A 288358-nucleotide genomic window follows, 5' to 3' on the forward strand; every position below is an offset into this window, starting at 1 on the left:
AGTTGTCCAAAACAGCTTGCAATCGAATGTTCATGTGAATAGAAAAGGCAGGAGAGTGGTCAGGTACTGTTTTCTCTCAGTTGGCAAGCTGCGCACACAATCGCAGTGTTGTACAGCTTGTTTCATCACCTTTGCGAAGTTGCCACTCTCTCCGTCTCCGGGAGGCGAAGAAGCTGCTTCTTCGCGCAAAGACGATTCTGCCGCTCACAGTGCTCTGCGGTGTGCGCCTTCTGCCGAAAGAGGCCCGGGAGCTGTGCTTAGCTCTGCAGAGCACCATACCTGCTTCTTTAGCCTCTCTTCTCGTCTACATCTTAGCAAAAAGCTTTTCCACTCTGTCTGGCAAGGAGAAACTGTGCCAGCACAAAAAACATCTCCCATCGTGTTCTAGAGGCTGCACGGAGGTCTGCCGAGTGTTTTGTAAGAAGAGAAAGAAAGTTGTCCAAAACAGCTTGCAATCGAATGTTCATGTGAATAGAAAAGGCAGGAGAGTGGTCAGGTACTGTTTTCTCTCACTTGGCAAGCTGCGCACACAATCGCAGTGTTGTACAGCTTGTTTCATCACCTTTGCGAAGTTGCCGCTCTCTCCGGCTCCCGGAGACGAAGAAGCTGCTTCTTCGCGCAAAGACGATTCTGCCGCTCACAGTGCTCTGCGGTGTGCGCCTTCTGCCGAAAGAGGTCCGGGAGCGGTGCTTAGCTCTGCAGAGCACCGTACCTTCGTCTTTAGCCTCTCTTCTCGTCTACATCTTAGCAAAAAGCTTTTCCACTCTGTCTGGCAAGGAGAAACTGTGCCAGCACAGAAAACATCTCCCATCGTGTTCTAGAGGCTGCACGGAGGTCTGCCGAGTGTTTTGCAAGAAGAGAAAGAAAGTTGTCCAAAACAGCTTGCAATCGAATGTTCATGTGAATAGAAAAGGCAGGAGAGTGGTCAGGTACTGTTTTCTCTCACTTGGCAAGCTGCGCACACAATCGCAGTGTTGTACAGCTTGTTTCATCACCTTTGCGAAGCTGCCGCTCTCTCCGGCCCCGGAGACGAAGAAGCTGCTTCTTCGCGCAAAGACGATTCTGCCGCTCACAGTGCTCTGCGGTGTGCGGCTTCTCTCGAAAGAGGCCCGGGAGGTTCCTGATGGCACGTTGCTGGGGACATTTTGAACCTTCAAAGCAGCCTGACTTTGCAGTGCTGGCAGCTGGCGTCTGGGAGGCATCCTGTGCAATGCAGAATTTCAGATGACAGACAGCTGGCCCCTCTGGACCAGAGGTTCCTGAACACTAGTGCAGTCCCTCTTCCCAGGTAAGCAAAACTCAGCAGCCAAGGTTCCTAGTTTCAGATGGCTGGAGGTGCTTTACAGTCTCAAACAAGATCAACTAGGCACAGGTGGCAGCTTGGTGCTGGGAGGGATCCTGAGCAATGCAGAATTTGAGCAGACAGCCGGCCACTAAGGGTCTCTGCGCCCTGGACACAAATGCCGCCCATTACCCCAGGTAAGTGTAACTCACCTGCTCCGGTTCCTGATGGCAGATTGCTGAGGACATTTCAGACCCTCAGACAAGCCTGACTTTGCGGTGGTGGCAGCGTGGGTCCGGGAGGCATCCTGCGCAATGCAGAATTTCAGCAGACAGCCGGTCACTAAGGGCCCATGAGTCTTCGACGCCAATGCTTCCCTTTACACAAGGAAGTGTAACTCACCAGCTCCGGTTCCTGATGGCAGATTGCTGGGGACATTTCGGAGCCTCAAACCAGCCAGACCCTGCGGCGGTGACAGCTTGGGTCCGGGAGGCATCCTGCGCAATGCACAATTTGAGGAGGCAGCCGGCCACAAAGGGCCCCTGGGCTCTCAACAGAAATGCTTCCCATTTACACAGGTAAGCGTAACCCACCAGCTCAGGTTCCTGATGGCAGGTGGCTGGAGTCACTTGGGACTCTCAAACCTGCCTGACTTTATGCAGGTGTCAGCTTGGGTCTCAGAGGTATCCTGCGCAATACGAATTTCTGCAGGCAGCCAGCCACTAAGGGCCCTTGGGCCTGAAGACCAATGCTAGTCCTTTAAAAATGTAAGTGTAACTCAGACGCCCAGGTCCCTGATGGCAGGTAGCAGGGGACACGTGCCGAGGACAAAGCGGCGGGAGTTTGAACTGGTGCCACCTTGGGCCTGGGATGCACCCTGCGCAAGACAGAATTTCAGCAGGCAGCCGGCCACTCCAGGCAAGGGCTCCTGAACAACAAGGCCAGCCCTTTCCCAGAAAAAGAAATCTCAGCAGCCCAGGCTCCTGATAGAAGATTGCTGGATCCATATGGGACGCTCAAATCAGCCTGACTTTGCCGTGGTGGCAGCTTGGGTCTAGGAGGGCCTCCTGCGCAATGCAGAGTTTCAGCAGGCAGCCTGCCACTAAGGGCCCCTGATTCCTGGACACCAACGCCGCCCTTTACACAGGGAAGTGTAACTCACCAGCTCAGGTTCCTGATGGCAGATTGCGGCACACATTGGGGGCCCTCAAAGTAGGCTGACCCTGCAGTGCTGGCAGCTGGCGTCTGGGAGGCATCCTGCGCAATGGACAATTTCAGCAGGCAGCCTGCCACTAAGGGCCCCTGATTCCTGGACACCAACGCCGCCCTTTACACAGGGAAGTGTAACTCACCAGCTCAGGTTCTTGATAGAACATTGCTGGGGCCACTTGGCACCCTCAAACCAGCCAGACACTGCGGTGGTGGCAGCTGGGTTCTGGGAGGCATCCTGTGCAATGCAGAATATGAGGAGCCAGCCGGCCACTAAGGGCCCCCGGGCACTGGACGCAAATGCCCCCCATTGCCCCAGGTAAGTGTAACTCACCAGCTCAGGTTCCTGATGGCACGTTGCTGGGGACATTTGAACCTTCAAAGCAGCCTGACTTTCCAGTGCTGGCAGCTGGCGTCTGGGAGGCATCCTGTGCAATGCAGAATTTCAGATGACAGACAGCTGGCCCCTCTGGACCAGAGGCTCCTGAACACTAGTGCAGTCCCTCTTCCCAGGTAAGCAAAACTCAGCAGCCAAGGTTCCTAGTTTCAGATGGCTGGAGGTGCTTTGCAGTCTCAAACAAGATCAACTGGGCACAGGTGGCAGCTTGGTGCTGGGAGGGATCCTGAGCCATGCAGAATTTGAGCAGACAGCCGGCCACTAAGGGCCTCTGCGCCCTGGACACTAATGCCGCCCATTACCCCAGGTAAGCGTAACTCACCAGCTCCGGTTCCTGATGGCAGATTAATGGGGACATTTCGGAGCCTCAAACCAGCCAGACTCTGCGGCGGTGACAGCTGGGGTCCGGGAGGCATCCTGCGCAATGCACAATTTGAGGAGGCAGCCGGCCACAAAGGGCCCCTGGGCTCTCAACAGAAATGCTGCCCTTTACACAGGTAAGCGTAACCCACCAGCTCAGGTTCCCGATGGCAGGTGGCTGGAGTCACTTGGGACTCTCAAACCTGCCTGACTTTACAGAGGTGTCAGCTTGGGTCTCAGAGGTATCCTGCACAATGCAGAATTTCAGGAGGCAGACGGCCAGCCCCTCTTGGCTAGAGGCTCCTGAAAACTAAGGCTGACCCTTTCTCCAGTTAAGCAAAACTCAGCAGCCCAGGTTCCTGGTGGCATATTGCTTGAGGGGCTTGGGACGCTCAAACAAGCTCAACTCAGCACAGGAAGCAGCTTGGGGCTGGGAGTCATCCTGCGCAGTGAAGAATTTCATGAGCCAGGCGTTCACTAAGGGCCCCAGGACCCTGGACACCAATGGCGCCCATTACACAGGGAAGTGTAACTCACCAGCTCAGGTTCCTGATGGCAGATTGACAGGGCTATTTGGGACCTAAAATCCAGCCTGACTCTGCGGTGGTGGTAGCTTAGGTCCGGGGGGCATCCTACGCAATGGAGAATTTCAGCAGGTAGCCGGCCACAAAGGGCCCCTGACCTCTGAACAGAAGTGCTGCCCTTTACACAGGTAAGGGTAACTCACCAGCTCAGGTTCGTGATGGAAGATTGCTGGGGCCATTTGGGACCCTGAAACCAGACGGATCCTGCGGTGGTGGCAGCTTGGGTCCAGAAGGCCTCCTGCGCAATGCAGAGTTTCAGCAGGCAGCCTGCCACTAAGGGCCCCTGATTCCTGGACACCAACGCCGCCCTTTACACAGGGAAGTGTAACTCACCAGCTCAGGTTCCTGATGGCAGATTGCGGCACACATTGGGGGCCCTCAAAGTAGGCTGACCCTGCAGTGCTGGCAGCTGGCGTCTGGGAGGCATCCTGCGCAATGGACAATTTCATCAGGCAGCCGGCCACTCCAGGCAAGGGCTCCTGAACAACAAGGCCAGCCCTTTCCCAGAGAAAGAAATCTCAGCAGCCCAGGCTCCTGATAGAAGATTGCTGGATCCATATGGGGTGCTCAAATCAGCCTGACTTTGCCGTGGTGGCAGCTTGGGTCTGGAAGGCCTCCTGCGCAATGCAGAGTTTCAGCAGGCAGCCTGCCACTAAGGGCCCCTGATTCCTGGACACCAACGCCGCCCTTTACACAGGGAAGTGTAACTCACCAGCTCAGGTTCTTGATGGAACATGGCTGGGGCCACTTGGCACCCTCAAACCAGCCAAACACTGCGGTGGTGGCAGCTGGGTTCCGGGAGGCATCCTGTGCAATGCAGAATATGAGGAGCCAGCCGGCCACTAAGGGCCCCCGGGCACTGGACGCAAATGCCCCCCATTGCCCCAGGTAAGTGTAACTCACCAGCTCAGGTTCCTGATGGCACGTTGCTGGGGACATTTTGAACCTTCAAAGCAGCCTGACTTTGCAGTGCTGGCAGCTGGCGTCTGGGAGGCATCCTGTGCAATGCAGAATTTCAGATGACAGACAGCTGGCCCCTCTGGACCAGAGGCTCCTGAACACTAGTGCAGTCCCTCTTCCCAGGTAAGCAAAACTCAGCAGCCAAGGTTCCTAGTTTCAGATGGCTGGAGGTGCTTTGCAGTCTCAAACAAGATCAACTGGGCACAGGTGGCAGCTTGGTGCTGGGAGGGATCCTGAGCCATGCAGAATTTGAGCAGACAGCCGGCCACTAAGGGCCTCTGCGCCCTGGACACTAATGCCGCCCATTACCCCAGGTAAGTGTAACTCACCAGCTCCGGTTCCTGATGGCAGATTGCTGGGGACATTTCGGAGCCTCAAACCAGCCAGACCCTGCGGCGGTGACAGCTTGGGTCCGGGAGGCATCCTGCGCAATGCACAATTTGAGGAGGCAGCCGGCAACAAAGGGCCCCTGGGCTCTCAACAGAAATGCTGCCCTTTACACAGGTAAGCGTAACCCACCAGCTCAGGTTCCTGATGGCAGGTGGCTGGAGTCACTTGGGACTCTCAAACCTGCCTGACTTTACAGAGGTGGAAGCTTGGGTCTCAGAGGCATCCTGCACAATGCGGAATTTCAGGAGGCAGACGGCCAGCCTCTCTTGGCCACAGGCTCCTGAAAACTAAGGCTGACCCTTTCTCCAGTTAAGCAAAACTCAGCAGCCCAGGTTCCTGGTGGCATATTGCTTGAGGGGCTTGGGACGCTCAAACAAGCTCAACTCAGCACAGGAAGCAGCTTGGGGCTGGGAGTCATCCTGCGCAGTGAAGAATTTCATGAGCCAGGCGTTCACTAAGGGCCCCAGGACCCTGGACACCAATGCCGCCCATTACACAGAGAAGTGTAACTCACCTGCTCAGGTTCCTGATGGCAGATTGACAGGGCCATTTGGGACCTAAAATCCAGCCTGACTCTGCGGTGGTGGCAGCTTAGGTACGGGGGGCATCCTACGCAATGGAGAATTTCAGCAGGCAGCCGGCCACAAAGGGCCCCTGACCTCTGAACAGAAGTGCTGCCCTTTACACAGGTAAGGGTAACTCACCAGCTTAGGTTGGGATGGAAAATTGCTGGGGCCATTTGGGATCCTGAAACCAGACGGATCCTGCGGTTGTGGCAGCTGGGGTCTGGGAGGCATCCTGCGCTATGCAGCCTTTCAGCAGGCAGCCTGCCACTAAGGGCCCCTGATTCCTGGACACCAACGCCGCCCTTTACACAGGGAAGTGTAACTCACCAGCTCCGGTTCCTGATGGCACATGGCTGGGGACATTTTGAACCCTCAAAGCAGCCTGACTCTGCGGCGGTGACAGCTTGGGTCCGGGAGGCATCCTGCGCAATGCACAATTTGAGGAGGCAGCCGGCCACTAAGGGCCCCTGGGCTCTCAACAGAAATGCTGCCCTTTACACAGGTAAGCGTAACCCACCAGCTCAGGTTCCTGATGGCAGGTGGCTGGAGTCACTTGGGACTCTCAAACCTGCCTGACTTTACAGAGGTGTCAGCTTGGGTCTCAGAGGTATCCTGCACAATGCAGAATTTCAGGAGGCAGACGGCCAGCCCCTCTTGGCCAGAGGCTCCTGAAAACTAAGGCTGACCCTTTCTCCAGTTAAGCAAAACTCAGCAGCCCAGGTTCCTGGTGGCATATTGCTTGAGGGGCTTGGGACTCTCAAACAAGCTCAACTCAGCACAGGAAGCAGCTTGGGGCTGGGAGTCATCCTGCGCAGTGAAGAATTTCATGAGCCAGGCGTTCACTAAGGGCCCCAGGACCCTGGACACCAATGGCGCCCATTACACAGGGAAGTGTAACTCACCAGCTCAGGTTCTTGATGGAACATTTCCGGTGCCACTTGGCACCCTCAAACCAGCCAGACACTGCGGTGGTGGCAGCTGGGTTCCGGGAGGCATCCTGTGCAATGCAGAATATGAGGAGCCAGCCGGCCACTAAGGGCCCCCGGGCACTGGACGCAAATGCCCCCCATTGCCCCAGGTAAGTGTAACTCACCAGCTCAGGTTCCTGATGGCACGTTGCTGGGGACATTTTGAACCTTCAAAGCAGCCTGACTTTGCAGTGCTGGCAGCTGGCGTCTGGGAGGCATCCTGTGCAATGCAGAATTTCAGATGACAGACAGCTGGCCCCTCTGGACCAGAGGCTCCTGAACACTAGTGCAGTCCCTCTTCCCAGGTAAGCAAAACTCAGCAGCCAAGGTTCCTAGTTTCAGATGGCTGGAGGTGCTTTGCAGTCTCAAACAAGATCAACTAGGTACAGGTGGCAGCTTGGTGCTGGGAGGCATCCTGAGCAATGCAGAATTTGAGCAGACAGCCGGCCACTAAGGGCCCCTGTGCCCTGGACACTAATGCCGCCCATTACCCCAGGTAAGTGTAACTCACCAGCTCCGGTTCCTGATGGCACATTGCTGGGGACATTTCGGAGCCTCAAACCAGCCAGACTCTGCGGCGGTGACAGCTTGGGTCCGGGAGGCATCCTGCGCAATGCACAATTTGAGGAGGCAGCCGGCCACAAAGGGCCCCTGGGCTCTCAACAGAAATGCTGCCCTTTACACAAGTAAGCGTAACCCACCAGCTCAGGTTCCTGATGGCAGGTGGCTGGAGTCACTTGGGACTCTCAAACCTGCCTGACTTTACGCAGGTGGCAGCTTGGGTCTCAGAGGTATCCTGCGCAATACGAAATTTCTGTAGGCAGCCAGCCACTAAGGGCCCTTGGGACTGAAGACCAATGCTAGTCCCTTAAAAAGGTAAGTGTAACTCAGACGCCCAGGTCCCTGATGGCAGGTAGCAGGGGACACGTGCCGAGGACAAAGCGGCGGGAGTTTGAACTGGTGCCACCTTGGGCCTGGGATGCACCCTGCACAAGACAGAATTTCAGCAGGCTGCCGGCCACTCCAGGCAAGGGCTCCTGAACAACAAGGCCAGCCCTTTCCCAGAAAAAGAAATCTCAGCAGCCCAGGCTCCTGATAGAAGATTGCTGGATCCATATGGGACGCTCAAACCAGCCGGACTTTGCCGAGGTGGCAGCTTGGGTCCAGAAGGCCTCCTGCGCAATGCAGAGTTTTAGTAGGCAGCCTGCCACTAAGGGCCCCTGCGCCCTGGACACTAATGCCGTCCATTACCCCAGGTAAGTGTAACCCACCAGCTCCGGTTCCTGATGGCAGATTGCTGGGGACATTTCAGACCCTCAGACCAGCCTGACTTTGCGGTGGTGGCAGCGTGGGTCCGGGAGGCATCCCGCGCAATACAGAATTTCAGGAGGCAGACGGCCCGCCCCTCTTGGCCAGAGGCTCCTGAAAACTAAGGCTGACCCTTTCTCCAGTTAAGCAAAACTCAGCAGCCCAGGTTCCTTGTGGCATATTGCTTGAGGGGCTTGGGACTCTCAAACAAGCTCAACTCAGCACAGGAAGCAGCTTGGGGCTGGGAGTCATGCTGCGCAGTGAAGAATTTCATGAGCCAGGCGTTCACTAAGGGCCCCAGGACCCTGGACACCAATGCCGCCCATTACGCAGGGAAGTGTAACTCACCTGCTCAGGTTCCTGATGGCAGATTGACAGGGCCATTTGGGACCTAAAATCCAGCCTGACTCTGCGGTGGTGGCAGCTTAGGTACGGGGGGCATCCTACGCAATGGAGAATTTCAGCAGGCAGCCGGCCACAAAGGGCCCCTGACCTCTGAACAGAAGTGCTGCCCTTTACACAGGTAAGGGTAACTCACCAGCTCAGGTTCGTGATGGAAGATTGCTGGGGCCATTTGGGATCCTGAAACCAGACAGATCCTGCGGTGGTGGCAGCTTGGGTCTGGGAGGGATCCTGCACAATGCAGAGTTTCAGCAGGCAGCCTGCCACTAAGGGCCCCTGATTCCTGGACACCAACGCCGCCCTTTACACAGGGAAGTGTAACTCACCAGCTCAGGTTCTTGATGGAACATTGCTGGGGCCACTTGGCACCCTCAAACCAGCCAGACACTGCGGTGGTGGCAGCTGGGTTCCGGGAGGCATCCTGTGCAATGCAGAATATGAGGAGCCAGCCGGCCACTAAGGGCCCCCGGGCACTGGACGCAAATGCCCCCCATTGCCCCAGGTAAGTGTAACTCACCAGCTCAGGTTCCTGATGGCACGTTGCTGGGGACATTTTGAACCTTCAAAGCAGCCTGACTTTGCAGTGCTGGCAGCTGGCGTCTGGGAGGCATCCTGTGCAATGCAGAATTTCAGATGACAGACAGCTGGCCCCTCTGTCCTTTCTTTCTTCCTTTCAGTTCCTTTCCTTATTGTCTTTTTTTTCTTTTCTTTCTTTCTTTCCCTGTATATCTAATCTTGGTTTTCCTTTCTAGCTTTGGAATAAAAAAAGCACCAGTAGTAGCTTTCAGGCTACCTGGGAGTAAAAAAACCTCCAAAACGAAAATGATTTAAAGAAAACTATTTATTCCCTGGGAGCCTGAAATTTTCTATACTGCTGCACGTGACATAGAGCTTTTATTCCTTCTTATAGATAGTTGATATTATATACTTACTTTATACAGCGCCCCCTGCCGTCTGCCCCGGAGCACTGCAGGCACAGCGATCCCTGCCGTCTGCACAGGCGCACTGCAGGCAGAGGGCTGCGGCGTTGTTCGGTTCTGTTTAATGAAACTCGGCTGAATTCGGCTTGGTTCGGCTCTTGGTCTAAAGTCGTTTCAGTTCGGCTCTTCGGCCGAACTCGGCACGGTTCGGCTAAATTCGGTCATATTCAGCACATTGTCTAAATGTGGCCAGTGTCGCCCACATTCGGCTATCGGTTCCAGTCGGCTATCATCGGCTCTTGGTGTAAACTCGGCTGTTTTCAGCCACACTCGTCTATTTTCGGCCGCACTGGGCTCTTCGGGTAAACTCGGCTGTTTCCGGCCACCCTCGGCTCTTCGGGTAAACTCGGCTCTTTTCGGCTTCCCTCGGCTCTTCGGGTAAACTCGGCTCTTTTCGGCCACACTCGGCTCTTCGGCTCTTCGGAACAATTCGGCCCGGCTCGGCTCCCTCAGGGCGCGAAAGCGGCCGTCAGAGGACCCCGGCACAGCGAGGCGTTTAACCCACATGCCTGGCACAAACCCGCCAAAATACGCCCGCCCGCGGCGCCGCTGAGCCCGCGGCCCGTATCGGGTACACTTGAAATGCCACAGAAAATACCACCGGGGCCGCGCCGGCGTCGGTATTCCATGCAGGCAGTCCACTTAGACCAACCCCGGTCCTCCACTTCCCCACCCTTTTCGCCGCCATGATGAGAAGGTCAATTAAAAGTCCGCGACATCCGCGATGCGCCACTCCCAAGGTGGCGGCTTCTCGGTGCAGGGCTGCAGTACCGCGCTCTGCCCACAAGGCGGCAGCACTGCCGCACGCCCCAGCCGGGGGCGCAGCGCGCCTCGGGGCTGCGGGCAGGGAAGGCGGCGAAAAAGAACAGGGGAGGCCCCCGCTGAAAACTGCTCTGAAATAAATGCCCCAAAACAACCGCGAAGAGGAAAAATAAACTTCTGCCTCTAATCTAATAGGATAAAAAAAAACAAAACAAAACCACAACAATTTCTTAAAAAAAAGAAAATTAAAAATTTAAAAAAAGGTTTTTTTCCTTTTAATATTCACATTTCTATCAATAATGTATATTGATGTATACTGTCCATTTATACATTTGTTTTTATGAATACATTTCTATTCCATATTGCATATATCCCTAAAACTTAAATTTATTTGTATATTTTTATACATATTTTTACATAGTAAGTATATATTTCTGTTCGGATTTTTACTTCTGTAACACTTACAGTACTCAAAACCCCTGCCTCTACCCCATACATGGCAAATAAAACCCCCTTTCATTTCAACTGTATTTAAAATCTTAAAAAAAATATTTTTCAAATTTGTATTTAAAATGTTTACTGATGTATGATCGATTTTGCATTTCTATTTAGCGATTTAGTTATAATTTATATTCTATGTTACATGTGTTCCTATTACTTATATTTTTTATATACTTTTATTCATATCTTTATATATTTATTATATCTTTCTGTGTTAGGATTTTTACATCTGCAACACTTACATTATTTAAAATAAAACCCCTGCCTCTACCCACATTAAAGCCAAAAAGAACCCCAGTCTTCTCAACTGTATTTAAATACTTTTTAAAACTCTATTTTTCAGGTTCATATTCACATTTACATTTAAAATGTATACTAACGTATACTCTTATTTGTATTCTCCATTACATCTCTTCCTATTATTTCTATTTGCTAATATTTTGTGTTTATATATATATTTAGATCTTGATTGTATATCTCAATATTTAGAAATATATAACAATAATATCTACATTCATATTATTTAAAATAAAAACCCTGCCTCAAACCCAATAATAAAAAAGACCCCAACCCTTTCTTTTAAACAATATTTAAATAGGTTTTATCCTTATGTCTGATTTTTATATTCATATTTGTATTTATCATGTATATTAATGTCTATTGCTTACTTATACATTTATCTTTATCAATGTCAAGTTATAAACAAATTTATATTCTATATTACATCTGATGCGAGTAGTTATTTATGAATTTTTATACATATTTTTATACATTGATTATATATTTCTGCGTCAAGATTTTTACTTCTGTAACACTTACAATATTCAAAAAAAACCCCCTGCCTCTACTTAAATAAAAGCCAAAACATTCCCTTTTTTTTAAGCTATATTTACATATTTCTATATTTATATTCCCATTTATAATTTATATTGCCATATAATATTATTTATATTCTATACTACAACTCTTCATATTACTTCCATATATTTATATATAAATTTGTATTAATACTTTAGCAATTTCTCTTTATATATTTATTATATATTTCTATCTTAAGATCCACATTTCTATATTACTTACATTATTTCAAATAAAACTCCTGCCTCTAACCAAATAAAAACCAAGGACACCCCTTTATGTGAACCAGATTTAAAATGTAGCAGGTAAATTTATTTTTCAAAATTATAATGATATTTATATAGATATTTTTATTTATTATATTCATAGATATTATATATATTAGAGAGAATACCTTCTAATATAATAGATATGTATTTTCTGTATTATATTTTTTTTACTTATATATACAAATACAAATCTCTATAAATATTTAATTTAAATAAATATATTTGTATATCTGAATTGATATTTTATTGCTATCATTTATTTAAAAACCCCAGCCTACAACCTAATAACACCCCCCCATTTATTTTAACTCTATTTAAATGTTTTTATATTTATAATCTATATTTATATATCTTTGTGTATATATATATATAACAGACTATCATTAATCTATATGATAATATATTACAATTATATACCACGCATTATAGTTTTATGTATGTATCTGTTATCTATATTTATGTCTACCACTCTAATGTTATATTTATTTTTAAATGTATATTTATTTCTATTTTCACCTCTATATTAAACCATACAAGTTCATTAACCTCACGCACCAGAACCACAACAATACCGCACCTTTGTCAGCACCGGCACGCAGCACACGCTCGTCCCATCGCAGCACATCAAAACAAAACCCATTGCTATTACTAACGGAACAAACGTCCCACAACGTCATTGAACCCTAATAAAAACTCAAATAAACCTAACTGTCAATAAATATTAAACCCCACTATAAAGTAGCCCAAAACCTCCGCACATTCTCATCATAAACTTCCTCCTAAACCAGTATCTCAAAAACCCCAAAAAACTCAAATACACCTTGAAAATGACACAACTGCTAATAAAAACAAACACCCAGTAAAAATTAAATCAAACCAACTCACGAGACTCAAAACTGTACAACTGACCCTAAACATTACTAAAAAAAGTCCCCAAAGCTCTACCTTTATGCTAATGCACAAATAATAACCTATCATCTAGAAAAGTTATTTGAAAAAATTAAAAAAAATAATTAAAACCATGAAAATCAAAAACCTAAACTATTAAAATACTAAAAAATATCACTACCTAAATTAAAAAACGTATTGCCTATAAAAACCCACCATATAAATGCCCCTGTCCCAAAAAATAAAAAAAAAAACAACTATCAAACCAGAAAGAAATCAGAACTTAGGAACACTAAAACCATAGCGTTCAAGAAGTCACACCACATCCCTTATCATACACCAACTACAAACAACAGAAAACAAAACAATGAATTCTTAAAAACCACCTTAAAACCACTACATTGAAAAACATTTCAAAAATTAAAAACTGCATTTAACAAAAGCCATCTCATAAATTCACACCCAAAACTCCAGCAGCCCAGCTGGCCCTACCAAAGCTCTATGTTTATACATACAGCAAACAAAACCAAAATCCCAGTAATACCCATCAGAAATCTATGAAACAATCCTATTGAAATTAATGCTGCCTCAAATACAAACCAACCCATCCAGAAAGTCAGCTTCACTCAAAAAACAATTTACACAGAGTTAATAATACCAAGAAATAAAACAACACACCATATACCACCAATGAATATAATAGTCAAGTAAAAAAAAAAACACTACATTTTTTTCTTTTTATTTCTTAAACTAACTTCTTTTATTAGCTAGAACAAAAGATTTTGCCAGGACTGTAACAACAACAACAACCTCTTTTTCTTCTTCTCCTTCTGAAATGTCCCTTCTCACTCCCAAATTCCTTTCAACTCCTGAGTTTACATCCAAGCAAAAAGCAAAATTCGTGCACTCGTGCGTTCGCTGCTCCCGTCAGATTCTCTCTTCCCCTCCACATCTTCTCACACTTTCAGTCTTCACGCTGTCCCGCCGTGATGAGTCTGACAGAAGAATTGGCACAAGCTAACAGAGCATTTCCCTCCCTCCCTCCCGCTGCTTTCCTCAGCGCATTTCAATCCATCCCAGGCCTGCAACGATGCACCCTCACCCCAAAGCTCACAGCAAGCGTGCAGCAGCTCAGGCTCACTTGCCTCCAGGGCTCTGTGCCTTGGATAGCCGAGGAAACTTCTGATGAGCCTCCGTTCCAATCAACTGGAATGCAAACTCACCTCCATCTCAGAGCCTCAGTGACCTCGGCCAGCCCCTTCCTCACTTCCCTGGGTCACAATGACTTCCAGGCACAAGGATGCTAAGCAGGTTCTTGTCTTTTCTCTTGAGTGCCAACAGGTCAAATCTGTAGGCTTTGACATAACTAATTACCCTCTCTTTGAACTCTCCCAAGGACACTTTTAAAGAAAAGACACAAGATTGCTGCTACAGCCATGTGGGATCGGGAGGAAAGCAGCAAGGATCCCAGGCCAGCGGCGCGGCCGGGCAGCGTCACGTCCCTGCCGCCCTGTGACAGGGCGCACGGCTGCAGGGCCCCAGAGCCTGCAGGCCCTGGAGCTGCCACACGGATGGACCCGGTTCCCTCCCCGGGTGCCCAGAGGGAAACCTGAGGGCAGGTGTCCACCCCGAGGGTGCACCCAGAGCCCCGGGCACGGATGGAGTCACTGGCCGCTCTCTGGGGACGAGACCCTCCCTGCAGGTGACGCTGCCTTGTCCTCTCCCTCCCTGTGGCACAGGCACCTCCAGGCTCCATGACCAGCCTCCTTCCGTCAGCATCCAGGTGCTGTGTCGGAGCCAGAGGGGTCGAGGCTTTCCAGAACCATAGCATCCTTTAGGCTGCAAAAGCCTGCTAAGGCCATTGAGCCCAGCTGCTGCCCCAGCACTGCCAAGCCCCCACCCAAATCAGGTCCCTAAACACCACATCTTGCCATGCTTCAAATGTCTCCAGGAATGAGGACTGCCCTGGGCAGCCCGCTCCTATGCCTGACCACCCTTTCAGTGAACAAATTGGTCCTCAAAGCCAATCTGAGCCTTCCCTGCTGCAACTTGAGGCCATTTCCTTTTGTCACGGCACTTCTTACCGGGGAGATCTCGGCACTTCAACCTTACCTGCTCCTTCCCTAGGAGCTCTCTGGCTTGCCTGCATGAGAGGAGAAACACTCCCAGCACAGGAACGGCAGCTCAGCAGGTCCCACACCGAGGCAGGGGAGCAGCTGTCCTCACCACAGCTCCCGTGTCAGCTCTCACAGATCGGCTCTGCTCTGCCTCCCGGGGGCAGATCTCTGCTCAGCGCTTCAGAATTGCCTGTTTGGAGGAGGGGGAAAAAACAGCTTAGCCAAGATTTTTATCCAGACTTATCTGATGTCTTTGCCTGCTTTGCCTCTTCCTGACTTCCTTCTGCTAAAAAAACAGCTGCCTTTGGACTTCTAGGGGCAACTGCCACGTAATGCTTGAAAAGGAACTACAGAAAAGTGCCTCATTTTTCAAGACTCAGCCAAGAAGACAGACAACTGCACCTTCTCCATCCCCACTGCCTGCAGAGCTGCCAGGCACCAGGCCAGCTCTGCTCCTGCTTCCAGTTGTTCCCAACTCTGCTGCAAGAACTGAAGGCTGCTTTGGCATTCCATGGCTCCGCTCCTCCCAAAAAAGATCTTTCAGTGCCGTTCTCCCTCCACGGGAAGGGCCCTTTTGTCTCACACGCTCGGTGACACGAGGCTGCGCCAAGCTGCAGCAGCCTCTGCTCCAGCTGGGAAGGGCTTTCTTCCTCCTCTGGCACCTGCCTGGCACAGGTTGCTCACACATGCTGGGGCTGCCCCATCCCTGGAAGTGTTCCAAGGCCCATTGGTGCTCTGGGATCAGGCTCAGAGCAACCTGGTCCATGGAACCGTGTCCTTGCCCACGGCACCAGGCTTGGAACGAGGTGATCTTTAGAGCCCCTTCCAACCTGAATTATTCCATGATTCTATGAACTCAAAAAACTCGGGGAAGAAATCTGTAAAGTCACTAAATACATAAAAGCATATCCCCATCAGCATAATTTTGAATGAAAAGTATATCTACAAACAGGGAGAAATATTCTATGTATTTGCTCTTGCTACCTTTCAGGTGTAATTTCAGCTATCTCTTCCAGTTTTAAAATATTCTCTTTTGAAATAATAAGCCGTGTTCAAATTTTAGCATTTTTACACTATTGCAGAAGCAAAAATTGCTGACAATCAGGCCGTGTCATTCTCTATGGAGCAGAGCCATCGTGACAGCATTCCTGGGACAGAAATTTTACAGGATGTCACTCCACAGAGAGCACCAAATTCCATATCAGTTGGCAGTTCTGCTCCTCCACATCAGAAAGCTAAACTAGGACAAGACAGCCTCGGGATTCACGAATGGCAAGGCAATAAGAGACACGCCTTAATAATATCATTACAATTTCCACAGATCTGCCACCTGATCTGCGACAGCACAGCACCCTGGCCCAGAGGAAGGTGAGCCTGCCCAGGACAGAGGTGGAACTAGGTCGTTTTCAAGATCTCTTCCACCCCAAACCATTCTGCGGTGTGATGACACAGGAGAGTTGTAAGGGAGAAGAAGGATGAATTCCTTTGGAAGGATCATTGTTTGCCTCTCTAGTAGCAGGCTTTACTGGCAGGATTGTTTTGCTCTTGCACTGACCTTGGCTGAAGGTGCTTCACCCTGCAGAGAGCGGTGACAGCCTGCTGCACACGCTGTTCTTGGGCAGAGCGCACGGAGCCAGAGGGCAAAGAGCCCCCAGCAGGTCCGTGACAGGAGCGGATGCTCCTCCCCACCTTTGGAAATATCCATTAGGGATTTTTCCAGCAGATGGCAACAGCAGACCGGCGTGGACTGCAAGGGCAGACTCTGCGGGCTGCCTGAAACCTGGCTGGGCTCCACCCAAAGCACCTCTCGGGTCTGCTCCTCCCGCTCCTGGCATTGAGCCTGGCTGGCAGCCCAGGGCATGGTTACTGGAATACAGAATGAATCAGTGCTGCAGGAAACTGCACAACAAGCTCTGCAGCTCTTGCTGTGTGTGCAGGCCTTAAAACACACCTGGTGCATTTGGAACAGATGAAAATTATGGCTCCCCCTGAATAAACATGATTTCTCTCCTAGATATCATTTTGAAAAATAATACTTCAAGGGGTGATCAGAATGGGAGCGCAGACAAACACCAAGAATAAAAACTACAGCGTTTGATGCTTTATCAAAAGGTGTGCCTGCCCTACCGTGTCGGGAAGCTGGACTGCTGGACCCAACTTTGCAGCACATTCTTGTCATTGCTTCTGAGCCACCTTCACCAGCTGCTCTCGTGGCATTTGCCGTGCCATTTGCAAATTACAATACGAGCGAACCTGGAAGGCAAAACACAAGATAAATTTACAGCTGGACAGTCAAATCTTTTTCTCCAAAATCAATGTACAGCTTTCCCCTTCAGCTGAAGTACAGGCCAAATTCATAGAATCACTCGGGTGAGAGAAGCCCTTCAGGCAGTGAAAACGAGCATTTAGGTGTGGTATGAAGCTTGGGGAGCCCTGAAGAGGCCGTAAAAGTCGACTGATATTCTTTGGAAATTACAAATAAAAAATGGGAGGAATGAATTTACAATGAACCCAGTGCGGAAACGCCGCAAGGGACAGCTTGCAGGGGAGATGCCTGAAAGCCAAAGCTGTGCTTCAGTGGCATCTGAGGTGGCAATTTTGCAGAGTGCCTGTACACAAGTTTCTTTTCACTGCGAGCAGTGAGCAGCGGCTCAGAAGACCTGGCTGTAAAAAACACAGGTTATTGTCCCCAAGCACATGCCAGTGGTCTGGAAAAGGGTGACACTCGTTGACATGACTGTTGTGATTGCTCAAGGGGAGAGCTCCTCAGTCCTCCTCACTTCACTGATGCTCCCCATTGGGGCGCAGGTGAATGGCACCACTGGGCTGTGCTTCACCTCCCTGGGTATATTCTGTGCAGGGAACTGCAATGCCATTGCAACTTTTCTGCTCTCACGTCATTCTTCCAGAAAAAAAACCAGTACCTTGAAGGGGAAAGTGCCCTGTCCCACTTCCTTTGTCACTTGTGCTAACCCACAGCACACACTCCCTGCACATGTTATCTGAATGTTAACTCTGTTTACAAGTGCTGTGAATAAACCCCAATCCAACTGAGAAAGTTCCTCTTTGCTCACATTTCAATACAAGGCTGGAACTATCACCTTGCAAAGAACTTTCTTCTACCACTGCTAGATGCAAAACCAAAAAGTAAACCTAGGAATGCCTGCCACACTCCAGCACACAAAGCTGCTGCTGCTGCTTTTAATGGCTTAGCCTGAGGGCTTTGCTGCTCTTCCTTTGCTCTGCTAATGGGAAGGACTGGGAGACCTCTTTGAACTAGCTACACATACCAAAGACCGAATAAACAAGTATTCTTCATCCCATTTCTCTTAAGAGTTTGTCCTGACAGATGCCTTCTCCCTCCTGAGGTTGGATTATAGTTTGTGTTTCCCTTTTTTTCCCCCTTTAGCCCTGGAAGCATTTCACACCCTGCTGGGCAATGCCCAGAAGTAATCAGACTGACTGAACACGGGAAACGCAGACAAAAGAAAAGGCTGGAAGCTACTGTTCTTCTCCCAGCTGGCACCGCCAGCTCCTGAGGGCTCAGCCACGACAGCCCACGTTTGTGACAGTACCTGTACGCTCTGGGTGTGTGCAGCCCTTGCGTCGTGCGGCAGCCTGGAGCTGCAGGCTCAGATATCCACCGCGAGCTCCTGGATCTTCCAGGACAAAGCCAGCTCTCCCTGCTGCTCCCGTGTTGCGCTGCCTGTGGAGCAGGGAGGGAAGGAGAGGCACACAGGTTAGCACAGTGGCAGTGCACGAGCTGCCAGGCGTCACCCATCTGACCCGCACCAAAGAGGAAATCTTAATTTTCAGAACTTCCCATCATGCCACACAAGACACTGAAGCCGTCCAAATCTGGAAGGGATAGCCTGGCATGATGCCTCCCCCAGGTCATATCTTACATCAAGAGTTCTTTTTCTCCTGCACAAGGCTCTATATCCTACTTGGACAGATATACAAATATCTATAGAAACTACAGATATTCAATAAGCCATCTTAAATCATAACAGCCAGGCCTCTGTACGACCGTGCTTAACTCCTGCTCAGCTCACGCCATCTCCCCGTTCCTCAGGCATCAGAAACCACTGAAACTCCCGTGTTTTCCTGGGGGCTGCCTGCCTGCAGCTGCCCTCCTCTCACCAACGGGGCCACCTGCCAGGCTCCCCAGGGCACAGCAGCCTCCAAGGGGAGCATTCGTCTGTTTGAGAGGTGATGGAAAGCCTGGGGAAAAAAAAAGCTCAGCGACACTGTGGCTCTGAAGGTGCAAGAACCATTACCCTGGAGACGTGCAGCTCACCTGGTTCATGCTGGGCAAGTTCTCTGCTCGCTTCACCTGAGCGTTCAGCTGGAGAGATCCATTTCCACGCGCTGGGCTGGCTCCATCTCCGTCCCTGCTGCGAGAAGGTGTTCAGGGGGATGCCGCTGCCCGCTCAGCAGACGCTTCACACACTCTGCCAGCAGCAGGGGCAGCCTTTGAGGCCACACCAGCCTGGCACAGAGTCACTGAGCCATTCTGACTGTGTTAACAGCACCACGGATGAACCCCCATACCCTCGGGCCTTCATTCTCCGGCACCCCGAGCCCCGCGGCTGCGCGGCAAAGAAGGAAAGCGGGCACCGGAAGAGAGGAGCGAGAGCAGGGCATGACAAAGGGCGGCGAGGGAGGGCGGGCTGTGCAGGAAAGCGGCACGGGAAGGGAAAGCCCGGGAGGGGGGTAGAGGGAGGGTGGACAGAGGAGGCAGAAACGGGGAAGAGAAAGGGAGTAGCGGGGAAGGGGCTGGACAGGAAGGAGCCGGGCTTGTGGGGGCAGAGGGAATGGGGGAAAGGGAGCGAGAGAAGGCGAATACGGGGAGAAGGAAGGAGGGCGAGAGAGAGGGACAGGCGGGGAAGCCTCACAGAGCCCCGGCTGCACCCCGAGCCCGGGCCGGCGCCTCGCCCTGCCCGGGAGGCTGCGCTCGGGGGAGCTGGGCTCGCTCCGGAGTCACTCGGCTCCAGTCGGCTCTTCGGCTAAACTCGGCTATTGTCGGCTAAACTCGGCTATTGTCGGCTAAACTCGGCTATTGACGGCCGCATTCGGCTCCATTCGTCCCTCCGGCTCGCTTCGGCCGAACTCGGAGCCGCTCTCTGCGCGTTCGGCTGAGCTCGGCTCGGCTCGCCTCCCCGAGGGCGGGCAAGCGGCGCCGCCTCACGTTAAACTCGCCCGGCTCGGGGCTCTCCTGCTGCCGCGTCACGCGGGCGGCCCGGCCTTCGTACCGACACGACCGGGAGCGCGGGGTGGCACAGGAGCTCATTGGGCTGTGCTAATTAGCACTCGTGCTAATTAGCGCGCACGAGAGCGGCGGGCTCGGTTCGGCCGAGCTCGGCTCCGTTCAGGCAACCTCGCAAGCCTGGCCTAGGTTCGCTCGAGCCCGTCAGGTTCGGCCGGTCTCGCCTTGGTTCGGCTGAGCTCGTTCCATTCGGCTGAAGGCGGCGTCGTTCAGTCGTGTTCTTATAAATACCTTTCTTTATTGACTGTATATTTCTATATTTAGATTTCTACTTCTATGATTCCAAATAAAACCCCTGTCTCTAACCAAATAAACACAAAAAAAGCCTTCTTTTGAACGATATTGAAATATTTTTATACTTTTGTATAATTATATTCACATTTATATTTATAGTTTCTTTTGATGCATTATATTCATAATTATATATAATATATATAAAATTCTAGGAAAGTATCTAAGTTATGATTTATATTAGGTATCACATCTACTGCTAAAACTAATTTTTTCTTATAGGTTTAAATTTTATATATATCTGTATATATTTATATTTCTATACTTAGATTTCTCCCTTTATATTATTTGTAGTTATAATTTTTACAATCAAAACACTGCCTATTGACAAATGAAAAAACCCACTTTGTTTAACTATTTTAAAAAATATTTTCATGCTTAAATTGTCATATTTATATTTATAATTTGTTCAGTATTACATGAGAACATACCTGCTCCTGCACTGCAGCGGGGCTCCCGCTCCTGGGGACCTTGGGGTGCCCCAATGGCATCAGAGCCCCGCGTCTTCATCCCCTTCTCCTCTATTTAGAAACTACACTGGAACCTTTTCCTGGGAACAAAGACGTTACCTAAATCCTCTCCCCGTGTCCCAGACAGATGGATATTCAGTTATTAGTTGGCTGGGCAGCAGTTTCTTAAATAGAATGATAAACAGGATGCGAACATTTTAGCTACAAGCAAATAGGCAAATCTGAACAAGGTACTGGTGGCCAACACCAACCACCAAAGTGATTTTGAAGCCATTTTTTAAACAATAAAATAATGATACCACAAAAATTAAGCAAAAAGCTAACTACTGGCTAAGAAAGAAGGAAAAATTAACTTTTGACAGCAACAACGTTCCAACCAGACAGGCTTTTTCCTCATGTCATACCTTGTAACTACCTCTCTTGGCAATTCTCGTCATGTATCCCAAAAGGAATAAATACCTCAGAGCGTCCTAAAGCAAAAAGTAGCACACGTGAGCCCCTCACACTCCCGGGAGGCCGGCACAGCGTGCACTGAGTCTGCAACAAATTCTGCTCACTGAGGGTCTGCAAACAAAGGTTCAACTGATGAATTGAACTGATTTTAAAGAGAGGTTTTCGAAGCACTGAAGCACAAAAAAGAACAAGCAGAAACAATTCTTAAAAAAAACCTGCAAGTTTCGTTTAGCATATATGCGACTGATTTCCACCCTGTGGCTTCTCACTTGGATTCGTCTGCAGGTTCAGGAAGATGACAATGCACACTCTGCCTTCCCTGAGCCCCCCACAGCAGCGGAGCGCTGCTCCGTGCGCTCAGATCATCAGGAACTGGATTACACGTGCCCGGATGGACCGGAACTGCTCTGCTGCAGATTCAGGAGACGATGGCAGAGAGGGGCTGGCCGAGGCGTCGTCCCAGTTCCGTTCCTGTGTGACGAGGAGCGGTTTGTTCCCAGCAGCTGCAACAATCCCCAGCTCGCTTCCGTGGTGAGTGCCGATGGCACACAAATGGCAGCCCGAGGAAATCGTGTTCTGGGCTCTAAGTGGTTGGGACGGGGTCCGATTTTTTGTTTTGTATCTGTATGATGATTAGTACAACAGGGCCCTGACCGATGACGTGGCAGCACAGAATTAAAAACTCCTCAATAGGATTACATCGGCTTCTAGGAAAAGACAAAAGCCTAGGACCCTTCTGAAATCTACTTTTAATCCAGAGCACACGGATTGTCACCATGCTGCACCTTCCAGCTTTTCAAAGCAGCTTACTTCTGAAGACCAGGAAACACTGATTTCTACAGAAACAATGGGCAACCCCCAGGCTAATCTCAGCACTACTGTTTAATAGGGGACCTGCCAGCGTGCCAGTCCAGCCTAAAGTGTGCTTTACTTCAGTCTAACATCCCCACAAAATTCTTCTCACGTCTCCCAACCCTGAAATCTTTTTTTCCCCTAAAGCTTCTCATCATTAGCAATTTCCAAGTAACATGTTTTTTTTACAGCATTCAAAAATGTCATGCTGGACTGTGCTAGAGAGTAATCTGCAAATATAAGCTTAGCAAAGTTTGAATTGACTTGTCCAGAGAAAAAACCTACAAGCGAACACCTACACCTGCCTACAAAGAGCTAACAAGCCCCTGGCAGCTGCCAGCATCAAAGCACATTGGATGTTTCTAATACAGGGTAAGGATAACAATATCACCTTTTGTTCTCTCCAGCTTGTTTTCCCTGCAGTCATATTTTGCTTCTTATGATTTTTTTAGTCTCCGTATCTTCGTGGACAGCACCGAGCCTGAAGACAAGGATACGAGAGTCTTTCCCTGCCGTACGGAGAGAACCAGGAAAACAGTTAAAAAGAGAACAGGGTAGTTTGAAATTCATACTTGCAATGAGAAGCAGCGCCTAACCAACAGAACAAAAGTAAACAAAGCATGATAGCTCCCTGGGGACAGAAGACTTACAAACTCTCCAGAATTTACAATTCTAGCGACCATCCCCTTCAGGACGGCAGCCAAGTGTCCCATGAGGTGGCGCTACACCAAAGAACAATCTGAGAGGTTCCAAAGAGCGAAATGGACGATATTTTGCAAAGACATAAAATCTTGCAAAATAACAAAAATACAATGGATGTAAACTACAGGGCAAGAGTACAAGTGTTCACTTTAAGAGCTGGAACCATCCAGGTGAGCACCTGATAACTGGATTCTCACCAGAGTTTGAACCCTTCAGGTCACCGAAGAGTTTTCCCCAGAAATTTCACAGACTGAGTTTTGATAGAAGTACAGTTGCCACATCCTCAGAAACGTCACCCATTCTCCAGGTGTGTGGAGGGAACTGCAAATGGCTCTCACGTAGTTTGAGCTACTTCTGTAAGGTCTCAGGGTGAATTTCACCAGATGCAACCAAACAGGGCAACTCCCTGTGGGACAGAAGGAACCCAAAGCTTGGGTAAGCAGAGCTGCAGCAAATACTGAGGAAACAAACATAACAGTGTAAAAAATAATAAACCATCCTTTTTTTTCTCTTGCTTTTGTTTTTTTCTTATTCAGATCAGCATAGCAATTAAAGAGAAAGTGAAAAACTCACCATTACTGAACATTTCATCATCTGCAGGCTGAGCATCCTTAGCATAGAGGACTCCAAAGTTAAAATTCACCGATCCCTGCAAAATAAAACCAAATATTGTATGATAAACAGTCAGACAGCAAACATAAAAATTTGTTTCCTCTAAGGACTTTCAGGTATGTATGTATCTTTGCATACATCCTACACATTAGAACATACACTTTATACCATCACCTAATACATAATCACTTACCTTTAAATTTTGATAGTATAGCATGAATTTTTAACTTAAATTGGTGATCTATTATTATTAAGTTGGTGCTTAAAGTTATTTCTGCTGTCACGTTCAAAAAAACATTAATTTTTTTTACTGTAATGACCAATTGATTTCAAAGTCATCACAAGCCCATCAAAATACAAAGCTCTGTTCACTGGACGGGTCTGTGAGCTAGAAGTAGTTAGGCTTCTACTTCCCTCTTGTTCTTCCAGAACCAATAAATCCTGTCAACAAAACCAGGATCTTTAGCCCACTGCTGTGAAAGATTCTACAAGGATGATGGTTTGATTTGTGTTTAGAAGTTTTGATTTGAAATGGCCAGTTCAATGGATAAAGACAGTTTAAGTAGTATTACATTACTGTTATTATTATTTCTATTATTATTTTTATTATTACTACTACTATTATTATCACCTGTTACTGGAAGAAACAGACCAGTAGTACCTATACTTAATTACTTTTATTTCCAGAAAATAATAAAGAAAAAAGAACCAAACCAAAAAAAGTCACTTCCTACCTTTTCTATCAAGGGATGAAAAATTTCTCTTGGGCTCTCCTCCAATTTACTGTTAAATGGAATGTTCTGTGGAACTGCCATTTCTTTCCCAAAATACTAACTTCCAACACTTCCTGAACGTATTTTGTATTTTAAAACAACAGAAGTTAGTGAGACTCTGTGGAGGTCAGGTTTAAATTTATTTCCTTCTAAAGCATAGAGCCCTTTCCATCACCCTGCCCTGTGGCTCTACACTGAATCATGGTGAGCATTTGGGGAGTGCTCAATAACCAATTCTATTTCTCTCTTTTTCTAGTTCTCTCTATTCTTAAATAATTCAAGACAAGTCAAATGAAAAATGACAAGTTCAGCCTCAAAGTCACACTTTTTCCCTTTGTCTGGTCAAGAACAGGCTCTATGCTGCCTTCAACGATTAAGACTTGCAAAACCGGTTTTACAGGTTTATCATAAAACCCACAGAAGGCAAGCTCTGAATAACAGGAAAAGGTACACAGGCAAATATCTAAAGGGATCACTTATTTGGAAATACATACCTTGACAGAGATTGCACTGAGAACCTTTCTGTGGGACTCTAAGGGAGACGTATTTTCTGAGTACCCTGTAAACAAGAAAAGCTACAATATATGACAGGACACCCCCACTTTTTCTACACATTCAAATAGGATTTTTAATAAAAACAATTCAGTTAAAAAAGAAGGAAGAAAACCAAGCTAATTTTACTCAGCTATATTTACTCCCGATTTAGAGGAAAAAAAAACCACTCACAGGTGCTCGCCGTGCTCGCCCGGGGCGGCTCCTGCAGCTCCCGGCCCGCGGCAGCAAAGCACCGCCCCGCCCCCCGCCCCCGGCACCGCCGAGTGAGGCCGAGGAACCCCGCGGACGCTCCTTCCGCGCTGCTCGGCGCCGTGCGGGCGGCCGGACGGAGGCTTCGCCCGTCCAGCGTCGCCGTCACGCGCGGGAGAGGCGCCGGGAGCGGCCCGCGCACAGCCCCGCGCGGCCGCCTGGCCCGCCAGCCACTCATGTGCCGCGTCAGCCGTTGCGTCACGCGCCGCGCCGGCAGCAAGGCCTGCCGGGAGTTGTAGTCTCGGGCTGACAGCCACGGCTCCGTCCCCCGCCGCCGGGAGCTGCAGAACCTCCCGGGCATCACACGGGACCTTCACCCCTGGGCGGGGAAGGACCTGAGGCAGCACCGCTCCTTCCGAATGCCTTCTCTTTCCCCCTCCAATTCTTTTTTCTTTTTTCACTCTGTTTTTCACCCCTTCCCTTCCCTCTTGCTCTCCTGCTTCCTTTCCTTTCCTTTCCTTTCCTTTCCTTTCCTTTCCTTTCCTTTCCTTTCCTTTCCTTTCCTTTCCTTTCCTTTCCTTTCCTTTCCTTTCCTTTCCTTTCCTTTCCTTTCCTTTCCTTTCCTTTCCCTTTCTTGTATTTCTGATCTTGGTTTACCTTTCTAGCTTTAGAATAAAAAAACAGCAGTAGAAACTATCAGGCTACCTGGGAGTAAAAAAAAAAACTCCAGAACGAAAAGGATTTAAAGAAAACTATTTATTCCCTGGGAGCCTGAAATTTTCTACTGCTGCACGTGACATAGAGCTTTTATTCCTTCTTATAGAGAGTTGATATTGTCTACTTACTTTATACAGCGCCCCCTGCCGTCTGTCCCGGAGCACTGCAGGCACAGCGATCCCTGCCGTCTGCACAGGCGCACTGCAGGCACAGCGCCCCCTGCCGTCTGCCTCGGAGCACTGCAGGCACAGCGATCCCTGCCGCCTGCACAGGCGCACTGCAGGCAGAGCCCTGCGGCGTTGTTCGGTTCTGTTTAATGAAACTCGGCTGAATTCGGCTTGGTTCGGCTCTTGGTCTAAACTCATTTCAGTACGGCTCTTCGGCCGAACTCGGCACGGTTCGACTAAACTCGGTCATATTGGGCACATTGTCTAAATGCGGCCAGTGTCGGCTACACTCGGCTATCGGTTCCAGTCGGCTATCATGGTCTCTTGGTGTAAACTGGGCTATTTTGGGCCGCCCTGGGCTCTTCGGTTCAAGTCGGCTGTTTTCGGCCACCCTCGGCTCTTCGGGTAAACTCGGCTGTTTTCGGCCACCCTCGGCTCTTCGGGTAAACTCGGCTATTTCCGGCTTCCCTCGGCTCTTCGGGCAAACTCGGCTGTTTTCGGCCACCCTCGGCTCTTCGGCTCTTCGGAACAATTCGGCCCGGCTCGGCTCCCTCAGGGCGCGAAAGCGGCCGTCAGAGGACCCCGGCACAGCAAGGCGTTTAACCCACATGCCTGGCACAAACCCGCCAAACTACCCCGCCCGCGGCGCCGCTGAGCCCACACCGTGTGTTGGGTACACATGAAACGCCGCAGAAAAATCCGTCGGAGCCGCCATGACGTCAGTATTCTGTGCAGGCCGTCCACTTAGACCAACCCCGGTCCTCCACTTCCCCGCCCTTTTCGCCGCCATGATGAGAAGGTCAATTAAAAGTCCGCGACATCCACGACGCGCCACTCCCAAGGTGGCGGCCTCTCGGTGCAGGGCTGCAGTACAGCGCTCTGCCCACAAGGCGGCAGCACTGCCGCACGCCCCAGCCGGGGGCGCAGCGCGCCTCGGGGCTGCGGGCAGGGAAGGCGGCGAAAAAGAACAGGGGAGGCCCCCGCCGAAAACTGCTCTGAAATAAATGCCCCAAAACAACGGGGAAGAGGAAAAATAAACTTCTGCCTCTAATCTAAAAGGATAAAAGACAAAACAAAACACAACACACAAAAAAAACCCAAAAAAACAACAATTTCTTTTAAAAAATATTTAAATATTTTTTAAAAAGTTTTTTCCTATTAATATTCACATTTCTATTTACAATGTATATTGATGTACACTGTCCATTTATACATTTCTTTTTATGAATACATTTCTATTCCATATTGCATATATCCCTAAAACTTAAATTTATTTGTATATTGTTATACATATTTTTACATGGTAAGTATATATTTCTGTTACGATTTTTACTTCTGTAACACTTGCATTATTTAAAATAAAACCTTTGCCTCCATCCACATTAAAGCCAAAAAGAACCCCTTTCTTCTCAACTGTATTTAAATATTTTTTAAAATTCTAGTTTTCAGGTTCATATTCATATTTACATTTAAAATGTACACTTATGTATACTGTTATTTGTATTCTTCATTACATCTCTTCCTATTATTTGTATTTCTTTATATTTTGTGTTTTTATATATATATTTATATCTCGATTGTATATCTCCATATTTAGAAATAAATAACAATAATATCTACATTCATATTATTTAAAATAAAAACCCTGCCTCTAACACAATAGGAATAAAAAAAACCCCAAGCCTTTGTTGCAAACAATATTTAAATAGATTTTATCCTTATATTCAATTTTTATATTCATATTTGTATTTATAATGCATATTAATGTATATTGCTTACTTATACATTTATCTATACCAATGTCAAGTTATAAATAAATTTGTATTCTATAATACATCTGATGCGAGTAGTTATTTATGAATTTTTATATATTTTTATTCATATTTTTTATATTGATTAAACGTTTCTGCGTCAGGATTTTTACTTCTGGAACACTTACAATATTCAAAATAAAACCCCTGCCTCTACTTAAATAAAAGCCAAAACATTCCCTTTCTTTTAAGCTATATTTACATATTTTTATATTTATATTCCCATTTATAATTTATATTGCCATATAATGTTATTTATATTCTACACTACAACTCTTCATATTACTTACACATATTTATATGTAAATTTATATTCATATTTTAGCAATTTCTCTTTATATATTTATTAAATATTTCTATCTTAAGATCCACATTTCTATATTACTTATATTATTTAAAATACAACTCCTGCCTCTAACCAAATGAAAACCAAGGACACCCCTTTATTGGAACCAGATTTAAAATGGTCCCACAACGTCATTGAACCCTAATAAAAACTCAAATAAACCTAACTGTCAATAAATTTTAAATCCCACTATAAAGTAGCCCAAAACCTCTGCACATTCTCATCATAAACTTCCTCCTAAACCAGTATCTCAAAAACCCCAAAAAACTCAAATACACCTTGAAAATGACACAACTGCTAATAAAAACAAACACCCAGTAAAAACTAAATCAAACCAACTCACGAGACTCAAAACTGTACAACTGACCCTAAACATTACTAAAAAAAGTCCCCAAAGCTCTACCTTTATGCTAATGCACAAATAATAACCTATCATCTAGAAAAGTTATTTGAAAAAAATTTAAAAAAATAATTAAAACCATGAAAATCAAAAACCTAAACTATTAAAATACTAAAAAATATCACTACCTAAATTAAAAAACGTATTGCCTATAAAAACCCACCATATAAATGCCCCTGTCCCAAAAAATAAAAACAACTATCAAACCAGAAAGAAATCAGAACTTAGGAACACTAAAACCATAGCGTTCAAGACCTCACACCACATCCCTTATCATACACCAACTACAAACAACAGAAAACAATACAATGAATTCTTAAAAACCACCTTAAAACCACTACATTGAAAAACATTTCAAAAATTAAAAACTGCATTTAACAAAAGCCATCTCATAAATTCACACCCAAACCTCCAGCAGCCCAGCTGGCCCTACCAAAGGTCTATGTTTATACATACAGCAAACAAAACCAAAATCCCAGTAATACCCATCAGAAATCTATGAAACAATCCCATTGAAATTAATCCGGCCTCAAATACAAACCAACCCATCCAGAAAGTCAGCTTCACTCAAAAAACAATTTACACAGAGTTAATAATACCAAGAAATAAAACAACACACCATATACCACCAATGAATATAATAGTCAAGTAAAAAAAAAAACACTACATTTTTTTTCTTTTTATTTCTTAAACTAACTTCTTTTATTAGCTAGAACAAAAGATTTTGCCAGGACTGTAACAACAACAACAACCTCTTTTTCTTCTTCTCCTTCTGAAATGTCCCTTCTCACTCCCAAATTCCTTTCAACTCCTGAGTTTACATCCAAGCAAAAAGCAAAATTCGTGCACTCGTGCGTTCGCTGCTCCCGTCAGATTCTCTCTTCCCCTCCACATCTTCTCACACTTTCAGTCTTCACGCTGTCCCGCCGTGATGAGTCTGACAGAAGAATTGGCACAAGTTAACAGAGCATTTCCCTCCCTCCCTCCCTCTGCTTTCCTCAGCGCATTTCAATCCATCCCAGGCCTGCAACGATGCACCCTCACCCCAAAGCTCACAGCAAGCGTGCAGCAGCTCAGGCTCACCTGGCTCCAGGGCTCTGTGCCTCGGATAGCCGAGGAAACTCCTGATGAGCCTCCGTTCCAATCAACTGGAATGCAAACTCACCTCCATCTCAGAGCCTCAGTGACCTCGGCCAGCCCCTTCCTCACTTCCCTGGGTCACAATGACTTCCAGGCACAAGGATGCCAAGCAGGTTTCTGTCTTTTCTCTTGAGTGCCAACAGGTCAAATCTGTAGGCTTTGACATAACTAATTACCCTCTCTTTGAACTCTCCCAAGGACACTTTTAAAGAAAAGACACAAGATTGCTGCTACAGCCATGTGGGATCGGGAGGAAAGCAGCAAGGATCCCAGGCCAGCGGCGCGGCCGGGCAGCGTCACGTCCCTGCCGCCCTGTGACAGGGCGCACGGCTGCAGGGCCCCAGAGCCTGCAGGCCCTGGAGCTGCCACACGGATGGACCCGGTTCCCTCCCCGGGTGCCCAGAGGGAAACCTGAGGGCAGGTGTCCACCCCGAGGGTGCACCCAGAGCCCCGGGCACGGATGGAGTCACTGGCCGCTCTCTGGGGACGAGACCCTCCCTGCAGGTGACACTGCCTTGTCCTCTCCCTCCCTGTGGCACAGGCACCTCCAGGCTCCATGACCAGCCTCCTTCCGTCAGCATCCAGGTGCTGTGTCGGAGCCAGAGGGGTCGAGGCTTTCCAGAACCATAGCATCCTTTAGGCTGCAAAAGCCTTCTAAGGCCATCGAGCCCAGCTGCTGCCCCAGCACTGCCAAGCCCCCACCCAAATCAGGTCCCTAAACACTACATCTTGCCATGCTTCAAATGTCTCCAGCAACGGGGACTGCCCTGGGCAGCCCGCTCCTACGCCTGACCACCCTTTCAGTGAACAAATTGGTCCTCAAAGCCAATCTGAGCCTTCCCTGCTGCAACTTGAGGCCATTTCCTTTTGTCACGGCACTTCTTACCGGGGAGATCTCGGCACTTCAACCTTACCTGCTCCTTCCCTAGGAGCTCTCTGGCTTGCCTGCATGAGAGGAGAAACACTCCCAGCACAGGAACGGCAGCTCAGCAGGTCCCACACCGAGGCAGGGGAGCAGCTGTCCTCACCACAGCTCCCGTGTCAGCTCTCACAGATCGGCTCTGCTCTGCCTCCCGGGGGCAGATCTCTGCTCAGCGCTTCAGAATTGCCTGTTTGGAGGAGGGGGAAAAAACAGCTTAGCCAAGATTTTTATCCAGACTTATCTGATGTCTTTGCCTGCTTTGCCTCTTCCTGACTTCCTCCTGCTAAGAAAACAGCTGCCTTTGGACTTCTAGGGGCAACTGCCACATAATGCTTGAAAAGGAACTACAGAAAAGTGCCTCATTTTTCAAGACTCAGCCAAGAAGACAGACAACTGCACCTTCTCCATCCCCACTGCCTGCAGAGCTGCCAGGCACCAGGCCAGCTCTGCTCCTGCTTCCAGTTGTTCCCAACTCTGCTGCAAGAACTGAAGGCTGCTTTGGCGTTCCATTGCTCCGCTTCTCCCCAGAAAAGATCTTCCAGTGCCGTTCTCCCTCCACGGGAAGGGCCCTTCTGTCTCACACGCTCGGTGACACGAGGCTGCGCCAAGCTGCAGCAGCCTCTGCTCCAGCTGGGAAGGGCTTTCTTCCTCCTCTGGCACCTGCCTGGCACAGGTTGCTCACACATGCTGGGGCTGCCCCATCCCTGGAAGTGTTCCAAGGCCCATTGGTGCTCTGGGATCAGGCTCAGAGCAACCTGGTCCATGGAACCGTGTCCCTGCCCACGGCAGCAGGCTTGGAACGAGGTGATCTTTAGAGCCCCTTCCAACCTGAATTATTCCATGATTCTATGAACTCAAAAAACTCGGGGAAGAAATCTGTAAAGTCACTAAATACATAAAAGCATATCCCCATCAGCATAATTTTGAATGAAAAGTATATCTACAAACAGGGAGAAATATTCTATGTATTTGCTCTTGCTACCTTTCAGGCGTAATTTTAGCTATCTCTTCCAGTTTTAAAATATTCTCTTTTGAAATAATAAGCAGTGTTCAAATTTTAGCATTTATACACTATTGCAGAAGCAAAAATTGCTGACAATCAGGCCGTGTCATTCTCTATGGAGCAGAGCCATCGTGACAGCATTCCTGGGACAGAAATTTTACAGGACGTCACTCCACAGAGAGCACCAAATTCCATATCTGTTGGCAGTTCTGCTCCTCCACATCAGAAAGCTAAACTAGGACAAGACAGCCTCGGGATTCACGAATGGCAAGGCAATAAGAGACACGCCTTAATAATATCATTACAATTTCCACAGATCTGCCACCTGATCTGCGACAGCACAGCACCCTGGCCCAGAGGAAGGTGAGCCTGCCCAGGACAGAGGTGGAACTAGGTCGTTTTCAAGATCTCTTCCACCCCAAACCATTCTGCGGTGTGATGACACAGGAGAGTTGTAAGGGAGAAGAAGGATGAATTCCTTTGGAAGGATCATTGTTTGCCTCTCTAGTAGCAGGCTTTACTGGCAGGATTGTTTTGCTCTTGCACTGACCTTGGCTGAAGGTGCTTCACCCTGCAGAGAGCGGTGACAGCCTGCTGCACACGCTGTTCTTGGGCAGAGCGCACGGAGCCAGAGGGCAAAGAGCCCCCAGCAGGTCCGTGACAGGAGCGGATGCTCCTCCCCACCTTTGGAAATATCCATTAGGGATTTTTCCAGCAGATGGCAACAGCAGACCGGCGTGGACTGCAAGGGCAGACTCTGCGGGCTGCCTGAAACCTGGCTGGGCTCCACCCAAAGCACCTCTCGGGTCTGCTCCTCCCGCTCCTGGCATTGAGCCTGGCTGGCAGCCCAGGGCATGGTTACTGGAATACAGAATGAATCAGTGCTGCAGGAAACTGCACAACAAGCTCTGCAGCTCTTGCTGTGTGTGCAGGCCTTAAAACACACCTGGTGCATTTGGAACAGATGAAAATTATGGCTCCCCCTGAATAAACATGATTTCTCTCCTAGATATCATTTTGAAAAATAATACTTCAAGGGGTGATCAGAATGGGAGCGCAGACAAACACCAAGAATAAAAACTACAGCGTTTGATGCTTTATCAAAAGGTGTGCCTGCCCTACCGTGTCGGGAAGCTGGACTGCTGGACCCAACTTTGCAGCACATTCTTGTCATTGCTTCTGAGCCACCTTCACCAGCTGCTCTCGTGGCATTCGGCGTGCCATTTGCAAATTACAACACGAGCAAACCTGGAAGACAAAACACAAGATAAATTTACAGCTGGACAGTGAAATAAACAGAAAGGGCCAGGAGACTTCTTCTCCTTTTTAATGCCTTTATTAAAAGTGAACAGCTCAGGATTGGGTGGCTCAACGGGTCTGCAGTCTCCGTCGTCTTCCCGGGCGACTCAGAGGAGGAAGATATGCACAGCTCTGTCCACTAGGGGCAGAGCTGGGGATCACGTCCTCGTGGGAGCCTTTAGGGCCTGCTGATCCCGTCAGATGGTGCCCCACCCACTCAGTCGGCCTGGTCTCACCGCCGGGGTCGTCTCTCTTGGTCAGGGCGAGAGGGTCCGAAGGTGTTCTGCATCTCTGCAAGCTCAGCATTCGGCTCCTCACGTCTAGACATCACTCTGGTCTCTCAATTCTTAGGTGGCTCGTTTTTTTTGGGGTTTTCTCCGTACAGCGGGGGACCCATGCTGCATTGTGGTCTTGGAGTCACTTTGCATAGCCCCCCCGCACCTTCTCAGGTCTCTTCTACTGTTCGGGAAGGTTCCCACCCTTCTGGGAAAGGTACAACTTAGCCTCGGGCGAGGCTCTGCTGATACAAAAGGAGCGATTAGCCACAACGACTCGTGATTACAATAACAAAACACGAAGAACTTCAGCAGCTACCCGTGGTCTGGCTGCTTTTTGTAACTTTTTCTCACAAAAAATTTGCTGTTACCTTACATAATTATTCTGTGTTTAGGAAAAGCCATCTAATAAGTTCACACTCAAAACTCCAGCAGCCCAGCTGGCCCTACCAAATCTGTATGTTTATACATACAGTAAACAAAACCAAAATCCCAGTAATAGCTATCACAAGTCTATGAAAGAAACCTATTGAAATCAATCCTACCTCAAATACAAACCAACCCATCCAGAAAGTCAGCTTCACTCAAAAAACAATTTACACAGAGTTAATAACACCAAGAAATAAAACAACACACCATATACCACCAATGAATATAATAGTGAAGAAAAAAAAAAAACCACTTTTTTTTTTTTTTAATTTAAACTAACTTCTTTTATTAGCTAGAACAAAAAATTTTGCCAGGACTGTAACAACAACTTCTTCTTCTGAAATGTCCCTTCTCATTCCCAAATTCCTTACAACTTCTGAGTTTACATCCAAGCAACAAGCAAAATTCGTGCACTCGTGCGTTGGCTGCTCCTGTCAGATTCTCTGTTTCCCTCCACATCTTCTTACACTTTCGGTCTTCACGCTGTCCTGCCGTGATGGCTTTGACGGAAGAATTGGTAAATGTTAAGAGAGGATTTCCCTGCCTCCCTCCCCAGAGCTGGTTTCCTTAGTGCATTTCACTCAATCCCAAACCGGCAATGATGCACGCTCACCTCAAGCGTGCAAGGCTCACAGCTGCTCGGCTAAATTCGGCTGTAAACGGCTAAACTCGGCTATTGTCGGCTGCGTTCGGCTGGACTCGCCTCTTCGGCGCGGCTCGGCTCGCTTCGGCCAAACTCGGAGCCGCTCAGTGCGCTCGGTGCGGCTTGGCTCGTTTCGGCCGAACTCGGAGCCGCTCCGTGCGCTCGGTGCGGCTCGGCTCATTTCGGCCGAACTCGGAGCCGCTCAGCGCGCTCGGTGCGGCTCGGCTCGTTTCGGCCGAACTCGGAGCCGCTCTGTACGTTCGGCGCCACTCGGCTCGCTTCGGCCGAACTCTGAGCCTCTCCGTGCGCTCGGCTCGCTTCGGCCGAACTCGGAGCCGCTCTCTGTGCCTTCGGCGCGGCTCGGCTTCATTCGGCCGAACTCGGAGCCTCTCCGTGCGTTCGGCTCGCTTCGGCCGAACTCGGAGCCGCTCAATGCGCTCGACGCGGCTCGGGGCTCCCTGAGGGCGGGCAAGCGGCGGCGCCTCACGTTAAACTCGCCCGGCTCGGGGCTCTCCTGCTGCCGCGTCCCGCGGGTGGCCCGGCCATCGCACCGACACGACCGGGAGCGCGGGGTGGCACAGGAGCTCATTGGGCTGTGACCGCACTCGCGCTAATTAGCGCGCACGAGAGCAGTGGGCTCGGTTCGGCTGAGCTCGGCTCCGTTCAGGCAGCCTCGCAAGCCTGGCCTCGGTTCGCTCGAGCCCGTCAGGTTCGGCCGGTCTCGCCTTGGTTTGGCTGAGCTCGTTCCATTCGGCCGAAGGCGGCCTCGTTCAGTCGTGTTTTTACAAATATCTTTCTATATTGACTGTATATTTCTATATTTAGATTTATATTTCTATATAAATCTTCCCTTTCCTTTCCTTTCCTCACTTCAACAAGGGCAAAGAAATGCGTTCTTCCCTTCAGTTTCGTCCCCTATGAGAGCAGAAAAGAAGGGGTGCTCCTTAAATGAAAGTCTTCGACTGATGGGAAAGGGCGATTTCGACCTCCATTCAAACCCTTGAAAAGGAGGGACACCAGGGCTGCCCCCTCCATTTAAACCCGAGGGTGATGAAAATGGGGTGGGCTGCCTTCAAATCAAACCCATAACACCACAAGAATACTTTTCCCATTCCCCTTAAAATAGAACGCAGGGATTCCCTGTCACCCCCGGAATACCCCTAACAGCCTGGAAAAGGCAGCTTTTCCTGCAATCATCACCCTTAAAACCCCAAGTGAAGAGGGATCCCCTCAGTTCAAACGCAGACAATAAAAGAAGAGTAGCTGCTTCCTTCTCCTTAATCCCTTTTGTCCTCATAAGCTCCATTTTTGTTCCTAGGGAACCGGGGAGGGACTGGCGAGATGAAATTGCAAAGGGGAAGGAGAAAATTCCCCGCTCCAAACCCACACGGGCTCACCTGTTCGGCTGCTGCTCCCCGGCACCAAGATTCGTCCCTCGGCGCCTCCTTTAAGTGATGCTCCACGTATCCAAGCGCGGATCCAGGCGTTCCCCCCGACCCTGTGAGAAGCTCCTGCAGTCCTTCCATGAGACAGCGCCGGGAGCGCCCCATAAACCCCTCCACTCAGCGGCTCAGTTGCATAAATCTGTTTTCTTTATGAACAACAACGTGAGCAGCTGGGCCTGAGCATGCGACTTTATGGTCAGCAGGAACTTTGCCAATGACCTTTGTGATCCCAGGAGGAATAAAACCAATGTATACATGAATTCCCCTGCTTTTCACTCTTCACCTCTTGTATCACCTTAAATGCTGTACAAATCAGAAACGTTGATTCCCCTCAATGCCTAGGTCAGCATCTGTTATGATTTAATTAAAAGCTTGCTCTCTGAGGGGGTTTCTCTCTGTGATGATACCCTTCCACTCTGTTGTTTCTCTTCTCATTTCTTAAACTGAATGAAGCAGTAAGCTTCAGGCTTTTAAAAATAAAATAATACAATTTTCTAATAATTTCATCATTATTAAATCAGATTTAATTTTCTACATATGTTGATTTATCTCAGATGGTCCAAATCCTTGCTGAGGAGTGAGGTTTCCTCCTCTGACTCACCTGCTTCTGAAACCTACACACAGCTTAGTCACATTTAAGGGTAATTAAAAATATTCCAGTCTCATTCTGCAGCGCTGAGCAGTTTGTGAAACGTGAAAACTTTCCAATTTGCACTATTTTATCTCTCAACTCAATTGCTCTCTTTAGTTTAAAATATGTTTGACCCTTTTACTGATATCAAATCATCATATCAAAGCATCAAATTCAAAAGCCGGATGAGGCTGTGAATAAGCTGCTCTGCTTTGCTTTTCATGTGCCCACAGCCAAATTCCTTCGAAGGTCCCACTTCCACAGTCAGGCTTAGCCTCTGCCCTCATTTATGCCATCAAACTCAGCTGAGCCAAATTCAACACAAAATCTTTATTTTATCCCTTTTGAAAAAGCAAGTGTGAGAGAATTAGAGGACTGCTTAAGTTATAAGATTTCTCATCAAGACAAGCTGCATCATAAAGTTTTATAGTCAAAGCACAAATCAAACTACCAAAATATCTCATACTCCTTCTAGTTGTCACCTGAAGGAAACGGCTACCATGATTTTCACATTTTAAAAGATAATAAAAAGATATTTTAAACTGAAATATAATGGAAAACCCACAACATCTCTCTACCCCATAGTCAAATGTTTTAATTAAGGTTGTAGAACAAATTCTAAAAGGACAGCTTTGTAAAAAAAAGAATTGTTTTCTTTCTCAAAGAACTTCTATGAAATGGTGTTGAACCAGATAGCAATTTATAGGGTTTCTTGGTTCTTTTACTACAAGTGTTACTTTTTCTCTGTCACTAAATAAAATAAATTGATGGAAGTGTACTATCTTGTATGTTTGAAAGACTATGCTTTCTTAATAAATACTTTCCTGCAATCCAGAAAAAACCCCAAAAGGTTCTAAAAGAAATTAATTCTTTTGTCATGTCATGGTCTGGGGTTTTGTTAGTAGTTTGTACAGAATATAGCTTTGGTATAAAGCATATTAATTGTGTGTGTCTGTGTGTAACTACATACATGTTATAATGTGCATAAACCTACCCACTTTATAATATACAGCAGTGTGTCTGTATGTGTAATGCACATGGAGTAGTGTGGATAGAAAAACATGTAAACCACTGCTGGGTTTTGAAGTATTGGGAATTGACTCTGTTCCTTACAGGAAAAAAGTCACAGATAAAATTCTATAATATGCCGAGACATGTGGAGCTACATAAAAACTGAAATACTTTTTGCATTATGACTCCTATTCCTTTGAATGTTCCCAAACGTGAAGTCCTTGGGACACAGAAAGCCCTCATGACACACCTAGAATATGTCAAAAAGGGAATTATAAAAATGAAATAACTGCTCAGAGTATAGTGAGCAGTCCACTACTATTTTGAGGATGCTGAAGTCACTGGACAGTGTGAAAGAGCTACTCTGAATAACCTTAACCCACTTAATCTAACAAAAAATTTTCTAATTACCATCAATGTAGCTCTCTGACTCTTGCAGAGCCTAAGTTTAAACATGAAGCTTCACAGACTGGTAGTCTCTGTTAGAGAATTTTTCAAGCTGACATTTGAAACTTTAGATCTAGTCCAAATTTCCAAACAAAATTTGTTTTGTCAAACATACATTTAATGCTGCTATTTTTTTGTCAAAAATATTTTTGGGGGAAAAATAGTCTTCTGGGTTGTTTTTTAAAACTTATTTACAATATTTCAATGTATGAAACCACACTATACAACTGAACTTTAAATGCCTTGCAGGGAAACTGAAAGCACACATATATGACAACCATCCATCTCTGGAATTTATTAAAATGAAATCAAGATTAGTATTTTGTCATTGTATTTAATTCAAAGCATGTTTTGGTTGCTCAAATCGTTAATGTGATGTAGAGAATCTGTTCTGATCTATTTCAATGAGTCTTCCACTGGATCTCATATACTGTGGAATTATGAGGTGTTTTAATTGCTCAAACATAAAAAACCCTGAAAGGGTTTCATTTTCTTCACTTGAAGGTTTCATTTTCTGCCATAGAGAATTCAAAGTATAGCCTAATTTTAGTTGTTCTGTGACTGAATAGAAATTGTTGTTTTGTACTTCATACATTCTACGCTTCATAAGTACAACCCTTGGCAGTATTACAAATTAATGGGCTTGTTCTCACTGGTATTTATAAGATAAGAACAGAACTTCTTTGCACTGCATTTATATTCTATGGAGACTGCTTAAAAGTTTTTAAATAACAAAAATAAGAACATTTCTTTTCCTAGTATTCATCAAATTCCTCTGTGTCTCTAACAAATTATTTTCACTCATGATGTTTAAAAAAAACCCTCCCAACACAAAAATCCCCATATCAACATGCAAGCAGGAGGGCCCTGAATTGGCTCTCAGTATCCCAGAATTGGTAGTCTCTCTTGTGATAATGGTATTCATTTACCTGCCTGCAGCTGCATATCTAGGCATCAGTAGTCCAAAAGAGTGAGTTGTAAACGACATTGATCGTGCATTTCCTCTAAATTGAAGCACGCAGTGAGTCACAGCCTCCCATGCCTAGGAAAATGTAGAGAAACATGCATTAGTGGAAAAGGTTCTTTTGTGAGTCAGTAATTGCTGCTCTGAGTCATTGCCAAATGCTGCTGCAGACATCGGCAAGCCCATCTCTTTGGGTCAGCTATCAGCTCAGAGGAGAAGCAGTGACTCCACCTGAGGGGCAGCTAAATTCTAAATCTAAAGTTTGCATGGACTACATGAGATCACTCCAAGGAAAAGCATTTCTGACTCTGCAGATCCCACTTCTAACAAAGGCTGTGCTGATTCTGTCCCGCCTTTCAGCATTCCAGAAATAATTTCACTGTTCTCAATGAATGACAAAAACCCTCATGGAAACCAGATGCCTCGGATCAGGATCATCTGAAATGTCTGTAGGCCATTTTTAGCCTCTGCAACTTTCCAAGATAAAGAAAGTAGGATTGAGGCTCACACAGCCTCAGACACTCTATCCTGCTTACACTGGTATTTTGTGCCTCTGAGAATCTGGAGCTCCATCTCTTTTGATGGCCTTTAAAAATAAAATATTGATTTTATCTCATGAGGAAGATAATGGATATCATTATTTATGTCCTCTAGGGATCTAGCACAACATTTTTGCCTAAAAAGTTCACTTAGTTCTGACATGTTTGAAAACACTGTCAATCTAAATTAGCTCTAATTTTCCTGGTTCTTTCACTGTTTAATACATTTTCCCATGAAGCTATTCTTTTGGGGCATGGATTTTTTTTCCCTTCTTTCTTCTATTGAGTCCCTGCCAATAGAAAAATATCTCTTCCATTTGGTGAGAACCTCAGGAGCCTATAGGCAGTACAAGGGTCACAAGCTTATGCAAAAATTTTATTTTTAAGAAAATATTTCCCCTGGAGTTGTCTTCTAAAAATTAGTACATATCAAATATTGCAGAGGAAAATAGGGAACATGTCTTGAATAACACCAGTTTCTTCTCATTTGTGTTTTACCCTTAAATGTAATGCCCTCTGACACTATTGGCTTTGAACTGTATTTCTGTAGTATACAGAAATGGTAGAAAAGTTATTTTGTGATGAAAGTTTAAGTTGCCTTGTGAAAAAAGACTATTTTCATGAAAATGAGGGGGGTCTTTAAAGGTGAAGGTTAGAAGGATACTGTGTTATGTTCCAGAATAATCAATAACCTTAATTCTTACCATTTTAGCGCAGATCTTGAGAATCTTACACTGTCCTCCCCATTCCCTCTTCTCAAAATTTCTCCTTCATGTGAGCTTCAGAGTCCTGCTGTGCTTTATCTTCTACATTATGCATTTTCCCCACAAAATTCTGTCCCAGCATTTACTTCAAATGTATAAGCTTATTTTCAGAACATAATAAAGTATAAAAAATAACATCCTGACAGTCACGTGCTGTCAGCCAATTCGAGGAAAAACTTTACCTCCAATATACGGCTAAAAGCCCACTACCATTTTCCTACAATTTGTGGCAAGTCTCCTCTCTTTTGGATGGTCTCAACTCCTGACCTTCTGTCTCCCCCATGAAAATTCAAACTGAAACAGTCGTTGTCATTAGTCATTGTCACTTTCTGATGTGAAAGGGCCCATGGAGGAGTGAAGCATTCCATGGTGACCTAAATAGAAAGCCAAGATGTCAGTTCTTGTAAAAGAAATTCCTGGAGTTCCCACTTCACATGGAGTTAATGTTTTGCAGGGGAAAAGGTGCACACACCGTCCAGAACGGGGACCAGTTCCTGAGGTGAATTATTATTATTATTCACCTTTGCTTGCCTTCGCTGAAAATCCTTGCTTGATGGCCGCTGGCACCTACACAGAGGAAGAATGTAGGGCAAGACCTAATTCAGCCACCCCTTTTCAGATCAGGAGTGCTTGAGGCCGTTGGGAAGAGCAGACCTCTGTCGACAGCTACAGAAAATGGAACAGAATCTTTAGTGCCCCTTTTTCTGGGCAGGCTATTCTCTTCCAATGAGGTGATCTGTGTGACAAGTCTCTTCCAGTTGTCAGCTCCTCATGTGTCAGAGGCACTACCACACTTGCATTGGTGTAGGATTTGAGCTGCTCTCTTTGAGCTGATGCTTTTCAGGAACAGGTATTTATTTTTGGAATATTCACTAGACTCGGTGAAAATCCAAAACTGTCACTGCCTTCAACATCTGCACTGAAATGCTGCTTTCCTCTGTAGCCTAGTTTCTACATGAAAATGTCTGATGAGACTGAAAACACTCAAATCCTCAAAACACATACTAAAACCTGAAACGCATATCACAAATTGAAAGGAGAATGGGTTTTTGTTGTTATCCTTTTACTGATTGCCAAACTCCATAGTTAACCTAATTTAGACAATTCTTGTCTTACTCTGAAGGCCACCAGAAGAAATTTTTGAGCACTAGTCAGTCGTGACTTCTCCTGAAAATCTGTGGTGAAGTAATGCTGGGAAAAGAGGCTACCCATAAAATAAAAATACTTTATCGACTCTTTTAGGTAAGGAAAGATGGATTTTTATGCCATGGAATTCTTTCTAAAATCAGTGGCTGTTTGAGAAACACAAAGATTTTATTGTGTTTCAATATGAAGAGTCCCAAGGCTCCACTTGAGAAAGGAGGACACTTCTTTTCTGAATGTTGCTCCGCTTTGGGTCCCTATTAATCAGTAAGGAGAAATGCAGCACTTTTCACATATGTTTCATTAAAAATTGTTACCAAGATTTCTGGAGGGATGCTTTTTATCTCTGTCACATCAGTAGCTTTTGCTGCCCATGTGCTGTATTGATCTTCTCCTGAGAATTGTTATGGTATGTTTGATATGACATTTCACTGCACAGATTTTGAGGATAATAAATATTTGTTTTGTTGGGTAACCAAGGTTGAACAGCTTGATGGTCATACTAGGATTGAGAGATAATCTGATTTAATGTGCTGAGTGATAATTTTCTACATATTACCTAACATTTTGTCACTCATGTTCTTTGATAAAAAGAAAATATAGTATTTTTGAGACAGTGAAAATTACATTTTCTGTATCAGTTTAGTGTGTTTTGTGAAACTAGAAGGATTCAAAAGTTATCAGTCTACTAAGCAATAGTAATCAATTAATTTAATCCAGAAAGATAACTGGTTGCATTCAAAGAGCAGTTAACAAAATGAAAACATCTTAAATAAGGATTTGAATAGCCAAAATTGCCATTATAGAGTTGGCTGCGGAAAAAGGGGTGAATGAGTAAAATAAGTATGTATAAAATATAATAGAGCCACAAGGTAAATTTGAAAAGTGGATTGAAAAGACTAGTGAAACACAGTCGGTGAATAAGACAAAGATTTTATATGAACCTGTTTCTTTTTACTTTGGTTTTGCACATAAACCCCACAGCTGATTAGTTTTCATTTGGTGATCAAAAGCAGACCTTGTATGACTTTCACAGTGATTTTGTCCTCTCAGTTGCAGACATGGTACTAAGTGATGTTTTTAGCTTTCATAAGGGAATTTGCCTTGATAGATCCAAGCCTTTTTAGTGTAACCCATTTTCTTTTCAAGCCTGACAACCTTTGAGACATGACAGAACATTTTCCATTAAAAAACCCAAAACAATACAAAAAGAAACAAACAAACAAACAAAACCAAACAAAACCCAGAACTCATTCCTTTTTTGGAAGATGGATTTTTATGTTTACTGTACTTCAGGAGCACAAGGTGGATATCACACCAAGAACTGGCTTTGTTAACTTCACGAGAAAGTTCCAGTGGTGCACTGCCAGGGCAAACTGCACAGGAGAGCTTTTTCTCCAAATTAAATAAAACTGGAGGACAATGTCAGGCCACCAGGGCTGACCCCTTCACCTGCCAGAGAGTTACGCAGCGCAGAAATGATCAGTGATCTCCAGCCAAAGCAAGCATGTCAGCTCTTTAAAAGAAGGCCTGCCAGTGCTGTTGATAGACCAGGAAAGATGAAACCTGAAAGCCATGGAATACCAGGAGTTCATTTGAGACATGCCAGGATAATCTCGGAAAGGCTACTGCATAAAAACCAAGAGGAAATCAGTAGCTCCCTGGATATTCCAAAGATATTTAGATATTTCTCTGTCGTATTTATTCCTCAGTGTCTGCTCCAGTGTCTTTCACAGAGCAAATTCTCACTGCTGAACACAGCTTGTGCCATGGCATTAACCCTGCTGCCCCAAACCCGTGGAAGATTAATGCCTTTAACGCTACAGTTTTTCCTGCCATTTCAGTAAAATTAGCCAACAGTTTCTGAGATTATTGGAGGGAAAAAACCAGACATGATTATATGAACCTTGCTCTCCTAGGAAAGCGGATTAAAACATTTTTAAAGGTGCCTGACACTCTGACCTGCAGAAAAAAATTATAGCCCAGGCATCCAATATCACCGTGAACATATTAGTAAGGCATGAAAAGCAGTGGAGAGGAGCCTCTGTCCCACCTCCCACCTTGCTTGGGATTCACTGTGTGATCCACAACTCTAAGAAATCTTGAGTGTTTCAGAGAAGGAAAATTATAAATAAAAATGCCAGAAACCAAGTTAGTATGAGAGGAAGGATTGTCTCAGGCATCTGACTGAAGTCCTGATACATGACAATTAATTGTAGCCATTATTTCAATGTGGAGACATCACTCTGCAGCCCCAAGATACTGATAGGCTCTTCTGAGATCAAACCCCCACCATTCTCCCTTGTCCTATTGTAAAATATCTCATATCTTCATAATTAAAGACATCTACCTATATTAAAACTCTCTACAGCCTTATTGACTTATCTATTGAAAAATAATACAAACGGAATTCTATAAATCCACATGGTTTGTTTTCTGCCTAATCTGTGTAGCCCTTTGTTTAAATTCCCTACTTTCTATTAAGTTCCATTTCACACAGAAACCAGAACTCAGCAGTGTTTGTCTCTAAAAATTCCATATGTGTTCATTCCAGGATGGCAACCAATGTTTTTCCCAGAGCATTGATGTGATTACCTACAATTTATTAAAAAAAAAAAAAATCACCAAAATGCACAGCCTAAACCAGACCAAATATTTCCACACACCCTTTTGCATAGTTTAGCACTGCAGTTTTATAATCTGGTTTAAGTAATTCACATGAGACATTCTTGTTCAGACAAGCCCTTCTCAGGACCGTGATTTCAGAACAATATAAGTGAAACAAATAACAAACTGAAGCAAGATTTAAACCTGCACAAAGGATGTCTGCTAGCACCAATCCATTTCTCACCACCAGCAGGTTCCCCTCCAAGGCAGCACACCTGATTTTCAGTTATGGAATTCTATAATCTTTACAGCACCCACCAGATTCAAATCCCACTGGAGAGCCTGAACTTTATTCTGCCATGTGTTGTACTGAAATCAATCTGTTTCCAGGACACACACTTTCAAGAAGAAAATGTATGGAAATGAAATTGAACGAATTAAATACATGTTGAATACTTTTGCATTCAACAAAGTATTTCTATATGAGAAAATTTTGTAATATTTTTAAACGTTCATTCCTCTGTTTGGAATCTATCCCAGCTACTTGCACACATTCACTGTGTCAGAATTTCTTGGCTGAGTCATTTCAAATTTCTATATATTTTCCTAGTTGCAGTCACTTGATCTTCTTGACACTTACAGTAAGTACAGCAATCCAGCTACGTGGATTTACTGTCCTAGTTGAATCTAGTTTTCTAAGAATTATCACAACCAATTAAATGTGTCTTCCCCTTAGTCTCAGGGGTTGTCCAGCTTTGGTAGCTGGAATGGAAGGCTAGAAAGAGAGGAGACTGCAAGCTGAGCTCCTTGCTGGTGGAGGGATTTCATGCAGTGAGGCCCAAGAATGTGGTAAAATACAGAGTTATGTATTTTGCTTTAGAAAATGAGGATGTACACATGCCAAATAAATAGAACAGCTCTGCTGTTACCAGTGAAAAGAATGTCTATGCAATCTGAGTTGAATATGTTGTAATAACGTAATAGAGATTTGTTAGTTCATCCAGTGCTGCATTCTCTAACTCACCCACATTCCTCTTTACCCACTTGGAAAATGCAAGTTCTAATGTCAGTGAAAATCCAATATCCTGTCTCATAAGATCATATCCCATCAAACTTTTCAGGTCTTAGTTGATTTTCCCCTTTGTGCAGTTATTTCCTATATCTTCTGTATAGTAGTAGTGATCTTATCCACAACACACAGCACTGCATTGTTAGTTCCATAACATTTCCCTCTTGATTTGGAGAGCATCTAGGGAAACCCTGAACACAGAAAATACCTTTATCTTCATTCTCACTTTTAATCCTACTCAGATCATGGTTCTGCACTGTCTCTGCACCTTCCCCCTCAGTAAAAAGAATAACTACTTAATAATAACATTTCTATATTTTTGCAATGTTAATACAAACTATAAAGACAGAAACTCGTGTAATTTGCATCACAAGAACAATTTTTGGAGTTAGTACATAACTTGCCTTTATTTTATGCTATCCACTACTACTTCCTAATTTTTACCTTTTTTATTTCCTGAATCCTTAATACCTTTTTTCAAAGATGTTATGTTTCCTATAGTCTAATAGCAAGGCTCCATTCCTGCAATTCATCAGCCTCCATCAGACACTCACGATTTGGGCTTCTGGTTTCCTCGCAGGAAGCAGTGATGAAGGAGTAAAACCTCTGAGGAGAAGGAGTAAAACCAAACCCTCGAGCAGGTGCATATAAGGCAGTGCTTCACCCATGTTTATCTAAGGAGCTTTTAAAAATTCACCTGTTGGGCTCTTGCTGTGTATCAGCTTTGACAGAGCAGGCTCTTTGGTTTCTCTGCAGTCTTGTACAATGTCTGAGGAACTTTCCCTGCCTCAGGAATGCCGTTCATCCATTATTTGTCATTTTTAAAATTGAGAAATATGTACTAGGCAATTGCTTCATTTAATTTAAAACCACAATGTTGACAAAGAAAATAAAAGAAAGAAAATAATTAGTCTTAAAAGTGTGAGGTTTTTCATTGAACACCTGTAACCACCACCCCTCCAAAAAAATAAACCTGAACATGAGATCAATCAGAACTTTATTTTATATTTAAGCCAGAGCAGTTGTAGTAGATTGAGAAATTAGTATAAGTGTTGGTTCAAGTCATGTGCAGAAAGTCGACAACAAGCCTAAACACGATTTTCTCCAGCAACATCCCCAGAGATACTCTCAAACAAATGCATTGATTAATCCTTTGTGAATTCTATATGAAAATTAACAGTGGCAGAAGCCTGAAAGAGTCCTATGTGCCACTGATTTTTCATCAAAACAAATGAAGGAATGTAGAAATAATTTCACCTGCTGCTGTGTTGTTGTTTCTCATCATAAAGGTCCAACAAGTAAAAAGAGGTTTCCTGTGAAACAATACAATGTGCAAAAAGGATAATCCACTGAGTGGACACTGCCAACAAAAGCAGTTTGCTGGAAGTAACCACAGCCTCAGGAAACCATAATTAACATAAACTGTCTAGACTTAAATACAGCCTGATCAACTCTGCATCTCCCCACAAATTTAATTTAGAGAAAATACTTGCTCGTTATATTTACTTCAGGTTATTAATTTATGCAGAGCAGCCAGCCAGGAAGTCTAAAGAGCTGCATTTCTCACAAGGAAAAATCCACCTTTTTTATTCTTTCCCCTTGAAGCTCTGTTTCCTTTTTGGTTTAGACAGGCTGGGTAGAGATGGAGGAAACTCCATGAGGAGTGTTATTTCAACCACAGAAATATCCAGAGCTGGAATTTAAACGGGATATTTTAATATCCACCATGTCTTTTCTGCTGGCATTGTCTGTGGGGTGGAAAAGCAATTATTGTTTTATAACTGGCATGGAAAGGCAGTGTTACTGGAGTGAAGGCCAGCTCTGACAGCACTTACTGTCAGCTCGACATGAGGCCACAGCCAGCCCTAGGACATCTGCACTCTGACACTCTCAGAGTCTCTAATTCCTGCCTGTACTCCTTAGAGCTCATGGAAGGTCTCAAGCTGCACTCAGGCACTGCATTTTCAGCTCAGACTGAAAAGCTTATTATTTCAAGAGGATTAATTTGGTATTAGGACCACGATTACTCCTTGGATAGTTTTCCTTTTTAGTATGCTGAGTATATTTGTGGATTAACCTGATTCTTTATTATTATTGTTTGCTATGGGCAGCACTATTTAATTATTTTTATTAAGTCTCCACCTGAAAACCTCAGAGAATACTGCAATAAAGAAATGACACAATAATAGTAAATCCATATACAGTTGGGAGTACATGATACAAGTTTGGTTTATGTCAGAACAATTAGTAAGAACAATTCAATTCTGAGCTTCTTTCATAGTAGTTTCAGGAAAACTATTAAAAATGGAGTTAAATTATAAAGACAATTACCACACTTTGTGTATTTCACTTCGTACAAGTTACAGTTGGCATCTCACAGCCCAATCCTGGTTTACACAGTTTGGTGCTCTTTGATGGAGACACTCTCAAATTTATCCTGAAATCATCCTTTCCTGCACGGAAAAGTCATCACCTCACTCTGATGAAAGGACTCCTGAATTTGGTGTACTTATGTCACACCAATTCTCTGTAGTTTTTTAATCTTTTTTTACCTTTCAAAAAATTTTAAGGGAATGGGCAGGGAAAATTCAGCAGTATTAGTTATTTGGGTTATTTATGCTCTTTCTGGGAATTTTTACATCTAGTCAGTCTCTTCACTGTGGAAATCCACCCTGTAAGTGCTTTAAAAAGAAGTGGAAAGCTCTGTGATACCAAAGAAAGTGCCTGTCAAACAATTACCAATTAGTTTGGCTTGTGGCTAGACAGAAAGTCATACACAGGCAGGGTGGTGGTCTTTGCCATGGACTCATTACCATGGTTATATAAAAAAACCCCAAATTCCTTCAATTCCCAACTCACAGATTAGGGAAGCGGTTTTGAGAGGTTAAATCTAATATGTGTCACTTTCAAAACAAATGTTTTGAAAACAAAAACTTACAGAAGAATTGCAATATTTCCTTTTATCACAAAACGTCAAGGCAGACTGGAAAAGAAGATCATCCCAGTTTTGGATATTTTGACCAAACTTCAAACCTGGCCTGAAAATCCATTTTGTTTTAGTATCATTTCTGCAGGCATTTTGGTACAAGGGGTCTCTCTTCAGTGAGCTTAATTTTTATTTGGAATGCAAAGAAAGATCTTAATTTCTGAGCAGTGTCAGCAGGAGTTATCACAATACAAATTAAAGTGTCTGACTTATCTTAGGGGAAGAATGGCGGAATATTCCTCTGGAGTTCACACAATGGTTTATTGAATGCTGGCACATCTGAAACTCAGAACCAAAGAGTTTCCAGCTGGGCACTGCTCAGACCTAGCTACAGAGAGAGGGATTTTTTACAATAGTTCCCTTATGTGGATTCCACAGACACTTGTATCAAACTTGATTGACCATCGTGTAGCCAGTTATCCCATATATCTCCAGAGGTTTGGCTATGGCTTACATTAGCAGAATCTCTATGTCCACAGATTCTGTGATTTCTGAATTTGCTTATTTGACTCCTGAGAAATTACACCATACTCTCAATAAAAATCCTAGTTCCAGAAAAATAAATTAAAGGGAAAATTCTATATGGCAAATGAAAAGCCAGGATTTGCAGCTGATAAAAGACAGAAAATGCTGCCCTGAGGATTGGATGGGACTGCAAGCAGCCTGGTCTAGTAAAATAGATGTCCTTGCCCGTGGCACAGGGATTGGGAGAAGATGGTCTTTAAGGTCCCCTTCCAACCCAGAGCACTCTATGACTCAATGAAGCTGCAGCTGACACAGAACACAAAACACTGTGGGAAATCAAGTGGAGTAAAAGGTCCCAAAGACAGCACTGACATTACAAATTGTCAAAACGTGGCACCCTCACTGCACAAAAGCATTAGTTGCCCAAGTGAAAAACTTTCCCTGCTGGCAGGTGATTTCCTAAAGCACACATTAGCGTCTCATAAAGACAGAGTCCTTTTCCAATCACCTTTCTTATCTTCTTCCCTCTTACTAGAATTCTGCTAAATCACTAAGGGTGTGGGGAGGCAGGAAGAAAACAGTCAAGAGAATGCACTTGTCATATATACCCTTACCTTTCCTTTTTACCTTTGGACAGCACTAATAAAAGAATGTTTGTCATTGCTGCAATAACAGCAGCACTGCAGAGCAGTATCCAATGGTTCTGCTTAGTCAGGTGGAATGTACTGACATTCTAAAGACTGTCTGGACACAGGTCCCCACATAATCTTTGATAATGCTCTCCATTCCATACAGGCCACTAAGACTTGATTGTTAATGCATAGAATCTTCAAAGACAGTGTTTCTTAACTAAAAATATTTAACCATTATCTTATTGTGTGGTTTGATCTCTGCTGGTCACTCTTCCCATCCTTACTCCCAAGGAAAGTCATTGAAAGGCATGATAAGTTCACTTTTCAGCTATTAAAGTAAAAGTTTAGATCTTGTTGCCTTTACCAAATTTGTATGCAGATTTTATTCAATAAGGTCACTTATACATTTGTCCACCAGAAGAAAATCTGAAACAAGAATTAAATAGAGCAGAGGATTCCCTGTATAGAAACTCCTACTTCATTGAAAACTGTTCTGCTTTTGCCTGTTTTTTTTTTTTTTTTTTTTTTTGTTTTACTGATTTGAAACAAAAGTGGCTTATAACGAGGATCTGTCACAGCCTTTAAAAAGGCTGTCTGTGTTAGTTAAAGCACTTTTTGAATCATGTCCAGCAATACAACCTGTGCAGGAATAAATGCTTGGGAGGGCTTGTTTGACAGTGAATGTGGCACCTGAGGCCAAGAGCGTATCAGCTATCACACTTTCAGCAGCATCAGGAAGCTGGTTCTGTCTGTGAGCATGCTGAGGCTTGCACTCACATTAACAACATAACTGGTGAGGGAAGTTTTGTTCCACCAACAACTCGCTGCTCTGACAAGCTGGTAGGCTCCTATTTCGTCCTGTCCTGGGATCTGATTTCTTTTCTCCGGCATGCACGGGTGCTAAAAATGCCTTGATTGCTTTGTGCCGTGCTAGGTTTACGCACTGACCTCCCTCAGTGCAGACCAACAGGGAGGGGGAATCAGGGGCATCCACAGAAGAAGTTGCACTTGCATTCTACAAGGAAACATTGCCATTTGCTGATTATAGGGCTTATGCACTGAGGAGTAATAAAAAAACCACATAAAGAATGCAGCAGGATCACATTTAAAACAAAATCCAACTTAAATTGTTTATTCAGAAAAGCTGTCAGGAAATAAAACATTTAGCAGTGTGCACCATTAGCAGATACCTTTTCAGCAGCTCCAGCTGACAGCAGCTATAGAACACCAGGGGTATTTTTGTTGCCATTGTTTACTCCCTTTAGGGAGCCAGTAAGCTCAGAATACACCCTGGCCCAGTCTTTCTCCACTTATCCCCCAGAAAACCAGAGTTTGCAATATATATTTTTAGCTTTGGGCATCTGTGTAGCAACATGGAATATGACCTCCAGTGATACATTTTCCCCTCCAACATCTTGCCCAGGCCATTCTGCTGTAGCTCATTTGTTTCCTGAGAGATTCGCTGTCCACAGCATTCCAGGAAAATTCAGGCAGATGATATCAGGAAAATCTTTCCAAGATTAAACACTGGAAGTCACAGGGAAAATCTGACTGGATTTTTGGGGGGCAGAGGAAGGATGCATTGTTTTCCCTTCTGTCTGACATCTCAATGGTGTGCCAGCAGGTTAAATATCACTCAGGAGTGAAAGGAGGGAGATGGGCTCTGTAAGCCCCCAGTTTTCTATGGTTCAGTATGCTCCCTCACCAAAATGAGAAGTTATTTAAGGATAATTCACAGCTGCTTAAGAAGAATAAAAATTGGTTCTATCTGCAAAACTCAGATCCACGATTCACATACTAGCAAGAGCTAGAGGTAACATGGACAAAGATTCAGAAATCTTTTCCAGGATCCTGCCCTAAGAAAACTTTGTTGGTATATAATATGAACTCCTACAAATACTGGTGTCAGTTCAGTGAAAAACCTGAAAGTTGCAGGTAGTGGATGTGTATTTATGGCTCAGAACCAAGTAGGCAGAGAAATCAAACTATTCCCAGTGCTCCTAGATATAAACAATGAATGAGCTGTACTAATTAGCTTTCACTTACAAGTGCAAAGCAGGTTAATTAAAAATAAACTTTACTACATTACAGCACTGAAGACATCCCTTACCCTAATTCAAGTACAGATGAATGGATACAGCAAATTGGATCTATATGTGTTCACTGGGTTAATTAAAAGTCACGCACGCATCTGCAGAACCAGACAGAATTTTTTATTTCTACAACGGCTGCTGGCAACTTGGGATTAAGAAAAAGATGAAGAAAAAAAGCATCTGGTATCTGTTGAAGTTGAAAGATCCTTTACAACAGGAAATCTAAAACACTGCTGACATGAGAAATGTTGACTCAAGCAAAGCCTTCCACACCCTATCCTCTGCACTGCCTTTTTTTTCCTATGGAAACTGCTGTGTCTATAGCATGATAAAAGCCTGAAGGCATGAACTCATTCTGAATTAGTTTACTGTCAGCCTCTTATTTAGAAATGTCAGCAGCACTGAAAGCAAAATGACTAAGAAAATCTCTAATCCTTAGGATGATCTTGTTGGCAGAGGCTTTAAATACACCTTCAGCAGTATCGGATTCTCCCTCACCTTTCCTGGAATATTCTTTGAAGAGATCACGAATTACGCATTCCTTAATGTGGTATATAATCTCTTCATATGGGAACCATGTGTCAGAAGAAAGTGTTGAGCAGATCCCTTCTGTGTGGGGAAGCCCATAAATGACCTCATTCATCAAGAATTCAAGCACAGCCGTGTCCCGCCCTGCCTCACAGAGGCAGCAATTTTATTGTACTTAATATTCCTCCTCCATCCCCCTTCAGTGGCACGAAATAATGATTTAGATGCAAGAAAACACAGTGTGTATGAGGAAATTATTGTCAAGAATGCTTCCTTCAAAACACTTTTGGCATACAAATGGTTGTGCTTCCACACCGGTGGCCCCCAAGGCAGCACCAAGCAGGATATTGGAATACCTGCCTTGCAGGACAAGGAGGCTGAAGGTGGGAGGACAAACATTTTTACTGCTCAGGGACCCCTCAGTCACCTTCAGTCCAAGGAACCCAATGCAGCACCAAAATGGCATTCACACACTCACACATAGTCAGTTCTTGCTGGATTTCTGCCATCATAATGTGAAAGGACCATCAATGTCCACGAGAACTGCAGGAGCTGAATCCAGCCCGAGAGTAAGAAGCGGGCACTTGTAAACTCCGTGCCAATCTTGGTTTTTCCAGTGACCTATGAAATACAGGTGATGAGGCTTCTCTTCCAACAAAGCTAAAAAGTCTGTGCTGGCTTATTCATAAAGCTGAAGTAATTAAGCAGTAATTCCACTGATATTTCAGCTGCTACTTTTCCTGTAAAACCTGCTGAGAAATATAACATACCCCAGAATGAAAAAAACCCAAACCCGACAGTGAAAATGTGCTTCTTTAAAGTTGCACTCTTCACTTAAAAGAAAACTGTTGGAGAGTATAAAACTAATTCTAAGTACTATCACAAGTATAAGAGAAGAGTAAACTTTATTTATCTCACTGTTATAGTTTTCAATAAAGATTTATTAGCAATCAGTTCCAAATGACAGCAGTTTGAAATCTTCCAATGCTGAACTTAGGAAGAGGAAATATAAAATCTGTTTGATTCCAAGGGAAAGAAGATATTTTTAAACAAAACCACAGGTGCAAAATACCCAGCATAGTCACAAATTGAATCTTTCTGAAATGAAATAATAATAAAAAGGCATGTATAAAACAAAATAATCTAAATAGAGGTGTTACCTCTCAAAGTATCACCAAGGATTTTGCTATTATTAAGGCACTAGAAAAGGGTTCAATATGATTTCAGATAGCTGGTTCAGAAAAGCAAAAGGAAATTTATTTTTAACTCCTCCCATTACTGTCTCTTTCCCAAATGGTTTGATCTTAGTGAAATGGTTGGAGTTGTCCTCCTAAATCATATGCTGGGGGCAATGTCATAAGGTCAAATGAGAATCCTCATGGGAAAAAATCTTTCTTCCCCTCAAGTTCCTCTGTGCAGCACACAGACCCACCTGGTACCTCAGCTCTGCTGCAGCACTTGGGGGAAAGAGTGGGCTGTGCTTTCAGATGGCAGAACGGCAAAGATTCAGCACAGGCCATCAGAGTGGGCTGTGCTTTCAGATGCAGAATAGCAAAGATTCAGCACGGGCCATCAGAGTGGGCTGTGCTTTCAGATGGCAGAACAGCAAAGATTCAGCACAGGCCATCAGAGTGGGCTGTGCTTTCAGATGGCAGAACAGCAAAGATTCAGCACAAGCCATCCGAATTCCCCTTACAGAGCCACTGCTGGAGCAGAGAGGACAGACAGACGAGCAGCACTGCCCTCCTCTGAAAAGGAAGCAGTCAAGGAAAAGGCAGAGAACAAACAGGCAGCTTGCTTTCGAATGCTCTTTTACATTCTGCAAGTGGATTTTTAAAACAGAAAGAGAATTAAAGGTACTCCCTTTCACATGCTACTAGGTTACAAAATAAAGGATTCTGAAGTTGTGAAGGTCCTGATTTTTCCTCGCAGAGTTGCCATCCCTGGCTGTGCTGCACAAGCAGGTCTGATGCAATCCCTCTTGGAAATAGCAATTCCCTGCTGAAATGATCTATGCTCTGAGGCCATGGGCACAGCACAATCCCCTCAGGGACCCCATCCTGACCTTGCCATGGCTCTGAGGGGAGCCTGTTGTCTTCTCTCCAAATACTCACCACAGCAGTAGTGGGAAGACCCTGTGCAACAAGTTTCACTTGGGAGAGCTGATTTCTTTCCTTTTTATTTTCTTCCTTTTTTAAATGGATCTCCTGTTCAGCTCAGCCTGTCAAGATGGAGCCTTTGCTTAGTGGAGGATTTGCCTCAACTGGCTGATCAATGGCAGCTTCCTCAGGAGGAAAACCACCATCACAACACCAGCTCCTCGAGGAGAAGGCCTCACGCCTGTCTTGGCCTCACTGGGTGTCCCTAGGGCTCCTGCAGCCCCTCCACAGGCCTCTGACACAATTCGGAAGAGCGGCCTTCCTCAAAGATACTCTTCAGAGTTTCCCAAAGGACCCCCTCACACCTTCCAGAGGGTTCTGCTGTCCCTGCAGTGAGACAGCCCCGAGGAGCTGTGGCAGGAGGCTCACAGACACCTGTGCTGGCCTGCAGGGTGCCCCCACCGTGGACAGTAACACAGAACTCTGGAAAACCCTCCCTGGAAATTAACTTACCAAGATTCACCAAACACGCTGGTTTTCTGGATGTTAACAACACTCCTGCCTGCCCATGTGTGATGCTGATGATGAAGAATGTCTCTGTGAGGAATTGAGGGAAGTGTCTCTGTGAGGAATTGAGGGAAGTGCTTCAACTGACGGTTTTTCTCCATGGTGGTGCTTCCTCTGGCCCCAGACCCAAGGAGATCTGTTGTTCCCCCTGTCAGAGGGTTTACACTCAGGGCTGCTTTCGTTAGTGGTTACACCTGAAATGTGTCTTGAAGGGCTGCCAGAGAAACAAAAACCCCAACCCTACCTCTACGAAACCCAACCCTTCTACAGTCCCAAGATGTTTAATATTCCCAAGGAGAATTGATTTTGTTTGGAATGATTGCTAGACCCGTCTGTTTGAGTAGCTAATTCTGTTGCAATGACTGAGAAGTAGGTGCCATTAAAAGAGCTTTTTTGGAAGTGCTGACTATTCACTATTCCACTGACAGGCAGCAACTTCTGAAGAGAGAATCGCCCCATTTATCTTTCTTCCTTCAAGACAAAGGGAAGCCATTTTGGCAAGGAGGAGACCAAGGGGTATTTGGGGCAGCCAATGTATTGCTGTATATTTGAATGCCATTGCTTTTTATAGCCATGCAGATGTGAAAACTGCCAGCAAATTTTTTGTCAGCACTGCTGTGATTATTCTGTGATTTCAGTGCAAGTCGCAGCAACTCCTTACATTTCCTCCAAGCTCAGAGAAGCACGTCTCTGCAGAGAGGAATTCAGGATATGGTATTCAAGCTGCTGCTTTATTTGTCAGCCTAATCTCACAATCCAGATGCTTAAAGCAATGTGGCTGTTGGTTCTTTCCCTTGAAATAGCAGTCTTGCATCCCCCTTCCACTGCTGCTCCAGCCACAGGGCTGCCAGGTATTCCACTGATGGCCATACCTGCTGTGCTGTCAGCCTTGCTTTCAATAACAATGATTTCTAACCTTTCCAAGTTAAAAAGCTTGACCTTATGGCTCAGCACAGGCTTTGCTATTGAATTAGCCCAGAGAGAGAGAGAGAGCACACTAAGCCCCTACATGTAGCTGAAAAGTATTTTATTTACCTTTCATTTCAAAACTTCCTTTCACCAAGTAAAAAACTAGATAAGCAATTTGACCAATAGCCAGCTTTCAATATTACAGTCTTGTCTGCAAATAGATTGAGGGCTACAGTCATAAATTACTTACTTTTAATGTCACTGCAGAGTAAATGTTGCTGCTGGCTAAATTCAAGATGCGCTGCTTGATTATTAAAAAGGATTTTTGGTACTGAATTTTGGCAGACTGGCAACATAGTACAGACATATCGAGACAACCCCATGTTCACTTCCTTAAAACAGCATTTATCTTGCTTTTCCACACCTTGAGCATTCTTGAAAAAGCTTTTCTAACACATCTTAGGCTTCTCTGTATTTTTTTAACAACAGCTTTATTTTCCTTTCCTCAGCTGAACAACACTGACAGCTGGCAGCTGCTGTGACTAGGATTCAGAAATCCTAACTTAGGCTATAGGTGTCTAATTTAAACTGCTTTTCAGAGCTCCCTATTTAGTCCCTTCCTAACTTAGATAAAGACTAATATCTTTAGAGGACAGGTCACACATTCCTTAAAGAATTGGATTGATGATGTTTCTGGCTGTGGCCATTTTTCTCCTGGGAATGTAAATGACAATTAGACTAAATATAGACAACAGAAGTGACATATAAACCAAGTCTCCACTTTAACATAAAATCCTTGATTATATATTTCAACCTGCTGTTTTTGAATTGCCTGTCCTAAAACTAAGGACTACCTGACATGAACCTAGCATGAACTTGTGGGATTCACATTCTCTGAACAGAGAGAGACAATTATCTCTCTCAGGCTTTTTCCTGGAGAAGGACAGAGGGAAAACAGTTCTTATCTCATGTGCTGCTCCTGTTGTTTTGTGAACGTGTGGAATGTGTTGGAAGATTATTTACCTGAAGGAATGTGGTAATAGGATTCTTGTGTGAGTGTTTTGTTTTCTTTACCAATCTTTGCAAGCTGAGTCTGGATGGTTGGTCAGGAGACAGTCACAAGATTTTGCTCCGTGGAGTTCTTGTTCAGTTTCAGTTTAGATGTAGTGTAATATAGTATAGAATAATAGTATAATAAAGTAATTAATTAGCCTGCTGATATCATGGAGTCCCCCTCATCATCCCTCCTGCCAATGGGGAGAAATTTCCCTGATATGAGCTAAGCTGCACAAGTGCTCCTTCCTTTACCTAAAGGCTTCACCCATTTCCCATGCTGTATAGCTTTGGGTTCACTAGGCAGTACTGGATAAAATACCCACTTCTGGTGAAGAAGAGCCCATGAGAAGGCTTGCAGTGATTCCTCCGCATCCCCCTGAGGGGTCTGTATGCACATGTGGGTATCAGTCACAGTCACAGTCTCTGAGAAGGACTGAACATCCAATGGCCTTTGGATTTGTATTGCTCTCAGGTATATGGGGTTATTTGGCCATACTTTATGAAGCATGGAGGAGTTCATTATTTCTTCTGGTCTCAAGTCCTAGGAAACTCTATTGAATAAAGAAATAGGATCTGACATGCCATAGACCGGCACAACTAATTTTTCCCATATCCATCTATTTGGACCATTGTTTCTCTGGTTCTCTTTGTTATAGTAAGTTCAGATATAAATAACTTGTTATAAAAGTCTTTACAGGGAAAAGGAAGTGAATAAGTTATCAACTACCTATAAACATACTAAAAAATGTGAAATTATAATAAAGACCCATCTTAGTAAGAACATGTCATTTTAAAATGTGGTAGTCTTAATGATAGCTAATTTATCAATGAGAGAAATGCAAAGGTTTAATTTTCTTTTGGAAAACATTTTGATGTGGAATTTATCACAATTCCTCCAGCAGGTCAAATGAAATAAGGCAGCATTAAATTCAGATTGCAGTCTCAGAACTGTGATGGCAATGTGTTACATCTTGCATCATTTGCAAAATCTCAATGCAGTTAGCAACTCAGAAAACTGTGATCCGTTCCATTTTCACTGCTGAAGAATGTATCACTACAGTGATGGTAATTTGCTGTAGAATAAAGTAGAGAGACAAAAAGTGTTATGTCTGTATTCCCGCTGGTGCACAATATATATATATATATATATATATATATATTTATATATATATATACACTCATTGTTATGAAGAGAAATACATATTACTGTGCACTACACCTTTTTCCCTTTTGTTTTATGTCCTTTTCTAGACAGTGGAAGAGGATGAAGATTATCAGCCAATAAAAACTGTAGCAAACACCAGGCAAAGAGATAGAGGAGTTTGACATACAGCCAGCATCCCAAGGTCAAGCTCCTGGGACATGGATTGCTGCAGGGAAGCACAGAGTAAGAAAATAAGTATGAACATCCAGCTGCCTCAAACAAGAATAGATATAAAACTCTCCTATCTGCTTTGTGTGCTGATCTGGAATTTAAGTTGCCTTAATTGCTATTAGTCTTCATTTTGCTGTTTCAATAACACACTAGAGAAATGGGAGATATTATGACACATTTTCTGTCAAACCTAGTCATGAACTGAGCAGTACACTGGGAGAAAATGATTGAGGAAACTGTTGAAGTGGAATAAAGCTTTTAGTACCATGCAAGAGGGCTGCAACTTCTCAAGTTACCAGATGAGCAATGAAAGCAGGAAGCTAGATTGTAAAACAAAATTCTGGCAGAGGAAAACTAAGTACTAGAAGCTTCCTGTGGTGTCATAGATCTATATTGCTGATAGTGGCAGGGATTTATTGACACAGAGATGATTCAGATCGAGACTCACCAGAGTATTTAATCCATAGAAGGAACTTCTCATGTGTCTGGTTATCTTTTGTAGTATCTTCTTTGAGGACATGAACTCATATCTACTTATGTAGGTTATTCATTAAATCATGAATTGCTAATTAGATCATAACTTAAAAAGGAGATAGGAGGTGCTAGAGCAAAACAAAAGGCCAGCATATTTAGTAGGTCACAGGATTATGACAGTATTTATGATCCATGAGAGTGCAATCACAAACCATGAAAATATCTGAAGGCCATTTGATCCACACAGTTCCCTTCTTAGCTAAGGTGCATCCACCCTTCTCCCTAACACTAAGCAGTGCTCAGCTGAAAAAAGAATCCGTAATTCGGAAATGTGCCTTTCAGAACACTAATCATAGAAAAGAGTTTTGAATTAATGTCATATTGTAATGAAAAGAAAAATCAATTGACTCAGCCCCAAAATGTTCCATTTAAAACCTGTCACATCATAGCAGTCTTCTTCTCCAGACACCTAACAGGTATGGGGGCTGCACCTCAAGCACAGAAATTAGTGGGAGTATTCTGTAATGCTGGCTTTGCAAAAGTCAGGATCCTGTGTTTTGTGTGCTTCATGCTCTTGAACATAGCAGCGATATTTTCTTAACTCTACAATTTTCCCTTGTGCAAATGGCTGTTTGCGTGTCTGTTTGTGTGTGTGAGTGCAGACAATTAATAACTTGACAGGAATTTCAGTGCCTTAGTAGCACTAGAAGTTGTCATATTTTCATTTTAATGGTGTCCAAACAAATTATCTGTTAAAAATAAACTGCATGGTAGCACAATGGGAAGCAGAATTTAGCAGGCGGAAGATCAAAAGGAATTAAGTTCCAGAACTCTAGCCTATGTGCTTGTAAAAATTGATTTGACTTAATAAGTTTAATGCAAAAGCGAATTGCATAGTGTGCACTGCTTTCCTGTTGATTTTTAAAAAGTGTGGGATCACATCTCCCCTGCTGATGTCCATTAACCATGCCATTGAATATGTGAATATAAACTGGGTGCTCCACTTTTTTGTTTTTTGAACTCTTACTCAGTATTTTATACCTAAGTACACTAACTGGATTCACACACAAAAAACCTGCTAACACCTACTACTTCCCACCCATGAAATGATCACTTCTATTTCCCATACTGATATTAAAAAAGCAAAAACCCTGATTTAATTTTTTTTAATTAATTCTTTCTTTCAACAAAGCATGGAGGTGGTGTATCATGAGGAGGTAAAGGTAGTCATTAAAAGTATTCATTTATACTAGATGATGTTATTTTGTGAGTTTGGGAGTTGTTTTTAATTCCTGCTGAAAATTACCTTGATATGTATCAAATATTCCCGTTGAACAGTGTAAATAATTAACCTATTTAAACTTAATTAAAAGTACTTAGAAGCAAGTAATTTATATTTACATTAGGACTTGCAATCAACCTCTAAAATTCTCTTTATCTTTTCTTTATCTAAAATGCTTTGTAACCTTTGGATGTGACTACAATTTTTATCTATCATAAAAAAAGCATTAAACCTTGATGCATTGTTACACTCCTTACCTCCTCAGCTGAGCACTGTCCTCTTCCCTTGCTGTTGGCAGAATGTGCAAAGTGGAACAACCATTTTTCCCTCAAAATCAAGCTCTTGCCTAGCAGAAGCAGCATTTGTGAACACATTCTGTTACAGGCAGCAATGGTCAGCCCAGTGTGGAACCCTGCAGACTGTGGTTCAGAAATATTATGTCACATACTCAAGCATGCTCTGAAGTAACACTGGAAAGGGAATCAGTGAAAACATATTTTTGCTATCATATTATTCTATCATCTCACTTCAGCTGTAGGTTCTTTCTCCTTTTCTGTCTTACATCGTTGTGAGAAGAAAGCGGCTCCCAGTTTACGAGGAAAATAAAATCCATAAACATGCAAAGTGAGACAAAGTAATTTAAAAATACTTTCACTTTTATTACTAAGAGACAAAACTCCTAGGCTCCTGTTAGCTGAATGCTAACAGCTTTTTAATTTATTTCCAAAGAAGCACCAATTCCCAGTGTTTTCTAAAGGTTATCAAGAACTCTGCAAGTAGTTAAAATCTCACTAAATATATTTTAGTAAAACTAAAAATGCTAACATATAAACAGAGATACTAAATTATGCAACCACCTTCTACTCGTAGTACTGACAGTACAGATGAGCCACATTTTATCATATACCCGAACAGAAGATCTGTTTGCTACATTTCAGCCAGCCATGGGGAACTTACCTTTCATTGTGGTGAGAGATCATATAATAAATCCGGATTCCAACAGAAACTCAAGAAAACAGCACAGAAGCAATCCATAATTATTTCCCAAGGAAATAATTTGCTGCGATGGTGAAGATGTGATACCAGACAAAGCATGACACATCGCCTTTTTAAAAGTCTTCATTACGAAAAGCCTTGATCCCACCTGAATTAAAGATCAACAGTTATGTGAAAGGGATCTCCTTATGGGCATTGGAATGTTTTGTTTGCTTTGAACTAGAAAACGCATGACCCACCTGGTTCTGAGATGAAAGTTATGGTAAGACTAAGAAGAATATGAACTATAAATTTTTGCCCATTGCCGGCTTTTAAATGTTATTTCAGAACTTTTCTTAAATCCTTGCTCCTAGAGGTGATGAGACCTGTGAGTGGGCTTCCCCCAACTGCTTCAGGAGGGAACACACTGTCATCAGCATGGACAATCCTCCCTCTGGGCAACGCCACCGCAATGACAATGAAAAATGAATAACGAACAGAAAAGTCAGAAACATAAAAAATAAACATTAAATTTATTTAAATAAAAATATACACATAGTGTACAATGGACATGGCTTACAGACAGCAATGAAACAAAACTGATAAACCCTGAAATATAAAAAGCATTGAATTCCTATAGTTGTGCTTTGTTTCTCTGGACACACACATGCTGCGGACTGAGGTCCTGTTAATGTTACTGATACACAGCCCTGTGTGCTCCAGAATGTAAGACAGGAACATCACAAGGAACAGCTACACAAAAGGAAAACAAGTACCAAAGTAATTTGGGATTTTAGAAGTTTTAAAGTCAGGCCATTCATAAACAGAAGTGCTGAAAACTTTCAAGGCACTTTGCATGCAAGGAAGGAGTAACCAAACACCACTGCAGCGTGGTTGAATTCTCACTGCTCTGAACCTGGCATGGCCAGGGCACTCTGTTAGCACAGACTCCAACTGTAACCTTTTTTCCCAGCCAGCACACAAATCCTGTGCCTTATGTTTCAGCTCTTTGGAATAGGGAGACGCTGGTTCACAAGTGTCTTACAGTTCATTTATCCTGAAGTATTTGCTCATATCTGAGCAAATGTAAGTTTTTAACTTGGATCGTGAGTATCATGCTGATAGTCACGGCTGTTATATTACTTATTCAGCAGATGCTATGAAAGAAAGAAAATAAATGTTTGAGTCCTGCAGAGTGCAAGCCAAATGCTTGGCAGCACAACAGTTGAGGTGTTGTACGGCTAAGGGAAAACCCCAGTGTTTTAAGGACTGAAATCTGTGATTTTTTTCTCTCTAAAAAGCATTTGTATGATTTTTTTTTTTGTAAACACACAATATACAAGGTAAGTTTGTGTTTTCGAGAACAGCAAATTACTTTAAAGCATTTCCACTGTAAACATCTGCTTTTAAGCTGCAAGGAAGTGAAAAGCAAGATGCAAACATGCCTCATGGCACTACCTATACAGCGCAGTTCTTTATAATAAAAAAGAGCATAAATATAAATATCAATAGTTTCAAGTTTACAACATAACCAACTGGCACAATGTACGTATAAGACTGTTAAGTGATTACATACATTAACTCACACAAGTAATTTTGCTGCATAGTTTTCAATGCAATTCCTTTCTTTATTACACTGGTGGATGTTCAGTGCATTTCATGCTTTTTTTTAAATGGACCAAAGGATTTCTTGGAACTTGTGTTTAATCTAGAAATAAAAATAATTTTTTCCTGAAACTTTTAATAGGCATATTATAGAGTAGGCTTCAGAACGGAGTGTTGCACTTCTTTATACCAAAATTACTAATGAAGATTTAGAATATCATTACAAGTTATTCCACTGCAACTAAGTGAATTTTCATCACGAGAGATTGATTTAGACACAAAATTGTTTGTTAATTTCCTCATTTCACTTACGTAATGGCAAAATTCAGACAGAAAAAAATTAAAATTGCATTGCAAAGGGCTTCCTTAAGGCTACTTCCCAGTTAATATTTTGTTTCAGCTGTCCTCCTAAATTATTTTTTTTTATAACACAGACATTGCTAGGATTCCATCAAAATACATAGCTTCACATAGACAAAAATCACACAACATGATTAAAAATTTTTGCTTTCTAATTGCTCCATAAAAGCCAAAGTATGAACATTAATCAGAATGCATTTTAAATTCCTCAGAAGACCTCAAAAAAAATACCCTGCCTGCTTAATGTCAGTCATAAACATGTATTATAAACAATAGATAATATAATGTCACTCATAGACATGTATTATAACAATATTACAATCATTTCTGGGGAAAAATACTTTAACATTCCTTTCCTTATGTTTTTAGTTATTTTAGGCTAGCTCTCTATTTAGTCACTACTCTGTGGTACAAAACCCCCATGGAAGTGTGTGATGCATTGTACAAATATTGAAAGCTAGAAGCCCTTATTTCAGGATTCCTCGAGACAGATCCTGATTAGATTTCTACAAATAATATCATCTCTAAGACAAGATTTGGCTTTAGATGCCAGATGTATTTTTGAATTTTCATCTTCTAGCCCTTAAGAACTGCCCTCCTCTAAAAGCAGATTATTTTATACCTTACAAAAGTTTTAAGACAGCAGTTATGGAACAGTTTTTGTGGAGCCACCATCAAAATCACTCTGCTTATGTTATCCCTCTGCAAGACAAAAAATGTAGTTTGCTCATAAAAATTAAGTAGTGCACTGAAATGCACAGTGAGCTAGAAGATAATGTGCAAGACCCCAGGGATGATTTAACTCCTCTGTCAGACACTCAAACAACCCACAGGGCTGGGAGCAGCTGCTACAAAGAGTAAATGTACTCCATGTAGCACAACCATCAACCTGCAGCAAGCCCCTCTTTGTTTCTCCATAAAAGGCAAACCAGAAAACCCCAAAATTTTGAATCCATGGCCAGCTGACGGCACAGCCTTTGCCCACAGGGACCACAGTAGCCCCAGCAGGCACTGACCAAACAACAAAATCTTTGGGCCTGTTTTGCTACTGAAGCAACGAGGTTTTTCCAGGACACTTGGAGCGCTTGTGCAGGTTTTACAAAGCTCTCCAGACCTACAACAAGATGTTCCAATCCAAATATCAGTGAGAAAAATTTCAGCACTATTTAGCACAGAGCTCAGGCAACTCTTCTGTAATGGCCCAAGCACGAGGCTTCACGGCAGCTGACTGATGTATTTGTGGTTTTGTCTAATTATCTTTAGCAAATAAGGGATTTATTTAATTTCACAAGAACATACTGTGAATGGTTGCTAAAACAAAAAGGATAGCAATCCAGTGCCATTTTTTCTTTCTCCTCATCAAATCCATGGCTTCAGCGTGAAAAACAATTTCAACGCAAAAATAACATGGTAGTGATAACAGCAATTTAGAGCCTGGGCAGGGCTAAAATGCTGAGGCACAATCTTGAAATACTATTTTCCTGGCAAGAAAATCTAGAATAATTTCATATTTTAATGTGACAGAATGCCAATGGGACTCAGATAAAGAAGTCTAGGTACCTATAGCACCCAGCAAAGAGCACCATCTCCACTGAGATTTTTACAGACAGTTTCAGAATTACTGTGCAATGGTTGGCATTCTCTACTGCATGCCTGGAGGTTATTTCAGAGACCCATAAGGAATTTATCACTATCTCTAAACTGCATATGTAGGGGTTCTTTAAGCTAATAATAAACATGTATATAGTGAGGGTTAGTGCAGCAGCCTGACACAAGAAAAATTACTTTTCTAGGAAAGATTATGTTCCATAAATTCAGAAGAAAGTTTCACACAGATCAGCTACATTATATTAATAGACAAACACTAATTTATGCACATATCCAGCCACCCAATGAGTATTGTCCCCTTCTACTGGTACATGACAAGAAGAAATCAAGGCATTATGTTCTCATGAGTCTGAGCTTATCTGTGATGCATTGTCAACTCTTCTGACATATACTGAATACATTCCAAGAAAAAGGAAGCAATTAATGACAGCATATTATATAATAGAAATAAAAAACTAATGCACCAAAACACTACTTACATTATCTACTTTTCTTGGAAAAAATAGTTCCAATTAGCTAATGTATTGTATAGGTGAATTTCTGGCTCCACTGAAGTCAATGAGTATTAGAACAAGAATCTCTTTCTGATGTTTTCCTACAAACTCCAAAGCCTGATCTTGCAAATACACAAGATGGATTTAATTTTAGGCAAATGATAGATCAGTTCCATGGATCACCCAAATAGAATTTGCAGAATCAGGCTCTTAAATTCTATTATAGTTACAGATTTATACCCAGTAATGAATATTAATGGATTAAAAAGAACTAATTAAAAGTCACGGTGTATAGAGATTTCTTTGACTTCCATAGGAGTAAGCAAACGTCTACTTCTTTATCCATGGCAATTACAATTTCCTACAGATGCTCAAATTCCCAGGGTAGTTTCATTAGGCTACATTTCTCATACTTCTGCTCTAGATATAAAAAGAAGGCATTGCATAAAGGTCAGTAACCAGTGAATACTTGGGAATTTTAAATTGTATTCCTCTCTGGGAGGCAGAAGAAGGTAAATAGAAGTAAATAGACACAATTAGAAAACACAAATGTTCTTTGCAAGACAAATTTCAGGATTAACACCAGCTGGCAGAACATTAACATTCATTTTTAAAGCTGATAGCTCTTCATCCTAGAGTGTCTACCTGCAGCATTACAAATTTGATATAAATCAGCTGCTGTGGCTAACTAGTCCTAGTACAGCAGTTTACTCATAACATTTATTTTAGGCTTTCTAATAACATACAAGTTTTCAGAGTCTAAAGATACATTAACTCCTGTATATACAACTTATTTTCCCTAGCACTAAAGAAAATTTGCTTTTAAGGGTTTACACTAAAGAGGAGGTGAAATTCAAGTCACATGACTTGTGGAATTAATCGCCCTGATTTCAGTGTGATCTATGTGAAAGTGAAATAAGTGGTATTTGGCTGAGGTGCAGAAAACCAAGAGTGATACATCCAAATGAACCGCAGGGAATCAAAATGGAATTACTGAAATTACAGTCTGCAATTACTAAAAACACATTATGAAGTTACCACGCTTATGTAAAGAAGCTAATTGTAATTACCAAAATTATATTTAGCCCAGGTATTATCATTAGCATCTTTCATAAACATTTCTGTGAAGGGTTTAATCCTTAGTGATCAAGACCTCAGTGCTCTGCTGGTTACAGAAAACACCTTTTCCAGCAGTAAGATACCCCTTAAATCAAATCTCAGGGTTTGGTTTGGAGTCAGAATGCCACCTTCCAGATTACTAATCTCTGTTCCTACAGCAAATGCCATTTCCCTTTTTAATCTTCAATCAAATGACCCCAGAAACTAATTCCAGCTGGCTTATGAGTCATACTAAGCTTCAATTTCACAAAGATAAGTTGAGTATATTTGATTTTCAGAATATCCAGTCCATTGCTTTTTCATGGTTTTATTTCATAATGACTAATCAGATTCATTTCAGTGTAAAGTGATAAAACCTGCTAAAAATAACACCTCCACTGGTCATACATTCCCAATTCATATGTCATAAACAGCAGTTGTTATATTCACTAATTAGCATGATACATGCTCCTGATTACACTTTTGTTAAACTTAGGTGTCAGCTTTTCCATATGTCCCCTCTGGAGGTCTGTAGTACTTTGGGAAAGCCATCAGCTGCATCATGTTGAATGCATACTTTCTGCATTTGACATTCTTCAGAACATTCTCTATGCGGCATCCTTCTCTAGTGAAAGGGGGAAAAAGTACAACTTCAGGAAACATAGAATAAATAAATATGCTTTATTTGTTCATTGCAGAGTTTCAGCAACAGTTGAAGTAAAAATAACAAGGATTCAACTCTACATTTTTGTTTTCCATGAGTGATGATACATCTTACAGAATTAAATCCAAGGCCAGGCCCAGTACACTTATTGCCCTCAGAAATAGGTGATAAGATTTTCCATCCCCCTAATATATCTGCCCTTGAGGTTTAAAGTTCAGTAAAAAAATTTAATACCTTTAATGATACATTTTGTTCTAATTCCAGAAATATATTTGCCTTTTAAACCTTTTCATACCTTTCTTTTTCAAGTGATTTGCTATATATGTGTGAGTATACATTGCCCTAAAATGCGCATTCTAGGAATAAGGAATTTTATTAAGTCTGGCCCTAGAGATTCGTGAAGGAAAGTTTCATCTCTGCTTCATTTGCTGTATGTTCAGCTTTGCAATGAAAAAAAGAGAGAATGGCTTTTCAAACAGCCCAATCCACCTCTCTGCTTTATAAAGGAAGGATGTTCGTTCACATACAGTACAAAAGTCACAAGTGCCAAAGTGGTGCATCAAGACATAAACAGGACTTTGTTAAAAAGAATATAAAAGTGTACTGAAAGCAAAAGCAACTAAAGCAACAATTACAAACAGGCTAATTTCATTACAAAACAGAACTTAGTATATTCTATTTACTCTACAGAAAAGGGTTAGTTGTAGCAAAGTAATAATAATTTATTAAACGAAAACAATCCCGTCAGCTAGTTACAATGAAAAAACACAACGGAAGATAAGTCTCACAAACCATTGCCCTGCCATATTTGTCTAGGGGTTAGTTTGTGTTGTGCAAATTTTTTTTTTTTTTTTTTTTTTTTTTTTTTTTTTGTCAGACTAATTACTCTGGAAAGAGGGATTCAAGCATTCAGGATTCCACAACTTCTATACAGTGACAGCATTGTAAGTGGGCTTTCTTTGCGCTAATTACAGTGGGAAAGTTTTACCATGAACAGAAAGAGCAAATCAATTCACTCAATGCATAGTATACTTCTCGGAGTTCAGAAAAAAAGAATGAAAACACAGTACATTTCAGACATGGGAATCTTAAAGATGAATCCTTGGGGTCTGAGACTGTAGAAATATTACAACATGATTCTTTTTTCTAGAGTTAGTTCGTTGCTGTTTGTAGAAAAGAAAGGAACACAAGTAAAGTTTATTGATATTTGGCTAATAGCAAAGCAAGACTTAAAATAAGCCACACAACCAGCAGGTGTGAACTGACAAGCAGCAAGGCGACAGGATAGAAGTGTCGAGCAGTTGGCTTGTTATCAGTTAGACAGCCTGTTTCGGGATCATCCGAGTCAGTCAGTGCTCCCTGGGTCTGTCTGCTGTTAAACAGGGAAGTTAGGAACAGATAGAACAGCATTTCAGCAGCAAAGAAAGCCAACACGCAGGCATTTTGACAAAATGAAAGTACAGAGCCATTTTGAGGAAATAGATTTATCTAAGTACTTCCAGTATAACTTTTGTGTTCTACAGCTGACACAGGAAGCACCATCACTGGGCGGCTAGTGGTAGCATACTAATGCTACTAGGTGCCTTGGAGTAGTATTCACAAGTGAACATTAAATCACTTCCACAATGAACTACACCATCACTAAAATCAACACACACACTGAACAGAAATGAAATAAGGAGGTTGAAAAAAAAAGTTAAGGAAGCAAAGAAAAAAAGATCATGAGTACGTCATAATGCAACACTGAACAAATGATGTCTCCATGGTGCTCACAGGCTTTTCAGTCCTGCTTCAGTATCTATTAGGAAGTTTATTGGCAGAAATGAAAAGGCCACACACTAACAGCTATTCTAAAATAGTATTAAATGATGGTAAACTGACTTCAAAAATTCATCACTGCTGGTGACTCAAAGTCCATAGCAGTTCTTTTTATTCAAAGGCTCGCACCTGCATTCCTGTAAGTAAATCACCTTGTATCTTTATCAGTCAACACAGGGAGGAGCTAATCTACTTAGAAGGAAGTTCTACTGAATCACGCTGGATTGTGTGGTCCTTGTCCTACCAGAGCAACAGGGACACTTCCACTGCCAGGCTTGCCTTTTGTATTCTTGACAGATTCTCTGTAAGTACAATTACTCACACTGCAACCACACTTCTTCAATTCCTCTGAAGCTTACTTGCATACACTCAGGAGTCCTGTTTATAGACTTCCTTTGGGCAGCAAGGACTGGCAAGATTTTTTTTTTTTTTCTATTTACTATGAATATCCTGTGATGAAAAGATAACTTGCCATTTTTTAATGTGGACTTGAGAATATCCAAATATATCAGATGACAATGCAGTGCCCTTTCAGAAGGACAGGTCACAAGTATGCTCTTGCTTTCAAGAGAGAAAAAGCTGGCAGACATTATCTTTACTGTCCCACAGCTGCAGGTAAGATGAAGAGGATACTCTGAAAACAGCAGCAGCCACATCACCTTACAGAAAGCCTGCCTTCTGACTCGTGTGTTAAAGGGCAGTGCTACATTTCCTAAGCTTGGATAGCAAGAGAGGTGCAAGAGCTGCGTTTGCAGGTGGAACCCTAGGCAAGGGGGGGTTGATCAAAACCTTTCCTTGCCCAATTTCTCTTTTGAACAAGCCTTCCATAATAAGTTCTTAGTCTTAGTCTTTGCTTTGAACTTCAGTCTGTATGTTACACTAATAAAGGGATCAATACATACTATTTTGAATAGCAAAATAAGAGATAAAAAAATAAAACCCCTGCTATTTTCATCTAGGTCAAAGTAATTGCTGGTGGCAGGGTGTTTGCTGCTTTTGTTCTACAGATCTCAAGTGTCCATGGATGGAACTTGGGCAGAACTGAGACTTTGCTGTAGACATTATCTCAGAAACTATCAAGAAATTAAGCTGATTGCATGGTTTATTGGCCTTGTCAGCACTGAAATAAGTAATTCTGTGTTTCTCTATCAGACTGCTCCAGCTATGCCTCTGTCCTAGGGCCCACCTACAGAACTGCCTTCCTCTTCTGCTCACAGTGACATTACTATTTGTGATCAGCTGGGAGGACTAACTTTATTGTTCCCAGTTAATGTTGTCCTCCATTATGTATTTCTATATACTTTTTTAAGAACCTGCTGCTTGCTGGTTTTCCTTTTCTTTTTTTAATCTCCACAGCATCCCACAGGTTTGTCCCTTTGACCCTGTCCCCTTACTCCCTTCCAACTCCTCAAGGTGAGCCTGCAGGTTTCAGCTTACTCCCCTTATGCCCACAACTCATGAGAAGTCCAGCTCAACCCTCCCAGTCCCATCTCTTCCTTCCCAGTCACAGAGTCCGGGTGATTTTTGTTTGCCCTGCATCCCTTCCATCACAGACATCACGTGTGCTCCTATGCACACACCAAACTTTTTTCTTCTGGAGAAATCCATCTGGGCAGCAGTGAAGTTGAGCATTCAGTAGGGTGCACAGCCACTGCATTAATCAGATTGATTGTTTACACCAATCTGGAGAGCCCTGGCTTTGCACACCAATGGTTCATTCCAAGCAGGCTGAGTCACACACTTGCAGGTTGTTCCTACAGGGATGAACCCTCCTGCTTCTGTGGTGTGCCTTGCTCTGTTGGACTCCACATCTCAACAGTGTCTGGCTTTCATCTGCATTGCTACAAGTCACATTAGCTTCAGTGAGATTTATGCGGGAGTAATGATGGAAATACAGATAAAAGCCATTTGTTCTCTTTTTTTTTTTTTTTCCAACAGAAAAGCCTACAGTACATTTGTTCTTTGATATGCTGAAAAGAATGATCGGTGTCTTTTAACATAAAAAGTTTATCTTCCCCCCAGGAAAGCAACCGTGAACAGCTGATGCACAGGCACTCTGTTCCACAAATTAGTCACATCATTCAATGCATGATTCAATAAGATGTCGCCAAAATAGAGCAAGAGGATCCAAGTCCATTATTAGCTTCCTAAGAACAAGCTGAGCAGAATAGCTACGCATGCTTTTAATTGAGGAGGAATATTTGATCAGGGTCAGATGCCTTGCTATAGCGTGTGCCAACATTTCTCAGTGCAGTGCAGTGACAGTGCCTTCCAACACACCCCAAAGTGTCCTCTGCAGTGACTATTGAACAAAGCAAAGACCTACACCCAGCTGTCAGCACCATAACATTGCTTCCCCTGGCTCACCCCACCCTGGAGGAGTTTCACTGCAAACAGCAGAAATCCCACTAGTGCCCTGTCAGCTGGATTCATGTGGCTTCTGACTGACAGCACAACCAGAACAGAGCGCTAAGGGTGCTACATGCTCAGGTGTGAAGGTACAGCCATAGTTTCAGACGTTATCTCCATCACAAATTGAACTTTAACAGCAAAAGGAAGGAAGAAAACTTGAAAAATAACCAGCAAGTTTCTATTTTACAAATAATTTAAACAGAAGTAGTGAAACCACCTAAGTTCGCAACATCTGGAGTCATGAACACCCCACTAACCTATCATACAATTTTTATTCATTTACTCTCAAATTGTTCATTTGAGACCTCCGGCACAGCACAAACACATTGTAGCAGCCAAGGGTTCTGTAAGTTAATGACAATATAACCATTTCAGCCTGCCTTCTATCTCATTTGATGTTTTATCATCCTAAACTCCTGTTAGGAGTTGCTACATGCTTATCAAATGAGGCAAAGGCAAAACAGCAGGTATTTTTTGTTCTTTTCAAATTCAGCTGATAAATTATTTGGACCTCAAAGTAGTGAAGCAGAGATGATGAAAATGGTGTGAGGAAAAAGCCTCTCAAGTCCTTAAGAGAGTCAAGCACACACATGAGGGCACATTCTGGCTTTCGATTGTCAGTCACACTGATGTCCCTGAGCAACGTTTTTGGAGGAGATGATTTTCACATTTTGGGATGTATGCTTCTTTTTTAGAACTTTTCCAGCTACAGTTATTAGCAACACTGGAAACGTTGAACTCTTCTACACGATTTCTTCAGGTGGAATAAACAGGCAGCTTTCTATTAACAGGTGTCCCACGTGCTAGTGGTGACTACCGTTTGAATTCATGTCCTACTGCACTTTTCTGGTCCTGATGTGTTTTTCTTCTTAAACTTCGGTGCTGACACAGAAAATAGCAAAAGTAAGTTGCTTCTCTAGAGTGCCATCTGGTAATAGTAGAGACATTTCTTCAAATAGAAAGGATGGCTAACAGTTCTCAGTCTTACACAATTTTGATAACTTACCTATACCTTTTATTTCAAGACAGTCAAGTTCATAAGCAGCTTTCAAGAAGCAGCTTCTCTTAAGAAGTTTTTGGAACGAAAGCATCCTAATTTCTACATGATACATGTTACTGGGATTGACTGAAACACTTCAGAGAATAATCACCTGTATCAATGTACAGCACTACAGTTCAAGAAGGCAGCCTTAACTTTTTCAAAGAGAAAATGTGGGATCCTTGTGAACATCTCCTAGCCATTACCAAGCTGCTGCACTAGCACATCTAGAAGAATAAAACATCATGCAGAAGGAAATAAACAGGTATCAGCCTAGTCCTGAAGGATTTCAGTATCAGAGCAGAACTCAGATAAAACATATAAAGGAACATCGGGAAACAAAATTTTATTTTGAAATATGAAGTTGATGCAATAAACCTCCAACAATTTTTAAGAACAAAAAATGGTTCTGCATTGTTTCAAAATGGAAGCTAAGGGAGGGGAATCAGCAGAGACATCTTTTGTATCAATGATCTTTAAAATTATTCTTTTTCTGATACGCATTTAATAACTTAAATTTTTTCCCTCAAATCCACATGGCACTAAATAAAGTAGAAGATGCTAGAAATCAATTTTTGCTGCTTACATGATCCTATAATCTCAGCTCAAAACAACGAGAATTGCTGAAACTGATAAGCAGTCTTAGATCCAAGAATACTGAGAAATTCAGTTAGTGATTTAGGAAGCTGCTATTTAAACATACACAAAAACCCCAGACTGTTTATCAAATCTGTTTTATCAAATTGTCACACTAAACTCCCTCCTCCTGTTTTAACCTTTTGTAATGCAAGTTTTTCCCTACTCTTGTTGCTAGAATAGAAATCCTCTATTTCCCCACTCCTTTCTTCTCTCCTTGCTTGGTTATAACACACGATTTTTCTAATGCAATATTTAGGAAATAGAAAGGAAAGTAGATCATACAATATGAGGCTTGACCACTGAGTTGGACCATGCAGCAGATTCATGGTGCAGTCATGATGATAGGACACCTAGATCTTGAAAATCAGCTATTGTGAAGTAACTGTGGGGTTTGGGCTCAAAACCATTACGGAGTTTCAGTCTGTACAGAGCTAAAAATTCAATTTTGAGGAGGTGGTCAGAGACAGCAAGCTACTGGAGGCTCAGTGCTGGACAGGGTACAGGTTTTCAGCACTATTATGAACAGGCCTTAACAGTTCAGTACAGAGCAAGAGATTAATAAAGAAACCCTCTTGCAGCAATATTTAATAACAGGCAAGGAGACACTTGGTCCCACAGCCACACAACCACATCCGGGAAAACCCTGTTGTCTTATGTGCTGACATGGACAGGGATCCTTTGGAAGGAATGCTGAAGTCAAAACTCAATTTACACAGTTGCTCTTTTGCTCTGCTGTGTATGTGTTCTCCTTGAAGTCAAAATAATTATAAATGTGCAAATTTATGACCTATTTTATCAGCTTAGCTGTGTTTGGATTTCCCAGAGCAAGTGAAAGAGGCACACACCCTGCACTGCAGGCAACAAAACAGCACAACTCACTCCAGCTTTGGGCCATGGAAACATCTCCCGAATTGCTGGTTCACACAGAGCAACACCCCTATATTTGTCTATGTTTACTTTTTAACATACAATTAACTCCAAAGAATAGACGGGAAAAGGGCAGTTTCAAGCTTGATATCTAATATGCATAAAACATGCTACTGGGTAATATACATCTCTACCAGTGTTCATCTTAGCACTTTAGAAATCTCTGCTGATTGCAGAAGAATTAATATTTTCCTTTTTGACTGATACAGAATGCCTTCAAGAATGGTTTTCCCTCAATGTTAAAGAGTATCTATGTGGTAAAAAAGTAACATTGACAAACTTATTATAGTGAAAATACAAGAAACATTAAGAAAAAATTCCAGTTAGAATCACAATTTTTGTCACTGGTGCATTTAGGACACCTCCATTAGCAGGCTAAATTCACCCTCAGCATCTGAACAGCAAAGCCAAGTTGACTTTCTGTGCCTGTGTCCCTTAATCTGCCAAAATGGACAGCAGATGCTGCCCCATGGGCACAGTATCCTGGTCATGCCAACTCCCAAAGTGCCCTGGAATCACTTGAGAGCACACTTAATCTGCCAAAACTGCATCCGCAAACATTTAATAATTTCACTGTATAAAATGACTGAGATCATGTTCTAGCATCTGTCCCCAGAGGTTTTCAATTTACAGCTGTGGCCAGAAGCTTCAAGTCCTGCAAAGTCATTGTGGTGACTGTGTGAGAGATTAGCTTCAGAACTGGAAAGTGATGGGTTTGCAGAGGAGATTCTTCTTTACCTGTCGAGACAGCAGAGCAGTTTCTGAAACATGATTTTCACCTCTACTGTACTCCAAGGAAAGGATTTGCTATTTCATTCTGCTTTTTACTGATAGTCCTCTGTAGTATTACACATCAATTTTACAAAGGTTTCTCTGTCTATCAAAAAGTATGGTTCTAATAATCTTCCTAGACACTCTTCTATAAAGTATTAGGATTACATGTGTATGGGAATTTCTCAGGTCAAAGTTGCGAAATCTTTCCTGACAAATTTCTCTTACAAGGTGTCAAATTCAGTCTAATGTACGACCAACACTAAAGCCAATGTGGTCTGCATCTCTGTGCAGGAAAACAACCAAGCAAAACCCCACGGGTTTGACATTCACTTGAGCTCTGAACAGATCCAACATTTCCCTTCCGTAAGGGTAGGGCACTGGCATAATTGGTTAGCGAGTCACACTTGTTTCCAGACTGTTTCTGTCACAGCAAGAGAGTTTTACTGAAGATGTAGTTACACATTTAGCTCACATAGCACAGTGAAACATAAATCCATGATAAATTCTTTCATATGTCTAATCAGGTTTAAATACTTTCTGTTGGCCATGAAAATAAATCTTTGTGAGTCATCCCTTTTCTTTTGGCAAAAATTTTTTTAGTCTTTTTCCCCATGCTGAGGACAAAGTAGCAAAGCTGATTTAAGAGGCAGAAAGGGCTTCCTACACTAGTTAACAGACACGTGTGAAAGATGAAGCTTAAAATCTGTTATTCATTTCGAGATGTCCAAATCTATGGGTAGGATGACAGAATTAAGGTCAGAGAACTGCTGGTGTAAACAGAACATCATTTAATCTATGTTGCATCCCTAATTTAGGTATTTTAAGGGAGGAGGGTGCTGAACAGAAGGAATTCTAAATTTGAATGTTGTGACTTGCTGGGTTTTCACTTTGAGATATATGAAAGGAGGAATGCAACTGCTTTTCATTAATGACACCAAGAGACATAGTCTCTTCATGGGATTAACCAAAGTGTGAGTCATAAACTGCAGACAACTGCTAGTCTCTAAATAATTCAGCTAAATAATGTCAGTTCATTAAAAAAACTTTCACCTAACACACTGATACATTTTTTAAAAACCACAAAACCAGTTTGAGATTTTATCTGTTCTGATCCCAGCTGTTCTTTCAGCAGCACACAGTCTGGGGGTATATTTATACAAGGTGAATTTGTGCACATATAGATTCCCCAGCCACAAAGAAAAATGCATCTAAATCTGATTTTAGCTGCCACCAGGAAAAAAAATGCAGCCCTGTTTTGGTTAGGTAGGGAGCTAACCAAAACAACCTATCCAAAAAATGCATAGGCTGGGATGCACACTGCAGCAACCTGAAAATTGTGTCCCAACATTACTACCAATAAACCATCTTCTCCTCTCTTCAGCAGGTAGATTGTTAGAGAACTTTGGAAAATGCAAGGAAAACTCCATTTGAATCAGAAACACACAATTTTTCCATGTACTTCCTTCAGGGCAAATGACAAGGCTGGATAAAATTCTAATTTAAATGCCTTGAATGCATTTGTCATCTTTTCTGTTAATAGGTACAATGTGGAGACTTAGAGAAATAAACCTTTCTATGAGAAATTAGGAGTGAATGTAATTCTTTCATCTTACTTGTTTTGTTTCAGTATCTTTTTAGAAGATGGCTGAAATTTTGGAGTCTGTTCTTCACTCAAGTACCAAGGAGGAGAACTGAAACTGAAATCTTTTAAACAATATTGAATACAAGCATTTTCTCTTTGGTTGTTAAGCTGCATTTGTAAGGAAATCTTTATTTGAATGCTACTGCAGATTTGTTAAGAAGTTCATTGTATCTCACAAAGACAATATTAGCACAGATTCACTTTTTAAGCAAAAATACCACTGCACTGAAAGGGAGAATAAAGAGATGAAAGCCCATACTATTTTTCCCCCAGTATCAAGAAAAAAAAAAAGACTTTCAGAAGATTTGAGATCACTAAAGACTAAAAATTCAATAAGCCATTTATTTACCTTCTGCATTCCTAAATCTTTGCTGGCAGAAAGGAGTAAATAATTTATAACACAGGTGCAAATACCTTCCTCTCTGCAATAACACTACATTTTTCTCACTGTTACAAAGAGCTGAAGGACGTGGTTTTGCTCAGTGCAGTAACAGTAATTGTCAGTTTGCCAAAGATCAAAGACGCAGTTCTCAGGATAAGCTCTATGAACTATGCTCAAGACTCCCTGAGCTCAAGAGGAGTTCACTGCACTGTCAGCAGCACTTAACCATGAGCTAAGTCTCTGACAGATGAAAAAAATGGCCATTTATTTCCTGACCTGGACTGAACTATCAGATACATATGAAGTTTCTTATAAAGTCAGTCTTTCCTGCGTTGCAGACTGTGTTCCCTCAAGCGCATGACCAGTGGTGCTGAAACATTATCACCAGAGTTTAAACTACAATGCCTTGGGACCTTCTACAGAACCTGCCAATTCCTGAAACTTTGGAGTCTCTGGGTTTGAGATATTTTAAGTATGAATGTTCCCAAGCACATGTTTAGCAAGCCACATATGCAACTGCCAAGCAGAACAGCAATGGGGCTTTCCACATTTGGTGGCAATTGCAATCACGGGGAAAAGAGGGTGTTTTCCTGTGAGAAATCCAAAACATTAAAAAAAAAAAAAAAGAACCATCCAAGATTTTGTGGGAAACATTCATCCATTATTATTTTCTTCTGAAGAAGCAGCATGCCAATAGCAATGTTGGAGTATTCCTTCCTTCCTTCCTTCCCCAGGATGGGACACAGAAGGTAGCAAGTGGGTACAAATGTCTCACTGGGATGGTGGAGAGTGACCTTTGTCTGCAGTGCATTTTCCTACTCTATTATATGCACTGCTTATTATGTGCACTGGAAGGAAAACAGCTCAAGGTACATTTCAGAGTTTCATCATCTCACGGTGCTCCGACTTTAGCTAAACACTGCTCCAATTTTCCAGAAAAACCCTGTATTTTGAAATAACTACAAAATATTAGACTACACAGATTGAGGTTGTGCTGGAGGCAATGCCAGTGCCTCTGATTTTACACTCTCTTTATAAGAATACAGTTCTCAACTATATTCTTATACGTATATAAGATTACATTCTTATTACATTTGTATTACATTCATATATTCTGGTATGCTTATGTTTCTGGCCATGCCTTCTTCAGTCACTAGGAAAACCAATAACACTTATTCATATGCTTCAGGTGTTTGGATCAAATAAATATGAGCCAGAGGCCAGGTGTTCATACAGAAAAACCTACAGTGCAGCCAAAAAGCACACAGGTTGTTAATGAGAAACATTTCATCCTCTCCAAATGCCTGTAATGTCAGGCCTTAAGGAATTCCGCTTTCTTTTCAATTTCTAATAAATGCTAATGTCCTTCAATTATATTGCAACTCACTCCACATTAACCTCATTAGGAATAATGCTGCCTTTCCAGGTGAGTGAGGGATGTCAGCACTCACAGTCCTCTCTAGCACTTGCTCGTGGCCAGGGGACTACGAAAAAGGGCAGCCACCCTCCAAAAACATCTGAGCAGGCTGATTCTGTCCCTGGTTTTTAGATAATCCTGAGCTTCTATGTCTGTTGGACAGCACTTACAGGCTTCTGGTAACTAAACAATTTCGGTTTGGTTATTTTTTAAAGATCTCAACAATTCTTATAGCTTTATTCTCAATTACCCTTTATTAAAAACTTATGGTCAGTTAACATCATCTTGTCAGAGCCTGGTTTACACATGGAAATTAGTCCACTTGTCCCTTTTTATTAGTATTCAATTCTGTGTTAAATGCACTATTAATGTACAGCTACTGATAGCTTAAATAAAATCTATAAAACACAAAAGCTGCAATTAAACAGCAAAAGCAATTTAAAAAAAATTATCTTTGCAGAGCTACAGGCATCTCTTGTTATCTCATTAATGTACACATGGGACAGGGCTTGTGCTCTCTTTGTTGTTCATAATATCCTTGCTACTCTCTTAGAACACTGGAGTTGGTTAAAGCAAGCACTCTGGATTCCTTGAACTATTTCCTTTGCTTTTCCTGCTTGCATGAATAGCTAATGATGGCAGATATGAGATTCAAATAAAGCTAAAGATATGTGAGTGCAGGCCAGCAGCTGCACTTGTCAGACAAGAAGGCTCATCAATGCAGACAGAGTATTTTGATGTATGAAATAATAAATGACATTTTCCCATGTATGGTGCACAGTAATGAAGCACATGCAGAACACTACAGAATATGAGAAATATTATAATCCTCCCCAAGATGGAATTGCTCACAGATAATGGAAATTTCAATGGAAAAGTAATGGGTTTAGATTTGACCAATAATGTTCTCTCGAGTGCAGAGGAATTCAACAACCGAAGAAGCAACAGACAACCTGAGGGCAAGGAAAGAGCTCTCTACCAAACACTTGCTTCCATAAACAGGACATACTTTATTTAGAAAGCTTCCTCACCCTCCCATTCATTCAAATTATTAGCTGCATATTTTTATTAAGGAACACTGATTATAAGTTCTTTCTCAAAAATAAACACATCAAATCACAATGGTAGAAAAACTAGAGCAACATCTAACGAAATACTGAAAAAGTGTTCTTCAGTATAGAAGTATAACTTCTGCACATGTATCTACTCAAAATGGCTAAATATCTGCAGAATTTGTAATGTTGCTGAAGTTATGCAAGCTAAAGTAACTTTGTCTGGAAGAGTTATCAAATAAAGTTTTTCTATGAAAATAAACAAGAATTTAGCATAAGGGCACTATAACTACATCACTTGATGGCTACTGCTCTCTATGTAAACAAGGAAAGTAACCAAAGTGGACTTCTACCCTTATTGCAAAGCATGCAGTAGTTATCATATGAATTGAGCAAACAAGCAGCCTCTATCTTGTAGCAGCTAAAGTTTAAAGAGTAACTTAACAGTACACATTTCGTTTCTTACCCATTTCTTCTTTCTAATAACTCCTGGCTTCCTTGACCTCATGATAATAAATAAATTAGTGTCTAGTGACAAGCATATGTTTAAAAGCCCATCAGGTTCTGATGTCAGCAAAATTTTCCTCAAGCTAAGTTTTGCCCTCATACCTTTATTTCACCTTCAGGTATTTACCATGACAACTACAGAATACACTTCTGAGACCTGATCCAACTCCTTTAAAAGGCAACATTCCCTAACCATGAGTGGCAAGTCTTTGGGTGCCAAATTTAACAGCCCAGGCTTCCTCTAGTTCTACAGAGCATCCCCAGGATGATTCAGGGCCCCTAAATCAGGCTACTAACCATCCTCCCCAGGACAGTATTGGGAACCTGAGTCCTTAGCTGGGATACAATAGCTATCTAAAGTTTTATGATAGAAATAGCTTGATTATAAGTGTTGCACTGAATTCAGTGGTCTTTGGAAATAACTTCTCCAATGCCAATCGCCCAAATGTTTTTTCCCTCTCATCTTCAAAGAGCTTCATAATCTCAAGTCCATACTTGCACTGCCACTGTATCCCCTAAAATATGAAGCTCACAAGCCTAGATTTTATCTCCAGCACCATAAACATAGTCAAACATGATGGATAACAACATAAACTTTCAAGCTCACTTGACGACAGAGTACTTTTGAAGGACAGACTTGATTTTTGTCTGTAGTGTAAATAAAAGAAAAACCAAGAGATTTATGAGCCAGGAATTGTCAGGTTTGGGCTACATTATGATGTGGTACAGAACATTAGGCTTTGCAACAAGATGAAATGTATTATTTCTCTTTTGGCATTCCATACCCAATGGAGTATGGATAGCGAGCTTCAAGTTTTTATTTTTGCCATATAAGATCATTTGACTTTTTCCACTCCATTGTAGTATATTTTTAATTTAATAAAACTTATAATTAAAAAACCCCTTCTAGTTTATTCAAGGATTACAATTCAGAGGGGGTTCATTTAATTCCAATAGTTTTAACATCTGTGGTTTAAGTTGCAGAAAGCTTCAAAAGTAGCTATTGAAGTAATGTATTGCTTCATTTACAAAGGAAATTGGATGCCTAATGCATTTTGTGGTGCAATAATAACGAAGCTGTAGTATTTGCATAAAGCAGCCCACAGTAGTACCAGGTGTAGGTCCTGTCTGAAGAAAGGCTTTTAGACTTTTCCTAGCCCAGTGTGGACACATTATTCCATCGGGTTACACATTGCTTTCCAAATGGCTTTGATTGGTCTGATCAGAGGATCAGCCTCTTCATCTCAACAACCTATTATTTGCTACAAGGATCTCATCCTGATAATCATGAGCCATACTTCTTCTGGGTATGAATTTATGTAGACCTAATTCAAACCTAGGAGGTGAACTCCAAACGGTGTTACCGTATTCGCTGCAACAACAAGCAAAGCAGAAAATGTCAGGGTTTAATCTGCTCAAGAGAGAAACACTCTCAGAAGAGAACTATGTCTCAAAAATATCTGTCTTGTGTTTGAACATCTGTGTAAGCATGCAGGAGGTAATCTGTACTAAGTTCAAGTTCATTACCACCTCATTGCAAGTTTTTCAGATTGGAATTAAGTTAAGACTGAAATGAGGTTTTTTTAATCCCTATTGTGCTGCACCAAAGAAGATGCTTTGTGACAGCAGGAAGAACGATTGCCTTTAGGATAGAAAATATAAAATTTGAGATACATCTGTCACAAAAAGATTTTTAAATAGTCTGCTAAGCCTACAAATACTTTTCTACACTACTGTACCCAGCATTGTCTTGCCAGTGAATACCCTTGGTGTAAAAGTAAGAAAATGTGTCTGATTTGAAAAATGTTACTGCACTCAAGTTTCTCTGAAAACCAAGAACAAGAGCTTGATCACATTGTATGAAATGCCTACATTTTCCTAGAGCTTCTATCCCACCAAAATTTTCATTTACAAACAAAGATCATCACATGAAGATAATAAATCTGGCAGCACATCTTGGGCTCCTTGCATGGCACAGGAGAGAAAATAAACAGCATCATAGTCGTCTGATATGTGCCAAATTACTTGAAAAATAAATTCAAAAAGCGTCTTCACACGGCAAATGAACGTCAAACTAACTTTAATGTGGTTATCTACAAATTTGCTGATAATATCACTGTGATAGCAAATTTTTACAGAGAAAGGTGACATAGGGAGCAGCCTTCTCCCTGAGGCTACCACACAGCAGGAAAGCCAGAGAGGATTTTATTCAGGATGATGTTGAGGGAAGATTATCCATCAGCACTCAAAAGCTTAAACACCAGTTCAGCAGTGTCCAGAAGGCAGAGAGCCTTGAATTGTGCAGCCAGCATTGCTGCATTTGCTATGTCAGCATGAACCCAAGTAGCAAGGAGGAGTGTGAAAACAGAATTAGTACTATGCAGAAAAGTGAATGTCAGTAAGGTAATGAACATTATTTACAAGCTTTGCTATTGCACACTCAAGTACAGCAACAGGACTCTTATTTAAAGCAAAACAGTCTATGAGAAGAGGCCCTTTTAAAGAAAAAGTAGATTCAAATGAAATTTCAAACAAAGGAAGGACTATGATGTCATAAAGGACTTGGCACCTCTGTACTAGTTTTCTCCCACTTTAAAATTGAAAGAGATCCAAGAGCATTTCTTTCTCTTGCCCTTTGGTTGTCAATTATAAGCTTTTTAAATCAAAAAACATTTGACTTTAAAAAGTGCAAGTGGAATAAATACTCAAACCAGTTATAGCCAATATTATCAAAGCAGTCTCTTGTGGATTTTAAGAATAATTTAATGGATCTTTGAGAATGAGATATTGTAGCTGCTTGCCTCTGCCTGATGCTACTTTGATCACTTCAAAACCAGCCAATAATGCCTCTGCCACAGTGCCAGTTTACCCATTTTCATTTGCTTTCCTGAGGCTTTCAATGTAACAACCATTTAGGAGAAATAAACTTAGAACAGAGACCATGCCAGTCTTGGTTAAACACCATGAGCTAAAACCCTAAAGAAACCAAACCAAAACCATGTGAAAAACACTCCACAACAAACTACTCTGGACCCTCACATATTTTACTTACTACACACCACAAGGCAGTTTGTTGGAAGCTGCAAACCTTTCTGAGCTGATTACTTTGTATTCTGTAGATGCTCTGCTATCAACAGTTATGAAAGAATTACAAAGGAATTTAAATTAAAAAACCACCAACTTTGGAACGATGGTTGCAAATCAAATATAAAAGCCAACACTATTTTGACAGGAATTATGTATTTTCATCAGATTTTCAGTTCACCCAGGACACAAACTATTAACCAGATGATCCTACAACGGGGTTTTATAAAATACATGACTGTGTGATCAGATTGCACCTCAGTCTTTTCAATGTTTCAGTAATCTAAACAAGTTCCTCAAATCTGAAAAATGCTGAGTGGAGAGGGGCTGAAGAGTAAATATATATATTTTTTAAAGTCAGGTGTATCTCAGTGATCTATTGCAGATAATATGATGCCTTTTTAGCCTGTCTTTCTCTAGAAAGCAAAGGGCACATGCTAGCTCTCGGTGTGAGGGGAAGGAACAGCAATGTGTACATATCCTCTTTGGGCACAAGGACTGAGTTCAGCTAAACTGAAATGTGGGATAAGAAGGCTCACACATTACAGTGTTCCCACAAGGGTAAGGAGACGTGCAGCCAAGGGGAGGCTGTAGCATGAAATTAAAGCTGATGATACATCAGAAAACCCATAGGATGAATGAGAGGGACACAAAGGAAGGTTTCTTATCTATGTACTACACAACAATTTCACGGAGCAGTAAGTGAAGTTCCTGAGCAGCACACACAGAGGCATTGTCTCCCTCAGCAAGAGGCAACCTAACAAAAGAGGCTGGTTCACATACCAAAGGATGTCATCCCTTAACAGAAGAGAGAGGGAGCAGTGATTCCCTTCCCACGCGCTGATCTCCGTGGTCTAAGGGACTGTAGATCTTGGCTAAGCCTTGTCTGGAATCACAAGACTCTGCAGAGGCAGAAACGCGCTCTGGCACCTTCCTGGGGCATTAGGAGCATCTCCAACAGAGCAGAAAAGCCAAGGGCTTTTCCCACTGCTGGAAGACAACACACACATGGCAACTTGCAGGCTGGGGAGAGGAGACAGGCTGGCAGGGAAGTAAACCCAGACCAGGGCACGGGAACAGCACTGCAGATGCACAGCCAAACCAGTGCCCAGGGATTGTGGCATTAGGGGTTTGGTTAGACCCACAGGACAACTGCAGCACCACTAAGTCCCAGGGCTGCAGAAACTACTTTAACTGTTCTATCATTAGGAGTCAGCTGTGGAGCGGGCTGTGCACTTTGGCAGGACTCCAACATTTCCTTTGCATTAACTTCCTTACAAACATGTGCTTTCTATTCATACAAATTATAGCAGAGACCTCCACTACTAAGAATGCAAATTCCCCAAACTATCTCCCAGCTTTATCTCTGGGTGATCTAGAGAATAGGATAGCAATATAATACTGCTGTCTCCATTCCTGGGTTTAGTTCCAGCTGACTGCAGACAACATCATGAAAGTAGGAAATACATAATAGGTACATAATGATCCAAATGGAAACTCCTCTGGTCACTGCCCTGCAAACAGCTACCAGGACTTGTATTGCAGGTTAATACTGAGAAACAACTTGTTGCTGCCAGGGATTCCAGTGAAAGGTCACCAGTGGCTGCTGTAATGGTAAGGACACGCTTACAAAATGTCACTCACCAAACCAGAGCTGCCACAGAAAGCAACAAGTAGAAACTACTGCTAAAACTAAGCTGAGAAAAGCCACTGTCAGAAGAGTTTCTATAAAAATACCACACACTAAGATGTTACTGCAAGAGAGTAAGAAACAGGGAAATGCTCATTGGAAAAAGAAAAAGCAGCAGGCTGAAGGGAGAAAACCCCCATACATCAAAGACAGTTCCTCAAATTATGGTTATAAAATACGGGGGCTGATGATGACACACAATTACATCTCTCCTTTTATTTTGGTATCCAATATGATTTTAGATTCCTTCCCTAAAGAACCTGAGATAGAAAAATTCAGATCCAGTGTCTGAAGCTGAATAGGACCCTAATTATTTGAAAGCACAATTGTATAACAGAATGTGCCTGGTCACCTTATGAATGCATCATAATAAAAAATGGAAAAAGATAATGTGGAGATTGAATGCTGAATTCTCTCATGTCATGTACATCTTAAGCACTAGGCTAGCCCCCAGAGATGGTGGCTGGCCCTGAGCCAGTGTTCCATCCCAAAGGATGGGACTCAGGGAAAAAAAACCTGAAACCAGGCTGCTGGACAAGAAAAGATGATTATCTGAGCCAGAGAGCATTCCTACAATAGGAAACTAAGTTTATGAAGGGATCAAGGGAGTCTAAAATGAGAGGAAAGATAAACCTAGAAATGTATTTAGCTGCTTCCTTTACAAGGCAGCCAGAGCTATAGCCTGACACTCCGTCACCTTTCTCCTGAAGGAATGCAGGATCTGCTATCACAAAACCACCTTGTCTGGAAGAGCAGCTGGTTGCTTCATCCTTGTGTGCCCCCTCCCACCTTTGGACAGTCTGTAGGTTGCTGGGACTGCAGACAGGAAGTTATGAGCCCTCCCTGTCCAAGTTATATCACTCTGAGAAGAACACTGGTTTAGAGGCCAGTAACTTCTAGAAGAAATTTCATGTTTGATAGCTTTAACTCGCTGTTGTATGCTACTACTGCCCTCTTACTCTCATTTCCTGCTTCTTTCTTATCTACATTTTAGACTTGGCAGTGTTGTTCTTCCTGAGATTTAGCTGAACATGGCCAAAGCCATGGTAATTCAGCTGTAGGAACTGGATTTTCAATAGATAATGAACATGCATACAGGACTTTTCCCACACACTCTTCCAGGAAATCTTAATCAAAGTGAAATATAACAGGAAGAAACCTGGTATTACTCAGTCTGGTGATTATAAACATCTGGTTGTTGATTTCTGCTAAGACCGAGTTTTTCATGGAAGCTCTTAATAAGCAATAAAGCACTAGATGAATGAGAAAATTTATGAAGTTTTCCATAAGCAACTAGAAAAACCTCAAAAGTGAACACCAAACAATATTTTACAATAATCTAACTACTTGCATGCTAGCTTTGTCTAATCACAACAGGTGAATTAACTTTTAGAAAACAAGATGGATGGCAGTTCAAAGCACCAAAACTGGACCTTACTGTTACTTAATGCCCAGGCTCCTATCAGCACATCAGGTGATGCAAATCATCTACAGCTTCCACCTCCAAATAGAGATGTTAAGTTTCTAAAGAGCCATAGAATGATGTAAAAATCTATACTGGAAGTCAGGCTTGCCTTTCGAAAGTTTTGTTTGCACTGTGCTTATACTTTTAAAAGAAAAAAGAAAAGGTGGTGGAGGTCAGATATTCCTCCTCCTCAACTCACTCATTTTTAATGTCCTCAAACAGCTCTTTAAAAAAGGAGATATTTTCTTTATAATTGGCTCATCAAAAGCCCAATACTTGTTGTCCAGATCATTCATTCTTTGAACTCGTGCTTCAGGGAGATTTTTGATAGGCACTTTATCTAAGACACCCTGAAATATCCTTAACCGTTTCAAGTGGAAACAGTGTGTGCCACACTGAGTCAAATTTTGTATTCAATGTCAGAAACACGTGACAGGTGTTGTGCCCAGCTCAGAACGATGATAAGGCTGACAGCATGGAGGATTCACCATAGACAGTGGATTTGTCATGGCCTTTGTTACTGCTTTGAGGCTTTATTGGAAACATGCCCAATGACAGGAGATCCTGAGGTTATTCATGACCCACAGCCTCCAAAAGGGATCCTGTCACTGAAACAATAAAGCTAAATAGAGTCAGAAAAGAAATAAATTTTAAAAAGGGAAAAAAATCTATTTTTTTTTACAGAGCTACTTCATTATGCATTGCCCACCAGTCCATCCTCCCTTAACAGCAGTCAGCTCTAAAGACCAAAAAAATAGAACCATGTGACAGATACTGCAATGAACTCAGGTAAACCAGTTTTGTGCCTCTCTGTCTCTTGGAATAGACTTAACACTGAATGATAGGAAACATTCAGGTATGGGTGAAGGGAAAAATAAGAATATTGATGCCTGCAAAAAGAGACTTGGAAGTGGCAGAGACATTATAAACAGGGTTTTAATACGATGTGAATTACAAGCACTTGATACAGAGGGGATGATATATTGATTTTCCTCATTCTGAACTATGCCTGTCACTAAGATCAATGGAAGTCACAAACCTATATCAAGGAAATTATAATATGTGGAATTATTTATAGAATGGCTGCTCCAGGTACACATCAATTGCAGCATCATAATGGCCAGACTTACGACTGAGGACAAAGCCATCTATTACATATTGTAAATGAGAAAGTGTGCATTGCCATCATTGCTTCATTTTCCACATTTTTCATAAGTGAAAGGAAGAACTAATAGAAGCATTCTTGTACAGCCTTTTTTTATAAAGAAGCAACAAACATTGTAGAGTTTATCACTAAACGACAACAATTCCACTTACAAACTAAGTCATTAAAAGAACAGCTACAGGCAGTATTTTCCAAAACAGAGTTATGCAATGTACACCAAGGCAAATACGCTGAAACTTTGGGAATCACTTCTGGATTGCTCAAAATTCTGGGCACCCTGAAGAAGCTGAAAAGCAGCAGCACACAGGAGGGCAGCATCTCCAAGCTGCTGGTGGCAAGGAAGCATGAACCTGTAAACGCATGCTTCCTTTTTCCACTGCAAAAGCTCTGTCACCACTGGCAGACAAAGAAAAAGTCTAATGGCTACACAGGCACCTTTATAATTTTCATATCTCAAAATTATGGCATTTCCAATAAAGTCTGCTTTTGAATCACCATTTACTTCTACAGTTCACTTAGTTTCACAGCAGTCTCTACCTCCCACTGTTAACTCTTAAAAGAAGCCTTTCAAAGGTCAACCCAAACTGTTAGGATTCTAGATGGTAAAACTGAATTTTTCATGTCTACTTGTTCTTCTGAAAGGCTTAAAAGCAATTTGTGGCAATCAGCACAAAGGGATTTGATTGACAAACTTTAACAAAGTGATCTAGAGAAGATTCATTGGGAAAAAAACTGCTAAAATTGCAAATTAAATGGCAAATAGTTTTTCTCTGTCTGCCCTTGAAGGAAAATAGGTTCTCTTCTTAGACGTGAAAATTTTGAATTCGGGAGGGAAAAAGAGGAATTTGGCTGGGTTTTTTTTGTATTTTATTTTTAAACCTCTAGTATTGTGTTAGACTGATAGCAACCAGCATAGTTAGAAGATTTATTTCTTTACTATCCTGATGGTGCAAATTATTTTGTATGCTACTGCCACTACTGCAAAGCCTTTGCTTTAGTCCTCAGACAATCCTATTACCCAAGTCAAAGTAACTCATTTTTCACCTACTTTAATTCAGTTCTGAAATTCATATACAGGGCAAGAGCAGGATAAAGCTTTTGTCTGTTTGAAAGTACAGCATAACTGATAGATTTTACATTTTTGTAATGGTGCTTCAACCTCATATACCCATTTGCTTGTTTAATTTTTAAGTATTATTCTGATTTTTTTGCCTTTACAACATTCTTCTGTGACTTCAAATTACTGTTGCCTGCAAATATAACTAATGTGTTAATCTTCTCAACTTTCAAATCACTCACATGACATAAACCCACTCAAAACCATTTATATTTTGATCTACAAAAACCTACTACATTTTTTTACTAACAAGTTCAGGTTTTTTAAAATTATATTTATGTCTGTGAAAATTTTCCAATCTCCTACTCTACTCAAAGCTATTCTAACATTATGGCGATTTTATGTAATTAAATTATTTTCCTGTCTGGTAACTTACTGTAGTTTACATACTTTTGTATTTATTGGAGACATACCAGAAAAAAAAAAAAAAGCATTTGAAATGCCAAAAAACAAAATTTAACACAGAAAACTCAGAATTCATTAATGATAAAATATGTAGTTATGAAAGACTGCACAAAACTCATTCACTCACTGAATCACTACAGAGACTGAGGGATTTATGCAAGGTGCAATACATCCAAAACAATACAGCTCAGTTCAACACACCACATCTCACTGCATTAGTAGCACTTGTCAACTAAACCTACAGCTAAGCCATCTCAGCTCATTTACTCTTTATAAAATTACCTTTTCTCTTCAGAGCAGCTATCTTTGCCAAAGGACAAAGGGTTTATGTGGGCAAACCTACAGTATTAGTCTACACATTAAGCACCTATTCTGGCAATAATAAATATGAAGGTCCAGAATTACCCATTACAGACCGTAAACATGCTTGTTTACTTATTAGGATCTTTATAAAGCCACCATACAAACAATTTGTGTTTAAGAAAAGTCCAAGATATGATTCAGTTACTTCTTTGCAGGCTGACCAAAATATTTTCTATTAGTTTTGCAGTGACCTTTGTTATATGTTATTCTAGTGTCGGGGATACACATTTTAAAACTCCTCTTGACAATGTGATTAGAACTGTTACTATATGATTAAAACTATATGATTAAGCTCATTAAAACCAATGATGAAAGTTTCTTTAGATAATCTAGCATGTGGATTAATTTTATGATTGACATTTGTTTGCTCAAGAAGGTTTTTTTATTCATCAAAGACTCAGGTAATGAAAAATCTTTACATCTTTTAATTACACATTCCTGATAATATCAGCCTCAATTTCTGCATAGTTGCAATTTAGAATAAAACATGTTTTAATTCACTTCTTCTAAAGCGCAGTAAAGATTTCATCAGGTATTAGTGGCAAACACCACCAGTCCAAACCTACTTGGATGTTTCTTTTCAATAACGTGACTAGTAAGAATTGCCATGCGTAACAAATTTTTCTTTTGCTTTCTCAGTGTTTGTGTAGATGTCGAACAAAAAATTTAATGACTGCGCAAATGGTTTTTAAAATACCCTCAAAATTGAAAGATAACTTTTTTTAAAAGCAACTGCTGCTCAGACTACTGCTCATATTCTACAGTCGGTGAGCTGACCCTTGCAAGATTTCACATATCTGTCTCACAAACTGTTAATGACAGATAAAACACACCGCTGCAAAGAGCCTGCCCTGAGGTGACCCAGCAGCAGTCAGGCTGCTGCTCAGGCAGGCCTGGGCTCTGCTGGGCACTCAGAACCAGCCTCAGACCCTGTGCAGGCAGGCCTGGGCTCTGCTGGGCACTCAGAACCAGCCTCAGACCCTGTGCAGGCAGGCCTGGGCTCTGCTGGGCACTCAGAACCAGCCTCAGACCCTGTGCAGGCAGGCCTGGGCTCTGCTGGGCACTCAGAACCAGCCTGGGCTCTGCTGGGCACTCAGAACCAGCCTCAGACCCTGTGCAGGCAGGCCTGGGCTCTGCTGGGCCCTCAGAACCAGTCTCAGACCCTGTGTGCCCGTGGCCCTGGGCTCTGCTGGGCACTCAGCACCAGTCTGGGCTCTGCTGGGCACTCAGAACCAGCCTCAGACCCTGTGTGCCCGTGGCCCTGGGCACTCAGAACCAGCCTGGGCTCTGCTGGGCACTCAGCACCAGCCTGGGCTCTGCTGGGCCCTCAGAACCAGCCTCAGACCCTGTGTGCCCGTGGCCCTGGGCTCTGCTGGGCACTCAGCACCAGTCTGGGCTCTGCTGGGCACTCAGAACCAGCCTCAGACCCTGTGTGCCCGTGGCCCTGGGCACTCAGAACCAGCCTGGGCTCTGCTGGGCACTCAGCACCAGCCTGGGCTCTGCTGGGCCCTCAGAACCAGCCTCAGACCCTGTGTGCCCGTGGCCCTGGGCTCTGCTGGGCACTCAGCACCAGCCTCAGGCTCTGCTGGGCACTCAGAACCAGCCTCAGACCCTGTGTGCCCGTGGCCCTGGGCACTCAGAACCAGCCTGGGCTCTGCTGGGCACTCAGCACCAGCCTGGGCTCTGCTGGGCACTCAGAACCAGCCTCAGACCCTGTGTGCCCGTGGCCCTGGGCTCTGCTGGGCACTCAGCACCAGTCTGGGCTCTGCTGGGCACTCAGAACCAGCCTCAGACCCTGTGTGCCCGTGGCCCTGGGCACTCAGAACCAGCCTGGGCTCTGCTGGGCACTCAGCACCAGCCTGGGCTCTGCTGGGCACTCAGAACCAGCCTCAGACCCTGTGTGCCCGTGGCCCTGGGCTCTGCTGGGCACTCAGCACCAGCCTGGGCTCTGCTAGGCACTCAGAACCAGCCTCAGACCCTGTGCAGGCAGGCCTGGGCTCTGCTGGGCACTCAGAACCAGCCTCAGACCCTGTGTGCCCGTGGCCCTGGGCTCTGCTGGGCACTCAGCACCAGCCTGGGCTCTGCTGGGCACTCAAAACCAGCCTGGGCTCTGCTGGGCACTCAGAACCACCCTCAGACCCTGTGTGCCCGTGGCCCTGGGCTCTGCTGGGCACTCAGAACCAGCCTCAGGCTCTGCTGGGCACTCAGAACCACCCTCAGACCCTGTGTGCCCGTGGCCCTGGGCTCTGCTGGGCACTCAGAACCTGCCTCAGGCTCTGCTGGGCCCTCAGAACCAGCCTCAGGCCCTGTTCGCTGGCAGCCCTGGCCTGGCTCAGAGTTCCATGGAGCCCCACGTACCTCCTCATGCAATCCAGCGCCCGGATGAAGAAGTCTTTGTGCAGCTGGTGCTCGTCCCTCAGGATGGAGCACTGCTCCAGCGTCACTGACATGGATGTCCTGTCTTTGGCACTCTTGCAGCAGGTGAAGCGCACTCCGTTCAGCTTGCGGCAAATCTGAAACACGGGCAGGCCCCACAGGTCAGCCCTTCCTTCCTACCAGGCTGCGCAGCCCTACAGCTCTGCAAGCCCAGCGAGGGCTTCCAGACAGCTACAGCACTTCTCAAGAAGAAAACATCTTCTGGAAGTTAGTACCAGTACACTGAATTCCTGAATTTGACATGGGACTTTCATAACTATAAAAGAAACAGTTCCTTCACCGTTTCCTCACTGAATGCAGCAGCTGCCCTGTTCAATGAAAGCTAAATTGTCTGAATATCTGATGAATGAAGATATGGTGAGTCTTAACTCACAAACATGAATGTAGCAGACTAACTTCTTGTGAAGGTATGGAGTCAGACACATCTAACTTACATAGTTTTTATTTTCAACAGGTGAACTGTTCAATGTATGGCTCACAATTAATAAAGTTTAACAAATTGCTGCCATGGATTGTCTACTTTCACTTATACTTTGAAAAAGTTATAACACATAAAGGAAACATGACATTTTGGAGGATGATTCCTCCTCTTAGGAATCAATCTGTGGTTGTATCATTCCATTAGTTTATACTATGGTTTCAAATGATATTTTACTAGAAAAAGAAAAATTGAAGGAGAGCTTCTGTGCCCAAATCTACCATTTCCCAGATATAACCTGTCCTGAGAAAAGGTAATACTTTGCTTACACCTATCCCTGGGGAATCACAGCTGTAATGGTACAAAACCTCAAAATGTTTGTGAGAATGCAGCAAGGCAATAAACTACAGCAGGAATCACAAAAAGAAACTTCCCGCATTGGCTATCATGGGAGAGCTCGCAGGATGAACTGGAACATGAACTGAAACATGACCAGTGTCAGTCCAGCAAATAAGTGTTTCTTCATCTAATGCTAATTGCATTCTTAGAAATTCTATTAAACAATAAATACTATTAAATTCTATAAAAATCAGAAAATACTTAGAGCCTTTAAGTTCTTTGTGATACCATGGTGAGGACAATCTCAAAAGTTTAATTTAGGGAACCAATTAAGGGAATCTTACTTAGAATCCAAAGAGGTACAGGATAGTGAAGGAGAACCTATGAGTGTTTCTTCCATCATATAATTGAAAATTTTAAAAGTTAAATCTGTTTAAAAATTTGAACAGTTGCACTGGGATTTAAAACAAGTACTATATGATAATCTGCTTAAATAATTATGTGAAAGAACTGTTTCATTGAAGAGATTAATTCTCTTTGCACTAGTATCTTTGGAAGCCCCCGATTCATTGGGGCTATTCGATGTGAATGAGTCCTAAAAAAATTTTAAAATATTAAAAAATCATTTATAAAATAAAGTAAAAAAATCCCAGGTAATTATTCTGGATGAGTGATGGGCTCATATGTGGAATCTTGTACTTCCACTGCAATAAAAAAGTGATATTGCACAGCTACTGCACTGACAAAGTTTTCTTCTTACATCTTTTTCAATAAATAAATGGAATATAGAATAACAGTGTGTAGATCACTAGGACCAGAAATACACATTTCAGAAAGTTAAAGTAAGGGAACCAAGCAATCGTGTCCCACATCATACCTCAAGGACACTAAAAAATTATTTTGAGTAATTTTATATTATCAAAGAATGGCTATCAAACAAATCACTCAAATTCTAGCAGGTTCTACCAGTTTAAAAAGTGAGAAAAAGAAATTGTCTGCAAAAAACTATTACAGCACATCTGCCTCCTTTAACCAGTGAGTTTTCCAGTCATTTCCTTAAAATCCATTGCAGTTACAAAGTCAGCAAGCTTATGAAAATGAGTTTATGGTTAGTTCATCAATTTCTTTGAAACAAGAGAGCTCACCGTTGCAGCCAGCCACATGATTTCTACATTCTTTCTCTTTTTGGCCTGGATATTTTGATGAAGACTTTCTAGCAATCCCTTTAAATCATTTTGTTCTTGAAAATGTGGTAAACCTGGGAAAAAAGGACGAAAAAAGTTGCTCATTTTGATAAGGTTGGTGATATGATTGTCCCGACTAAAGAACGCTCATGGTAAAGAACAGGTCTATTATTTACAGCCTTGTTTTGGAACACAGGATAGAAATTACCAGCTAAATATTTAAGGAATAAGCAAACCTTATGTCTTTTGAGTATTGCCTTGTCCTCCCTAAGATCTTCACGTGGAAATTTGAAGTATCTTCAACCTTTATCTTATAAATGGATGGTGAAAAACAAAACCAAATCTCTGCTGTAGTTCTGTTCATCAGCTATTACAGACATTCAAAAGAAATCAGAAAAATAAAAAAAAAACTGAGTGTATTACAACCTGCTTTGATGGGATGATTATTTTTTAAAATTAAAGTAAAAAATTAGGGTTTTGTTTTCAAATTGAAACATCTAGTTTTTGTTTTAAAATATGCCTTAGATTTTTCTATAATGTAAGATAAGGGTTAAACAGCACTTAGTATCCCCTCTAAAAAGTAACAAAGTATCTTTCTCCTGAAATTAAGTGGGGCTTTATTTTGAAGTAGAAAATAATTTCAAGTTTGCTTAAAATCCAAAAATTTACCTGCTTGTTCTGGGTATGGAATTTAAGTTGAAGTTTAATTTATCCTACATCTCCAGCAAAAATTCAAGAGTAGGCAATTTAATTTCCCCCTCTGTTTCATATGTATATAGAGGAGGGATTTTTCTAATGTTGCATTTATCCTTGCTAGTTCTGAAAATCAATAAAAACATGCAGAATCTGTTTTTTGAAATTATTTCTTCTCATGGTGGCAAAGTAAAAAGAATTTAAATCATAGTTATCACCAAATAAAGGGGCCAGAATCAAGTGGAACAAAGTGAAACTAAATTGATCAATGGATTTCTTCAAGCAGAGAAAGTAAATTATCCATCCAGTGAGGGGAAAAAACCCCACAACCCAAGCCCCAAACCCAAGCCCAAAAACTTATACTCAATTGGAAGAAAAAAAATGAGGGAAGTATTAATGAAGGTCAATATCCATTCTCCTAACGTGATCCAAGTTGGAATGATCCCTCTCATCAACAGGCTTTTACCTTTTACATCTAATAAATTCTGTAGTTTCCCTTATCCATGATTCATAGGAAGAAGTACTTTAAATCTATTCAAAAAGAACTAAGTTGCTCCAGTCATACTGTGCTGTCTAAAAAAACTCACAAACAAACAAGAAAAAAAGAAAAAGGGAGGAAAACGTACATCCAGAATCTGTTTTGCAATAATTTTAATGTGGATTGTTTTACCTCTGTATCACAAGCTCTGATTGTACATTAGATAATGTAGAGCACATAAAACCACATCACACTCTGCTAGACTATTACACTTATGGGTGCATCTGTTTCTTTAAAACAGAGAGCACAAAATGGCAAAGATGCTTTGAGATGATGCAAATGTATCACTAAACATTCTATTGCTCCCAGTAGCTTTCCTTTGGGTCACAGCAGAAAACGTGACATCTCAGAGGGATGACTTCAGCACAGGTACAGCAAGAGTCTCCTAATTCACAGTACTGCCAAAGGGGTTGCACCTTGACTGGAAATGATCAATGGCCTAAACTCCTTGGGTCCCCCACAGTACCAAACCACCAAATCAGGCTGATAAGGGGGAGAAGCCTGGAAATACCAAACAGCCTTTTTGTTTTCAGGTACTTACGTACTACTAAACAACTATCTTACGTTTTTGGACCCTTACTGTCTTAGTATTTCTATAAAAGCAGTACCATTTTGAGCTATATTTGGTCAGCATTTTTGGTAGGAACCTTGCTGGAAACATGCTCTTATTTTCAGTTTCTGCTAAAAGAATTTAAGAAGTTAACAAATGGGTAAATGACGAAGTGTATGTTCATCCTAAAGACAGAAAGTCAGTGGATGCTTAGTTACAAGCAAGACTATTATTGCCAAGGAGAAATACAGACACAAGAGGAAAACTAACAGCGAAGGTGGCAATACCTTTCAGGGAGTGGGAAATTGAATTCTTTGAAAGGGAATATATGAATGAGGCAGCAGGCCAGGGAGGCTACCAAGGGTGGATCCAACAGCCTGGCAAATAGGGCTGCAAATGCTCAAATTCTGTTGGGCTTTTTGAGCACTGTTTGGAACTGACAGCTTTGGGAACACAGTCCTGCATTGATTTTGTAGCACAGATTTGGCATTATAGGAAATTATCTGGATAGGTGGGACAAAACCATCAAAAAGCCATCAATATTGAATGCCTCTCACGTGGCCCCAGCACCAGGGTTGCTGCCAGCCTTGTATGGAGGTTTGTCTTCCAGACGAGGGGGAACAGGAGTGGGATTAAGTCCTGCCACAAATGAACAAGTTTGAGAGCTTCCCTTTTTTCCCAGGGGGCTGGTTTAAAAGGCACATTTCTCCAAGGCAAAAGACTGACTCTGTATACTGGCAGGGAGCTACTGGGAAGGGCAGTGGAACCAAAAGATGCTTTATGTTCCACAAAAAATTGTATAAAGAAGAGACTGAGTTCTTAAAGGTAAAGAAAAAAAGCAAGAAAGTTATAATAACCAGAAAATACACGATGAACTAGACACAATTAGTTCTCAAAAGCCTTCACAGTCTGAAAGAAGTCCAGGAACTGTGTGGCTCACTAATAATCCTTCAGGAAGGCAGTACAAGTTTAAATTGTGTTAATGAAAAGTAGCCAATACTGTCTGCATGTAGTATTTTATAAAATAAAATCCATTTATGAGGTAGCAGATCTACCTTAGTCCTAACCTGCATGAGGTTAGTTTTTCGAGGATGTTTTCTTAGCAAGATTCCCCTCAATTAATCACCCAACTTATTGTATGAGTTTCTCTGTAGACATCCTGGAAATAAATACTAGGTCTGTGGGGGGATGGATGGGCATCCTGCCCATCATTTAGGAAGGGCTTTTGTTTCTGTCAAAATGATTAACAAATTAAAATCATCCTGATATAAGAGATAAACATGTATACATACGCATGTGATGTATTAAAGTTTTACATAGCATTTAAACATCAGGCAGTTAAATCTCCCACATTTGGGACTATAGTTTGGGCATTAAAACTAACAGGATTCGATTGATGCAGATGTTTTCTTCAGTCCTTGCTTCTGGCAATCAGAGTAACAGCATAGTAATGCTTATGTTTATAATACAGAAGTTCTACAGAAGTGGAATACAGGGCCTATTCCAATGAAACCTTGTCGTTCATATAATGATGATGTGGCTCATTGCTTGTATTTGATCTGCAGATTTCTCCATGGTTCACCAAACCTCAACATATTTTCAGAATAAGAACAGAGGGTATGACTGAAGCTGATGAAATTGCCCACCAAGTATTTATGTAAAAATACAGTAGGTACAGACTGTCCTCTACATGAAATATTAACAAACTTATTATTTTAATAACTTAAAATAGCTGTTCAGTTCATCATTCTTCTGTTTCATTTTCTCTGTAGTTTCTGCTGTGGCACAAGGCCTGAAATCACTCCTGAGACCAGCAGGGTCATGTACAGGTACAAAATGTTTAAATTTATGGAACAAGTTATGGGATTCTGCTAATATTACTGTCTTATAACCTTCTACCTACTCAAAGCTTTTCAAACCGATTTGGACATTGCATTATTTTGTACTCACAATCAGGAGGCATTTTTTCTGTAAATAACTTGTAATATTCTTTGAGAAGCTCTAAGTTTTCCTGGTTAATGTTTTCCTGCAAAGTGGTATCTCCAAACCTATGAAAATACACAATAAATTATGAAAAAAACCCAAAACCCACAAACAACAACAAAAGATAAATTATCCTTCATAGTTATTTCTTTGCATAAAGAAATAACTTTGGTGCTAAATGCATTAGATTTTGTCAAACATGCAGTAGTTAAGTTCTTGTATGCTTTGGAATTAATTTTTGGAAACGAGATCATCGCTGATGCATACTTCTTCCAAAAGTTTATTAACAAAGCAATCTATTTACAAACATGCAATAAGGCACTTATTCTTTTCCCCTCACAAATCGTGAATAAATGGAAAGGCACTTTGGGGGAATTCCAATTCCAAAAATTGGGTACCACAGGCAGAGAACACCAACTCTCCATCTCTTAGTGCTGCTACTGCTTAAGCATACCAATTTCTGTAAGAGCTGGATAATATGGAAGTGACACAAGATGGAAGAGAAGCTTATCTACAAAATAACTGTAGCTATAAAAACAAATATCTTTCTCTCTGAGACCAAGATTTCTACAACAGCCACATTTCACATGCCAAGAAACTAAATCTCACGGTACTACAAGAGATATGATTGTAAAGACACGAATGTCCCCATGACAATTAGGGCCAAAGTTTTGAAATTCATCTTCAGAATAGATTTGAAACGGGAATGGAGGAGTACAGGAAGAGAGGCATGGGCAGATAAGTGAGAAACTCAGAGAGAAGGGGACACAGATCAGAAGATACCAAATATGCTGCTAAATTGGGAACAAGGGAAGCAAATATTTCAACAGGCCACAGGGAGAAGATGTAACTACTTCCTTAGTAGCCATTGCTGCACTGTCACATGAGAACATTTCTTTTAAATCGGAAACATTCTCAAGTGTATTCTATCAAAAAACAAATTAAAAGATTTTTTTTCTAATACAGTAACATTTCCTAGAAATTTGCCACGAAAGTGTTTTTATATTCTCAGGTTCTTTATCCCACAAACCCCTCCATGTTTTTAGCCATAAATCGTGTGTGGTGTTTTCAGTCTCAAAAACAAATGTATAACTTTAGGAGTTAAGCAGCATTTTGAATTAAGACAAAAGCAGACTGTAACTGCATGCATTAAAGCTGCTTCTGCATTGAACTTATTTTCTTGGCAGATATTAGTACATATCCATATTTATAAATATGCAGTTATTTTGTTTTCTCCTATGGCTTTCTTTGCACACAATGTAAAATGACCACTGGGAACAACACTTCCTGCCACTTCACTTGCAAGCCAGGCATCTTTTCATACCAACTCCTCTACAAGCCCCCAGGTAATCAGGCTATTTCTAAATGTTGTCAAATTTTTCCTCAGACTATTCATAACTCAGTCCTTCCTGCCTATCTCACTCGTGTAAGCTCCCACCAGCCTGCTTCTTGCTTACCACATCATGTCTTACCTCTTATTTTTTGAGTGTCCCACTCAGAACTGTCATGACTGATTTTGTTGGTTTTGCACATTATGAGTTTGGCCACGTCACTCCTCTCAGCACTTTTCTCTTTATGTCATCAGAATAACCTATTTTCATTTTCAAGAAGTTTCCAAGTTCTCTAACCAGCTATCCAGCTCTTTCACAGTAAAATGCCAGATTTTACTGTCTTTAGATTCAGTCTATGTCTCCCATTTCAACTTTCTGCCTAAATTTTCTCACATACCACCACTCAACTTGGAGAAGTGTCCCATAAACATTCACAAAGCTACCTAATGACATTCTTTAGTAGACTTCTTTAAAAGACTGGGTTTACTTGGCTGTCTACAGTGAACAGGAGATAAAATCCTGTGGTGTTTAACTTCTTGCCTATTACCCAGGTTAAGGATTTTCACTGTATCCCTCCATTACTCCAGCTACAGCTTTGCTATAAGCTTTTGGCTTAGAGCAAATGCAACCTCAAGATAAGCATTAGGTATTTTGGACGCTCTGTTAATAAAAGCAGCTAAAAGAAAAGAAGTTTTAACAAAGTAGCTGTCTGTATTGACATCTTGACTTCTACTTTGCAGTTTTAGCCCTGCACAAATGTGGTAATTTAACATGACTGACAGATACCCTTCTCTTGGAAGAGAAAATTAATACGTTGGTGAATCCATGACTATTTTTATACTAATTAATTAGTTTCCAGCAATCTGTTGCAGAGGAGTACTAATTTCTCTAGCTTATCACTTGTTTGGTCTCTTCAAACCCATCTTCAAGATGTAAGAATTTTGAATTTTCAAACTTGTGTGAGAATTTCAGAGTACTGCATACAACCAAAATTCTGCATCTGAAATAGAAATCCATTTTGCACCTGTATCCAAGAGAAACATGGCACCAACTCTGTGAAACGGAGCCCTGCTTATGATCTTATCTTCATCTGGACTTTTTCACTGTTCTACATTGCTTCATAGCTTGTGTTTATTTCCTTTAATACCTTTGAAAATACACACTGAGTCAATGTGAGATTGTCTAAGAGCAAATAACAAAGAAGATTTGTTTCTAATCCTGAGAGATAGCCTGTACCAGCATGGAGTACTTGGACAGAAAATGCAACGTGACTTTTCCTTACCTCTCTGCCAGTGTTTGCTGCTCATTGATTCCAACATTAAAGAGCACTGGATACATGCGAAGCAGCTTTCCCTCTTTAATCTCTTGTGGCAGCAGCTCAAACATCTTTGCTGGGAGCTGGACCTCTATAATGTAATGTTCACTAGCAACAATGAAAACAAGAGTGAGGATGGGGTTCTTGAATGTCAGGAAAAGTTTCTTCAGCCAGAGAATGGTTGAGCAGGTTGAACTGGCTCCCCTGGGAAGTGTCACAGCACCAAGCCTCACAGAGTTCAAGAAGCATCTGAACTCTCAGGCACGGGGTGTGATTCTTGGGAAGCCCTGTGCAAGGCCAGGAGTTGCACTTGATGATGCATATGGGTCCCTTCTAACTCAAAATATTCTGTGATTCTGTAAAGAATGTTCCAAAAGCGCCTCTAATAAAAGAATGGCCTCTAATAAAAGCATGTGAGCTCCTGAACAGAATTTCACCTCCCCTGGGTGGCTGGTGTCTACCACCCACACCAGATGATCAGTGCACTGCTAGACAGTGCCACACACTTTGGATTGATTTGTTTGTGCACACAGAATGTCAGGTTTAAGCACTTTCCTAGAAAAAACAATTACAAGTAAATATGCTGACTCTTCAAGATAAGAATTTGTAGTTTGATTTTTCTGTCTTGCATTTCTACAGTCTTTCACTCTCATTTATTGAGCCATACCATATAACAACCAAAATAAAAATGGAGGGTTTCTAAAAAAATTATTAGAAAATAACTAGATTTTCACCTTTTCATCTTTTCTTTTTACGGTTCACTTCCAATGCTGTTTGATAGGAGCAGTCTTATCACAGCTCTAAGAGGAATGGCACTCCTCCACATAAACCTTGTAGATTTTATTTTTAAAATTTTTTTAATTTTAATTATTCCCATTGTATTGCCTATCATATTCCAGCCTTCCTGTTATTTATTCAATCCCTTCTCAGAAAGCCCATATGATGAGAGTGAATCATCCAGATTAATTAAGTAAATCAGTGGTGAAAGCCCCCTTCAGAGGAAACATATATTTTCTAAAAGTTCCTGCTTTTAGCTGAATTTAATTTACAGTCATCTTAAGAGCAATGATACTATTAAGGAAGTGATTTTTGCAAAATAAAACTATTTGGAGCTTCAGACTAGAATAATAATAAAGATGAAAAATCCATTCCAATCTTGTTAACCCTCAAATAGCCAAAATAAACGGAGTATTGCAGTATATGTCCTGACATTCAGCAGTACTCACGTGAGATTCATAAAGGATAAGTGATTTTGTGCAAGGATTTCTGAGACTGCCTATGTCCTGTGTGATTTTCAGCAGCTAAAAAAGGCTTCCATTTTTAAAAGTGACTACTAAGTTTTTAATACTAAGTGGCATCGGAGTTTTTTGGTTTCCATCTTAAAAACAATCAAGGCCTAACTCTTGGAACTGCAGTTTCATTTCTCATGCTGAAATACAAATTCAGGACATTCAAAAGCAAAGTTTCTCAGTTAGAGACCACATTTGTAAACAATGGCCTTGTCACTTGCCCAGGGTTCAGTATCCATGTGTGAATAATGCACCAGCAGCTCTGCACAACACAGACGCTGCTCAGATTAATCTGTATTAGTAACTGGAACTTCAGCTTTTTATCAGGAGAGTAACCCAGAGCCTACTGGCTTTTAGAATCCCTACTAACTCACCTTCTAAAAAGTAAAACAATGCACTTTCAATAAAACAGAACTCAGCAACAAGAAAACCATTAGACGGGTTTCATGGGCTACAGATTAAAACTGCAGCTCAGTTTCCTGGGCTCCAAGAAACAAAGTTCTTACCGCCTTCCACTTATAATAGGCAAAAAATCTTCTGACTTGGCTTCAATTACTCTAAACATTACTTTCTGCAAATCTGAAATGCCCACAGCCATGTCTTCGAGCATCCCTGCTTCTTCACCTACATGAAAAGATTAAAGAGACTATTAACAGAGTTGGCAGATCAGTCACTGTATAGGTCAGGGCAAAGCAATATATTTTCCAGTCTGTGCATCTAAAAATCACAGTTCTAAATCCACATTACAGTAACCTACATAAAACCAGACTCATTTCTTGAACTGCTGACAATTCTGTGCCCTAAATGGTAACCATGAGTATTAAGCAATTCTGAAAATCAGCCTGCTCTATATAGACATAAAATAACCTCAGAAAAGCCATTTTTGTCTATTCTGAAAGTTTTCAAAAGGCTTTCCTGCTGATGGAGGACAAAGGTTTTGAGAATAAAAACAAGCATCATGTAAAATGAAGAAGACAGCTATCTCCAAATGAGCAACTGCATAATAAAGCTGCACAAATGCTAAATTCCTCTACTTTAGTCAAAATCTCTGATTCAGGGAATGATTCCAATAGATCTAGTTCAAAGTTTGAAACATAAGGCAATTTCTCCCTCCAAATTTCCTTTTTAATACATATCAAATAATGGCATGTGTAACAAACTATGAAACTGTTTTCAGGCTATCTTCACATTATCAGCACTGGGGATCAGGGCCGAGGCTGATAAAAGCAGTAAGTGTTTAAATCTTCCGTTTGCATTAGTTTTATAAACCTGCTATTTTGGGTCAGGTCTGCATGGAACAATAAGCAGGCCGTGTTCTCTGAGGAACTCAGAATGAAACAGATTAATAACTTTTGCTGCAGAATTAACAACACAGTGTCAATGACTTCAGCTGTGCTATTATGTGCAAGTCTACTGTCTTGTAAGGACAAGATTTGATTCAGCAAGCCAAATAAGAGGCTTGCTGAGGTTAAAATAAGAACTTCCTGGGTAACTTCTGGGCAGGGAACATAAGAAACTTTGTTCAAGAGCAATACTTACTGTATGTGCTAAGGAGTCCTTCATACTGCACCAGCAATCCAACAGTGTGAAGCTGTTGTAAAAATCCTTGATCATGTAAACCTGTGTGCAATTTGATTGCAAAACCACAGACCAATCCAGCGAGTTGTAAAGATAATTAAAACATGTGCAAGAGTGTTACAAGACAAACAGATACAAGACATTTCAACTGTTACAAGACAAACAGTTAAAATGAGGCTTGCCATCATTATACACAACAGAGGTAGCACCTACATATTTGAGAAATCAGCATAGGTATTTCTGTTTAGTGACTAAGTACATGATTTCATAATAATGTATTTTGATGGGTTTTTTGGGGGTGTATAAAGTAGTGAAATATTCTGTTAAGGTATATTAGATAAGCTTAATTTGTTTTGTATCATTGTGTGTTATTTACACTGACATAAATAAGACCAGAACCTCACTTGTCAGGCTTCAAACATGCAAGACTGTGAATTAAACATGTGAATTCTGATGGATTTGAAAGTGGTTCAACATCTAATGTAACTGAATCTCCTAGGCAGCTGCCAACTTAAGAGAGAAATTAAGTGAAATGTTTAGAAAAAAATCTATCTGAAAAAAACATGATATACAGGAGAAGACATAAAGAGCTTCAGTTATTTGCCAAGAAAAGACAGTTCTAAGGAAAGACATGCTAATAGTATTTAAACACTTAAAACACTGCCACAAACTGAAAACAAATTGTCTTCTCCCTATTTCCAAGGTGACCAGGAGAAAAAAATCTCCCTGGCTTGGATGCTGCCTAGCCAGTACCATGGATTTCTACTTCCTATTTAATTTCTTACCACATTATAAATTATTTAGGTGAATATAATGGAAAATAAATGAAAAAGCTGTATCAAATTGTAAGGGAAAAAAAAAAAACCAATGAGAAAGAAACCCACAAACACTGGCATGAAGAGTATGCTTATAATTAGAGCAAGAGAAGGAAGTGAGCGACACAAGACAACCTACTGCTTGGCTGAAGACGATGTCTCTCCTCAGGGTCAGCATCAGGCACTGGGGCAAGCCACAGGCAAGTTCCTGGAGCAGGACAAAGGCCATGGACTGCTTGGCCCTGGTCACCACCTCTGCCATGCAGTCCTTCAGCGTGACCACCAGCGGGTACAGCTGCTCGTACCAGTCACCTACAACACGACAGGTCATCTGCTCCAGACTGGAAAACTCGCAGTGAAAAACCCTTCTTCACTAGGAAGGATGGCAGGAGCAGCTGTGCACATCACCCTTCCCTTTAAAACAACCCCTGCAGCTCTCCCCAGACCACTGTGGGACCACAAATGCCACTGGAGAACATACTTATAAGCAGGATTCCATCTTACCACTGGGAATGGGGTTAAATCCCTGGCCTGAATCCAACTGCACTCTGAAACAATGGCCTTTTCCAACAGTCCCAGCATCCCTGTAAAACTGGTATTCAAGTGTCACAAACAGAGTACACAGGGAAACACATAAAACCTCATTTTGCACACAGAGATTAATACAGTGGCGATGGAGTCTCCTTTCAGGACTCAGAACTGGCTATGTAAGAAATGAAATAGCATCAAAAATGCAAAACCAGAGAGAATAACCAAATATTTAAGAAAAGGTGGGTGCTGGAGGGTAAAACACAATAACAAATAGGTATCTGGAAGGGTATCACCTACTTAATCTACAGGCTGGAAATATAAAAAGCTTCAGACCATATTCCTTTTTTTTTAGATTCTGTGTTGTTCTCTTTAAACATTTAGACATTTTGAACTCATTTTAGCTATTTCTATCAGAGAGATGCAGAGTATTTTGAAACATGTTTTTCTCTATGAAAATACACGCTAGGCATATTAAAAAAAACACTCATGAAATGATTGAAAAATGTGATTCCTTAATACATTACAAATGAAACAGTGATAACTAGGAATGGAGGAGAATTGGAACACCTTACACAAACTTGCCCAATAATCCCAGCTACTCCTGAATTTTATATGATTTAATAAAATCAGACCTGCCTGGTAGTTGCATATGGCTTTGCCTACCCCTAAGTTGAGCAAATAATAAAAACAAATAAATAAATCCCCCTCCTTCAGAATCTACATCTCAGTTTGATTGTACAGTTTGAAATGAGGGAAATCAACACTCTAGAAGAATCTATATAAAAGTTGGGAATGCAACTGACAATGCAACAGTCTATAATTGGCTCATATTTTCTGTAGGTCAGTGTAATTAAGAATCAATGATAATTAAAATCTGTTGTAATTAGGTGCAAGACAGCAGTGTGTTGTTTCAGGTAACATTCTGAGTCAGGCCAGTAAAACCTCATTAGAACTGAGGAAGTTCTTGAGGCAGAAGACAGCTGCCTGTTGCCAGTCAATTTGGCTGAGCTCCAGAAAAACACACAAATTAATAAAACTGCAGCCAAGAAGACTGCAGAGAGCTTTGAAAGCTGGGAGAAATTAGAGAAAGCAAGGAGCAGGAAAGGGGAACAAGGACAGAGCATGCACAGAGAATCGGATGAGCTCTTTGTTAACTTTGTGGTCAGACAACATGAGTTTTACCACAGTCATACATATTTAACCATGAGTAACACAGACTGAGGAAGCATTCCCTGGAAAAAAGCAGTTCTGAAGCGAGTGTCATCCTGACAAAACAGACCATGAGCCACCCCCAGGCACAAGCTCCAGGTGATTTTATACATGTCATTGGCTAACAGAGTGATGACACGCTGTGTGCCAAACGCTGGTGTACACGTTTTAGAGAGGCTGCTGGAAAAATGGAGAGCTTGCAGCGCAGAGCTACCAAGATTTAATCTCCTTAAGCTGATGAAAAAGACTGAGCAGCAACTTGATTTCCCCTCTTCCTGAGGAGAAAATAACAAGAACTAACTGTGGTGTTTATTCCAGGGAATAAAAGCAAAAGAACAACCAGAGGCTGCTGCAAAACACAGACGAGTTTAGAAATAAGGTAGACAAAAAAGTGTAATGTACTGGAAGCCAGTGTAGACAGATCAGGCAATCTAAAGTCTCAGTCAAATTACAATCCTTTATTAATTTAAGCAATATACATATGCCAATAAAAGCATCAGCAGCAAAGTAAGCTCAAAGTCTAAAGTCTAAGAGTTCTCTTAGAGTGACTCAGTAAATCATATTGTATACATTTTAGAATAAGATATTTTTCAGAATACCTTTGTAGAATCACTTCAGGAAAGGAATAATACAAATTATTGCTTTTAACACATTCATGGACTCACACACATTGAGCCTTCGGATCTCAACTTTCTTTTAAATTAAAATCACAGCGGAAAATTGTTTGAAGAAGGGGTGAAGAATTAACTGAATGAGTGACCATCTAAAAAAAGGAGATTAGAAGCAAGAACAGAAGCGACAAGGAGACTCCGGGATGACTGTCAGGTTGCTAAAATGACATGGGCAGCCTGTCAGTTTGGAACACTTAGCATCCAGAAGAACTGTCAGAGTCTCCGGATAAAGCAAAGAAACTCAGCACAAAAATAGAGCTAGTCAGCCACGGGAAACTAAAACAAGGCATGAAAACCAAACATATTAAATTAAAAAATTAAAGGATGAAACTAAAAGGACAGTACCACCGCTATGCAGTTAGAATGAGATTAAAACAAAAGTGCATGTTCCACAAAGCACTGAGTAAATATTCCATGTTCATTGCCAAGAGAGTGATGGCAGCTCAGTCTGTGACAGGATTTGCCCTTTGGTTACTGGAAAACGCCCTTCAGCCCCATGTTCCTGTAATCAACAGGCTGTGCAGGCAAATGACCTGCTTAGCACCCAGCTAGTCAGTTCTGCGTGCTCATATCCAAGTTGCAATATGTCAAACCACATGTTAAATTTTATAAACTTTGGCAGAAAAGCAAGCTTCTGGTCTTTTCAAAGTCAGGCCCACTGAAATGCTCATTAAAATATGCTGGTAACCAAAAAGGATGCTTCAGCATAGTACTCCTATCTCCTTTAGCCCTAGCAACAGATTAAAAAAGCCAATTTTGTCACTGCTATTTGTGCCACCTAAAATCCATAAATTGCTTTAAGTCACTTCAAAACTTGAATGGTATGAAGTTAAAAAACCAAACCTTAAAGAAAAAGCAGAAGAATGCATAATGTTGTGCCCTTAAAGCAAAGGGGGGCACTACAGCCACACAAATGTAAGAAATACAAATATAAATGTGACGTATAAATGTAACAGCAGATACCCACGAGGTAACGTTTCACTTAAATTAATCACTCGCTACCTGATCATAAAAATATTCCATGACAGAATTGAAATAATTAGAGGTAAAAAAACATAAATGAGTTGTCTTTATATCACAAAGTGATCATTAGACAAACTCTGTTTTAATGAAAAAGGCAGGCAAATCAAACCAACCAACCAACACAGCAGCAGTAAATCCCTAAAATCAGCATGAAATAATTAACCCAGAATTTGATTTTACTGACTTAGGAAAGGAACAGTCTTTGAATTAATGTTTTTTTTTTTTTAAAAGGGAGGTTTAAAAAGACAGAAGATTGCACATATTCAACTTTGCACCATAAAAAGGTCAGTGCCTTATTTCTTTATTTTGCCACGCAGCTCTTGGAGCTCAGCTGAACTGCAGCTGAGGGCTAAGCTCTTTGAAAAAGGAGGAGGCTTTGTACTCATAATGCTGCAGCAGTTCTTGCAGGAACAATAAAAACCTGAATAAGATTTCCTGGTGTTCCTGCACTTGAAGGTAGCAGTTTGCTTTGCACAGTTTGGGTGTCCAGAAATTTGGAATTCTTGGGATTTATTATTCCACTGCAACCATCCAAGATTTTCTCCACTGTCACATGGATTAATAGCTAAACCCAAAACCATCCAATAATACCTACATGAGCATCTCAGCATGCTTAGTCAGAGTGAAAACAGAAAGAGAGGACAAAGGTAATAAAAGACAAAGCTAAGAAAATCTAATACACTTTAAGCATAGGGAGGTTCTGTGAATGCTGTGCAACTAAATATTCTTATATCTTGTTTTAGTTTGTTGATTCAGTTAAACAGTCTTTCCCTTACATATTTTTCAGCTTCTGTTTTTAGCCAAAGTACTTAGAGAAAGTACTGCTGAAGGGGATTGTCTTGTATTCCTGGGCTACATTCAGCCCAGATAAGGATCCTATCAAAAAGAAAAGGATGACACAGAAGAGAGGGGAAAAGGGGAAAAAAAAGCATAAGTAAAACTTTTGTAAATACAAGCTTCAAAGAAAAGGAAGGAAAAATGTGAGGAAGAGGAAGGAAAGAGAAAGCTTTTCACATGTGACTGCTCTAAATAAATTATGTCTGCTGCTCAAGGACACAGACCACAGAAAAATTTTTCATCTTCATGACTAAACAATATTTTATAATAAAAGCTTTTCTGAAGATTCCAATAAAACTAGAGCACGGCTTTATTTCCCACAGAACATAGCTTTATTTCCCACTTCTACCAGCCTGCATTGGAAGGGATGCAACGAAAGATGTAGTCCCCATCCCCAGGGCAATGAAAGTCCGAAATTTTGAATCTAAACTTATATAGTCCCCAACAGGTATGAGATAATACAAGAAAAATAAACCCACATGTGTCTGTAGCAATGTGAGTATGAACAGAGGTCTCCTGTAATTCCAGCTAGGAAATGTGGCAATGTTCCCCAGGTGCTCTTTGCAAACCTATGCTGAAGGTTATCAAGGGCCAGTTCACGGAGCTCATGATTCCATAATTCACTTAAAGGCAAAATCCAGGTGCAATCACACTGGCAACTCAAATTGTTTGTGATGCTAGGTGGATCCTGTGTGTATCAAATGGGGGAGTCCTCACGCAGAGGCAGCGAGGGAACGGCTGGGTGGGAGCTCTGACAGGAGGCACGAGCAGCAGACAGAAACAGCAGCCACATGCAGCAGCCAAGCACAGACATCTGTCGGGGCTGTGCCAGCACCAGAGCCAACGCTGTGTTCCACTGGCACCTCTAATGCTGCAGGACAGGCTTTCACATCACAACTCTCACGGAAAACGAAAAGGCAAAAGTGAAAAGAATTTAATGTTGTCACATATTTCTCCAAGGCAAACCAGACTAGAGTCAGAAGAACAACAAAAAAGCCCTCTCCTTAAAAATCCTTCTACTCTTCCTGATTTATCCTGCAGAGGATTCATAATCCTGCGACTGATGAAACCATAGCATGTTACCTTGGTAACTGTAACTCAAATTCAGTCTTTAGAATACACTCAAAGGTCAGACTGCATGAAAAGTTAAGGCTAAGGAAGGTATAATTCACATTGAAAGGCAGAGTACAGCAAAAAAAAGTGCTCCAGTATCTCCAATTACAAAGATTCCAAACAACAAATATAAACATGTTTGAAAAAAGAGAGTAAGACCACACAATGCCATAGTCACTGAGACTGCAAATATCAACCTACTTTAGGAAACTCTGAATATATGTTACAACAATATCTAAATTTATATGAAAATGCTATTGCATCAAAATATTGTCATAATATTTTCTATCATCTAAAATGAACAGATGTGCATTTTTTGAAAGGTCTTTCATTGCTATATGCTACAAAAAACCAGTCAGGTTCACTAAATAAGCAAAAATTTAATCTCATACTTCAAGGCTTATTTGTTATTATTTTGTTCAAAACTCTGCATTCTTTTTCTTACAAAAGCAGCCCAATTTCTCTGAGTATCAACTAAAGCAGTTTCAGACTTAAAGATCAACCTGTGCCATATATTTGCAGTATTAATGAAATACATTATGCTCAAATATGCTCAAATTATGTATAATATATAAGCAAGATGTGGCAAGCTTTTCATTTATGTCACGTTTGTGAATTTTAAGTAGTGCAAAAGTCTGTTATTTTAGAAATGTATCTATGGGCGTACACAGTGTGATTTTGTATCTAGGAAAATGCTGTGAACTCATAATCAGGCTTCAAGTTTAAAATGAAGCAGAATTAAAGCCAAATTTGTAACTGTAAACTTGGAATCTCAACCTCTGTGTAGTTGCTTCACAGTGCAGCCTTAGGGTTTCACGTTAAATTTCAGAGAGGGAGATGCAGAGAAAAACAAACATCTACACCCACACTCTCATAGAGAAGTCAAGCATGAAAAATTCTGGCCCCAAAGTTTTGAAAATCATTAGGGAACCAACTTTGGCACACACCTGGAAAGCTCTTCAGAAAGCTCCATCTTTCAAGTTAGTCCTATAAAAGAAAGCAATTTTAAAACGTCTCCATCTCTATGTGACCTTGAAAGTCCTATAAACTGTCCAAGGCATTCCTAAAACGATGTCTTACTCAAAAAGGACATGAAAACACAGCAGTTTGCCCCACAGATCTCTGCAGCTCTCATGTGAGGGAGTGTTAGAGAACTTTCAGGACAGCTCAACAAAAGCACTGCTCTCACTGAAGGACACCTGTACTTATTCAAGAGAAATAGGGATGGCTCTGAAATGAAGAAAAAAGCAAGGATTTATTCCAGCATCATAGCAGTTGGATATTTTTTGTGTCTTTGGCCCACCAGCTCCAGAAGACAACCTCTCAGCTGGATGAAGCTCATCTAAAATTTTCTAACCATCACTATTATCATTATTGCTAAGCAAGAGCTACCTTTCATTCTACTTGATGACTTGATGGCTGCCTTATTACAGTACTTTAAATGATGCAACTTTGCTTTTTCCTTTTTTGTTTTTGGCTTGTGACCTAAAAGTTGTAACCAATATTTCATTTGCCTGTGCTGGTTAAATCCATAACACGGCGTATAGCAGAGGAGATACTCAGGGGGTTGAAGAGAGTGAAGGAAATTAGGGAAAAGTCTGTAAAAGTCTGTAAAAGGCCCACCATCTAAGGATTCTCCCAAGTTCAAAACTACACCTACCTAGCTGTTGAATATTTGTACTTTCTCTGAGGAAGGCGGGAAAGGTGTAGAAAGCTGTGTTGATATTTTTCACCTGCAAGCCTTCACTAGAGAGCAGAGATTATATCACCCTCCTGTCTAACATTACATGCCTGGTAGACAGAAACTTAGAGAACCAAACAGATAAGGAATAAGCTGCTCTCTGAACAAATCACACAAAATCAAGTCCAACACATCTTGCACTGAAAACAAGGATGCCAGGACTCCAGCATAAACCTCTCACACTGGTAAAATGCAGATGTTACAGCTGCATTAAAAATCAATACTACAACCAGAATTCACAGATCTCACCAGTACTACACAAATGACATAAAACTTTAAAAGTTATTTTAATTCTTGTTGTGTAAGAAATAAATTACAAGTGAGTACTGATAACTTTAAAAGTCTTTATATAAAATGATGTAATTAAATTCCGTGGAGAACATGTAAGGGAAGACACAGGATAAAATGCACAATGAAAAAAAAGAAAATTGAAACTATACAAAACTGTACAAAATAAAGCAGTTGTGTTGGTTTGTTGTTTTGTATGGGGAGTTGATTTATTTAGCCAAAGAGTGGCACAAAGGTTGGCTCTGATGTCCTTCCATTAGGACTACTACCACCATCACTAAGGATCTGTTTCATTTATTGCAACACACTTTCAGACTAGAAAATCCCATTAGACTTATTAAGCAGATATAATCTATGCATCAAGAATGCAAACATGAATCATAGGAGAAGATCAGAAGAAGATCAGAAGATGAGAAGGAGAAGATCAGAAGGTGACAAGGACCCTTGTCACAAAATTTTCTTTACATCATCCCACTGAATTATTCCATTTGACCTTTTGACACAGGCTGACAGGTATATCCAGGTAAACATGAATTTTATCAAATCAGAAAATAAAACTCAGTATATCACCTCAGAAAAGCAGAAGCATTTGCAGGAGAATGACACTGATTCAGAATGTTCACCTTTCCTTACAAATTTTCTATGGGGTAAGACACAGTCCAATTTTTTTTTCCTCAAAATACTACACGCAAGTAAAATCTAGAGTAAATTAAATTACATCAGCCTACAAAAAGAAAAGACTGTAGTTTCAAAAGGTTTACACTCTAGTACAAACAACTGCACATGGCAAGCAGTCTGAGCACACATTAAAGCTGTACTTTGATAAATAACCTCCCACAAATGTGTAAACCTTGCCATTAGCACTCTCATCAAAGATACTATGGAGTCTTCTCTAGATGACTTTTCTGTAGCTGTGCAAATTTTTCTTTACTCTTGTCAATGACTAAAAAAAAAAAAATTAGGGGAGGTTGCTTACCGCCTGTATGCAACACCTTGCAATCTTCTGCTGAAGGCTCATTTTCACCCTCTTTGATGTTGCTGATGTTGTCCTTTTCAAGCAGCCTGTCCACCATGGCAATAAGGCAGTTCAAACTCTTTGCCACGTTGGCCCAGACCCTGTCCTGAAAAGACCAGAATTATCACTGCATGTTACTGCAGAAAAAAAACCAAAAAGGGACAATAGTAAGTTATTCATGATGTTAGCATACGACTGCTCCTCTCATCCTTCAGCCTATTACCAACCTGAGCCTTTTTCATGGAGATTCTCTTGCAGCGTAAATGAACCCAAACTTTTATGGTTTTAGACACTGTGCACAAGCGCTTCAAACTCGACATAATGCAGACAAAGTTTCAGGTCTAATAGCAAGGAACTGAGCAGCTTGTCTATTTAAATGATACCTTAAGAGTACAGACACACTCAAAGCTTGACAAATGAAACCTTGTGTGGGCCAGTTTTGTCACAGTGTTTAATAACCTCTTTTTGATAATTTAACATATCCTGTATTTTATCACATCAGTTACTCTGCTGAAGAAAATGTTAATTCAAGGACTAAAATGAGAAACTTGCTGTCATGGCATATTTATTAGCTAACACAATTTCAGTTTTGTTCCTCACCTCTCACACAAACTGCAACCATCACACTTAACTGAGTTTACAATAGGAGAATTAGGGAAGTAATAGAGAGGTACAAAAAGTTCTGTACAAGCAGAGAGGAAAAGAAATCATGTGGAGCATAAGAAAGAGCTGTTATGGATCAGAGATATAGGGAGGGTCCTTCAGGTGCTGGATGCTGCAGAAATCAAAGCTTTTGCACCTACTTTTGCAGCACTGAATAAGAAGGAAGAAACCAAGCCATACAAGTAATGAGGCTGTTCACAAGACAAGCAATCAGACTAAAACCAAACCATAACAAACCCACAGAAACCACCCTTCCCTCTCCAAGTATATGTTTCAATGCTGAGTCATTCTGAAAGTATTGCAGAGCAACCAGAGTTTGCTTGAGGGTTAAAAATGGGAATTTAACATCACTGCTTTGTTTTGTATTTTACAGAGCCAGAAGCATTATGTATTTGTCAGGTCTTCAGGCAGAAAAATGAAGTTGCAAAAATACCAAGAGAGAAGGTTAAAGAAAACTGAGAACTCAGAGAAATAGCATAGTTCCGTTTAAATGGCAACCCTTGGATTTTGAGTGGAGGCAAATCTAGAGCCACTGCTAAGGCAAACATTTAAATCTAATGTCGCTTTTCAACTATATGCCTCGCTTCAGCCTGACTAGAGGGATCTTATCTTATGCCCTGCTCCCTCCTCCTGAGGACACAAAAGACTGAGGGCAGGTATAGATTCCTTCAAAAGTTTCCTCCTCTATGCACTTCAAGCAATCCTGAAAAAACATTTACAATATGTGTGAAACTACTGATTTTTACCGCCCACAAGCATAATTCTGGGGAGAAGGATTCTATGAAGAATCCTCCAGAGTATAAGGGAGCTTCAGAGCTTTCAGTCACTGAAGTTGCTGAGGAATATGCAAGTGAGGTTGCTCAGAGAAGTTGGAGCAATCTAATTTCCCTTTTCTTTTGTGTGATGGGGGAACTTAATTCCTGCACAAAAAAAGCATTAAGCTCTTAAAGAGCATCTGGAGTTATTGCACAAGCAACACAAATATGAGCCCTTGTTTCACATTGGAAAGAGCACTTTTTTCAAACCAACTATTAACCCAGCATTGAGATGATTTCTATACAATATTCCCACAAACGTTCCCTGAGGGTTTAGAAGCGAAATTCATAAACATCTGTTGACAGAAAGCTCACTCTTATTATCATGTATCTGGCTTTTTTATATACAAGCAACTGAGAGGGAGCAAGGGCCTGTTTCACAGCCCCTTTTCTCCACACAGGAGGCTCCTGGGATTGTGGGCAGATAGAAAATGTAGAGGCATCTATTTATCATTCATTGAGATGTTATTCTGTCTGCACCAAAGGCAGTCACGTTTATCTAAGAAGGCTGTTGAAATTCTGCAGTTTGGCAGGAACAATTTTCAAGTAAAACTGCAGTTTCCCATCACTGAAAATCAAGTGGCTTCTATGATTCTCCATGAGAAGAAATTAATCCGTTTCTTTGTTGGAGAATTTTGCTCAGACATGGCTTGAAGGAAAAAAGGCCATGAAAATATACAGCTGATTGAAAAGTAAAAGGCAGCTGTAAACAGCAAAGTTCTCAGGCTTGTTTTTAATAACAAGTAAATACCTTGTCCTTGGGTAGTGATGGGAAAGCAGTGACAAACATGGAGGCCTTGAGAACAGTTAATAACAGGATGAGAAACACAAGTTTTGGTCTCAATAACAAACCACAGGTATTGAAAACAAGAGGAGGGGTTGCTGTGTAATCTGTAGCCAATGATGAGCTCGGGTTTTGCAATATGTATGAACTTAATTAACACGGTTATAAAAATGTGCATGTTAGATCAATAAATTGGAGTTCGATGCTGATCAATTAAGATGGGCCGTCTCCCTTCACTTCGTCACTTCTTATTGTCATCTTTTACTACTTCCAGAATATTTTCCTGTAGCCTAGCACTGACCTTTCATCTTCTTAAGCAGATGAAAAGATGGAAAGGCAGGCCTTGGCATCAGTGAAAGCTGGGCACCTCTCCTAGGACAATTAAAAATGAGCCTGTAAAATAATTCTCTTTCATTCATCCAACTGAAAAAATTGTAATTAAGTTCCATCTGATCAGAAAGTATCATTAAAAACTAAGACACCTTCCTCATTTCAGAGAGCAGGAATGGACACTCCTTTCTGTCACTGCACCTGACTGGATGTCTTCCTTCTAAACACTGCCAGCCAGTGGAGTCCCAGAGGCTGTTTCTGTTTTTAAAGGATTCTCAGCCTTTCCGAATTCACCACAGAGCTCCTCAGTCACTTCTTGTCCCTCCATACACACCACTTCAGCTGTGTGCTTTGCTTGTGCCATGTATGGCACAGCATCTGCACGTCCAAGCACTCTGAAGATGCTGTGTCGCCTTCATTTCAGTGGATATTCAGATAATTCCTTAAGGCCTTTTTGAGCTCTGCTCAGAGATTAACACCCTCGTGGGCTGCTTCAAGGGTCAGCTTAAAGAGTTGTTTAAGGATGTAGATTTCAGGCAAAACTAAAGTTCCAACTGCAAAATGTAACACTAGTACTTATAATAGTACTTATAACACTTAGTACTGATAATAGTGAGGAAAAAACCTACAACAGCAAAGGAGGATAGAGCATTGTGCATACAAAGCAACATATATTAAAGTTTTTCCCTTTATAGTTGTGTTTCACAGTGGATTAAGTGTTTTTTCAAATTTTACATGCCTTTATTCTTTCTCTTTCCATCGTGCTAATCACAATTTGATTATTAAAACTCATATCACCTCTACTGACAGAAATAACTGAAAAGTTTAACCATTCAAATCCAGAAAAAATCACAAAATTTCTCCAAAATTTATACTGTCTCAAGTTTGACAATGACTCTGACTCAGCTCAATTCAGAAAACAGTGAATGATACATTTAATTTGAATCAAGATTACTAATTCAGCAGAAAAAAATGAATGCTGTTTAAAATGACCCACTTATGCAGTTTAATAGGTGAGGACCAAGCACCTGGCGGCTTTTAGTTATGAATTACAGCAAAGCTATCTTCTCTTCAGAGATGCTGAACTGCAGTACTGAATTAAAATGCAGCTTTCACAAATGCCACTTTTTCCAGTGCAAAATTTATCTCTTTTACAAAAACTATTGTGTTATTTATATCTCTAAATGTTTCAACAGCTAAAAACAAACATTTTGGCTTTAGTTCAAGCAAAGAGCACCATTCCAGCCCCTCAGGTTGTTGAGAAAACAAGAAAAAGTGAATTAAAGGCTCTAAAACTGGAGGACAAATGAAATAATGAGTTATTTATTGTTTAAATCTCACGAATACTTAATGCATGGGGCTGGAAATAATTGCCTTTCTTCTAGAAGAAATATATTCTTCTTCCTTTATTTTTGGTGTGGAAAAAATTACAGGTTAGGTGGAATACCATAGCTCACACAAGTTATTAATTATTTACAATAGAGATGAATATGCTGACATCCTTTACGTCTATGAGAATACAGTGATGAACTCAAAGCATGAGCCTGGACTGAATAAAAATAGCTTGAGTACGTATGAAATAAAGTAACAGACCTATTAAAGAAGACATCCACCAAAATAATTGATTTATAACATTTCAGCCATATAAATAATACATATCTTTGAAAGATATGCTAAGAATGTTAAAATCCAAACACTGTATTTAATTCTTTTACAGAACCTCAGACAGTTTCTAAGAACAGAGTCTAGGGGCAATGGGCTGAGGGTTAATTCAGTGTATTTAAAATGATTACACCCTGAGGGCTGGAGAGGGGTGTTGCAGGGGGTGGGGAAGAAAAAAACCATTTCCCTGTGAACAGCATATACTGTTCCAGTCCTTAAATCTGCCCAACTAGCAAAACCAACCCAAGTAAGAACAAAGACTATTCTTGTGTCTGGGCAAGAATACACTCAACACCTTCACTGTTCTATGCACAACTAGGCAGTCTCAGAGCAGCACACTGTACTTAGGCAAAGCCTTGCAATTTAGCTTCAAAATCTGCATATCTGCGATGCATCTGAGAAGCACAATTTTACAGTTTTGCACCCCTTTGCCCCCTGCAACGGCATGTGACAAGGACACTGAGGGCTTGAGGTGGCTTATGCTAATTTGTAGGGTTTCACTGGCCAAGGGTTTCTGTCCACTTACCCACTCCTCCTCATCATACTCAGAATGATGGGGTATGGAGTCCTGCCTTTTGACGTGAGCAGGATGGTCCTGGTGCTGTGCATCAGCCCCTTCCTCTGCACTGCTCCTGGGCACAGCTGGTTTCTTGAGCACACAGCCAGGCCGGGCCGTGTACAGCGCTAGAAGGGCACTTCTCACCAGCTGGTCCTTGAACGTGTGCACAAATAACTCCGTCTAGGGAAAAAACCAAACCAATGGAAAGGTTAGAGCAAAGAATGTGGTATGGCAGCAAAGCTGTGTAACACTGAATTATCCTTAGGCAGAGCGGCTATTTGTTTCAGGCCTGCCTGGGAGGCAGAAAACAAAGTAGGCCAACAAATAATGAGGAAAATTTCAAGAGTTTTACAGATCACATTCTACAATCCCAGTGTTCTAAGCATTAACACAGGAGCACATTATCTGTCAGAGATCACAATCTTTTCACATTTTATTTGAATTCCAAATTTCACCTCAGAGGCAAGCCTCAACAAGAACCACTTCCAAGAGTAACCAACCACAGCACAATGATTTCTGAATAAGTGTAAGATAAAACACAATTAACCAGTTCAATAATCTCTCTAAATAAAACCCACCACTCTACAATGCTGAAATAGCAGTATCTGCAAAAGCAGTATTTCCACAGATAAGTTTTACTACTGGTAGGTGTCAACCCAGATATCATGGTAGGTGACACCTGATTTCAAGCTTGATTTTTTTGTATATTTTAAAGAAAGGAAACTCTGAAGTTGTCTTCTCGGGTCTTCTGAAGATGCTATTCAATCTCTGCATCATTTTTCTATGTTGACTGTTACAGCTGGCATTTTACCGTATTTTTTAAATCCTTCAACCTCCCTGCATTATTCATCTCCCTTCCACCTCAACAAGGAAAGTATGCCTTTGTGCAGACAATCTTAATTAAACAGGGATGTGGGAAGGTATGTAGATAAGAGTCAGAGGATCCAGCCTCAACCAGCAGGAAATGCCAAAAATGAGGGCTGCCCAGCCAAGCTCTCTTCAGCCCTTATGTGCTGCTTATGCAAAAACTGGAGGGAAAAGTAGCCAAAAAAACCCCAAAACAAACAAGTGCCAAGTGCCAGCACCTCCCTGGAACTCCTGAGAATATTCCTGGAAGTCTTTTCTCCCAGTTTCTGCATTTCTTATCCTATCCCTTTCTTCATACTACCTGGTCATCTTTTGCACCCACTCCTACTCAACTTCTTTTTCTTGCCTTCCTGTCTCAAGACCCTCTCAAAAGTTTACAGATATTTAAGACAGAAAGGCTCTAAAAAATTAATGGTTTTCTTAAGGCTCCAGCTGCTAGGTGAGGTACTTAAATGAGAAGTTTCTGCCTTTCCCATTTTCATTATGTTTACCAAAAAAATGCTTTCTGAATTGTTTCACATGGACGGGCTGAAAATTTTACTCCAAATAAATCTCTACAGTTCTAAAAATAAGAACTGCAGGCACATCTAAGAAAAATTATTGATTTTTTAAAACCAAAATCAGACCTGACTTGGGATTCTTTAGACTTGGCAACGCTACTCATCTCCCTGGCGATATTACCAGACCCATTCCTTCTCCTCATTACCAACTTGGTGCCTGAGGGAAAGGCCATTTTTTAACAGTTTTCTCAGGACTGTCTCCTCGTTGTCCTGAATTGCTCTGCAGGACAATTGCAGTTTTCTACATTTCCAACCCAGATGGTGCATGCCTGGAGAATGACTTAGTCTCTGGGGAATAGTGCTATCACACCCCACCATTCTTTGCCTTACCATGGCACAATGAGATTTGAGGGGTTGTGTGGTAACAGCAAAGCTCCTCTTCAACACTTCTACAGTTCCATAGCAAGAGAGTTGAAACTCCATTACTTGTCTACCCTTAAAAACAGCAATATCATGGTTTTGCTGAGGTTTAATATCTACCTTCCCCACAATGTCTGTTTGAGAAAATTTCACGTTTCTGGTTCAGAATAACTCTCAAAAAAACTTTACATTTCAAAAAATTAGGAGAATTGGATAGCTTGATGTAAATAATGCCCACTAGGACTGCAAAGTTTAAGTAATATAATTGAATAGAAATATTTTATAGGGAAATTTAGTTTTTAAAAGAAAATCAGTACAGAAGTGCGACTCCATTTTTCATGCAGCAACTCAAATAATTCTGTAATTAAATTCCATTCAGAGATCCCATTGGTTTTACAGCAGTCTATGTTTTAACTTCACTTTCTAACAGCTCAGTACAGCTAAATTTGCAGAACATCACTATTTATGAAACTGCACTGAAATCACAAAACCAGTCTATACAAAGAAATAAAAACTCTGCAAATTCTTTCAGATACTCTACTAAAGAGTATTCCTGCAAACAAAGATAGGCATAGCTGGAAAATTAATTTATCAAGCCTGCTGCAAGCTGCAAATGCTGATACACTTGTCGATAGCTAAAGGCTTCCTTAATCAACTAACAAAAAGGAATGATAAAAGGTTAGTCTCAGGAAAACACTACAGGAAACTGTAAATTATATATGGAGATGCTTAACAGGAGAAAATAAGCTCCTTTTAAGAAGCAGCAGTGGAATTATTTGATTTCATTTTCCACTTTCAATCCATGCAGCCAGTCCTTCCATTTCCAACATGAACACTTTAATGTAATTCACATTATTGATAATTCAGATTTACTCACTGCTACCTAATAATTATAGAAAGAATTCTTATATATACCAAGTGATATGTTTTTTAATAAACTTGCAGAATTTAATCACCAGGCAAATAATTTTTATGGCTTCAAACAGATGTTTACTTTCTAAATATCTATCCAGTTAAAACATCAGAGCATTTATTTTTTACATACAAAAAGTGCAGGAAAGATGGAATAGCAAAGCACTACATATGCCTCAGGAGCACAAGCAGATATCATGTCATTATACTCAGCAGAGCATGTGCTACTCTGTGTTAAATGCAAGCAGGAACACTCTGGTAGTCTTGGTTCTCCAGTACTGTACCAGACTATACAGACAGAATATTTCAAGACAGCAATATAAGGCTTTGAATTAACCATGAGGGATCTAATTTCAGTATTGTGTGGGTTCACTGAGTTTAGGGCTTTGAAATTGTATTTCTCTTTCCTGAAGCTGTTTCTTGGTCTCTCTTCCCCATCTCTCCTCCCCTCTTTACAAGCAGCTGTCCCAGCACACTTGCTTCCTCAGCAATCCACCCTATTTCTCTATTGTCCACCTTTTCCTAGGAGTGCATTTGGTAATAGACAGGGAAGCAGGTATTGAACCACTCCTGCTGCAGTTGTTCAGACAACTGGATTTGTCTCTTCCAAGCAAAAGGTGGAGGCTAGACAGACATCCAAGGAGTACATGGGGTGAGACTCCTTCTTCTGGGAACCTGAGCTCATGCACTAACAGCAATTTAATCCTGGTCCTGAAAAGCTGATATGAACACACTCAACTAAGCCACCAGCTATAAATGTAAAATACCTAAGGCTTTAGCAAACTGAATGAATTGTCTTTTTTGTCCCCTTTTTATAGCCAGAGTCTCTAGCGAGCCATGGTTCAAGCAGTACTTTAGTACCATGGCTCCTGCCTCTGAAATCATCCCCTCCTCCTGTCCAGAGGCCAATGGCAGAGAAAATGCACATTGCTCAGCAACCACCCCTTGGATCTTCAGAACAAACCCTTCTTTGCCTGATTGGCTTTGCCTGTGCATACAGATTTCTTTGAACTAACCTCTAACAGAGCAGCTTCACTCTTCTATGCACAGCTAAAAATGCCCTCCTGCATCCAGAGGTACACCATAATCACTACAGTCCCCCTCCTTAAATTCCTCTGTTTCATTTCCAGGCTGAATTCTGCCTTCTTCCATCACCCCTGACGCTCAGAGCGACTCCACATTCTCAGAGCGAGTGTGGATTCACACATCTGCCGCTGAGAGCGATGTTCCTCTCCCTAGTGCTCTTCTGGAATGCCTTCCCAGCAAGTGGCCAAGCTCAATATCAATATTTGAAACCCTCCTATGGCACAAGGAGCTGCTGGGGTAATGGTGCTCAACAGACCAACAGGGCTGTCACTTCCCAATAGCTGAAGATGCATGGAAATGGTTACTGATCGTGTTATTGAGCCATACTGGGATCATACTGCTGAAGGGATGGCCCGTGGAGAAATGGGAAACTCTTCACAAGCTCTCGGGTCACAGGGTTCATATTGTTATTCATATAAGGGCTCATATTTTTATAGGGTAACATATGCTGGGAAGCACTACAGGCTTCAGCTAATCTCCATTATCAGTCTGTGAGACCAGCGGCGAACATTATCTTCTCTAATTTAGAACTAAAGGAACTAAAATGAGGAAGAGGTTACAGCTACAGACAGATATAATAGGAAAAAGAGAAATAAACTTTGAGATCTCCTAGAGCAAATTTCCCAGCTTCTCCTTCCAGGCTGCATCACCATTTCTGATCATGCTGTTATTCTAAACCTTATACACCAACCTGGCTTGAACTACCTCCCATAACCAGCAGCTTGAAATATCATAGAAAGAGAATGAAAAAAAAAGACTTCTCATACTACAAAATTATTTATAATTGTTGATATTTTCATAAACTCCAGTATGTAGCCACTAGAGGATGAAGAAGCTACATGAAATTAAATTAATTACACTTTTTAATAAAGCAATCTTTATAGATTTCATTAATTTTCTATACGGAAGGCCTACAGAAATGCTAAATAACATTATTTTTCTAATAACAACATTTTGATGCTTATTTTAGCTGAGTTTATTTAACATTTCCTGATGCTGTGAAAGTCAAATGATGCAGAAACCCCCCCCCCCCTTCCTCCCCAGCAGTTAGAGAGACTTGGTTACTCCATTTTCCATTGCAGTGAGGATTTGAATCTTACTTTTTCTGAAAGCATCTTTAAAGAGTTCTTCAAGCTGTCTGGAGAACGCTGGCTTGCAGAACTGAGCAGCAGGTCTGCATGGCTTGATATGAGAGGCTGCAGATGACTGATGTTGCTGAGAACTTCTTTTGCCTTGGCTGTGTTTTCAGGTGAATAGTAAATACACTGGTATCCAGTGCTGTGATAACAGAGAGTCACATCATGTCAAATTCATTTCTGCCATTAACAGCAATGCTTATGGTGCTAAAAATCTTACCACTACTTTTGCAAAAAAAAAAAACGCCAGATGCCTGAACTTCACAGACACCACTGATCCTGCATTTAAGGGTAAAAACAAACCTTTCCTTGAACAGTAAAAGCATAAACGGCATGAAACAGCCCACCACCACATGCTCCAAGTAATACAGTGCAAAATTCCTTTGAGTGGGTGATCTGAACATAAACCCCCATGTTTTTATGTGTTTCTTTTAAACACTGTAATTCTAGAGACAGAAAATATTTGACAAAGTCAGGTAATAATATCAAAGAGCATAAGGCTCCTTATTCTTCCAACTGAGCTCCCCAAAAGAGAATTGACTGCCTCACCGAGTCTTTCCAAGTGGGCCATTAAGGTTGAATTGATCAGTGGCCCACACTGTGTTTTGATTGGCCTCAATGATGTCCAGGAAGAGACGATAAACAGAGTTATCTCCAATAAAGAACAGGCATCTGATTTGCAAGAAGAGACCCAGCAATGGGTGCGGAAGTGAATTACTTCAAAACCACACAAATGCACACTGCAAACTTCCTACTGTCCACTGTTCAAACTACTGCAATTATTTTGCAGGACTTCTCCTATCCCTCTTTCTTCTTTTCCTCCCTACAAATTATGCAATATCCTCTTACACCACTGTTCTCAAACACCACTTCAGACAGCATGCACACACCCACTGGCTCTTGCCTGCAGCCCACAGCTCCTCACCTGAACCTCTGGTACGTAACCCTTCCTTTTATAAAGCCCTGGTTTAGTCTTTCAGAGAAACTAACCAAAATCTTCTGCAGCTTCAGATTAAAACAGGAAAAAAAGAACCCAAGCCCCTCCTGGCACATCACCAATGCCAGAGGAATGTACATGCTACTCCCAGCTGGTACTGTTTGTATCTCCCTTCTCTCCTTTTTGTCTGAAGTATTTCAGTCCCTTCAGCCATTTCACCACTTTCTTTCTTTCTTAATTTGGCATACCAAGACCAAATACTGACACTTGTTCAATCCTCTGAACTTTATGCATTCGCTTTCATTTCAGTCTTTGTCCAGATCTCTTCCCTACCCCCAGTTCCCCTTTGTGCCTTTTATTGAGTGAATTCTAGTTCCTTCTCTTTAGTTTTCTACAAATTAGAAACTAAATCTTGATCAGTCCCTTCCAATTCAGCATTTTCTATGATTCTGGCAAATAAGGATAGCTTCAAGCAGTTTTAAAATGAAGGCTCTTGCTTACATATTTTGCTGAGGTATACTCTCAATACCCAATTCTAATTTTCTATTCCCCAATATCCATTCTATTTTTCTGTCTTTCACCAATGTCTTCATTCCTAGATACAATTCTTTGTAGAAGCAATCAGGATTAATGGCATATAGCTGCCATTACTACCAGCCACATCTAAATTACGACGCATCTCCAACTTACATGAGCTACTCATGTCTACTAGACCCATGTCTAGTAGAAGTCATAATTCTGAGTATTTCAGCAAAGTGAATAATATAAACTGTCCCTCCTAATGAATTAGGAAAAACAAGCAAACCTCTGTCCCTCTGAGTAATCAAGAAACTGCCACAGTTCTGCCTTTGAGGTGGAGAGCCTGTTAGTGAGATGACTTCCAGAGTCAGATCTGGCACTACATCCACTGGAACCCTCAAGCAGCAGGCTCAGTGGATAGGGCAGGGACAAAGAGCAACAGTCTATGTTAATTGCAGTGAAGACATAGTCTTAAAAGTCTTGACACTTCTCTAATTCCCCATCAGGCTTTTCCCTCCCTTTATCAAAAAGTCCTTTTTGCAGGCTGAATCTGGCTAATGCTGTTATCAAGTTCACTCCTTTCTGGGATTTCCCTCAGTCTTTAAATCCTAGATAGTTTTCACTGATCTCCCACAGCTCTAGGCTTCACTGAATATTGCAGCAGAAAAGCTACAGACACCACTTGTAAGAAAGAGGGCAGTGACACCAAAGGTGTGGGCAGTTCTCATTGCAATTAAGTAAATCATAGCTTTTAAGTAAAGGAATTAGTGAAGAGAGAATGACTCTTCAGAATGAAGTGCACTACCAGACTGGTAATTATTTGGACAATTTAAACATTTTCAGAACCCTAGAAAGCACGACACAACTTCAAATATTTAGTTCCTCTCATAATTTGAGAGCAACTTTCTCAATCCCCCTAGAAGAATGTGTAATTATTTTTCAGAAACAACACGTTTGAAGTTTCTAACTGTTGTGTTCACACTGCTGCATGTATGACTAGCTGAGGTTTTCTGTGGCCTTAGCCTTCACAAACAGATATTCCCACTCACAAGTAAGCGACATTCCCTCCTCTGCAGCTACTTTTAAAGCTTACTGCTGCATGCAGCTCTGGTATGTAAGCACTGTTAGGCAGAAGAGAAACTTTTCACAGGTGTCCTAAGGCACAAACTGCATGAAACTTCTGCATTAGGGTAAAGGCCGCATGGGTAGGTCCAGTGCAGAATAGCAGCAGCATAATGAAAACATACCTCTCATATGTAAATTATGACTCAGGTACCTTTTGAAAACTGTATTATAATGCTTTCTGGGAAAAGTTTGAAAGCTTTCACTAAGCATATAAAACCACACTTGACCATTTCCATATATTGGCGCCATCATTAACCATAACCACATGACTGTCAGCGGTCATTTCAGTCCTAAACTTGCTTTATGGACATTCTTCAGATCACATACCAGAAACTTTTCACTTAAAAGAAAAGCCTTTCTTGCTCTCATTTCAGGTCCTATTTTTTTTTTATAATGTGCCTTTTATAAAAATTGGATATGACATTCCTGATGGTAATAAATGAGAGAAGAATTGCAAAGCCACTGCATTTTTGTAAATATTATTATACAGGACTTTCCCTTTGTGTCTGCACAAAGATTGATATTCTGTGTAATAGAAAAGATGCCAGAACTATCTTCACATACACATTTTCCACATTCTTCTGCTTGATAAACTTTCACAAAACATATGTCTCAGTCTTGTTTTTGTTTTGCAACTGCAAATGCTACCAGATAACTGTTTCTCTTTGTCTGCAAATTCCACAAGTCTAAGACTGCGCAAGAAATATATTGCAATATGCTGACACTGTTGAATATTTTGATAAACTGCTCTAATAATCAGACTGAAGGTCAAAAACACGCAAGGCAATTCTGTCACATCTAGACAGCTGCTAGGATTGGCTGAGAACTAGTCTCTTCCCACGTCCTGCATTAGGTCTTCAGCTCAGTTAGCCTAGAGAAAACGGCTGCTGAATCTGCATTTTTCCTGTTCGTTCTGTATTCTGACTGATATCGCAAGGTGTCACTTCTTCCTTCAACAAAATCTTCAGAAAATCTAGCCCCATCATAAAACAGGAAATTCAAATTGCAGAAGGTGCCCCGGGGGACACAAGGTGTCCTCAAAACACCTTTATCCAGCAAAATAAACAGGTGCATGCAAAGTAGCACTGTTGTCGCCAGAGTGAAATAAATTTGTCCATTATAAGATTGAGAATGTAGTAAGAAATGGTTCATTTTCTGAAAGGTGAGCACTGTGAGAACTGTAATGCTACTTTATATCATATAACTTTAAAGGATTATGTCTATTATATTATTTATATCTAGCGGCTTCAGTTATAAATTTTTATGATAAAAACCCACAAATCACTATTGCAACTGCATTAATCAGATAGTAAAGGAGAAAATACTTTAAGAAGTGTCTTCAGGCATTTTCTTCAACAGAAAACATGTACTTTCTAGGCCCTCATATGATGGGGATGAGGCTGCCCATACCAGTTTGCTGACAGCAGAATATTAACACCGAGTTTCTCGATGCGTCTTATGTGATCAACATGATGTACGTGTTTCATTGGCAGGTTTCAGCATCAGAGGTGGTCAGGGAAATGAAAGCTTTTCGAAGATTTAACAGGGTTTTTATACTGTGTAGGGCAAGCAAGACCCCCTCAATAATACAGCTTTCAAAGCAACTAGATCTGCTGGGTTTTGTTTGATGTTAATATTAATGCCAGCTCCTATTCAACCTAGAAGTCAACAGAAGAATTGAATAATTTCCCTTTTATTCTCTATGATATTTTATCCATGAAACTTTTTTGAGCATTGACTATAATGGAATTAATTTGCTGTGGACTGTCATGGTAATTTAGATCAGAGCACTCCCTCCCTGCTTTCCCTTTGGAATGCTGTAACACTGCAGTTGGCACCATCAGCTGGAGCACTGAGCAGTCACAACTACTGAAAAAATCTGAACAGCCACAGCAACAAACACAAATACATCCAATTCTTAGGAAAAGATGTGACTAACACTTTGGCGCATGTTCAACAGTGAACAAAGCATTTGAGCTCCACAATAAACTGAAACCTTTATTTTTGATTAGTCTTATTTTGGCTTTCTGAAGAATAAGAGTAGTTTGTTTTTTCACAGCGTACTAAAAATACTTCTACCTTAGCATACACCCAGGCCTGTCAGAAATAAAGCTGCTACCTTAAGTTACAATTTCTGTATTTAAAAATTGTCTACAGATACATTCCTCTTAGCACAAGAATTGCCAAAGAGATCGCTCATTCTGAACAGCAGGTTTTCAAGTACTGATATACCTCCAGCTTCCTAAAATACAAGGAAAAAAAATCATAATTTTGAACCATTAAGGTTGCAGAGGACCTCCAAGATCATCGAGTCCAACCTTTGACAGAACAACCCCCATATCAACTAAACCGCAGCACCGAGTGCCGAGTCCTGCCTTTTCTTGAGCACTTCCAGGGATGATGACTCCACCACAAGTCCCAATGCACAAAAACCCTTTACATGAAGAAATCCTCCCAACCTGAACACCCTGCAGCACAGCTTGAGGTAATTTCCTGTGTTTACTCAAAATTGGTCTTAACACAAGAACTAGAGCGTGTTTCAATTTTCATCAAAGCAGGGGAAAAAAGGGGAATATTTTATGAATGCAGTGTTCAATCCTACCAGATTTTAATCTTCCATTCATTCAGCAGGATAAACTGTTTTGTTATTCAGTGAGCTTATAGCATTTTAATGCAACCTTAATGGTATTTTCCCAGCTGTTGGAAAGAATACTTACTTTCGTCTTTCAGCCTCAAATTTACTCAGCAGTTTCCGGAGACCACCATTCTTAAATCCTTGGAAATGTGCTTCTGGGGCTCCCACAGTGATAACATCATACAGAGCATCTGGAATGGGAACAGAGGAACACAGACATCTGAATGCTTCTATCCCTAAATCATGGAAACACTATGACATCTATTCCACAAAAAGTAAGGACAAGTCTATATAATTTCCAGGGAATAATTGATAATCCATGTCCCAAGAAGGCCCAAGAGCTAATCAATCTTTCTATACAGCCACTGCACACTTTAAAAAGTTCATTTGATTTATGGCTATATGTAAATTATGTGCCACTGAGTAGAAGAATATTCCAGCTCTGCAGTTTACAAAGCTGACAAGTAAATTGGCCCATTGCGTATTCCACTCTATTGCCCCTTTCATTATTTAACTTGTAGTCATGTTCAAGCATTTTAGAGTCAAAAGAGACCATTTTGATGGAATAGTCTGACTGAATAATAGAGACTACTGAATCACAGCTAATAATTCCTGCATCAAGCTTGTCTCTTGGTTGAGTGAAGGCATCTCTTTGTTTAGGCATCTAATCTTGATTAAAAGATTTCAAATGACAACAAACTCACTGCATTCCCAGAGAAGTCAATTAGGCTAGTAAAAATCCCTATTCCTTTTCTAGCTTCAATTTGTTCGGATGTAATGCTACTGTACTTTCAGATATAATGGTGTTTAATGCTGAATTGGTGAGCCCTGCTCTAGGATATACACTTCTTATATATGTTTATAAACACAAAGTCAGTTGAGAAGCTACCAGAATAGGAAATAAATCATACTAATGAAATGCTTGCTGAGAAAACAATCTGTTGTCTCTTTCTGTATATACCTGGTGCCTTATGACATAGGGGATGAATTCTTTTTGTGGATATATGCTTACAGAACTGGAGGTGAAACATCATTTTTCAAAGAGCTCGTGATTGATTCTCAGGGTGGAGATGAAGATTTAATTACATCCCACACCACATAACTATTTTTTTCTAAGTTTAAAAATTTACATTTACAGTAAGTACCTGTTTTGTACCTGAACTTACTGGAGGTACAAAAGTGCAGTTCCGAATGCCTCATCTTTAAAATGCATTTCTAAAGGAAACGTTACAGGATGTTTTTTGAGAACTGTTTTATTCCTCAAAGAAGTTTCCCATGTAAATTAAAATCTAGACCTCTCCTAAAATAGAACTTGCATTGTGATGATAAATATGCCCAGAAGCATGAGCACTGTACAAATGATTCACAGTTAATGAACTATGCCTTACTTCCTGAGCTGAATCTCAGAACACATTTGCTCAAATTGATTTGAGCTCTAATGAGTTGGTGACTCTTCAATATCCACTTAAAAGGAGAAGTGACATAATTTCATTTGCCTAAGGTGAGCCTCAAGGTTCTTAAATAGCCCATTCTTTTAGGTCTTTATACAGATTATCACTAATACATATTCTTCAGCTATTAGGACTCCACTGATACTTGACAATAAGGAGGAGGAGGAGGCAGTCAGTGTCTTAAACTGGCCAGATGCAAAACAAAAACCACTTCAGTTCACCAAATCTATTTAAAACAAGCACATATTGCAAACAGAAACAAAAGCAAAGCTATGTCAATATACAGATTTAAGTTCTCTAGTATGATGAACAGAGCACAATGTGGGGTTTATCAAATGGATAAGGATACCATTGACCCATAGGAAAACAGTATTTTTCCTCAAAGCTACTCCTACTGAAAGCTTAAGCACACTTTCTCTTCCATTTCAGTACTCAATGACAACCCAAACAAAAGTTCAGGAAAAGCAAACCTATTATTATACATGTCAAACACAAAAAAACCCACATACCAATGTGTATATACAATAGATGGGATAAAAACCTATCTTGCATTCCCAAAATTAAGATATCTGATAGTGTAAGGGCTAATGACACCTCCATGGATCATTAGCTTGTTTAAATGCCACCTCCATGAATTTTTATTCTTCCCCTTCCAGTATCATTCTCCTGGTTATATTCCAGGTGTCCTTTGATATATGCCAAGCAAAGCATGAGCTGAGAAAGACCAACTTCATATCGAAGTGCTGCCTATTCCAGATCAATTAGCAATTGCTGCAAACTGCTTAGCCTGCATATATCTAATACAAGACACAGGGAAGAACATCAGTTAACTAACAGAGGCAGAGTTTTATAATTTGAAGATCCAAATTTGGAAGACAACTAGAACAATTCTAACATTTATCTCTTCCTGTACTCTTTTTGATTATCAATTAATGATGTGTGCAAAGCAAAATGGTTTTGGAGAAGAAGGGAGAAAATTCATTAAAAAGCAAAACAAAACTCCAGTACTGTAAAAGTTGTGGGTGCTTAAGTAAGTCACAGATTTCACTCAAATTCTCTTTTTATTTAGCAAATAGAACAGTGTCCTGTTCACAAAGAGGTTTTGTTGAAAAGACAACGTTAAGCTTCTGGCCCCCATTACAAACCTAAAAATCCTTTTCAGTTAATTAATTAACTTGAAAACATTAAATTAAAATCTGTGTTATCACATTATGTCACTATAAATCCCCATCTTGTAGAAATATTTGGAGGCACAGTTTTTTAGTAAAACAAATAACAAAATATTGAACCAACAAGTATCTAACAGATAATTGGAAGCCCCTGTGTCCCAATTTAGAAGTGGATGTATACTCACACAGTACAAAACAGGAAATTTACCACTGTTTTTATTTCCTGTTTTACAATCTTAGATGCAGAGTGTATTAATAAGGCAAAAACCGTATCAGAATGTAATTTCTGTGTTTGTAGTTACAGCAAATTTATCAGATCTCAATTGATCAACAAATTATTCACTGTGCCATTTGGTCATATATATGTATCAATATGATCTTTGATCTGTAAAGGAAGCTGCTAAAATCATATGCAAGTGGCAACAACAGAATTCTGTGTTAAAAAGAACCACAGACCATGTTAGAGAAAGTTATCCCCCTTTCCAGGGGATGTTGGAAGTTTGCAGTATTTTCACTCAACACTGAGCCAAAATAGCACATATTCTCCATTTACTTATTTGCTTGAAGTGTCATAGGAACAACATGAGCACATTCTTGGAATCTGTTTTTAGAAAAGAACTTGGAAGAAATTTAGTTAACCAGCCCCTAGTTTTCCAAGATGTGCAGTAATTGTCCACAACTTGTGGCATCAGAAGACGAGGCAGGGAAATTCCTTGCAGAGCTTTGACTTTGGATGTGATTTCTAGATTTCAGTGAAACTGTGTTTCAAAGCACACTTAGTCATACTTGGGGAATTTCTTTACCTTTCAATCGAGGACTATGCACATGCATTCTTTGCAGATGAAGATTTATTGGGATGAATTCTAGTGTTTTTTCTCCTTTGCTACAGCTTGATTTAAAGGAAGAACCTGAAAAACAAAAGTTTAAAGAATCATTGTCTTAACTACCCAGATGTTTTTGTATTCCTTTTAATGGGAGACAATACTTGTATGTGAGGAGTTGTCTTTAATTTACCTTCAATGGATAATTATATATTAGGAGATGAAATGTTCACTGAGTCTCAGCATGTATCCATACTGGAAGCAGCAAAGCAGCATTTAATTCACAGAGCAATCTAACTGTTTTATTCTGGGAGACAGATACTCTTCCCTGCTGTCTGAAATCAGTCTGTAGTCTGCTGGAGACAACGCAGCAGTTAATGTGCATTGTGTATATTCTGTGCTAAAACTGCGAGGTTACAGAGCTATGATGGCACTGCATTTTTCCAAGTAAGATTATTTTCTTTGAAGAAAAGTATTGTATTGAATAGGCTATGCGTTCTTCCTAGAAAGGTCAAATAAAGAAACACAAACTATCTTAAGAAAAGCTATATATTTGTTCAGAGGAGGCATGATGCCTTGGAAAAACAAAACAAAACAAATTAATATGGCTGTATATTTCCAAAACATTAGAATTTGAGTAGTTTTTTGGTAGCGTAAAGAAAAATAATTAAAGTCCGACAGCATTAAAATATAATTTACCTGAACACATTTAATACAGAATCTGTATAAAATAAAAGGGTGTAGATTAGGAAAGAGAGGTGGCCTAGTCTTCTAACTCAGGCAGCCCAACGTTCACCTAGGCCACTTTTCCAACATTCTATCATTTCGCCAACTATTAATTACTAGAACTAAAATTCCTCTCACTCAGATGGAATTTTTAAATAAGTTTTGCCAAGGTTCAGCCTTTTTTTGAAGCAAACACATAAAAAGATAAAGAAAATATTTTAAATTGTTTTTTGCTTGCCCAATCAAGACTTGCTAGTGTTTATCTGTTGAAACTGCCACAGGACTGAGCACTGAGCCTCCCAATATAAACCACTCTGCCAGAGGGCACCAACGATGCTCCAGACCAGCCAAGCATGCTCAGGCTGCTCCCTAAGTTAGGAACTTTAAATTATAATTTAATACAGATGAAGAGCACAGCCAGGAGTCAAAATTTTAGATTAGACAGGAAATCCCATGATGCAGATTGAAACAAACAAATAATTTTCAAAGTTCCACTCCCTCCCAATATCACCAAATCTGTGCTTTAGAGTTACCTGAAATTACTGGGCTTTTTGTTTCCTAACACTTATATCTTCCTGGTATATTTCCTTACAATAAAATGCTTTACATTCTCTCAAATTCTCCCATAACTGAGGATAAAAGTGTTTGCCAAAACAACTCAAATCTGAAATAGTTTTAACTTTCTTAAACATCCATTTTCAATAAATATGCTGGTAAACCAAAATTGCTGTCTAACACTAATGTGGCTTCCTCATACTTCCACAGCAATCTCTCAACTTCAAAAAGAAATTAGGTGGTCTCCTAACAGCCTTCTCCACTAAATTCCCAAATAGTTTGGTTGAGTTCAAGTGGGTATCACTCAAAAAGCCCAACGTGAGATTATTGTGCTGGGGAAGCATGAGCATATTTTGGAGAAATTTTATTTGCAGGTGCCATCTGCCCTTCTGAACAATTCAACACAAACTCAGGCGATGTTTTAGGATGAAGAAAGACACCTGCACTGGCTACACTGAACAGCAAAATGGTTTTTGGCATGCCTTGAAATATGTTGACCTGAAAAGTCTGAATTAAAATTGTACTCACATCCCTAATCTTAGCAATTTCTACTTCATAAGTACTTGAATTTCAACGTGCTCCCAACGTAACTATTTGTTCAACTACAGTATTAAATCAAATCTATGTCTGGCTTGCTTTTCTGATCTTGTATACAATCTTGTATTAGACTGCTTTGTTTTCTGATTAATGTCCCTTTCTCTTTTACATGTGCTGATTTGCTCCTCCCGGATGACCTCAGTTTCCCAGGACCACATTATTTCTCTCAAGACCCAATTAAGATGGGTCCTTTAACATTATAAACCCTTTAGAAAGCCACTTTGCACAACACAGGTCTTGCAGGGTTTATGTTTAAGAGATTATATTGTCTGTTTTTTAAAATCTCAAAATGTCCCCTCAATATCTTCCTGAATGTTATAATTATTACATTGGATCTGTCATTATCTATATTTATTGGCTTGTTTACGACACTTTATGGAGCGCTTTCAAGATTAATTAGGCAAAGATTGAAAATACATATAGATACTATTTAAAACAGAATCAGGAAGTGCCATACTGGGCTAGACAGTAGATGCCAAAATTGGAACTGGGATATTCTGATGATGACAAACAATCATAAATACAAGAAACGTCACTTCTGCCAACAAAATGGAAATAATTATACAACATTTAGTGCAACACAAGAGCTTTTTCCCCCACCAAATATTTAAGCAGCTGACCGACTGCTTTCAAAAAGGTGACTTTCAGTTAGAGACTGGTTTTTTTTAATACACTCAAATCGGATTTCTCCTTTTCTGTGACCAAGATCTCTGCATCCAGCTCTGGGCTCCCAGCGCAGGAGGGACACAGACCTGCTGGAGTGAGTCCAGAGGAGGCCACAGAGATGCTGATTGGAACAGTTCAGCTTGGGAAAGAGATTTCAGGCTGATGCAATTGCAACCTTACTGCCTCAGTACCTGGAGGGAGCTTACAATAAAAGCTGGAGCGGGACTTTCTACAAGATCATGTGATGACAGGACAAGGGGATTCAAACTTAAATGAGGAGATCTGGATTAGACATAAGGAAGAAATTCTTTAATGTGGAGGGAGGTGAGACACTGGAACAGGCTGCCCAGAGGAGCTGGGGATGCCCCATTGCTGGAAGTATTCAAGGCCAGGCTGGATGGGAGTTTGAGTAACCTGGTCCAGGTGGGCTAGAACTTGATAATCTTTAAGGTCCCTTCCAATCCAAACCATCCTTTGATTCTAAGATTTTTATGTATTTTATTCCCACTGAATATGCCAGTATTTTATAGCTAACAATCTAGTAAGCTCTGAAAGGTTCCAGATAAAATCACAGATTCCCACCTGTATGCTTCCCAAGCTCTGCCAGAGTGTCCTGGTACATGCTCAGCAACTGATCACAGTGAGCAATTACACTTTTGCGCATGTTGTCCCAGTGAGGAGCAAGCTCTCCCAGGTCTTTAAGCTCCTGATTCCTGTACCAAAAAGCAAAAAGGGAAGGCGCTAATTAACTCATTAATCTATCAAGGTTCATCCAAATTAATCTAAAACAAGTTTGCTACAAAACATCAGAAAGATTTCTAATTGAAATAAAATCCGTTTTCGGACTGCTTGTGAGATCTGCTTTTCATCTCTCTTTTACAAGTAAACAATAAATTATGTCAGTAGATAATGCAGTAACTTTTGTGCTCAAAACTCATCTGGTATAAATGCAGTAACCTTCAAAATGAAATACCACTTCTTTCATGAAGGAAAGAAGGCTTCCAGGCTCCAGAGAGTTGTGCTCAGAGCAAGTAACTTTATCTCAAGAGATATTAAACAACATTGGAAAGAATATAAAGTTTCTTTTTCCTGCAAAACTTTCAGTATGGTTGTTTTGATGCACTACTCTTTGTATACTTTCATAAACATTTCATAAACACATATTTCTAGCAGTGTTTCTACAAATTCAGTTTAATCAACACATCAGCTCTCACCACATTTCTTCAGGATTCAAAACAAAATATACACAAAAAATCCCAACACCTGCTCCCTAAAATGTCATGTCCAGTGTTCATCAGGTCAAAAAAGTACTGCTGTGGTAACCAAACAGGTCACTGGAAATCCAAAAGGAAATCCTTTAGTAAATTATCAGTTTTCCTGTACACTCCTGAGAGCTGACCTGAGTGAAATAGAGATCATCTGAATTTCCTGCACAAACAAGCTTAGTATTTTGGGCTTTCTGTTTGGTTTTTCCTCTTGCAGAGGAAGTTTCTCCTGTATCTCTCCCAAAGCCATTTTGTGGGACCTGCTTTTAAGGAAAATAAAAGATCTTCAGTCAGTCTTCAAACATCTGGAATTTAACAGGAGAAAATGTTTGCAACACAACCAGTTTTCATTATTTTCCTTGGAGCATCAAGAAGAGTGTTCCACTGTAATTCTTGGAAGTCTCCAAAAAGTCTTCCAGAAGACAGTTCTTGCATACAGAAAAATTATGTAAGAAAAAGCAAAAATAGGGTAGAAGAGGTGGAAAGAGGGAGGAAAGGACCAGTGAGCTTGCAGCGCAGGAACACAGAGCTCACTTATGTGAGCAGCAGATCTGACCATTAGTCAAAAAAGCCTTAAAATGACTTCTTAAATGGAACAGCAACACACTGGTGGTGCTTTCCCCATCATTATTAGCTTTGCATTAGTGTGAGCAGTGCAGTCAGAACAAGCTCCATAGGCAGACCTCTGCTCCTGGTGTAGGTGACAATCAAAACCAGAGAGACTGCACTGGAAGCGGAATTAAAGCATTGCATTTGTACATGTTCTTGAAAATATCAACATGGAAACAAAGACACAACACATGGACTTGCTGACAGTCTATGTTAACGATATTATTACTTTCTGCCATTTAATTGCTCCTGAAGCTGAACCAATTAAACTTTCCTCCAGCAATACAAACTGGTAATGCTGTAGCATAAGAACAATCTGTCACGAAGGGATTTAAGAGGATAAACCAAACATTCTCAGGGACCATTTTCTTTGCCAGTTTTTAGCAGTATAACATGAGGTTCCCTTTCAATTAAAATCTTAGGGCTTCCTTCTCAGCAAAATGTGTAAAATTTGTCAGGGTATGCAATTTTGTTTATGTGCAGCGATAATGTTTTGGCCCTTAATATTTATGGTGTCTGATTTAATAGTTTTAGCAACAATGTTTGGACCTGGCTGGCTTCCAAAACTTTACTACTCCTTCTGTATAGGAATAGAGTATTCTATCCAAGAACTACATCCCTGCCTCCATCTAAGCTCATGCCTGGAGCTGCTGGTCTCAAACTGAAGTTTGAGAGTTAACTCCACTGACATCAATAGCAATGGGAATATTAATTTTAATAGGTCTTCAAGAAATATCAAATCCTGTCCCCATTACTGGTGACAAGGTTGGTATTTGTTTCTCCTCAGAAACATGTACAAATCAATGAAGTAAAAATTCAGTCTTCAATATGTGGCAAAAAAAGACACATCAACAATGCTTAAAGTGAGAGTACAGCGCTATAGCAATCTAGAGCATACACAGCGTGGAAATTTTAAAGACTACGATTTCTGAATTTATTTGCATTTTAAACTCCAGCAAAATCAAAACCATTAGAAAACAGGATTATATGGCAGACACTTCCATAGAAAACAGTCTCATAGCCTCACTTTATATCTATTTCTTTTTCTAATGAAATTATAGAAGACAGAGCATTTAAATTGGATTTATGTCTCGTGGTCTTTTTACAGTTTATCACTGCTGTTGTTGACTCCATAAAATTCTGAGTTATGAATGAAAAAAGAGTTGTCTTTTCTATATCTAAACTCCATCAACAATACTCCACAGTACCAAGCTTTATTATTATTACATGAAAGGCCTTTTCTAAAAGTACACAGAGTGGAAAAACCATAATATTTTCCATTTTTGAAAAAGTTTACAGTTCACACTAATACAATTGTTGAAATTTTTAATAATATTTTAATACTTTAATGTTAACTTATTTCATTGAATAACTTTAAAAATCCACTTCAACCAGTAACTGTGTCAAACAACAATTGTGCTATTAAAAAGCACATAAGCTGAAAATGCTGTATGAAGGCCAAGTAGCAATTTTTTATACATACAGCTTCAAAAATCTAATGATGTGTTTCCTAGTAAAGCAAACATGACAAATTCAAAACCTAGAAGACTAAGTGATTTTGGCCTCCGCTAAGCAAAATGAGCTTCTGAAATCTACTTTTGCAAAACATCAGTGCGCGAGGGCGTACACGGCCCTAAGTCCGGCTAGCTGAAGGGGTAAAGCGGCCGACGCCCCTGCGCATCTGAGGCCAGCCCCCCTTGGCGTCCTGGCCTCGGGCTGGGCTGGATTGCGGACTTGGGTTCGCGCTGGACGAGACGAGAGAGGAGGCGACCACTTGCTGGGGGTAAAACGTCAGTTTATTGAAGAGCCCACATGCAGCACAGGGCAAACCAACAGGTGGAAAAACCCACAGCAAAAATGGCCCCGAACACGGGGGGGAGACAGAGTTTTACAGGGAAGGGGTGGAGACGGGAGGGGAAGCCCAGCTAACCAATAGGGGAACATGTGGGGAGGTACATAAGAAAACTGACACAAGAACTTATCCAATAAGGAGGGGCCCTGGGACGCCAGCCAACTATGACCCCCAGAGAGAAGAATGTTCTCGAAAGCAGGGAGGAGTGGGGGGTGATTGACTGGGCCCAGGGAGGAGGAAAACTTTACTTATATGGTGGGATAAGGGAGGAGCAGTTATGTAACTTGAGAGACTGACAAATAAGGGGGACAGGGGTAACCGTGGTAACATAACTGCCAAAGACTCTGTGGCGGGAAAACTGGAGGGGGAAGAACCATCTTACAAAGAACAGGGAGAGAATAATACCTAAAATGGGGGAACAAAACAAGAAACTTAAAAACACACTACAACATCTCCCCGTTTCTTAACAAATAAAATAAAAAGAACGGGAAGTCCACAGAAACTTAAAATTCAGGATCTCGCGGCTGGTCCGGCCAGGCCTCGCTTTCTTCGAGCTGGAATCCGCCCGCCCCTGGGTGGTCGAAGGACGGTGCGGTCGCCCCTTCCTCATCTGTAGCTTCTTCGGCCTCCGAGGAGAGGTCTTCCAGCTCGATGGGCTTGTCCGACGGGACTGCGGCATGGTTGACAGATGCTGAGGTATCTCTGACCATTAGTCTCTGGACCAAACCGCGGATCAAAATAATGAAAACTAAAAGTACTAATTAACTCAGAACAACCTTGCAAACAGATTCTATTATGGAACCGGCCCACCCGCTGAGGCCCCAACCCTTGAAAATGTCCCCCAGCCAGTCAGAGGTTTCTTGCTTGACCTGATGGACAAGGTCTTGCAGCCTCTTGATGGAATGTCTGGCGTCCTCGGCTCGAGAGGATAGGTTCAGGCAGCAGAGGCCCTCAAACTCCTCACAGTGATGATGATGGAGCAGCAATAGAAAATCTATTGCTGCTCTGTTTTGGAGTGTCGCCTTCCTTGTTATTTCCTCGTCTGTGAGGAGGTCGTAGAGCGCGGCCGAAGTAAAATTTGCTTGTTTAGCCACCCAACACTCTAGACAGCCCAATTCACCTAGAGCCTTCGCCACCGATACCCAAGGCAACAAGATGGTAAAGGCGACGGATTTTGAGTGTGACCAATGAGTAATTTCATCATCACAATCCTCAATGAGATCCTTGAGATCTCTTTTAGGTCTAGCCAATTTAGATGTGATGTTTGTCTTCTTCCAATTGATAATTTGAGTGACGTTGGGGGTAAACAGTGTCAGCCGGCCAAAAGTGCACGGCCCTTCCGACCAGGCCAGAGGGGATGCCTGCCCACGCCCGGTCGCCACAATTAAAAACACGCCTCGGGGAAGGGAGTAAGGGGTCCGTCTGGTAGTGGTGGGGCCGAGGATCTTTAGGACAGCCTTACACCACTGCTTAGCTTGGTATTCTAACTTGGACTGTAGCACTACCTCACTACCCCTCTCGACGGGGGTGATTGTATAATCAAACTGAAAGCAAATTGATGCATTGGTCGAACCGAGGAAATGTAACTCTGTGGGCTCGGAGGGTGCAGGATCTAGCCTGCTCACTCCGTCTCTCCAGGCGTTGGAGGAATCACAACTGGGGAGGATAGTGAGGCTCTGGGCTAGGATAGCATTAAAGGCACTTTAGAAGGCAAGGAGAAACTCGCCTGGAGAGAAAGGGATCCCCACAAGGCGACATCGGGTCCTCTGCTGCGCCGGTGTCTAGGCATATACTGTCCTGTCCTAACGATTGAGCCAAGGCACGCCAGACGTTGACTTTCCGCTGGGGGATGACCCACGGCTCCGAAGGTGGCAAAAGGAGTCCGCAGGTCGTCATGATCGCCATTAGCAGGCTAGGGATGGGAGTCAGCGATGTTGAAACGGGGGCCATGGGGGAGATGTAACTGAAATGAGATAAGATAGTAAAAGTATGATGAATTCACAAAAATGGTTCTTCTCCAAACAACCAGTTTAAGTAAAACATACAGGGGGTAAGAGCTGGAGCAGGGGGTGAATGGGAGGAAACATGACATAGGAGGTCAAGGGGTGGAGGAGAAGCTGGAGGAGAGGGCTCTTCTGTAACTGGGGGAAGATCTGGAAAGAAAGACAAAGATTGATGGTGTGGTTTCCTCCGCCAACGCCAACAAGCTTGCCGGACTTGTGGTACTGCCTCCTTCTTAGTCCTCTGTTTCGGGACGAAGGGCCTGACCCACTTAGATGGAATCCACCTGGGGCCTGAGGGAGTGGACACGCAGGCATATCCCCTCCCCCAGGTCACCAGGTCAAAGGGGCCCTCCGTCCGCCAGGTCTCCGGATCTTTTACAAAAACCGGTGGCCTGGCTTTAGGCTGCAGCTGCTGGTGACTGCCAAAGTGCCGGACCACTGGAGGATTTTGGCTGTCAAAAGAGCAATTTAGAAAGTTAAGCGTGTACAATGCCCTTGACAGCCGGACGTGGGGGGTCTCCACCTTCATCGCCGGTTGTTGCCGGGATAAGATCTTCTTAAAGCTCTGGTGGGCCCTCTCCACCATGGCTTGGCCTGTTGGGGAATAGGGGATGCCAGTCATATGGACTACTCCCCATTGCTGCAGGAAGCTCCGCAGCTCCTTGGAGGTATACGCAGGGCCATTATCTGTTTTTAGGGCCCTAGGGATGCCCAAGACAGCGAATGCCTGAAGCAGATGCTTCTGCACATCCGCTGCCTTTTCACCTGTGTGGGCAGAAGCATAGATAGCCCCAGAGAAGGTATCAACTGAGACATGGACGTAACACAATCGACCAAAAGATGGGACATGCGTCACGTCCATCTGCCACACTTCGCAGCTCGCCAAACCTCGGGGATTGGCCCCTGAGGCCACAGTAGGCATCTGATCTTGTTGGCATTGGGGACATGTGGCCACTATCGCCTTGGCCTGATCCTGTGTCAGACTGAACTGCCGGACCAGGCCAGGCGCATTCTGATGGAAAAGTTGGTGACTGATCTTAGCCTGGCCGAACACGTCTGGGAGAGGGGCCTGCGTAACAGCAGCCGCGGCCAGAGAGTCGGCACAACGGTTGCCTTCCGCAATAAACCCGGGCAGATCAGTATGTGATCTCACATGCATAACATAAAAAGGGTGCTCGCGGTGGGAGACTAGCTCGACGAGCCTGTTAAGCAACTCAAATAATCTTTTGCTGGTGATCTCTTGAAGAACCGCAGACTCAGCTTGAGACACTACACCTGCGACATATGCAGAATCTGTAACCAAATTAGAAGGCCCAGGGAACCTCTGGAATGCCCTGACGACTGCGTCCAACTCAGCAACTTGTGGAGAGCCCTCCACAACAACAACATCAGTCTCCCACTGCTGAGTCTGAGAATCTTTCCAAGTCATTACTGACTTGTGGGATGCTCCAGACGCGTCTGTGAAAACTGTCAAGGCATCCAGCAGCTTCCTGCTCTGAACCTTTTTCAGCGATAATTTAAACTCCGAATTGAATAATTTGTGGGCCGGCCGATCTACTGCGATGCGCCCGGTGTAGCTGTCGAGTGCAAACTGAAGATATTCATTAGTTTGCAGCAGTTCTTCAAAGGTCTTTAATTTGAGTTGTCCTGATTCTAATTTAATTGGGATATGTATGCATGCGAAATCACACCCCGCCAGCTCCCTGATCCTCGATCTTGCTTTGAGGATCAGTTCGGCTACCAACTCCTGTGGCCGTGTCATTCTTTTGGACCGATGGTGGCTGAGAAACACCCACTCTATAATTAAGAGGGGGTCACCCAGCCCCTGGTCCTTTACACTGGTGTCCCACTGGTGTATCACGCCATGGAGATGTGGCAATTTTCTCAGTATAATAAATTTGAAGGGCAGGCCCGGATGGTAACGGTGGGCCTGCCTGGCCAAAATAACTTTCTGTATCTTCTCCAAAGCCACCCCTGCCTCTGGGGTGAGAGCCCTAGGGGAACTCAGCCCCTCTCCCCCTTTCAACAAATTGAAAAGGGGGGCTAGGTCTTCAGTTGAAATGCCTAGCCAGGGTCTCACCCAATTTAAAGACCCACACAGCTGATGGACATCCACTAGGCTCTGGACTTTTGTCCTAATAGCCAATTTCTGCGGAACAATGGTCCGCTTTGTGATTTCGAGGCCCAGGTATTTCCAAGGTGGCATCCGCTGAATTTTGTCCTGCTGGAGCTCGAACCCTGCAGCAACCAACGCATTGGTTGTCAGGTCAAGCGCATGGGCAAGCAGACTGTGGTCGGGTGCACACACGAGGATGTCGTCCATGTAATGGTGAATGATGACGGCATCCCCGAGGGCTGTACGTATGGGTGACAGCAGCAAAGCGACATACCATTGGCAGATCACAGGGCTGTTCTTTAGGCCTTGCGGAAGCATTCGCCAATGATAGCGCTTGGCTGGGGACTCATGATTGATGGATGGAACCGTGAACGCAAAGCGCGGGGCATCGTCTGGGTGCAGGGGAATCTGGAAAAAACCATCTTTTATATCTATAACTGCCAAATTCCAGTTTTGGGGGAGCATTGCTGGGGAAGGCATCCCTGGCTGAAGAGGACCCATGTCCATTATTTGTTCGTTAATTTGGCGGAGGTCGGTCAGGAGCCGCCACTTGTCCTTATTAGGCTTCTTAATGACAAACACTGGGGAGTTCCAAGGTGACATTGTCTCCACCAGGTGGCCTTTCAGTAACTGCTCCTGAATGAGCTCATTGAGCGCTTTTAATTTTTGCTTGTTGAGTGGCCACTGCAAGACCTGTACTGGTTTATCTGACAGCCAATTCAGCTTCCAGGTCTGGCGCTCCTCAGTGGCCACTGCCCGAAAAACCTGGGGAGCCTTTGGGAGGTCAATTCTGGCTCCCCGCTGGGCTAGTAGGTCCCTTCCCCAGAGAGGCTCGGTATAATCTAAAACGAACGGGCGTATAGAGGCCAACTGCCCATCGGGCCCCTTAATTTGCACAATGCTCTTAGATTGATTGGCCAATTGAAGGCCCCCAACACCTGAGATTGTGCCCGCAGCGCTTTGCAAGTCCCAATGTGACGGCCACTCCCGAGAGGGAATGATCGTCACATCCGCACCTGTGTCCAAAAGACCCCTCACGATCTTTCTGTCCCCTCCCAACGAGAGCTGACAAGTCAGGCGGGGCTTCTCCCTCCCCACCAGCTGTGCCCAGGCTACTGTCGGAGGCGATGTCTTCTCCACGGAGTTCTTCCAATTATCTTTATCTGGAACCGGAATAGCCTGGGCAATGATCTGTCCCTTAGGGAGGAAGAGTGGGGGTCGGACACAGTACAGCCCTACCGCGAAACGGTCCCGGTCGGTAGTTACTAGACCAGGGACGATGTGAATGTCTCGCGGTGTGTGCTTTGTGTCCCCGACGACTGTCCACCTGCAACGTCCAAGTTTCCTCCAGCGACCCGGGTGTTGCAGGTCGACAGACACCAGCTGGATGTCACTACTAGGGAGATAGAAGTCCCTAGTTAGCTGCAGCCTGTAGGGACAGAGGACATGGTGTCAAGCGCAGGTGTAGGCTGAATACCACAGGTATGTGTCAAGTCTGGTACTAAGTAAGACAAATCCGGCAGTGTGTACGGCAGCTCTCTGTCGTCTCCTCCCTCCCCGCTTGTTGTTAAGTGGCCTGCCGCATTTTTGTCTTCGCGCAGGGAGGGGCTGCGCTCCAGGCCTAGTTTTTTGTGCCCTTACTCTCCTCCTTTTCCCGCTTCCTTCTATACTCCAAATAATCTAATCGCATCTGGCATTGAGGCATCCAATGCCCTGTCTTGCCACAGAGGTGGCAGGGGTGGGTGGCTGTTGATCTTCTGCCGGACCCGGGTGTTGGGGGCCCGGCAACGGGGGCAGCTTCTATATCAAAGAAGTCCGGTTCGGGGTCCTCCGCAAAAGCCACTGAGGCTCTTTTAGGCCGCGATGGTAAGGATACCTGGCCTACCACGGCCTCTATCATGGCCTCCACCGTGGGCCGGGGACTTCGAGGGAGCCTCCTGATGGCCTTCCGACACTCTAGGTTGGCGTTGCTATACGCCATCCTCCAGAGCATCTTCTCCCTGTCGTCGTCCCCGGTCGCCTGCGCCTCCACGTATCTGTAGAGGCGCTCGATAAAAACCATGTAAGGCTCTTGCGGCCCCTGCCGGACTTCATCGTCCTCCCATTGGGAGGTCATCACCTCTAGCTTATAAAAGGCCCGCTCTGCTGCCTTAGCGGTCTCTACAAGCTGAGACGAGAACAAGGCCTTTGCTTGAGCTATCCCCTCTGCCCACTGTCCCTCGCCTAAAAGATATTCTTGGGAAATTGCCAAACCGTCCGCGTCATGAGACACTGAAGGATTCCCCCAAAGAATCGGGAGAACCTCCACTATCTCCCTCCTCCATTCCCCCACCCAGACCCTAAACTCCATGGGTCTTGTTAAACTAGAGAAAAGGGCCCTCAGGTCCGCCGGCACCAGATCTCCCTGTGCAAGGGCATTCCGGAGCATACCCCAGAAGTATTCAGACCCGCGGGAGTAGTCCTTCTGCGCCTTGCACAGTTTCTTAATCCGGGCCTGTGCTAAAGGCACCCACTGGGCCTGAGAGCTCCCCTCCCCGCTGAGGTGGTACGTAACCGGAGCGGCTTCCAATAAAGGCGCCTGCCCCGGCTTCCAGTCATCCATCCCCCCCCACCCCGAACACAAGGCGTGAGAACCGGAAGGGGGAGCGTGGGAACCGGAGTTGGAGGAGGTTGAGGCGGAGTCTGGCAATGGGGCAGGGCGAGGGAGTGGGCGCGGCACACCGCCCCTCTCCGCCCCCTGGGTGGAGTTCGGAGGCGGAGCAGAGTATGAAGGTGGAGCAGGGGAGGAGTAAACAGGGGGCTGAACTGGGGGAGGAACCTGGGGAGGAGCCGACGGAGGATCGGAGGGCGGAGAAATGGAAGGAGCAGAGGAAAGAGATGGGGGAGGGACAACCGAAAAAGAGGTTCGGTCCGGGGGAAGGAAAGGGTTAGCATTAGGGAGGAAAGGGTTAGGAGCAGAAGAAAGAGCCCTGGCGGGAGCGGCCGCGTGGCCGCCGCCATCTCGGGCACCAAGGGACCCCTTTTGAGGGTCGTCGCAAAACCGAACAACTTTGGGGTTTGGAACCGGGGACTTGGGGACCGGGCTGGAGGGTAAGGGAAGAGAAGGAGCCTGGCCAGGGCTCCTCGAAGGGGGAGGCCGAGCCGGTCGAGGGGGAGCAGGGGCAGGATGGACCCCCTGCCTCTGGTCGGCCCTCAAAATCCCCCTCGAGGGCTCATGCCTACGGGACGAGGGAAAGGTTTGGGGGACAAGGGCAACTGAACGAGGAGAACGAGGGGACAAACCAGAAACCGCGGGACATTTCTTAGGCTCCACAGGCACGCCGAGTGTCGCATGAACTCTGCGCGCGCAATACGCCACGGTGGCTAGTTTTGTCTCCCCGGAATTTATGGCCTCTTCTAATTTTGCCACAACGGCTGCCCAAAACCGCGGCTCTTTTACGCGTTCCGGGGAGACCTCGGGAAACCTAGAAAATACCCACTTAACTAAACATTTTAACTCCTGCTTGCGGGCTTTCTGACCACCCCCAAGCAACAAACCCTTCACAACATAATAAACCTCCTTCTGGGATTTTCCCATTGCGCCTTTCTAGAGCAGAAACTGCTACCGCTAGAAAGGGGGAAAATCCTCTGATGACGCAACCGCACGCCCGGGAAACAACGAGAACTTAAACAATGAGCCGCCTGCCGCCGGCCCCTGCCCCCCCCACTGCCCCAAAGTCTGGGTAAACAGCCGGAGGGAAAAAGAGATTGGGTGATGGGTGCGGCCCCACGTCTGGGGAAATCCGGCACCCAAAGGGAAGAGAAAACAAAAACGGCGCGGGGACGAGGAAAAACCTCAAGGAGAGAAGGCGGGGGGGTAGGTCCCCAACGCAGGGCGTATACCCCTAGGGAAAGTTAAAAAGGCAGAGGGGAAGCCGGAGAGTCCCCAGGACGGGGCCCGAACTCACCAATCCTGCTGCGGCGAGGCGACAAAGAAAAAACCAGGCGAAGGTCACTCGTCTCGGGGAGTCGTCCTCTGAGGGTGCGAGGAGTCCCGACTCCCTTCCGCCGGGGAGCGCTGCTTCTAAAACGAAGCCTGCTACTACCCGGGGTAGTCTGGCGTCCAGAGGGTAAGTAAATCCCAACTCCGCAGGGTCCAGTCCGTGGTCAAAAGTCCACTTCGTCGGCCCCAACGTTGGACGGCAAACTGCGCGAGGGCGTACACGGCCCTAAGTCCGGCTAGCTGAAGGGGTAAAGCGGCCGACGCCCCTGCGCATCTGAGGCCAGCCCCCCTTGGCGTCCTGGCCTCGGGCTGGGCTGGATTGCGGACTTGGGTTCGCGCTGGACGAGACGAGAGAGGAGGCGACCACTTGCTGGGGGTAAAACGTCGGTTTATTGAAGAGCCCACATGCAGCACAGGGCAAACCAACAGGTGGAAAAACCCACAGCAAAATGGCCCCGAACACGGGGGGAGACAGAGTTTTACAGGGAAGGGGTGGAGACGGGAGGGGAAGCCCAGCTAACCAATAGGGGAACATGTGGGGAGGTACATAAGAAAACTGACACAAGAACTTATCCAATAAACATAGAACAAAGGAGGGGCCCTGGGACGCCAGCCAACTATGACCCCCAGAGAGAAGAATGTTCTCGAAAGCAGGGAGGAGTGGGGGGTGATTGACTGGGCCCAGGGAGGAGGAAAACTTTACTTATATGGTGGGATAAGGGAGGAGCAGTTATGTAACTTGGGAGATTGACAAATAAGGGGGGCAGGGGTAACCGTGGTAACATAACTGCCAAAGACTCTGTGGCGGGAAAACTGGAGGGGGAAGAATCATCTTACAAAGAACAGGGAGAGAATAATACCTAAAATGGGGGAACAAAACAAGAAACTTAAAAACACACTACAACACATCAGAAGCAAAGAGCTTAGCAGGATTCAAAACAAGAGGGGACATTTCTGCAGATTATATTTGCAAAACTTCTGTAATATTGTAACAGCTTAAAAATTCTGAATATTTATCAAACAGCAGCTTTGGAGTAAATATAAACTATAGCTTTGGGATATGACTCAATCATTCATACATAATGGAAGTTTAGAAGCTTCTAAGGAAAGGAGCACAGGAATTATTCTTCCTAACAAAGTTCACTTTAAAATGTATGGATAACCACTTCAATTTTTTTTTTTTTTTAAAGAACAGAATCAGATAAAATTACTCTCATTTTTCTTTGCTACAAGATATGCTTCTGTGATATATAGGCAATAAACTCCAGACAAACAATATAACATTCCCTCCAGAAATAAAATACTCATAGCTTTTTCACTCTGTTGTTTCCAAACCAGGCAAATAATTATTACGGAGGAGTCAATAAGAAAAAAAAAAGAAAAAAAAGAAAAAAAAAAAGGCATGTTTTTCTTTCTCTACTAATAATCTCATTTTAGACTCTCTTGAAAACAGTTGCAATTTTTGTCTCCTTACAGAATTTCCCAAAATTATTTCAAGTTTTGGTGAGCCTGACCCGACAGGCAACTAAAAACTTCAATGTGAGTTGTGCTTACCTTTGCATGCCCTGAACAGTTGTTTAGAAACAGAAAAAGAGAAAACAAAGCAGAAAAAAGAGACAAAAGAAACCCCACCAGAACCCCATGAGCAAACTACCCACCCCAAAAATGGCAACAAATACATTTAAAATTATTTTAAAGCCTCTTTTCCTATGCATGTGAGGAGAATAGACTGGGATTTGCAAAGCCATGATACGATTTTATATGGTTCCTAAGAGATGAAAACTTTAAGTTCCTTTTAAATTTCTATCCACTACACTTTTTATTATACAAAAGTGTAGACAATTATAAGCTAAATTTAACTTGTTTCTCCCTTCCTACTTTAAGATCATTTTGCTTCCATTCCTGCTTTAAATTCTTTCCCTTAAAGTTAAAATAAAGTCAAATACTGTTAGAAGTTACAAATTTCAAAGCATCATGTCAATAAATGAAAGGGTTTGGTTAACAATGAACACTGAAGTTTTATCAAGAGACAATCAATCTCAAGATGGCGAGAAAAGGGAATTTAAACTACAATTTTTAATGAATACTGAATAGCATTAACACTTACTGGCACATTTTTATAGATAATTGCTTCAGGCCTGACTATATTGAAGCCACAATAAAAAAAATGAAACAGGCTGAGTATGATAAGTGGCTTCTGAGACAGAAATATTTATCCTTTTATACTAACAGAGGGGAAAAGACACAGAGAAGAATACTTGAGCCCACACCGAATATAGCAGCATCCTCCTCACACGTTCTACTAGACTACAAGTGTAAGGACTCCACAAGAACACACATCTCCACAATTGCTTTTCTTGAAAAAGAAAGGCCAGACAAAGCAGAAGCTCCAACTCACACTCTTATATGATGGTAGATGACACAGATGCTCCTGTTCCCACCATCTGCTGGTATTCTACATAGTGTTGCTCATTTTGGTTAGTCTTATCTCCTCCTCCAGACTGCATCAATCACTTGGTCTCTTTCTTTCACACCCACACTTTCAACTAGGCTTGAACAGCTCAACCACACCGGCAGTCAGGAAAATCAGAGGCACTTATCTCAATCTTTGTGCCACTGTTACTTCTGTTTCTTTTTCAAATCTTTATTTTGGTGAAGAGAAAACCCCACCATGGTGAATTCTTACTAGGAGTTTGTCCAGGGAGGTGAATTCTATAATATGATACAACAACAAGGGCTATTACTTGTATTATGCCTTTGGAGAGAATAATGCAGAAGTAGTAAAAGTGGTTCAAGTAATCCTCTAACATTTAAAAGGCACTTACCCATGAGGCAAATGAAAATATGGGAAGTGCATGAACTGTGAGACTCAGTATAATCTATTTTTATTGCTTACTGCAAAAACCTTGCCCATAAGTATTCTCAAACAAGATGAGGCCATAAATGCCTAAACACAGTACTAAATGAATAAAATAAACTATTATAACAATTCATAGGAATTTTATAACCCATCATCACCATGCATAAGGATGTATCAGTCCAGTGACTTTATTAAAATCAAGATTCCAGCCTCCCACATGCTGTTCTATTGGCATATAAACATCACAGGGAAGCAACAGATGGGGTAAATAAAAAAAGGAAAAGAAGCTTGGTACTGCAGAACAAACAGCCACAACAGGTTGTTTTGGGATGTGACACAACAGGAAGGAATTGCCTCAAAGCGCACAGGATGGCTTTGGAATGCAGCACTGGGTCCCAGCATCACTCTTACACATGAGACCAGCTGCCCATCTATGTGTTAAGTAACTTGCATGAGGAAGGAGGCAATATCTTCTACATCATCCATTATCGCTGGAAGAAGAAGGAGGCACTGTCTTCAGGGTAGCCCTGGGTTACTTAAAAAGATGTTTCCCCAAATTTTATCAGCACAGCTTACAAGGGTTCAAGGACAGGCTCCATTTTAATCACTGCAATAGCAAATTGGACATTCAAAGGCTTTTGGGACACCTGTGTTCTCTATTCTCCTTTTTCTCCAGGCCATACACATTGTTATGATTCTCAGATATCTCTCTGGGTTATGAGGCCAAACGTTAGGGTTTCAAACAAACATTACTTTGGAATCCTTTTCTTATGCCAACTAATTTAGATTAGCTAAAGGAATGTCCATTTTATCCTCATTGCTCCTTTATTCACTATAAACTTGTCATTTTTCATGGCATAATGTTTGTCTATGTTATTAACTCTACCCAGACACATAGCCAAACACAGCACAATGTTGCTCAGCCCCCTGTCATTTTCTGATCCTTTATAAAATGCTAATGTTCCAGAATATTTAAATTGTTAATCAAACGGTGGTGCTAACAGGTTTAAAGCCATGACTGCACTTTAGCACAGTTCATTGCTCAGAACTTATGAGGTCACTGGAGTCCTATTGAGCAATCAATTCTGTTCAGTTACAGCTGTAAATTCTTAGCAGCTATAAAAGTGCCCATTTCATACTACAAATAAATATATTTTAGCTCCTCGTCTGCATGATTCAAAGTCAGAAAAATATAATTTATATTGCTGCCTCTTCCTTACCTTCTCATGTCCTCCTTTATGTGCAGATTTATTAGTTCTTTAGGAACGTGGAAGGAGAGGGTGGTCTCAGCCATCTGCTCCCGGATCCGCATCCACTTGTTGTCAGAAGTAGGGAATCTATACAACTTACAAACAGGGTTTCTCAACACTGCAAAGAGCAAAAATAATATCATTGCTTTCATGTGCTTATATGAGTCCAAACATTTATGACAATAACCTGCATAATTATTATATTATTTCCCCCTAGCTTACAAAATTAATTTTAGTATCATTAAAATTCCACTAAAAACATTTAATATCTATTTCATTTTTATACCAGCATGTGGAGGGCAAAGTATTACTAGTACATCAATAAATCGCATTTTACCAGCAGAGTAGCTAACTTTTGAATTTAGGTCTTCAAAGTAGTGAGAATGTCAATCAGACTCTCTTTTCTTGCATTTCAGCTGGAGTTAGGAAAACCAGAGAGCACAAATGAACAATGAACTCAGTACAGCCACCACCACAGCTTGCCAGCACCACTCACAATTCCAATAAATTGCACAGGACTCAGGGTTCAGCTGCATCTTCCCCTGGACATGCACACACAAATCATTAATGCAAATTGGAGGTGTGCTTCTGCATTAAAGGAAACTTGAACATATTAGAGTTACCTGGAACTTTGATGGGGTCAAGACACTGCCACTACATAGAAATAAATATAACAGCCCTGTCGATATGTTACACACACAGTTTTCAGATCACTATTGCAATGTGACATAAGAACATCACTTGACTTGGAATGAGTGACAGCTACTAACAGTGACAGCTACTAACAGACATTTCACAGACACCATTAATGTTTATGTAGTCTGATTTATAGAGAATTAAAAATAAAAGGTACCCAAACTGCCTTGTCTATCTAAGCAATCAGGATTTTTAACAAATATCCTTTAGGAAAGGCCTAAAAGAAGACCAGAGATTTAAATACACTGATAATAAACCCACTGCTTGCAACCCGAAGAAAGGAGCAATGTTTAAGTGGTCGCACTGCTCTATATTCCCATCACTCCACTGAGATGTCTTTCATCAGCAATCTTGGATGAAAAACTGTTGTTGGATTATGCCCTTTTCTGATCCAGAGATGGAGCAACCGAGTCTTAAAAAACTTTTATTCTATTTTCAATCTCTTGGGAAGGGTGAGACAATACAGATGTTATAATTTACGCCTTTACAATCAGAAGCCAACTATTTCTTAATTACAGTACATTATAAGCACTTCTTGCCATTTTATTGTCATTTTATGAGCCTTTTTAGAGTAATTTTGCCTTTAGTTCTTAGTGATTTTACTTTCAAAAACTAAATTTTCACTCAGTATTGTGAAATAAGCGAAAGAGATGCTTAATTTCTCTGACATATTAAAAAGAGCAATTTTTCTTTACTATCAATACCCAAAATATCTCAATGTTCAAACCTCAGGAAACTAAGGGCTAATTCAAGGGCTAATTCAAGTCTGGCCTTAAACAGAAAACTGCCAAACCAGATGATAATTTTGAGTTGGTACTGTTTTTTCTGTTGTGCCCCCCGATCAGCATATTACCTGGACATTTTAAATGATGATGCCCCTGACACAAAAGATTCTTTATTTTACCTTTTTATATCTACTTCCTAAGGAGTTTATCAAGGGATTTTTTCCAAGAGCAGCCCTTAAATTCACACTCAGAATCGACTACACTGAAAAATGCACATTAATCTGTGAGAACCTAATGCAAATATGTATCTGAAAAATCTCTTTCCTCCCATCTCCCCAATGTTGCCACCATCACAAAGTAAAACAAAGCCCAGAAAACCCATCACAACTGCACCAAGGGACAAAGAACACTAAAAATATGGATTCAAAGTTGTGACTTTTATTGTGGCTAGAATTATTAAACTCCTCTCCAGGTACTGGCTTCATCTTCAGGTCTTTGATTCAGGTCTGAATTTTCAGATGGGGATAATCTCAAGTGTGTTGTAAGTTTTTTAAATGGTCAAATCCATGGGTTTAAGAAGAAAATTTCATTTACAAAGTCAAAAAAAGCCTGGGCATTTTTCCCAAATAATCCCAATATGCAGTATTGCTAAAGCTTAAGATTTAAGGCCAATAAAAGCTGCATAAGTACTTGATGTTTTTTCCTTATAAACAGAACTACTGAAGGCATGCAACTCCATAAAAATCTCAGAAGTATCTTCCCCTCCAACTGCAACAATAATTAATTTCTACCTGTAACAAGTTGTCTAGAACCAAATTCTAGAGGGCATGTACAATAAGAAGGGTGAGACTAGAATTGGTTTTCATAAAAAGTAGTGATTAAAATGAGTGGAAGTTTCATAAAGATAATCCTTGCTGTACTCAGACAGTGATCATGAGAGGCATTGAAGAAAACCCAAAATCCACATGAACTGCAGTGGTTAAAAAAGAGAAAACTCTGTTTTAAAAGCTTTTCTCCACAGCATCAAGCCTGAAAGCCAATGCCATATATTTACCCATGAATATTTTTGGACATTGTCATTTTTAATATGAAGAACCTCTGTGCTTTTTATTCCATGCAATATCCTTCACATTGCTTCCCCTGAAAGTACAATAAAAATAATAAAAGATTGAATACTCTGGTTTTATTTTCATTCCCTATTGAACACAGATCAAAGCATATCTTTGCCATATATTAATTTGCTAACAGTGTTCCTATTTATATCTTTCTTTGTAGCATAGGAATATGATGTGTATTACCTCAGGAATAATAATTAAAGCTTTCCTAATTTTGCTTAATTTCAATTACTTTTCTTATCTTTCTTTTTTAATTTAGAATGCAATTTGTTTACATGTAAACAACTGGCAAACTCTCCAGCATTATAAATAAGTAACTGAATTTTGAGACGTAAATTCAGTCTCTGGAGGTATAGAAGCAATAGTGATAAGGCTCTGAAACACACTGCTTATTCCCACTCGCTCAACAAGCATCTCATAACTCACTGGAGGGCTGAGAGTTCCCTATCCTAGGATTTAAATTTCACAAGAATGCCAGCATGCTTCTATGCCTACAAGCTTAAGGATTCACAGAGGCAGCTTTTTTTTTCAGTTTCATCATTTTGAAGGCCTGATAAACAACAAGAAAATACCAGAAAGCTTTACAGCAGCATACACGTGAACTAAATATGAATGTATATGGAAAACATACTGTTCTGGGGGCAGTTCTGTATGAGCACAGCATGTCAGCAGGAAAGTGGAGGTGATGCTGCACGAGAAGAGAAAGTCACAAATACAGGAAACAGACTGAAGACTAATTATTTATCTGAGAAAAACTTCCTGTGAGTGCAAACTCTTCCCAATAGCCTGCATGCTGTCATTTCTTGCATATGCACCTCTTTCCCCTCAATTCTTTAAAAAAAGCCTGACAACCCAAAAAATGACAAAAAAAAAAAAAAAAAAAAAAAGCTCTTCAAGGTGTGTTTGACTTTATAACTTTATAAACCCGAGTAGTGTTGGGTGGGCTTTGGTTTTATATTGTGTTTGTATATGACAATAACAAATGTGAAAACGCTGCCTAGATACACTGTAGAATCACATGGAAATATTCTTGACAAATTGATCGAGACTTCAATATTCCTAAAACTGACATCTACCTTGGAAGTTCCAACAAAACATATTCACAACCTACAGCATTTTCCTATACAAAAGAAGTCAACAAAAAACCCCAATCAGACCTATACAAGGGAGGCAACAAACAGAAAACAATCTGTTGTGAATCAGCATCGTTCTCTGGCAGAAATGTCATTTCTTCAAGTCTCACTAATCTGGATGACATACAGAATCACAACCAAAGAACTGCACTGGGCTAGATGAAATCCTTCACCTGGCCTCTGTATCTTGTGCCCAAGAAAAGCCATAAATACACACCTGGAGACACAGGATACCCTCCATGCCTCCAGCTATTTCCAGTTCAGGAATTTCTGGAGCCGGATGTAGCTCCGGCACATTCAGAAATTCTCAATTAACATCTTTCTCACTTTGAATTGATGAAAATAAATGGTATTTCTCTAGAACATATTTTTTCTGATTCTGATCTAATCTCAACAACTCACAGAAAAAAAATGCAATATTCACACACATATGGAAGAACTTAATTTTTGGCAGTTTTTAGGGCTTCCTTCAGACTGCAAAGCAGATTCAGAAAGTCTGCCCTATCAGAGAAATCAGATTAAAAAGTTTCAAGAAAGATTTTAAAAAGTTGTAAAAGTTTGGTAACATTCCTCCTCAACGGTATGTAGCAAACACAGAATTCTTGACAGTGCTGTGGTTTTAGATGACCCATATAACTTATTTGTGACATTGTTATTGCCGAGTAATGGAGATTCATAAACTCGGGCTAATAAAGGTTTTATGGCACAGCACATCAGCATGTAATACTCCTCAGATAATGAAAGAAAAACAGATCTAGTTTAACACCATGCACTCAAGCCCAAGCTGGCCTAGAATTGAGAATGCCTTGCCAACAGCTCCCTTCATTCTAGGACAGACAGTTTCCAGATCAATCTGAAACTGCCACTTCACCAGTTATGAATGAGAGAGATTGATTGTCCTGGGTATTCACTTACAAATAACGCAGAATTATTTTACAGAATGCCGTGCAATGACACAACAGAAACTAATGATGGTAATTCCATGCCCATGGAAGTCACTGACAGTGATTTTTAGTCACTGAAAATCACTGAACAGTAAAGATGCAGGAGATGGAGATTTCAGCACTGCTTCAGAAAGCGCAATTGACACACACTTATTCAAACTTCTCCGTGAAATGATAATGCCAAACATGTATAAAACACTAAAATATTGAACTTGAACATCTGTGCAGCATTTGAAGAGACATTGATGAGCTCTGCCACGAATCTGTGTGATTTCTACAGGACCAGAGGTGGAGTTGCAAGAGCTGTCTCTTACAGATATTGGAATTCTTACCTGCATTTAAGGAAGGCAGGTTGTCCTTCCCACTTATGCCCTCAGTGGCTGTACACTCACGAACCAATGCACACTGCAAAAAAATACAATACAGATGTGACACATTCAGGGGGTCTGAGATAAATCCATGGCAGTTTATAAAAGGTAGGCTGAAAACCATGAGTGATAATAATACAAACTTCCAAAGTCTTACTTAGAATTTACATTTTTCTTTATATTTCTGTTCCAAGATACTGAAACACAATCAGAATTATAGCCAAGAAAATGAAAAAAATATGATCAGCTGTTCCATAACAAAACAGAAATGTTTCCTACCAGTATTATGGCAGAAATGTTGAGAGATAGTAATAGTTTAGCTTAATACGTTTTACTATAAAAATAAGGCACTTTAGTTTAAAACCATTTTTGACAAGTTCCATACTTTCGAAGAGGTTTCTTTAGACAAAGCAGTTTTCACATGCACAGTGCAAGAAAACCCTTCATTAATTTTTAAACAAGGGAAAAGCAGGAAGCACAAAAAAGTCCTTAAAATGTGCTCAGATTTTGTGATTCACCACTTCAAAACTTATTTATTTTTTATTAATTCAATGACTCACCATTCTCACAATTGCATCCTCACTATCAACATATAATCCAAGACTGTGTTGCCACTGATTTGTACAAACCAAGGACTCCTTTAAAGACCATACATTGGTCATGAGTCTGGTCTCTCTTTACAAGTATTAGAAACCCCTAGAAAGCTGCTATTAAAGCCTTCTGTGTCCCCCAGGCCCAACAGAGCTCAGTAACTACATCTCCAATAACTGCAAGGAGTCTCATTCCACATTCTGCAGTGGAAGAAAAGCCAAATAAAAGAGAAGGCTGAAAAAAACAGCTCATGTTGCCTATATTGTGCAAGTTTTACGGGTCAAAGTCAGGAAGATTTCACAGCATTTGTTGCTTTTTTGGAACTGGTCACACTCATCTAAGGCATTGAAGTTCTCTGAGATAAGCAGTGAAAAAAAAGTGTGAAATTTACCCTCAGACTGATTTTGCTATGCAGAAAAGATACTGAAAATAATGTCCTCTGCTCAAAAAATAGTTTTATATGTAACTTCCAAACAAAAAAATCCTGCATTCCCTGTAGCAATATTTCCTTTTATTCAGGAAGAACAGGATACACCACAGTGTTAAGCAGTGAACTGTTGTATTCTGGCTGCAAAAATTGTGTGCTCCCATTTAATGCAGATGAACCTGCCCCTTTGCAAGGGAATTTACCTCTTCTTTGCTTTGCCTGTCTGTCATTCTTCCAGCTTTTCAGTATTGTGGGCACAGATTGCACATAAAAATCAACATAAACAGGACTTCAAGGGCAGAAACCAGACCAGCTGTCCAAGGGAAAAAGAAGCTGTATTTATGGCATCTCTCTGGACAGTTTTTATCAGAAGTGATCAAATATATTCAGTTGAGACAAAAATAAGCTATTTTTTTCTTCAAGAAGGAGAGGGCCTAGGAAACTCAGGTTAGGATATTACTCTGTACATCTTCATGAATTTGGTTTTTTTGGATGAGGGAGATAAGTTTACACAGCACTTGCGCCACAAATTTTGTTTTAAGTTCTTAACCCAATTTGGTAATTAGTATTTTAGACATCTGGTACAACAGATCATTCTAATTAACTTTGTGCAATAAACTGAGTTTCTACCTTTTGATCCTGAGCATCTGCTGTGATGTGGTCTGTTTCCCCCTCATCCAGCTCTCCCATCTTCATAAGATTGACTTCAATGGTACCAACTGTCTTTCCACCATCAGATGTCCTGGGAAAAAAACCAACCCATGACACCGGGTCACTTGCAGCATCAAATCCTTTCAATTAGAATAACATCAGTAAATATTTAGTGCCCTCTCCATTCTGTAAAGTGCAGCCACCGCTACTGAGCTGGCTATTTACCATCACAAACCAAATGTTAACAATAATGAGGCAACTTCTTCAGGACAATGAAAGCTCTCATCACAACACTGAGGACAGGTAAGTGCTATGAATGGTGCATGAATCCATGAACACTGCCAGGTTCTCATTCTAGACCTTATCCTCTTTGTGGACCATTGGATAAAGGGCTGTAACACTGCACCAATATTCCACTTAGGATCTGCAATCCCAATGCAGAGTACATGGCTTTGTTTCCTAACAATCTGCAAAGAAAGGACAGAGTGTATTAACAGAATCCCTGCAAAACCAAAACAGTGAAGCTAATCTGAATATCACGTTTCCCTTTGTAATCCCTCCACAGAGAAATTATTCAGAATCCATCCCATTTCTTGAACTATATGGGAATGGTAGTATAGTTACAGGTGAATTCCTTCATTATCATCCCCATAAATAGTTTACTTTCAATTAATCAAAAACAAATAATTTAGATGTACATCACCGAGGGAAGAGCATTGCTGACTTCCTTTAGGAAGAAACAAGGATTTAAACTCCTGAAAGATACCAAATGCTTTTTCAGCTTTCACTGGCAGCACAGCACCAAGTTTATCTCCCTGACTTCTTCTGAACAGCTAGATTTTTTTTTTTTAAAGGAAGGAAAGAAGAGTAACTGATAGTTTCATAATAATGAGGAAAGGGTAACAAAAGGCACCAAGCAAAAATAGGCAAAAAGGAAATGACGAGAATAAGTTCAGCACAATTACAAAAACACAGCGAGGAAGGAGAATCAAAACAAATACGTGTGGGGCAATACTGTGTCTTTTCTGAGCAGTGGAAATGAAGAGTGATGAATCAAGAAAAAAGAATACATAGAAAACTTCAATGTCATAAAATCATTAAACCACAGAATTATTGAATATGCTGAGTTGGAAGGGACCCATTAAACAAGTTCAGCTCGTACAGTAAAGTCTCAAAAAATAGTTACCCCCAAGCTTTCAAATTAAATAATTATCTTCCTTGAAAACCATTAGGCTTTACTATGCACTCAGTAGAATACACTCATCTTGCAACTACACAAATCTGGTCTTCTATAAAACCTTGCAAAATAAACATAATTCTTCATATTTTACATGTGTAAAACTTCATCTGCTCTAAGCCAAATTAATTACTGACAATAAAGAGACTATTAAAAATGAACCAGTTCCAGATATTTTTGCAATTGAAGAAGCCTGTATTAATTTAAGAAGTATCCAGAAGAAAAGCAGTAAGGGTTCAGTGTCCAAATTATGAGCAGAAATACATAATAATATTGAAAGGGCCTTCTGAATGAAGAACTTTCTCTGGAGTTGCTACAGCTGTGTGGCTTGACTGCTCCTTCTTGTGTCAAACCAGCACCCAAACTAGGCTCTGTCAACAAATGCACTGCAGCATCCCCAGCAGAAAGGGAATACAGCAGATGTCAGCAAATCACATATCTTTAGAAGCCAAAGTGTGTGGTTATGAGACTGACAATTTTTCAGGAGCTTAAGGTGTTCCGATCAAAGTGCCAAGCAAATGAACTGATCCAAACCAACAGGGCCTGTTGCTCCAGTAAAATGGAAATGCTAACTACACTTTCTCATCCTTGTCTCCTGTTCTTTAGAATCCTAAATATTTCCCTTGGTGCTATTATTAAAAGCTTGGCCTCAGTATGATAACGAGCATTGCACTGTTTGCCTGCACAAGGAGCAATATGTATTTTGTATGGGTTTAAAAACAGTGATTGATATAATTCCACTTTTATATATTTTTTTATTATTATTTTCTTCTCAAAATCACTCCTGTTCTGGTCTAATACATATTTAATACTACAATCTGTTACAGGTGTTACCTGTAAGAGAAGGTAATGCAACACAATAAAACTAAACAGTGGGACTTGTTGCACTGTAGTTGCACTCCTTTCTCCAGTTCTTATCTTCCCACACAGAAATACGAAGACACATTTTAACGAAAAAGGCAACAACAACAAAATCAACAAATCCAAACCCAAAGTTTCTTTTAAATGCTACAGGCATACAAATCAACAAAGAGCTCTGTAAATGCCCAGGGTAAAACTGTCAGACTGATTTTAAAACACCAGCAGTGCTTGAGAGTCTTCAGCTACTTGAAAACACGCATTTCAAACTTTCCAGCAATACCATGAGATTAAAATTTCATTTGAAAGAAAATTTAAAAAGAGAAACAGAAGTGACGGAGTGGGAAAAAAAAAAAAAGCTTAGTGATCATACCTTAGTAGGATAAAACCCTGCATAATTTTACTTTGCACTAACAGTATTGAGCACACACACACATTATGTATACACCTCATGTCCTTTGCTTGTAGAGATGTAAAAAGTCTCACACAGACACACTGTTCAACACAGCACCAGATAAGGAATCAATTGGTTTTAGGATACTTCACAATGCATTAGAATGAGATCAGCTTATTTGCTGTAGTTTAATAAAGCTGAGAAGGGCACTCTGCACTCACACGGTGCAGTGAAGACGGTCCCTGCACCAAATTGCTTTCAGTCATGAGTGAGGAGACACATCCCCACAAAACAAAGGACTGCACCTTGACAACCTGCTTAGGGCGAGTTGGGATGGGGAATCTGGCCAAGAGAATAAACTCAGCATCAACATAAGAAGCCCATACACGGGACAAAACCCACCTGGCTTATGGAGATGGAAAATTGCTGATATTTTTTGGCACCCTGGGACAAGGATCAGCACTCATCTGATACCTGTCAGCAGAGCACCTGCATTTGAAACAGATTTCTCTACTATCCCAGGTCCTTAAGGATCCCCAGGTCAGTATTAGTTCCCCCAAATGTGAGGGAAGGAGATAGCCAGTAACACCACGAGCAGCAGGAATCTGTGCCCACCTTACTCCTTCTGGCCATAAAATGCTGACCAAGGCATCCAGGGAGAAAAAAGGTAACAAGCTAGTGATGGAAAAGTAAGTGAACAAGATGGACTGAGAACAGCAGGCATTTGCCTCCAATCTTCTAAAAAAAAAAAAAAAAAAATCAGCTTTTATTGCTAAATTAGCAACCAGTATACCTAGCTCTTATTTAGAAAGGAAAAAAAAAAGTGTGATTTTATTTTTTTCATCAGACACACTGTATCATACACTCAATATTAAGAAACATTCTCCTACTGAAAAATACTTCTGTTGCATTCAACAGCCCATTTTTTGCCTTTCATCATCACAACTGTATGAGAAAGCTGGAAGCAAGTGACATTGCGTTATCACTGCAAAATGAAACATGCAAGTCTATAGAAAACCTCTCTCTTCTTATAAATTCCATATTGAAAACTGCAATCCCAAATCTCTAATAACTAAATTCCTCTCCCAACACCTGTTGTGTACACTGAAGTAATTCTGCAAATCAATCTTTTTGTGTTTTGATGATTACTGCATAGATCTACCAGAAACACTCAGCCACCAGTTTAGGACACCTTTATGGAGAAGAAAGGACAATCAAAATAAAAACTTCTTTTGCAGAGGTTTTGTAACTTGTGTCCCTAATCACTATTAGGGCACAATGGTAGAAAAAAAGGGAAGTAGAGCACTGTGTGTCAGCAGTAAGAATTTGTAGACACAAGCCAGCTCTCCACAAAATAACAGAAAAACACAAGAATGCTCCTTTGAAAACACTTTTATATTGTTCCATTGTACCTCAGAAAGATAAAGGAAAAACATAACTAAAAAAAAGGAAAAGAAAAAGAAAACTCAGTTAAAAATTAAGCAGATTCTATAATTACACCAATCTTTACAGGGCACACCACAGAGCTATTTCTGGGTCCTTAAATCTCTACTTTAAATCTAACAAAGGAGTATCTCAATCACAGGCATGCCCTGATAAACTCCTATCCAAAGAATATCAACAAGAATTAAATAGAATTTGTTGCTCTGACAAGTCCCTTGATATATCCTCTATCCTCCTGAGAGGTACTAATATTGCAGGGTAATTAGAGGAAAGCAAGCTTAAATAAGTAGACTGCTCTGGTTAAATTGCCATCAAAGAAATGTGGATCATTTCTACTGACATTCTGCTGCCCAATAGTCATAACCAGAAAACAAACCCACTTTTGAAAGGTTAGGATGTTTTTCTTAAAAAATATCCAACTGACTAAACCCTACCATTTAATGTGTCTGCAAATTAAATTTCATTGGTACATTTGTATTTTAGTGTTAGCTGAACAAAGAGGGCAACCAAGACTAAAAATATTAATGAAAACCAATTTTTTCATCTATTTCTTATGAGTTTTCCATCTTAACTTTTTGCTTACAAATTGGATGGCTGAGATACAAAATATTTACTCTGAAACCGAAGCTTTCCGTTCTGTCAATTACTGTGCCACCTGTTGGAGACAATCTTCCAGATCAAATTTTCAATATGTCAGTTAGGGAAACCAAATTTATCCCAAAGAGCTGAAGACAACTTGAATTCCTGTAAGAACAGATTCTTACGATCACTAAGCTGGAGTTCATCAACCTAGGTCTGTACCCTGTCACTGATTAGAGTTCTGTATCACACCCCCTGCAGTCTCAGTGTAGCTGCATACAACGAGTTCAGGAGACCACAAGCATTTTCATGTGGGAGACACCTTCAATAATTAGGACCACCTTCTTTAAACGTGCCTAAAAAAACCTGTACACTGCTAATTCTTTAAACCACACACACCAAACAAAACTGACAATTTTATGCTCCTTTCTAAAGGAAACTTTGAATGAATATTCCCTATGCCAAGTTCTCTACAATTCTTCCATAGGTTATCATGGTATAAAATGACCTTTTCTAATCTGGCACATGGGAAGCTCACTTGCTACCTCTTGGGAGAAGAGACCAACCTGCATTTCTCAACATGGCCTTTCAGTTAACTGTGGAGGGTGACAGGGTCTGGCTGAGCCTCCTTTTCTGCAGGATGAACATGCCAGCTCCCTCAGCCATTCCTTGTTCGACTCGTGCTGCAGACCCTTCCCTATCTCTGCTGCCATTCTTTGGATGAGAAATGCCAAAGGTTAGTACTTAGAAAAACCCTGATTTACAACACTTACCTGAGGGTGAGGGTCAACTGCTGCTCCTTTGACTTTACCAGATCACCCACTCTAAAAGTTGCACAGCCCAGGAAGCTTCGCTACAAATCAAAGCAGAAAGAAAAGATAACATATTCATTCATTTTTGTTATTTCTTTTGCTCACACACTTGAAAATCTTTCTTTGCTACAAAGAAAAATATTGCATTTCAATATAACAGTTTGATACTTAATCCTCTAGAATTTTTTTTGTGCAGCATGATTATCAGTAAACTGTTAAAAACTTTGGTTTTATGGGCAGGAACCTTTCTCATTTCCATTAAGAACAGTCTAACAACCTGACAAAATAACAGGTTGTAAGATGTACAGCCACAGGAAGATTTTCATTCAGTACCAGTATTTGCATTTTGCATCTGTTCCTTCCTATTTTTCTAATTTCTGGATTACAAGAAGTGCTAAGTTTTCAGTGTTATACCAAAGTTGTTCTTGTTATGGTTTTTCCTCAAGCCATTGGCACTACCATCCACGTATTCAAAATATGAATGTATGTGCTAGGAAGGCATTCTTAAATTGAGTTCAGCACAAGTTTATTAATAGAAATGTTTTATTTCTCTAGTTCTTGGCAATGTTTTAAGTAGTGTTTTCCTCTATTTCCATTGTAAGGTGAACTTATTTACTGCATTAAAATTGCAGAGAAATGTGGTAATGTAACTAGAATGCCTAAAGTTAAATTAGGCTACACCACTGTATCTTTTTCTTCTATAAAAATCACTCTTCACGCATAACAAAGTACAAAGAGGAAAAAGGGTTAAATCTTCTCTTGCACTTGGGCTATTTTTTAACCTCTGCTCATATCCTGCTGAGATCCCATTTTGTCAATTTGGCCAGCAGTAGTATTCTTGCCTTGGGAACAATGGGCAAGAAACTAACAGCCATCTTCTACCAATTTATCTTTCAAATGTACAACACAACATCACTTGCTCTAAATAAATTGTAAGAAGATCATGACATTATGTTTAATTTTTAGCAAAAAAAAATAAGAAGGGCACAAAGTTTGGTTTTTCTTACATAACACTAAGTTTACTGTTGGAATGGCAAATTAGAATTCCAGGCTAAATTATATACATTCTTGGCTATACAAATGAAAGAAGAATCAAGTTGCTCTGAGTCAACAGAGGCTGCCTACAGAGAGCAATGTTCTCTTCAAGGAAAACAGAAAAGGATTTGTCACTGCTGAGAAGAGTTACTTCTCTGGTAAAAAAAAAAACAAACCTTCAGCCTGCTTTCTTTCAGGAAAGCCAGCAGGATGTTGTGTGCTTGAATGCAAACAATAAAGCTTTACACTAAGATAAGTTTTCTTCCATACACAACGTACAGTTCAAACACCAACTCTGAAATTGGGCAAGCACCCACAGTGCAGTTAGTAAACTGCAAACTGCATGTCTGCAGTTCAATAAACTGAGTCATGAGGTAAGGCTTGTTCCCATAAATGGCACAGCCTTAGATTTCCTAAGCAGCATGTAAGCAGCAATGGAACAAGGACACGAGTGTCTAGGGCAGGCTGGAAAAACATTGAATTTGGGAAGCGATGAACAGGAAGAAAGGAAGAAAAATAACACAGCCACACAAGCAAAGAGCACAGTTAGTTTTCAATGCCAAAATTAAAGGCACTTCTACAAAAAAAGACATCCAGGTGCAACACATGGTGATGCACAGCCTTGCTGGAGTGAACACACAGGTGGTTCTGTCTTCCTTTGGATGAGTCAGTGTGAGAGTGTTTCCACACTAAAACTCTGTGGTCACACACACTTAGCCCAGATTATTCATCTTCTTCCAAGAGCATATCCTTCTCCATGCTGCAAGAACGCATTCCACAGCACTGTCTCTCCACAGCAGCCTTTATTCTGGCATTTCATGACATTTGAGTGTTTGTATTTGAAACCTGACCGCTTGGAAAGGGGAAGAGGGCTATTTGGAATGAAACTGATATAAGGTTTGGTCACCTGGGGCTTCTTTCTGCAGCAAAATAGAACCATAAATATATTTAAGAATCCTAAGTCAGAATCCTCAAGTGACCAGGGCCAAGAGACAACTACACTGCTCTCTCATAAAGCCAAAGAGCTTTGGTCATTGTACCCACTAAACATGTCTGAGCATCAGATCTACTTCTTCTGTGTCATGAAATTAAAGGTGAATGATTTTATCGGCTTAAAATGTTCTACTTAGTTCTCTGTTTCATATTCATATGCTTATTTAGAAAAAAAGAAATTCTTTGCTTGACAGCACAGAGCTATGTGCAAAATCAAATAAAATTTCAAATGATCCCATGACCCAAATTAAGAGAGTTATGCTAATGTTCAAGGGGTCTAATATCAAACTGGAGAATACTTTTTCTATACTGATTCAGATACCAATAGTCCACCCTGGGGCCTGAACTGGCAGTCTACAAACCAATTTAACTTTGCCCACATGACTTGGAAAGGCTTGAAAAGTAGGCTTTAGAACAAAATTTGTGCTGTAATCCTAATGGCAGAGTAATGCTCCTTCGGAATTTTGCTAGTGTTCCAGACACAAATCTAAAGACACTCGCCTTGAGTAGTTTGATGAATAATCTCAACTAGCCAAAGAGAAAAGTCTCTATAATAGCTATATGGAAAGCTAAAACACACTGATTATTTCACTAAGATTGAACTTGCTGCCAAGCTACAGGTTTTTCAAACACTAGCTGAAGTCTTGAAAACCATGCCAAGGAAGCCCTTGTAAGGCAGAAAAGTCAAACCCTTAGGCTAAAAAATTGAAGCCTCCAGGCATTTTCCATATTTGCAGACAGATCTGACACCTGCACCAGGTGAGCTTTGTTCTTCTACTCAGCTCGAGCAGGACCAACCTTTCCCACTCCCACCAGGGGCCCATATTATCCATGAGGTTTTAGCCCTCTCAGAAAATGACTTCCCATCCAGACTGCTTGCTTGATATTAGCAAGGACTTTACAGGGTTATGCTGGTCTCAGGATAGCTTCAGTTGAAAGAGGTTTTCAAAAAGATGTGAATGGGATGACATCAATCCATGAGACTGCCACTCCTGCCTTGATTATTTTATTCATTCCACCAAAAACTTTCGCTATTAAAAAAGCTTTTCAGCTCCTGTTGAGCACTGAGTGTTAGTGCCTTCCAATGAGATGGAAAAAAAAAAAATCAATTACTGAAAATGATTTCTTACCCCAACATCTGCTCTTGGTTCCTTGTGGTCAGGTAGGACACTGGTGTGGACCTGAGAGAAGGGAGGGGAAAAAAAGGCAAGAAATAATCAAACTCCTTCTGTAAATCTCTCTGCAAAAGACTCATTTTTTTTCCCATGCCCTCAAAAGTGACCCTCAATTCTTCTATTCTAGCTGCAACTTAGTGCACAAAAAGAAACACTCCTTTAATGTAAAGATAATTTAATTGTCTGTTTGTTATTCTAAATACATGTTGTTATAAAGCACCAATATAAAGGCTACCACAAAGACTTGACAAAGCAGAACCACAGCTTTTCTCAGCCAGCTCTTATCCCTTGATTTCCTACAGTGAGAACTTTGATTTTTCCACAAAAGCCTGGAGATAGTAAAAAAAATGCTATAATTAATTTATTAAGGGACAGCATACTTTAGAAATCTGTGGGAGTCCTCATATGGATGCAATTTTACATTTCGATTTTCCACACTAATACATTAGCAACTCCAAAGCATTTGGAAATCTACAGAAAGCTAGTATAAAATGTTCAATCATGATATTTTTATCTAAAATTAACCTTTAAATGCTTCACGCCCTGAATGAAAATGAAATTACTGGCATTTTCTTGTTGGTGATACCCATCTTTCCCTTTTGAAGCTGAGGAAATAACTTAGAGCAATCTGTTTCTTAAAAGAAAGATGGAGTATCAACACCAAACCAAAAATGCTGTGTCATTTTAAGATGCTAAAAAGCTGCTCTATGTGCCAGCCTCAAAGAAGTGACATCTGGCCCAACAACTGAGGTATTTATATTTTCTAATTATTATTATGGCTATTTATTCAAGAGAAATAAACTAATAATGTAAGAATTAACACTCCTTTTCATAATTTACTTACGTATTTGTAACCCAACAGCAGTTCATATTTTTAACAGTGTATGCGTTTTTATATGAGACTACGTTGTATTTCACAGCAAGAGAAAGCTAATGTTTCTTTTACACATACTGAAATCAAGGAAATTCAACATTAATTTAGAATCAAAGAATATTAATTCCTTCTTTTGCTGGATAAAATATCAATTCAGGAGAACATATTTCAGCTTTTCTGACCCAACACAGGAGCAGAAAGGGATGTCAACACCTGACTAACCTAGAGTCTTCCATATAATAAAAGCATATTCCTGAATTTCAAATGGACTTAAAATACAGAAAAAACTTCTGCTGCATTTTGCAATACTTTTTGGTTCAGCTATGTTTATTTGTTTTCATTGGGTTTTAACCCCTTTAAATTAGACTGTACATTAGACCGTACCTCTCTTCTTCCCAAAGTATATTTTGTTTGAAATTAAATCTAGTGCCTTGATCCAAGTGTGTGCAAATATCTGCAATTTCGGAAGCAGTTTTACTATTTGACATTTATCAAAAGAGAAGCCACATATGTGTATGTAAATACATACATGGGTGGTACAGGCTGAACACTATCAGGCTGTCTGTTGGTTGAGTTCCCGAACAAACTCTCTGAATGCTGCAATTACTGGGGTATCATTATGGGGTGTTCACACAGGCCTCATTATAAACATCAGGTCAGCTCATAAAAACATAAAACATAAGAAACGAGTCAGTTTTAGTCCCAGTCCACAAAATGGAAGAGAAAAAATGGGAGATAAATACAGAGGATTTGACAGGTCAAATATCCTCCCAGCGCATTTCTTGATTAAACAAACTGCCACACTTTTTAAAACCACGTCATAAATCAACTTTTCCCCTCTGGCCCCATCCAGAACAACTATAAAATCTAAAAGCAAACAGAAAGTCAGATTTTATTCCCAAACCTCCACTACTCTGTTAGAATTTCAGTTTTCCCATTACTCTCTCTAGGTTTTCCTGTGCAAAATGCAAACCTCTGAGTGGGGAGGTCATTCACAACCGGGGTAAGCCCATGCCTGCAGGGAATAGCACCACTACTGCTTTACCTTTGTGACACAAAGAGATCACAAAGGCACACAAGAAACACAGCTTGTGACCTGGACTAAATGCAGCAAAGGTTTTGGCATCTATCCATTCCTGTAATTTTGTGTGTAGAACAACACAGTTACCTTTTTACACCACAGTGGAGGCCTGTGAACCCACTGGGAAAAGGGCAGTGTGATGAAGGTTCGTGCAAGTGAAAGATGCACAAGAGTAGAGTTAGTTTTCAATGCCAAACACATCAGAGTCCAGGAGTTACGACTCCCTGGAATTTCCCAGTCAAACAAATTGCAGCTTTGTGTGTTTGTGCTGGGTGAGCCTAAAATGCCAAAACTGTTATGGGGTTCTGCCACAAAACCAATCAGTTTTTCCTACAGTCCATATAAAACAAAAGAGAAAATCTTTTCAAAATGGACATGCACGTGGTATTGCGGGATTCTACAGTTCCAATGGAAAACCTGATAGGCAGCGAAACTAATAAATGTTAAAACTTCATTAAAGATGAAAACTAATAAAGGGAATATAAGATTTATCAAATTACTGCAACATTGCATAATAACTGCATGATTTTTATTATATATTAATTAGTTTAAACTTACAAAATATTTTTATATATATATATATATATATATATATATATATATATATATATGTGCCTGTGTGTGTATATATATATATATATATATATTTCCTACTACAGATAGTAGGGAAAATATGTATGCCCCTATCACTTGCTGTATAGCAACTGATATGGCACGAGAGAAGAATCACGAGATCCCCCAAGCAAAGACTGAGTTTAACATAAATCTAAATAATTTTAATATGTTTTTAGTATATGCAACGAAAAAAATGGAAGGAAGGAAGAGTTTATTTACCTTCTTAACACAGCACACAGCGTGAGACTGGATTCAATTTTTTTAACCAATTTGAAACAGCATTTTTTCTGCAGAGAAAGCTTTGTCACGTAAGGTTATGCCACAGATAAAAAGTGACAAAGAAAAACGTGTATAACTGTGACAGGGACACTCAGGCATCCCAGTGCCCCACAGTGATGAGTGCTGACTGGCACAGACCCACTGGGGTTTTTTTAAGCAGTTGAATTTTTGCAATCCATGACCACTGGTAGCAAGCTAATGAGCCACAGGCTTTTTCTGCCATTTTTCAGGCTTTTTTGAACAAAGCCCAATGATGCAAAGTAGCCTTCTAAAGTCTTAATAGGTACTGAATATTCTAAGCATTTGGTCAGTTATAATTTTAATGAAATAGAGCAGAAAATCACATTTAAGTCTGTAGCTGTTACAATCAGCCAGTTAGCCTTGCCTCCTCCCCATAATAATTCCCAGGAATGAACCTGTTGAAGTCTGTTTTATGCTGGGAACAATCTGCAAAATTTGAAGAGTAAAAATACCCTTCAAAGTGCTTGCGGTGCCTCCTCTTTCCAGCTTTCTTCCACTGTGAAATAAAATTCACAAAAAGCAAATTCTGGCTTCTGTCAGCAAGCTACAGCTGGAGCATTCCTAAGCTCTTCTGGCTCTTCATTTACATGGAGCAGGCAATGGGGACCTGTGTTCCCAGATCCAAACACCTCAGCCTAGTCACTGCAATGGCACTATTCAAAAATCCCCGAGACAGACTCCACAGTCCAAACAAGGCAGCAGCTAATGGCAGCCAAAGAAATCCAGATGTTCTGACAAATTATATCCCAAAAAATACTCACTCTAGTGCGATGAAGGAAATAGGAAACTTGAGAGGATGCAAGCCCAAGCTGGTAAAAAGCTCCTACAGTTGTCTGATGAACACTCAGGTCAGCTCCACCTCGCTTCAGTGTATGGCAGACAACATGAATTAAAGCAAGTATTACTGGAGTGATCAGATGAGCTCAATGGCATAACAAAATTTCCAGAACATGATCTTCTGCCTCAAAACTTCAGCAAAATTTAAAATTTGACTGTGAATATCTGACAAAATAAACTGAAATCCTATATTTTGATTTACCGAATAAACAGCCTTTTTTGAATATGCTAAAGTCCACGTTTCATAATTTGCATCTATTACCATAGAAGCTGCAGTAAGAAATCTTAGTATAAATTAAGCATGATGCCATTTCCACTGACGAACCAGTTACAAGAAACAAGATTGATTTTATTCATTTTTTAGAGGTATATCCAAGTGTTCCAGTTCCTTACCAGATTGCAACATCTACTCAAGTGACAAAAGATTATTCACATATTAAACACAGAAAAAAAGTCTTGCTGCCTTAAACAAGTCCAGACCCTTCAAGACTCCACACAAAATACCCCTGTCTTCTGACTCATGGCAGAAGCTGAAATGAAGAACTCAGAATTTAACTTGCTGGAGCAGTCCATGAACCTCCAAAGTTCCCTTGAGGAGCTTGTATTATCCCTCTGCCAAGAAGACCTAAGTGCATTTCCAGCTGGGGGCCTTGAGTTCAATATTTTGAAAGAGTTATTTTCATGTGAGGTACCAAACTAACCAAATATAGAAGCAAACAGTGGTTTTAAGATCACCCCCAAAAAACAGTGAAGATTTTATCCCCCACTCCATGTTTTATGGTAACTTTTTAACATAAATTTTTAGATTCTAAAGTGAACACTTTCTAACTACACATTGAAATTATTTTAATTTCCTATTTCCTCTGCCTCTCTTCTGACTGGAAGGTCATTCAAAACACAGGATTGCAATGATAGCTCAGAGTCCTTTCCTAATCTACAGCCCATCATTATTCATGGCAAGTTTATACTCCTTTGCTCTTCTGCCAACATGGTGTCTTAGATAAGTAATTCTTTTCTGTTCCTCATACTGGTCTCCTGATGAATCAATGAGAAAGGAATCATATGCCCTCTTGTACTTCATTTTGTTAGGATAATAAGCCAATCTTTTCCAGTACACTGTCATACCATAAGCTCTGCATTCCCCAAATCCCATCATCTGCTCCAGTCCTATGTCACACTTTGAACAACTAATTTACCTTTTTTTTTCCTTCACACCATTTGTTTCTGATGTATTAAGTCTTTGTTCACCCAAAAAACTTCATGTTATTAGAAAAGCACAGAGGCATGTACTGAGAGTCTACTTTATTTCATCCTGTTTGCATTGTTCCAGCTGGCAAACGCTTTTTTTTTAGGAGAACTAAGGGAAATTTCTGCACACACCAAACTTTTCTCTAACACATAGAAGCTGAAGGACTCTCGCACAAACATCCACAAAAGCAAAGAAAATTATATTTGCCAAGAAGGATTTTTCTTTTCTTCTCCTGACAGTTTGTGATAATGTTTAAAAAACAGCTGAGGCTGAGGTCTGGTGCTAGCATTACCTAATGGATAGGATTTCACTTCTCCTTTACAGAATTAGGGGTAAAATTGCTCATCAGATTTACTGTGGCAGAAGGTGTATTTTAGACAGATGAGAGGGAGTAGGAAAATATTCGGGGCTTCCTACAAGCTCTGTTTTTTTTTGCCTTCATAGACAGGATCTATTTATTCACAAAAGTCTGTTCTAGCAAGATTATAGCTGCACTTCCATAGTGAATGTCCCTTCCAGCCTGTGGAAAAGCAGCATGAGAATTCATGAGAATTACTGCTCTGTCCAGGGCTCCCACATGCTCCGTCCACATTTCTAACAATCCGCGCTCGAGGGGAGCAAGGAATTTTCTCTAAAGAGCCTCCAGAAGATCCTGGGAAAATAAATGTTGCCAGCTATCCAAATATAAACACTCCCAACTACCCAAATATAAACATTTCTAAAGCTATCTAAAAAGAAAAAATGTACAATTGTTTTTTTTCATTTGAGAAAGCATTTTTTCTTGGGTTAAAACAGTTAAACCTGCATAGCAAGAATTAAATTCTTAAGTACACAAACACTAAAACCCATAACCTCCTGATCAGCTATCTTTAAATAGTTTTTGCTAGTGCTCTGCCCTTTGCTCCCTGTCTTCTGAGATGAGAAACTGAAAGGAGTTTTATTTATTTATTTATCAAATAAATTCACTGCTGGCTTTGGAAGAAGTTTCCAGACAAATGTGTCATCTGTCCCACAATCTAAATTAGTTTCTGCTTTAAAGGAAGGAGGAGGTATCACTGGGAACAAGTATCTCTGTGGGACTATTTCACTATGCAGCAACCCAAAAGAAACTTTGTGCCTACAAGCGAAGGTAAAAAGCAATTTTCACACAGCACCTTCTCTCTCCTGTACCAGACACAGGTTTGTGTGAAGAGAAGTTCATTTTCCCATCAGTGATACTGTATTCATGGCTACATCCCCATTAAACACACGTGATTTTGCTCTCCAAACCATTTCACAGGAAGAGCAGCTTTCCTCACCAGAGTGTGCGTCATTGTGCCTGACTGCCACACAAAGATAAACCCTTTCCCTCCTCTACAGCGTCAATTCTACTTTTTTTAAAGCACAACTGCAATCTGCAAGACATGGTAATCCTCTTCTGCAAGCATGATCAAGCTCTTGCAGAGATGTTACTTAAAACCAGGTAAGAAATGAGCTCCCTACTTTCAGACTGATAAGCAGGCTCAGGAAAGTTCATAGTCACAGCTGCCTGAGATAAGTAATTAAACTCTGATTCTTACGAAGCACAAGGTGTGAATAAAGACATTAGGTGTATGTTTTTAAGCAATCATTTTGCCTCTTTCAGAATTAATGCAGAAAGATGCTAAGGCTCAGAGAGCCAAATATATTTCAATATTTTCACTGCTTAGAAAAAACAAAATAAGAGTTTTTTCAGAACCTGAAAAGTGGCCTTTTTTTGGGGAACTGTTTCAGTGATGCTTTTTCTGCAAATAAAAGGATCTATTAGGAACAATATTGTTGGCAAAGCTGCTTAGGTCTGAAATTTGACCACCACACTTCTATTTCTAGAAATTACTTACAGATTCTTTCTTCCTTTTTATATTGCATCTTCTTATTTGGAAATTCAGCATGACATTGTTTTCTGGGAAAGATAGGATCTGTTATCAGACAAGCTGATGTAAGATGGAAACAGGCACTTTTTTCTTGGCCCAAGGTTCCTTCAGGAACTAAAGAAAGCTCGTGCTTCTGAAAATTTCTGTGTTTTCTCCATCATACCGCAAGAATAGGGGTTGAAAAAAGCACGTGCACATTTCCACAGCAAGGATTTTATGTAATCTAAATTAGATGACAGAGTTGATTTCTCTCTAAATAAAGTGAAAGGAACAGATACATTTTGCCGTAGACAAATCTAAATATACATAACTTGAAATGGGTCACTACAGATAATGCAACATCTTGAGGAGGGACTTCTGAAAAACAGTGAGAGATTCTATCAGTTTAATAAACCACATAGTCTGTGCTTCCAAAAATGTGTTGGTGGCCTCATGTATCATAAGGCCACAGGCCACAAGTTGTAGGTATCATAATTCAGCCAAGTACAGAGCAGCTTCACTCCTTCCACATGGAGCAGAACCTCCTTCCCTGACAAAGGGAGTCATTATTTGTAAAAGAAAACCATTTTAACACATGATGGATGATATGAACAGTAACTTTACATGTGAAAATATGGTAACCTCCTCAGCCTGAGGACAGCTGGTGATATAGCATCCCCAATAGCACAGCATCCCATGTGCTGGCAGGATAATGGTAGTTCTGGAAAATTAATGTTTAAAGGCTTCCCCTTCCACAACTCAACTAAAAGGGAAAAAGATATATGCAACAAGGAAGAGCTTATATGTGAAATAATGTTGTATTCACAGAACATCGCACAACTCATGCTATAAATTCTCCGTAAATTATTGCAGACCCACATTGCATCCAATATTACTATTATGGTGGAATCATAGAATCATCAGTGTTGGAAAAGCCCTCCAAAAGGAGTCCTCCAACTCAACCATCTTACAGATGGGTCCTTCTGACAAAAATCAAAAGCAAGACAAAACTCCATTAGATAAAAATGCATTCATTTTTATCTAATTAATTCCAGGAAACATTTCAAGATATTAACTAAGCTAGCATGAATGCCAAGGGTCACGTGCCCAGTTTTCTAATAAAACCCATTCAATTTCCAATGTTAAAAAAGCCATATCCAGCAGCTGAATTGTCCAAGTTAATTCAGAATCAAACCCCAAAAATACAACCCCAAAAACACAAGCCAAAACACCTCCTACACACAGATTTATGACTTTTATTTGTCATACCACAAATAAAGAGTCCAAGTCCTCATCCACAACAGCAACAGCCACACTGAAAAATGACAAACAAAACATGAGGATGTAATGAGGTCAATGAACACTGGAGATGAGTAGAGAGTCTAACCTTAAAGGGAGACAGACAGTGTCTGTTTCACACACATCATTTGAAACACCCCATATAAAAGTTTATCACATCTTTCTGAAGACAGAAAAATCCCATTCTCACATATATGCCCCAACTTAGTCATTATTTTGTACAGTACCAGTATCATCAGAATTATTTTGAAATTAATCCTGAGTCTTCTCTCCATCTTTAAAACTTCCATAAAGTTGGCCAAAATTAATTTTGTCACTTCTAGCTTATTTCACAAAGGAAAGAATAAAAAGGCTCAAAATGCTTTTCAATATTTTGGCTAGCAAATCAAAAAAATATTTTTAAAATCTAAGAAGCTAATAATTTAACTTTAAAAAGAACCAAACACCAGCAAAATCACAATAAGTATTTCCATACACATCTCCTAGAATTCGCTACAATTTCCTCTATTTGCACATAAATATTAGCACCATTAAAAACCATCTTTATTCAGATGTACAAGAACGAAAATGGGCAGTTAAACCAAAGTATACCAATTGTTTATTTATGCACCTTCAATAGACATGGCCTAAACGAGAATAATTTCTTTTTGTTGCAGTCTGTGATTTCATTAAGTCACTCTGCTCAGCTTTAAGCACTAAAGATCTTGAAATAATACCTAATTTAATACTGCTGCAAGAACCTTAACTCCAAAGCTATCAGCACAGACCTCATCAGAGAGCCATTAATAAAATGCTCTTTATTGAAGTCTATCTTTTGGTTTTGAAAAGATCAGAGTGGAATAAAACCCACATTAATGATCTTCAGTAATCATTCCCTGCAAAAACTAAAACATGCTTGGACTTGAAAGCACACATTTAAAAATAATAGCTGAGCATTCTTTTAAAAGGAAGGCCCAGCACTGATCTAAATTTCATGTGAGGCTTCAGCTCAAGATTATGTTAGGATTAACAAAGTGTGCATGACAGGTGTGATTTAAAGACTGCAGCTTAAAATTCTCCTCCTTCCACACAAATCTCATGGCACAGAAAGGCAGTGATTTATGTACCACTCTCTACCACAAACCTTTGAGCAATCCACAATTGCAAATACCTTGAGAGGGACAGTTTCAGGGCATGTGAAGGTCCTCAAAAACGCCAAGAATTCTCAAGGTTGGTCTGAGGGTCTGAGTTAACAATACTTCCCTTTTCCCTTGTGCATGTAAGAATAAACCAAGAGCCCTTGAATGAAGCCCATGAAGAACGTTTTGCAAACACAAGAGTGACAGACTTGCAGACCTCTGCAGGAAGGTTGATTGTGTGAAATAGCAAGCTCAAAAGCTAGACATTTATGGAAGCTGTTTTCTGGTCAATATTCATCTCATAAAAGCCATCCATGTCTATGTAAAACTAAATGCCTTTGTCCTGCAGAATGGAGGACCTAAGATGCTGGAGCCAGGACATCAATTCTCTGCTCCACCTGTCCTCTCGTTTCTGTCATGGTAGTTTTTGTTTCCCCTACCCCAATTTAATTCAACTGTTAATTTATTTTCTACCTAGCATCTTTGTCCTTAGCACACAGCAATTCCTTCCATGCTGCCACAGTGAAACACGTCCTTCCTGAGGCAGCACTTCCCTTAATTCCTCACCATGACTCACAACAGGACAAAGAATGACATTTTCAGCCTCTGTCAGAGGGAAGTCAGACTGCACAGCACTCAGCACCCAGACCCTTCTTTTCTTCAAAAGCCATGTGCCAACCCAGGCGTATTTTCTCCTGAGATATTTCTCTCCTGGAAGAGAGAATTGCTTTTCCTGCCTAACAGTGAGCTGAACACAGTGATCTACAAAGCCCTGCTGAGGAAAGCTGGTATTTAACACCTCAACCTGGACAGCACCAGGATGGATCACATGTCATAAGCATCCTTCCAGGATTCCTGGACTCCCATGATCAGAAACTTCTCTTTGCTGGTAGGCCAAACTTCTACTCTTTTCCATTCTTCACTACCAAGAATTTGATAATAAAGTTTGCTGCAGAAGTTTCCTTTTCATGTAAGTCATTATGACGTTTTACCACTGGCATATGAAACAAAAGTTAAGTTGGTTACTCTTTTTTATTTTATGGACATAAAAAGGAAACTCATGCAAATAAATGCCTTCATTTAAAAAAATTACCATTCCCTCTTTTTAAGTTTTATTTGTGAACACAGCTGGTAGAAGCCTTGGGAAAAGGCACACAGCTGCTGAAGGACTACTTTTTGGCACATGTCTCTTCCAAGTTCTTCCAAATGACAGAACCCATTTTACTCCTAACTTCAGTTTCTACTTAAAAATACCATACCAGTTATCCATAACATATAATCACAGAAACTTGGTTCTTCCAAAGACAACATTAAGAAGCAGCAACTGGAAATGTCAGCATCATGAGAAGTATTATTAGTCTCACGGCCAAAAAATTCCTGTTGGTTCTTCTGGTTTGCCATGTATTGATGATCATTTTACAATCATGCACTTCACCTGCCTACACACAAGAGAGCTCCTGCCAGTACTATAGCTACCATAACCCCACAAATCCAAGTGAAGTCTGGAAGATATTTTTTTTTCCCTGCTAAAAAGTGATCTTCAAATGACAAAGAATTATTCAAGGTTTAACCTTTTTGTTCATCTACTGTGTTGTGGATGCTAAAGATCTCTCAAGGGCAGAGCTACTGTTCTTGTTCCATTTCACCAAAGACATAAGCACAGTGTCATCCCAGCAAACTACACTTTCCAGGAAAGAACGTCTGTAGGCTGGCTTCCATTTTGTCTTGCATATTTCTCTGTAAAGATAAGCACCAGTGCCTGGTGAACATCGTTTAAGAACACCAAACTTCCTGAGCAGATGCTCAGTTTGCTTCCAGCACTGCCTCCATATAGCAAAGCAACGACAAAAGCCACTTCCAGTTATGCAGCTCAATTGTATTAACAGCAGTATTTCTTCCTCTCCCTTTTTTTCTCCCCTAAATTTCCCACATCCTGTGCTGATAATAAACAGCTCCAATGCATTCTGTATAAATCCTGCTCTGTTGGCAACCCATGAATCATGTGGCAGTATAATTCCTCGTGCCTGCAGGGCACAGATAAAGGCTGCCCCGTGGCACGGGGCCAGTGCAGCACATTCACTGGTTCCAGACACCAGGAGTCGGCATGGTCACGCTGAACCCAGAAAAGGGTTTTACTCTTTTCTCTGTATATCTTATTCTTTTGTTAGTAACCACAAATCAAACTAGGCTCTGTGCTTGACTCGGAGCAACCAGCTCACTGGCCACCAAGTTTGCATCACAAAGGAAAGTCATCTCTGCTTTTCTAAACTCCCACATTCACAGCCTTTTTATATTAAGGCCTTAACAAACTCCATCTGCAAAGTTTCAAATTCAAAATTATCAAAGTTCGCATACATGTCTTTTAACTTTCACTTACATGTCTTTTAACTTTCTTTTAATCCTTACCGTAACATTGGCAAATATATTCCTGGGTGTGATCTACTAGCATTTATAATAGGATTTCACAGAAATTTTTTCTTGTACAAATATTTTAATATACACCACTTTCCATGAGGAGACACACACACATTAGACTGCACTAAACAACTGTTCGGTTATCTACTCCTGACTTTCCTGCTCTTTATTTTCTGAGAATAAGATTTTCTCTCTCCATATATGAAAGAAAATTATTCATAAACGGTCTCATGCTCCTGCAAACTTCAGTAATTTCTGTACAACAGTAGATCAGTAGATCAGAAAAACCTGACACCCACATTTCAAATTTTAAAGAAACAAACAAAAAACCTCTCCACTTGTTTGCATATTAAAACAAGCAACACCACCATACTCAAAATAAGTGAAAACAAGCTGCAGTGAATAGTCAGGGTGAAGCCCCCAGAGGCTGACTGGCAGCCAAGCAGGACAACACAAAATATTTCAGCAAAGGTTACACACAGTAACATTTAAGTTAAAGGCAGCTCAGTCGGGTAACTAAACGAAATGCCAGCTCAAATCACATTCCTGACCATCACACACAGTAATATTCCATGGAACTCACTCCAGTGTATCTGCAGCTGCAAAAAAGGGTTAATAAACCAAGAATCTATGGAAAAGCTTTGGATCCCTATTCATTTCAGGTAGACAGATGAACTCTAGCTACAAAAGCATTAAAAGAAAAAAATCTGTTTCTATTACCTTGATTGCTGTGTATTTATATACCTTTGTGAAAGAAAAAGAAGGAAAAAAGAAACACACTATAGGTTTTTTACTTGGTTTAGCTGTTCAGAAACTGTTTTAAATTATGGCACTCTTCCTCCATTCTGGTCAGAATTCACCACACAAAAGAGTTTGGGCTGAAATGAGTAACTTTGCCTTCTCCCACAGCCCAAGACCCCCAGAGATAAAATGAATTACTTATGAGGAATTTACCTGCAGAAAACTAAAACCATTCCTCTCCACGAGTGATACTTTCACAAGGGGCATGAATAATACTGCTTCAGAACTCCTCACTGGAGTCAGGAACTGCCTTTGGCAGTGGAATGCACGCTGGTTTGGGGAAGAGGTGAAAAAATTATGCGCAAACAAGTTGTTGCACCAGGATGGAAAATAAATTCTAAAGCCGCTGGTAGCCCCCTGGCATCCCAAGGAAGAAACTCAACTTTTCTACTTAGTTAGAATGCAGATGGCTAATATCAGTAGAGTCTAAAAGCTGGGGTAGTCTTTAACCAAAAGCAAAGAACTGAAGCTTTTGGAACATCCCAAACACTATGCCACAGCACGTGGGGACACCCAAACCAGACAGATAGCAGTGTATTAAAGACTCCAAGCAGGTCTAAGTTTCTCAGCATCCCTCTATTTAGAACTAGTGACAAGAAAAGTGGCAGAACCTTACTAGAAAAAGTGAACTTCCTTGCATCCAAATGCAAATAGATAAAAATAGATAAAAGTCACTGTTTAAAGACTGAATAATACCAAAATAATTTAAACAAGAGATCCCCTTGTGACTCAGCATAATTATTTTTCTTTCAGAAAAGATTAGTTTTCAACCTAACTGAATCCTATCTTCCAAATGACCATATCTTCAAATGTAATTGAAAAATTGCAAATTCCCTTTGGGCTGTACTCCTCTTGAATTCTTTTGGGCACTCCATGACTGCTGCTATGCTTGCACTGCCCTGGGGACCATGACTGCTATTCTGGGCCACAGCAGACACACTCAGCTATGAATCTGGCACAGTTTTAACCACCTGGCCTGGATTCAGTGGCAGAGGCTCAAAGCACCCAAAATTCCTGTTTTGTCCTGAGGTGTGTAAAAGAGTAAGAGCATTGCCTTGCTTAAAATAGTGACAGTATTGTTGTGCTAATTACATACATCCACATAAGCACAGGATCGGTACTGTAGCCCCCAACACAACCTTCCTCATTCCTCCTTACCCTATTCTCGCTAATTACTTAAAATGAACAATAAAAAAACCCAAATAACAAAACCCCCCACAAAACTAACCCAGCCGAAGAACCTCTTCCAAACCAAACCATCACACTCAAGCACCTCAAACCAATTACTTTTAAAATTAATTTTAAAAATAATAAGCATTACATATATTCACACTGTCAGAATAAGAGGTCCCTGTATCAAAATCTTCTTTGACAAAAAACCCTGCAAGAGAATAGGAATTTCAGAAAGGACTTGCTGACAGAGCTGAAATTTCCTAAATGCATTCTTGTTGCTGTTCTAAACACTTACTTTCCTTTCCAGTGGTCCTTTATAACAAAGATTTAGAAGCAAAAGGCATCACAGCCTTCATGGACCTTCCTGTGACTGTAAGAACAGGAGTAATGAACACACGTTCATATTTCAGTTTAAGAGTTTTATTGCTAAGTTTTTTCACTAAAAAAGGATGGAGAGGGAAGCAAAATGTGTTTGTTTTTTGACTCCCAGGAATGTGTTTCATCCAGACCCCTGATTAATGAATTCTTGGAAAGGTGCTTGGTCTTCCTCTCTGAAGTAAATGGAGCATACTGCTTTGTGTAGGTAGGCTGAACTCTGCATTCTAACAGAGATGCTCTGTTGGGCACCACTCTGGAGAAGTCAGGGTCACATTTTTCAAATGCACACGGAGTCTGAAAATGGTGCTGACACATTTCTTCAAGCAGTTTTAAAAGTGCCTGAGGAGATACATGGGGCTAAAAAAAAAAAAAAAAAGTATCTCAAATACCTAAAAAAAATGGGAAATTGGATGTCTAATTTGATTCAAATCCATTGAGCAGCCCATTGACATCTCCAGGTGTATAAGTATCTCCCATCAGAATACCTTTATAAAATCTACCCATAAGAGTTAACATACTCTTCAGCTACAGCAGAAGTTCTAACATGAAGGAAAAAAATGAAAAAACATTAAAAACTCATGTTTCCTTCTTAAAAAGCACCTTAGACAATCCAGTCCCATTCCAGACCTTTCAGTCTTTTTCCAGCCCAGTGTATAAGCTATGATTTCCCCAAAGGCTATACAGCACATAAATAGTAACATCTACAGTCTTAGTAGGTTACGTGAAAACTCTGTGTGTTAGGGGAGTAACTTTGTCATGCAGGATAAACTGCCTTTTTTCTTTGCACTGCTGTGGTAAATCCATGCTAAAAGGTAAAAAAGTAACAAATAGTGACATGCAGCAGAGCCTATCACAAATTACATAAATCTAATTCTACAGGTGAATGAAAATTATATAAGAATCAACTGCCTTTGCAGCAGCCAACTGAATGAAAAATATTCAGTGAAATTTATGTCAGAAATCTCCCTTTTGTTCAAGGGTATGATGTGTTGTGCTTTAAAAGACAAACAAGGTAGGACCGTGAAACAGAGGATGCCACAAATCATAAAGCCATTGAAAAGAAACTGTTATTTTTTAGGGCACTTTTCAGAAATCTGTAAGTTTGTCAGCAGAACTGGTTTCATTTGCTACTGACCTGACTCTTCAACTTTCTGAAATTAACAGAAGGGAACTACAGCAGCAAGCACCATGAGCAACATAAAAAGTTCATGGCAAATTTAACAATTTCCATGAAGATCAGTGAGGAATCTACTCTTCCCTTTTTCTCTTTGCTTTTTTCAACAAATTTCCTTTCAGTTCCAAATAAGGACAGACTGATTAAGAATCCCATTATATCTGAAAAGACTGGATTCAAATACAAGTTCTGGAGCTGAAAGTAGGTAAATTTTCATGTACATTTACTGCAAAGAAAATTTTCATTAGCAAGAAATTTTCAGAGTTATGTGAACAGTAACACTTTTAACAGAACCCTCAGAAGAAAGACGTGGGAGCACTCAGTACATGTTGCAAACAACTCTGTGTTTGAAGTGATATCACCAGGGAAATCCTGCAGTCACACATCACTTCAACTTCCAGAGAGACACTAGAGAAAAGGATTTATTAACAGAACTCGTACATTTCCAGCTCTGGATCTGAAGCTAATCAAATGTAGCAACACAAGCACTACTTCAGCTCCCTTCCCTAAAAACTGAAAGGTTAAGGAGAGACAGTGAACTTGATCAGCAGTAACAAGGACTATCTAGATTTAGAAAGAGGAAAACACAAACAAACAAACAAAAAATGTAAATAAAGATACCTGATACCGTAGCCTACATTCCAGCCTTTTCCTTTAAACATCTTGAAGAAACTATACCTCAAAAAGTAGCATCTTTTCTAAGACTGCATGTCTCTAAATACAGGTATACAAATTCCTCCTGCATGAATACGAACTGCTCTATTAACATGCAGCAGACCTTCAATGCTATTCATTGTTTTATCATAGACTGTTTTCATTTTTCATAGGACTTTGTTAATATTGACTCTAGAAGCAGCACACAGGAAAAAGAGCACTAAGCAGCACACTCTGCTCTTGGGTACAAACTCCAGTCTTTACACCTAGCTTAGAAAATAATCCACCTATATGTGACCTCCTTACTGCTCTGAAAACCAGGAGGAGGAGTAAGAGATTAAAGGAAACAACTTAAGCTGCCTTCCAGAAATGAATGTAGAAACCTTCATGTAAGGACATGCACCTTTTAGAATCCTAGCCCTGTCTCCTGCAAATGCCACTGTGGCTGAGACACTAACCTACATTCCAGGCTGCAAGCAGCACCCTGCCCGCAAACTCCGAGCCAGCTCAAGCTCCAGCAGTTACACCACATGGAAATTCTGACTCATCCAGCCAGCTAGGCCTACGAGGTTTAAAGCACTATCAGGCCAAGGATCTTGACAGAAACAGTCCCTTTCCCCCCTAAAAGTATCTCCCAATCAAACCAAACCAAACCTAATTCAAGGGAAATCAAACACACCAGGTGAACATTCTTGGAATTTTATTTCAAACATTTAAAGGGTACTTTGTCTAATATCAGCTTTTAGAACAGTTTAAATTTCATGGAGGACAAGAAAATGAAAGCATTTTAGAAATATGAGCCAAACCAAACGTCCCCATTAACCACTGTGTTCTTCAGGAAGGTGAGGTGTTATTAGAAGTGAATGGCCTCACAGTAACAGGAGAGGCTAATTTAAGATAAAGTGATGATCTGCTTAAAATAACTGCTAATAATAATGCAATATTATTACATTAGTTTAATGGTAATGACAACGTTTCCTTCTTTGGAAAAGCCAACTTACATATTTCATTGAAAAATTAAATTATTTTAATAAAGTATTGAAGGCTTTTTCTCATATGTTGCAGGGCTAATCCTGAACAAGACATGAATACATCACATAAATGAGCAACCACAATAAAATGAAATAAAGTACTTGAATCACTATTTTGGTATAGGCAAGCACACTAGACAATTTGATATTCTCTGAACATGTTTTTAAGATATTAAGAAAAATACTTGCAAAATTCATCACATATAGACACCTGTAGTCAATGGTTACATCCAATTTGTCTTAAAATAAAAGTGAAAAAAAATCAGGTAACTCTAAAAGCAGCTTCATCTAGGAGTTTCAGAAACATCAAATAAACAGCGTGGTCCATGCTGAGCATACAGAACAGGCTGCACACCTAGCAGGGAAACCAAACTGCAAATCTGGAAAAAAAAATGAACTGGCAGGAAAAGGGGGGAAACAAACCAAACCCAGGGCAAATAATGCTTTGCTTTTTCAAACTGCATAACACCCCTTCACTTCTTGTTACCGTCTCTTCAACTCCTTCAAAAGATAGCTCATGGATTATGAGGAACAATAGTTCAGATGTTAAGAATGCCAGTGTCCTATTCCTGTGGAGTTTATGCCACTGGAGTCAACAGGCTTTTTGTCTTCATACTGAATACCCTGCTCATTATGAGTTTCGCCTGCCTGAGAACAGACATGAACACTTCAGGCCCTGTGGTCCCTCCGAGAGGAGCCTTTTCCAGGGGCCACTGAGATGCTGCCTAAGGAACTTCAGAAAGCAGTAGAGAAAAGGAATACATCCCTGCCCTACTATCAAATACTCTGTACAGGGCTAATTCTAAGTCCAGACAGAGTTATTCACCACGAGAGGACTGCAGGCTGATAATGCCAAGGTCGTCTTAATGGGCAATGAAACTTTGGACATGACTATTTTGGGTCAGAGAGAAAAGTCTCTCGGGAAGCCTCTCAATGAAATTGGGTCTATGTGCCTATACTTTAATTTATACTGCAAAGACAGTCTTCTGTCATACCCAAGCCTGAAAGCCATTTGGACCCAGCTAATTATTCAGAACCTTCCTTGTCTCACAGGGATGACGTTATTTCAAAACAGGGTAGCAATAATTGGGCAGTAACCATCCAGAGCTTCCACGTTCAGAGATAATTTCTTTAGCAAGAGTCTAGCAATTACTTCTTTTTGAAAAGCTGCCAAGTTATTCAGCAGGAACAGAGGCAATGAGAATCTACAGCTATAACAATCAAAGACCTCAGTGTTCGATTTCGCTGAGGCAGCTGTGTGCCAAAATCCAAGCCTTCCAAGGATCTCAAAAACATACTAACCGCTGCCTTCTACAGGCAAAAAATCACATTTGTCCCTCATGACACAGACCTTCTGTTCAGAAGCAAACAAACCTGTCTGAAGGGTTCTCAACAGAGAAATTATTTTTCCAACACAAACTCATGGATCTGCATTTTAAGACAAAACATACCTACACACAACTACTCACAGTGTAGATGCTGTTGCAATGAAAGGAAATAGCTTGTAACTCTGGATGCACTTCTAATACACCCAGTAAAACTTCTGTAAAGTAGGGAAAAAAACCCTGAAGCGCTGTGATACAATGCTGCTCCAACTGCTGCTGCCAGATTTTGATGGAAATAGTAGAGACCAATTTCTAAGACACTTACACCTGCACAATTTGTTTTTGCTAAAAGACCCAGACTTCTACTCCACGGAGAGATCTAGAAATTTTCTTTCTTTCACTAAAAATACAGTAACAAATGCCCACGGTCTTGCCTTAGAACCAAAAAGCTGAGCAATGTAGACAACCATAGGCAACAGTGAGATACATGAAGTAAAATGATTTCAGATTCCACCAGAAAGGGTTGTCAAGGCAGATATCAAGTCAGACTAACATATAACATAGACACACTCAAAACCTTCATTTTATCTCACAAGAATACATATGCTAGAAATGTTCTGCTTACTTACTATTCCTGATGTGTGTGACAACATGTCTGCTTAGCAACTTGCAGACGAAATACATTCCTCTACTTCCTCTCCAGTGAGAGACCTCTGAATTTCGTTGACGTTAGTGAGACTGTGTATACAGCAAGGGATTTAAGGATGATAAGCCTGCAAGAATAAAGATCAACAGCTGCATGGTACTCTAAAAGTATTCAACTATTCTTGCTTTAAAAATACCATGATTGCAATGAGAAGAACTCAGGAGGGTGGTGGAGGGTGAGGTGGGAAGGGAGGACAGAAGGGAGGGGGAACAAAATGCACTGAATTCTCATCACTGAAGAATGGTGAAAAAAACCACCAAAAAAAGAATAAATAGAAACATAACCAATGTCTCCCTGTGTCAGTGAATCCTTGGTTATAACCCAAGATCTCACCTAAAAGTAATAAATTCAAGGTGAAAGGACATCTCAGACACCACAAATTGCCAGAACACTACAAAGCAGCTGATGCTCTGCTGAATGCAGTAACTGCTTTGCACACTGAAACCTTGGGCCCACAATTGTTGCTGTTGATAGTGCTCATTCACATTTATGCTGCTGAGATTTTGACAGGACCACATGCACTAAATTCTGACCATGCTACAAGACTGCATTTTTTTCGTTTGTTCTCCTGGCTTTCTGGTCATCACTACGCAAGCTGCATTGTTTAAAAACGATGCATGTTAGAAGGCAGGGATTCTTGCCCTCTCTTTGAGATCACACAATCTGTGACGAACAGGACAAAACAAAGAACAGATCAAAACAAAATCCTCATTTTTGGCATGAAGAAAGACAAGCATGGAGAATTTCAGCCACATGGGAATTTAGCTCTGTAAAATACTGCATAATGATTACATCAAGAGGCTTTGATTACTGTAAAATACAATGATACGTGCACTTCTAACAGCATTGGAAATCCTAAATGATTACACAAGCCTTTCATGTTTATTCATCAAATATTTAAAATACAGCATAGTACAAAACGTTGAACTAGTTTGCTTTGAGAGCAATTTACTGTGCTCTTCCAGCAAAAATTTGCTCAAGAAGATAAAGTCTCACGTTACGTCCAGTGCATATGTTTCTAACGTTATTTTTTAATAGAATTATTTCCTCAGCTTTAGTTTTTAGGTACAAATTTTCAAATGTAAACATTTACTGGTACAAGCATGGCTGTAACTGTAAAAGACACTTTTATGAGGCACACGGCAGAGGAAGAAAAATCTGTTCTAACAGATTGAATTTGCTGCTTTCAATTTCACAGAGCACACACTCCAAAACCTCCAAAGAAAAATCTGGTTCCAACCTCTGAGTACCTGCTCTCATAGCACAGAAGCAAGGGCAGACTTACCACTGCTCCATACACCTTTCTTTTCATCTTTTCAATCCTGATGGGATACTTTGCTCTGTTTGACATCAATCTCTACAAAGGGTGCAATGTCTACAAACCCTTCAGAAGGGGTAAGCAAGGAAGGAGATAGGAGGTGGGGTAGCCCCACATGTTAGGAAGGGCTCTGTTAGGATTGTCTAGAGCTGGGATTCAAGGAGAAAAAGAGAGTTTGTGGCCCTTGGAAGAAAGGGAAAGCAATGCAGGAGGACTACAAGGATTCCATTCGCTTATACAGGGAGAAAATTAGAAAGACCAAAGGCTAGCTGACATTTCATTTGGCGTCTGCCATCAAAGACAGTAACAAATGTTTCTATAAATACGTTAGCTACAAAAGGAGGGCTAAGGAGAACCTCATCTTTAATGGATGCAGAGACACACAGAGACAAAAGACGAGGGAAAGGCTGAGGTACTTCAAATGCCTTCTTTGCTCCAGACTTTAATAGCAAGGCCAGCTGTTGTCTGGCTACCCGTGCATCTGAGCTGGAAGAACTGATCAAGAAATGAAAAACTGACAACAAATAAAAAATGACCAATGAGAACAAACAAATCTCATCCTTGAAGTGACTCTAACATTTCCATGTTGCTGCATTTAGCTCAAGGAAATCCTTCACCCCTGTGGTGTGCCTGGGCTCCCTAGGAGGGCTTCAGTATCCAGCACCAGCCATCCCTCCTGAGGGATGAGCAGCTCCTCCAGTGCCTTGTCCAGTAAAATTTACAGGAAAATGCAATCATTTACTAATTTGTTCTTTTCTTCCTAAGCAATTTTCAAGGCAACCCTTTAAACTCTCAGAGAATACCATTAGTCTCATTGCTAGGTACTTGTACAAACCTTTGCCCAAATGTCAGCTCTTAGAACAAACCTTTGCCTGATGTGAGGCAGCAAATAACATTTGATTGGCAGAGCAGGTGGAAAAGGAAAAGAAAATAGAAAATTAACAAACAGTAGGTTACAATTTTCCCTGAAGATACAGGAAGAGGGAGGAGTTTTCCTCAATAAGAAAAGAAAAAAAAGTAATAAAAGGGTAGGAGAAAAAGTAGTAGATAGTTTCAAAGGGAGAAAGATTTTTGCAAAACCAAATCCTCCCACTAAATTTTCAAAGGTGAGGTGCAAAGAGCAGTAAGGCTACAAATGGACTTTAAGCCTATAACTGTAACTTGACCAGTCTTGACACTTCTCCTCAATTCTCTTACAGATAGACTAAGATATATGAAACCTATTTGTAGCTCAGCCACTTCAAAGAAAGAATTTATATCAATATAAACCCAAAGAAAAGTCAGTAGTTTGACTTTCCCTTTTTGCATCCAAGACTTTTAAAAAATACGGAAACAACTGACAATACTTTAGAGGGATTCAACATGCAGGTGCCTCGAAGAATCAAAAGACGTTCCTCTCCTCCTCCTAATAATGATGTTTAGTAAGAACATCCAGCCTGATGCAAAAGGAAAACTAAATCTATCATCAAATATATATTTATGAAAAAAATAGATGATTTTGCAGAGAAAGATGAACATCTAAAGCTTTAATGCAAGTACTTCTGTGGGTAGGACTGTAGCAGACTACAGTACTGCTCTATTACGGAGAATGAGATAATAGGAGTTTCTAGTTTAAGGCAATATTTCTCTGCAAATCCTGCAGAGACAGCAGGGAACACAACTGATAAAGGGAAGACTTAGGTGTTTTTGTCTTTAAACAAAGTATACCACTTTGCTTCAGCTTTTGAAGATAAACTGTTTCGGTATTTTTAGCATTCGCAGGAATGAGGGACTGTGTGCACTGTGGTGCAGGCAGAGAACGGGAAGGCGAGGTAGAGATTTCACATTGATCTCTGCCAATGCATTTTACACACTGCCCTGCAGCACTCCTGGTGCTCCAGTGTCCCCTCAGCAGAGATGGCAAAGGCACAAGGACCAAACTGCATGGTGGTGGTGGTGTAACAGGGATCAGTGCCCACAAGGGAACACAGAACGCTGTCACTTCAGATTTGGCTTAACTCAAAACGCCTCTGTCGTGATGGACAGGCCTCATTTTCCAGCTCACCCCAGCAGGATTCAATTTTAACAGGGGCGCTTGCAAAATCAAGAAACACACAAAGCAAAGCCTTTTGCAAAATATCATTCCCAGTGAACAGGTTTAATAGAAAATTTAAACCCCAAGAGTTAGAAGACAAGTTATTTAAAGCCTGAGTAATCTTAAATTGCCACTTTACAAGATATATTCCCATATCAAAAACAGAACTTCTAGCCCCACTACTTCTAAGATTATCAAATGAGTCGACTTTTATTCTGAGTGATTAAGATGAAATTTGGGGAGTAAAAAAAGGGAGACCGGACTGTCAAATGCAATATTTTAACAGTATTTTATACATCCAGTTTCTCCTTGCCCTCAGGAGATAACACTGGAGTGGCTGTGTGTAACTTTCAGTACCGCACATGAATTCCAATAGTAATATCCATCCAAAGGAGATTATCTTTGAAGGGATGACGCAAAGATCAGATATAGAAAGTTCCCAGCAGGTTCAGAAAGTTGCTCCTGCCTCTGTTCCCAGCACTTGTCCATGTGTGGATGAAAAAGAAGTGGCCAACTCACTGGGTATGAGGTTAATTCTTGCTGCAGGATAGACATATTCCAAACAAAGAACAACACCCACTGCCTCCCAGATGAGGAGCAGAGGAGGAGGAGGAGTCCACACTGAGTAGACTTCTCTCAGTGGAACACAAAACCATCAGCTTTGTATTCTCTGTGGCTCTGCCATGCAGCAGTGGTACCTGACTCGTGCTATGCAGTATTGTCCCAGAGAATGAGCCCAGCTTCAGCTCTAAATCTTGCCAGACCAAACTGGGCTAACCTACATGCCTATAAGAAAGGTAAGAACAGCATGCCTGTGCAAAAGTGGGACAGAGGTAATTTTTCAACGATTTATAAGCCTATAATTCTGATCTTATTTGACAATGACATAGAACAGGTACAGCCCCAGCATTACAAAAAACCCAACTTTATAAAATCCTAAAGACAGTGTAGCTCAAGCCAGCAAAACATAAATTTGCCCACGGCAATATGAGAAGAAAAATCTTTGTGATGTAGAAACAGATGTCACTATGCATTTCTCACAATATGGCATTACCCACCGATCTGTATGCGTGGCTTCGCTGGAAATATTTAAAGGATATTTCATAAGCGTTTCAGCTACGTTGTTCTGAGTATATCTAAGTGAACTGGGAATACCATAGTCTTTCTTAAAAGTTTCTATTTACGTGAAAACTTACAGTAACAAATCACTTAGAAAGACTAGTCAAAACAAACAAAAACCCCCCTTTCATCAACCTAAAAAGCCGCAATAACAGAAAATCTGACACAGCCAAGATATAATTATGATCAACATCAGACAGAGAAGCATAAAAAGTGAGAAGTGCAGTCTGAACATTCCGGGTGTCAAGCAGAGTGAATGTGATCCCAGCTGCACAGTATTTCAATATAATTAAACCATACTTCTTACATAATGGAAGTGAAGTGACAGTCAAGAGTGAAGCAACTAAAAGCTTCCTGGTACAGGAATACTAGCATTGAAAGGTAATTTTCAAGATTTTTTTTTTTTTTTTAAAGAGCAGGCCAAAAATAAATTCTGGTTGTTTCTCAATGAGGAGCATCTTCTTTCACTTTAATGTTATCACTTGTGTGCACAACTCAAGAAGTATTTAGTTAGTTTTCTATTATAGTAAAATTCCAGCAGATTTGAAAATGAGAGCAAATTCTCTTGTACAGTCAGAGCCAGGTTTAACAAAACCCAAGTGTCATGGTTTGACCCGGAAACAGGATTTCTGGGATGTTGTGTGGATGGGGCCAATGAGTGCTCAGATTTGAATATTGCCATCTGGCCTAACCACTGGGCACTGGGATCCACCTCTGAGAACACAGGGTAAAAGCAGGGCTCTCCCCCGGCAGCTTCTCTTTGGATTTCCGGCGGCGAAGGAGTTGGGTCTCTTCCCCCGGCCCAGTTGCTGGCTGGGCGGGGGGAGGGGAAAAGCCATGCGGCCCGGCCCGGGAGAGGTAGGCCTGGCCCCCCCCAAGGGTGGAAGGAAGAAGTAAAGAAATGCCAGGAAGCAATGGGCAGCCTGTTCCCCCCCCTTGGAGACAGACAGAGAGAGAGAGAGGGCAGCCTGTGTTTGTGTGCCGTTACCTTGAAAGCAGTAAACATGTGCTGGCAGCAGGCAGCCCGGCTGAGGAGATGGGGGGGGTGCAGCCAGGAGTCCAGCCGCTTGGAGGAGTTTTTCACCCTTTTTTTTTGGACAATGAAAACTTCACAGAACATTACCCCTTCCTAGACGAGAGATAAGAGTGGAGGAGGACGAAGGAAATGAGCGAGTGATGAAGGTCTGGACCAGAGAGAGAGAGAGAGTGAGAGATGTTGGAAAGATGGAGAAGAGGGAGTGGCATTTTATGCTGGACTCTTTTGTGTAGCCATGGACAGAGCTATGTTTCCGTGTAATACAGAGACTGAGTCCAGGGGGAGAAATGTCCCAGAGCCAAAGAAGATTCAGTGTGGGCACCCCTCGGCCCCAGGGGGTATATAAAATATGGGGGGGACAGATGTCCCAGAGGTGAGAGATTGAGCTTTTCTGGAACTGGACACAGCCTCCTTAAAAGGACAACCCTGGAAGCAGCCCTGATTCTGGTCCGGTGGTGAGAGCACCGGAACAAGGACGGAAAAGGCCACCATGACACATGGAAGGACTCCCTCTCCTCTTGAGGAACTGAAGTCGAGTATTCTAAAGGGTGGTGCTGGACCCAGAATTGATTTTGGATTGTATTGTATTGGGAATTTGGGGGGGGGAGGAGGAGGAGGAGAGTGTTTTTGTGAGGTTTTCATTTTCCTTGTGTTTTTTTTTTCCCCTTTCTTTTGTGTGTAGTTTGGTAATTGTTTTTGTAGTTTAGTTAATAAATTTTTCTTCTTTTTCAAGTGAGAGCCTGCTTTGTTTATTCCTGGTCAAAATCTCACAGCAGACACCAGAGAAGGTGTATTTTCATGGGGGCATTTGGCCTTGTGCCAATGTCAAACCTTTGACAACAAGAAAATGCTTTACCCGTGATGTACTCACTGCCCTTTTCCCGCCTTCTCTACAGTCTTCTATTTGTGGTAGTAAAATCCTGCTGAGTTTAATTCATGCACAGAATTCACTTCCTATAGTTGCATCAAAATAAATAAGAAAAGTTAAAGTATTTATTTGTGACAAGAGATATTAACTACTTTGAGCTCATTAACTGAGGCAAGCAGTAGCACAGCCCTGATGCTGTGGGAATTATTGCTGTAACACGATTTCTGCAGAACAGCTCAGAGTCCAATCCAAGGTTTATTTCTGCTACAAATGCCCAATGATTTGAGCTCACATCTGCTCTGGAGCACAGCCTGGAAGAGCAGGGCATGCCTAGCAGGCCTGGATTCCCCCCCACCCAAAACTGGATTACCTGTCCGTTTGGAGGAATGGTGGGACTACATTTGGCAGCTGTAATACGTGGCAGCACTTTTTGAAGAACAGGAAAGCCAGCTCTGCTGCAGACTGGAGAATCAGAGCTGTGACACCACAGCCCTGGGAGCAGTTTCACTGCCAAAGGGACATATCCAGTTTGTTTGGTTTGATCTCCAAGCATGGAGATCCGTGCTGTTGCAGCTATGCTGGTAATGATATCAAATTATAGCTCGTTTTAACCTGACTCTTATGAGCCTACATAAACATCCAGACTTGAAAAAAAATCACCCAAACTAATAGAAAGCATGATGGTTTCTAATTAATTACAGGTAAGAAAGTCAAGTGATAGCATGACTGAGATTCTGGGATGTAAACAGAAGTGGAAATATTGCCACAGACGAAGTTGCAACTAGGGTAGCCTGGGGTGATTCACATATGCTGCAGCTCATCTTGATTTAAATCTTGCATCTTATTTAATTTTTTATTGCCTACATCCAGCTTAAAATGGTTGAGTAGTAAAAAATGCTAAATGTATGTAAATCAGAGATGAGATCAATACTTGCCCCCACAAAAAGGTCCTACAGCACAGATCTAGAATGTTTCACATAGGAACAATACAAATGCTACGACAAAAGAGAAAGGTATTATCTCGTGATTTACAAGCTACATCAGTGGGATTCCCTGGGAGAGACTCTAGTCCTGAACTACAATTGTAAGGAACAGTTACAGAAAGTCCTTACATGTTTGCAAAAAGCTTATCAAGTTCTATTAGTTCTCTAGGGTAGATCTTCTCTTTCATAAGTGGCAGTAGAGGAGCCTGGAGCTAGAAAAGCAGTAACACAGGGAAAAAGTACTACCAACCCAGTTCACTTTTATCACTTACTGATAGGATATTATTTTCCAGCATCTGTCAGTCAAAATGAAACTGGAAGGGAAGGACAAAGTCCAACTCCATTAACTCAATGCCTGTTACCTGTCCACAGGTGACAACTCTATTGAAGAAACAGCAGATCCCATTTTAAGTCCCTGTAGTCTAATCCAACACCAAATTTAAAATATATACATTATAAAATGCATATACATGGCCCTTCCCTTCTTAAACAGAGAAGAAATTCAGATTTGATGCTTAAGACACTCCACATATTCCCATGAAAGAGCACAGTGAGGGGACAGAAGCAACCTGCTGGCTCACAAAGGTTGAAAATTTAAACAAATAGACCAATAATTTTCTACCTGAAAAAATTACAAGTTCTCAAAACATAGAACTTTACTTTTGTAAGCAGCTCAAAGACAGTCCCAAGCTTCAAATCATGTCCTCGATTACCTTCTTCTAGATAATGAACATATATACAGCCAGGACAGAAGCTTGCACTTGCTTTCATCATGCTGGGTGCCAACTACAGAGCAATTCAGTCAATTCAACACAGGTGTCAACGTGGCCATTCTTGATGGCTGAGAGCAAACTAATCAGCTGGACTCCAGCCTGCTGCAGAAGAAAAATACACATCTCCCACAGGTCCTGTTATGACATCTAGCTCTGTCCTAGGCTAAGACAAAGGCTTAGCCCTTGTCTAAGGCTGTCTTGGATTATCTGGAACACATCAAATAGTACTCAAGCTCTTTATTTGGCAGTTTAACCACTCAGATTGTTCCTCTGACCTCCATGTATCAGCCCAAGTGAGTAACTCCCAAGAATAAAAAGCTGACTCTGTACTCAAGAGTCTACAACACTGGAACCCCAAATGATTCACCTTTAGCTGTAGAGTTTGGACTGCTACAAATCAAGAACAAAAGCAGCAACAGAAAGCTGCAGGTATCACCACCCAAGAGATTAAATAGGAGTAGCTCTCTCCCAAGTTACAGGCTCTACTGTCATTCTGGTTTATGCAGAGAAGTAAAATATTATCAGAAATATATTTCTGAAAAGTTATTCACAGCAGTGCTATCAGAGTCTATTCCATGTGTTCTCTGCTCTCAAAAAGCACAAGAGAGCAGTCTTTTCTTTGCCAGGAATACCTGTGCTGACTCATGTAACCAGTTAAAAAGCCAATAGCAAAAAGCCCACCTTAAGTGCATGGTTCTCTTTCTCTAGTCTCTAACATATCAACAACAGATGAAGTAGATTTTAGGCACAAGAGAACAACAAAACCAATTTGACATCAAACCATCTCCCCAATTTGCTAATGAGAGCCGAAGAACAACACAGCAAGAAACTCATTCCTCAGTCAGATCTGTGCACGGACTGAAGCAAAGCGCTTACCGTGTCTTGGGATTTATCTTTGACATCGTAGACCGTGAGTTTTATTTTAGTTTCCTCATAGATGGGGTATTCCGGTGGGAAGGTCACACCAGTCAGAAACAGAGGATCTTTTGTACCCTGTGCAACATGGGCAAACACTCAGTAAGGACAGCTGAGCAATGTGAAGGGTGTCACTGTGGAGGTACAGAAACCCAGAGGGTGCCAGCTGTCTACAGCAGAGAGATGGAAACAGCTCAGTTTTATTACCCAATCAAAGAGAAAAAACAAACAGCCTTAAAACTTTATCAGGAAAGCTAAAAGCAAACAAGCAAAACCCAAACAAAACTACAAGAACTTCCTGGAAAGTTTTTTTAACTGGGAAGGATATGAAGTGCTTCAGAGGCAGAGCCTGCTATCACATTTTTAAACAGCTCAGCTAGTACCAGGTTCTGGAATACAACCTATAATAACCAAAAAACCTTTCTTACTCCCTCAACACTTTTTGAAAGTACCAAAATTTCATCTTAATTTAGATGAACTAAGGATTTAACATGCACACACATACAAAAAAGAGCAATCTTCATTAAGCCACAATACTGAGTGTATAGAAATGCTACAGAGACTCTCAGTATTACATTAAGGATACTGATTTTGTGGAGAGGGGATTGAAATATTCCTCTTTAGGCTGTACTGCTATAAAATAAAATTCCTGTGCTTTGAAACATTATGATTACACTTAAAAGCTGTACACAGAACTAACTATATCATAGCTAAAGATGTACAATTAAATGAATAATGCAAAACATTATTTATAATTTCTTCATGTTTAATTACACCTAATTGCCAAAGATTACCAGGTGGGTATCATTAAATTTTCCATTAAGTAATTAAAAAAAAAAAAAAAAAGGCTTGTGCACGACAAAGGTAATTTATCTTACGGATTAACTTTCTGTGACCCTGCCTTGCCCTCCACCAAAGCTTGACTACAAAGCCAAGAACCTTGATAAAACAAATTCAGGAATTTATTGAGGTCTAGGACATTGTATTAGGAAATGCATCAACTTCTATTTCAAAGAATACATGGTTATCTATCCATCTTTTGCACAACATCATTCCAGACAGTCTGCAATGAGACATCCTGATCAGATACAAGATATTTGAATTAGACAGTTTCAGGATGGTTGAGGGCTGAAATCATAATAATTTAATTAGTAGTTGGTTGAAAGTAATCACACAAAGACCTCATGAAATATTCTCATTGTATTTAAGAGTTAAAACAAGCCTCTGGTGAAATCATGTGTGTGTTTACAATGAGACTTTCCTGCTCTTAATGAATCTCCCCTGTAAGTTAAGCAAGTTACATCTACATTGCTCACCCTTCATTTTCTCTGAACCATTTTCGCTGTTTCTGACACCAATGCTTACAGGGCAAAGTCAGGATTAGCAAAGCAGCCTCAGACGACTTTTGTTGTCACGTATGGTACCAATTACTAATTCTTACATGTAAAGTCACAGACATTACATACACACATTTCTTTCCCAAATTATAGATCTAGAGTAATATTTTTCAAATTGCAAAAGCATCAGCTCTTTAATGGAAAAAATAGAACAAAAACCAAATAGGATAACAGACCATGTAATACACCTATGCTTTTCTGCATTTAAAAATACTTTCCAAACTCACTATACTCTTAATTAAGTTTTATTTTGCATTGCCTTGTCCCTTCATGAGAGCAACTATTCCCTGTTTCATTCTAAACCTGTGTCTGGAGAATTGGAATATTCTCCATGCCTCCACTTGGAACAACAGAGCTTTCATGAGAAGCCAAGTGAATTTCTCTTGATCCTGCTTAAATGCCAAGAACTACAGCACACTTCAGTATGCTTTACTAACTGCCAGGGTGTGCTTGTCTTACCTGGCACTATGCACCAACTTGTTTTATTCCTAACTCACTTTCTAAGGAAGAAATGAGCAATGGAACAATCAGCATGTTAATTGAGTAAGGAAGACTCTCACCTCCACGATTTCAGTGCTCGAATACCGCGCGGCAATGTGCTCTGCTGGATGCACCACTGAGACCTGGACAAACGTGCTCAGCTTCCGATCACGAGTAGCAGCCACTAGACCCTTGCACGCTGGAGACAGTGCAAAATAAAAATGAAATACTCCAAAGCAAACTCCAGGAAAGTGCTGTCAGAGGCACAGGACAAAGCAGACCACGCTCCAGCTCCAGATTAAATCTCCAGAGATGAGTCCATTTAACAGAGGAAGTCCCTTGGAAGTAACCTACCGAAATAGGAAGTCACATGCCGCAGAACTGAGCTGAGGTCTCCTTTCCACTGAAAACATTTGCAGCTTCTGCAAAGCTCCCTGCCAGAGGCTCATCAGCCCCAGCCCACCAGTGTGCACGCGCATACGCTGCAATAGTAAGGAATTTTACCGAAGTACTCATTTCATTTGCCCACAAAATCTCTTTTAGCAGCCTGATTGGATCTTCTCTTGTCTGACAATTTCCCCAGTTACACAACCTTTTCAAACACATTCTAAAACAGCTAATTGCTACCAGTGGTTAAGCTGGTTTCTATCGTTTGTTACTACTTGTGAACTTAGAGCTAGTTGTCAGGTATAAATCTACATACCTAAAAGCAGGCAGCAACAATCAATTCTTTTGTCAGGGTATACAAATGAGAAATGCATTCTGCCTATGTGGCATCATTCTTAAAACCCATTCTACCTCAGAGAGAAATTCTGTTCTAATAATTCACTTTTATCCTGGACTCAGAGTCCCTTACCATGAGATCATTCTTTACACTTCCACACCTTATGCCTTCAAAATGAAAGGGTCAAAGCACTGAAGAAAAAGAAGGAAGGAAGAAATAAATAAACGCATCATCAGCTACTCCACAGAAGGGACACAGATTAATGAGCCATGCATTGAAATATATATGTATTTTATATATATATATATATATATATATATATATACAGGAATATACAGCAGTGAACACTGCTGTGGGATCTACCCAGTGCTTTCTGCAGGGCAATAAACTATCCTGGGCTCCCAGAAGCCTGAGGCAAGCAAAGACAAGACCATGGTCCAGAGAAGGTAACTGTCAAGAAAGAGCTGAGAGTATTTTTATGAGCCTGCATTGCCTACCAGGGGCTTCCTCAAGTGCAGCTGACCTTTACCTTTCCAAAAGGTGAGTCAGATTATCCTCACAGCAAGCAAGCTTGGTCTGATGAGAAACCAATGCTACAAAAGCTCTGATACATACAAAAGGCCAAGTCAGCTTGTTTTACACCTTTTTTTTTTTTTCCTTTGGGCTCGAACCTGCTGCTGGAGTAAATAAAAGGAAAACTAGCTGAAGCTTTTTCACTACTCTTTTATTACAGTTAAGAGAGGCAGGGAGACAATTAAATCTAACCTTCAGAGATTAAAGTTTTTGCTTTAGCCCAAATTGCCAATGAAATCTCCTGGTATATAGTTTCAAATTGACCCCTATTTTAATTTGGTGGAAAAAGTGGGATAAGCATAAAAGTTTGTGCATGATGAAGCCTTCACAAAAGAGCTGATGTAACAGCACCAGGCTCAAACAGCGAGTTGCCAGCAAGTCTTTGCTGCTAAGACTCACTGCCTTATTAAAATGACTGAATACTAGCACTACTTGACATCATCTTAAAAATTACAGTCGATGTCGTGCAAAGCAGTTGTCAAAAGGCTCAGCAGACACCTTCTGACGCTATTTGACTTTGTCCTCTCTAAAGCTGATCACGAGTAGTAGCAGATCACTGAGATTTCCAAATACAGCCAGTTCCCCCCACAGAACCTGACCTCATGCCACCATACAACCCTTAAATACTGCACTCCATAATCATCTTTTTAGAATGTAGCACAGTTTCAGAGGAATGGCAAGAGAGCTCATGTTCACCAGAGGCTGGAACAGCGAGACAGTCCAATTTTTCACACCTACCACACAGGAAGGCTAGCTGGCTCACAACTCACTAGAATGCAACAAAAGTGAGAAAAACAAAGACACACAGAGACACCTAGGAAAAACAAAATCAGACCCCCAAAAAACCTTATCAGTGTCTCTGGTAGGAGCTCTGCAGCCGAACTCTTGGAAAATGTACTACCGCATGATGAATCGAGGCAAAACCCTCACAAATAATCATTTGATCTAGTTGTGTCTTGTCTCAAATACATTATCTAGATGTGACTAAATCTTTTAGCTGCCAAGAGCACAGGCTTTTATGCTACTGAGAAACCATTAACAATAGGAAGAAGATTTGCACTAAGTGGTCACCACCTTGCTGCTATCTGAACATAGGAGGCAATTTATTTCCATGACAGTACTGCAATCCAGTCATTAGATTATTTTTCCTGTAAAAAGGTGGCCTAGCAGCACGATCTTGACTTTCATTGGACAGAGCTGACAGAAAAATAACTCATCTGCATATCTCCAGTAGGGAGGATCAGCACAAAGCATCAGAACTCTTCGGGAAACACTGGTGCAGAGGATAAATGAAATTAAATGAAACCTTCATCTACTTCGATAACAGTGTTATTTATCTCTACTGTGACACTGGACTAGTGTTGTTCACCACTCTCCTTTCAGTCAGAGAGGATATTCAATAAAGTTATCCCAGTAAAGAACACAGAAGTTGCCAGTTTGAGCCACAGTACATCACTTCCCTTCAAAACAGCCCAAATTAAAAGTTTCACAAAACAAAAGGACTACTTTTAAGCTGATGCCAAAGAATAGAAGCTTGTTATATCCTGTTCACAGCCTGGCAAGCTCCACAGCCCCATGCTGCATTATCGCCCTTTCAACAATTTTACTATCAGCACCTTAGGTCTTCAAAGAAACAAAGTGGACAAAGTGAAACATTACGCAGTTAGGAAAGTATGCTATATATTTAAACAAGTTTGTTAGGTAGTATAGGCATGCCCCTCAAAGAGAAACTGATAAAAACACAAGCATGGAAGGCATTCTGAGGCTGTTTCCTTAACTGCAAATGTAGCATCGTGAGAGCAGGTAACAACATCAACTCACTTTCCACCATAACCTACGCCCAAGCAGAGCACAGGTTATGTTGCTTCTCAATGCTTCAGAATGTCTGAATTAACTCTGGAAAAATTCATCGACAAAACACAGTGAAATGAAGCACCAGCTTGTACTTACATGCCAAAAGTATATGAATCTACTCATTGTGACTGTTGACTCAGAGTGTAAAAGCCTGAGTCATCCATTCCCCAGTGACCAAACCTTTGCTGAGCCTATCAGCGTACAAGGAATGTTTAAGGAAGAACCGCATTAAGAATAACTTATGCTTTAATATCAACAAAGAAAAAAAGTTAGGATAGCAGGAAGAAACAAATCCTCTACTGATATTTCACTGTTCTCTGTGCTGCACTGACAGGATGACTGTGCCCTCTGCCCTTCTGAGTGTGTGCCTACACAAAGAAATGAAAGACTGGTTACTGTTTCCTCATGGGACCTTGGAGGATTTTTGAAAAATGTTATTTCTATATTGGAAGAGAGTACAGAGAGAAAAACTAAAAAAAAACCTATTAGTATATAACAGTAAGAAGAAAGGAAACAAACAAAACCCAAAATAGAAATAGCCTGGAAATTCACCATCTACCTTCCCTGAAACTGTAACACTTCTGACCAGGCATTTTGCACTCTCTGCTCCAAGCACAAAGCCCACTGGAGCAAAAAAGAATTAGTCTGGCAGAGAAACAGAGAGATGCAGCATCTCCCAGAAATGGAAAAGATCCAGTAGCCAGAACAAACAACACAGGCAGCGGGAATGAAAGACATTCCCAGCTCAGAGTTGTTTGGGAAATGAGGCAAGAAGGATATCAAAAATTGGGAAATGGCATTGAAACGGAATCGTTTATTTTTGCTAGTGAGGAAAAATACAGTACCCTGGTGAATGTCTCCTCATACTCTGGATTCACACAATGTATGTATCAGCCCATCTCACAGCGTGCAAGGTAGCTCTTTCTTTAACCAGGGACAAACACCGTTTCCCCACAGCTTCATTTCTTCCCGTATTCCAAACCAAAACATTTTCCAGGGGCTGGCTAGGAACAGGAATTCACAACACAGCCCTGTTGTCTCCAGGGTATGCTATTTTGTACGCTGTCCAAACAACAGAAAATGAGTAGCATCTGATGGCAAGGGGCATGGGAAAAGCCTGTGCCTCACATGCACATATATATGTGAAGGTAATGTTCAAATTTTTACTCATTCATCGACAGCGCAGAAGCATTATTATCCCAGAGCAACTTAGTTTATAAGCAATAATGTACAGTCTGTCTTGATAAACTAATCAGTAAGGTGTAGCTATTCCTTAGTGGGCAAAAGGACCTGATAGAGAAGGGAATGCCAGACTTGGCAATTTGCAATGTGGACTCCCAGAATAATTCACCATGCAAGACTAAATTAGAATGCCCATGCTATCACAAAATGAGAGCACAGTTACACAGCCATGCAACAGGTATGCATTAGGAGGGACACCTTTTAATTGTAGCAACCAAAATAGATGCTCAGACTCAGGTGAACTCTATCATGAAAAGAAACTCAGGGCAACAGAAAACTACATTGGAGCATATATACAAATAAGTAAAGATCCATTGATTTTTACCCATGGAGACATTCAAGATCACTGTTCCTGTCTCTGGGGGTGAGAGGCTTCTATAAAAATAATAAATCTCTTCTCCAGAACATACGGCTGGTTGCCAAAGTAACCTAGTTATATTTTCAAGGAAAGGTACATACATAAAACGATTAGTATCCTTCAGGGAGGTATGTAACAAACAGCAGGAAGAAAATTTCTACCAGTAATCCAAGGAGAAAGATGATAGGGAAGTCTTACCAAATTAATCATTAAAAAAAAATAATCTCTAAGACCTACAAGTACAGGTTTTGAGGGAATAAACCCCCACAAGCACAAAACAATATGAACAGTACTAACCATACATAATCTATCAGTATGCTGCCCAGAAAAACCTCAGTCATCAGCCACTTAATTTGCAGCTAAAAGAACATAATTATTTATGAGTCACTGAAGTAAGATACACATGAATGCTGCTGGGGAGAAATGCTGTACGCTGGTAAGGGATCATGCCCGTGAGTGGAGATGCCAGCTGCACTCATCATCTCATTTGCAGATGAAGCGATTAATGTGGTTAGAATCATCAGGGTGCAACCCAGAGGTGATCTCTCTCAGACCAAGTTTAGAATCACCAGGGTGCAAACCAGAGGTGATCTCTCTCAGACCAAGGTTAGAATCACCAGGATGCAAACCAGAGGTGATCTCTCTCAGACTAGGGTTAGAATCACCACCAGGGTGCAAACCAGAGGTAATCTCTCTCAGACTAAGGTTACAATCATATGTGTTCAGCACCCATCCAGTGCTATTCACATTTGTTGTGCATTGATCTGCTGCTAACGTCAGACAATCGGTTCCTGCACATCCACAACCTTCCTCCAGCTTTATTTACAGTTGTGAGAACCGAGTTCTGTCATCTTCATGCTCTAGGCTTCAGCTACACAACAGCAACATGAGGAGAACTTAGAGCTTGGCTTAGAAAAGCTCCTCAAGTAATGAAACAAACTGGTTTTGATCAAAATTTTTAAACTTCTGTAATTTTTGAAAATGCGTCGGAGAATACACATCTGCTTATTGCTTTCAAGTAATTGCGAAAAGATATTTTTTCCCAAGAAGATTTCCTTACTGAGCACATTGTGACTCTAATAGCACAGCAAGCTTTCTCAGAGATGCAGCAGACTTGTGACAGCAAGGCAGATCTCTTGCTGTTTGCTTTAGGTTATCAATTACCCTCTTTCCTTCTGTTCAAAACTATTCTACACAAGGCACCAGCTCCTAATGATATTTAGGCTCTTCTCTTCAGTTTTGTAGGGAGAGAAATTAAGAAAGAAGGGGGCAGGGGCTTGAAGCCTTACAAAAACTTGCTATACATTACTAATCAAAAATACATCCATATCAAAATAAATTTTGCTACTGCAATTCCAATGCTGCAATTTATTTTGGGGTTGTTGGTATTTCAGAACACCACCAAAGGGTTTGAATCTTCATGGAAACAGAGCTAAACACCATTTTCTCCTTCCCCTTCTCCTAATATTGTCATATCAAGTATCTAACGACAAAGGAATCTTGCTGTAGTTTCTCTCACAGATTTCTAGCTATCCAAAAAAGAGAGTGGTTACAAGTTAAAGTAGCAAATGAAGAATCAGAACATCTGCAAATGGTAAGCAGAACTCCATTACTCTGTGAACTATTACCTGCTTCATACCATAAGCTTATACTGGTAATCACTTCATCTGAAATAAGATGATGACTGCAGCTGGCATCTCAACAAAAATCACTAAGGACCTATAACAATTAATTTCAGATTCCATTTAAAATATATATTCTTCTGTTTACTAACATTTGACATCTCTGTGGAAATAAAATAAATGTAAAAAAAAACATCAGCAACACCACAAGAAAATGAAAAGAAACAAAAGTGCCACGGATTGAAAGCATCTTAAACATGTCAAGTATTTCATTGTAGATGATCTGTGATCCAAATACTTCTTCCACCTTAGAGAGGGACAGAACAATTCTTCCATATCACGATGGTTTAAAATTCTATCAAGCAATGTTTTGTGCTGAAAAGATCTCACCTATTTTTTCCTTTTTTTCAAAGAAAATATTCCTAGACATACAAGACATGAGAACTAAGTAATTTAAAAGAAACAAATGAAATGAAAATGATTTGTAAATGGAATGAAATGAAAAGCTGTCTTTTAAATAGGAGCTAAATGTTCAACAGAATTTTTGTACCAGGCATTTGAACTATTGCACCAGCTCCTTTGCCCATAAAGAGAGGCATTTAGCATTTCAGTCTTTTCCAAGGTGTTCATGATCTTCTATGCTGATCTCTGTGTGTGCCTAGGTGTGTGTGGAAGGGGGGGCATGTGAACAGGAGTGTGTAGGTTTGCTTAACCCTTGTTGTGGCAGATTCATGCCTCCGCTCCACATTTTGTTTTAGAAAGGTCACACAGAGTGGATATGAAGTTTACTATCAACAAGAGATCAATTCCCAAACCATCCATTTGACTCTACCTTATAAATCATGTGCTTTGTTGCATATTTGATCAAACATACTTTCAAGCCAGATGGAGGAAGGAGAATGTGGGAATCCCTCCACTGTCTTGCGACTTTTATGCAAGTAGCTTTTCAAGAAAATCATCCTTTCTCTTTTCAATATGTCTGGAACAGGCATGATGGTGGTGTCAACCTGTTGGAGTTTTTCTTGCTGGGAGAAGTTATACAAAAGGATTGGTTTTTCCATTGAGCAGTTAGTGAAAGCAGCGCAGGAATACACTGGAAATTCAACTGGGAGTTCCTTTTCCCCGCAGACTACTTCCAGAACGAGCTTGTCCGCTGAAGCTGACTCTTTTGCTCTCTTTTTGTTTCTTTCCTATTTTCTTGGCTTCTTTGCCACTATCTAGACAAATTCGGATCTTTTTTCCCAACTCAAATCTCAAATGGTTTCAATAGTCTGATAGTGATAATACATTTTTACAAGGAATTTTTAAAATCTTTCCTCCAGTTAAGAAAGTCAAGGACTTAGGTCTTTTTCTTCCCTTATCAATATTGCAATGAAATTGAGAAATAAAGACCAACTCTGTATTTTTGTTTTTAACCCAAGTAGATGATTCCCATCCATTCATCCATTTTGTGGACCAATATTTGCCATTCTGATGTCAGTTGTCACTTCTTAACAGTAGACATTCTGTGACTATGTTGACAACTCTTTGGGTGAAGATCCTAACTGGTCTTAGATACACATAGGGAGAAATTTGCTCAGCCAGTGTCAGTCTAATGCACGCGTATCAGAAGATCTTTCTATAGCTGGGAATTTACCCCTGAAAGGGATTCAGTTAGGGAAGAGATACTTGTCCCAGAGTTTTATATTCTTCTTGAACACTGCTTAAGGAACTTAGATCCCATGTCCATTTGGATCTCTGCACAGAACTTTGTCATGCCAGTGCTTGAAGTGCATCTCCAAGAGAATTCACTAGCACAGAACGACTGAGAGTGGAAGGGGTTGGTGGGGCTAACCAGATCCAACCCCCCTGCTAAACCAGGATACCTAGAGCCTCTTGCCCAGGATTCTATCTGGGTGTAATTTTAATGTCTTCAAAGATCCAGGCTCCACAGCCTTTCTGGGCAGTCTGTGTCATGGTTCAGTCACCCTCACATTAAAAAATCTTTTGGTGATGTTCAAAGGCAATATCCGGTATTTCAGAGTGTGCCCACTGCCTCTTGTCTTTTCACTCAGCATCACTGAAAAGACACTGGTTCCCTCCCCTTAGCATTATTGCTTCCAGTATGTATGTGTGCTGCCATGCAGAGAAATGCCAAAAACCTCCCTGAGGCCCAGGCAGTCAAAATTCCGTTCATCGACCAGTCGATTCATCAGAGGAGTTGAAAAAGATGTTCAGCAAAAAAAATTCCCCCGGAAAATCCATGCTGACGACCTGAGTTTGCCGTACTTCATGTGCCGGGCAAGTCTTTCCAGGAATAGCTGCTCCATAAACTTCCTGGAGATAAAAAACAGGCTGGCTGGTTCGGACTCTTCCGAGCACACCTAATTGCCTTCTTTGAAGATGGGTGTCATTTGCTTTCATCCAGTCTTTAGCGTCTCTACACGTCTACATCTTAGTTAAAAGCTTTTCCACTACGTCTGGCAAGGAGAAACTGTGCCAGCACAGAAAACATCTCCCATCGTGTTCTAGAAGTGTCACAGAGGTCTGCAGAGTGTTTTCCAAGAAGAGGAAGAAAGTTGTCCAAAACAGCTTGGAATCGAATGTTCATGTGAATAGAAAAGGCAGGAGAGTGGTCAGGTACTGTTTTCTCTCAGTTGGCAAGCTGCGCACACAATCGCAGTGTTGTACAGCTTGTTTCATCACCTTTGCGAAGCTGCCGCTCTCTCCGGCTCCCGGAGACGAAGAAGCTGCTTCTTCGCACAAAGACGATTCTGCCGCTCACAGTGCTCTGCGGTGTGCGGCTTCTGCCGAAAGAGGCCCGGGAGCGGTGCTTAGCTCTGCAGAGCACCGTACCTTCGTCTTTAGCGTCTGCTCTCGTCTACATCTTAGCAAAAAGCTTTTCCACTCTGTCTGGCAAGGAGAAACTGTGCCAGCACAGAAAACATCTCCCATCGTGTTCTAGAAGCTGCATGGAGGTCTGCCGAGTGTTTTGCAAGAAGAGAAAGAAAGTTGTCAAAAACAGCTTGCAATCGAATGTTCATGTGAATAGAAAAGGCAGGAGAGTGGTCAGGTACTGTTTTCTCTCAGTTGGCAAGCCGCGCACACAATCGCAGTGTTGTACAGCTTGTTTCATCACCTTTGCGAAGCTGCCGCTCTCTCCGGCTCCCGGAGATGAAGAAGCTGCTTCTTCACGCAAAGACGATGCTGCCGCTCACAGTGCTCTGCGGTGTGCGCCTTCTGCCGAAAGAGGTCCGGGAGCGGTGCTTAGCTCTGCAGAGCACCGTACCTTCGTCTTTAGCTTCTCTTCTCGTCTACATCTCAGCAAAAAGCTTTTCCACTCTGTCTGGCAAGGAGAAACTGTGCCAGCACAGAAAACATCTCCCATCGTGTTCTAGAGGCTGCACGGAGGTTTGCCGAGTGTTTTGCAAGAAGAGAAAGAAAGTTGTCCAAAACAGCTTGCAATCAAATGTTCATGTGAATAGAAAAGGCAGGAGAGTGGTCAGGTACTGTTTTCTCTCAGTTGGCAAGCTGCGCACACAATCGCAGTGTTGTACAGCTTGTTTCATCACCTTTGCGAAGCTGCCGCTCTCTCCGGCTCCCGGAGACGAAGAAGCTGCTTCTTCGCGCAAAGACGATTCTGCCGCTCACAGTGCTCTGCGGTGTGCGCCTTCTGCCGAAAGAGGCCCGGGAGCAGAGCTTAGCTCTGCAGAGCACCGTACCTTCGTCTTTAGCCTCTCTTCTCGTCTACATCTTAGCAAAAAGCTTTTCCAATCTGTCTGGCAAGGAGAAACTGTGCCAGCACAGAAAACATCTCCCATCGTGTTCTAGAGGCTGCACGGAGGTCTGCCGAGTGTTTTGCAAGAAGAGAAAGAAAGTTGTCCAAAACAGCTTGCAATCGAATGTTCATGTGAATAGAAAAGGCAGGAGAGTGGTCAGGTACTGTTTTCTCTCAGTTGGCAAGCTGCGCACACAATCGCAGTGTTGTACAGCTTGTTTCACCACCTTTGCGAAGTTGCCGCTCTCTCCGGCTCCCGGAGACGAAGAAGCTGCTTCTTCGCGCAAATACGATTCTGCCGCTCACAGTGCTCTGCGGTGTGCCGCTTCTGCCGAAAGAGGCCCGGGAGCAGACCTTAGCTCTGCAGAGCACCGTACCTTCGTCTTTAGCCTCTCTTCTCGTCTACATCTTAGCAAAAAGCTTTTCCACTCTGTCTGGCGAGGAGAAACTGTGCCAGCACAGAAAACATCTCCCATCGTGTTCTAGAGGCTGCACGGAGGTCTGCCGAGTATTTTGCAAGAAGAGAAAGAAAGTTGTCCAAAACAGTTTGCAATCGAATGTTCATGTGAATTGAAAAGGCAGGAGAGTGGTCAGGTACTGTTTTCTCTCAGTTGGCAAGCTGCGCACACAATCGCAGTGTTGTACAGCTTGTTTCATCACCTTTGCGAAGCTGCCGCTCTCTCCGGCTCCCGGAGACGAAGAAGCTGCTTCTTCGCGCAAAGACGATTCTGCCGCTCACAGTGCTCTGCGATGTGCGCCTTCTGCCGAAAGAGGTCCGGGAGCGGTGCTTAGCTCTGCAGAGCACCGTACCTTCGTCTTTAGCCTCTCTTCTCGTCTACATCTCAGCAAAAAGCTTTTCCACTCTGTCTGGCAAGGAGAAACTGTGCCAGCACAGAAAACATCTCCCATCGTGTTCTAGAGGCTGCACGGAGGTTTGCCGAGTGTTTTGCTAGAAGCGAAAGAAAGTTGTCCAAAACAGCTTGCAATCGAATGTTCATGTGAATAGAAAAGGCAGGAGAGTGGTCAGGTACTGTTTTCTCTCACTTGGCAAGCTGCGCACACAATCGCAGTGTTGTACAGCTTGTTTCATCACCTTTGCGAAGTTGCCGCTCTCTCCGGCTCCCGGAGACGAAGAAGCTGCTTCTTCGCGCAAAGACGATTCTGCCGCTCACAGTGCTCTGCGGTGTGCGCCTTCTGCCGAAAGAGGTCCGGGAGCGGTGCTTAGCTCTGCAGAGCACCGTACCTTCGTCTTTAGCCTCTCTTCTCGTCTACATCTCAGCAAAAAGCTTTTCCACTCTGTCTGGCAAGGAGATACTTTGTCAGCACAGAAAACATCTCCCATCGTGTTCTAGAGGCTGCACGGAGGTCTGCCGAGTGTTTTGCAAGAAGAGAAAGAAAGTTGTCCAAAACAGCTTGCAATCGAATGTTCATGTGAATAGAAAAGGCAGGAGAGTGGTCATGTACTGTTTTCTCTCAGTTGGCAAGCTGCGCACACAATCGCAGTGTTGTACAGCTTGTTTCATCACCTTTGCGAAGTTGCCGCTCTCTCCGGCTCCCGGAGACGAAGAAGCTGCTTCTTCGCGCAAAGACGATTCTGCCGCTCACAGTGCTCTGCGGTGTGCGCCTTCTGCTGAAAGAGGTCCGGGAGCGGTGCTTAGCTCTGCAGAGCACCGTACCTTCGTCTTTAGCCTCTCTTCTCGTCTACATCTCAGCAAAAAGCTTTTCCACTCTGTCTGGCAAGGAGATACTTTGTCAGCACAGAAAACATCTCCCATCGTGTTCTAGAGGCTGCACGGAGGTCTGCCGAGTGTTTTGCAAGAAGAGAAAGAAAGTTGTCCAAAACAGCTTGCAATCGAATGTTCATGTGAATAGAAAAGGCAGGAGAGTGGTCATGTACTGTTTTCTCTCAGTTGGCAAGCTGCGCACACAATCGCAGTGTTGTACAGCTTGTTTCATCACCTTTGCGAAGCTGCCGCTCTCTCCGGCTCCCGGAGTCGAAGAAGCTGCTTCTTCGCGCAAAGACGATTCTGCCGCTCACAGTGCTCTGCGGTGTGCGCCTTCTGCCGAAAGAGGCCCGGGAGCTGTGCTTAGCTCTGCAGAGCACCATACCTGCTTCTTTAGCCTCTCTTCTCGTCTACATCTTAGCAAAAAGCTTTTCCACTCTGTCTGGCAAGGAGAAACTGTGCCAGCACAGAAAACATCTCCCATCGTGTTCTAGAGGCTGCACGGAGGTCTGCCGAGTGTTTTGCAAGAAGAGAAAGAAAGTTGTCCAAAACAGCTTGCAATCGAATGTTCATGCGATTAGAAAAGGCAGGAGAGTGTCAGGTACTGTTTTCTCTCAGTTGGCAAGCTGCGCACACAATCGCAGTGTTGTACAGCTTGTTTCATCACCTTTGCGAAGCTGCCGCTCTCTCCGGCTCCCGGAGACGAAGAAGCTGCTTCTTCGCGCAAAGACGATTCTGCTGCTCACAGTGCTCTGCGGTGTGCGCCTTCTGCCGAAAGAGGTCCGGGAGCGGTGCTTAGCTCTGCAGAGCACCGTACCTTCGTCTTTAGCCTCTCTTCTCGTCTACATCTCAGCAAAAAGCTTTTCCACTCTGTCTGGCAAGGAGAAACTGTGCCAGCACAGAAAACATCTCCCATCGTGTTCTAGAGGCTGCACGGATGTTTGCCGAGTGTTTTGCAAGAAGAGAAAGAAAGTTGTCCAAAACAGCTTGCAATCGAATGTTCATGTGAATAGAAAAGGCAGGAGAGTGGTCAGGTACTGTTTTCTCTCAGTTGGCAAGCTGCGCACACAATCGCAGTGTTGTACAGCTTGTTTCATCACCTTTGCGAAGCTGCCGCTCTCTCCGGCTCCCGGAGACGAAGAAGCTGCTTCTTCGCGCAAAGACGATTCTGCCGCTCACAGTGCTCTGCGGTGTGCGCCTTCTGCCGAAAGAGGTCCGGGAGCGGTGCTTAGCTCTGCAGAGCACCGTACCTTCGTCTTTAGCCTCTCTTCTCGTCTACATCTTAGCAAAAAGCTTTTCCACTCTGTCTGGCAAGGAGAAACTTTGCCAGCACAGAAAACATCTCCCATCGTGTTCTAGAAGCTGCACGGAGGTCTGCCGAGTGTTTTGCAAGAAGAGAAAGAAAGTTGTCCAAAACAGCTTGCAATCGAATGTTCATGTGAATAGAAAAGGCAGGAGAGTGGTCAGGTACTGTTTTCTCTCACTTGGCAAGCTGCGCACACAATCGCAGTGTTGTACAGCTTGTTTCATCACCTTTGCGAAGCTGCCGCTCTCTCTGGCTCCCGGAGACGAAGAAGCTGCTTTTTCGCGCAAAGACGATTCTGCCGCTCACAGTGCTCTGCAGTGTGCGTCTTCTGCCGAAAGAGGCCCGGGAGCGGTGCTTAGCTCTGCAGAGCACCGTACCTTCGTTTTTAGCCTCTCTTCTCCTCTACATCTTAGCAAAAAGCTTTTCCACTCTGTCTGGCAAGGAGAAACTGTGCCAGCACAAAAAACATCTCCCATCGTGTTCTAGAGGCTGCACGGAGGTCTGCCGAGTGTTTTGCAAGAAGAGAAAGAAAGTTGTCCAAAACAGCTTGCAATCGAATGTTCATGTGAATAGAAAAGGCAGGAGAGTGGTCAGGTACTGTTTTCTCTCAGTTGGCAAGCTGCGCACACAATCGCAGTGTTGTACAGCTTGTTTCATCACCTTTGCGAAGCTGCCGCTCTCTCTGGCTCCCGGAGACGAAGAAGCTGCTTTTTCGCGCAAAGACGATTCTGCCGCTCACAGTGCTCTGCAGTGTGCGTCTTCTGCCGAAAGAGGCCCGGGAGCGGTGCTTAGCTCTGCAGAGCACCGTACCTTCGTTTTTAGCCTCTCTTCTCCTCTACATCTTAGCAAAAAGCTTTTCCACTCTGTCTGGCAAGGAGAAACTGTGCCAGCACAAAAAACATCTCCCATCGTGTTCTAGAGGCTGCACGGAGGTCTGCCGAGTGTTTTGCAAGAAGAGAAAGAAAGTTGTCCAAAACAGCTTGCAATCGAATGTTCATGTGAATAGAAAAGGCAGGAGAGTGGTCAGGTACTGTTTTCTCTCAGTTGGCAAGCTGCGCACACAATCGCAGTGTTGTACAGCTTGTTTCATCACCTTTGCGAAGCTGCCGCTCTCTCCGGCTCCCGGAGACGAAGAAGCTGCTTCTTCGCGCAAAGACGATTCTGCCGCTCACAGTGCTCTGCGGTGTGCGCCTTCTGCCGAAAGAGGTCCGGGAGCGGTGCTTAGCTCTGCAGAGCACCGTACCTTCGTCTTTAGCCTCTCTTCTCGTCTACATCTTAGCAAAAAGCTTTTCCACTCTGTCTGGCAAGGAGAAACTTTGCCAGCACAGAAAACATCTCCCATCGTGTTCTAGAGGCTGCACGGAGGTCTGCCGAGTGTTTTGCAAGAAGAGAAAGAAAGTTGTCCAAAACAGCTTGCAATCGAATGTTCATGTGAATAGAAAAGGCAGGAGAGTGGTCAGGTACTGTTTTCTCTCAGTTGGCAAGCTGCGCACACAATCGCAGTGTTGTACAGCTTGTTTCATCACCTTTGCGAAGCTGCCGCTCTCTCCGGCTCCCGGAGACGAAGAAGCTGCTTCTTCGCGCAAAGACGATTCTGCCGCTCACAGTGCTCTGCGGTGTGCGCCTTCTGCCAAAAGAGGCCCGGGAGGTGTGCTTAGCTCTGCAGAGCACCATACCTGCTTCTGTAGCCTCTCTTCTAGTCTACATCTTAGCAAAAAGCTTTTCCACTCTGTCTGGCAAGGAGAAACTGTGCCAGCACAGAAAACATCTCCCATCGTGTTCTAGAGGCTGCACGGAGGTCTGCCGAGTGTTTTGCAAGAAGAGAAAGAAAGTTGTCCAAAACAGCTTGCAATCGAATGTTCATGCGATTAGAAAAGGCAGGAGAGTGTCAGGTACTGTTTTCTCTCAGTTGGCAAGCTGCGCACACAATCGCAGTGTTGTACAGCTTGTTTCATCACCTTTGCGAAGCTGCCGCTCTCTCCGGCTCCCGGAGACGAAGAAGCTGCTTCTTCGCGCAAAGACGATTCTGCCGCTCACAGTGCTCTGCGGTGTGCGCCTTCTGCCGAAAGAGGTCCGGGAGCGGTGCTTAGCTCTGCAGAGCACCGTACCTTCGTCTTTAGCCTCTCTTCTCGTCTACATCTCAGCAAAAAGCTTTTCCACTCTGTCTGGCAAGGAGATACTTTGTCAGCACAGAAAACATCTCCCATCGTGTTCTAGAGGCTGCACGGAGGTCTGCCGAGTGTTTTGCAAGAAGAGAAAGAAAGTTGTCCAAAACAGCTTGCAATCGAATGTTCATGTGAATAGAAAAGGCAGGAGAGTGGTCATGTACTGTTTTCTCTCACTTGGCAAGCTGCGCACACAATCGCAGTGTTGTACAGCTTGTTTCATCACCTTTGCGAAGCTGCCGCTCTCTCCGGCTCCCGGAGACGAAGAAGCTGCTTCTTCGCGCAAAGACGATTCTGCCGCTCACAGTGCTCTGCGGTGTGCGCCTTCTGCCGAAAGAGGCCCGGGAGCTGTGCTTAGCTCTGCAGAGCACCGTAGCTTCGTCTTTAGCCTCTCTTCTCGTCTACATCTCAGCAAAAAGCTTTTCCACTCTGTCTGGCAAGGAGAAACTGTGCCAGCACAGAAAACATCTCCCATCGTGTTCTAGAGGCTGCACGGAGGTTTGCCGAGTGTTTTGCAAGAAGAGAAAGAAAGTTGTCCAAAACAGCTTGCAATCGAATGTTCATGTGAATAGAAAAGGCAGGAGAGTGGTCAGGTACTGTTTTCTCTCACTTGGCAAGCTGCGCACACAATCGCAGTGTTGTACAGCTTGTTTCATCACCTTTGCGAAGCTGCCGCTCTCTCCGGCTCCCGGAGACGAAGAAGCTGCTTCTTCGCGCAAAGACGATTCTGCCGCTCACAGTGCTCTGCGGTGTGCGCCTTCTGCCGAAAGAGGTCCGGGAGCGGTGCTTAGCTCTGCAGAGCACCGTAGCTTCGTCTTTAGCCTCTCTTCTCGTCTACATCTTAGCAAAAAGCTTTTCCACTCTGTCTGGCAAGGAGAAACTGTGCCAGCACAGAAAACATCTCCCATCGTGTTCTAGAAGCTGCACGGAGGTCTGCCGAGTGTTTTGCAAGAAGAGAAAGAAAGTTGTCCAAAACAGCTTGCAATCGAATGTTCATGTGAATAGAAAAGGCAGGAGAGTGATCAGGTACTGTTTTCTCTCACTTGGCAAGCTGCGCACACAATCGCAGTGTTGTACAGCTTGTTTCATCACCTTTGCGAAGCTGCCGCTCTCTCTGGCTCCCGGAGACGAAGAAGCTGCTTTTTCGCGCAAAGACGATTCTGCCGCTCACAGTGCTCTGCAGTGTGCGTCTTCTGCCGAAAGAGGCCCGGGAGCGGTGCTTAGCTCTGCAGAGCACCGTACCTTCGTTTTTAGCCTCTCTTCTCCTCTACATCTTAGCAAAAAGCTTTTCCACTCTGTCTGGCAAGGAGAAACTGTGCCAGCACAAAAAACATCTCCCATCGTGTTCTAGAGGCTGCACGGAGGTCTGCCGAGTGTTTTGCAAGAAGAGAAAGAAAGTTGTCCAAAACAGCTTGCAATCGAATGTTCATGTGAATAGAAAAGGCAGGAGAGTGGTCAGGTACTGTTTTCTCTCAGTTGGCAAGCTGCGCACACAATCGCAGTGTTGTACAGCTTGTTTCATCACCTTTGCGAAGCTGCCGCTCTCTCCGGCTCCCGGAGACGAAGAAGCTGCTTCTTCGCGCAAAGACGATTCTGCCGCTCACAGTGCTCTGCGGTGTGCGCCTTCTGCCGAAAGAGGTCCGGGAGCGGTGCTTAGCTCTGCAGAGCACCGTACCTTCGTCTTTAGCCTCTCTTCTCGTCTACATCTTAGCAAAAAGCTTTTCCACTCTGTCTGGCAAGGAGAAACTTTGCCAGCACAGAAAACATCTCCCATCGTGTTCTAGAGGCTGCACGGAGGTCTGCCGAGTGTTTTGCAAGAAGAGAAAGAAAGTTGTCCAAAACAGCTTGCAATCGAATGTTCATGTGAATAGAAAAGGCAGGAGAGTGGTCAGGTACTGTTTTCTCTCAGTTGGCAAGCTGCGCACACAATCGCAGTGTTGTACAGCTTGTTTCATCACCTTTGCGAAGCTGCCGCTCTCTCCGGCTCCCGGAGACGAAGAAGCTGCTTCTTCGCGCAAAGACGATTCTGCCGCTCACAGTGCTCTGCGGTGTGCGCCTTCTGCCAAAAGAGGCCCGGGAGGTGTGCTTAGCTCTGCAGAGCACCATACCTGCTTCTGTAGCCTCTCTTCTAGTCTACATCTTAGCAAAAAGCTTTTCCACTCTGTCTGGCAAGGAGAAACTGTGCCAGCACAGAAAACATCTCCCATCGTGTTCTAGAGGCTGCACGGAGGTCTGCCGAGTGTTTTGCAAGAAGAGAAAGAAAGTTGTCCAAAACAGCTTGCAATCGAATGTTCATGCGATTAGAAAAGGCAGGAGAGTGTCAGGTACTGTTTTCTCTCAGTTGGCAAGCTGCGCACACAATCGCAGTGTTGTACAGCTTGTTTCATCACCTTTGCGAAGCTGCCGCTCTCTCCGGCTCCCGGAGACGAAGAAGCTGCTTCTTCGCGCAAAGACGATTCTGCCGCTCACAGTGCTCTGCGGTGTGCGCCTTCTGCCGAAAGAGGTCCGGGAGCGGTGCTTAGCTCTGCAGAGCACCGTACCTTCGTCTTTAGCCTCTCTTCTCGTCTACATCTCAGCAAAAAGCTTTTCCACTCTGTCTGGCAAGGAGATACTTTGTCAGCACAGAAAACATCTCCCATCGTGTTCTAGAGGCTGCACGGAGGTCTGCCGAGTGTTTTGCAAGAAGAGAAAGAAAGTTGTCCAAAACAGCTTGCAATCGAATGTTCATGTGAATAGAAAAGGCAGGAGAGTGGTCATGTACTGTTTTCTCTCACTTGGCAAGCTGCGCACACAATCGCAGTGTTGTACAGCTTGTTTCATCACCTTTGCGAAGCTGCCGCTCTCTCCGGCTCCCGGAGACGAAGAAGCTGCTTCTTCGCGCAAAGACGATTCTGCCGCTCACAGTGCTCTGCGGTGTGCGCCTTCTGCCGAAAGAGGCCCGGGAGCTGTGCTTAGCTCTGCAGAGCACCGTAGCTTCGTCTTTAGCCTCTCTTCTCGTCTACATCTCAGCAAAAAGCTTTTCCACTCTGTCTGGCAAGGAGAAACTGTGCCAGCACAGAAAACATCTCCCATCGTGTTCTAGAGGCTGCACGGAGGTTTGCCGAGTGTTTTGCAAGAAGAGAAAGAAAGTTGTCCAAAACAGCTTGCAATCGAATGTTCATGTGAATAGAAAAGGCAGGAGAGTGGTCAGGTACTGTTTTCTCTCACTTGGCAAGCTGCGCACACAATCGCAGTGTTGTACAGCTTGTTTCATCACCTTTGCGAAGCTGCCGCTCTCTCCGGCTCCCGGAGACGAAGAAGCTGCTTCTTCGCGCAAAGACGATTCTGCCGCTCACAGTGCTCTGCGGTGTGCGCCTTCTGCCGAAAGAGGTCCGGGAGCGGTGCTTAGCTCTGCAGAGCACCGTAGCTTCGTCTTTAGCCTCTCTTCTCGTCTACATCTTAGCAAAAAGCTTTTCCACTCTGTCTGGCAAGGAGAAACTGTGCCAGCACAGAAAACATCTCCCATCGTGTTCTAGAAGCTGCACGGAGGTCTGCCGAGTGTTTTGCAAGAAGAGAAAGAAAGTTGTCCAAAACAGCTTGCAATCGAATGTTCATGTGAATAGAAAAGGCAGGAGAGTGATCAGGTACTGTTTTCTCTCACTTGGCAAGCTGCGCACACAATCGCAGTGTTGTACAGCTTGTTTCATCACCTTTGCGAAGCTGCCGCTCTCTCCGGCTCCCGGAGACGAAGAAGCTGCTTCTTCGCGCAAAGACGATTCTGCCGCTCACAGTGCTCTGCAGTGTGCGTCTTCTGCCGAAAGAGGCCCGGGAGCGGTGCTTAGCTCTGCAGAGCACCGTACCTTCGTTTTTAGCCTCTCTTCTCGTCTACATCTTAGCAAAAAGCTTTTCCACTCTGTCTGGCAAGGAGAAACTGTGCCAGCACAAAAAACATCTCCCATCGTGTTCTAGAGGCTGCACGGAGGTCTGCCGAGTGTTTTGCAAGAAGAGAAAGAAAGTTGTCCAAAACAGCTTGCAATCGAATGTTCATGTGAATAGAAAAGGCAGGAGAGTGGTCAGGTACTGTTTTCTCTCAGTTGGCAAGCTGCGCACACAATCGCAGTGTTGTACAGCTTGTTTCATCACCTTTGCGAAGCTGCCGCTCTCTCCGGCTCCCGGAGACGAAGAAGCTGCTTCTTCGCGCAAAGACGATTCTGCCGCTCACAGTGCTCTGCGGTGTGCGCCTTCTGCCGAAAGAGGTCCGGGAGCGGTGCTTAGCTCTGCAGAGCACCGTACCTTCGTCTTTAGCCTCTCTTCTCGTCTACATCTTAGCAAAAAGCTTTTCCACTCTGTCTGGCAAGGAGAAACTTTGCCAGCAGAGAAAACATCTCCCATCGTGTTCTAGAGGCTGCACGGAGGTCTGCCGAGTGTTTTGCAAGAAGAGAAAGAAAGTTGTCCAAAACAGCTTGCAATCGAATGTTCATGTGAATAGAAAAGGCAGGAGAGTGGTCAGGTACTGTTTTCTCTCAGTTGGCAAGCTGCGCACACAATCGCAGTGTTGTACAGCTTGTTTCATCACCTTTGCGAAGCTGCCGCTCTCTCCGGCTCCCGGAGACGAAGAAGCTGCTTCTTCGCGCAAAGACGATTCTGCCGCTCACAGTGCTCTGCGGTGTGCGCCTTCTGCCGAAAGAGGCCCGGGAGCTGTGCTTAGCTCTGCAGAGCACCATACCTGCTTCTTTAGCCTCTCTTCTAGTCTACATCTTAGCAAAAAGCTTTTCCACTCTGTCTGCCAAGGAGAAACTGTGCCAGCACAGAAAACATCTCCCATCGTGTTCTAGAGGCTGCACGGAGGTCTGCCGAGTGTTTTGCAAGAAGAGAAAGAAAGTTGTCCAAAACAGCTTGCAATCGAATGTTCATGCGATTAGAAAAGGCAGGAGAGTGTCAGGTACTGTTTTCTCTCAGTTGGCAAGCTGCGCACACAATCGCAGTGTTGTACAGCTTGTTTCATCACCTTTGCGAAGCTGCCGCTCTCTCCGGCTCCCGGAGACGAAGAAGCTGCTTCTTCGCGCAAAGACGATTCTGCCGCTCACAGTGCTCTGCGGTGTGCGCCTTCTGCCGAAAGAGGTCCGGGAGCAGTGCTTAGCTCTGCAGAGCACCGTACCTTCGTCTTTAGCCTCTCTTCTCGTCTACATCTCAGCAAAAAGCTTTTCCACTCTGTCTGGCAAGGAGAAACCGTGCCAGCACAGAAAACATCTCCCATCGTGTTCTAGAGGCTGCACGGAGGTTTGCCGAGTGTTTTGCAAGAAGAGAAAGGAAGTTGTCCAAAACAGCTTGCAATCGAATGTTCATGTGAATAGAAAAGGCAGGAGAGTGGTCAGGTACTGTTTTCTCTGACTTGGCAAGCTGCGCACACAATCGCAGTGTTGTACAGCTTGTTTCATCACCTTTGCGAAGTTGCCGCTCTCTCCGGCTCCCGGAGACGAAGAAGCTGCTTCTTCGCGCAAAGACGATTCTGCCGCTCACAGTGCTCTGCGGTGTGCGCCTTCTGCCGAAAGAGGTCCGGGAGCGGTGCTTAGCTCTGCAGAGCACCGTACCTTCGTCTTTAGCCTCTCTTCTCGTCTACATCTCAGCAAAAAGCTTTTCCACTCTGTCTGGCAAGGAGATACTTTGTCAGCACAGAAAACATCTCCCATCGTGTTCTAGAGGCTGCACGGAGGTCTGCCGAGTGTTTTGCAAGAAGAGAAAGAAAGTTGTCCAAAACAGCTTGCAATCGAATGTTCATGTGAATAGAAAAGGCAGGAGAGTGGTCATGTACTGTTTTCTCTCAGTTGGCAAGCTGCGCACACAATCGCAGTCTTGTACAGCTTGTTTCATCACCTTTGCGAAGCTGCCGCTCTCTCCGGCTCCCGGAGACGAAGAAGCTGCTTCTTCGCGCAAAGACGATTCTGCCGCTCACAGTGCTCTGCGGTGTGCGCCTTCTGCCGAAAGAGGCCCGGGAGCTGTGCTTAGCTCTGCAGAGCACCATACCTGCTTCTTTAGCCTCTCTTCTCGTCTACATCTTAGCAAAAAGCTTTTCCACTCTGTCTGGCAAGGAGAAACTGTGCCAGCACAGAAAACATCTCCCATCGTGTTCTAGAGGCTGCACGGAGGTCTGCCGAGTGTTTTGCAAGAAGAGAAAGAAAGTTGTCCAAAACAGCTTGCAATCGAATGTTCATGCGATTAGAAAAGGCAGGAGAGTGTCAGGTACTGTTTTCTCTCAGTTGGCAAGCTGCGCACACAATCGCAGTGTTGTACAGCTTGTTTCATCACCTTTGCGAAGCTGCCGCTCTCTCCGGCTCCCGGAGACGAAGAAGCTGCTTCTTCGCGCAAAGACGATTCTGCCGCTCACAGTGCTCTGCGGTGTGCGCCTTCTGCCGAAAGAGGTCCGGGAGCGGTGCTTAGCTCTGCAGAGCACCGTAGCTTCGTCTTTAGCCTCTCTTCTCGTCTACATCTCAGCAAAAAGCTTTTCCACTCTGTCTGGCAAGGAGAAACTGTGCCAGCACAGAAAACATCTCCCATCGTGTTCTAGAGGCTGCACGGATGTTTGCCGAGTGTTTTGCAAGAAGAGAAAGAAAGTTGTCCAAAACAGCTTCCAATCAAATGTTCATGTGAATAGAAAAGGCAGGAGAGTGGTCAGGTACTGTTTTCTCTCACTTGGCAAGCTGCGCACACAATCGCAGTGTTGTACAGCTTGTTTCATCACCTTTGCGAAGCTGCCGCTCTCTCCGGCTCCCGGAGACGAAGAAGCTGCTTCTTCGCGCAAAGACGATTCTGCCGCTCACAGTGCTCTGCGGTGTGCGCCTTCTGCCGAAAGAGGTCCGGGAGCGGTGCTTAGCTCTGCAGAGCACCGTACCTTCGTCTTTAGCCTCTCTTCTCGTCTACATCTTAGCAAAAAGCTTTTCCACTCTGTCTGGCAAGGAGAAACTGTGCCAGCACAGAAAACATCTCCCATCGTGTTCTAGAAGCTGCAGGGAGGTCTGCCGAGTGTTTTGCAAGAAGAGAAAGAAAGTTGTCCAAAACAGCTTGCAATCGAATGTTGATGCGATTAGAAAAGGCAGGAGAGTGTCAGGTAATGTTTTCTCTCAGTTGGCAAGCTGCGCACACAATCGCAGTGTTGTACAGCTTGTTTCATCACCTTTGCGAAGCTGCCGCTCTCTCCGGCTCCCGGAGACGAAGAAGCTGCTTCTTCGCGCAAAGACGATTCTGCCGCTCACAGTGCTCTGCGGTGTGCGCCTTCTGCCGAAAGAGGTCCGGGAGCGGTGCTTAGCTCTGCAGAGCACCGTACCTTCGTCTTTAGCCTCTCTTCTCGTCTACATCTCAGCAAAAAGCTTTTCCACTCTGTCTGGCAAGGAGAAACTGTGCCAGCACAGAAAACATCTCCCATCGTGTTCTAGAGGCTGCACGGAGGTTTGCCGAGTGTTTTGCAAGAAGAGAAAGAAAGTTGTCCAAAACAGCTTCCAATCGAATGTTCATGTGAATAGAAAAGGCAGGAGAGTGGTCAGGTACTGTTTTCTCTCAGTTGGCAAGCTGCGCACACAATCGCAGTGTTGTACAGCTTGTTTCATCACCTTTGCGAAGCTGCCGCTCTCTCCGGCTCCCGGAGACGAAGAAGCTGCTTCTTCGCGCAAAGACGATTCTGCCGCTCACAGTGCTCTGCGGTGTGCGCCTTCTGCCGAAAGAGGTCCGGGAGCGGTGCTTAGCTCTGCAGAGCACCGTACCTTCGTCTTTAGCCTCTCTTCTCGTCTACATCTCAGCAAAAAGCTTTTCCACTCTGTCTGGCAAGGAGAAACTCTGCCAGCACAGAAAACATCTCCCATCATGTTCTAGAGGCTGCACGGAAGTCTGCCGAGTGTTTTGCAAGAAGAGAAAGAAAGTTGTCCAAAACAGCTTGCAATCGAATGTTCATGTGAATAGAAAAGGCAGGAGAGTGGTCAGGTACTGTTTTCTCTCAGTTGGCAAGCTGCGCACACAATCGCAGTGTTGTACAGCTTGTTTCATCACCTTTGCGAAGTTGCCGCTCTCTCCGGCTCCCGGAGACGAAGAAGCTGCTTCTTCGCGCAAAGACGATTCTGCCGCTCACAGTGCTCTGCGGTGTGCGCCTTCTGCCGAGAGAGGTCCGGGAGCGGTGCTTAGCTCTGCAGCGCACCGTTCCTTCGTCTTTAGCCTCTCTTCTCGTCTACATCTCAGCAGAAAGCTTTTCCACTCTGTCTGGCAAGGAGATACTGTGTCAGCACAGAAAACATCTCCCATCGTGTTCTAGAGGCTGCACGGAGGTCTGCCGAGTGTTTTGCAAGAAGAGAAAGAAAGTTGTCCAAAACAGCTTGCAATCAAATGTTCATGTGAATAGAAAAGGCAGGAGAGTGGTCATGTACTATTTTCTCTCAGTTGGCACGCCGCGCACACACTCGCAGTCTTGTACAGCTTGTTTCATCACCTTTGCGAAGCTGCCGCTCTCTCCGGCTCCCGGAGACGAAGAAGCTGCTTCTTCGCGCAAAGACGATTCTGCCGCTCACAGTGCTCTGCGGTGTGGGCCTTCTGCCAAAAGAGGCCCGGGATCTGTGCTTAGCTCTGCAGAGCACCATACCTGCTTCTTTAGCCTCTCTTCTCGTCTACATCTTAGCAAAAAGCTTTTCCACTCTGTCTGGCAAGGAGAAACTGTGCCAGCACAGACAACATCTCCCATCGTGTTCTAGAGGCTGCACGGAGGTCTGCCGAGTGTTTTGCAAGAAGAGAAAGAAAGTTGTCCAAAACAGCTTGCAATCGAATGTTCATGCGATTAGAAAAGGCAGGAGAGTGTCAGGTACTGTTTTCTCTCAGTTGGCAAGCTGCGCACACAATCGCAGTGTTGTACAGCTTGTTTCATCACCTTTGCGAAGCTGCCGCTCTCTCCGGCTCCCGGAGACGAAGAAGCTGCTTCTTCGCGCAAAGACGATTCTGCCGCTCACAGTGCTCTGCGGTGTGCGCCTTCTGCCGAAAGAGGCCCGGGAGCGGTGCTTAGCTCTGCAGAGCACCGTACCTTCGTCTTTAGCCTCTCTTCTCGTCTACATCTTAGCAAAAAGCTTTTCCACTCTGTCTGGCAAGGAGAAACTGTGCCAGCCCAGAAAACATCTCCCATCGTGTTCTAGAGGCTGCACAGAGGTCTGCCGAGTGTTTTGCAAGAAGAGAAAGAAAGTTCTCCAAAACAGCTTGCAATCGAATGTTCATGTGAATAGAAAAGGCAGGAGAGTGGTCAGGTACTGTTTTCTCTCAGTTGGCAAGCTGCGCCCACAATCGCAGTGTTGTACAGCTTGTTTCATCACCTTTGCGAAGCTGCCGCTCTCTCCGGCTCCCGGAGACGAAGAAGCTGCTTCTTCGCGCAAAGACGATTCTGCCGCTCACAGTGCTCTGCGGTGTGCGCCTTCTGCCGTAAGAGGTCCGGGAGCGGTGCTTTGCTCTGCAGAGCACCGTACCTTCGTCTTTAGCCTCTCTTCTCGTCTACATCTTAGCAAAAAGCTTTTCCACTCTGTCTGGCAAGGAGAAACTTTGCCAGCACAGAAAACATCTCCCATCGTGTTCTAGAGGCTGCACGGATGTCTGCCGAGTGTTTTGCAAGAAGAGAAAGAAAGTTGTCCAAAACAGCTTGCAATCGAATGTTCATGTGAATAGAAAAGGCAGGAGAGTGGTCAGGTACTGTTTTCTCTCACTTGGCAAGCTGCGCCCACAATCGCAGTGTTGTACAGCTTGTTTCATCACCTTTGCGAAGCTGCCGCTCTATCCGGCTCCCGGAGACGAAGAAGCTGCTTCTTCGCGCAAAGACGATTCTGCCGCTCACAGTGCTCTGCGGTGTGCGACTTCTTCCGAAAGAGGTCCGGGAGCTGTGCTTAGCTCTGCAGAGCACCGTAGCTTCGTCTTTAGCCTCTCTTCTCGTCTACATCTCAGCAAAAAGCTTTTCCACTCTGTCTGGCAAGGAGAAACTGTGCCAGCCCAGAAAACATCTCCCATCGTGTTCTAGAGGCTGCACAGAGGTCTGCCGAGTGTTTTGCAAGAAGAGAAAGAAAGTTCTCCAAAACAGCTTGCAATCGAATGTTCATGTGAATAGAAAAGGCAGGAGAGTGGTCAGGTACTGTTTTCTCTCAGTTGGCAAGCTGCGCCCACAATCGCAGTGTTGTACAGCTTGTTTCATCACCTTTGCGAAGCTGCCGCTCTCTCCGGCTCCCGGAGACGAAGAAGCTGCTTCTTCGCGCAAAGACGATTCTGCCGCTCACAGTGCTCTGCGGTGTGCGCCTTCTGCCGTAAGAGGTCCGGGAGCGGTGCTTTGCTCTGCAGAGCACCGTACCTTCGTCTTTAGCCTCTCTTCTCGTCTACATCTTAGCAAAAAGCTTTTCCACTCTGTCTGGCAAGGAGGAACTTTGCCAGCACAGAAAACATCTCCCATCGTGTTCTAGAGGCTGCACGGATGTCTGCCGAGTGTTTTGCAAGAAGAGAAAGAAAGTTGTCCAAAACAGCTTGCAATCGAATGTTCATGTGAATAGAAAAGGCAGGAGAGTGGTCAGGTACTGTTTTCTCTCACTTGGCAAGCTGCGCCCACAATCGCAGTGTTGTACAGCTTGTTTCATCACCTTTGCGAAGCTGCCGCTCTATCCGGCTCCCGGAGACGAAGAAGCTGCTTCTTCGCGCAAAGACGATTCTGCCGCTCACAGTTCTCTGCGGTGTGCGACTTCTTCCGAAAGAGGTCCGGGAGCTGTGCTTAGCTCTGCAGAGCACCATACCTGCTTCTTTAGCCTCTCTTCTCGTCTACATCTTAGCAAAAAGCTTTTCCACTCTGTCTGGCAAGGAGAAACTGTGCCAGCACAGAAAACATCTCCCATCGTGTTCTAGAGGCTGCACGGAGGTCTGCCGAGTGTTTTGCAAGAAGAGAAAGAAAGTTGTCCAAAACAGCTTGCAATCGAATGTTCATGCGATTAGAAAAGGCAGGAGAGTGTCAGGTACTGTTTTCTCTCAGTTGGCAAGCTGCGCACACAATCGCAGTGTTGTACAGCTTGTTTCATCACCTTTGCGAAGCTGCCGCTCTCTCCGGCTCCCGGAGACGAAGAAGCTGCTTCTTCGCGCAAAGACGATTCTGCCGCTCACAGTGCTCTGCGGTGTGCGCCTTCTGCCGAAAGAGGTCCGGGAGCGGTGCTTAGCTCTGCAGAGCACCGTACCTTCGTCTTTAGCCTCTCTTCTCGTCTACATCTTAGCAAAAAGCTTTTCCACTCTGTCTGGCAAGGAGAAACTGTGCCAGCCCAGAAAACATCTCCCATCGTGTTCTAGAGGCTGCACAGAGGTCTGCCGAGTGTTTTGCAAGAAGAGAAAGAAAGTTCTCCAAAACAGCTTGCAATCGAATGTTCATGTGAATAGAAAAGGCAGGAGAGTGGTCAGGTACTGTTTTCTCTCAGTTGGCAAGCTGCGCCCACAATCGCAGTGTTGTACAGCTTGTTTCATCACCTTTGCGAAGCTGCCGCTCTCTCCGGCTCCCGGAGACGAAGAAGCTGCTTCTTCGCGCAAAGACGATTCTGCCGCTCACAGTGCTCTGCGGTGTGCGCCTTCTGCCGTAAGAGGTCCGGGAGCGGTGCTTTGCTCTGCAGAGCACCGTACCTTCGTCTTTAGCCTCTCTTCTCGTCTACATCTTAGCAAAAAGCTTTTCCACTCTGTCTGGCAAGGAGAAACTTTGCCAGCACAGAAAACATCTCCCATCGTGTTCTAGAGGCTGCACGGATGTCTGCCGAGTGTTTTGCAAGAAGAGAAAGAAAGTTGTCCAAAACAGCTTGCAATCGAATGTTCATGTGAATAGAAAAGGCAGGAGAGTGGTCAGGTACTGTTTTCTCTCACTTGGCAAGCTGCGCCCACAATCGCAGTGTTGTACAGCTTGTTTCATCACCTTTGCGAAGCTGCCGCTCTATCCGGCTCCCGGAGACGAAGAAGCTGCTTCTTCGCGCAAAGACGATTCTGCCGCTCACAGTGCTCTGCGGTGTGCGACTTCTTCCGAAAGAGGTCCGGGAGCTGTGCTTAGCTCTGCAGAGCACCGTAGCTTCGTCTTTAGCCTCTCTTCTCGTCTACATCTCAGCAAAAAGCTTTTCCACTCTGTCTGGCAAGGAGAAACTGTGCCAGCACAAAAAACATCTCCCATCGTGTTCTAGAGGCTGCACGGAGGTCTGCCGAGTGTTTTGCAAGAAGAGAAAGAAAGTTGTCCAAAACAGCTTGCAATCGAATGTTCATGCGATTAGAAAAGGCAGGAGAGTGTCAGGTACTGTTTTCTCTCAGTTGGCAAGCTGCGCACACAATCGCAGTGTTGTACAGCTTGTTTCATCACCTTTGCGAAGCTGCCGCTCTCTCCGGCTCCTGGAGACGAAGAAGCTGCTTCTTCGCGCAAAGACGATTCTGCCGCTCACAGTGCTCTGCGGTGTGCGCCTTCTGCCGAAAGAGGTCCGGGAGCGGTGCTTAGCTCTGCAGAGCACCGTACCTTCGTCTTTAGCCTCTCTTCTCGTCTACATCTTAGTAAAAAGCTTTTCCACTCTGTCTGGCAAGGAGAAACTGTGCCAGCACAGAAAACATCTCCCATCGTGTTCTAGAGGCTGCACGGAGGTCTGCCGAGTGTTTTGCAAGAAGAGAAAGAAAGTTGTCCAAAACAGCTTGCAATCGAATGTTCATGTGAATAGAAAAGGCAGGAGAGTGGTCAGGTACTGTTTTCTCTCACTTGGCAAGCTGCGCCAACAATCGCAGTGTTGTACAGCTTGTTTCATCACCTTTGCGAAGCTGCCGCTCTATCCGGCTCCCGGAGACGAAGAAGCTGCTTCTTCGCGCAAAGACGATTCTGCCGCTCACAGTGCTCTGCGGTGTGCGACTTCTTCCGAAAGAGGTCCGGGAGCTGTGCTTAGCTCTGCAGAGCACCATAGCTTCGTCTTTAGCCTCTCTTCTCGTCTACATCTCAGCAAAAAGCTTTTCCACTCTGTCTGGCAAGGAGAAACTGTGCCAGCACAAAAAACATCTCCCATCGTGTTCTAGAGGCTGCACGGAGGTCTGCCGAGTGTTTTGCAAGAAATGAAAGAAAGTTGTCCAAAACAGCTTGCAATCGAATGTTCATGTGAATAGAAAAGGCAGGAGAGTCGTCAGGTACTGTTTTCTTTCAGTTGGCAAGCTGCGCACACAATCGCAGTGTTGTACAGCTTGTTTCATCACCTTTGCGAAGCTGCCGCTCTCTCCGGCTCTCGGAGACGAAGAAGCTGCTTCTTCGCGCAAAGACGATTCTGCCGCTCACAGTGCTCTGCGGTGTGCGCCTTCTGCCGAAAGAGGCCCGGGAGCGGTGCTTAGCTCTGCAGAGCACCGTACCTTCGTCTTTAGCCTCTCTTCTCGTCTACATCTTAGCAAAAAGGTTTTCCACTCTGTCTGGCAAGGAGAAACTGTGCCAGCACAAAAAACATCTCCCATCGTGTTCTAGAGGCTGCACGGAGGTCTGCCGAGTGTTTTGCAAGAAGAGAAAGAAAGTTGTCCAAAACAGCTTGCAATCGAATGTTCATGCGATTAGAAAAGGCAGGAGAGTGTCAGGTACTGTTTTCTCTCAGTTGGCAAGCTGCGCACACAATCGCAGTGTTGTACAGCTTGTTTCATCACCTTTGCGAAGCTGCCGCTCTCTCCGGCTCCCGGAGATGAAGAGGCTGCTTCTTCGCGCAAAGACGATTCTGCCGCTCACAGTGCTCTGCGGTGTGCGCCTTCTGCCGAAAGAGGTCCGGGAGCTGTGCTTAGCTCTGCAGAGCACCATACCTGCTTCTTTAGCCTCTCTTCTCGTCTACATCTCAGCAAAAAGCTTTTCCACTCTGTCTGGCAAGGAGAAACTGTGCCAGCACAAAAAACATCTCCCATCGTGTTCTAGAGGCTGCACGGAGGTCTGCCGAGTGTTTTGCAAGAAGAGAAAGAAAGTTGTCCAAAACAGCTTGCAATCGAATGTTCATGCGATTAGAAAAGGCAGGAGAGTGTCAGGTACTGTTTTCTCTCAGTTGGCAAGCTGCGCACACAATCGCAGTGTTGTACAGCTTGTTTCATCACCTTTGCGAAGCTGCCGCTCTCTCCGGCTCCCGGAGACGAAGAAGCTGCTTCTTCACGCAAATACGATTCTGCAGCTCACAGTGCTCTGCGGTGTGCCGCTTCTGCCGAAAGAGGCCCGGGAGCAGACCTTAGCTCTGCAGAGCACCATACCTTCGTCTTTAGCCTCTCTTCTCGTCTACATCTCAGCAAAAAGCTTTTCCACTCTGTCTGGCAAGGAGAAACTGTGCTAGCACAGAAAACATCTCCCATCGTGTTCTAGAGGCTGCACGGAGGCCTGCCGAGTGTTTTGCAAGAAGAGAAAGAAAGTTGTCCAAAACAGCTTGCAATCGAATGTTCATGCGATTAGAAAAGGCAGGAGAGTGTCAAGTACTGTTTTCTCTCACTTGGCAAGCTGCGCACACAATCGCAGTGTTGTACAGCTTGTTTCATCACCTTTGCGAAGCTGCCGCTCTCTCCGGCTCCCGGAGACGAAGAAGCTGCTTCTTCACGCAAAGACGATGCTGCCGCTCACAGTGCTCTGCGGTGTGCGCCTTCTGCCGAAAGAGGTACGGGAGCGGTGCTTAGCTCTGCAGAGCACCGTACCTTCGTCTTTAGCCTCTCTTCTCGTCTACATCTCAGCAAAAAGCTTTTCCACTCTGTCTGGCAAGGAGAAACTGTGCCAGCACAGAAAACATCTCCCATCGTGTTCTAGAGGCTGCACGGAGGTCTGCCGAGTGTTTTGCAAGAAGAGAAAGAAAGTTGTCCAAAACAGCTTGCAATCGAATGTTCATGTGAATAGAAAAGGCAGGAGAGTGGTCAGGTACTGTTTTCTCTCACTTGGCAAGCTGCGCACACAATCGCAGTGTTGTACAGCTTGTTTCATCACCTTTGCGAAGCTGCCGCTCTCTCCGGCTCCCGGAGACGAAGAAGCTGCTTCTTCGCGCAAAGACGATTCTGCCGCTCACAGTGCTCTGCGGTGTGCGCCTTCCGCCGAAAGACGCCCGGGAGCTGTGCTTAGCTCTGCAGAGCACCGTACCTTCGTCTTTAGCCTCTCTTCTCGTCTACATCTTAGCAAAAAGCTTTTCCACTCTGTCTGGCAAGGAGAAACTTTGCCAGCACAGAAAACATCTCCCATCGTGTTCTAGAGGCTGCACGGAGGTCTGCCGAGTGTTTTGCAAGAAGAGAAAGAAAGTTGTCCAAAACAGCTTGCAATCGAATGTTCATGTGAATAGAAAAGGCAGGAGAGTGGTCAGGTACTGTTTTCTCTGACTTGGCAAGCTGCGCACACAATCGCAGTGTTGTACAGCTTGTTTCATCACCTTTGCGACGTTGCCGCTCTCTCCGGCTCCCGGAGACGAAAAAGCTGCGTTTTCGCGCAAAGAGGATTCTGCCGCTCACAGTGCTCTGCAGTGTGCGTCTTCTGCCGAAAGAGACCCGGGAGCGGTGCTTAGCTCTGCAGAGCACCATACCTGCTTCTGTAGCCTCTCTTCTAGTCTACATCTTAGCAAAAAGCTTTTCCACTCTGTCTGGCAAGGAGAAACTGTGCCAGCACAGAAAACATCTCCCATCGTGTTCTAGAGGCTGCACGGAGGTCTGCCGAGTGTTTTGCAAGAAGAGAAAGAAAGTTGTCCACAACAGCTTGCAATCCAATGTTCATGCGATTAGAAAAGACAGGAGAGTGTCAGGTACTGTTTTCTCTCAGTTGGCAAGCTGCGCACACAATCGCAGTGTTGTACAGCTTGTTTCATCACCTTTGCGAAGCTGCCGCTCTCTCCGGCTCCCGGAGACGAAGAAGCTGCTTCTTCGCGCAAAGACGATGCTGCCGCTCACAGTGCTCTGCGGTGTGCGCCTTCTGCCGAAAGAGGTCCGGGAGCGGTGCTTAGCTCTGCAGAGCACCGTACCTTCGTCTTTAGCCTCTCTTCTCGTCTACATCTTAGCAAAAAGCTTTTCCACTCTGTCTGGCAAGGAGAAACTGTGCCAGCACAGAAATCATCTCCCATCGTGTTCTAGAGGCTGCACGGAGGTCTGCCGAGTGTTTTGCAAGAAGAGAAAGAAAGTTGTCCAAAACAGCTTGCAATCGAATGTTCATGTGAATAGAAAAGTCAGGAGAGTGGTCAGGTACTGTTTTCTCTCAGTTGGCAAGCTGCGCACACAATCGCAGTGTTGTACAGCTTGTTTCATCACCTTTGCGAAGTTGCCGCTCTCTCCGGCTCCCGGAGACGAAGAAGCTGCTTCTTCGCGCAAAGACGATTCTGCCGCTCACAGTGCTCTGCGGTGTGCGCCTTCTGCCGAAAGAGGCCCGGGAGCGGTGCTTAGCTCTGCAGAGCACCGTACCTTCGTCTTTAGCCTCTCTTCTCGTCTACATCTTAGCAAAAAGCTTTTCCACTCTGTCTGGCAAGGAGAAACTTTGCCAGCACAGAAAACATCTCCCATCGTGTTCTAGAGGCTGCACGGAGAGCTGCCGAGTGTTTTGCAAGAAGAGAAAGAAAGTTGTCCAAAACAGCTTGCAATCGAATGTTCATGTGAATAGAAAAGGCAGGAGAGTGGTCAGGTACTGTTTTCTCTCAGTTGGCAAGCTGCGCACACAATCGCAGTGTTGTACAGCTTGTTTCATCACCTTTGCGAAGCTGCCGCTCTCTCCGGCTCCTGGAGACGAAGAAGCTGCTTCTTCGCGCAAAGACGATTCTGCCGCTCACAGTGCTCTGCGGTGTGCGCCTTCTGCCGAAAGAGGTCCGGGAGCGGTGCTTAGCTCTGCAGAGCACCCTACCTTCGTCTTTAGCCTCTCTTCTCATCTACATCTTAGCAAAAAGCTTTTCCACTCTGTCTGGCAAGGAGAAACTGTGCCAGCACAGAAAACATCTCCCATCGTGTTCTAGAGGCTGCACGGAGGTCTGCCGAGTGTTTTGCAAGAAGAGAAAGAAAGTTGTCCAAAACAGCTTCCAATCGAATGTTCATGCGATTAGAAAAGGCAGGAGAGTGTCAGGTACTGTTTTCTCTCAGTTGGCAAGCTGCGCACACAATCGCAGTGTTGTACAGCTTGTTTCATCACCTTTGCGAAGCTGCCGCTCTCTCCGGCTCCCGGAGACGAAGAAGCTGCTTCTTCACGCAAAGACGATTCTGCCGCTCACAGTGCTCTGCGGTGTGCGCCTTCTGCCGAAAGAGGTCCGGGAGCGGTGCTTAGCTCTGCAGAGCACCGTACCTTCGTCTTTAGCCTCTCTTCTCGTCTACATCTCAGCAAAAAGCTTTTCCACTCTGTCTGGCAAGGAGAAACTGTGCCAGCACAGAAAACATCTCCCATCGTGTTCTAGAGGCTGCACGGAGTTTTGCCGAGTGTTTTGCAAGAAGAGAAAGAAAGTTGTCCAAAACAGCTTGCAATCGAATGTTCATGTGAATTGAAAAGGCAGGAGAGTGGTCAGGTACTGTTTTCTCTCACTTGGCAAGCTGCGCACACAATCGCAGTGTTGTACAGCTTGTTTCATCACCTTTGCGAAGCTGCCGCTCTCTCCGGCTCCCGGAGACGAAGAAGCTGCTTCTTCGCGCAAAGACGATTCTGCCGCTCACAGTGCTCTGCGGTGTGCGCCTTCTGCCGAAAGAGGTCCGGGAGCGGTGCTTAGCTCTGCAGAGCACCGTACCTTCGTCTTTAGCCTCTCTTCTCGTCTACATCTCAGCAAAAAGCTTTTCCACTCTGTCTGGCAAGGAGAAACTGTGCCAGCACAGAAAACATCTCCCATCGTGTTCTAGAGGCTGCACGGAGGTCTGCCGAGTGTTTTGCAAGAAGAGAAAGAAAGTTGTCCAAAACAGCTTGCAATCGAATGTTCATGTGAATAGAAAAGGCAGGAGAGTGGTCAGGTACTGTTTTCTCTCAGTTGGCAAGCTGCGCACACAATCGCAGTGTTGTACAGCTTGTTTCATCACCTTTGCGAAGCTGCCGCTCTCTCCGGCTCCCGGAGACGAAGAAGCTGCTTCTTCGCGCAAAGACGATTCTGCCGCTCACAGTGCTCTGCGGTGTGCGCCTTCTGCCGAAAGAGGTCCGGGAGTGGTGCTTAGCTCTGCAGAGCACCGTACCTTCGTCTTTAGCCTCTCTTCTCATCTACATCTTAGCAAAAAGCTTTTCCACTCTGTCTGGCAAGGAGAAACTGTGCCAGCACAGAAAACATCTCCCAACGTGTTCTAGAGGCTGCACGGAGGTCTGCCGAGTGTTTTGCAAGAAGAGAAAGAAAGTTGTCCAAAACAGCTTGCAATCGAATGTTCATGTGAATAGAAAAGGCAGGAGAGTGGTCAGGTACTGTTTTCTCTGACTTGGCAAGCTGCGCACACAATCGCAGTGTTGTACAGCTTGTTTCATCACCTTTGCGAAGTTGCCGCTCTCTCCGGCTCCCGGAGACGAAGAAGCTGCTTCTTCGCGCAAAGACGATTCTGCCGCTCACAGTGCTCTGCGGTGTGCGCCTTCTGCTGAAAGAGGTCCGGGAGCGGTGCTTAGCTCTGCAGAGCACCGTACCTTCGTCTTTAGCCTCTCTTCTCGTCTACATCTCAGCAAAAAGCTTTTCCACTCTGTCTGGCAAGGAGAATCTTTGCCAGCACAGAAAACATCTCCCATCGTGTTCTAGAGGCTGCACGGAGGTCTGCCGAGTGTTTTGCAAGAAGAGAAAGAAAGTTGTCCAAAACAGCTTGCAATCGAATATTCATGTGAATAGAAAAGGCAGGAGAGTGGTCATGTACTGTTTTCTCTCAGTTGGCAAGCTGCGCACACAATCGCAGTCTTGTACAGCTTGTTTCATCACCTTTGCCAAGTTGCCGCTCTCTCCGGCTCCCGGAGACGAAGAAGCTGCTTCTTCGCGCAAAGACGATTCTGCCGCTCACAGTGCTCTGCGGTGTGCGCCTTCTGCCGAAAGAGGCCCCGGAGCTGTGCTTAGTTCTGCAGAGCACCATACCTGCTTCTTTAGCCTCTCTTCTCGTCTACATCTTAGCAAAAAGCTTTTCCACTCTGTCTGGCAAGGAGAAACTGTGCCAGCACAGAAAACATCTCCCATCGTGTTCTAGAGGCTGCACGGAGGTCTGCCGAGTGTTTTGCAAGAAGAGAAAGAAAGTTGTCCAAAACAGCTTGCAATCGAATGTTAGTGCGATTAGAAAAGGCAGGAGAGTGTCAGGTACTGTTTTCTCTCAGTTGGCAAGCAGCGCCCACAATCGCAGTGTTGTACAGCTTGTTTCATCACCTTTGCGAAGCTGCCGCTCTCTCCGGCTCCCGGAGACGAAGAAGCTGCTTCTTCGCGCAAAGACGATTCTGCCGCTCACAGTGCTCTGCGGTGTGCGCCTTCTGCCGAAAGAGGTCCGTGAGCTGTGCTTAGCTCTGCAGAGCACCATACCTGCTTCTTTAGCCTCTCTTCTCGTCTACATCTTAGCAAAAAGCTTTTCCACTCTGTCTGGCAAGGAGAAACTGTGCCAGCACAAAAAACATCTCCCATCGTGTTCTAGAGGCTGCACGGAGGTCTGCCGAGTGTTTTGCAAGAAGAGAAAGAAAGTTGTCCAAAACAGCTTGCAATCGAATGTTCATGCGATTAGAAAAGGCAGGAGAGTGTCAGGTACTGTTTTCTCTCAGTTGGCAAGCTGCGCACACAATCGCAGTGTTGTACAGCTTGTTTCATCACCTTTGCGAAGCTGCCGCTCTCTCCGGCTCCCGGAGACGAAGAAGCTGCTTCTTCGCGCAAAGACGATTCTGCCGCTCACAGTGCTCTGCGGTGTGCGCCTTCTGCCGAAAGAGGTCCGGGAGCGGTGCTTAGCTCTGCAGAGCACTGTACCTTCGTCTTTAGCCTCTCTTCTCGTCTACATCTCAGCAAAAAGCTTTTCCACTCTGTCTGGCAAGGAGAAACTGTGCCAGCACAGAAAACATCTCCCATCGTGTTCTAGAGGCTGCACGGACGTTTGCCGAGTGTTTTGCAAGAAGAGAAAGAAAGTTGTCCAAAACAGCTTGCAATCGAATGTTCATGTGAATAGAAAAGGCAGGAGAGTGGTCAGGTACTGTTTTCTCTCAGTTGTCATGCTGCGCACACAATCGCAGTGTTGTACAGCTTGTTTCATCACCTTTGCGAAGCTGCCGCTCTCTCCGGCTCCCGGAGACGAAGAAGCTGCTTCTTCGTGCAAGGAGGATTCTGCCGCTCACAGTGCTCTGCGGTGTACGGCTTCTGCCGAAAGAGGCCCGGGAGCGGTGCTTAGCTCTGCAGAGCACCGTACCTTCGTCTTTAGCCTCTCTTCTCGTCTACATCTTAGCAAAAAGCTTTTCCACTCTGTCTGGCAAGGAGAAACTTTGCCAGCACAGAAAACATCTCCCATCGTGTTCTAGAAGCTGCACGGAGGTCTGCCGAGTGTTTTGCAAGAAGAGAAAGAAAGTTGTCCAAAACAGCTTGCAATCGAATGTTCATGTGAATAGAAAAGGCAGGAGAGTGGTCAGGTACTGTTTACTCTCAGTTGGCAAGCTGCGCCGACAATCTCAGTGTTGTGCAGCTTGTTTCATCACCTTTGCGAAGCTGCCGCTCTCTCCGTCTCCCGGAGACGAAGAAGCTGCTTCTTCGCGCAAAGACGATTCTGCCACTCACAGTGCTCTGCGGTGTGCGACTTCTGCCGAAAGAGGTCCGGGAGCTGTGCTTAGCTCTGCAGAGCACCGTACCTTCGTCTTTAGCCTCTCTTCTTGTCTACATTTCAGCAAAAAGCTTTTCCACTCTGTCTGGCAAGGAGAAACTGTGCCAGCACAAAAAACATCTCCCATCGTGTTCTAGAGGCTGCACGGAGGTCTGCCGAGTGTTTTGCAAGAAATGAAAGAAAGTTGTCCAAAACAGCTTGCAATCGAATGTTCATGTGGATAGAAAAGGCAGGCGAGTGGTCAGGTACTGTTTTCTCTCAGTTGGCAAGCTGCGCACACAATCGCAGTGTTGTACAGCTTGTTTCATCACCTTTGCGAAGTTGCCGCTCTCTCCGGCTCCCGGAGACGAAGAAGCTGCTTCTTCGCGCAAAGACGATTCTGCCGCTCACAGTGCTCTGCGGTGTGTGCCTTCTGCCGAAAGAGGCCCGGGAGCTGTGCTTAGCTCTGCAGAGCACCATACCTGCTTCTTTAGCCTCTCTCCTCGTCTACATCTTAGCAAAAAGCTTTTCCACTCTGTCTGGCAAGGAGAAACTGTGCCAGCACAGAAAACATCTCCCATCGTGTTCTAGAGGCTGCACGGAGGTCTGCCGAGTGTTTTGCAAGAAGAGAAAGAAAGTTGTCCAAAACAGCTTGCAATCGAATGTTCATGCGATTAGAAAAGGCAGGAGAGTGTCAGGTACTGTTTTCTCTCAGTTGGCAAGCTGCGCACACAATCGCAGTGTTGTACAGCTTGTTTCATCACCTTTGCGAAGCTGCCGCTCTCTCCGGCTCCCGGAGACGAAGAAGCTGCTTCTTCACGCAAAGACGATTCTGCCGCTCACAGTGCTCTGCGGTGTGCGCCTTCTGCCGAAAGAGGTCCGGGAGCGGTGCTTAGCTCTGCAGAGCACCGTACCTTCGTCTTTAGCCTCTCTTCTCGTCTACATCTCAGCAAAAAGCTTTTCCACTCTGTCTGGCAAGGAGAAACTGTGCCAGCACAGAAAACATCTCCCATCGTGTTCTAGAGGCTGCACGGAGTTTTGCCGAGTGTTTTGCAAGAAGAGAAAGAAAGTTGTCCAAAACAGCTTGCAATCGAATGTTCATGTGAATAGAAAAGGCAGGAGAGTGGTCAGGTACTGTTTTCTCTCAGTTGGCAAGCTGCGCACACAATCGCAGTGTTGTACAGCTTGTTTCATCACCTTTGCGAAGCTGCCGCTCTCTCCGGCTCCCGGAGACGAAGAAGCTGCTTCTTCGCGCAAAGACGATTCTGCCGCTCACAGTGCACTGCGGTGTGCGCCTTCTGCCGAAAGAGGTCCGGGAGTGGTGCTTAGCTCTGCAGAGCACCGTACCTTCGTCTTTAGCCTCTCTTCTCATCTACATCTTAGCAAAAAGCTTTTCCACTCTGTCTGGCAAGGAGAAACTGTGCCAGCACAGAAAACATCTCCCATCGTGTTCTAGAGGCTGCACGGAGGTCTGCCGATTGTTTTGCAAGAAGAGAAAGAAAGTTGTCCAAAACAGCTTGCAATCGAATGTTCATGTGAATTGAAAAGGCAGGAGAGTGGTCAGGTACTGTTTTCTCTCACTTGGCAAGCTGCGCACACAATCGCAGTGTTGTACAGCTTGTTTCATCACCTTTGCGAAGCTGCCGCTCTCTCCGGCTCCCGGAGACGAAGAAGCTGCTTCTTCGCGCAAAGACGATTCTGCCGCTCACAGTGCTCTGCGGTGTGCGCCTTCCGCAGAAAGACGCACGGGAGCTGTGCTTAGCTCTGCAGAGCACCGTACCTTCGTCTTTAGCCTCTCTTCTCGTCTACATCTTAGCAAAAAGCTTTTCCACTCTGTCTGGCAAGGAGAAACTGTGCCAGCACAGAAAACATCTCCCATCGTGTTCTAGAGGCTGCACGGAGGTCTGCCGAGTGTTTTGCAAGAAGAGAAAGAAAGTTGTCCAAAACAGCTTGCAATCGAATGTTCATGTGAATAGAAAAGGCAGGAGAGTGGTCAGGTACTGTTTTCTCTGACTTGGCAAGCTGCGCACACAATCGCAGTGTTGTACAGCTTGTTTCATCACCTTTGCGAAGTTGCCGCTCTCTCCGGCTCCCGGAGACGAAAAAGCTGCGTTTCCGCGCAAAGAGGATTCTGCCGCTCACAGTGCTCTGCAGTGTGCGTCTTCTGCCGAAAGAGACCCGGGAGCGGTGCTTAGCTCTGCAGAGCACCGTACCTTCGTTTTTATCCTCTCTTCTCCTCTACATCTTAGCAAAAAGCTTTTCCACTCTGTCTGGCAAGGAGAAACTGTGCCAGCACAAAAAACATCTCCCATCGTGTTCTAGAGGCTGCACGGAGGTCTGCCGAGTGTTTTGCAAGAAGAGAAAGAAAGTTGTCCAAAACAGCTTGCAATCGAATGTTCATGTGAATAGAAAAGGCAGGAGAGTGGTCAGGTACTGTTTTCTCTCAGTTGGCAAGCTGTGCACACAATCGCAGTGTTGTACAGCTTGTTTCATCACCTTTGCGAAGCTGCCGCTCTCTCCGGCTCCCGGAGACGAAGAAGCTGCTTCTTCGCGCAAAGAGGATTCTGCCGCTCACAGTGCTCTGCGGTGTGCGCCTTCTGCCGAAAGAGGTCCGGGAGCTGTGCTTAGCTCTGGAGAGCACCGTACCTTCGTCTTTAGCCTCTCTTCTCGTCTACATCTTAGCAAAAAGCTTTTCCACTCTGTCTGGCAAGGAGAAACTGTGCCAGCACAGAAAACATCTCCCATCGTGTTCTAGAGGCTGCACGGAGGTCTGCCGAGTGTTTTGCAAGAAGAGAAAGAAAGTTGTCCAAAACAGCTTGCAATCGAATGTTCATGTGAATAGAAAAGGCAGGAGAGTGGTCATGTACTGTTTTCTCTCAGTTGGCAAGCTGCGCACACAATCGCAGTGTTGTAAAGCTTGTTTCATCACCTTTGCGAAGTTGCCGCTCTCTCCGGTTCCCGGAGACGAAGAAGCTGCTTCTTCGCGCAAAGACGATTCTGCCGCTCACAGTGCTCTGCAGTGTGCGCCTTCTGCCGAAAGAGGTCCGGGAGCGGTGCTTAGCTCTGCAGAGCACCGTACCTGCTTCTTTAGCCTCTCTTCTCGTCTACATCTTAGCAAAAAGCTTTTCCTCTCTGTCTGGCAAGGAGAAACTGTGCCAGCTGAGAAAACATCTCCCAACGTGTTCTAGAGGCTGCACGGAGGTCTGCCGAGTGTTTTGCAAGAAGAGAAAGAAAGTTGTCCAAAACAGCTTGCAATCGAATGTTCATGTGAATAGAAAAGGCAGGAGAGTGGTCAGGTACTGTTTTCTCTCAGTTGGCAAGCTGCGCACACAATCGCAGTGTTGTACAGCTTGTTTCATCACCTTTGCGAAGTTGCCGCTCTCTCCGGCTCCCGGAGACGAAGAAGCTGCTTCTTCGCGCAAAGACGATTCTGCCGCTCACAGTGCTCTGCGGTGTGCGCCTTCTGCCGAAAGAGGTCCGGGAGCGGTGCTTAGCTCTGCAGAGCACCGTACCTTCGTCTTTAGCCTCTCTTCTCGTCTACATCTCAGCAAAAAGCTTTTCCACTCTGTCTGGCAAGGAGAATCTTTGCCAGCACAGAAAACATCTCCCATCGTGTTCTAGAGGCTGCACGGAGGTCTGCCGAGTGTTTTGCAAGAAGAGAAAGAAAGTTGTCCAAAACAGCTTGCAATCGAATGTTCATGTGAATAGAAAAGGCAGGAGAGTGGTCATGTACTGTTTTCTCTCAGTTGGCAAGCTGCGCACACAATCGCAGTGTTGTACAGCTTGTTTCATCACCTTTGCGAAGTTGCCGCTCTCTCCGGCTCCCGGAGACGAAGAAGCTGCTTCTTCGCGCAAAGACGATTCTGCCGCTCACAGTGCTCTGCGGTGTGCGCCTTCTGCCGAAAGAGGTCCGGGAGCGGTGCTTAGCTCTGCAGAGCACCGTACCTTCGTCTTTAGCCTCTCTTCTCGTCTACATTTCAGCAAAAAGCTTTTCCACTCTGTCTGGCAAGGAGAAACTGTGCCAGCACAAAAAACATCTCCCATCGTGTTCTAGAGGCTGCACGGAGGTCTGCCGAGTGTTTTGCAAGAAGAGAAAGAAAGTTGTCCAAAACAGCTTGCAATCGAATGTTCATGTGAATAGAAAAGGCAGGAGAGTGGTCAGGTACTGTTTTCTCTCACTTGGCAAGCTGCGCACACAATCGCAGTCTTGTACAGCTTGTTTCATCACCTTTGCGAAGTTGCCGCTCTCTCCGGCTCCCGGAGACGAAGAAGCTGCTTCTTCGCGCAAAGACGATTCTGCCGCTCACAGTGCTCTGCGGTGTGCGCCTTCTGCCGAAAGAGGTCCGGGAGCGGTGCTTAGCTCTGCAGAGCACCGTACCTTCGTCTTTAGCCTCTCTTCTCGTCTACATTTCAGCAAAAAGCTTTTCCACTCTGTCTGGCAAGGAGAAACTGTGCCAGCACAAAAAACATCTCCCATCGTGTTCTAGAGGCTGCACGGAGGTCTGCCGAGTGTTTTGCAAGAAGAGAAAGAAAGTTGTCCAAAACAGCTTGCAATCGAATGTTCATGTGAATAGAAAAGGCAGGAGAGTGGTCAGGTACTGTTTTCTCTCAGTTGGCAAGCTGCGCACACAATCGCAGTGTTGTAAAGCTTGTTTCATCACCTTTGCGAAGTTGCCGCTCTCTCCGGTTCCCGGAGACGAAGAAGCTGCTTCTTCGCGCAAAGACGATTCTGCCGCTCACAGTGCTCTGCGTTGTGCGCCTTCTGCCGAAATAGGTCCGGGAGCGGTGCTTAGCTCTGCAGAGCACCGTACCTGCTTCTTTAGCCTCTCTTCTCGTCTACATCTTAGCAAAAAGCTTTTCCACTCTGTCTGGCAAGGAGAAACTGTGCCAGCACAGAAAACATCTCCCAACGTGTTCTAGAGGCTGCACGGAGGTCTGCCGAGTGTTTTGCAAGAAGAGAAAGAAAGTTGTCCAAAACAGCTTGCAATCGAATGTTCATGTGAATAGAAAAGGCAGGAGAGTGGTCAGGTACTGTTTTCTCTCAGTTGGCAAGCTGCGCACACAATCGCAGTGTTGTACAGCTTGTTTCATCACCTTTGCGAAGCTGCCGCTCTCTCCGGCTCCCAGAGACGAAGAAGCTGCTTCTTCGCGCAAAGACGATTCTGCCGCTCACAGTGCTCTGCGGTGTGCGACTTCTGCCGAAAGAGGCCCGGGAGCTGTGCTTAGCTCTTCAGAGCACCGTACCTTCGTCTTTAGCTTCTCTTCTCGTCTACATTTCAGCAAAAAGCTTTTCCACTCTGTCTGGCAAGGAGAAACTGTGCCAGCACAAAAAACATCTCCCATCGTGTTCTAGAGGCTGCACGGAGGTCTGCCGAGTGTTTTGCAAGAAATGAAAGAAAGTTGTCCAAAACAGCTTGCAATCGAATGTTCATGTGAATAGAAAAGGCAGGCGAGTGGTCAGGTACTGTTTTCTCTCAGTTGGCAAGCTGCGCACACAATCGCAGTGTTGTACAGCTTGTTTCATCACCTTTGCGAAGCTGCCGCTCTCTCCGGCTCCCGGAGACGAAGAAGCTGCTTCTTCGCGCAAAGACGATTCTGCCGCTCACAGTGCTCTGCGGTGTGCGCCTTCTGCCGAAAGAGGCCCGGGAGCTGTGCTTAGCTCTGCAGAGCACCATACCTACTTCTGTAGACTCTCTTGTAGTCTACATCTTAGCAAAAAGCTTTTCCACTCTGTCTGGCAAGGAGAAACTGTGCCAGCACAGAAATCATCTCCCATCGTGTTCTAGAGGCTGCACGGATGTCTGCCGAGTGTTTTGCAAGAAGAGATAGAAAGTTGTCCAAAACAGCTTGCAATCGAATGTTCATGCGATTAGAAAAGGCAGGAGAGTGTCAGGTACTGTTTTTTCTCAGTTGGCAAGCTGCGCACACAATCGCAGTGTTGTACAGCTTGTTTCATCACCTTTGCGAAGCTGCCGCTCTCTCCGGCTCCCGGAGACGAAGAAGCTGCTTCTTTGCGCAAAGACGATTCTGCCGCTCACAGTGCTCTGCGGTGTGCGCCTTCTGCCGAAAGAGGCCCGGGAGCTGTGCTTAGCTCTGCAGAGCACCATACCTGCTTCTTTAGCCTCTCTTCTCGTCTACATCTCAGCAAAAAGCTTTTCCACTCTGTCTGGCAAGGAGAAACTTTGCCAGCACAGAAAACATCTCCCATCGTGTTCTAGAGGCTGCACGGAGGTTTGCCGAGTGTTTTGCAAGAAGAGAAAGAAAGTTGTCCAAAACAGCTTGCAATCGAATGTTCATGTGAATAGAAAAGGCAGGAGTGTGGTCAGGTACTGTTTTCTCTCACTTGGCAAGCTGCGCACACAATCGCAGTGTTGTACAGCTTGTTTCATCACCTTTGCGAAGCTGCCGCTCTCTCCGGCTCCCGGAGACGAAGAAGCTGCTTCTTCGCGCAAAGACGATTCTGCCGCTCACAGTGCTCTGCGGTGTGCGCCTTCTGCCGAAAGAGGTCCGGGAGCGGTGCTTAGCTCTGCAGAGCACCGTACCTTCGTCTTTAGCCTCTCTTCTCGTCTACATCTCAGCAAAAAGCTTTTCCACTCTGTCTGGCAAGGAGAAACTGTGCCAGCACAGAAAACATCTCCCATCGTGTTCTAGAGGCTGCACGGAGGTCTGCCGAGTGTTTTGCAAGAAGAGAAAGAAAGTTGTCCAAAACAGCTTGCAATCGAATGTTCATGTGAATAGAAAAGGCAGGAGAGTGGTCAGGTACTGTTTTCTCTCAGTTGGCAAGCTGCGCACACAATCGCAGTGTTGTACAGCTTGTTTCATCACCTTTGCGAAGTTGCCGCTCTCTCCGGCTCCCGGAGACGAAGAAGATGCTTCTTCGCACAAAGACGATTCTGCCGCTCACAGTGCTCTGCGGTGTGCGCCTTCTGCCGAAAGAGGTCCGGGAGCGGTGCTTAGCTCTGCAGAGCACCGTACCTGCTTCTTTAGCCTCTCTTCTCGTCTACATCTTAGCAAAAATCTTTTCCACTCTGTCTGGCAAGGAGAAACTGTGCCAGCACAGAAAACATCTCCCAACGTGTTCTAGAGGCTGCACGGAGGTCTGCCGAGTGTTTTGCAAGAAGAGAAAGAAAGTTGTCCAAAACACCTTGCAATCGAATGTTCATGTGAATAGAAAAGGCAGGAGAGTGGTCAGGTACTGTTTTGTCTCAGTTGTCATGCTGCGCACACAATCGCAGTGTTGTACAGCTTGTTTCATCACCTTTGCGAAGTTGCCGCTCTCTCCGGCTCCCGGAGACGAAGAAGCTGCTTCTTCGCACAAAGACGATTCTGCCGCTCACAGTGCTCTGCGGTGTGCGCCTTCTGCCGAAAGAGGTCCGGGAGCGGTGCTTAGCTCTGCAGAGCACCGTACCTTCGTCTTTAGCCTCTCTTCTCGTCTACATCTCAGCAAAAAGCTTTTCCACTCTGTCTGGCAAGGAGATACTTTGTCAGCACAGAAAACATCTCCCATCGTGTTCTAGAGGCTGCACGGAGGTCTGCCGAGTGTTTTGCAAGAAATGAAAGAAAGTTGTCCAAAACAGCTTGCAATCGAATGTTCATGTGAATAGAAAAGGCAGGAGAGTGGTCAGGTACTGTTTTCTCTCAGTTGGCAAGCTGCGCACACAATCGCAGTGTTGTACAGCTTGTTTCATCACCTTTGCGAAGCTGCCGCTCTCTCCGGCTCCCGGAGACGAAGAAGCTGCTTCTTCGCGCAAAGACGATTCTGCCGCTCACAGTGCTCTGCGGTGTGCGCCTTCTGCCGAAAGAGGCCCGGGAGCTGTGCTTAGCTCTGCAGAGCACCATACCTGCTTCTGTAGCCTCTCTTCTAGTCTACATCTTAGCAAAAAGCTTTTCCACTCTGTCTGGCAAGGAGAAACAGTGCCAGCACAGAAAACATCTCCCATCGTGTTCTAGAGGCTGCACGGAGGTCTGCCGAGTGTTTTGCAAGAAGAGATAGAAAGTTGTCCAAAACAGCTTGCAATCGAATGTTCATGCGATTAGAAAAGGCAGGAGAGTGTCAGGTACTGTTTTTTCTCAGGTGGCAAGCTGCGCACACAATCGCAGTGTTGTCCAGCTTGTTTCATCACCTTTGCGAAGCTGCCGCTCTCTCCGGCTCCCGGAGACGAAGAAGCTGCTTCTTCGCGCAAAGACGATTCTGCCGCTCACAGTGCTCTGCGGTGTGCGCCTTCTGCCGAAAGAGGTCCGGGAGCAGTGCTTAGCTCTGCAGAGCACCGTACTTTCGTCTTTAGCCTCTCTTCTCGTCTACATCTCAGCAAAAAGCTTTTCCACTCTGTCTGGCAAGGAGAAACTGTGCCAGCACAGAAAACATCTCCCATCGTGTTCTAGAGGCTGCACGGAGGTTTGCCGAGTGTTTTGCAAGAAGAGAAAGAAAGTTGTCCAAAACAGCTTCCAATCGAATGTTCATGTGAATAGAAAAGGCAGGAGAGTGGTCAGGTACTGTTTTCTCTCAGTTGGCAAGCTGCGCACACAATCGCAGTGTTGTACAGCTTGTTTCATCACCTTTGCGAAGCTGCCGCTCTCCTCGGCTCCCGGAGACGAAGAAGCTGCTTCTTCGCGTAAAGACGATTCTGCCGCTCACAGTGCTCTGCGGTGTGCGCCTTCTGCCGAAAGAGGCCCGGGAGCTGTTCTTAGCTCTGCAGAGCACCATACCTGCTTCTTTAGCCTCTCTTCTCGCCTACATCTTAGCAAAAAGCTTTTCCACTCTGTCTGGCAAGGAGAAACTGTGCCAGCACAGAAAACATCTCCCATCGTGTTCTAGAGGCTGCACGGAGGTCTGCCGAGTGTTTTGCAAGAAGAGAAAGAAAGTTGTCCAAAACAGCTTGCAATCGAATGTTCATGCGATTAGAAAAGGCAGGAGAGTGTCAGGTACTGTTTTCTCTCACTTGGCAAGCAGCGCACACAATCGCAGTGTTGTACAGCTTGTTTCATCACCTTTGCGAAGCTGCCGCTCTCTCCATCTCCCGGAGACGAAGAAGCTGCTTCTTCGCGCAAAGACGATTCTGCCGCTCACAGTGCTCTGCGGTGTGCGCCTTCTGCCGAAAGTGGTCCGGGAGCGGTGCTTAGCTCTGCAGAGCACCGTACCTTCGTCTTTAGCCTCTCTTCTCGTCTACATCTTAGCAAAAAGCTTTTCCACTCTGTCTGGCGAGGAGAAACTGTGCCAGCACAGAAAACATCTCCCATCGTGTTCTAGAGGCTGCACGGAGGTCTGCCGAGTGTTTTGCAAGAAGAGAAAGAAAGTTGTCCAAAACAGCTTGCAATCGAATGTTCATGTGAATAGAAAAGGCAGGAGAGTGGTCAGGTACTGTTTTCTCTCACTTGGCAAGCTGCGCACACAATCGCAGTGTTGTAAAGCTTGTTTCATCACCTTTGCGAAGCTGCCGCTCTCTCCGGCTCCCGGAGACGAAGAAGCTGCTTCTTCGCGCAAAGACGATTCTGCCGCTCACAGTGCTCTGCAGTGTGCGTCTTCTGCCGAAAGAGGCCCGGGAGCGGTGCTTAGCTCTGCAGAGCACCGTACCTTCGTTTTTAGCCTCTCTTCTCGTCTACATTTCAGCAAAAAGCTTTTCCACTCTGTCTGGCAAGGAGAAACTGTGCCAGCACAAAAAACATCTCCCATCGTGTTCTAGAGGCTGCACGGAGGTCTGCTGAGTGTTTTGCAAGAAATGAAAGAAAGTTGTCCAAAACAGCTTGCAATCGAATGTTCATGTGAATAGAAAAGGCAGGAGAGTGGTCAGGTACTGTTTTCTCTCAGTTGGCGAGCTGCGCACACAATCGCAGTGTTGTACAGCTTGTTTCATCACCTTTGCGAAGCTGCCGCTCTCTCCGGCTCCCGGAGACGAAGAAGCTGCTTCTTCGCGCAAAGACGATTCTGCCGCTCACAGTGCTCTGCGGTGTGCGACTTCTGCCGAAAGAGGCCCGGGAGCTGTGCTTAGCTCTTCAGAGCACCGTACCTTCGTCTTTAGCTTCTCTTCTCGTCTACATTTCAGCAAAAAGCTTTTCCACTCTGTCTGGCAAGGAGAAACTGTGCCAGCACAAAAAACATCTCCCATCGTGTTCTAGAGGCTGCACGGAGGTCTGCCGAGTGTTTTGCAAGAAATGAAAGAAAGTTGTCCAAAACAGCTTGCAATCGAATGTTCATGTGAATAGAAAAGGCAGGCGAGTGGTCAGGTACTGTTTTCTCTCAGTTGGCAAGCTGCGCACACAATCGCAGTGTTGTACAGCTTGTTTCATCACCTTTGCGAAGCTGCCGCTCTCTGCGGCTCCCGGAGACGAAGAAGCTGCTTCTTCGCGCAAAGACGATTCTGCCGCTCACAGTGCTCTGCGGTGTGCGCCTTCTGCCGAAAGAGGCCCGGGAGCTGTGCTTAGCTCTGCAGAGCACTATACCTGCTTCTTTAGCCTCTCTTCTCGTCTACATCTTAGCAAAAAGCTTTTCCACACTGTCTGGCAAGGAGAAACTTTGCCAGCACAGAAAACATCTCCCATCGTCTTCTAGAGGCTGCACGGAGGTCTGCCGAGTGTTTTGCAAGAAGATAAAGAAAGTTGTCCAAAACAGCTTGCAATCGAATGTTCATGCGATTAGAAAAGGCAGGAGAGTGTCAGGTACTGTTTTCTCTCAGTTGGCAAGCAGCGCACACAATCGCAGTGTTGTACAGCTTGTTTCATCACCTTTGCGAAGCTGCCGCTCTCTCCGGCTCCCGGAGACGAAGAAGCTGCTTCTTCGCGCAAAGACGATTCTGCCGCTCACAGTGCTCTGCGGTGTGCGCCTTCTGCCGAAAGAGGTCCGGGAGCGGTGCTTAGCTCTGCAGAGCACCGTAGCTTCGTCTTTAGCCTCTCTTCTCGTCTACATCTCAGCAAAAATCTTTTCCACTCTGTCTGGCATGGAGAAACTGTGCCAGCACAGAAAACATCTCCCATCGTGTTCTAGAGGCTGCACGGAGGTTTGCCGAGTGTTTTGCAAGAAGAGAAAGAAAGTTGTCCAAAACAGCTTGCAATCGAATGTTCATGTGAATCGAAAAGGCAGGAGAGTGGTCAGGTACTGTTTTCTCTCACTTGGCAAGCTGCGCACACAATCGCAGTGTTGTACAGCTTGTTTCATCACCTTTGCGAAGCTGCCGCTCTCTCCGGCTCCCGGAGACGAAGAAGCTGCTTCTTCGCGCAAAGAGGATTCTGCCGCTCACAGGCTCACAGTGCTCTGCGGTGTGCGCCTTCTGCCGAAAGAGGTCCGGGAGCGGTGCTTAGCTCTGCAGAGCACCGTACCTTCGTCTTTAGCCTCTCTTCTCGTCTACATCTTAGCAAAAAGCTTTTCCACTCTGTCTGGCAAGGAGAAACTGTGCCAGCACAGAAAACATCTCCCATCGTGTTCTAGAGGCTGCACGGAGGTCTGCCGAGTGTTTTGCAAGAAGAGAAAGAAAGTTGTCCAAAACAGCTTGCAATCGAATGTTCATGTGAATAGAAAAGGCAGGAGAGTGGTCAGGTACTGATTTCTCTCACTTGGCAAGCTGCGCACACAATCGCAGTGTTGTACAGCTTGTTTCATCACCTTTGCGAAGCTGCCGCTCTCTCCGGCTCCCGGAGACGAAGAAGCTGCTTCTTTGCACAAAGACGATTCTGCCGCTCACAGTGCTCTGCGGTGTGCGCCTTCTGCCGAAAGAGGTCTGGGAGCGGTGCTTAGCTCTGCAGAGCACCGTACCTTCGTCTTTAGCCTCTCTTCTCGTCTACATCTTAGCAAAAAGCTTTTCCACCCTGTCTGGCAAGGAGAAACTGTGCCAGCACAGAAAACATCTCCCATCGTGTTCTAGAGGCTGCACGGAGGTCTGCCGAGTGTTTTGCAAGAAGAGAAAAAAAGTTGTCCAAAACAGTTTGCAATCGAATGTTCATGTGAATAGAAAAGGCAGGAGAGTGGTCAGGTACTGTTTTCTCTCAGTTGGCAAGCTGCGCACACAATCGCAGTGTTGTACAGCTTGTTTCATCACCTTTGCGAAGCTGCCGCTCTCTCCGGCTCCCGGAGACGAAGAAGCTGCTTCTTCGCGCAAAGACGATTCTGCCGCTCACAGTGCTCTGCGGTGTGCGCCTTCTGCCGAAAGAGGTCCGGGAGCGGTGCTTAGCTCTGCAGAGCACCGTACCTGCTTCATTAGCCTCTCTTCTCGTCTACATCTTAGCAAAAAGCTTTTCCACTCTGTCTGGCAAGGAGAAACTGTGCCAGCACAGAAAACATCTCCCATCGTGTTCTAGAGGCTGCACGGAGGTCTGCCGAGTGTTTTGCAAGAAGAGAAAGAAAGTTGTCCAAAACAGCTTGCAATCGAATGTTCATGTGAATCGAAAAGGCAGGAGAGTGGTCAGGTACTGTTTTCTCTCACTTGGCAAGCTGCGCACACAATCGCAGTGTTGTACAGCTTGTTTCATCACCTTTGCGAAGCTGCCGCTCTCTCCGGCTCCCGGAGACGAAGAAGCTGCTTCTTCGCGCAAAGAGGATTCTGCCGCTCACAGGCTCACAGTGCTCTGCGGTGTGCGCCTTCTGCCGAAAGAGGTCCGGGAGCGGTGCTTAGCTCTGCAGAGCACCGTACCTTCGTCTTTAGCCTCTCTTCTCGTCTACATCTTAGCAAAAAGCTTTTCCACTCTGTCTGGCAAGGAGAAACTGTGCCAGCACAGAAAACATCTCCCATCGTGTTCTAGAGGCTGCACGGAGGTCTGCCGAGTGTTTTGCAAGAAGAGAAAGAAAGTTGTCCAAAACAGCTTGCAATCGAATGTTCATGTGAATAGAAAAGGCAGGAGAGTGGTCAGGTACTGATTTCTCTCACTTGGCAAGCTGCGCACACAATCGCAGTGTTGTACAGCTTGTTTCATCACCTTTGCGAAGCTGCCGCTCTCTCCGGCTCCCGGAGACGAAGAAGCTGCTTCTTTGCACAAAGACGATTCTGCCGCTCACAGTGCTCTGCGGTGTGCGCCTTCTGCCGAAAGAGGTCTGGGAGCGGTGCTTAGCTCTGCAGAGCACCGTACCTTCGTCTTTAGCCTCTCTTCTCGTCTACATCTTAGCAAAAAGCTTTTCCACCCTGTCTGGCAAGGAGAAACTGTGCCAGCACAGAAAACATCTCCCATCGTGTTCTAGAGGCTGCACGGAGGTCTGCCGAGTGTTTTGCAAGAAGAGAAAAAAAGTTGTCCAAAACAGTTTGCAATCGAATGTTCATGTGAATAGAAAAGGCAGGAGAGTGGTCAGGTACTGTTTTCTCTCAGTTGGCAAGCTGCGCACACAATCGCAGTGTTGTACAGCTTGTTTCATCACCTTTGCGAAGCTGCCGCTCTCTCCGGCTCCCGGAGACGAAGAAGCTGCTTCTTCGCGCAAAGACGATTCTGCCGCTCACAGTGCTCTGCGGTGTGCGCCTTCTGCCGAAAGAGGTCCGGGAGCGGTGCTTAGCTCTGCAGAGCACCGTACCTGCTTCATTAGCCTCTCTTCTCGTCTACATCTTAGCAAAAAGCTTTTCCACTCTGTCTGGCAAGGAGAAACTGTGCCAGCACAGAAAACATCTCCCATCGTGTTCTAGAGGCTGCACGGAGGTCTGCCGAGTGTTTTGCAAGAAGAGAAAGAAAGTTGTCCAAAACAGCTTGCAATCGAATGTTCATGTGAATAGAAAAGGCAGGAGAGTGGTCAGGTACTGTTTTCTCTCACTTGGCAAGCTGCGCACACAATCGCAGTGTTGTACAGCTTGTTTCATCACCTTTGCGAAGCTGCCGCTCTCTCCGGCTCCCGGAGACGAAGAAGCTGCTTCTTCGCGCAAAGACGATTCTGCCGCTCACAGTGCTCTGCGGTGTGCGCCTTCTGCCGAAAGAGGTCCGGGAGCGGTGCTTAGCTCTGCAGAGCACCGTACCTTCGTCTTTAGCCTCTCTTCTCGTCTACATCTTAGCAAAAAGCTTTTCCACTCTGTCTGGCAAGGAGAAACTTTGCCAGCACAGAAAACATCTCCCATCGTGTTCTAGAGGCTGCACGGAGGTCTGCCGAGTGTTTTGCAAGAAGAGAAAGAAAGTTGTCCAAAACAGCTTGCAATCGAATGTTCATGTGAATAGAAAAGGCAGGAGAGTGGTCAGGTACTGTTTTCTCTCAGTTGGCAAGCTGCGCCCACAATCGCAGTGTTGTACAGCTTGTTTCATCACCTTTGCGAAGCTGCCGCTCTCTCCGGCTCCCGGAGACGAAGAAGCTGCTTCTTCGCGCAAAGACGATTCTGCCGCTCACAGTGCTCTGCGGTGTGCGACTTCTTCCGAAAGAGGTCCGGGAGCTGTGCTTAGCTCTGCAGAGCACCGTACCTTCGTCTTTAGCCTCTCTTCTCGTCTACATTTCAGCAAAAAGCTTTTCCACTCTGTCTGGCAAGGAGAAACTGTGCCAGCACAAAAAACATCTCCCATCGTGTTCTAGAGGCTGCACGGAGGTCTGCTGAGTGTTTTGCAAGAAATGAAAGAAAGTTGTCCAAAACAGCTTGCAATCGAATGTTCATGTGAATAGAAAAGGCAGGAGAGTGGTCAGGTACTGTTTTCTCTCAGTTGGCAAGCTGCGCACACAATCGCAGTGTTGTACAGCTTGTTTCATCACCTTTGCGAAGTTGCCGCTCTCTCCGGCTCCCGGAGACGAAGAAGCTGCTTCTTCGCGCAAAGACGATTCTGCCGCTCACAGTGCTCTGCGGTGTGCGCCTTCTGCCGAAAGAGGCCCGGGAGCTGTGCTTAGCTCTGCAGAGCACCATACCTGCTTCTTTAGCCTCTCTTCTGGTCTACATCTTAGCAAAAAGCTTTTCCACTCTGTCTGGCAAGGAGAAACTGTGCCAGCACAAAAAACATCTCCCATCGTGTTCTAGAGGCTGCACGGAGGTCTGCCGAGTGTTTTGCAAGAAGAGAAAGAAAGTTGTCCAAAACAGCTTGCAATCGAATGTTCATGCGATTAGAAAAGGCAGGAGAGTGTCAGGTACTGTTTTCTCTCAGTTGGCAAGCTGCGCACACAATCGCAGTGTTGTGCAGCTTGTTTCATCACCTTTGCGAAGCTGCCGCTCTCTCCGGCTCCCGGAGACGAAGAAGCTGCTTCTTCGCGCAAAGACGATTCTGCCGCTCACAGTGCTCTGCGGTGTGCGCCTTCTGCCGAAAGAGGTCCGGGAGCGGTGCTTAGCTCTGCAGAGCACCGTAGCTTCGTCTTTAGCCTCTCTTCTCGTCTACATCTCAGCAAAAAGCTTTTCCACTCTGTCTGGCAAGGAGAAACTGTGCCAGCACAGAAAACATCTCCCATCGTGTTCTAGAGGCTGCACGGAGGTTTGCCGAGTGTTTTGCAAGAAGAGAAAGAAAGTTGTCCAAAACAGCTTGCAATCGAATGTTCATGTGAATAGAAAAGGCAGGAGAGTGGTCAGGTACTGTTTTCTCTCAGTTGGCAAGCTGCGCACACAATCGCAGTGTTGTACAGCTTGTTTCATCACCTTTGCGAAGTTGCCGCTCTCTCCGGCTCCCGGAGACGAAGAAGCTGCTTCTTCGCGCAAAGAAGATTCTGCCGCTCACAGTGCTCTGCGGTGTGCGCCTTCTGCCGAAAGAGGTCCGGGAGCGGTGCTTAGCTCTGCAGAGCACCGTATCTTCGTCTTTAGCCTCTCTTCTCGTCTACATCTCAGCAAAAAGCTTTTCCACTCTGTCTGGCAAGGAGATACTGTGTCAGCACAGAAAACATCTCCCATCGTGTTCTAGAGGCTGCACGGAGGTCTGCCGAGTGTTTTGCAAGAAGAGAAAGAAAGTTGTCCAAAACAGCTTGCAATCAAATGTTCATGTGAATAGAAAAGGCAGGAGAGTGGTCAGGTACTGTTTTCTCTCAGTTGGCAAGCTGCGCACACAATCGCAGTGTTGTACAGCTTGTTTCATCACCTTTGCGAAGCTGCCGCTCTCTGCGGCTCCCGGAGACGAAGAAGCTGCTTCTTCGCGCAAAGACGATTCTGCCGCTCACAGTGCTCTGCGGTGTGCGCCTTCTGCCGAAAGAGGCCCGGGAGCTGTGCTTAGCTCTGCAGAGCACCATACCTGCTTCTTTAGCCTCTCTTCTCGTCTACATCTTAGCAAAAAGCTTTTCCACTCTGTCTGGCAAGGAGAAACTTTGCCAGCAAAGAAAACATCTCCCATCGTCTTCTAGAGGCTGCACGGAGGTCTGCCGAGTGTTTTGCAAGAAGATAAAGAAAGTTGTCCAAAACAGCTTGCAATCGAATGTTCATGCGATTAGAAAAGGCAGGAGATTGTCAGGTACTGTTTTCTCTCAGTTGGCAAGCTGCGGACACAATCGCAGTGTTGTACAGCTTGTTTCATCACCTTTGCGAAGCTGCCGCTCTCTCCGGCTGCCGGAGACGAAGAAGCTGCTTCTTCGCGCAAAGACGATTCTGCCGCTCACAGTGCTCTGCGGTGTGCGCCTTCTGCCGAAAGAGGTCCGGGAGCGGTGCTTAGCTCTGCAGAGCACCGTAGCTTCGTCTTTAGCCTCTCTTCTCGTCTACATCTCAGCAAAAAGCTTTTCCACTCTGTCTGGCATGGAGAAACTGTGCCAGCACAGAAAACATCTCCCATCGTGTTCTAGAGGCTGCACGGAGGTTTGCCGAGTGTTTTGCAAGAAGAGAAAGAAAGTTGTCCAAAACAGCTTCCAATCAAATGTTCATGTGAATAGAAAAGGCAGGAGAGTGGTCAGGTACTGTTTTCTCTCAGTTGGCAAGCTGCGCACATAATCGCAGTGTTGTACAGCTTGTTTCATCACCTTTGCGAAGTTGCCGCTCTCTCCGGCTCCCGGAGACGAAGAAGCTGCTTCTTCGCGCAAAGACGATTCTGCCGCTCACAGTGCTCTGCGGTGTGCGCCTTCTGCCGAAAGAGGTCCGGGAGCGGTGCTTAGCTCTGCAGAGCACCGTACCTTCGTCTTTAGCCTCTCTTCTCGTCTACATCTTAGCAAAAAGCTTTTCCACTCTGTCTGGCAAGGAGAAACTGTGCCAGCACAGAAAACATCTCCCATCGTGTTCTAGAGGCTGCACGGAGGTCTGCCGAGTGTTTTGCAAGAAGAGAAAGAAAGTTGTCCAAAACAGCTTGCAATCGAATGTTCATGTGAATAGAAAAGGCAGGAGAGTGGTCAGGTACTGTTTTCTCTCAGTTGGCAAGCTGCGCACACAATCGCAGTGTTGTACAGCTTGTTTCATCACCTTTGCGAAGCTGCCGCTCTCTCCGGCTCCCGGAGACGAAGAAGCTGCTTCTTCGCGCAAAGACGATTCTGCCGCTCACAGTGCTCTGCAGTGTGCGTCTTCTGCCGAAAGAGGCCCGGGAGCGGTGCTTAGCTCTGCAGAGCACCGTACCTTCGTCTTTAGCCTCTCTTCTCCTCTACATCTTAGCAAAAAGCTTTTCCACTCTGTCTGGCAAGGAGAAACTGTGCCAGCACAAAAAACATCTCCCATCGTGTTCTAGAGGCTGCACGGAGGTCTGCCGAGTGTTTTGCAAGAAGAGAAAGAAAGTTGTCCAAAACAGCTTGCAATCAAATGTTCATGTGAATAGAAAAGGCAGGAGAGTGGTCAGGTACTGTTTTCTCTCAGTTGGCAAGCTGCGCCCACAATCGCAGTGTTGTACAGCTTGTTTCATCACCTTTGCGAAGCTGCCGCTCTCTCCGGCTCCCGGAGACGAAGAAGCTGCTTCTTCGCGCAAAGACGATTCTGCCGCTCACAGTGCTCTGCGGTGTGCGCCTTCTGCCGAAAGAGGTCCGGGAGCGGTGCTTAGCTCTGCAGAGCACCGTACCTTCGTCTTTAGCCTCTCTTCTCGTCTACATCTTAGCAAAAAGCTTTTCCACTCTGTCTGGCAAGGAGAAACTTTGCCAGCACAGAAAACATCTCCCATCGTGTTCTAGAGGCTGCACGGAGGTCTGCCGAGTGTTTTGCAAGAAGAGAAAGAAAGTTGTCCAAAACAGCTTGCAATCGAATGTTCATGTGAATAGAAAAGGCAGGAGAGTGGTCAGGTACTGTTTTCTCTCAGTTGGCAAGCTGCGCCCACAATCGCAGTGTTGTACAGCTTGTTTCATCACCTTTGCGAAGCTGCCGCTCTCTCCGGCTCCCGGAGACGAAGAAGCTGCTTCTTCGCGCAAAGACGATTCTGCCGCTCACAGTGCTCTGCGGTGTGCGACTTCTTCCGAAAGAGGTCCGGGAGCTGTGCTTAGCTCTGCAGAGCACCGTACCTTCGTCTTTAGCCTCTCTTCTCGTCTACATTTCAGCAAAAAGCTTTTCCACTCTGTCTGGCAAGGAGAAACTGTGCCAGCACAAAAAACATCTCCCATCGTGTTCTAGAGGCTGCACGGAGGTCTGCTGAGTGTTTTGCAAGAAATGAAAGAAAGTTGTCCAAAACAGCTTGCAATCGAATGTTCATGTGAATAGAAAAGGCAGGAGAGTGGTCAGGTACTGTTTTCTCTCAGTTGGCAAGCTGCGCACACAATCGCAGTGTTGTACAGCTTGTTTCATCACCTTTGCGAAGTTGCCGCTCTCTCCGGCTCCCGGAGACGAAGAAGCTGCTTCTTCGCGCAAAGAGGATTCTGCCGCTCACAGTGCTCTGCGGTGTGCGCCTTCTGCCGAAAGAGGTCCGGGAGCGGTGCTTAGCTCTGCAGAGCACCGTACCTTCGTCTTTAGCCTCTCTTCTCGTCTACATCTCAGCAAAAAGCTTTTCCACTCTGTCTGGCAAGGCGATACTGTGTCAGCACAGAAAACATCTCCCATCGTGTTCTAGAGGCTGCACGGAGGTCTGCCGAGTGTTTTGCAAGAAGAGAAAGAAAGTTGTCCAAAACAGCTTGCAATCAAATGTTCATGTGAATAGAAAAGGCAGGAGAGTGGTCATGTACTGTTTTCTCTCAGTTGGCAAGCTGCGCACACAATCGCAGTGTTGTACAGCTTGTTTCATCACCTTTGCGAAGCTGCCGCTCTCTCCGGCTCCCGGAGACGAAGAAGCTGCTTCTTCGCGCAAAGACGATTCTGCCGCTCACAGTGCTCTGCGGTGTGCGCCTTCTGCCGAAAGAGGCCCGGGAGCTGTGCTTAGCTCTGCAGAGCACCATACCTGCTTCTTTAGCCTCTCTTCTCGTCTACATCTTAGCAAAAAGCTTTTCCACTCTGTCTGGCAAGGAGAAACATTGCCAGCACAGAAAACATCTCCCATCGTCTTCTAGAGGCTGCACGGAGGTCTGCCGAGTGTTTTGCAAGAAGATAAAGAAAGTTGTCCAAAACAGCTTGCAATCGAATGTTCATGCGATTAGAAAAGGCAGGAGAGTGTCAGGTACTGTTTTCTCTCAGTTGGCAAGCAGCGCACACAATCGCAGTGTTGTACAGCTTGTTTCATCACCTTTGCGAAGCTGCCGCTCTCTCCGGCTCCCGGAGACGAAGAAGCTGCTTCTTCGCGCAAAGACGATTCTGCCGCTCACAGTGCTCTGCGGTGTGCGACTTCTGCCGAAAGAGGTCCGGGAGCTGTGCTTAGCTCTGCAGAGCACCGTACCTTCGTCTTTAGCCTCTCTTCTCGTCTCCATTTCAGCAAAAAGCTTTTCCACTCTGTCTGGCAAGGAGAAACTGTGCCAGCACAAAAAACATCTCCCATCGTGTTCTAGAGGCTGCACGGAGGTCTGCTGAGTGTTTTGCAAGAAATGAAAGAAAGTTGTCCAAAACAGCTTGCAATCGAATGTTCATGTGAATAGAAAAGGCAGGAGAGTGGTCAGGTACTGTTTTCTCTCAGTTGGCAAGCTGCGCACACAATCGCAGTGTTGTACAGCTTGTTTCATCACCTTTGCGAAGTTGCCGCTCTCTCCGGCTCCCGGAGACGAAGAAGCTGCTTCTTCGCGCAAAGAGGATTCTGCCGCTCACAGTGCTCTGCGGTGTGCGCCTTCTGCCGAAAGAGGTCCGGGAGCAGTGCTTAGCTCTGCAGAGCACCGTACCTTCGTCTTTAGCCTCTCTTCTCGTCTACATCTCAGCAAAAAGCTTTTCCACTCTGTCTGGCAAGGCGATACTGTGTCAGCACAGAAAACATCTCCCATCGTGTTCTAGAGGCTGCACGGAGGTCTGCCGAGTGTTTTGCAAGAAGAGAAAGAAAGTTGTCCAAAACAGCTTGCAATCAAATGTTCATGTGAATAGAAAAGGCAGGAGAGTGGTCATGTACTGTTTTCTCTCAGTTGGCAAGCTGCGCACACAATCGCAGTGTTGTACAGCTTGTTTCATCACCTTTGCGAAGCTGCCGCTCTCTCCGGCTCCCGGAGACGAAGAAGCTGCTTCTTCGCGCAAAGACGATTCTGCCGCTCACAGTGCTCTGCGGTGTGCGCCTTCTGCCGAAAGAGGCCCGGGAGCTGTGCTTAGCTCTGCAGAGCACCATACCTGCTTCTTTAGCCTCTCTTCTCGTCTACATCTTAGCAAAAAGCTTTTCCACTCTGTCTGGCAAGGAGAAACATTGCCAGCACAGAAAACATCTCCCATCGTCTTCTAGAGGCTGCACGCAGGTCTGCCGAGTGTTTTGCAAGAAGATAAAGAAAGTTGTCCAAAACAGCTTGCAATCGAATGTTCATGCGATTAGAAAAGGCAGGAGAGTGTCAGGTACTGTTTTCTCTCAGTTGGCAAGCAGCGCACACAATCGCAGTGTTGTACAGCTTGTTTCATCACCTTTGCGAAGCTGCCGCTCTCTCCGGCTCCCGGAGACGAAGAAGCTGCTTCTTCGCGCAAAGACGATTCTGCCGCTCACAGTGCTCTGCGGTGTGCGCCTTCTGCCGAAAGAGGTCCGGGAGCGGTGCTTAGCTCTGCAGAGCACCGTACCTTCGTCTTTAGCCTCTCTTCTCGTCTACATCTCAGCAAAAAGCTTTTCCACTCTGTCTGGCATGGAGAAACTGTGCCAGCACAGAAAACATCTCCCATCGTGTTCTAGAGGCTGCACGGAGGTCTGCCGAGTGTTTTGCAAGAAGAGAAAGAAAGTTGTCCAAAACAGCTTGCAATCGAATGTTCATGTGAATAGAAAAGGCAGGAGAGTGGTCAGGTACTGTTTTCTCTCACTTGGCAAGCTGCGCACACAATCGCAGTGTTGTACAGCTTGTTTCATCACCTTTGCGAAGCTGCCGCTCTCTCCGGCTCCCGGAGACGAAGAAGCTGCTTCTTCGCGCAAAGACGATTCTGCCGCTCACAGGCTCACAGTTCTCTGCGGTGTGCGCCTTCTGCCGAAAGAGGTCCGGGAGCGGTGCTTAGCTCTGCAGAGCACCGTACCTTCGTCTTTAGCCTCTCTTCTCGTCTACATCTTAGCAAAAAGCTTTTCCACTCTGTCTGGCAAGGAGAAACTTTGCCAGCACAGAAAACATCTCCCATCGTGTTCTAGAGGCTGCACGGAGGTCTGCCGAGTGTTTTGCAAGAAGAGAAAGAAAGTTGTCCAAAACAGCTTGCAATCGAATGTTCATGTGAATAGAAAAGGCAGGAGAGTGGTCAGGTACTGTTTTCTCTCACTTGGCAAGCTGCGCACACAATCGCAGTGTTGTACAGCTTGTTTCATCACCTTTGCGAAGCTGCCGCTCTATCCGGCTCCCGGAGACGAAGAAGCTGCTTCTTCGCACAAAGACGATTCTGCCGCTCACAGTGCTCTGCAGTGTGCGTCTTCTGCCGAAAGAGGCCCGGGAGCGGTGCTTAGCTCTGCAGAGCACCGTACCTTCGTTTTTAGCCTCTCTTCTCCTCTACATCTTAGCAAAAAGCTTTTCCACTCTGTCTGGCAAGGAGAAACTGTGCCAGCACAAAAAACATCTCCCATCGTGTTCTAGAGGCTGCACGCAGGTCTGCCGAGTGTTTTGCAAGAAGAGAAAGAAAGTTGTCCAAAACAGCTTGCAATCGAATGTTCATGTGAATAGAAAAGGCAGGAGAGTGGTCAGGTACTGTTTTCTCTCAGTTGGCAAGCTGCGCCCACAATCGCAGTGTTGTACAGCTTGTTTCATCACCTTTGCGAAGCTGCCGCTCTCTCCGGCTCCCGGAGACGAAGAAGCTGCTTCTTCGCGCAAAGAGGATTCTGCCGCTCACAGTGCTCTGCGGTGTGCGCCTTCTGCCGAAAGAGGTCCGGGAGCGGTGCTTAGCTCTGCAGAGCACCGTACCTTCGTCTTTAGCCTCTCTTCTCGTCTACATCTTAGCAAAAAGCTTTTCCACTCTGTCTGGCAAGGAGAAACTTTGCCAGCACAGAAAACATCTCCCATCGTGTTCTAGAGGCTGCACGGAGGTCTGCCGAGTGTTTTGCAAGAAGAGAAAGAAAGTTGTCCAAAACAGCTTGCAATCGAATGTTCATGTGAATAGAAAAGGCAGGAGAGTGGTCAGGTACTGTTTTCTCTCACTTGGCAAGCTGCGCACACAATCGCAGTGTTGTACAGCTTGTTTCATCACCTTTGCGAAGCTGCCGCTCTCTCCGGCTCCCGGAGACGAAGAAGCTGCTTCTTCGCGCAAAGAGGATTCTGCCGCTCACAGTGCTCTGCGGTGTGCGCCTTCTGCCGAAAGAGGTCCGGGAGCTGTGCTTAGCTCTGCAGAGCACCGTACCTTCGTCTTTAGCCTCTCTTCTCGTCTACATCTTAGCAAAAAGCTTTTCCACTCTGTCTGGCAAGGAGAAACTGTGCCAGCACAGAAATCATCTCCCATCGTGTTCTAGAGGCTGCACGGACGTTTGCCGAGTGTTTTGCAAGAAGAGAAAGAAAGTTGTCCAAAACAGCTTCCAATCGAATGTTCATGTGAATAGAAAAGGCAGGAGAGTGGTCAGGTACTGTTTTCTCTCAGTTGGCAAGCTGCGCACACAATCGCAGTGTTGTACAGCTTGTTTCATCACCTTTGCGAAGCTGCCGCTCTCTCCGGCTCCCGGAGACGAAGAAGCTGCTTCTTCGCACAAAGAGGATTCTGCCGCTCACAGTGCTCTGCGGTGTGCGCCTTCTGCCGAAAGAGGTCCGGGAGCGGTGCTTAGCTCTGCAGAGCACCGTACCTTCGTCTTTAGCCTCTCTTCTCGTCTACATCTTAGCAAAAAGCTTTTCCACTCTGTCTGGCAAGGAGAAACTGTGCCAGCACAGAAAACATCTCCCATCGTGTTCTAGAGGCTGCATGGAGGTCTGCCGAGTGTTTTGCAAGAAGAGAAAGAAAGTTGTCCAAAACAGCTTGCAATCGAATGTTCATGTGAATAGAAAAGGCAGGAGAGTGGTCAGGTACTGTTTTCTCTCAGTTGGCAAGCTGCGCACACAATCGCAGTGTTGTACAGCTTGTTTCATCACCTTTGCGAAGCTGCCGCTCTCTCCGGCTCCCGGAGACGAAGAAGCTGCTTCTTCGCGCAAAGACGATTCTGCCGCTCACAGTGCTCTGCGGTGTGCGCCTTCTGCCGAAAGAGGTCCGGGAGCGGTGCTTAGCTCTGCAGAGCACCGTACCTGCTTCTTTAGCCTCTCTTCTCGTCTACATCTTAGCAAAAAGCTTTTCCACTCTGTCTGGCAAGGAGAAACTGTGCCAGCACAGAAAACATCTCCCATCGTGTTCTAGAGGCTGCACGGAGGTCTGCCGAGTGTTTTGCAAGAAGAGAAAGAAAGTTGTCCAAAACAGCTTGCAATCGAATGTTCATGTGAATAGAAAAGGCAGGAGAGTGGTCAGGTACTGTTTTCTCTCAGTTGGCAAGCTGCGCACACAATCGCAGTGTTGTACAGCTTGTTTCATCACCTTTGCGAAGCTGCCGCTCTCTCCGGCTCCCGGAGACGAAGAAGCTGCTTCTTCGCGCAAAGACGATTCTGCCGCTCACAGTGCTCTGCAGTGTGCGTCTTCTGCCGAAAGAGGCCCGGGAGCGGTGCTTAGCTCTGCAGAGCACCGTACCTTCGTCTTTAGCCTCTCTTCTCCTCTACATCTTAGCAAAAAGCTTTTCCACTCTGTCTGGCAAGGAGAAACTGTGCCAGCACAAAAAACATCTCCCATCGTGTTCTAGAGGCTGCACGGAGGTCTGCCGAGTGTTTTGCAAGAAGAGAAAGAAAGTTGTCCAAAACAGCTTGCAATCAAATGTTCATGTGAATAGAAAAGGCAGGAGAGTGGTCAGGTACTGTTTTCTCTCAGTTGGCAAGCTGCGCCCACAATCGCAGTGTTGTACAGCTTGTTTCATCACCTTTGCGAAGCTGCCGCTCTCTCCGGCTCCCGGAGACGAAGAAGCTGCTTCTTCGCGCAAAGACGATTCTGCCGCTCACAGGCTCACAGTTCTCTGCGGTGTGCGCCTTCTGCCGAAAGAGGTCCGGGAGCGGTGCTTAGCTCTGCAGAGCACCGTACCTTCGTCTTTAGCCTCTCTTCTCGTCTACATCTTAGCAAAAAGCTTTTCCACTCTGTCTGGCAAGGAGAAACTTTGCCAGCACAGAAAACATCTCCCATCGTGTTCTAGAGGCTGCACGGAGGTCTGCCGAGTGTTTTGCAAGAAGAGAAAGAAAGTTGTCCAAAACAGCTTGCAATCGAATGTTCATGTGAATAGAAAAGGCAGGAGAGTGGTCAGGTACTGTTTTCTCTCACTTGGCAAGCTGCGCACACAATCGCAGTGTTGTACAGCTTGTTTCATCACCTTTGCGAAGCTGCCGCTCTATCCGGCTCCCGGAGACGAAGAAGCTGCTTCTTCGCACAAAGACGATTCTGCCGCTCACAGTGCTCTGCAGTGTGCGTCTTCTGCCGAAAGAGGCCCGGGAGCGGTGCTTAGCTCTGCAGAGCACCGTACCTTCGTTTTTAGCCTCTCTTCTCCTCTACATCTTAGCAAAAAGCTTTTCCACTCTGTCTGGCAAGGAGAAACTGTGCCAGCACAAAAAACATCTCCCATCGTGTTCTAGAGGCTGCACGCAGGTCTGCCGAGTGTTTTGCAAGAAGAGAAAGAAAGTTGTCCAAAACAGCTTGCAATCGAATGTTCATGTGAATAGAAAAGGCAGGAGAGTGGTCAGGTACTGTTTTCTCTCAGTTGGCAAGCTGCGCCCACAATCGCAGTGTTGTACAGCTTGTTTCATCACCTTTGCGAAGCTGCCGCTCTCTCCGGCTCCCGGAGACGAAGAAGCTGCTTCTTCGCGCAAAGAGGATTCTGCCGCTCACAGTGCTCTGCGGTGTGCGCCTTCTGCCGAAAGAGGTCCGGGAGCGGTGCTTAGCTCTGCAGAGCACCGTACCTTCGTCTTTAGCCTCTCTTCTCGTCTACATCTTAGCAAAAAGCTTTTCCACTCTGTCTGGCAAGGAGAAACTTTGCCAGCACAGAAAACATCTCCCATCGTGTTCTAGAGGCTGCACGGAGGTCTGCCGAGTGTTTTGCAAGAAGAGAAAGAAAGTTGTCCAAAACAGCTTGCAATCGAATGTTCATGTGAATAGAAAAGGCAGGAGAGTGGTCAGGTACTGTTTTCTCTCACTTGGCAAGCTGCGCACACAATCGCAGTGTTGTACAGCTTGTTTCATCACCTTTGCGAAGCTGCCGCTCTCTCCGGCTCCCGGAGACGAAGAAGCTGCTTCTTCGCGCAAAGAGGATTCTGCCGCTCACAGTGCTCTGCGGTGTGCGCCTTCTGCCGAAAGAGGTCCGGGAGCTGTGCTTAGCTCTGCAGAGCACCGTACCTTCGTCTTTAGCCTCTCTTCTCGTCTACATCTTAGCAAAAAGCTTTTCCACTCTGTCTGGCAAGGAGAAACTGTGCCAGCACAGAAATCATCTCCCATCGTGTTCTAGAGGCTGCACGGACGTTTGCCGAGTGTTTTGCAAGAAGAGAAAGAAAGTTGTCCAAAACAGCTTCCAATCGAATGTTCATGTGAATAGAAAAGGCAGGAGAGTGGTCAGGTACTGTTTTCTCTCAGTTGGCAAGCTGCGCACACAATCGCAGTGTTGTACAGCTTGTTTCATCACCTTTGCGAAGCTGCCGCTCTCTCCGGCTCCCGGAGACGAAGAAGCTGCTTCTTCGCACAAAGAGGATTCTGCCGCTCACAGTGCTCTGCGGTGTGCGCCTTCTGCCGAAAGAGGTCCGGGAGCGGTGCTTAGCTCTGCAGAGCACCGTACCTTCGTCTTTAGCCTCTCTTCTCGTCTACATCTTAGCAAAAAGCTTTTCCACTCTGTCTGGCAAGGAGAAACTGTGCCAGCACAGAAAACATCTCCCATCGTGTTCTAGAGGCTGCATGGAGGTCTGCCGAGTGTTTTGCAAGAAGAGAAAGAAAGTTGTCCAAAACAGCTTGCAATCGAATGTTCATGTGAATAGAAAAGGCAGGAGAGTGGTCAGGTACTGTTTTCTCTCAGTTGGCAAGCTGCGCACACAATCGCAGTGTTGTACAGCTTGTTTCATCACCTTTGCGAAGCTGCCGCTCTCTCCGGCTCCCGGAGACGAAGAAGCTGCTTCTTCGCGCAAAGACGATTCTGCCGCTCACAGTGCTCTGCGGTGTGCGCCTTCTGCCGAAAGAGGTCCGGGAGCGGTGCTTAGCTCTGCAGAGCACCGTACCTGCTTCTTTAGCCTCTCTTCTCGTCTACATCTTAGCAAAAAGCTTTTCCACTCTGTCTGGCAAGGAGAAACTGTGCCAGCACAGAAAACATCTCCCATCGTGTTCTAGAGGCTGCACGGAGGTCTGCCGAGTGTTTTGCAAGAAGAGAAAGAAAGTTGTCCAAAACAGCTTGCAATCGAATGTTCATGTGAATAGAAAAGGCAGGAGAGTGGTCAGGTACTGTTTTCTCTCAGTTGGCAAGCTGCGCACACAATCGCAGTGTTGTACAGCTTGTTTCATCACCTTTGCGAAGCTGCCGCTCTCTCCGGCTCCCGGAGACGAAGAAGCTGCTTCTTCGCGCAAAGACGATTCTGCCGCTCACAGTGCTCTGCAGTGTGCGTCTTCTGCCGAAAGAGGCCCGGGAGCGGTGCTTAGCTCTGCAGAGCACCGTACCTTCGTCTTTAGCCTCTCTTCTCCTCTACATCTTAGCAAAAAGCTTTTCCACTCTGTCTGGCAAGGAGAAACTGTGCCAGCACAAAAAACATCTCCCATCGTGTTCTAGAGGCTGCACGGAGGTCTGCCGAGTGTTTTGCAAGAAGAGAAAGAAAGTTGTCCAAAACAGCTTGCAATCAAATGTTCATGTGAATAGAAAAGGCAGGAGAGTGGTCAGGTACTGTTTTCTCTCAGTTGGCAAGCTGCGCCCACAATCGCAGTGTTGTACAGCTTGTTTCATCACCTTTGCGAAGCTGCCGCTCTCTCCGGCTCCCGGAGACGAAGAAGCTGCTTCTTCGCGCAAAGACGATTCTGCCGCTCACAGTGCTCTGCGGTGTGCGCCTTCTGCCGAAAGAGGTCCGGGAGCGGTGCTTAGCTCTGCAGAGCACCGTACCTTCGTCTTTAGCCTCTCTTCTCGTCTACATCTTAGCAAAAAGCTTTTCCACTCTGTCTGGCAAGGAGAAACTTTGCCAGCACAGAAAACATCTCCCATCGTGTTCTAGAGGCTGCACGGAGGTCTGCCGAGTGTTTTGCAAGAAGAGAAAGAAAGTTGTCCAAAACAGCTTGCAATCGAATGTTCATGTGAATAGAAAAGGCAGGAGAGTGGTCAGGTACTGTTTTCTCTCAGTTGGCAAGCTGCGCCCACAATCGCAGTGTTGTACAGCTTGTTTCATCACCTTTGCGAAGCTGCCGCTCTCTCCGGCTCCCGGAGACGAAGAAGCTGCTTCTTCGCGCAAAGACGATTCTGCCGCTCACAGTGCTCTGCGGTGTGCGACTTCTTCCGAAAGAGGTCCGGGAGCTGTGCTTAGCTCTGCAGAGCACCGTACCTTCGTCTTTAGCCTCTCTTCTCGTCTACATTTCAGCAAAAAGCTTTTCCACTCTGTCTGGCAAGGAGAAACTGTGCCAGCACAAAAAACATCTCCCATCGTGTTCTAGAGGCTGCACGGAGGTCTGCTGAGTGTTTTGCAAGAAATGAAAGAAAGTTGTCCAAAACAGCTTGCAATCGAATGTTCATGTGAATAGAAAAGGCAGGAGAGTGGTCAGGTACTGTTTTCTCTCAGTTGGCAAGCTGCGCACACAATCGCAGTGTTGTACAGCTTGTTTCATCACCTTTGCGAAGTTGCCGCTCTCTCCGGCTCCCGGAGACGAAGAAGCTGCTTCTTCGCGCAAAGAGGATTCTGCCGCTCACAGTGCTCTGCGGTGTGCGCCTTCTGCCGAAAGAGGTCCGGGAGCGGTGCTTAGCTCTGCAGAGCACCGTACCTTCGTCTTTAGCCTCTCTTCTCGTCTACATCTCAGCAAAAAGCTTTTCCACTCTGTCTGGAAAGGCGATACTGTGTCAGCACAGAAAACATCTCCCATCGTGTTCTAGAGGCTGCACGGAGGTCTGCCGAGTGTTTTGCAAGAAGAGAAAGAAAGTTGTCCAAAACAGCTTGCAATCAAATGTTCATGTGAATAGAAAAGGCAGGAGAGTGGTCATGTACTGTTTTCTCTCAGTTGGCAAGCTGCGCACACAATCGCAGTGTTGTACAGCTTGTTTCATCACCTTTGCGAAGCTGCCGCTCTCTCCGGCTCCCGGAGACGAAGAAGCTGCTTCTTCGCGCAAAGACGATTCTGCCGCTCACAGTGCTCTGCGGTGTGCGCCTTCTGCCGAAAGAGGCCCGGGAGCTGTGCTTAGCTCTGCAGAGCACCATACCTGCTTCTTTAGCCTCTCTTCTCGTCTACATCTTAGCAAAAAGCTTTTCCACTCTGTCTGGCAAGGAGAAACATTGCCAGCACAGAAAACATCTCCCATCGTCTTCTAGAGGCTGCACGGAGGTCTGCCGAGTGTTTTGCAAGAAGATAAAGAAAGTTGTCCAAAACAGCTTGCAATCGAATGTTCATGCGATTAGAAAAGGCAGGAGAGTGTCAGGTACTGTTTTCTCTCAGTTGGCAAGCAGCGCACACAATCGCAGTGTTGTACAGCTTGTTTCATCACCTTTGCGAAGCTGCCGCTCTCTCCGGCTCCCGGAGACGAAGAAGCTGCTTCTTCGCGCAAAGACGATTCTGCCGCTCACAGTGCTCTGCGGTGTGCGCCTTCTGCCGAAAGAGGTCCGGGAGCGGTGCTTAGCTCTGCAGAGCACCGTACCTTCGTCTTTAGCCTCTCTTCTCGTCTACATCTCAGCAAAAAGCTTTTCCACTCTGTCTGGCATGGAGAAACTGTGCCAGCACAGAAAACATCTCCCATCGTGTTCTAGAGGCTGCACGGAGGTCTGCCGAGTGTTTTGCAAGAAGAGAAAGAAAGTTGTCCAAAACAGCTTGCAATCGAATGTTCATGTGAATAGAAAAGGCAGGAGAGTGGTCAGGTACTGTTTTCTCTCACTTGGCAAGCTGCGCACACAATCGCAGTGTTGTACAGCTTGTTTCATCACCTTTGCGAAGCTGCCGCTCTCTCCGGCTCCCGGAGACGAAGAAGCTGCTTCTTCGCGCAAAGACGATTCTGCCGCTCACAGGCTCACAGTGCTCTGCGGTGTGCGCCTTCTGCCGAAAGAGGTCCGGGAGCGGTGCTTAGCTCTGCAGAGCACCGTACCTTCGTCTTTAGCCTCTCTTCTCGTCTACATCTTAGCAAAAAGCTTTTCCACTCTGTCTGGCAAGGAGAAACTTTGCCAGCACAGAAAACATCTCCCATCGTGTTCTAGAGGCTGCACGGAGGTCTGCCGAGTGTTTTGCAAGAAGAGAAAGAAAGTTGTCCAAAACAGCTTGCAATCGAATGTTCATGTGAATAGAAAAGGCAGGAGAGTGGTCAGGTACTGTTTTCTCTCACTTGGCAAGCTGCGCACACAATCGCAGTGTTGTACAGCTTGTTTCATCACCTTTGCGAAGCTGCCGCTCTATCCGGCTCCCGGAGACGAAGAAGCTGCTTCTTCGCACAAAGACGATTCTGCCGCTCACAGTGCTCTGCAGTGTGCGTCTTCTGCCGAAAGAGGCCCGGGAGCGGTGCTTAGCTCTGCAGAGCACCGTACCTTCGTTTTTAGCCTCTCTTCTCCTCTACATCTTAGCAAAAAGCTTTTCCACTCTGTCTGGCAAGGAGAAACTGTGCCAGCACAAAAAACATCTCCCATCGTGTTCTAGAGGCTGCACGCAGGTCTGCCGAGTGTTTTGCAAGAAGAGAAAGAAAGTTGTCCAAAACAGCTTGCAATCGAATGTTCATGTGAATAGAAAAGGCAGGAGAGTGGTCAGGTACTGTTTTCTCTCAGTTGGCAAGCTGCGCCCACAATCGCAGTGTTGTACAGCTTGTTTCATCACCTTTGCGAAGCTGCCGCTCTCTCCGGCTCCCGGAGACGAAGAAGCTGCTTCTTCGCGCAAAGAGGATTCTGCCGCTCACAGTGCTCTGCGGTGTGCGCCTTCTGCCGAAAGAGGTCCGGGAGCGGTGCTTAGCTCTGCAGAGCACCGTACCTTCGTCTTTAGCCTCTCTTCTCGTCTACATCTTAGCAAAAAGCTTTTCCACTCTGTCTGGCAAGGAGAAACTTTGCCAGCACAGAAAACATCTCCCATCGTGTTCTAGAGGCTGCACGGAGGTCTGCCGAGTGTTTTGCAAGAAGAGAAAGAAAGTTGTCCAAAACAGCTTGCAATCGAATGTTCATGTGAATAGAAAAGGCAGGAGAGTGGTCAGGTACTGTTTTCTCTCACTTGGCAAGCTGCGCACACAATCGCAGTGTTGTACAGCTTGTTTCATCACCTTTGCGAAGCTGCCGCTCTCTCCGGCTCCCGGAGACGAAGAAGCTGCTTCTTCGCGCAAAGACGATTCTGCCGCTCACAGTGCTCTGCGGTGTGCGACTTCTGCCGAAAGAGGTCCGGGAGCTGTGCTTAGCTCTGCAGAGCACCGTACCTTCGTCTTTAGCCTCTCTTCTCGTCTACATCTCAGCAAAAAGCTTTTCCACTCTGTCTGGCAAGGAGAAACTGTGCCAGCACAGAAATCATCTCCCATCGTGTTCTAGAGGCTGCACGGACGTTTGCCGAGTGTTTTGCAAGAAGAGAAAGAAAGTTGTCCAAAACAGCTTCCAATCGAATGTTCATGTGAATAGAAAAGGCAGGAGAGTGGTCAGGTACTGTTTTCTCTCAGTTGGCAAGCTGCGCACACAATCGCAGTGTTGTACAGCTTGTTTCATCACCTTTGCGAAGCTGCCGCTCTCTCCGGCTCCCGGAGACGAAGAAGCTGCTTCTTCGCACAAAGAGGATTCTGCCGCTCACAGTGCTCTGCGGTGTGCGCCTTCTGCCGAAAGAGGTCCGGGAGCGGTGCTTAGCTCTGCAGAGCACCGTACCTTCGTCTTTAGCCTCTCTTCTCGTCTACATCTTAGCAAAAAGCTTTTCCACTCTGTCTGGCAAGGAGAAACTGTGCCAGCACAGAAAACATCTCCCATCGTGTTCTAGAGGCTGCATGGAGGTCTGCCGAGTGTTTTGCAAGAAGAGAAAGAAAGTTGTCCAAAACAGCTTGCAATCGAATGTTCATGTGAATAGAAAAGGCAGGAGAGTGGTCAGGTACTGTTTTCTCTCAGTTGGCAAGCTGCGCACACAATCGCAGTGTTGTACAGCTTGTTTCATCACCTTTGCGAAGCTGCCGCTCTCTCCGGCTCCCGGAGACGAAGAAGCTGCTTCTTCGCGCAAAGACGATTCTGCCGCTCACAGTGCTCTGCGGTGTGCGCCTTCTGCCGAAAGAGGCCCGGGAGCGGTGCTTAGCTCTGCAGAGCACCGTACCTTCGTCTTTAGCGTCTGCTCTCGTCTACATCTTAGCAAAAAGCTTTTCCACTCTGTCTGGCAAGGAGAAACTGTGCCAGCACAGAAAACATCTCCCATCGTGTTCTAGAAGCTGCACGGAGGTCTGCCGAGTGTTTTGCAAGAAGAGAAAGAAAGTTGTCCAAAACAGCTTGCAATCGAATGTTCATGTGAATAGAAAAGGCAGGAGAGTGGTCAGGTACTGTTTTCTCTCAGTTGGCGAGCTGCGCACACAATCGCAGTGTTGTACAGCTTGTTTCATCACCTTTGCGAAGTTGCCGATCTCTCGGGCTCCCGGAGACGAAGAAGCTGCTTCTTCGCGCAAAGACGATTCTGCCGCTCACAGTGCTCTGCGGTGTGCGCCTTCTGCCGAAAGAGGCCCGGGAGCAGATCTTAGCTCTGCAGAGCACCGTGCCTTCGTCTTTAGCCTCTCTTCTCGTCTACATCTTAGCAAAAAGCTTTTCCACTCTGTCTGGCAAGGAGAAACTTTGCCAGCACAGAAAACATCTCCCATCGTGTTCTAGAGGCTGCACGGAGAGCTGCCGAGTGTTTTGCAAGAAGAGAAAGAAAGTTGTCCAAAACAGCTTGCAATCGAATGTTCATGTGAATAGAAAAGGCAGGAGAGTGGTCAGGTACTGTTTTCTCTCAGTTGGCAAGCTGCGCACACAATCGCAGTGTTGTACAGCTTGTTTCATCACCTTTGCGAAGTTGCCGCTCTCTCCGGCTCCCGGAGACGAAGAAGCTGCTTCTTCGCGCAAATACGATTCTGCCGCTCACAGTGCTCTGCGGTGTGCCGCTTCTGCCGAAAGAGGCCCGGGAGCAGACCTTAGCTCTGCAGAGCACCGTACCTTCGTCTTTAGCCTCTCTTCTCGTCTACATCTTAGCAAAAAGCTTTTCCACTCTGTCTGGCAAGGAGAAATTGTGCTAGCACAGAAAACATCTCCCATCGTGTTCTAGAGGCTGCACGGAGGTCTGCCGAGTGTTTTGCAAGAAGAGAAAGAAAGTTGTCCAAAACAGCTTGCAATCGAATGTTCATGTGAATAGAAAAGGCAGGAGAGTGGTCAGGTACTGTTTTCTCTCAGTTGGCAAGCAGCGCACACAATCGCAGTGTTGTACAGCTTGTTTCATCACCTTTGCGAAGCTGCCGCTCTCTCCGGCTCCCGGAGACGAAGAAGCTGCTTCTTCGCGCAAAGACGATTCTGCCGCTCACAGTGCTCTGCGGTGTGCGCCTTCTGCCGAAAGAGGTCCGGGAGCGGTGCTTAGCTCTGCAGAGCACCGTACCTTCGTCTTTAGCCTCTCTTCTCGTCTACATCTCAGCAAAAAGCTTTTCCACTCTGTCTGGCAAGGAGAAACTGTGCCAGCACAGAAAACATCTCCCATCGTGTTCTAGAGGCTGCACGGAGGTTTGCCGAGTGTTTTGCAAGAAGAGAAAGAAAGTTGTCCAAAACAGCTTGCAATCGAATGTTCATGTGAATAGAAAAGGCAGGAGAGTGGTCAGGTACTGTTTTCTCTCAGTTGGCAAGCTGCGCACACAATCGCAGTGTTGTACAGCTTGTTTCATCACCTTTGCGAAGCTGCCGCTCTCTCCGGCTCCCGGAGACGAAGAAGCTGCTTCTTCGCGCAAAGACGATTCTGCCGCTCACAGTGCTCTGCGGTGTGCGCCTTCTGCCGAAAGAGGCCCGGGAGCTGTGCTTAGCTCTGCAGAGCACCATACCTGCTTCTTTAGCCTCTCTTCTCGTCTACATCTTAGCAAAAAGCTTTTCCACTCTGTCTGGCAAGGAGAAACTGTGCCAGCACAGAAAACATCTCCCATCGTGTTCTAGAGGCTGCACGGAGGTCTGCCGAGTGTTTTGCAAGAAGAGAAAGAAAGTTGTCCAAAACAGCTTGCAATCGAATGTTCATGCGATTAGAAAAGGCAGGAGAGTGTCAGGTACTGTTTTCTCTCAGTTGGCAAGCTGCGCACACAATCGCAGTGTTGTACAGCTTGTTTCATCACCTTTGCGAAGCTGCCGCTCTCTCCGGCTCCCGGAGACGAAGAAGCTGCTTCTTCGCGCAAAGACGATGCTGCCGCTCACAGTGCTCTGCGGTGTGCGCCTTCTGCCGAAAGAGGTCCGGGAGCGGTGCTTAGCTCTGCAGAGCACCGTACCTTCGTCTTTAGCCTCTCTTCTCGTCTACATCTTAGCAAAAAGCTTTTCCACTCTGTCTGGCATGGAGAAACTGTGCCAGCACAGAAAACATCTCCCATCGTGTTCTAGAGGCTGCACGGAGGTCTGCCGAGTGTTTTGCAAGAAGAGAAAGAAAGTTGTCCAAAACAGCTTGCAATCGAATGTTCATGTGAATAGAAAAGGCAGGAGTGTGGTCAGGTACTGTTTTCTCTCACTTGGCAAGCTGCGCACACAATCGCAGTGTTGTACAGCTTGTTTCATCACCTTTGCGAAGCTGCCGCTCTCTCCGGCTCCCGGAGACGAAGAAGCTGCTTCTTCGCGCAAAGACGATTCTGCCGCTCACAGTGCTCTGCGGTGTGCGACTTCTTCTGAAAGAGGTCCGGGAGCTGTGCTTAGCTCTGCAGAGCACCGTACCTTCGTCTTTAGCCTCTCTTCTCGTCTACATTTCAACAAAAAGCTTTTCCACTCTGTCTGGCAAGGAGAAACTGTGCCAGCACAGAAAACATCTCCCATCGTGTTCTAGAGGCTGCACGGAGGACTGCTGAGTGTTTTGCAAGAAGAGAAAGAAAGTTGTCCAAAACAGCTTCCAATCGAATGTTCATGTGAATAGAAAAGGCAGGAGAGTGGTCAGGTACTGTTTTCTCTCAGTTGGCAAGCTGCGCACACAATCGCAGTGTTGTACAGCTTGTTTCATCACCTTTGCGAAGCTGCCGCTCTCTCCGGCTCCCGGAGACGAAGAAGCTGCTTCTTCGCGCAAAGACGATTCAGCCGCTCACAGTGCTCTGCGGTGTGCGCCTTCTGCCGAAAGAGGCCCGGGAGCTGTGCTTAGCTCTGCAGAGCACCATACCTGCTTCTTTAGCCTCTCTTCTCGTCTACATCTTAGCAAAAAGCTTTTCCACTCTGTCTGGCAAGGAGAAACTGTGCCAGCACAGAAAACATCTCCCATCGTGTTCTAGAGGCTGCACGGAGAGCTGCCGAGTGTTTTGCAAGAAGAGAAAGAAAGTTGTCCAAAACAGCTTGCAATCGAATGTTCATGCGATTAGAAAAGGCAGGAGAGTGTCAGGTACTGTTTTCTCTCAGTTGGCAAGCAGCGCACACAATCGCAGTGTTGTACAGCTTGTTTCATCACCTTTGCGAAGCTGCCGCTCTCTCCGGCTCCCGGAGACGAAGAAGCTGCTTCTTCGCGCAAAGACGATTCTGCCGCTCACAGTGCTCTGCGGTGTGCGCCTTCTGCCGAAAGAGGTCCGGGAGCGGTGCTTAGCTCTGCAGAGCACCGTACCTTCGTCTTTAGCCTCTCTTCTCGTCTACATCTCAGCAAAAAGCTTTTCCACTCTGTCTGGCAAGGAGAAACTGTGCCAGCACAGAAAACATCTCCCATCGTGTTCTAGAGGCTGCACGGAGGTTTGCCGAGTGTTTTGCAAGAAGAGAAAGAAAGTTGTCCAAAACAGCTTGCAATCGAATGTTCATGTGAATAGAAAAGGCAGGAGAGTGGTCAGGTACTGTTTTCTCTCAGTTGGCAAGCTGCGCACACAATCGCAGTGTTGTACAGCTTGTTTCATCACCTTTGCGAAGCTGCCGCTCTCTCCGGCTCCCGGAGACGAAGAAGCTGCTTCTTCGCGCAAAGAGGATTCTGCCGCTCACAGTGCTCTGCGGTGTGCGCCTTCTGCCGAAAGAGGTCCGGGAGCGGTGCTTAGCTCTGCAGAGCACCGTACCTTCGTCTTTAGCCTCTCTTCTCGTCTACATCTTAGCAAAAAGCTTTTCCACTCTGTCTGGCAAGGAGAAACTGTGCCAGCACAGAAAACATCTCCCATCGTGTTCTAGAGGCTGCACGGAGGTCTGCCGAGTGTTTTGCAAGAAGAGAAAGAAAGTTGTCCAAAACAGCTTGCAATCGAATGTTCATGTGAATAGAAAAGGCAGGAGAGTGGTCAGGTACTGTTGTCTCTCAGTTGGCAAACTGCGCACACAATCGCAGTGTTGTAAAGCTTGTTTCATCACCTTTGCGAAGTTGCCGCTCTCTCCGGCTCCCGGAGACGAAGAAGCTGCTTCTTCGCGCAAAGACGATTCTGCCGCTCACAGTGCTCTGCGGTGTGCGCCTTCTGCCGAAAGAGGTCCGGGAGCGGTGCTTAGCTCTGCAGAGCACCGTACCTTCGTCTTTAGCCTCTCTTCTCGTCTACATCTTAGCAAAAAGCTTTTCCACTCTGTCTGGCAAGGAGAAACTTTGCCAGCACAGAAAACATCTCCCATCGTGTTCTAGAGGCTGCACAGCGGTCTGCCGAGTGTTTTGCAGGAAATGAAAGAAAGTTGTCCAAAACAGCTTGCAATCGAATGTTCATGTGAATAGAAAAGGCAGGAGAGTGGTCAGGTACTGTTTTCTCTCAGTTGGCAAGCTGCGCACACAATCGCAGTGTTGTACAGCTTGTTTCATCACCTTTGCGAAGCTGCCGCTCTCTCCGGCTCCCGGAGACGAAGAAGCTGCTTCTTCGCGCAAAGAGGATTCTGCCGCTCACAGTGCTCTGCGGTGTGCGCCTTCTGCCGAAAGATCCCCGGGAGCTGTGCTTAGCTCTGCAGAGCACCATACCTGCTTCTTTAGCCTCTCTTCTCGTCTACATCTTAGCAAAAAGCTTTTCCACTCTGTCTGGCAAGGAGAAACTGTGCCAGCACAAAAAACATCTCCCATCGTGTTCTAGAGGCTGCACGGAGGTCTGCCGAGTGTTTTGCAAGAAGAGAAAGAAAGTTGTCCAAAACAGCTTGCAATCGAATGTTCATGCGATTAGAAAAGGCAGGAGAGTGTCAGGTACTGTTTTCTCTCAGTTGGCAAGCTGCGCACACAATCGCAGTTTTGTGCAGCTTGTTTCATCACCTTTGCGAAGCTGCCGCTCTCTCCGGCTCCCGGAGACGAAGAAGCTGCTTCTTCGCGCAAAGACGATTCTGCCGCTCACAGTGCTCTGCGGTTTGCGCCTTCTGCCGAAAGAGGTCCGGGAGGGGTGCTTAGCTCTGCAGAGCACCGTACCTTCGTCTTTAGCCTCTCTTCTCGTCTACATCTCAGCAAAAAGCTTTTCCACTCTGTCTGGCAAGGAGAAACTTTGCCAGCACAGAAAACATCTCCCATCGTGTTCTAGAGGCTGCACGGACGTTTGCCGAGTGTTTTGCAAGAAGAGAAAGAAAGTTGTCCAAAACAGCTTGCAATCGAATGTTCATGTGAATAGAAAAGGCAGGAGAGTGGTCAGGTACTGTTTTCTCTCACTTGGCAAGCTGCGCACACAATCGCAGTGTTGTACAGCTTGTTTCATCACCTTTGCGAAGCTGCCGCTCTCTCCGGCTCCCGGAGACGAAGAAGCTGCTTCTTCGCGCAAAGAGGATTCTGCCGCTCACAGTGCTCTGCGGTGTGCGCCTTCTGCCGAAAGAGGTCCGGGAGCGGTGCTTAGCTCTGCAGAGCACCGTACCTTCGTCTTTAGCCTCTCTTCTCGTCTACATCTTAGCAAAAAGCTTTTCCACTCTGTCTGGCAAGGAGAAACTGTGCCAGCACAGAAAACATCTCCCATCGTGTTCTAGAGGCTGCACGGAGGTCTGCCGAGTGTTTTGCAAGAAGAGAAAGAAAGTTGTCCAAAACAGCTTGCAATCGAATGTTCATGTGAATAGAAAAGGCAGGAGAGTGGTCAGGTACTGTTTTCTCTCAGTTGGCAAACTGCGCACACAATCGCAGTGTTGTACAGCTTGTTTCATCACCTTTGCGAAGCTGCCGCTCTCTCCGGCTCCCGGAGACGAAGAAGCTGCTTCTTCGCGCAAAGACGATTCTGCCGCTCACAGTGCTCTGCGGTGTGCGCCTTCTGCCGAAAGAGGCCCGGGAGCGGTGCTTAGCTCTGCAGAGCACCGTACCTTCGTCTTTAGCGTCTGCTCTCGTCTACATCTTAGCAAAAAGCTTTTCCACTCTGTCTGGCAAGGAGAAACTGTGCCAGCACAGAAAACATCTCCCATCGTGTTCTAGAAGCTGCACGGAGGTCTGCCGAGTGTTTTGCAAGAAGAGAAAGAAAGTTGTCCAAAACAGCTTGCAATCGAATGTTCATGTGAATTGAAAAGGCAGGAGAGTGGTCAGGTACTGTTTTCTCTCAGTTGGCAAGCTGCGCACACAATCGCAGTGTTGTACAGCTTGTTTCATCACCTTTGCGAAGTTGCCGCTCTCTCCGGCTCCCGGAGACGAAGAAGCTGCTTCTTCGCGCAAAGACGATTCTGCCGCTCACAGTGCTCTGCGGTGTGCGCCTTCTGCCGAAAGAGGCCCGGGAGCAGATCTTAGCTCTGCAGAGCACCGTACCTTCGTCTTTAGCCTATCTTCTCGTCTACATCTTAGCAAAAAGCTTTTCCACTCTGTCTGGCAAGGAGAAACTTTGCCAGCACAGAAAACATCTCCCATCGTGTTCTAGAGGCTGCACGGAGGTCTGCCGAGTGTTTTGCAAGAAGAGAAAGAAAGTTGTCCAAAACAGCTTGCAATCGAATGTTCATGTGAATAGAAAAGGCAGGAGAGTGGTCAGGTACTGTTTTCTCTCAGTTGGCAAGCTGCGCACACAATCGCAGTGTTGTACAGCTTGTTTCATCACCTTTGCGAAGCTGCCGCTCTCTCCGGCTCCCGGAGACGAAGAAGCTGCTTCTTCGCGCAAAGACGATTCTGCCGCTCACAGTGCTCTGCGGTGTGCGCCTTCTGCCGAAAGAGGTCCGGGAGCGGTGCTTAGCTCTGCAGAGCACCGTACCTTCGTCTTTAGCCTCTCTTCTCGTCTACATCTCAGCAAAAAGCTTTTCCACTCTGTCTGGCAAGGAGAAACTTTGCCAGCACAGAAAACATCTCCCATCGTGTTCTAGAGGCTGCACGGACGTTTGCCGAGTGTTTTGCAAGAAGAGAAAGAAAGTTGTCCAAAACAGCTTGCAATCGAATGTTCATGTGAATAGAAAAGGCAGGAGAGTGGTCAGGTACTGTTTTCTCTCAGTTGGCAAGCTGCGCACACAATCGCAGTGTTGTACAGCTTGTTTCATCACCTTTGCGAAGTTGCCGCTCTCTCCGGCTCCCGGAGACGAAGAAGCTGCTTCTTCGCGCAAAGACGATTCTGCCGCTCACAGTGCTCTGCGGTGTGCGCCTTCTGCCGAAAGAGGCCCGGGAGCAGACCTTAGCTCTGCAGAGCACCGTACCTTCGTCTTTAGCCTCTCTTCTCGTCTACATCTTAGCAAAAAGCTTTTCCACTCTGTCTGGCAAGGAGAAATTGTGCTAGCACAGAAAACATCTCCCATCGTGTTCTAGAGGCTGCACGGAGGCCTGCCGAGTGTTTTGCAAGAAGAGAAAGAAAGTTGTCCAAAACAGCTTGCAATCGAATGTTCATGTGAATAGAAAAGGCAGGAGAGTGGTCAGGTACTGTTTTCTCTCACTTGGCAAGCTGCGCCCACAATCGCAGTGTTGTACAGCTTGTTTCATCACCTTTGCGAAGTTGCCGCTCTCTCCGGCTCCCGGAGACGAAGAAGCTGCTTCTTCGCGCAAAGACGATTCTGCCGCTCACAGTGCTCTGCGTTGTGCGCCTTCTGCCGAAAGAGGTCCGGGAGCGGTGCTTAGCTCTGCAGAGCACCGTACCTTCGTCTTTAGCCTCTCTTCTCGTCTACATCTCAGCAAAAAGCTTTTCCACTCTGTCTGGCAAGGAGATACTGTGTCGGCACAGAAAACATCTCCCATCGTGTTCTAGAGGCTGCACGGAGGTCTGCCGAGTGTTTTGCAAGAAGAGAAAGAAAGTTGTCCAAAACAGCTTGCAATCGAATGTTCATGTGAATAGAAAAGGCAGGAGAGTGGTCATGTACTGTTTTCTCTCAGTTGGCAAGCTGCGCACACAATCGCAGTCTTGTACAGCTTGTTTCATCACCTTTGCGAAGCTGCCGCTCTCTCCGGCTCCCGGAGACGAAGAAGCTGCTTCTTCGCGCAAAGACGATTCTGCCGCTCACAGTGCTCTGCGGTGTGCGCCTTCTGCCGAAAGAGGCCCGGGAGCTGTGCTTAGCTCTGCAGAGCACCATACCTGCTTCTTTAGCCTCTCTTCTCGTCTACATCTTAGCAAAAAGCTTTTCCACTCTGTCTGGCAAGGAGAAACTGTGCCAGCACAGAAAACATCTCCCATCGTCTTCTAGAGGCTGCACGGAGGTCTGCCGAGTGTTTTGCAAGAAGAGAAAGAAAGTTGTCCAAAACAGCTTGCAATCGAATGTTCATGCGATTTGAAAAGGCAGGAGAGTGTCAGGTACTGTTTTCTCTCAGTTGGCAAGCAGCGCACACAATCGCAGTGTTGTACAGCTTGTTTCATCACCTTTGCGAAGCTGCCGCTCTCTCCGGCTCCCGGAGACGAAGAAGCTGCTTCTTCGCGCAAAGAGGATTCTGCCGCTCACAGTGCTCTGCGGTGTGCGCCTTCTGCCAAAAGAGGTCCGGGAGCGGTGCTTAGCTCTGCAGAGCACCGTACCTTCGTCTTTAGCCTCTCTTCTCGTCTACATCTCAGCAAAAATCTTTTCCACTCTGTCTGGCAAGGAGAAACTGTGCCAGCACAGAAAACATCTCCCATCGTGTTCTAGAGGCTGCACGGAGGTTTGCCGAGTGTTTTGCAAGAAGAGAAAGAAAGTTGTCCAAAACAGCTTGCAATCGAATGTTCATGTGAATAGAAATGGCAGGAGAGTGGTCAGGTACTGTTTTCTCTCAGTTGGCAAGCTGCGCACACAATCGCAGTGTTGTACAGCTTGTTTCATCACCTTTGCGAAGTTGCCGCTCTCTCCGGCTCCCGGAGACGAAGAAGCTGCTTCTTCGCGCAAAGACGATTCTGCCGCTCACAGTGCTCTGCGGTGTGCGCCTTCTGCCGAAAGAGGTCCGGGAGCGGTGCTTAGCTCTGCAGAGCACCGTACCTTCGTCTTTAGCCTCTCTTCTCGTCTACATCTTAGCAAAAAGCTTTTCCACTCTGTCTGGCAAGGAGAAACTGTGCCAGCACAGAAAACATCTCCCATCGTGTTCTAGAGGCTGCACGGAGGTCTGCCGCGTGTTTTGCAAGAAGAGAAAGAAAGTTGTCCAAAACAGCTTGCAATCGAATGTTCATGCGATTAGAAAAGACAGGAGAGTGTCAGGTACTGTTTTCTCTCAGTTGGCAAGCAGCGCACACAATCGCAGTGTTGTACAGCTTGTTTCATCACCTTTGCGAAGCTGCCGCTCTCTCCGGCTGCCGGAGACGAAGAAGCTGCTTCTTCGCGCAAAGACGATTCTGCCGCTCACAGTGCTCTGCGGTGTGCGCCTTCTGCCGAAAGAGGTCCGGGAGCGGTGCTTAGCTCTGCAGAGCACCGTAGCTTCGTCTTTAGCCTCTCTTCTTGTCTACATCTCAGCAAAAATCTTTTCCACTCTGTCTGGCAAGGAGAAACTGTGCCAGCACAGAAAACATCTCCCATCGTGTTCTAGAGGCTGCACGGAGGTTTGCCGAGTGTTTTGCAAGAAGAGAAAGAAAGTTGTCCAAAACAGCTTGCAATCGAATGTTCATGTGAATAGAAAAGGCAGGAGAGTGGTCAGGTACTGTTTTCTCTCAGTTGGCAAGCTGCGCACACAATCGCAGTGTTATACTGCTTGTTTCATCACCTTTGCGAAGCTGCCGCTCTCTCCGGCTTCCGGAGACGAAGAAGCTGCTTCTTCGCGCAAAGACGATGCTGCCGCTCACAGTGCTCTGCGGTGTGCGCCTTCTGCCGAAAGAGGTCCGGGAGCGGTGCTTAGCTCTGCAGAGCACCGTACCTTCCTCTTTAGCCTCTCTTCTCGTCTACATCTTAGCAAAAAGCTTTTCCACTCTGTCTGGCATGGAGAAACTGTGCCAGCACAGAAAACATCTCCCATCGTGTTCTAGAGGCTGCACGGAGGTCTGCCGAGTGTTTTGCAAGAAGAGAAAGAAAGTTCTCCAAAACAGCTTGCAATCGAATGTTCATGTGAATAGAAAAGGCAGGAGAGTGGTCAGGTACTGTTTTCTCTCAGTTGGCAAGCTGCGCACACAATCGCAGTGTTGTACAGCTTGTTTCATCACATTTGCGAAGCTGCCGCTCTCTCCGGCTCCCGGAGATGAAGAAGCTGCTTCTTCGCGCAAAGACGATTCTGCCGCTCACAGTGCTCTGCAGTGTGCGTCTTCTGCCGAAAGAGGCCCGGGAGCGGTGCTTAGCTCTGCAGAGCACCGTACCTTCGTTTTTAGCCTCTCTTCTCGTCTACATCTTAGCAAAAAGCTTTTCCACTCTGTCTGGCAAGGAGAAACTGTGCCAGCACAAAAAACATCTCCCATCGTGTTCTAGAGGCTGCACGGAGGTCTGCCGAGTGTTTTGCAAGAAGAGAAAGAAAGTTGTCCAAAACAGCTTGCAATCGAATTTTCATGTGAATAGAAAAGGCAGGAGAGTGGTCAGGTACTGTTTTCTCTCAGTTGGCAAGCTGCGCACACAATCGCAGTGTTGTACAGCTTGTTTCATCACCTTTGCGAAGCTGCCGCTCTCTCCGGCTCCCGGAGACGAAGAAGCTGCTTCTTCGCGCAAAGACGATTCTGCCGCTCACAGTGCTCTGCGGTGTGCGCCTTCTGCCGAAAGAGGTCCGGGAGCGGTGCTTAGCTCTGCAGAGCACCGTACCTTCGTCTTTAGCCTCTCTTCTCGTCTACATCTTAGCAAAAAGCTTTTCCACTCTGTCTGGCAAGGAGAAACTTTGCCAGCACAGAAAACATCTCCCATCGTGTTCTAGAGGCTGCACGGAGGTCTGCCGAGTGTTTTGCAAGAAGAGAAAGAAAGTTGTCCAAAACAGCTTGCAATCGAATGTTCATGTGAATAGAAAAGGCAGGAGTGTGGTCAGGTACTGTTTTCTCTCACTTGGCAAGCTGCGCACACAATCGCAGTGTTGTACAGCTTGTTTCATCACCTTTGCGAAGCTGCCGCTCTCTCCGGCTCCCGGAGACGAAGAAGCTGCTTCTTCGCGCAAAGACGATTCTGCCGCTCACAGTGCTCTGCGGTGTGCGACTTCTTCCGAAAGAGGTCCGGGAGCTGTGCTTAGCTCTGCAGAGCACCGTACCTTCGTCTTTAGCCTCTCTTCTCGTCTACATTTCAGCAAAAAGCTTTTCCACTCTGTCTGGCAAGGAGAAACTCTGCCAGCACAAAAAACATCTCCCATCGTGTTCTAGAGGCTGCACGGAGGTCTGCTGAGTGTTTTGCAAGAAATGAAAGAAAGTTGTCCAAAACAGCTTGCAATCGAATGTTCATGTGAATAGAAAAGGCAGGAGAGTGGTCAGGTACTGTTTTCTCTCAGTTGGCAAGCTGCGCCCACAATCGCAGTGTTGTACAGCTTGTTTCATCACCTTTGCGAAGCTGCCGCTCTCTCCGGCTCCCGGAGACGAAGAAGCTGCTTCTTCGCGCAAAGAGGATTCTGCCGCTCACAGTGCTCTGCGGTGTGCGCCTTCTGCCGAAAGAGGTCCGGGAGCGGTGCTTAGCTCTGCAGAGCACCGTACCTTCGTCTTTAGCCTCTCTTCTCGTCTACATCTTAGCAAAAAGCTTTTCCACTCTGTCTGGCAAGGAGAAACTGTGCCAGCACAGAAAACATCTCCCATCGTGTTCTAGAGGCTGCACGGACGTTTGCCGAGTGTTTTGCAAGAAGAGAAAGAAAGTTGTCCAAAACAGCTTGCAATCGAATGTTCATGTGAATAGAAAAGGCAGGAGAGTGGTCAGGTACTGTTTTCTCTCAGTTGGCAAACTGCGCACACAATCGCAGTGTTGTAAAGCTTGTTTAATCACCTTTGCGAAGTTGCCGCTCTCTCCGGCTCCCGGAGACGAAGAAGCTGCTTCTTCGCGCAAAGACGATTCTGCCGCTCACAGTGCTCTGCGGTGTGCGCCTTCTGCCGAAAGAGGTCCGGGAGCGGTGCTTAGCTCTGCAGAGCACCGTACCTTCGTCTTTAGCCTCTCTTCTCGTCTACATCTTAGCAAAAAGCTTTTCCACTCTGTCTGGCAAGGAGAAACTGTGCCAGCACAGAAAACATCTCCCATCGTGTTCTAGAGGCTGCACAGAGGTCTGCCGAGTGTTTTGCAAGAAGAGAAAGAAAGTTGTCCAAAACAGCTTGCAATCGAATGTTCATGTGAATAGAAAAGGCAGGAGAGTGGTCAGGTACTGTTTTCTCTCAGTTGGCAAGCTGCGCCCACAATCGCAGTGTTGTACAGCTTGTTTCATCACCTTTGCGAAGCTGCCGCTCTCTCCGGCTCCCGGAGACGAAGAAGCTGCTTCTTCGCGCAAAGACGATTCTGCCGCTCACAGTGCTCTGCAGTGTGCGACTTCTTCCGAAAGAGGTCCGGGAGCTGTGCTTAGCTCTGCAGAGCGCCGTACCTTCGTCTTTAGCCTCTCTTCTCGTCTACATTTCAGCAAAAAGCTTTTCCACTCTGTCTGGCAAGGAGAAACTGTGCCAGCACAAAAAACATCTCCCATCGTGTTCTAGAGGTTGCACGGAGGTCTGCCGAGTGTTTTGCAAGAAATGAAAGAAAGTTGTCCAAAACAGCTTGCAATCGAATGTTCATGTGAATAGAAAAGGCAGGAGAGTGGTCAGGTACTGTTTTCTCTCAGTTGGCAAGCTGCGCACACAATCGCAGTGTTGTACAGCTTGTTTCATCACCTTTGCGAAGCTGCCGCTCTCTCCGGCTCCCGGAGACGAAGAAGCTGCTTCTTCGCGCAAAGAGGATTCTGCCGCTCACAGTGCTCTGCGGTGTGCGCCTTCTGCCGAAAGAGCCCCGGGAGCTGTGCTTAGCTCTGCAGAGCACCATACCTGCTTCTTTAGCCTCTCTTCTCGTCTACATCTTAGCAAAAAGCTTTTCCACTCTGTCTGGCAAGGAGAAACTGTGCCAGCACAAAAAACACCTCCCATCGTGTTCTAGAGGCTGCACGGAGGTCTGCCGAGTGTTTTGCAAGAAGAGAAAGAAAGTTCTCCAAAACAGCTTGCAATCGAATGTTCATGTGAATAGAAAAGGCAGGAGAGTGGTCAGGTACTGTTTTCTCTCAGTTGGCAAGCTGCGCACACAATCGCAGTGTTGTACAGCTTGTTTCATCACATTTGCGAAGCTGCCGCTCTCTCCGGCTCCCGGAGATGAAGAAGCTGCTTCTTCGCGCAAAGACGATTCTGCCGCTCACAGTGCTCTGCAGTGTGCGTCTTCTGCCGAAAGAGGCCCGGGAGCGGTGCTTAGCTCTGCAGAGCACCGTACCTTCGTTTTTAGCCTCTCTTCTCGTCTACATCTTAGCAAAAAGCTTTTCCACTCTGTCTGGCAAGGAGAAACTGTGCCAGCACAAAAAACATCTCCCATCGTGTTCTAGAGGCTGCACGGAGGTCTGCCGAGTGTTTTGCAAGAAGAGAAAGAAAGTTGTCCAAAACAGCTTGCAATCGAATTTTCATGTGAATAGAAAAGGCAGGAGAGTGGTCAGGTACTGTTTTCTCTCAGTTGGCAAGCTGCGCACACAATCGCAGTGTTGTACAGCTTGTTTCATCACCTTTGCGAAGCTGCCGCTCTCTCCGGCTCCTGGAGACGAAGAAGCTGCTTCTTCGCGCAAAGACGATTCTGCCGCTCACAGTGCTCTGCGGTGTGCGCCTTCTGCCGAAAGAGGTCCGGGAGCGGTGCTTAGCTCTGCAGAGCACCGTACCTTCGTCTTTAGCCTCTCTTCTCGTCTACATCTTAGCAAAAAGCTTTTCCACTCTGTCTGGCAAGGAGAAACTTTGCCAGCACAGAAAACATCTCCCATCGTGTTCTAGAGGCTGCACGGAGGTCTGCCGAGTGTTTTGCAAGAAGAGAAAGAAAGTTGTCCAAAACAGCTTGCAATCGAATGTTCATGTGAATAGAAAAGGCAGGAGTGTGGTCAGGTACTGTTTTCTCTCACTTGGCAAGCTGCGCACACAATCGCAGTGTTGTACAGCTTGTTTCATCACCTTTGCGAAGCTGCCGCTCTCTCCGGCTCCCGGAGACGAAGAAGCTGCTTCTTCGCGCAAAGACGATTCTGCCGCTCACAGTGCTCTGCGGTGTGCGACTTCTTCCGAAAGAGGTCCGGGAGCTGTGCTTAGCTCTGCAGAGCACCGTACCTTCGTCTTTAGCCTCTCTTCTCGTCTACATTTCAGCAAAAAGCTTTTCCACTCTGTCTGGCAAGGAGAAACTCTGCCAGCACAAAAAACATCTCCCATCGTGTTCTAGAGGCTGCACGGAGGTCTGCTGAGTGTTTTGCAAGAAATGAAAGAAAGTTGTCCAAAACAGCTTGCAATCGAATGTTCATGTGAATAGAAAAGGCAGGAGAGTGGTCAGGTACTGTTTTCTCTCAGTTGGCAAGCTGCGCCCACAATCGCAGTGTTGTACAGCTTGTTTCATCACCTTTGCGAAGCTGCCGCTCTCTCCGGCTCCCGGAGACGAAGAAGCTGCTTCTTCGCGCAAAGAGGATTCTGCCGCTCACAGTGCTCTGCGGTGTGCGCCTTCTGCCGAAAGAGGTCCGGGAGCGGTGCTTAGCTCTGCAGAGCACCGTACCTTCGTCTTTAGCCTCTCTTCTCGTCTACATCTTAGCAAAAAGCTTTTCCACTCTGTCTGGCAAGGAGAAACTGTGCCAGCACAGAAAACATCTCCCATCGTGTTCTAGAGGCTGCACGGACGTTTGCCGAGTGTTTTGCAAGAAGAGAAAGAAAGTTGTCCAAAACAGCTTGCAATCGAATGTTCATGTGAATAGAAAAGGCAGGAGAGTGGTCAGGTACTGTTTTCTCTCAGTTGGCAAACTGCGCACACAATCGCAGTGTTGTAAAGCTTGTTTAATCACCTTTGCGAAGTTGCCGCTCTCTCCGGCTCCCGGAGACGAAGAAGCTGCTTCTTCGCGCAAAGACGATTCTGCCGCTCACAGTGCTCTGCGGTGTGCGCCTTCTGCCGAAAGAGGTCCGGGAGCGGTGCTTAGCTCTGCAGAGCACCGTACCTTCGTCTTTAGCCTCTCTTCTCGTCTACATCTTAGCAAAAAGCTTTTCCACTCTGTCTGGCAAGGAGAAACTGTGCCAGCACAGAAAACATCTCCCATCGTGTTCTAGAGGCTGCACAGAGGTCTGCCGAGTGTTTTGCAAGAAGAGAAAGAAAGTTGTCCAAAACAGCTTGCAATCGAATGTTCATGTGAATAGAAAAGGCAGGAGAGTGGTCAGGTACTGTTTTCTCTCAGTTGGCAAGCTGCGCCCACAATCGCAGTGTTGTACAGCTTGTTTCATCACCTTTGCGAAGCTGCCGCTCTCTCCGGCTCCCGGAGACGAAGAAGCTGCTTCTTCGCGCAAAGACGATTCTGCCGCTCACAGTGCTCTGCAGTGTGCGACTTCTTCCGAAAGAGGTCCGGGAGCTGTGCTTAGCTCTGCAGAGCGCCGTACCTTCGTCTTTAGCCTCTCTTCTCGTCTACATTTCAGCAAAAAGCTTTTCCACTCTGTCTGGCAAGGAGAAACTGTGCCAGCACAAAAAACATCTCCCATCGTGTTCTAGAGGTTGCACGGAGGTCTGCCGAGTGTTTTGCAAGAAATGAAAGAAAGTTGTCCAAAACAGCTTGCAATCGAATGTTCATGTGAATAGAAAAGGCAGGAGAGTGGTCAGGTACTGTTTTCTCTCAGTTGGCAAGCTGCGCACACAATCGCAGTGTTGTACAGCTTGTTTCATCACCTTTGCGAAGCTGCCGCTCTCTCCGGCTCCCGGAGACGAAGAAGCTGCTTCTTCGCGCAAAGAGGATTCTGCCGCTCACAGTGCTCTGCGGTGTGCGCCTTCTGCCGAAAGAGCCCCGGGAGCTGTGCTTAGCTCTGCAGAGCACCATACCTGCTTCTTTAGCCTCTCTTCTCGTCTACATCTTAGCAAAAAGCTTTTCCACTCTGTCTGGCAAGGAGAAACTGTGCCAGCACAAAAAACACCTCCCATCGTGTTCTAGAGGCTGCACGGAGGTCTGCCGAGTGTTTTGCAAGAAGAGAAAGAAAGTTGTCCAAAACAGCTTGCAATCGAATGTTCATGCGATTAGAAAAGGCAGGAGAGTGTCAGGTACTGTTTTCTCTCACTTGGCAAGCTGCGCACACAATCGCAGTTTTGTACAGCTTGTTTCATCACCTTTGCGAAGCTGCCGCTCTCTCCGGCTGCCGGAGACGAAGAAGCTGCTTCTTCGCGCAAAGACGATTCTGCCGCTCACAGTGCTCTGCGGTGTGCGCCTTCTGCCGAAAGAGGTCCGGGAGCGGTGCTTAGCTCTGCAGAGCACCGTACCTTCGTCTTTAGCGTCTGCTCTTGTCTACATCTCAGCAAAAAGCTTTTCCACTCTGTCTGGCAAGGAGAAACTGTGCCAGCACAGAAAACATCTCCCATCGTGTTCTAGAGGCTGCACGGACGTTTGCCGAGTGTTTTGCAAGAAGAGAAAGAAAGTTGTCCAAAAGAGCTTCCAATCGAATGTTCATGTGAATAGAAAAGGCAGGAGAGTGGTCAGGTACTGTTTTCTCTCAGTTGGCAAGCTGCGCACACAATCGCAGTGTTGTACAGCTTGTTTCATCACCTTTGCGAAGCTGCCGCTCTCTCCGGCTCCCGGAGACGAAGAAGCTGCTTCTTCGCGCAAAGAGGATTCTGCCGCTCACAGTGATCTGCGGTGTGCGCCTTCTGCCGAAAGAGGTCCGGGAGCGGTGCTTAGCTCTGCAGAGCACCGTACCTTCGTCTTTAGCCTCTCTTCTCGTCTACATCTTAGCAAAAAGCTTTTCCACTCTGTCTGGCAAGGAGAAACTGTGCCAGCACAGAAAACATCTCCCATCGTGTTCTAGAGGCTGCACGGAGGTCTGCCGAGTGTTTTGCAAGAAGAGAAAGAAAGTTGTCCAAAACAGCTTGCAATCGAATGTTCATGTGAATAGAAAAGGCAGGAGAGTGGTCAGGTACTGTTTTCTCTCAGTTGGCAAGCTGCGCACACAATCGCAGTGTTGTACAGCTTGTTTCATCACCTTTGCGAAGCTGCCGCTCTCTCCGGCTCCCGGAGACGAAGAAGCTGCTTCTTCGCGCAAAGACGATTCTGCCGCTCACAGTGCTCTGCAGTGTGCGTCTTCTGCCGAAAGAGGCCCGGGAGCGGTGCTTAGCTCTGCAGAGCACCGTACCTTCGTTTTTAGCCTCTCTTCTCATCTACATCTTAGCAAAAAGCTTTTCCACTCTGTCTGGCAAGGAGAAACTGTGCCAGCACAAAAAACATCTCCCATCGTGTTCTAGAGGCTGCACGGAGGTCTGCCGAGTGTTTTGCAAGAAATGAAAGAAAGTTGTCCAAAACAGCTTGCAATCGAATGTTCATGTGAATAGAAAAGGCAGGAGAGTGGTCAGGTACTGTTTTCTCTCAGTTGGCAAGCTGCGCCCACAATCGCAGTGTTGTACAGCTTGTTTCATCACCTTTGCGAAGCTGCCGCTCTCTCCGGCTCCCGGAGACGAAGAAGCTGCTTCTTCGCGCAAAGAGGATTCTGCCGCTCACAGTGCTCTGCGGTGTGCGCCTTCTGCCGAAAGAGGTCCGGGAGCGGTGCGTAGCTCTGCAGAGCACCGTACCTTCGTCTTTAGCCTCTCTTCTCGTCTACATCTTAGCAAAAAGCTTTTCCACTCTGTCTGGCAAGGAGAAACTGTGCCAGCACAGAAAACATCTCCCATCGTGTTCTAGAGGCTGCACGGAGAGCTGCCGAGTGTTTTGCAAGAAGAGAAAGAAAGTTGTCCAAAACAGCTTGCAATCGAATGTTCATGTGAATTGAAAAGGCAGGAGAGTGGTCAGGTACTGTTTTCTCTCAGTTGGCAAGCTGCGCACACAATCGCAGTGTTGTACAGCTTGTTTCATCACCTTTGCGAAGCTGCCGCTCTCTCCGGCTCCCGGAGACGAAGAAGCTGCGTTTTCGCGCAAAGAGGATTCTGCCGCTCACAGTGCTCTGCAGTGTGCGTCTTCTGCCGAAAGAGACCCGGGAGCGGTGCTTAGCTCTGCAGAGCATTGTACCTTCATTTTTATCCTCTCTTCTCCTCTACATCTTAGCAAAAAGCTTTTCCACTCTGTCTGGAAGGAGAAACTGTGCCAGCACAAAAAACATCTCCCATCGTGTTCTAGAGGCTGCACGGAGGTCTGCCGAGTGTTTTGCAAGAAGAGAAAGAAAGTTGTCCAAAACAGCTTGCAATCGAATGTTCATGTGAATAGAAAAGGCAGGAGAGTGGTCAGGTACTGTTTTCTCTCAGTTGGCAAGCTGCGCCCACAATCGCAGTGTTGAACAGCTTGTTTCATCACCTTTGCGAAGCTGCCGCTCTCTCCGGCTCCCGGAGACGAAGAAGCTGCTTCTTCGCGCAAAGACGATTCTGCCGCTCACAGTGCTCTGCGGTGTGCGCCTTCTGCCGAAAGAGGTCCGGTAGCGGTGCTTAGCTCTGCAGAGCACCGTACCTTCGTCTTTAGCCTCTCTTCTCGTCTACATCTTAGCAAAAAGCTTTTCCACTCTGTCTGGCAAGGAGAAACTGTGCCAGCACAGAAAACATCTCCCATCGTGTTCTAGAGGCTGCACGGAGGTCTGCCGAGTGTTTTGCAAGAAGAGAAAGAAAGTTGTCCAAAACAGCTTGCAATCGAATGTTCATGTGAATAGAAAAGGCAGGAGAGTGGTCAGGTACTGTTTTCTCTCAGTTGGCAAGCTGCGCACACAATCGCAGTGTTGTAAAGCTTGTTTCATCACCTTTGCGAAGCTGCCGCTCTCTCCGGTTCCCGGAGACGAAGAAGCTGCTTCTTCGAGCAAAGACGATTCTGCCGCTCACAGTGCTCTGCGGTGTGCGCCTTCTGCCGAAAGAGGTCCGGGAGCGGTGCTTAGCTCTGCAGAGCACCGTACCTGCTTCTTTAGACTCTCTTCTCGTCTACATCTTAGCAAAAAGCTTTTCCACTCTGTCTGGCAAGGAGAAACTGTGCCAGCACAGAAAACATCTCCCAACGTGTTCTAGAGGCTGCACGGAGGTCTGCCGAGTGTTTTGCAAGAAGAGAAAGAAAGTTGTCCAAAACAGCTTGCAATCGAATGTTCATGTGAATAGAAAAGGCAGGAGAGTGGTCAGGTACTGTTTTCTCTCAGTTGGCAAGCTGCGCACACAATCGCAGTGTTGTACAGCTTGTTTCATCACCTTTGCGAAGCTGCCGCTCTCTCCGGCTGCCGGAGACGAAGAAGCTGCTTCTTCTCGCAAAGACGATTCTGCCGCTCACAGTGCTCAGCGGTGTGCGCCTTCTGCCGAAAGAGGTCCGGGAGCGGTGCTTAGCTCTGCAGAGCACCGTACCTTCGTCTTTAGCCTCTCTTCTCGTCTACATCTCAGCAAAAAGCTTTTCCACTCTGTCTGGCAAGGAGAATCTTTGCCAGCACAGAAAACATCTCCCATCGTGTTCTAGAGGCTGCACGGACGTCTTCCGAGTGTTTTGCAAGAAGAGAAAGAAAGTTGTCCAAAACAGCTTGCAATCGAATGTTCATGTGAATAGAAAAGGCAGGAGAGTGGTCAGGTACTGTTTTCTCTCAGTTGGCAAGCTGCGCACACAATCGCAGTGTTGTACAGCTTGTTTCATCACCTTTGCGAAGCTGCCGCTCTCTCCGGCTCCCGGAGACGAAGAAGCTGCTTCTTCGCGCAAAGACGATTCTGCCGCTCACACTGCTCTGCGGTGTGCGAATTCTGCCGAAAGACGCCCGGGAGCTGTGCTTAGCTCTGCAGAGCACCGTACCTTCGTCTTTAGCTTCTCTTCTCGTCTACATTTCAGCAAAAAGCTTTTCCACTCTGTCTGGCAAGGAGAAACTGTGCCAGCACAAAAAACATCTCCCATCGTGTTCTAGAGGCTGCACGGAGGTCTGCCGAGTGTTTTGCAAGAAATGAAAGAAAGATGTCCAAAACAGCTTGCAATCGAATGTTCATGTGAATAGAAAAGGCAGGAGAGTGGTCAGGTACTGTTTTCTCTCAGTTGGCAAGCTGCGCACACAATCGCAGTGTTGTACAGCTTGTTTCATCACCTTTGCGAAGCTGCCGCTCTCTCCGGCTCCCGGAGACGAAGAAGCTGCTTCTTCGCGCAAAGACGATTCTGCCGCTCACAGTGCTCTGCGGTGTGCGCCTTCTGCCGAAAGAGGTCCGGGAGCGGTGCTTAGCTCTGCAGAGCACCGTACCTTCGTCTTTAGCCTCTCTTCTCGTCTACATCTCAGCAAAAAGCTTTTCCACTCTGTCTGGCAAGGAGATACTGTGTCAGCACAGAAAACATCTCCCATCGTGTTCTAGAGGCTGCACGGAGGTCTGCCGAGTGTTTTGCAAGAAGAGAAAGAAAGTTGTCCAAAACAGCTTGCAATCGAATGTTCATGTGAATAGAAAAGGCAGGAGAGTGGTCAGGTACTGTTTTCTCTCAGTTGGCAAGCTGCGCACACAATCGCAGTCTTGTACAGCTTGTTTCATCACCTTTGCGAAGCTGCCGCTCTCTCCGGCTCCCGGAGACGAAGAAGCTGCTTCTTCGCGCAAAGACGATTCTGCCGCTCACAGTGCTCTGCGGTGTGCGCCTTCTGCCGAAAGAGGCCCGGGAGCTGTGCTTAGCTCTGCAGAGCACCATACCTGCTTCTTTAGCCTCTCTTCTCGTCTACATCTTAGCAAAAAGCTTTTCCACTCTGTCTGGCAAGGAGAAACTGTGCCAGCACAGAAAACATCTCCCATCATGTTCTAGAGGCTGCACGGAGGTCTGCCGAGTGTTTTGCAAGAAGAGAAAGAAAGTTGTCCAAAACAGCTTGCAATCGAATGTTCATGCGATTAGAAAAGGCAGGAGAGTGTCAGGTACTGTTTTCTCTCAGTTGGCAAGCAGCACACACAATCGCAGTGTTGTACAGCTTGTTTCATCACCTTTGCGAAGTTGCCGCTCTCTCCGGCTCCCGGAGACGAAGAAGCTGCTTCTTCGCGCAAAGAGGATTCTGCCGCTCACAGTGCTCTGCGGTGTGCGCCTTCTGCCGAAAGAGGTCCGGGAGCGGTGCTTAGCTCTGCAGAGCACCGTACCTTCGTCTTTAGCGTCTCTTCTCGTCTACATCTTAGCAAAAAGCTTTTCCACTCTGTCTGGCAAGGAGAAACTGGTCCAGCACAGAAAACATCTCCCATCGTGTTCTAGAGGCTGCACGGAGGTCTGCCGAGTGTTTTGCAAGAAGAGAAAGAAAGTTCTCCAAAACAGCTTGCAATCGAATGTTCATGTGAATAGAAAAGGCAGGAGAGTGGTCAGGTACTGTTTTCTCTCACTTGGCAAGCTGCGCACACAATCGCAGTGTTGTACAGCTTGTTTCATCACCTTTGCGAAGCTGCCGCTCTCTCCGGCTCCCGGAGACGAAGAAGCTGCGTTTTCGCGCAAAGAGGATTCTGCCGCTCACAGTGCTCTGCAGTGTGCGTCTTCTGCCGAAAGAGGCCCGGGAGCGGTGCTTAGCTCTGCAGAGCACCGTACCTTCGTTTTTAGCCTCTCTTCTCCTCTACATCTTAGTAAAAATCTTTTCCACTCTGTCTGGCAAGGAGAAACTGTGCCAGCACAAAAAACATCTCCCATCGTGTTCTAGAGGCTGCACGGAGGTCTGCCGAGTGTTTTGCAATAAGAGAAAGAAAGTTGTCCAAAACAGCTTGCAATCGAATGTTCATGTGAATAGAAAAGTCAGGAGAGTGGTCAGGTACTGTTTTCTCTCAGTTGGCAATCTGCGCACACAATCGCAGTGTTGTACAGCTTGTTTCATCACCTTTGCGAAGCTGCCGCTCTCTCCGGCTCCCGGAGACGAAGAAGCTGCTTCTTCGCGCAAAGACGATTCTGCCGCTCACAGTGCTCTGCGGTGTGCGCCTTCTGCCGAAAGAGGACCGAAAGCTGTGCTTAGCTCTGCAGAGCACCATACCTGCTTCTTTAGCCTCTCTTCTCGTCTACATCTTAGCAAAAAGCTTTTCCACTCTGTCTGGCAAGGAGAAACTGTGCCAGCACAAAAAACATCTCCCATCGTGTTCTAGAGGCTGCACGGAGGTCTGCCGAGTGTTTTTCAAGAAGAGAAAGAAAGTTGTCCAAAACAGCTTGCAATCGAATGTTCATGTGAATAGAAAAGGCAGGAGAGTGGTCAGGTACTGTTTTCTCTCAGTTGGCAAGCTGCGCACACAATCGCAGTGTTGTACAGCTTGTTTCATCACCTTTGCGAAGCTGCCGCTCTCTCCGGCTCCCGGAGACGAAGAAGCTGCTTCTTCGCGCAAAGAGGATTCTGCCGCTCACAGTGCTCTGCGGTGTGCGCCTTCTGCCGAAAGAGGTCCGGGAGCGGTGCTTAGCTCTGCAGAGCACCGTACCTTCGTCTTTAGCCTCTCTTCTCGTCTACATCTTAGCAAAATGCTTTTCCACTCTGTCTGGCAAGGAGAAACTGTGCCAGCACAGAAAACATCTCCCATCGTGTTCTAGAGGCTGCACGGAGGTCTGCCGAGTGTTTTGCAAGAAGAGAAAGAAAGTTGTCCAAAACAGCTTGCAATCGAATGTTCATGTGAATAGAAAAGGCAGAAGAGTGGTCAGGTACTGTTTTCTCTCAGTTGGCAAGCTGCGCACACAATCGCAGTGTTGTACAGCTTGTTTCATCACCTTTGCGAAGTTGCCGCTCTCTCCGGCTCCCGGAGACGAAGAAGCTGCGTTTTCGCGCAAAGAGGATTCTCCCGCTCACAGTGCTCTGCGGTGTGCGTCTTCTGCCGAAAGAGGCCCGGGAGCGGTGCTTAGCTCTGCAGAGCACGGTACCTTCGTTTTTATCCTCTCTTCTCCTCTACATCTTAGCAAAAATCTTTTCCACTCTGTCTGGCAAGGAGAAACTGTGCCTGCACAAAAAACATCTCCCATCGTGTTCTAGAGGCTGCACGGAGGTCTGCCGAGTGTTTTGCAAGAAGATAAATAAAGTTCTCCAAAACAGCTTGCAATCGAATGTTCATGTGAATAGAAAAGGCAGGAGAGTGGTCAGGTACTGTTTTCTCTCAGTTGGCAAGCTGCGCCCACAATCGCAGTGTTGTACAGCTTGTTTCATCACCTTTGCGAAGCTGCCGCTCTCTCCGGCTCCCGGAGACGAAGAAGCTGCTTCTTCGCGCAAAGACGATTCTGCCGCTCACAGTGCTCTGCGGTGTGCGCCTTCTGCCGAAAGAGGTCCGGGAGCGGTGCTTAGCTCTGCAGAGCACCGTACCTTCGTCTTTAGCCTCTCTTCTCGTCTACATCTTAGCAAAAAGCTTTTCCACTCTGTCTGGCAAGGAGAAACTTTGCCAGCACAGAAAACATCTCCCATCGTGTTCTAGAGGCTGCACGGAGAGCTGCCGAGTGTTTTGCAAGAAGAGAAAGAAAGTTGTCCAAAACAGCTTGCAATCGAATGTTCATGTGAATAGAAAAGGCAGGAGAGTGGTCAGGTACTGTTTTCTCTCACTTGGCAAGCTGCGCCCACAATCGCAGTGTTGTACAGCTTGTTTCATCACCTTTGCGAAGCTGCCGCTCTCTCCGGCTCCCGGAGACGAAGAAGCTGCTTCTTCGCGCAAAGACGATTTTGCCGCTCACAGTGCTCTGCGGTGTGCGACTTCTCCCGAAAGAGGTCCGGGAGCTGTGCTTAGCTCTGCAGAGCACCGTACCTTCGTCTTTAGCCTCTCTTCTCGTCTACATTTCAGCAAAATCTTTTCCACTCTGTCTGGCAAGGAGAAACTGTGCCAGCACAAAAAACATCTCCCATCGTGTTCTAGAGGCTGCACGGAGGTCTGCCGAGTGTTTTGCAAGAAATGAAAGAAAGTTGTCCAAAACAGCTTGCAATCGAATGTTCATGTGAATAGAAAAGGCAGGAGAGTGGTCAGGTACTGTTTTCTCTCAGTTGGCAAGCTGCGCACACAATCGCAAAGTTGTACAGCTTGTTTCATCACCTTTGCGAAGCTGCCGCTCTCTCCGGCTCCCGGAGACGAAGAAGCTGCTTCTTCGCGCAAAGACGATTCTGCCGCTCACAGTGCTCTGCGGTGTGCGCCTTCTGCCGAAAGAGGCCCGGGAGCTGTGCTTAGCTCTGCAGTGCACCATACCTGCTTCTTTAGCCTCTCTTCTCGTCTACATCTTAGCAAAAAGCTTTTCCACCCTGTCTGGCAAGGAGAAACTGTGCCAGCACAAAAAACATCTCATATCGTGTTCTAGAGGCTGCACGGAGGTCTGCCGAGTGTTTTGCAAGAAGAGAAAGAAAGTTGTCCAAAACAGCTTGCAATCGAATGTTCATGCGATTAGAAAAGGCAGGAGAGTGTCAGGTACTGTTTTCTCTCAGTTGGCAAGCTGCGCACATAATCGCAGTGTTGTACAGCTTGTTTCATCACCTTTGCGAAGCTGCCGCTCTCTCCGGCTCCCGGAGACGAAGAAGCTGCTTCTTCGCGCAAAGACGATTCTGCCGCTCACAGTGCTCTGCGGTGTGCGCCTTCTGCCGAAAGACGCCCGGGAGCTGTGCTTAGCTCTGCAGAGCACCATACCTGCTTCTTTAGCCTCTCTTCTCGTCTACATCTCAGCAAAAAGCTTTTCCACTCTGTCTGGCAAGGAGAAACTGTGCCAGCACAGAAAACATCTCCCATCGTGTTCTAGAGGCTGCACGGAGAGCTGCCGAGTGTTTTTCAAGAAGAGAAAGAAAGTTGTCCAAAACAGCTTGCAATCGAATGTTCATGTGAATAGAAAAGGCAGGAGAGTGGTCAGGTACTGTTTTCTCTCAGTTGGCAAGCTGCGCCCACAATCGCAGTGTTGTACAGCTTGTTTCATCACCTTTGCGAAGTTGCCGCTCTCTCCGGCTCCCGGAGACGAAGAAGCTGCTTCTTCGCGCAAAGACGATTCTGCCACTCACAGTGTTCTGCGGTGTGCCGCTTCTGCCGAAAGAGGCCCGGGAGCAGACCTTAGCCCTGCAGAGCACCGTACCTTCGTCTTTAGCCTCTCTTATCGTCTACATCTTAGCAAAAAGCTTTTCCACTCTGTCTGGCAAGGAGAAACTGTGCCAGCACAGAAAACATCTCCCATCGTGTTCTAGAGGCTGCACGGAGGCCTGCCGAGTGTTTTGCAAGAAGAGAAAGAAAGTTGTCCAAAACAGCTTGCAATCGAATGTTCATGCGATTAGAAAAGGCAGGAGAGTGTCAGGTACTGTTTTCTCTCAGTTGGCAAGCTGCGCACACAATCGCAGTGTTGTACAGCTTGTTTCATCACCTTTGCGAAGCTGCCGCTCTCTCCGGCTCCCGGAGACGAAGAAGCTGCTTCTTCACGCAAAGACGATTCTGCCGCTCACAGTGCTCTGCGGTGTGCGCCTTCTGCCGAAAGACGTCCGGGAGCGGTGCTTAGCTCTGCAGAGCACCGTACCTTCGTCTTTAGCCTCTCTTCTCGTCTACATCTTAGCAAAAAGCTTTTCCACTCTGTCTGGCAAGGAGAAACTGTGCCAGCACAAAAAACATCTCCCATCGTGTTCTAGAGGCTGCACGGACGTCTGCCGAGTGTTTTGCAAGAAGAGAAAGAAAGTTGTCCAAAACAGCTTGCAATCGAATGTTCATGTGAATTGAAAAGGCAGGAGAGTGGTCAGGTACTGTTTTCTCTCAGTTGGCAAGCTGCGCACACAATCGCAGTGTTGTACAGCTTGTTTCATCACCTTTGCGAAGCTGCCGCTCTCTCCGGCTCCCGGAGACGAAGAAGCTGCTTCTTCGCGCAAAGACGATTCTGCCGCTCACAGTGCTCTGCGGTGTGCGCCTTCCGCCGAAAGACGCCCGGGAGCTGTGCTTAGCTCTGCAGAGCACCATACCTTCGTCTTTAGCCTCTCTTCTCGTCTACATCTTAGCAAAAAGCTTTTCCACTCTGTCTGGCAAGGAGAAACTTTACCAGCACGGAAAACATCTCCCATCGTGTTCTAGAGGCTGCACGGAGGTCTGCCGATTGTTTTTCAAGAAAAGAAAGAAAGTTGTCCAAAACAGCTTGCAATCGAATGTTCATGTGAATAGAAAAGGCAGGAGAGTGGTCAGGTACTGTTTTCTCTCAGTTGGCAAGCTGCGCACACAATCGCAGTGTTGTACAGCTTGTTTCATCACCTTTGCGAAGCTGCCGCTCTCTCCGGCTCCCGGAGACGAAGAAGCTGCTTCTTCGCACAAAGACGATTCTGCCGCTCACAGTGCTCTGCGGTGTGCGCCTTCTGCCGAAAGAGGTCCGGGAGCGGTGCTTAGCTCTGCAGAGCACCGTACCTTCGTCTTTAGCCTCTCTTCTCGTCTACATCTTAGCAAAAAGCTTTTCCACTCTGTCTGGCAAGGAGAAACTGTGCCAGCACAGAAAACATCTCCCATCGTGTTCTAGAGGCTGCACGGAGGTCTGCCGAGTGTTTTGCAAGAAGAGAAAGAAAGTTGTCCAAAACAGCTTGCAATCGAATGTTCATGCGATTAGAAAAGGCAGGAGAGTGTCAGGTACTGTTTTCTCTCAGTTGGCAAGCAGCACACACAATCGCAGTGTTGTACAGCTTGTTTCATCACCTTTGCGAAGCTGCCGCTCTCTCCGGCTCCCGGAGACGAAGAAGCTGCTTCTTCGCGCAAAGACGATTCTGCCGCTCACAGTGCTCTGCGGTGTGCGCCTTCTGCCGAAAGAGGTCTTGAGCGGTGCTTAGCTCTGCAGAGCACCGTACCTTCGTCTTTAGCCTCTCTTCTCGTCTACATCTCAGCAAAAAGCTTTTCCACTCTGTCTGGCAAGGAGAAACTGTGCCAGCACAGAAAACATCTCCCATCGTGTTCTAGAGGGTGCACGGAGGTTTGCCGAGTGTTTTGCAAGAAGAGAAAGAAAGTTGTCCAAAACAGCTTGCAATCGAATGTTCATGTGAATAGAAAAGGCAGGAGAGTGGTCAGGTACTGTTTTCTCTCAGTTGGCAAGCTGCGCACACAATCGCAGTGTTGTACAGCTTGTTTCATCACCTTTGCGAAGCTGCCGCTCTCTCCGGCTCCCGGAGACGAAGAAGCTGCTTCTTCGCGCAAAGAGGATTCTGCCGCTCACAGTGCTCTGCGGTGTGCGCCTTCTGCCGAAAGAGGTCCGGGAGCGGTGCTTAGCTCTGCAGAGCACCGTACCTTCGTCTTTAGCCTCTCTTCTCGTCTACATCTTAGCAAAAAGCTTTTCCACTCTGTCTGGCAAGGAGAAACTGTGCCAGCACAGAAAACATCTCCCATCGTGTTCTAGAGGCTGCACGGAGGTCTGCCGAGTGTTTTGCAAGAAGAGAAAGAAAGTTCTCCAAAACAGCTTGCAATCGAATGTTCATGTGAATAGAAAAGGCAGGAGAGTGGTCAGGTACTGTTTTCTCTCACTTGGCAAGCTGCGCACACAATCGCAGTGTTGTACACCTTGTTTCATCACCTTTGCGAAGCTGCCGCTCTCTCCGGCTCCCGGAGACGAAGAAGCTGCGTTTTCGCGCAAAGACGATTCTGCCGCTCACAGTGCACTGCAGTGTGCGTCTTCTGCCGAAAGAGGTCCGGGAGCGGTGCTTAGCTCTGCAGAGCACCGTACCTTCGTCTTTAGCCTCTCTTCTCGTCTACATCTTAGCAAAAAGCTTTTCCACTCTGTCTGGCAAGGAGAAACTTTGCCAGCACAGAAAACATCTCCCATCGTGTTCTAGAGGCTGCACGGAGGTCTGCCGAGTGTTTTACAAGAAGAGAAAGAAAGTTGTCCAAAACAGCTTGCAATCGAATGTTCATGTGAATAGAAGAGGCAGGAGAGTGGTCAGGTACTGTTTTCTCTCAGTTGGCAAGCTGCGCCCACAATCGCAGTGTTGT

The 288358-nt window shown here is 44.2% G+C and overlaps 1 protein-coding gene and 1 long non-coding RNA gene across 2 annotated transcripts; both read right to left on the minus strand.

The window, feature by feature from the left end:
• Positions 1 to 13457: 13457 nt before the first annotated feature.
• On the minus strand, positions 13458 to 23489 carry LOC128943624 (uncharacterized). The gene is made up of 4 exons (XR_008483740.1): positions 23412 to 23489; positions 23036 to 23295; positions 22528 to 22645; positions 13458 to 13679 (listed from the first exon to the last, which is right to left on the minus strand). It is a non-coding gene; the product is annotated as an uncharacterized LOC128943624 (long non-coding RNA).
• Positions 23490 to 65837: 42348 nt separating this feature from the next.
• Positions 65838 to 199104, minus strand: LOC128943625 (inositol polyphosphate 4-phosphatase type II-like). Its single transcript, XM_054286518.1, has 22 exons — positions 199096 to 199104; positions 198972 to 198996; positions 190801 to 190814; positions 162808 to 162858; positions 159611 to 159690; positions 154306 to 154417; positions 152622 to 152694; positions 147647 to 147794; positions 132322 to 132452; positions 129178 to 129282; positions 125837 to 125945; positions 120503 to 120680; positions 115585 to 115797; positions 110766 to 110910; positions 102517 to 102688; positions 101523 to 101647; positions 100490 to 100607; positions 98662 to 98802; positions 96016 to 96113; positions 92246 to 92358; positions 90266 to 90420; positions 65838 to 65970 (listed from the first exon to the last, which is right to left on the minus strand). The coding sequence occupies exons 1-22, from the start codon at positions 199102 to 199104 to the stop codon at positions 65838 to 65840; spliced, it is 2448 nt and encodes an 815-aa protein (XP_054142493.1).
• Positions 199105 to 288358: the final 89254 nt, after the last annotated feature.

The sequence above is a fragment of the Melozone crissalis genome, unplaced genomic scaffold (assembly GCF_028551555.1).
Source record: "Melozone crissalis strain CALT ecotype California unplaced genomic scaffold, PUWL_Pcris_2 ptg000050l_1, whole genome shotgun sequence".
Taxonomy (NCBI): Eukaryota; Metazoa; Chordata; class Aves; order Passeriformes; family Passerellidae; genus Melozone; species Melozone crissalis.

Excerpts from the sequence above, each read along its gene's own strand:
- LOC128943625 (XM_054286518.1), bottom strand. Across the intron at positions 147,795-152,621 it reads CCTGCCTTCCTTAAATGCAG|TGTTGAGAAACCCTGTTTGT; the intron begins GTAAGAATTCCA and ends TGCTCTTTGCAG. Across the intron at positions 110,911-115,584 it reads AGTATGATGAGGAGGAGTGG|GACAGGGTCTGGGCCAACGT; the intron begins GTAAGTGGACAG and ends TGGTCTTTTCAG.